Below are 268,377 nucleotides of genomic sequence, written 5' to 3'. Positions count from 1 at the left end.
TCGAAAAACTGCAAAATACACTTTATCAATGTTTTTGAAAAATCTATCGAATGGTTCCAAGCACGACCCCCCACGGAGGTGAGGTGGGGGGTTACTTTAAAATCTTAAATGGTAGACCCCGTTTCTTATTGCAGATTTGGATTGTTTGTATAAAAATAAACAACTTTTATTCGAAAAATTTTTTTGAATTATGGATAGATGGCGCTATAATCGGAAAAAAGATTGTTGAAAATGGAAAATTAAATTAAAAAATGGGAAGTCCCCACTAAAATGGAAAATTTTACTTAACTTTTTTGGTTTTAGGACCTAATAATCACAACCCAATAGGTCCCCAAAGCGCTCGAGTGACTGCACATTTAGCATACTTTGCTCCCCTACCATAATATATCTGCTTGTTCCTACAACCAGAAACAAAATTAGAGAACTATAGGTACTTCCAAGTCATGCGATACCTTTTTCGTTTTCCGGTGACACAATTGTAATGTATCTGCTTGTTTCAACTGCGTAGCTTCACTAGAAACGAAATTAGAGAACTATAGGTTCTTCCAAGCCCTGTGTTAACTTTTTCGCTTTCCGGTGACCCAATTATAATATATCTGCTTGTTCCAACTCAGTTGCTTCACCAGAAGCGAAGTTAGGAAACTATAGGCTCTTCCAAGATGTGCGTTACCTTTTTCGCTTTCCGACGACACAATTATAACATATCTACTTGTTCCAACTCCGTTGCTTCACCAGAAGCGAAGTTAGGAAACTATAGGCTCTTCCAAGTTGTGCGTTACCTTTTTCGTTTTCCGGTGACCCAATTATAATATATATGCTTGTTCCAACTACGTTGCTTCACTAGAAGCGAAGTTAGAAAACTATTGGGTCTTCCAAGTTGTGCGTTACCTTTTTGGCTTTCCGGTGACCCAATTATAATATATCTGCTTGTTCCAACTCCGTTGCTTCACCAGAAGCGAAGTTAGAAAACTATTGGGTCTTCCAAGTTGTGCGTTACCTTTTTGGCTTTCCGGTGACCCAATTATAATATATCTGCTTGTTCCAACTCAGTTGCTTCACCAGAAGCGAAGTTAGGAAACTATTGGGTCTTCCAAGTTGTGCGTTACCTTTTTGGCTTTCCGGTGACCCAATTATAATATATCTACTTGTTCCAACTCCGTTGCTTCACCAGAAGCGAAGTTAGAAAACTACTGGGTCTTCCAAGTTGTGCGTTACCGTTTTGGCTTTCCGGTGACCCAATTATAATATATCTGCTTGTTCCAACTCCGTTGCTTCACCAGAAGCGAAGTTAGAAAACTATTGGGTCTTCCAAGTTGTGCGTTACCTCTTTCGTTTTCCGGTGACCCAATTATAATATATCTGCTTGTTCCAACTCTGTTGCTTCACCAGAAGCGAAGTTAGAAAACTATTGGGTCTTCCAAGTTGTGCGTTACCTTTTTGGCTTTCCGGTGACCCAATTATAATATATCTGCTTGTTCCAACTCTGTTGCTTCACCAGAAGCGAAGTTAGAAAACTATTGGGTCTTCCAAGTTGTGCCTTACCTTTTTCGCTTTCCGGTGACACAATTATAATATATCCGCTTGTTTCAACTGCGTTGCTTCACCAGACACGAAGTTAGAAAACTATAGGCTCTCCAAGTCGTGCGTTACCTATTTCGCTTTCCGGTGACACATAATATATATCTGCTTATGAATGTTTTTTTGATATTGATAACTATTTCCGAAGTGAAAGTCGAAAGGTCAAGTAAACTTGATTTCAAACTCGAATTGTGGCTTATGCCCAAATAAAATAATAAATCTTATTTTTAATACATGTTATTTTTAGTACAACAATGAACTAACATTTTTTAAAAAGGTCCGCATGTACATTTTTTTATTTCAGCTTCTATTTCCGTTCAGATCGGATTTAAGTTGTTTCTTTAAATTAAATGGTTCTTTATTGAGGATCCCACAATAATGATTTTCCACGGTAAACATCAATTTCCTTCCGACAGTTCCGACCATTCCATTACTAACAAATATTCAACTCATGCGCGCCAAAACCAACAAACCACTCGCAAACCCGTCCAAATACGTATTGCGAACCATCAAAGCGTTTGTTGAAAAACCGACAGAATTTAGATCGTGGTGCGCCGTGTGCGTGCCGTTTGTGCGTCACTTGAAAACACGTACTAATCTGACGAATACGCTGCGCGCGAGCGGCTCGCACACCGAGCAGAGCGCATATGTATCTCCGCCTTTATATTTTTGACATACATCGCACTTCTGGGTAATTTCCTTTGCAATGCGGTAATCCTGTCGGCTGATGTAATTTTCCCTAAAAACGAGCCAAACTTTTCTGCTACCGATATGCCCATTGTCCTCATGTAATTTCTTTATTATCTTTTCGGCCAATGTCTGTGTCACTAAATATAGTTCCTTTCCGTCTATTCTCTTAAAATATATGTTATTTTCTACTTCCGCTCTTCTTTTCTCTCTTTCCTCTAGGTCTTCCTGGTTTGTCCTTATCTCATTTAACGAATATATCCCTTCTTCTTGTATTAATCTATTTAGTCCCACCTGTAGAGTAATTGTTTCCTTTTTTCCGGTGTTCTCATCCCGTGTTAAAGCGTCGGCTATTATGTTGTCTTTTCCTTTTATATATCGGAACTCAAAATCATACTCCTGTAATAATAGAATGCCTCTATGTATTCTATTATTTACTAATCTATTCTTCATGATATGTACTAAAGCTGCATGGTCTGTTTCGATTGTGAATTTTGCTCCCAATAAGTAAAACCTCAATTTGTTTACGCAATATAGTACACTGGCAAACTCCAATTCTGTAACACTATATTTTCTCTCATGTGTTTTAGTCACTCGAGATATAAAACATATCGGCACTTCTTGGTCGTTTTGTATTTGAGACAGAACTCCTGCAAATTTTTGTATGGACGCATCAGTTCGGAGTATAAAAGGTAAATTGTAAATAGGGTGGTATATTTTCGTTCCTTTTGCGAATTCTCGTTTTAATGTTTCGAAAGCTTCCTCCTGTTCTTCTTTCCAATTCCATTTTATTCCTTTTTTAAGCAATTTTATCAGAGGAATTTCCTTTTGGCTCAAATCGGGAATCAGCTTTTTAAAATAATTAATCGTGCCAAGAAAACCTCTCAATGTTTTCAAATTCGTTGGTCTTGGGTATTCATCTATGAGCTTGACTCTGTCTTCGGCTAATCTTACTGTTTTGGTGTCCAATTGAAAACCCAAATAAATGACTTCTTTTTGAAAAAATTGACATTTTTCAATGTTCCATTTTCCGCTGTGTCCAATTCTTCCAGAATTATTTCTATGTGTTCCAGATGACTCTGAGTATCTTGTGAAAAAATTAATAAATCATCGATATAATGAACTATGAAATCTTCATGGCGATTCAAAATGGTATGTAGAGCTCGGACGAGTGCAGCACAAGCACTCTGCAATCCAAATGGCACTACCTTAAACCGGTAGACAATACCATCAATAGAAAAAGCGGTGTAGTTTCTACACTTTTCAGCTAACGGTATCAACCAAAAACTGTGTTTTAAGTCAATTTTCGAAAATATGTGTGACCCGGTGATTCTTCCAAAAATGGCCTCGATGTTTAGAGGTGATTCATATTGTGATACAGTGTGCTGGTTGATATTCCTGGCATCTAAACATAATCTCAATTCTCCATTGCTTTTCTTTACTATCACAATCGGGTTAACATACGGTGAATCACATCTTTCGATGATTTGATCTTCCAACATTTTATTTATTTCTTCTTTCACCTCTTGTCGATACTTGTATGGAATCGGGTAAGTCTTTGATCGAAAATTTCCCAAGTTTTTTACCTCAAATGAATGTTCGTACTTTTTAGCCACTCTGTTTTCCTCATTGATCAAATTTTCGTAGTTTCTTAACATCAACCGCAATTCTTTTTCTTTCCCTTCTCCACATATCAATTTTCTGTCTTTTTTCTCAGATTCTTCACACATGTTTACCGTGCATTCTGCATCCTCGTTTGCATATACCTCCTCTTCAAATACCACTGTTTCAATCATATTCTTTTCACTTTCATTTTTTTGCTTTATTTCTTCTTCTCCTGAGCTCGTCTCTTCTTTTGAGGAATCCCAGGTTTCCTTTGTTTCTGATACTCTCAAATTTTCTTCTTCTGGGCTCAACTCTTCTTTTGAGGAGCCACAGGTTTCATTTTCTTTTATCTTTTTCTGACCTTTTCTCCTTTTTTTTCTTTGTCCTTGCTTCGCTGCCAAATTCATTTCCACTGTTTGTTCTTTACCTGATTCGTCCGTATTTTGTTTCTCATGTTCCTTGTCCTGTTCTTTTTCTTTTTCTTCTGTTAGTTTCATCGTATTATTTTTAAAATCTATCACTACATGTTTTTCTGCCAATTCGTCAACTCCTACTATCATGTCATGTGACATGTTTGGCATTATTACACATTGTAGTGCATACATATTCTTACCCAGTCGTACCATTACTCGTATGCCTTCATTTATAGTTGCCAATGTCCGGTTGTTTGCGCCCACTAAATTTACCCTAGGTATTTTGTAAATTAAATTTGTTAAGTTAACTTCTTCTATTAGTTTTCTGTTGACCAATGTTATTTCAGATCCAGTGTCTATCATAATTTTAATTGGTTTCTCGTTGATAAATCCATCCACAAATTTTAAATTAACTCCATTTTTCTTTTCGTTGTTTCCTGCCAATTTAATAAACTCCTTGGGGTGACAAAAGATTCCTGTTTGATTTTTGGTTTTTAGTGAGCGCCGTCGTGAAAAGACGCCGGTTGCTCATCGTTGTTTATATTTTCGTCATAATGTCTCTCTCCGTCATATTCATCTGTCTGGGTATTATTTACTTCTCTTCTATTTTCTCTTGGTCTGTCGGATCTGTTTCGGTTTTCTCGATATCCCTGTTCATTTTGTCTACCATTATTTCTGTTTTCTTGATTTGAGCGTGTGGTGTTTCTATTCTGGTATTCTCGATTTCTATCCTCATTCCATTGCCTATTTCTTTGTTCATAATTTCCTCTTCCGTTGTCTCTATTTTCGTTTTCCCTTCTGGGATTAAAATCTCGTCTTGTATAGTCCCTCCTATTTTGATTTCCATCTCTGTAATCTTGTGTTTCTCGGGGCCTGTAATCTTCTCGCGACCTTCTTGATTTTCTTTCTCTTAGACGTGATTCTCTTATTTGTAGGAATTGGCATAAACTATCTATGTCTTTGTAATTTTGCAATGTGATATGGTCTTCCAGCGTTTCCTCGAAATGTCTTGCAATCAGTTCGACTAATTGTTCCGATGAGTAATTATATTGTAAATGCTTCGCATTATTGTAAATTTGTAAAGCATATGTCCTTTCTGATACCCCCATCCTATCATTGTATTTCCCATTTTGCAATTCCTTGTTAATTTCCAATTGTTGGACTTTTCCCCAGAAATAATTCAAAAATTTTTGTTCAAATTGTTGCCAATTGCCGAATTCTTCTTCTTTACTATCGAACCATAGGCTTGCTTCATATTTGAGATGGTTTCTGATAGTTTCTTTTGCCGTTTCGAAATTTCCGATGTGTTGTATTTTCTTTTTCAGGCTATTTATTAACGGCACTGGGTGTAATCTTCTTACGTCCCCGCCAAACCTTATCTTCACGTCATCTGTGCCATTTCTCTTCTTTCTCCGACATTTTGTTGAGTATTGATTTCCGCAATCTTTCTTTCCACTTCTTCTATGTCTGCTTGAATAGCGTTTTGCAACTTGTTTTCCAAACTTTCCATTTCTTTTTTCTGGCAATTCGTTATCTCCTTTATTTTATTTTGAATTTTCATTTCTTGTTCTTTCATCTCGTTTTTCATTGTTGTCAAACATCCTTTTACTTCCTTTTCATACTTTCCTATGCGTTCCTCCATTTTCTTGTTGTTCTCTTCTATTGCTTGTTTCATTTTTTGTTGTGTTTCATCCATTTTTTGATCCAATTTTTGTTGTGTTTCATCCATTTTTTGTTGTGTTTCATCCATTTTTTGCTCCACTTTATCCATTTTCTTTGATGTTTCTTCCATGGCTTGTTTCGTTTCACGTTGATTTACATCCATTTTTTGTTGTGTTTCTCTTTGATTGTCATCCAGTTTTTGTGACTGGAGTTGCATCAGTTGTAATAGTTTATCTATTCCTGATAATTCTTGCTGTTCTGATGCCATGATTGTCGTGTCTAAAATATCTTCTTGGTCTGAATTATTCTCTTGATTTGAATGTTCTTTTTGTTTTTTGTTGTCTTTGCTTTGGCTTCTTGTCACAGACATTTGTTTTCAAGAAGTACTGTCCCCGCCAAATATGAAATTTTACTAGTATGTTACCAAGACGACTTTTTCTCACCCAAATATTATAAATTGTCAATAAATATATCAAATGTAAATATCGTAAAAATAAAATATTAAATCAGTTATGTAAAATTTGTACCTAAAGAGATCTAAAGTATCTCACTTTTTACCACAGGCATGTAAATTTTCAAATACCGGCTTTACTCTTTCTATCCTTCAAATTTGCCACTAGAAATACTTTTCAATGCCCCACGTTGGGCGCCAGTTGATGTAATCTTGATTATTGATATGAGATAATATTCTTATATGTCATTTAATTTAATCAATGCATTAATAATAATCTAATTAATTTACCAGATCACATATCAATATGTTTTCAATCTCAGGGCGAATTATAAAATTAATTACTTACTTACGTGGCTTCTCAGTATTTCTCAATGGTTCCTAATCGGGATAGGAAAGAAAAGAGTAAAATAATACACACATATGGGTTACAATTATAATCAAAATATTGTTTATTTTATTTAAATGGCAATCACTGCTTAATATGTGCTAGATCTTATTATTCTTAAACATAACATTTACAAATGGGAATCTTATTTCCTTTTGGTTTCCAATTGAAAGTTTTTATTAACATTTAACTATTAGGATTTATTAGCAACAATTCTATTTAAGTTTGATGAAGCTTTTCTGATATTATTGATTATGTTCTTCAATTTATAATGTGGTATTTAATACGAAAAACCCATACATTCATGTCCAAACAAATGAGACTGACCTTTTTCTGGTGAACTGAGAATTTCTTCACACAAGACCCGTTTCCTGCTATTCTTGGCTGCGATCAAAACCTCGTCCTGGCTTTCAGTAATGTTCTCCTTTGAAGATTAGCTCGTATAGCTCTCGTTCCTGCTTCTGTCGTGATGCTGTGTTCTACCTTTTTCGAAACTGCAATCAGCTACCGGGACACTCTTTGCTCAAGGAGGTTCTTTACTCTCAACCTGGCCTACCTCTCGTTCCACGATAGATCTCCACACTCACGGAACTACACCGACTTTCTCACTCTCCGTACACTACCGTCTCCTACTGGACTTCACTTCTCGACAGCTCAAAACATTCTGATCTATATTTGTCATTCATTCCCCTACTTTCTAAATATCCCTTCCAGATTCACAAATCAACCTTCCACCACCAACTCTCATTCGCAGTCTTCCTCAAAACCAATTTTTAATCTTTCTAAATATGCTTAATGGATTTCAAAAAAGAAATAGTTAATTCCCATTCTAAAATTACTTTCTACTATTTACAAATTTTAATGACCTATTCTCTATTTCAACTGAGTCTTATTTAGCATAGGCTAATGATCGAACCTTCCGCGAACAACGATAATGACCTATTATCTTTTTCAACTGAGTCTTATGTAGCATAGGCTAATGATCGAACCTTCCGCGAACAACGATAATGGTACGCGCCATTCACTTTGTTTATTCTAAGCGCATTGTCCCGAGTTTCGTAAGCTTCGTCTAATCACTTCTTAAAATTAAACATAACAATTTGTTGTATACAGGTTGTTCTAAATTTATATGCCCGTGGTTGAGAAAATTGAAAATATTTTATATTAAATTGAATTCTGCTTATAATTATCAAAATTTAATTTTCATATCAAATAGAAATATAACAATACATATTTTTATGATCTGCTTTCTATTACTTTGATATTAATTATAATTTATTTGATTAATTATTTAATTGTCGCAAATCATACAAAAAAAATTAAGAAAAAATCTCAGGGTGCCTTTTTATAATATAAAAAAAATTTCCAAATTATCTTATGTTATACTTATCTTCTCTCGTGGTTTCAGTATCTCTTAGTTGATCCTTATCGGGATAAAAATAGGAAAAGGAAATAAATAGAAAAATCATAAATAAACACATACAAATACGAAGGACGAAGTAGAATAAAAATGGTATTTTATATTACATACAAATACCTTTATTATCAAAAGCAATGCTCTATAAATTTATCAATTAAATCCTGTGGGCATAACTGTCCAAAAGAAACTTTTACCATATAAATTAATCTAATTCAAACAAATATTTATCGCTTTGTTCTTGATACCCTTAATAAAAAACAAGAAACAAACAAATTTGGTATTCGCAAATTACTTATACTTCCTATTAAATTTTTGAAATGTTGGAATCTTAAATGCATATGCTTTTACGTAAAAAAATTTAACTTCTGATTATAAAGAAAATCTATCACATAGGTTATTGACTGACCTTTTTGATTCACACTCAATGATGTCTCCTCTTGACCCAAACAGCTCCTCCTTGTTGATTATGTTAGGCTACCAATCAAAGCCCTCTCTGTTCTCAGCAAACAATCCAGCAGGATACCAGCAACTATTTCTCCAAAACACAAGCCAGGCCTCTTTTTGCCAGTACTCGTTCAATAAACTCCAAAACTCTCTCCTCTCTTTCTCTCAACAATAATCTCCTGAGACCCAAGTATCTTTTTTACTTGGTGTCACAAATAATTTTAATAACGATAATTCTTGTAACTTACTCTCTTGGACTTTACAGAATCAAAGAGGTATTTCTTCTCGATTTTATTTGTCTCTCGTTCCACTTTTCAGCTACTCTCACTATCAAAACAACCACTAGTACTTGCTTCTGAACTACTCACGAAAACTTTTGACTGCTCTTCTCGAATGCCGGTAACACAATAATCCCTCTTTCCAAAACTATCTGAAAATTCAACCTTCCCTCCTTCCCATTCCAACTTGCCAAACCAATCAGAGACATTTATTCTTCCCCATTCTTTTTTTCATTCGAAACACCCACTCATACTTTCAAAAATATTCCTACCATCATAATAATTACTTTCGGGAAATTCTACAAACTTTATCGGGGTTAAACAAAAAGAGATTAAAATTCCAAACTTTCTTTACCTTAATTTTCTAAGAACTAATTACCTATGGCTTCTACCTTTCCCGTAATAAACAATCGGTTTAAAATAATAATCCTAAATAACTTTCACTTCACTTTTATTTACAAATGTTTTTAATATTCTTCATGGAAAAATTCATTATGGAGAAACCACCTTGCGTGAAAGCTAACTTTTAATAACTATTTACAAATCAATATACAGGGTGTATCAAATTTATGTGCCCGCGTTATATTAAAAAAAATAAAATTTTTATTCTATCTTTGATTGATAAATTGAAACACAATAATAAATATATATATATATATATATATATATATATATATATATATATATAAAAGTACTGAGATAACAGCTGGGAAAACCCTGGTACTGAGGAAGCAATGAAAGACTGGTGCTTCAAAGTGAGTGCCTTTTATTTTGGTCAAGCTTTCGCCTATTGTTTTTAGGCTTCTTCAGGACTTGCTACAAAGAAGAACATTCTTTATAAATATGCTTAAAGATAGAACAAGCAATTCTTACCGAAATAGGTGCACTAGTGCTCAGTGAAAATAAGGATACATCTTTTACCTTGCCTTTTTTGTGTATACATAAGTAATACAGATATTTTTGTTGTTATTACTTAGCTAATAAAACCAGATATCGAAACTGAGTCAGATCCTCCCTATTCAACCTAATCCATTGTAAGAAAATTTGGAAAAGTGTCGTTAGAAGTTGATTTTTTTATTTACAAAATGATACCTATCGATCCATCGATTGTCAACGTCGTCTTCCGTTTTTTTACGTCTGACTGACACATAGAAGATTTGTTTATTTTTTTTTTTTTTGATTTTAAGACACAAATTTTCTTACAATGGATTAGGTTGAATAGGGAGGATCTGACTCAGTTTCGATATCTGGTTTTATTAGCTAAGTAATAACAACAAAAATATCTGTATTACTTATGTATACACAAAAAAGGCAAGGTAAAAGATGTATCCTTATTTTCACTGAGCACTAGTGCACCTATTTCGGTAAGAATTGCTTGTTCTATCTTTAAGCATATTTATAAAGAATGTTCTTCTTTGTAGCAAGTCCTGAAGAAGCCTAAAAACAATAGGCGAAAGCTTGACCAAAATAAAAGGCACTCACTTTGAAGCACCAGTCTTTCATTGCTTCCTCAGTACCAGGGTTTTCCCAGCTGTTATCTCAGTACTTTTTTATTTACTAGTAACCCAATTACTCCTTGGACGTTTTATATATATATATATATATATATATATATATATATATATATATATATATATATATATATATCAAATGAAATAGAGAATGTGGAGAAATCCCCTTACGAATAATTCACACATCCACCATTTTGGGTTGGGAAAATTTTTTGAATAGAATTAAAAATCCAAACACTAGTTCTTAGAAATGTGTTTCGCCCTCTTCAACCTCTCTGGGCTCATCGGTAAGGATGAGAGGTTGAATATCCTTAGACACATTCCACTCAAAAACATATATATATATATATATATATATATAGCTCTAATTTTACAATTCATGGCACATTCTTCTGTTACAATTTCTCTTGCGCTCTACTTACCACTCCTCTCCTTTCTTTTCTGTCTAATACCTTGTTTCTCCAGTTATCTATTTTTAATTCTCGTAAATCTGCTTTGACGCTGTCAAACCATCTTTTACGGGGTCTTCCTTTCCTTTTTTTCCCTACTGGTTTCCTGTTCAATATCATCCTGGTCATTCTATGGTTTTCCAATCTTTGCACATGTCCCAGCCGTCTTATTCTATGCGCCTTTATTATTGCGGTGATTTTTGGTTCTGTTTACAGCTCTTCCAACTCTTTATTTGTCCTTCTTCTCCATCCCATTTGAGTATTTATGCCGCAGTAAATTGATCGGAGAATTTTCCTCTCCCATCTTTCTAATCTTTCTTCATCTGCCTTTCTTAAAACCCATAATTCAGCTCCATATACAACCGTAGCTCTAATCACTGTCTTGTAAATTCTTTCTTTTGTTTTTCTTGAAACAGTCTTCGACTTCATTAAGGATCTCAGCATTCCGTATTTCTGGTTGCCTTTTGTAATTCTGGATTCTATTTCTTTATCTTCATGTCCATTTTCCTTTACTTTCACACCAAGGTATGTAAACGCTTCCACTCTGTCAAAACTGTATATGTAATCTTTCTCCCCTTGTATTTTTATAAACTCTTTATTGTCTTGCTGTGTATAACCCATTATCATGTATTTAGTTTTCTTTTCATTTATCTTTAGACCAAACCTATTTGCTTCTTTTACTATCTTTTTCACAATTCTTTTCAATTCTTTCTTTGATTTTGCTAATATTGGTAGATCATCTGCAAAAGCAAAACATTGATGTTCGTTTTTAAATATGGTTTCTTCCATTTTTATGCTACAATTCCTCATTATTACTTCAAGAACAAGATTGAACAACGTGGTTGACATCGGGTCACCGTGGCTGAGTCCTTGTTTGATTTCGAAGTCCTCTGAGATGTATTTCCACACTACTTCGGTTTTTGGTTTTGCTTTTTCGTAGAGGGTCACTACAAGAAGAAATAATTCGTAGATATGATCTAGCAAAAATCGCCGTAGGAAAAATGGCCAACATTTGTAAGGATTCTCACATTTAAACAATATATTTATACATACAAACAATATACTTATTTTATGCTATTCAATTTTGTCTTCACTACAATCTTTCTTAAATGATTCGTCATCTGCATTGCTTAATCGTAGTTCTTGTCTCTACTATGTTTGAATGAATTTTTGAGTGAAATTTATAATTTTCACATTCTGTCTCTCTTATCTCTTATCCTTTCCTAATAATATGGGCATTCTTCTTCTTCATGAAGCCTGGACATTCTTCATCAACTAATTGCTTCATCCTGATTTTTCCAATGTTCTTCCATTTCTCTCTATCTTCTGCCATTCTAGCACATTCTGACAATGGAGCGCCAATAATAGCAAAAATATGGTCCGTTTATCCTAAAATATGTGGAATATATATGTCCGTTTTAAAAAATAAACTTTTAAAATAAATCCGGAAGTGGATAAACTGATTAATTCGAAGCAACTTTTGTTCTATACAGCTTTTTTCACTAAGTCAATACTGTTAGAGTTATGTGCCAGTGAATATGTTCAATTTTCAATAAAAAACCCCACATTTTTAGACGGTTTTTCGCAAATAACTCAAAAAGTAAGTATATTTTCAAAAAAAATTTCATAGCAAAAATATGGACTATAAAAAAGTGAAAAAAATGGTGTATATGTGAGGTCCGTAGACCCAGCAGAAGCGGAGTTGTAGCTAATGAACAACAGGTTCATATTCGTCAAATTCCAAATCGAATATTTCAACAGTAAATAACCAAAAAATGAAGCACTTTTTGAGGAAAACTCATTACAACTCTTTTAAATCTTTTAAAAAAACTTTATTATTGTTTTTTTTTGCAAAAGTATCTAGTATCAAAAATAAGCAAGTTACGGTCAAAATGAAGTTGGTCCCTTTTTTGGCAAAAAAAAACGGGAAAATCACCCCCCTAATTAGCATCTCAAATGAAATTAATCGTTACCGCTTTACACGTTGCTTTACTTATGTTGTATTTATATGACCTGTAAGTTTCATCCGTTCGAAAGTGCTTATAAAACTACCAAAAACGTGGTTTTTTTTGTTCAAAAATGAACATATTCACTCGCAAATAACTCGAAAAGTATTGACTTAGTGAAAATACTGTAAAGAACAAAAGTTGCTTAGAATTAATCAGTTTATCCACTTCCGGCCTTATTTTAAAGGTTTCTTTTTTCACCTCCGAAAAGGGGTGAAAATCACCCCCAGGGTAAAAGCACACATCGGCACAATATCACTTGTTTTGTTTGACATGTTAGCTAAGTGTAGGCCAAATTTCATGTCAATACAAGTGGTTTTTTTTAAATTTAGAGAAATAACCGTGAGTAAACATACTATAAACCGTTATTTTTGCAATAGTTTATTAATAACAAAGTTGGAACGTGGTTTAAGCTATCACGACTAGTGGTAATCGATTTGGCGTATAAAAATACTAGTAAAAAGACTACAAACTTGCTGTAAAAAGCGCATTATTTCGAGCTTTTCGGCGAATAAACAATTATTTTGTTATTAACAAAATAAAAATAAGAATATATTTTGAGTAATTGCGACTGGTCGCATTCGATTCAGCGACCAAAAATACACCAGAGAAGACCTTAACACTATCAATTTCTTTAGAGGGCTTCTAATAATACCTGAAAAATACCTAATTTTACCATAATTTGTTAATAACAATTAAACGCACCACATTTTTACTTCCAGACCACTTCCATTGGATTCAGCGACCCAAAAACCTATAATACCATCATCAAATCACGGTGAGCTAGAATTTCCCACGGGACCCCCTATGTTGCGACTAGACTATTTTAGGAAAATCCTTTTAAAAGGATATTTTGCAGTAGACAACTAATTAATAAATGACACACTCTGTACTACGGTACGTTTCCAAAGTACCGTGATTCAGTTTGGTTTCTCAGATTTGTTTATTTGCAAAAACAATTAGAATAGTTATAAGCTGAGGACCGTTTGGTTTTCGTCGTATTTCGATACGAATAAAAACATTTACAGTAGGTGAGAAAATTTAAGTCAACAAAGGAATAACTTGTTTTGCATCACTTAGAGGGTTTTTTTATAGACCATAAAATGCTTTAGTACTATTGAATGACATAGCTATAACTATAAATACTTTATCTGCGTTTTTCACCAGTAAAATGTGATGTGTTACGTTCAAGACAAAGGCAGATCAAAAAGCAATATTGCAATATATTTAATAAGTTCATTTATTATTAATTCTGTTATTTGTCACTCTACACATTCACTCTATTTTCGGAATATGGATATTTTGTGAACTAAAAATTTTCCATTATTTTTTATAGGCCGGGTCAGTGCTTCTTCTTTGTTACTAGTTCCTTCCATTCTCTCCTATTTCTTGTCCTATTTTTGACTTCGCTACATCTTAATCTCCCTCCCCCAGTTTGGTAGTCTTGTGCTTGTCTCGCTATGCTGCCTTGATCTTTCCTCAAAGCAAAGTATGGCCAATCCATTTCCACGTTTTTCCTTAATTGTAGTAGATATAGTACTTCCACTTGTAACATTTTCCATGCGTCACGATTCAATTTCAAACAAATTAAGTCAAAACATAAAGTGAAACGAACGTCGATGTGTATATACATTTTGTATACTATATACTATTTACATCGGCGTAAGTTTCACTTTATGTTTTGATTTAATCAAAGATAAAATGGAACAACTATACAGGGTGTCCCGAAAAGATTGGTCATAAATTATACCACAGATTCTGGGGTCAAAATAGGTTGATTGAACCTCACTTACCTATATACAATAGTGCACACAAAAAAAGTTACAGCCCCTTTAAAGTTACAAAATGAAAATCGATTTTTTTTCATATATCGAAAACTCTTAGAGATTTTTTATTAAAAATGGACATGTGGTATTTTTATGGCAGCAACATCTTTAAAAAAAATTAAAGTGAAATTTGTGCACCCCATAAAAATTTTATGGGGGTTTTTCCCCTTAAACCCCCCCAAACTTTAGTGAAACACAATGTTTTTAAAACTTTTTTGCCTCCTAGTACTTCTTCGATAAGCCACTGTTTATCGAGATATTTTGAATATTTGTCGAATCCACCACATATTTGCATATGGCTAAGTACGATTATAGAGACCTGTTAATAATCTGAAAATTTATTTATAATTTACATTTTTAGGTATATTTTGAAAAAGAAGCCACATCTCGATAAAAGGTAACTTATCAAAAAAAGACTAAGAGGCAAAAAAGTTTTAAAAATACTGTGTTTAACTAGTGGTACCACAATAATAGTTTAATTGGAACATACACAGACATTTGGGGGGTTTAAAGGAACAAAACCCCCATAAAATGTTTATGTAAATATATTCAAAAATAAGCCGCATCTCGATAAAAAGTGGCTTATCGAAAAAATACTAAGAGGCCAAAAAGTTTTAAAAACGTTGTAATTAACTAACGGTATCACAACAATGAATTGATTGGAACGTACACAAAAGTTTGGGGGGATTTAAGGGAATAAAACCCCCATAAAATTGTTATGGGTTGGACAAATTTCGCTATAATTTTGTTTTAAGATGTTCCTGCGATAAGAATGATACATGTCCATTTTCAATAAAAATCTCTAATAGTTTTCGATATATTGAAAAAAATCGATTTTCATTTTGTAATTTCAAAGGGCTGTAACTTTTTTTATGAGCACATTTGTACTAAGGTAAGTTAGGTTCAATCGAACTATTTTTGTCCCCAGAATGTGTGGTATAATTTATGACCAATCTTTTCGGGACACCCTGTACATTAGTTTGCTTTTGTCCGTTCCTATAAGTTTGTATTAGATATTCTTGTGGAGTTTTTAGTTTCATCCTGTTTCCATATTTCTGCTCCGTAAAGTATAGGCAGAAGTAATATACACGGATAGAATAAAAAATGATGAGGTACTTCGGAGGGTGAACAAAGAGAGAGGTATTGAAAAAATTAACAGAAGAAAACTTCAGTATTAGAGACATATGATAAGTATACTCACTGCTGAGAAAGATTCCTCCTCCTCCTCTAAGTGCCTTCTCTAAAATGGCATAACCAGGGGGTTTGGGGGTTGTAACCCCCCATTGGGATGTACTTTGAGCTCTATACGCTTAACACCACTACTATTCCATACCCCCTAGAGACCCTCCAGTACTTGTAATCCCCCCATAGAATCATCCTGGTTACACCGTTGCTTCTCTATTGAGGTTGGTGATCAATATGGCAAAATTTCTCTCTGTTCTGGGCTTGATGAATTAAGTCATTTTCTATTTGTGGGTCCAATCTGTTGGATTTTTTTAAGTATCTATAAGTATGGGAACAATCTCTTGGATTGATTCCATAGCCAAGATTTTATTTTTCTTCCCATACCCTTTACTTTCGATCTTGCCTTCTAATATTACCTAGAGCTGCTCAAATTCCATATGGCGCATTATGTGTTTTAGATATGATGTCTTTCTAATTTTGATTGAATTGACCAGATGAGGACCTGTGTTCATTCTTTTCAGTACTTCGTCATTCGTAGTTTTGCTGGTACAGCTTATTCTTAACATTCGGCAGTACATCAACATTTCGACTGTTTTCAATTTGTTGACGTCATACTGTTTTAATGTCCAGGTCACACAGCCATATAATAGTAGATAGCAAACATAACACTTAAGTGTTCTCAATCTTATTGTGCCTGATAGCTTTACAGGTTAGATGGGGTTACAGAGCATTTTACGCATGTTCATGAAACCAGACCTTACTATTCCAATGCGTCTTCTAATTTCTTTTTGAGTAGTCTAGTTGACTATTTAGCTCTCTGCCCAGGTAGGTATATGAAGCTTTGGAAACTCTGAAGGGTGATGCCATTTATTTGTATATTGGGTGTGATTTGTTCATGGGGGTTTTTGTGGAATACCATAATTTTGGTTTCATGGTTTCGGAAAAGTTAATGTCCAAGCCCAGCCTGTGACTTTCTTCTGATAATATGTTCATCAATATTTAGTTGGTCTTCTGTTTCCGCTAATACTACGGTGTATCGGTATATTTTACATTGTTAATGATGATTCCATTGACTCTGACACCTTCAGGACAATCTTCAAGAAAAGCTCTGATTGTATGTTCGGCATATACAATATACATACATTTAATAATAGGGGGGGGTCAAAATGCACCCTTGACGCATTTAAGAAGTATTATGCAATACAAACTAAAGAGAAAAAAAAGTGTATGTGATTTGTTCATGGGGGTTTTTGGGACAAAATAAAATATCTTGGCTGAGGAATTTGCGTGAATAGTGTAACTAGCGCTTAAGTGTAGGTACTTATGAAAAATTGTTATTAAAGTTAAACTAGTCATGATGATATCCAATCTCCGATAAGAATGGCACTACAAGAAGAAGACATTTTTATCAAAAATCGATACATTCTTAATTTCAGAAAAAATAAACTGAGTGTACATTTGGAAGAATAGTGCTAGTTTCTCTAATCTTGATGTGAACTAAACTTTTTTATTTAAATAAAAGTTCAAAAACAACACACACCAAAATCCGGAATACTATTGACTAAATCTGACTCTAGTGGTAGGAGTATTATAACTCCAAAAGTAGTTAAAAAACATAATATTAAAATAGTTCGTTATAATGAACTGTCATGAACAGCTCCATAATCTATGTCTACTAACAGTGCCGGAGTAAGAATCTTGAGGCCCCTAGGCAACCAAAGCTATGAGGCCCCTTAAGAAAAAGTTACTTTTTTATGGTTTGGGATTTTTGGTATCTCTAATAATTTTTAAGTTATTTTGAAAAAAAGCAATTTTTTAAAGTTATTTTGAAAAAGATCAAGGATTTTAAATTTTGTGAAAAAAAATACATGTTTTAAATCGGTTTTAAAGTTATTATTACCAAAATTGAAGCTAATAAAAAAATACAATATAAATTCATTAATTAAAAACCTTTTAATAATAATATTAATTCAAAGTAAGTTATAGTTAATTGAAAGTCTATTTTTTTCTTGCAAGTACTTAAATCTATTGTCCGTAAATAGGTACAAATGACCTGCGTCGTAAAAACTGTACAATCAATAATTTCCAAACGGATTATATGTAAGTAGGTACATATTCAAGCTTAAATATCGGGAACACGATGTATTTTATAAAAAAATATATACTTATTAAACACTTCTTAAAGTAATCAGGTATACCTATAAAATGAATGAGTTAATAGATTTAATAATAACATCAAAATTAAGCAAGTTATGGTGAAAATAAGAGGACACTTTCAAATTTTTTAGAAAAAAGTGAAAAATAAAACATTGTTATTTCCACAAAAATTAAAATTTATAGTAATTCCTATAAGACTTTTTTTACTTTAGCATTAGTAAGAACCTCAAATATTTTGACGGGTTTAGAATGAATATTTTTGAAAAAAAAATATGCTTTTTTCGTTTGGACGTTGGAAGAAACGGCCTTTTTTTAAATCAATAGAAAATATGATTTTGCTAGTATAAACATCTTCGAGAGCATAGAAAAAGCTTTAAAATTGCGTATTACAAAGTTTGATATGCTCATTTATTGTTAATAAATTAATTTTTATAATATTATAATAAAATATAAAAATAAGCCACAATTATTTTTTCAATTTAATTGTGGCTTATTTCCCATCTAAATAGTTAATTATTGTTAATATAATTGCGAAAAAAGTCGAAATTGCAAAAAAATTGATTTTACAATAACTATTATAAAATTAATGTACAGCTTTAAAATGTTTGTCAAATGAGGGTTCTTTGGTGCTTAATAGGTGATAAAAATTTTACAGGTGTCAAATGAAAGAGCATGAGCTAGACTTTCAAATTGGTTTAAAAACAGTGAATAAAAAATACATTTATTAGTAATAAATAATTATACAAAACTATCTTCAATTTTTCCTATTATAAACTTTTTGAAAAACTTTTTAAAAAAATATATTTTTCTACTCTGTTTTAGATGCACAACTAATAAGTAATATTATTTATATATAATTGATAAAAAATTGTAATAAATATAGATAATTTATTCTATAAAAAAATAAAGTTTATAAGGAAAGATTGATGATACTTTTGCATAATTATTTATTACTAATAAATGCATTTTTTATTTATTTTTTTAAACCAAGTTGAAAATATAGCTCATGCTCTTTCATTGTGGATTGGTTCTAACATCATTTCTTTTCTGACATGTTATTGCAAAAAAATGCTCTCTGGGATAAACAATTTGAATAAAATTTAAACAATTGAATGAATCGCTTTGAAATTTTTGTCACATATTAAGCACCAAAGAACCCTCATTTGGCAATAATTTCAAAGTTGTACATTCATTTTTATAATAGTTATGCGAAATTAATTTTTTTGCAATTTTGACCTTTTTCGCAATTATATTAACCTTTGTAATAATCCATTAGTATATCAAACTTTGAGTATCAAGTGAGTGTATCAAACTTTGTAATATGTAATTCATTTTAAAGCTTTTTCCATACTCTCGAAGATGTTTGTACTAAAAACTCATAAGTTTCACTGTTTTCAATTGATTAAAAAAAAAAGGAAAAATGCCGTTTTTTTGACACTTTAATTGACACTAAATTGTTTATAAATAAAAATGGCCGCCAGATCCTACGCAGGAAATAAATAGTTACAATTTGCTCTTATAGGCATTACTTGTCGAAAAAACGCTTCAGTGTCCTTGCTCTTGAAGTGTCATGGAAAAAAACCTTAGGTATTACTCTGTGAAAATAACTTACCTGGTTTAAATATTGTAAAGATCAAAACAAATGTTTAAATTCCAATATTATACCAAGCACAACAGATAAATACACTAAGTCAAAAATTAAGGTGTCTGGCAATCACTTTAAGGTGCCCTGGCTCTGCTTTAAAATGAAGAATTATTAGAATAAAATATTAATCAATCTGATGTGCAAATTTATAAAATCAACTATTGCACCTAACTACACCATAACAATTATTCTCTTCCAAAGAACAAAACCAAACTAAGAAAAGATGACTTTGATATAAATATTAGATTGAAAGAACCATCGATGTTTAAATAAAATCATCCAACGCCAATAATATTAAGTTTTAATAGTATATACAATAGAATTAAAAAAATTCATAGAATGTACGTGACAAATGTCCAAATTCAAATAAATTTATTATGGTTGATATAACCTTACCCCATTGTAGGTACTTGTAATCTTTTTCGACAGTTTAGGTATAAAAATATCTTAGTAGGTAGGTATTACTCAAAACAGATACAACTCGTAGAAACATATTGTTTAGATTATATTGTCAGTTGGGTAAAGGCAAAAATTTGGCAAATTTTTATATTTTAACAATTTTATAGTTTTCGTTTTGGGCCCTGTGAGGGCTGCGAGGCCCCCTTTGGGGTCGAGGCCCCTAGGCAACTGCCTACTTTGCCTAATGGTTAATCCGGCACTGTCTACTAATATACAATTCAATTGAATAATTCAACAACCCCAAAGAGCTTATTGATACTCCCCACGTTGTCAGTTAATATATTTCATGAATGGTTATATAGTTTTCTAATTTATTGCATGGGCAACTTCGATTACGATGATAAGCAACTCTATACTAACATCACTGAATATAATTTGTTTAAGGGGTAGGCACAAAATTTCGACTCTAATGATTTTTAAATGCATTCATTGTTTTCGAATCCTGAGAAAACTAATAAGTATTTTTGAAAAATTTAAACGCACAAGATTACGTTATTACCGAGGGCCTAAAGTCCCTGAAAGCTTCTATTTTGTTTATTTTAATAAGTTAAAGGGGTGAAAAAAAGGGAGAAAATGTAGTGTGATTTTTAATTTCAAATATCTCATTCAAAAGAAACTTTTTGCTTATTCTAAGCGACTTTCGGCCTCAGTAATAATGTAATCGTTCATTCTCTAAATTTTCAAAAATATTTATTAGTTTTCTCAGGATTCGGAACAAATTAATGCATTTAAAAAGCATTGGAGCCGAAATTTTGCGCCTACGGCTTTAAGTTAAAAATGTGGTTACATATAAATATGAAATAAACAAGAGTTGTTGTCCATTCGCAGAGTCGAAAGCTTGATGGAAGTCTATAAATAGTAGGTGTAGATTTGTTATCTTCGTAGCACTTTCGATCAGTTGTGTTAAAAAGTAAATGGCATCTATAGTCGATTTTTTCGTCTTCTGAAGTCTTGTTGGTATTGTATCCAGTGTATTTTTGATGTATTTATCTATTTTTCTCAATATATTTTTCTCAAGATATGTTTCTGTCAATATTTTGTATGTGGTGTTCAGTAGCATAATTACTCTATAGTTATTATAAATATGACCCTTCCTCCACTCCAGAAAATATGGCAAATTTTTTTAGTTTCCTGTCCTGCTACTTTTTCTTATTTCAACATTTTCACCGTGTCAATAATTTCCTTCCCTCTTCGTGTCTTTCAGCCCTTATCTCTACTTCCTCAATATTTCCTGCATTGTTTGTACAAGTTAGAGAAATGCTTTCCTTAATTTTCTTTACGAATTCTAGCTCTTATTGTTGTTTTATTGTTGTTAAGTGGTTTTTTAAACATATTCGTACTGTATTTTGTTGTTTTTGTTACTTGGTTCTATTGCTTCTATTTGCTCTGATTCTATTTTTTTTCTGATTTTTTGTTTTTATATAGTTTTGTCGCTTCCCGTTTTTTTTTATCAAACCACTCTTTTGATTCACTCTTTTGCACTTATTCTATTGTTTCCTCTGCTGCCTCTATTATGCGTGTTTAAATGTTGTTCCAGGCAGTATCTATATCTTCAGTTTTGACTGTTTGTAGTTTCTTTGCCCTCTTCCGCGCATTTATTGTTTAATTCTTCTGTTTTTAACTTGTCGATATTCCAGATTTTTTTTCATATTTCGTTGAGCTTCATCATCATCAGTAGCTCGACAACCCTTTTTGGGTCCTGGCTTGTTCTAGGATTTTCCGCCATTCTGTTCTGTTCAATCTGTTCCTTGCTTTGTTCTTCCAGTGGGTAATCTCAAGTGTTTTCAGATCTTGTTCCACTTGTTCCATGTATCTAAGTTTGGGTCTTCCCTTTGACCTTCTCCCTACTGGTGTTTGCTTCATTATATGTTTTGGTGTTTCGGTCTCCAACATTCGTTCAACATGGCCCATCCAGCGCAGACGTCCGATCTTTATGGATGTTATGACGTCGGGTTCGTTGTATGCTGCGTATAGTTCAAAATTATATCTTCTGCGCCTAAGGCTTTTTTTTCACCCCCTTATATATGTGTCTAAGGATTTTTCGTTCAAACGTACCTAATAAGTTCTCATCGCTTTTCGACAATGTCCATGTCTCTGATCTATATATAAGGATAGGTTTTATCAGGGTTTTCTATATTTTGCATTTGTTTTTTCTCGTTATGTTGTTATTTAGATGTTTAATAAGTCATTATATTTTATGTTTTATTAGCAATATTTTTCGTTGAGCTTACGTACCTACTTATTATTTTCATTTTTATTTCTGCTATTACTATATGGTCTGCATCAGCGTTTTCTTCTCTGCATGATCTGGTATCTTGTGTTAGTATTATCCATTTTTTTGAAATAAGTGCACGATCCATCTAGTTACCTTCCCTTTCGGCCTGGAAACAGCCATGTTATTTTATGATGTTTTTTATGTCGGAATTTTGTACAGAAATATAATAAAAATATAATGGGTGGCAAGTCAACCATCATAGATGAAATTCAATGGACACAACTGATCTGGTACGGTCATGTAGAAAGAATGGACGACGACAGACTGCCGAAACAAATTCTAAAATGGACGCCAATGCCAAAGGAAAGAAGGAAGAGAGGAAGGCCGAAACAATCCTGGCTAGGCGGCATTCAGAAGGCAATGTCGGAAAGGAATATTCACCCTGGCGAATTGAACGACCGACGAACCTGGAAACTGGGAACCGGAAGGCGAAGAACGTTATAAATAACCGGGATAATAATAAAAATGTTGTACTGGCAATATGAGTGATTGTGGCTGAAGCTAAGTTGCATAGTCTTATTCTATTATCATTCGTTTCTTCTTTCTTCTTCTTCCTCTTTATAAGCAATTGTGCTTGTTCATTAGCGGATTGATAGCTCTATGGAAGATTGACACTCCATCTTTTGCGCGGTCTGCCGACACTTCTTCTACCGATTGGTGATTTATCTCTTGCTATTTTGATCACACGGGTCTCCCCCATTCTGTTTATGTGGTATTCCAGTCTATTTAGTGTCCATTCGTTTATACATTGTACGTTACGTTTTCTTCTAATTTTTTCCCTCACTTTCGATTTCTCAGCGTTTTTCCTGTAATTCTCCTCAGTACTCTCATGTCTGCCAATTTCAGTAGGGGAGACCGGGTTTGGTTGTCATAGATTCGCCTTTTACATTTTTTTTAAGATTACTATTACTTGTTTTGAAAAGTGCGCAATACCGTAAGATAAAGTGAACATTACTTCAATACTACCTTTTTTTCTAGATCTCTAGATGTATTCCAACATACTCAAATAAAATAATAAGAGTAGCTCTACAACCTATGTCAATTTACCCCGTGATTGGGGAAAATTGTCATAGCCCTTGGGGTAGGTTGGCATATAGGTATAAAACATAACTAGCTACACGTGAAAAAGATGCAAAGGAACAGCAATCAATAATAAGTAGGTATATAAAATAATAGAAGCCGAAAAAGTATAGGTAAATGTATTTAATAAGAAGGTATGAATTTAAACAACTTTAATTTTCTTTAATTAATAAAATAATTAGAAATCTGTATTTAGAAATACTGTTAGTATTCATCACAATCGCAGTTTTGAAATCTATATGGCACAATATTGCCATCAGTGCATTTAAAGTGTGCTGAAAAGTTGCATTCAATGCATTCGATCCACTGTTCTCCAGGGCGACTATTGGAATGTGGCTCCATGCAAACTAGACAGAAAGCATTATCCTGGTCTGAGTCTTCATCTGAAGATACTGTTAATGGACGCTTCTTCTTTAGTTTTCTCATGAATAAATCTTTTTTGGCATTATCAACCGTCGCGTCGTTTTGGTTGAAGTCTCAGCAGAGTTTCTTGCGATTCTTTTCTCTTTTCTAGCAGTAATTGCTGCCTTCTTCTGCTGTGCTGAATTTTTTCCTCTTCTAAAGCTTTTTTGATTGTTGTGTCTGTGAGAATTGCAGTGGAACGTCTTTTTCTTCCTCCTTTGGTATTTGTTTTTCTGTCGCCAGCTTTAAGAAATGGTCTTAAGTTTATTAGTAAATAATTGTTGCTGGAAATATGAGCACGTACAGCTCATTCCATAACGTCAGCAGATGTTTTTCCTCGCTCTGTTTTTCTTTTTTAGGTTCGCATGATTACATCTGCAAATAATTAGATAATATAATTATATAATACTTTTGTTAAAATCAATCGATTTCCTAGTGATATACGGCACAGGTTGGCACAACGTGACAACCTGCCCCATTCATAAACTGCCAACCAACCCCGATGACGGTTTTTCAACTAAAATGGCTAACACGTGTTTACGAATTCATAAACTATAAATTTGTTTCAGATTAAAGAGCTATCAATATACTTTCACACCATCATCACAGAAAATAACTTAAATGTTTCTACTACAATACAGATTATATTAAAAAAAGTGTACGACAACGAAAAATTACTCACCAAATGTAAAATCACAAATCAGCACTATATTCACTGGATAACGTTACAACTTTGACTGAAAGTATGGTAACACAAGCGCCAACGGTTTGTGCATGCACAGGCCGACGCTCTATGTTTTCCTGTGAACGGCGCCTAATTTAAATGCACAATGTCAACGTACCCCATATGACAACCAACTCCGGTCTCCCCTACTCTTTGTGTTCTGGCTGTGTCGAGTCTTGTTTCTGATGCATATGTCATTATTAGTGTTTGGTCTTATACCGACCTTACAATTTCTTGGCTTCATCTTAGAGTTAATATGTCGGTGTGTCACTATATAGTGTAATTAAGGCCAGTCTATTTGTTTTTTGTACGTGATTTCTCACTTCACTTCTTTATCCAGGTCTCCGTAGCCGGCCAGTGTAATTCCAAGGTATTTTATTTCTTCTTCTTTAATGTTTCTTCTTCACGTGCCATCTCCGCGACGGAGGTTGTCAATCATCATGGCTATTCTAACCTTAGATGGTGCTGCTCAGAATAGTTCAGTTGATGTGCATCCGTACCATTCCCTCAAGCTACGCAACCATGAGATTCTTCTCCTTCCTACACTTCTCTTGCCCTGGATTTTCCCCTGTATAATCAATTGAAGTATGTTGTATCTCTCATTACGCATAACATGCCCCAGGTATTGCAGCTTTCGTGTCTTGATGGTTTCCAATAGTTCCAGTCTTTTGTTGACTCTTCTCATGACTTCGTTGTTTGTTATATGCTCGGTCCATGATATCTTCAGGATTCTTGTTTAATGCTGATGCCATCAATTTATATTTTACCCCTGATTGGTTCTTTACTAATTGCTATTGTTTTAGTTTTCTAAGATGAAATTGTCATATTGAATTCTTTTGCTCTTATGTTAAATCTGTGGGCTAAACTTTGTAGACTATCTTCATCTTGGGTTATCAATATTGCGTTGTCTGCGTAACAGTATTTTTACTTTTTTGTTTCTCATTCTGTATCCTCTTCCTTTGATGACGCTTTTGATGATTTCATCCATGGTTAAATTCAAGAGCGAAGGGCTCAATGAGTCCCCTATCTTATTCCGATCCCTATGACTATAGGTTGTGTAAGTGTCCCATCTATTATAACTTCCATTTTGTTATTTTGGTAGATGTTTTCAATAGTTTTTATTATATCTAGGGGAATTTCTCTATTACACAGAAGATGGATTACATCTTTGAGTCTTAGGGACCGTTCAAGTATTACATAACGCAGGTGGGGGGGTTTAACCCCTATTCAGCGGTCCCCATAAGCGCGGTCCCCGATTGAGCGGTCTCAATACAGCGGTCCCCGTTTCAGCGGTACCCCGATTTAGCGGTGCCCAATTCAGCGGTCCCCATAAACGCGGTCCCCAATAGAGCGGTCTCAATAAGAAAATAATATGACAATGATAAGTAATTAGTTTTATTGTAGGATATTATTTGAACTAATTCTTGTTTGAAAATATACAGGTAATATCTAAGTATCTGGTATATACCCCAGTTAATAGGGAAAAAAATCATCGATTTCACGTAAAGATGTTCTACAGGGTTTTCAAAGTTTTAAACGGTAGATGAGGGATAACTGATGATAATTCCGTGAAGACGTACAGCTGATTTTGCTTTTTTTTTAACAATTGTAAAGAATGAAGAAAGCAGTTTTTGACTATAAAACGTTTCTTGTACGTTTTATAGAAAAATGTTTCAAATAAATGTAGATCTTAAAAAGTTCTTTAATTTGGTGGTAAGCATATTGTAATATATAAACAATTGACCGAGATAATTGCAAAAAACCCTCATTTTTGCAGTAAGTTATAAATATTAATAACTTTATTTTTTTGCAGAATGACGTAAAATTTAATGACTTTAAATTATGTCAATTAATGAGTTATTTAAGTGTGCTAAATTTCAACCAGATCAACCAAATAGTTTATAAGTTATTCAATTTGTTTATCCCAGAGAGCAATTGTTTATACAACTGTTATTGCCCTACAGTGACTCTGTGAGATATTTAGCAGATCGCAGTCGATTATTTGAGACTTTAATTTTAAGACGTATTAAAAAAATTTTAACATTTTATTGAAATTGTTATTAAAAAAACTGTTGAAAAAGACCTGACATTTTAGCTTATAAACAATTAGAATAACTTAGATATTTTTTATGTTCCGTGCTTGCATGTAGGCTCAATGAAAAGCTGATGTGTGTGTGTGTGTGTGTGTGTTTGAAGAGTTGGCTTGGAAGCTAGTCCTTTAGCCACAGAATGGTAGTAAAGGTTATTGGTTTTTAAATAATATATCCAACTTTAAAAAGAAAGTTACATATTAGCTCAAATATTTCTCTACTGTCTAAAGAAAGTAAATGGGTGATGTTTATGGGAGTCTGAATTTTAAGATCTGTTAATTTTAAATAGAGCTGATCTGTTTCAGACTTATGTTTACCGCACTTGAAAAGAATATGGTTGATGTCACATTGTGATATATTATCACATAAGCATAACCCAGAAGGGATAATATTTAACTTACTAAGTGAGCTGGGAATGCGCCGTGATTGGTTTTCAGACGAGTTATTGTCGCTGTAGTCTTCTTCGACATTGCGTATTTAAATTTAAAAATATAGGAAATATCTTGTGGTAAGGTTGGGTGGATAGTATAATACTGATTATTTGAGTTCGCTGCTATTTTTTTCCATTTTTCTTTCCATTTTATTAAAGTTGTGTTATTATAATGTAGCTGTAAGTCATCCAGTGTGAATATAGGTAAATATAATCCAGCATGGGTAGCATCCTTAGCAAGCTGGTCAACCATTACATTTCCCTTGATGCCGGTATGACTTTTAACCCAAATAACTGTAATATCTTTATTATATATTTTATTTTTGATGGCACACAGAATACTATTTCTTTTATGTTGTGTGAAAAGCTGATGAAAAAATTCATATAAAAAAAGAAAAAATAATTTTATGTGACAAACAGAAATCAAGTTAGCATTTATTTTTTAATAAATCATATTTCCGTTGTTCATACAAACTAAGAGCTGAAAATTGAACAGATTGTATATGAGAATCTACATTTTATGATTCAGTTTATGAACTGCCTATGCAGTGAAATAATAAAAAGTTGTGACCCTTTAAAATGATGGAAAATCCCTGAAAAGTAAATTGATTACATTTATTATAAAAGTTATTGAATTTTACAATTATTATTATTTTGTAAGGATTCTGTAAATTTTATTAAATAAAGTATATTAGTTAGATAAATTCTATAATAATTATAAATTAATGCAATACATAATTTTTTTTTAATTTGATACTGCCTTAATAAAGTAATTTTTGTTTAATTATAATTTTATTCGATGAATCTATTAATATTTGTCTAGGTAAGCATCTAATAAGTATAAATTATATTTTTGCATTATTTAATGATGTATGTGTAAGTTCAATAATTAGAATTAAATTTCTGTATTCGTTTTAATAGTAATTTATTTGAATGAATTTATATAATTATGTACAAAAATTAAAAATAAAAGAATGTTCATGAATTTTAATTTGATTATTCTAGTCAACGTCTACAACTTACAAATTGCTTCTTTGCAAGTTATAGTTCATCTTCTACAAATTGTATTTATTTCTTTAAATAAACCATCTAACTCAACTTCGTCAAGAATGACTGCAGCGCGATTGAAACATTTTTTTCTCTTCTTCTTCCAGGCTTGTCGGATTTGTCGTACTGGCATCATAAATGACCATAATTAAAAATGCTCGTTGCATAATGTAGTATTATTTTGAAAATACGTAAATAAAACATCAAGTTTATTGCAAATTATTTACCATATTACCCTACTTTTTATGCAATTGCAAAGCTATAATATATAGGGTGATTTTGGGACAATTTATTGTTTATTTTATAAAATTCATTTTTTATTGTTAAAACTAATGTCCCCAAGAGGGTCCTGTTTTTACTCATTTTCCTTAACGATGCCTCTCAAATGGCATGCTGCAGAACCAAACGCCGCTGAAACGGGTCGGTGGAATCGAGAACCGCCGAAACAGGGACTGCTGAAATGGGTACCGCTGAACCGGGGACTGCTGAAAAGGGTCGGTGGAATCGAGAACCGCTGAAACGGGGACTGTTGAAATGGGGTCTTACCGTTGGGGGGGTGGGTCAAAAATCTTCAAAAATTGCGTTACGCAATAGTTAAACGCCCATTAGAGTGCGTTACGTAGGGGGGAGGGGGGGTCAAAAATCGCGTTACATAATACTTGAACGCTCCCTTACTCTGTCAAATGATTTCTTCACGTCAATTAAACAATGTAGAAATCCTGGTCTATTATACTCCAGTGATTTTTCAATAATTTGCTTTCAGTTCGCTCGTTCTTCATGGTTTCGTTATTTAATTGTGTTTTATAATTTTGTTAATTAATGTTGTTAAATTGATCTGTCATTGTTGCTCCACTCCACAATATTTCAATAATTCGTCTGATATTCCATCCTTACCTGCAGTTTTTCTGTTCGTCAGCTTTTCAAGAATATATCTGTATATTTCAAGCACATGTATATAAGACAATATTAAACATATAGACCAGGGTGGATCTGTTTTGAGGTGGATGTGAGAGATGGCATTCGGATTTTTGCAGATAAAGTTAGGTGACAACTTCAGTAATTATAATTGACTTATGCTTCTTCTCAAATATGCCCGGAACATTAATAAAAAAATTAAATTATTTAAAAATTTCGAAAAACATCGAATTTTTTCTACTTTCTTTGCTAATAACTTTAAAACGATTCATATTGGAACAAAGTCGTATCGAAATAAAATAAAGATAATTAAATTTTGTATGACATACGACTGGATAAACATGTCTTAAATTATTACCCTTAATAAATACAAAATAAGGGGGCCAAATAGGCCTGATTTTGTTCAACGTTTTTTAACCACTTTGGTTGCACTTAGAACCTTCGTAATTCGCTAAAAAAATACTTATAGCATACTTAAACAGTCCACCAAATTTCATTAAAATCGACCTAATAGATTTTGCATAATAATTTTGCAATCTAAACTTTTTTAAAAAATCAAAAATGAATAACCATTTTCAATTTCGTTGCAAAACGAAAACACAGCCGAACCATATTCTAGTCCAATCAGAGAGTGCTGCAAGCACCCCTACCGGTTTCGAAACCTATTAGTCTCTTATCAGGAAGCACATATGCTGCTCTCCCTGATCCAACCAAAACAAACCCCAGCGTGCAGTCCCGGATTGCAACGAACGAAATGGCATAGATGCCCTAGCGGCAACTGTTAGCAAAAAGACTAAGTTTTCATTCTAATGGCATATAAAACAACATAATGCTATTCTACACCTCACCAGAATGAAAACAACGGGAACCTTCTCTGGTTACACCTCCGAGGCATCTACAATTTGCAAGCCATACAGATGCTGAGACTAAGGAAGATGAGGGAATTCTACAATTTACAATTCACGTCCCATCTGCTCAGCGCGGTAAAGTTCCAACGAGAATGGTTCACTTCAAACTCCACACAGAGTAAATGTAAATCAAAAATGAATAACCATTTTCAATTTCGTTGCAAAACGAAACCGGTAGGGGTGCTTGCAGCACTCTCTGATTGGACTAGAATATGGTTCGGCTGTGTTTTCGTTTTGCAACGAAATTGAAAATGGTTATTCATTTTTGATTTACATTTACTCTGTGTGGAGTTTGAAGGAAACCATTCTCATTGGAACTTTACCGCGCTGAGCAGATGGGACGTGAATTGTAAATTGTAGAATTCCCTCATCTTCCTTAGTCTCAGCATCCGTATGGCTTGCAAATTGTAGAAGCCTCGAAGGTGTAACCAGAGAAGGTTCCCATTGTTTTCATTCTGGTGCGGTGTAGAATAGCATTATGTTGTTTTATATGCCATTAGAATGAAAACTTAGTCTTTTTGCTAACAGTTGCCGCTAGGGCATCTATGCCATTTCGTTCGTTGCAATCCGGGACTGCACGCTGGGGTTTGTTTTGGTTGGATCAGGGAGAGCAGCATATGTGCCTCCTGATGAGAGACTAATAAGTTTCGAAACCGGTAGGGGTGCTTGCAGCACTCTCTGATTGGACTAGAATATGGTTCGGCTGTGTTTTCGTTTTGCAACGAAATTGAAAATGGTTATTCATTTTTGATTTACATTTACTCTGTGTGGAGTTTGAAGGGAACCATTCTCGTTGGAACCGCGCTGAGCAGATGGGACGTGAATTGTAAATTGTAGAATTCCCTCATCTTCCTTAGTCTCAGCATCCGTATGGCTTGCAAATTGTAGAAGCCTCGGAGGTGTAACCAGAGAAGGTTCCCATTGTTTTCATTCTGGTGGGGTGTAGAATAGCATTATGTTGTTTTATATGCCATTAGAATGAAAACTTAGTCTTTTTGCTAACAGTTGCCGCTAGGGCATCTATGCCATTTCGTTCGTTGCAATCCAGGACTGCACGCTGGGGTTTGTTTTGGTTGGATCAGGGAGAGCAGCATATGTGCCTCCTGATGAGAGACTAATAAGTTTCGAAACCGGTAGGGGTGCTTGCAGCACTCTCTGATTGGACTAGAATATGGTTCGGCTGTGTTTTCGTTTTGCAACGAAACTGAAAATGGTTATTCATTTTTGATTTACATTTACTCTGTGTGGAGTTTGAAGGGAACCATTCTCGTTGGAACTTTACCGCGCTGAGCGGATGGGACGTGAATTGTAAATTGTAGAATTCCCTCATCTTCCTTAGTCTCAGCATCCGTATGGCTTGCAAATTGTAGAAGCCTCGGAGGTGTAACCAGAGAAGGTTCCCATTGTTTTCATTCTGGTGGGGTGTAGAATAGCATTATGTTGTTTTATATGCCATTAGAATGAAAACTTAGTCTTTTTTTAAAAAAGTTCAAATTTTTTAAAAACTTTCTGAACAAAAAGTAGACCATTTAGAAGTTTGCTCATTTTTTTACATAATATAAATAAGCGCTTTACCTATCTAATACACCTTACATAATTAAAATCGGATTATTTAAGCAGCCTCAGCAATGTTTTAAAGCTATAAACAATTTTTTGGCTTATAAACAAATTAGGACTGTCGCCAGAGAGGGGGAACAACGGCCACGTTTATTTAGGTGGTCTTATCCAAGTTTTTATATGTATTTTGACCGGTAGAACACAAATTTTTTGGGCAACAGTTGATCCGGATGTCGATAAGATTGTTATAAACAAAGAATTTGAGGAATTACATAACAGCAATTTTTTGCAAAATAAAACATTTTTTGTATTTCCTGGGTAATTCTAAGCAAAAAATGTTTTTACAAGTTTTTTTCGAAGGATGCATAGTTTTCGAGATAAACGCGGTTGAACTTTCAAAAAATCAAAAAATTGCAATTTTTGACCCTAGTCCTGTCGCCAGGGGGGGTACAACGGCCTCGTTAATTCAGATGGACTTACTCAAGTTTTTTTTATGTATTTTGACCCGTAGAACACGAATTTTTTGGGTAACAGTTGATCCGAATGTCGATAAGATTGTTATAGACCAAGAACTTGAGGAATCAAATAACAGCGATTTTTGGCAAAACAAAACAATATTTTGTATTTTTTGGGCCATTTTAAGTAAAAAATATTTCTACAAGTTTTTTCGTAGGATGCACAGTTTTCGAGATAAACGCGGTTGAACTTTAAAAAAATCGAAAAATTGCAATTTTTGAACCCGAATAACTTTTGATTAAAAAATAAAATAGCAAGTCTGCTTACCGCATTTGAAAGTTTAAGTCAAATTATATCGGTTTTGATTATTTGCATTGGTAAAAATTTATTTTTTTATTGTTTAACAAAGCTATAAACACGTAGGGTTTCCCGTGCTTTTACATGCGTTTTAACGCATGTAACGTAGAAATAGTCTTGATTGCACTAGTACCTATTCTACCTACTCGTTCGATTTTAAATGAGAAATCATAGAAACATCACTCACGCACTAGTTGTTTGTAGCTTTGTTTAACAATAACACAATAAATTTTTAGCAATGCAAATAATCAAAACCGACATAATTTGACTTGAACTTTCAAAGGCGCTAAGCAGAATTGCTATTTTATTTTTTAATCAAAAGTTATTCGGTTTTAAAAATTGCAGTTTTTCGATTTTTTCAAAGTTCAACCGCGTTTATCTCGAAAACTGTGCATCCTACTAAAAAACTTGTAGAAATATTTTTTGCTTAAAATGACCCAAAAAATACAAAATATTGTTTTGTTTTGCCAAAAATCGCTGTTATTTGATTCCTCAAGTTCTTGGTCTATAACAATCTTATCGACATCCGGATCAACTGTTACCCAAAAAATTCGTGTTCTACGGGTCAAAATACATAAAAAAAACTTGGGTAAGTCCATCTGAATTAACGAGGCCGTTGTACCCCCCCTGGCGACAGGACTACCCCGAATAACTTTTGATTAAAAAATAAAATAGCAATTCTGCTTACAGCATTTTAAAGCTTAAGTTTAATTATACCGGTTTTAATTTATTTGCATTGCTAAAAATTAATTTTTTTTATTGTTAAATAAAGTTATTTGTTTATAAGCCAAAAAATTGTTTATAATTTTAAAACATTGCTGAGGCCGCTTAAATAAGACGAAATTAATTCTGTAAAGTGTATTAGATAGGTAGAGCGCCACTTTATATGTAAAAAATTAGCCAACTTCTAAATGGTCTATTTTTGTTCAGAAAGTTTTTAAAAAATTTGAACTTTTAGATTGCAAATTTATTATGCAAAATCTATTAGGTCGATTTTAATGAAATTTGGTAGACGGTTTAAGTATGCTATAAGAATTTTCTAAGCTAATTACTAAGTTTCTAAGTGCCACCAAAGTGATTAAAAAACATTGAAAAACAACAGGCTTATTTTGCCCCCTTATTTTGTATTTATTGCTATTTTGCAGAAAGGGTAATACTTTAGCACATAGGACATTTTTAATCAGTCGTATATCATACAAAATTCAGTTATTTTTATTTTATTTTTTATGACTTTGTTCCAAAACGAATCGTTTTTAAGTTATAAGCAAAGAAAATAGAAAAAAAAATCGATGTTTTTCGAAATTTTTAAATATTTTAATTTTTTTATTAATGTTCCGGGCATATTTAAGAAGGAGCATAAGTCAATTATGATTATTGAAGTTGTCACCTAACATTATCTGCAAAAATCCGAATGCCACCTCTCACATCCAAAAATAGACGTTTTTTCACATATCAGCCCTGGTCTAATATAAATTTCCACCGTATTCTAAAATATATGTAGTTACAGGGAGGTCTGCCATATCAATATCAAATTAACCTTCGTTTATTATTATGATCATCCTATAAAAAACCGACCTATGAGATCAAGATAAAATCTCATAGGGTGCCCTACAAAACCAAATTACCCATACAACCTCGCTACCATGTTTCGGTTTGTAAAAGACACCAAAGGGCGTTTCTGAATGGCAAACAAACAGGCCACTACATTTTCCGCCTAATTGCTCAAAAAGATGAAGATCTACAGGATTAGTTACAGTTTAATACATAGTCGGAGCACAAGGAAGCAATAAGGGTAAGAAATAATAAGGAAAATGGTTTTAAAGCACTATCAGAACATTGCTTCCTTATTGATTTTTTTCATTTACAATACAAATTCACGTGTTCTTGAACATATTTTTTCTGGTAATAATTTGATGTACAAGGTAAGAGTTATTAGTAGGCTATTGTATAATTTTACATTTGATTTTAACTTAATTCGTTTACGTTTAATGTTTAACTTAAATAACGAAAAAAACATAGTTTATTAAAAAATATTTTTAAAAAGAGTACCTAATCGAAAAGATACGAAATAAAAACTACCAAATAAAACTACCAACAAGAAAACCAACTTTAATATTTATTTACACAATCCATAACCGAGTATTAATGCAGGACAGTATTGGTAGCAGATCCAGTACTTTGCAGGTATTCTGTTATGCAAGTTTTTTTGCATTTTTCGAAGTACATATTCTTGGTATAGTCGATTCGCTAATATGAGACACAACTGTCTACACTACAATCACAATAACAATGCTCTATATAAAAATAAACAAACCAAGACACGTTGGATGTTCGAGGAGCACTCCCAAATAATGATTTGAATCCTCGTGCTTGTTTATTTCTAGTGCATCTTTATTGTGATTGTAATGTAGACAGTTGTGTCTCAGATTAGCGAATGGACTATACTTCTAACTTTATTGTCTACAGAAGGCTAAATTTACCAGCTTAAACAAGCTAAAAGAACGCGATAACACACTTCACTATGAAATCGCCAAAAAGGTAGGAGCTTAAATTAAACTAGTCACTCCAAAAGAAATGGCCAATGAAATTAAACAAAAGATGTATTAATTACCGGGGAAATCTTAGAGCCACTCCCTAGAAAACAGAAAATCCTTAGTATCGCTGGCATATCTTATCAACGTCTCGTATAGTGCTCATTAGTCCCTTTTAGGGTTTAGGGATGTGGTGACAACATAACCTTTTTATAAATTTTTTACAACTTCCTTCCATCCTTCTTTATCCTGGGCTAGTTGTTCGGCTTCGTGTAACCCTCGGTTAATGCGTATTTTTATTTGGTACAACCAATGTCTTGGAGAACTTGTCCTAGATATTTCCCTTCATCATTCAATCTTCGCTTTTTCACTGCTGGACATAGATCTCCCTCATAATTTTCCATCTGTTTCGATCTTGTGCCTCATGCATCAAAATCATATGACAACGTTTTAGACCATCAGTCCAACGTGTTGGTGGACGACATCTGCTTCGATAGGCATCATCTCTTGGTCTCCATTCCAGTATCCGCTTTGCCCATCTATTATCTGTCATTCGAGCCATATGACCTGCCCAGTTCCATTTCAGTGTTGATATTCTGCTATTCTTTCCCTTCAACTCTGCCCTAAATTATCAGTTTTTGCATCGTACGTGTTCTTCTATTAATGTGTCAGAAATACTTCAAATATCTCTGTTGTATTTGTTTAAGCAATCTATCTTTACATTGAGTTGTTCTAGTATTGATACAATTGTTCCATGATCGACCCAACATTGCCGGTTTAACCTAACTTCGGGCCCTGGGCGCTGAAAATTTAGGGGCCCCATTAATTGCTATTCGTTTTCAGTTTTTTTTAACAAGAAAACACATGTATCTATTGTAAAATCCATACAAAAAAAAGAAACCAAACAAGAAGAATAGCAAAAGTAAAATATATTCCAAAAAATTAATTTAAAAATATATAAAAAAAACAGAAAGTTACACAAAACAACACATGACAAACAAAAAAATATATTCTAACAAATACATGACAAAAATTAGATTACTTTTTTTCTTGACTAGGCATTGGCAATCTGCAAAGCCTATTTTACTTCAAATCAGACCGGATGCACTACACAATTTTCGGGCCCCTAAATATATGATTTAATAATAATAACTTTTTTTAATTAATTAATTATTTAATAGAAATATAGTTGCACCAAAAATTGAAATTTTTATTAACAATAAATAAAATTTATATTTAAATAATTAAACATCGTTTAAATACAGTATGTCGCATTTAAGATGGAAAAGGTTATTTAGAAGAAAAGGAACATTGGAGAAACGTTCTTCAACGAATAATGGCAACCATTAAAATTGTTGTCGGGTATAAAGAATGATCTATCCTTTTATGGTTCAACAACCAAATTATCTACAAAAAGAAATGACATAATACAGTGTGTCGGTGTCGCATTTAAGATTAAGACAGCTATATATTTTGGCTATCAAAATAAATACAGATTTGAAGTTTTGCAGTCATACTGGTTGAAGGTTCACACTTTTAAGATACTCAACTGAAATTTAAATTTTAATCGCGGTCTACTGCAAATCCACAAACGGTAAATTTTCTATATTTTGCTTCGCGTTAGAGATATCGGAAAAATTTGTTCCAAATATTATTCTAACCCCACATACCAAATTACATGACAAAATTCGCCCTTTTAGTTTTTTCAGTATTTGTAATCAGGACCCTAAAACCCATCTCAGCTGTCCTGAGATGCATCTCGGGGCAGTTTTAAGTTTAGAGCCCTGACTAAAAATAATGAAAAAATTTAAAAGTCCGAATTTTGTCATGAAATTTGGAATGTGGGGTTAGAATAATATTTGGACAACTTTTTCCGATATCTCTAACGCGAAGCAAAATATCGAAAATTTACCCTGTTTGTGGAGTCCCAGTAGGCTGCGTTTAAAATTTAAATTTCAGCTGAGTATCTTAAAAATGTGAACCTTCAACCAGTATGACTGCAAAACTTCAAATCTGTATTTATTTTGATGGCCAAAATAAAGGACTATCTTAATCTTAAATGCGACACACTGTATTATGTCATTTCCTTTTGTAAATAATTTGGTTGTTGAACCATAAAAGGATAGACCGTTCTTTATACCCGACAAAAATTTAATGGTTGCTATTATTCGTTGAAGAACGTTTCTCCAATGTTCCTTATCTTCTAAATAACTTTTTTCCATTAGTGGTACAATTTGTCTTGCTGTACTACTTCTCTTGACTAATAACGTACTAATTGATGAAATATGTTCAGGAGATTGCTCATGTTGAATAACTGTCCTATTGATATCCTTCCAGTCATTATACCCATCGAAAGTTAGAAGAACAATAATTTTCGTGAAAATCAGTTTAGAAACGTAACAATAAACACGGCTACATTTAGGACTGTACACTAACCACCATATTAACTAACTTTATCAATATATTGATTCGGTCGATTATACATATATAAAATATTGTTGAAATTCCAGATTTAAATGTTTTGGAAAATCCCATATATCGTTAGGAAAGTTATTGACACTGTCGTTTTCAAGAGGAAATGACGGAGATGTAAACTTGTGACAGGTGAAGTCGCTTGAAAATCAACAGTGGAGTCATCATTTATCATTTCCTGTTCGTAAAATAAAAGAATTTTGAAAATTTATTTTGTTATTGAATTAAAAAATTTTTGTGGTGATCTTTCCGGGCCCTATTAAAATGCGGGCCCGAGGCAGGTGCCTCACGGGCCTAGTGGTAAAATAGGCCCTGGCAATCTGTCATATAATACTATCACAATTCAGTTGCTCCAGGTCTTCATTTTCTATAATACAATAGTGATATGCGTCTAGATTTTCTTGACCCAAATTTGACGTTAAATATACTTTTATTATTTTTAAAGCCGAATAATCGTAAAATAAACTTGCAGTAAATGTAAAATATTGGGAAATGTTGCCTTTGCAATCTTTACATCCTGGATGACATCAAATTTTATAAATGTTTATTCTACTTTTGGCATAATGTTATAGAATGCGTAATTTCATTATGCAAGTTCTCTTTTGTTTCATCAACATCTTTTTTATATTTCACATATAAAGTATTAATTGACGTCTTGACTGCTTCTTTATCTAGCGTAGAAAAACATCTAACAGCTGATGTAACATCTTTGCAGCATTTAATTCTCCTTAAAAGATCTTGAGTAATATTGTGGCATACCATACGTTTAGTTTTTAGATTAGAGATAGGCGACTGAAGGAAGCTCCAAAAACGGCAACATTGCTTATGAGAATCGGTTGCATTGCCGCTGTAATCATTGGCGATTAAAAAAAAGCTAAGTAGACATTAGTGATTAAAGTTCACTAACAGATGGGCATGGATAATCCTATACTGTGTTTCAAACATTAGAATCAGTATGGCTGTTTCAAGCGGGTTTGCCATATTTCGCTCATTCTGTGAATTTATCATAAATAAATCCTCCTTTTGTATTCCACAGCAGTTAACAGCGATAATCCTCTACCTACAAGTACCTGCGTAATACTACATTTCGCGGCCACTGCCGTGAAGAGTGGCAACGTTGTCAAGAAAATTCTCATTTAGTTTCTATGGCCCTATCCTTTATATACTGCATCGCATGTCTTAAATACGCTGTAGAATGAATACCAAGGAGGACGACAAGAAGCATTGGAAGACCTCAAAAGAGATGGTTAGATGACACAAAAGCAGTAACAGACAAAGAGTGGATTAGATTGACGCAAGATAGAGAAATCTGGAAGCAAAATTGGGGGATTTAGGGATTAGGGTCCTAACCTACATTCAGGAGTGGATAGAAAATGGTTGACGAAGAAGAGAGAAGAATAAGTAATTTAAGTTGAATTCAAATTTCTTCTTGTTAAAATAAGAACAGATTCTAATTCCAACAAACACTGTGTATAATATACATATATTATGCCTATTGTAAAAATTATTGTTTCGCGTCCTCAAAAGAAGAAAATATTTGAAACTCTAAACTCGCCCTTTTAAAAGTAAACACAGCTACGTCCTTGCTGTAGAGAGTGGGGTAGTACCCTCATATATAATACCGGGGTTGAATGTTTTGACACAGTATATTTTTTGAAAATAGCTAAGTGATGATTTTCACAATGGAAGATAAGGGGGCAGTTACGAAGAGTCACAGTGATTTTAGTATTAACCATATTTTAAACAAAGCTGGGGTTAACTTAGAGCATAATACGTCGCCGAATAGGGATGGGGTAAATGATTTAAATACGTATTCCTGGTTACAGTGTACGAGGTTTTGTCCTCCTAAGGTACCAAGTAAGTTATGTTTAATAATATTTTTTGGATTTGTTATTAAACAAACATATTATCTTTTATTTAAGTATATATTTATTATGTTTATTTGGGATTGAGCCCCAATTATTGGTGTAATGAAAATTACATTTCAATTAACTAATGTTTGACGTTTCGATTTTGACTCCGGAGATCATTTTCAAAAAAAAAGAAAATCTCCATCTTTTATAAAATCTTCCCAGGATTTTTTAGAATAATTTCTTTTTTGAAAACGATTTCCAGATTGGAAATCGAAACGTCAAACATTAGTGAATTAATATGTAATTTTCATTACAACAATAATTGTGATTTAAATATAAATATTGCTATTAATTTATATCTTCACAAAAATTATTTCTATTTTTTTATTCTTCGCAATAATTTTTTTAAAGTTGTTTTTTAAGTAGGTATATATTGATTAAAAGTAACTAATTTAATTATTTTTATTGATTATTATAGCGGATTATTAAATTTTGTGAACAAAAATCGCGTCACAAAATTTGTTATATTTTTTCAGCGTTTTTATTCTATGATTGAGCACACCATTGCTACATTAGGGAACATTTTTTTTTGTTTCTCAAAACAGCGCTCACAAAAATATCCTTCGATAATTAATTTGTTTTTCATCTATTAAGCTAATCATCTGATTTATTAGTTATATTAGACATCTAATTAATTTTCGGGCATACAGCATATTAATAGAAGCATATTCTAACAATGTAGCACAGAACGTCATAAAATTTAAGTCACTGCTGCAAACAAAATTTTTCGATTGTATAATCTGATATCTTTTGGTTTCTTTGCTTTTTTCTTGACTTAACAATATTGGGGAATGTTGTTCTGAAGCTATTTTCTTGTGGCATTTTTACAATTTTAACTATTTAGAATGGGAAATAAACCACAATATTATTAAAAAATGATTTTTTATTAACGTTTCGACGCCCAAATCGGGTGCCGTTGTCAAAATACAAAATACTATTAATATAAACAAAAATGTTGTTGCTTAGTAAAAAAATTCTTCTAATAATTTATTTAATTTGACTCATTTATATCGGCAATTCAGATACATATGATACATTTTAAAGTAGAAGACTTTAAAATGATATTGCCAATATTTATGAGTTGCGTTCCTGGGACGACTTTACTGAAAGATAGTTCATTCGATTACATGAAATCAACCCCAACTCAAGAATATCCGTCACAAAAAAAAAATCATAGCATGTGATCTGTCTTTAAAAAGACAACCACATGCAACGGTGACATTAAAATTCTCGCGTTAGAGATCTCATAGTAAATCACGAGGGAAAACCAGGAAAAACCTCGTGATACTATCCCGACATCGTAAGTATTTGGTCTTACATTTAATTTACTCTCAAAATTAATACCAAATTCTGACTTTATTATAATTTTGTTTAAATTATAAATAATATCAATAATACATGGGTATATAAGTAATACTAAAATATAAAATATGTACTAACTCGACTATTGACTTACTAATTGTGGTATTTTCCTTCTATTGACTTCCTCTTTCAGTATGGGTATCCACATCCTACTGCATTCCACCGAGGAATTTGCGACACAATTGGTTTCGTTTAGCATAATTAGAGCCGCTTCTTTGATTTTTCTCTTTTTACTATCTGTTTCTTTCAGGACTATACTTGAATCTCTCCACTGAACTCTATGTTCATTATCCCATGCGTGTTGACATTTTTGAGATCTATCAAATTCTCTATTTTTAATATAAGATTGATGTTCACTTATTCTAACGTTTAATGGTCTTGATGTTTCACCTATATAAAACTGTTCGCATTCACAAGGTATTTTATAAATACAATTCTTTGTCCTTTCTTGTTCATTGTTAGGTTTAGTTTTAGATAGAATAGATCTCAATGTGTTGGTTGTTTTGAATGTTGTTGAAATGTTGAATTTATTTCCTATTGTTTTAAGTTTCTCGGATAGTCCTTTTATGTATGGTATTGATATTTTCCTCGTATTATTTCTTGTGAATGTTGTAGGATCCCGTTCTATGTTGTTCTGTTCCATTCGATCCAATTGTCAAGATTTTTGAAGCAACAACATTTTTGTTTATATTAATAGTATTTTGTATTTTGACAACGGCACCCGATTTGGGCGTCGAAACGTTAATAAAAATCATTTTTTAATAATATTGTGGCTTATTTCCCATTCTAAATAGTTAAAATATTGGGGAAATCTAATATCATTATTCCTTGTCCTTGACAATCGTTTTATTTTTTGTACAGTTAAAGTGTTTATTGGTTGTTTAGATACTCTAGTCTCTAATAGATGCTTTGTGTAAAATTGTCAATAGTTTTTAAACCATTTCACAAATATTTTCATATGTATATCGTCTTACTAATTGGTCTATTTCACTCCTTACTCAATATAACATGTGTCTTTCCTGAACTATCGGCGTATTTTATGAGTTTTATACACTTACTGTTCCGGCAAAGATTACTCAGATGAAGTAGAAATGAATACACGCGACTGTTGGCGGTAAAGGAACATTAATTTTAACATTGTCTGATAGATAGCAGCAGACAGTTAGAAGAATTAAGAGATACCCGGTTTTATCAACCTACCCGGTTTTTCCAAGTCTCCCCTACTTCTTATGTTGCATAGAGAAACATTGGCTATCGAAGTTATAGATATGTATTTATAAATACAAAACAGTTGATAATTGATGGAATAGGCTATTTGTTAATTTACGCTCTTTAGTTCAATTCTGTTCAAAGAAAACTATTCAATAGTTTGCATCAAATCTTTAGACGTTAATTTGACTGACTTTTCTTCAATGCAAATGAATGAAAATTTGCAGACATATACATTCGCGGGAACAATACACGAATAGTCAATAAAAAATTTTTTATGTTTATTAATTGTTTAAATAAAAAAACGATTTTAATGGAAAATGCTTAAATTCTCTTGTTTTTTACAATGTAGAAACTTGAAACTTTTACGGATTGTAGCTAATGATATGAACTATACATAATTTCACTTTTTACGTTAATTGTTTACGTTATGCTTCATAAATAAACAATAAAGTTTCAAATTTTGAACGCTCATATATTTGTTTATAAATAAATCGGCGTTTTTTCGTGTAAAAATTCCATAACGATACGAAACAAAACTTCAACCAAAACTCGAATTCAAAAAAATCGTGTTTTTATCGTAGTCTTAGAAAAACCACCGGTAGAGACAGAGACGTTTTGTGCTACAATTAACATTAGAATTCGTTTTGTCGTATTAATTAATTAAACGCTTTTCTTTAGTTCAATCGTTTGGGTCAAATCTTTGGAGGTTAATGTGACTGCCTTTTCTTCAATGCAAATGACTAAAAATTTGCAGGCATATGCATTCGCGGGAACAATACACGAATAGTCAATAAAACATTTTTTTGTTTATTAATTGTTTCAATAAAAAAAAACGATTTTAACGGAAAAAGCTTAAATTCTCTGGTTTTTTACAATGAATAAACTTGAAACTTTTACAGATTGTAGCTAATTATGTGAACTATACATATTTTACTTTTTACTTTAATTGTTTACGTTATGCTTCATAAATAAACAATAAAGTTTCAAATTTTTTGCCGATTCTGACTACTTTTCATGTTTGTACATCATATGTTTTATACATATTTTAATAAACATGACGATAGATTTTAATGTTTGAAAAGTGAAAGACTAAAAAGTAAAAAATAAAAAAATATGAAAAAAATATTTTTAAGAAACGCTTTTCTTTAGTTACGAGTGACTAAAACTAAACATATTATAAAAAAATTAACTAAAAAGCAAAAATAAAAAAAAAATTGAAAAAATCTATTCGTTAAAGAAATGCGTGGTGCGAAATCCGTTTATTCGATGAAGACTCGCCACGCTTTTCTTTGACGAATGTGTTAGATTTTTTCAATTTTTTTTATTTTTGCGTTTTAGTTATTTTTTTTATAATATGTTTAATTTTAGTCACTCGTAACTAAAGAAAAGCGTTTCTTAAAAATATTTTTTTCATATTTTTTTTTAAACCTAACCTAGCTCTAACTACTCGGTTAAATTGATTTAGTGAATGATTACTATGTTTTTGATAGGTATGATTATTATTATACTTTTTTCAGTGTATATTATAATTAGGTATTAAAGTAGACCTTGTAAAATTAAGATGACGATTAACAATAAGCAAAAAAATCCATAGTGTATTCATAAATAACCTGATAATTAGTGCATTAATTAGAAACTATTAAAGTTTTGATATTTTTGGTATTTTATTTGATTTCGTATTTAAATCCTATTTAAAATTGTGTATTTTATTTGTTTGTAATAAAGCTCAAACTGAGCTCGAAATAGCAGTTTTTATTGTTATATGGGGTTTACTTTCAGTTTCCAATATGTATTCTTTTCTTCTCGGTATGTTGTTCTTTGCGAAACCAATTAGCCAGATTTTTTCATTAAACCGAGTAATTTTAATATCATTTGCAAATGCACAGAACAAACGGAAAAAAGATTTTCAGAAGGACAGAAAAAGATAATATAAATCAGGGTTTAATAATTTGGTTTTTTTGTGTATCTTTCGTCTGCTTGTGCATTCTTTTCTTTTCTCCGTCTTTTTTTCCTTTAATGTGCGCTCTTTTCAACTTTCGTTGCTGCGTTCGCCATTTTTGTGTATTAGTATAGATAACATTCTTGTTGATTGCTATTTCTATTTCATTTTTTCACTTCACAATATATTCCCCTTTATTTTAACGTTATTTTCCTTACCGTGTTTGCGGTATCTGGTATCTTGCTATCTGTCTTATTTTTCACTGCATATGTAAAAATTACCCTTTTTCTGAATCATGTATAAAAGTTCTTTTATATGTTTCAGTTTATTTTTATTCTGAATAACTGTTTCTTTATTGCGGTTATTCAGTTTAACCAAGCATATTTAGCTTCGTAGCTTTATTACTAGGTATCTCTAGCTTTACATCTATGTACATTTATTATTTTTTTATGAAATTTTATGTTTTTTTTTTTAATAATTATATTGTCAGAATAATATGTGTACTCAAAGTTCACTCATCATCTATATACGAGTACCTATATCATTCATCAGCTATCCCAACATCATTCATCATCATTCTCTTTGCCTTATCCCTATGCGGGGTCGGCTTCCCTAATTGCATTTCTCCACACAAATCTTGGGTCATATCAATGTTAATCCCCTTTACCAACATGTCCTGCCTTATCGTCTCCCCCCAGGTCTTCTTTGGTCTTCCTCTCCTACTCCTTCCAGAAATCTGCACTTCAGCTATTCTTCGTATTGGGTGATTAACGTCTCGACGTTGAACATGACCAAACCATCTTAACCTATGCTCTCTCATTTTGGCATCAATTGGTGCCACACCTAGACTTCCCCTAATATAATCATTTCTAATTTTATCCTTCTTTGTCACTCCACTCATCCATCTAAGCATTCTCATTTCCGCCACATACATTCGTTGTTCCTCTTTATTTTTCACTGCCCAACATTCAGTTCCGTACATCATAGCCGGTCTTATGGCTGTTTTATAGAATTTTTCCTTCAGCTTCATTGGAATTTTTCTGTCACACAACACACCACTCGCTTCGCTCCACTTCATCCATCCAGCCCTAATTCTACTGCATGCATCGCCATCTATTTCTCCATTACTCTGTAATACCGATCCTAGGTACTTAAAACTATTGCTTTTCATAATCATTTCACCATCCAAAGATACCATTTTATTTGTAGTAGCTCCATCTTTAAATGAACATTCCAAATACTCTGTTTTTGTCCTACTAAGTTTTAAACCTTTTTCCTCCAGAGCTTGTGTCCACTGTTCCAGTTTTTGTTCTAAGTCTCTTTCACTATTTCCTACTAACACGACATCATCAGCATACATTAAGCACCATGGAATGTTACCCTGTAGTTTCGCTGTTATCTGGTCCAAAACTAATGAGAATAAATACGAACTAAGCACAGAGCCTTGGTGCAATCCTACTTTCACATGAAATTTATCAGTCTCTCCCACACCTGTCCTAACACTAGTCGTTACTCCCTCATACATATCCCTCACAATCTTTACGTATTCACCAGGGACTCCTTTCTTATTGAGTGCCCACCACAGAATCTCTCGAGGAACTCTATCATATGCTTTCTCAAGATCAATGAATACCATATGAGCGTTTGTTTCTTTGCTCCTGTATTTTTCCATCAACTGCCTTATAATGAAAATTGCATCTGTTGTTGATCTACCCTGCATAAAGCTTAATTGATTCTTTAATATTTCAGTCTCTTCACGTATCCGTCTATCAATTACTCTTTACCATATTTTCATGGTGTGGCTAAGCAGTTTCATAGCCCTGTAGTTTGTACATTGTTGTATATCTCCCTTGTTTTTTTAAACAGGTACCAGTATACTGTTTCTCCATTCGTCTGGCATTTGTCCGACTTCCATAATTCTATTAAATAGACCTGCTAGCCACCTTGTTCCTGTCTCTCTCAATGCTCTCCATACTTCCCCAGAAATATCATCTGGTCCTACCGCTTTTCCTTTCTTTATTTTTTGAAGCGCTTGAGCCACTTCCTCGTTGGTTATTTTGGTGACCATTGCTGCTATCCCAACATCATTATCATCAGCTATTCCATCTGTCATCGGATATAAGCCTCCTTTAGATGTGTCCATTTATTACTGTTCGTTATGTTTTGCATCCATTCGTGAATAGCCACTCGCTTGATATCATTAGTGCAACCGGTTTGAGATCTGCATCTACTTCTCTTATTTGCTCTTATAGTGCGGTTACTGAAGGTGGATATGAGCTATTACCTCCGATTTCGTTGAACCTCCATCGATTTGCATGAAAATTGGTAAGTCGTTAGAGAATATCTCAAGGAATAAAGGTGATATGGTGCCAACTTGCGCTTTTACCCTGGGGGTGGATGCCACCCCTTCTCGCGGGTGAAAATTATTTTATTAAGAATAACCCCATAATTCGATAGAGGGACAAATTCTAAGCAAAATTTGTTTTATAAAGTTATTAAAATAAATCAAGACTTTTTGAGTTATTCACGATCAAAGATTTTAATTTTTCGTGAAAAAAATGCATGCTTTTAACCGATTTTTCACAATTAACTCGAAAACTATAAGTTTTTACACAAAAATTTATAAGTACAAAAATTGAATCTAATAAAAAACTAAATAAACTCCTTACTAGAAAAACCTTTTAATGTTAACTAAAAGTGAGTTATAGGTAATTGGATGTATGTATATTCTTTTCGGCGAGTACCCAAATCTAAGTATTCAAGCTTAAATAACGGGGAAATGGTGTATTTTATAACATGAACATATAAAACAGTTGTCAAAGTACTTAAAATTATCTATCGAATGAGCTCCCAAACGAGTGGATGGCATTAAAATTTACGCTCCAAAAATTTTTTCAAAATTTATCTTTTAAAATTTTTTTCAAAAATGTTATTGTTTTTTTTTAATAACGCCATTAATTTAAACAGTTTGAAAGCTAATTCCAAGGGATATTAAACCACGTTGAAATTAATGTTTTAAGCCCCTTACATTTTTAAAAATAAAAGGTTAAATGGCCCCGGTTACATGGTACTCGCAGCAAAATTTAAGCTTTAAACGTTTATATCTCGGTTATCTTTTACCCTACAGAAATAGTAAGAAAGGTAAATATTTCGCACAAATAAAACTAAAATTTGGTTATATATAATTTTTTACGTATATTGAGTATTTTTGGAGTTTATTAAAATGAAAATTACGATATATTTAAAAATTCTGATTTTTTTAAATTATACCTTTTTCTAAACATATGCATTCTAAACCGGTCAAAATCGTTGAAATAATTACTTCTGCTAATATAAAGAAATTCTTATAACGATTACTATAAATTTTAATTTTTGTGGATATGGCATATGTTTTATTTTTCACTTTTTCCTAAAAAAATTCAAAAGGGTTCTTTTATTTCGATCATAACTTGATTAATTTTGATACTATTAACTTCTTCTGGAGCTCATTTGATAGGTATTCCGAAGTACTTTGACAAGTGTTTAGCAGGAATATTTTATGAAATGCATTACCCACAACTTACTTTGAATTAAACGCCGTTTAGATCATTAAGTAAGGAGTGTATTCAATCTTTTATTATCTTCAATTTTGGCAATACATAATAACTTTTTTGTAAAAGCTTATAGTTTTTGAGTTATACTTGAAAAACAGCTTTAAAACACGCAATTTTTTACGAAAAATTAAAATTTTTGATCGTGAATAACTCAAAGAGTTTTGATTTATTTTAATAACTTTAAATAACAAAGTTTGCTTAAAATTTGTCCCTCTATCGAATTATGGGGTTATTCTTAATAAAATAATTTTCACCCCCGAGAAAGGGTGGCATCCACCCCCAGGGTAAAAGCGCAAGTTGGCATCATATCACCTTTGTTCCTTGAAGTATTCTCTAACTACTCACAAATTTTCATAAAAATCTATGAAGGTTCAACGAAATCGGAGGTGAAAACCTTCAGTGACTGCACTATTAGTCGCCATTCAACAATTCACTTCGTCCAACGGTTGTTGTCCTGTCCATTCTTCATATTATCCCGGTTTGGATCACATAATATGTTACTTTTGATCGTCTTCTCATCTCTTCATTGGATTTGCGGTCTCTGAGTTTAATGTTGAGCATTCTCCGTTCCATAGATTCACTTGAACTTTGTGGACTATGTTGTTGTTAAAAGGCCATGTTTTAGTTCCATATGTCAGAATCGGCAATACACACTGATCGAAAGTTTTTGCCTTTAAAATATTTGAAATGAATGTCGACTCGATTCAAGTTCTCTGTTTAACCCAGATACGACAATATCAAAAGGCACCGCTAGGAAAATATTCCAATATGCGGTTCAGAGAACCTGTATGAAACGAGTCTTTGTACTCTAATAGAGAGTATGTCATTAGTAAAATTAGAAAATCTACGGTTTCGTTTTGATTTAAATCTGTCTCCTGTCATCCCCCTGGAAGGATGCAGGATGCAGGGGGATGGCAGAAGACAGATTTAAATCAAAGCGAAACCGTAGATTTTCTAAATTTAAAATATTTGGTTTTGATTTAAATACTGCTTGTAATAGGATATAGATGCTAAGGATCATCTATTTATGTCGGCCTTTAGGTTACGCTTTCATCATCATCCAGCCTCAAAAGTCCACTGCTGAACATAGGCCTCCTCCCCTCGTTTCCAACCCCATCTATCCTGCGCCGCTCTCATCCAGTTTTTATTTAGCTTTCTTAAGCATTCAGTCCATCTTGTAGGCTGTCGACCGACGCTTCTCTTGTCTTCTCTTGGCCTCCATTCTAAGCTTTGATTGTGCGATTTTTTAAGATGCAGGAATTAAAAACTTTTGTTTTTAGATTTATCTTCTTCTTTTTTTGTAGACATGACTCTGTCTGTTTTTAATGTGCCTCCAGTAAGTTGGTATTCCATCGTTTTCCTACTGATCGTCTTCCTATTAGGGAAATGTCTCTCGCCGTCCTTATCAGGGCCGGCGATAACGAGCCTGCAAGGGATGCACCGCAGGCGGGCGCTCCTGTTTAGAGGGGCCAAAATGAGATTTTTCTGATGGTATTATACAAAATACTAATTTAAAACAACCAAAGGGCGCCTATGTTAGTTTTGCAGGCGGGCACCTTATACCCTAGCACCGGGACTGGTTCTTATTACTCTATTTGTTGTTATTCGGCTTATGTGGTCGTTCTATAATCCGGCCAACTTAGACACCAAATGCTTGGCAAATAACAAAAATTGCCGGAGAGCCAAATTTTGGTGGAGAGCTAGAGTATACCATAACAAATAAAGTTTAAAAAGTCCCCATCGATCCCATGTGTGCGTCAAAAGTTATTCGGGATCAAAGGTCAAAGTTTGAGATTTTTTGGATTTTTTTCGAAAACGGTAAGTTTTATCAAAAAAAAAACCTCAAACCAAAGTTGTAGATCTTAACATTCTCTACAAAAATTGTCCTTACAATTTTTTTCCTAAGAGTTACCATTCCTGAGATATCGCGATTTTAAAAGTTACTTTATACATTATATGCACATAAGCCACGTATATACATATGTGGCCCTTAAGACAAGTATAAATGCCTATTTGTGTCTCTTTTATATAGTATATTATACTATTCTGAAAATATTTCTTCAAAAGGTAATCAGTCCCAAACTGAATTTCCTCTATCCACGTGGCCTTGAAAAACATTTGGCTATACCATTGTTTAAAAATAACAGATTGTCTATTATAGGCAATGGCTACAGTATTGTCCGTAGGTCTAGTTCATAATATTATCTGTTTCTTTTAGTGCTAAAGGTTCAGTTCAAGTAAATATAAGTACAGTGGAACCCCGTTAACTCGGATTAATCGGGACCGCGGCCGATCCGGGTTATCGAAAATTCGGGTTAGCCGGAGAAAATGGTAAAAATTATTAAAATATGGTATGCTTACAGATAAACTCCGTTATAATTGGCACACAGACACTTGTAAACCACGTTCGCGTTCCACACATACAAAGCGTCGTCGAGAGTCTCATTTTTAGCTTTCTTATCTTTGCACCGATTGTCCAAACTGTCTTTTGTTATCATTTTGAAACAAAAACAACATTTTAAGTTTTATTGCCATTACGTAGACAAAAAATCACGCAAACACAAAATCTGAATATATTTACGAACGATTACAAAACGGAACGAACAATGCGACTTTACTACACACAATACCGTCTCGCAACGAGAACGAACTTATGTTATTTAATAAGAGTGAAGACTAAGACCATTGTTTGAAAAATAATTTAATGGTTTTTTCTAAACAATGCTAAGACAGTTTCAAGTAAATAAAGGATACTACAGATGCCTGTTGGTTTCGATAACACATTTTTACTAAGGTATATTATGTATCAAATTACACAAATACGCATTATCTCTCATTGTATAATGTGTTTGACATTGAAAATTGAAACGAATGAAATACATAGGAATTCGCTAAAGCGACAAATTTTTACGAAGAAAGTTTATTATGATAAATAAAATGAGCCTGAAAAATATAAAATATTATAGTATTCGAACAATATGTTTATAAGGAAAGATAAAAGAAAATATTTTAAGATGTTGAAAAGAAATTGGAAAATCCAGCATAAAGGACATACATTTTTATTGTTGTAATGTTTGTCTGATAAAAATCGGTCCGGGTTAGCCGGACTTCCGGGTTATCGGGGGCCGACTTATCGGGGTTCCACTGTACTTATTACAAGCGTCTACCATTTAGTACCGTTACCGTTATTTGTACAATTTTATAGTTTTACAAATGTCTCAGTTTTGCTTTATTTGCAATAAACTTTTAAGTGAAAATAAAACAGTTGCGGTTGATCGTGGAATGCCAAATTTAATCGAGGCTAGTGTCGAGAGAGGTGATGAGTTTATTGAGTATTTAAGAACTCAAAAATCCGTTACAATACACGTGAATTGCAGAAAATCATACATTCGGAAAACTTCAATCGCTGCAGTGAAAAGACAACGTGAGGAGGAACAGGCTAGTACTTCAAAAGTAAGTCCACCTCATACTAGAACGCGAGTAAGTAAATCACATTTTTGTTTTAAAAAATACTGTTTATTTTGTGGCGATGAAGCCAATGAAGAATCTGAGATAAAGAAAGCACAGCATCTTCTAAAAATAATTCGTAACGTTACTACACTAAAATTCAAAGAATCCCTGTTGAAATTAGCTAAAGATCGTTCTCATGATGTTTCGAAGGCTGTTCTTGAACATATTAATTTTGAGTATGATTTAGTCGCTGCTGATGCAAAATACCATGACAGTTGTTACAAATCTTTCTTAAAACCTAATACTGGTCGTAAAATTGGCCGTCCACAGGATGAAACTGTAAACTCTGCGATGGAGAAAATGTTTCAATTCATAGAAACGAGTGATGATTGCCAGTTTTCGTTGGATGAATTAAGGAATATTTGTCAAGATGTAGTTTTAGATGACAGAACTATAAAAATACGATTGAAATTGAAGTAAGGTAGTAGAATAATTATTACAGAAAAACCTGGAAAATTAACATTTACTTGTTTTATTGACAATTACCAAGATCAAGGTCAAGTCTGGTCTGATAAAAAAGACTTGGATGAAAAAGACAAGCGGTTAAAAACTTTAAAAGCCGCAGCAGCAATTGTTCGTGAAGATATTCAATCTTGTGTTTTCGATAATACTACTTATGTACCCCCCACCAGGTAGAATGTTCGAGGAAATAAATAACGATATTCCCGAATCATTGTCATATTTTTTGGAACAAGTCATTTTAAAAAACAAGCGTCATAATTTAGATCATCTAAAATTAGTTTGTACGAATATTAGCCACGGCATCATGACAGCTGTTCGGCCTAGAACCTTTAAATCTAAACTACAGCTGGGTCTTTCAGTTTTTTTTTTCATCGGCGAGACCAATGACTCAGTCACATTTGAACAATTTTTGAACATCCAGCAAGAGGAAGAGGAAGAAGATGAAATCGAAGAAGACTTGACTGTTGAAGTAGACTTTCAAGAATATGAATCTGATTAAAATATCTAAAGAAATCAAAACAATAGTTAACCTAATAATCAATAGCAATATCAATAATCAATATCAATAATAAGGTAATATCTAGAACTTGACCGGTATTGTTTCCTTAAATTATCCTAAAATTGTCAAAACAGTTAGTGGAGTAGGCCTACAGGGGAAACCATGGTAAAAAAAACGCGCCGAGTACACTACCTCACAGGTGATGTGGAAACGTGTGCATATCATGTATAATGTGACTCTTTGAATCGCGATATCTCAGGAATGGCAACTCTTAGGAAAAAAACAGTAAGGATCATTTTTGTAGAGAATTTTAAGATCTACAACTTTGGTTAAAGGTTTTTTTTTTTGATAAAACTTACCGTTTTCGGAAAAAATCCAAAAAATCTCAAATTTTGACATTTGACCCCGAATAACTTTTGACGCACACATGGGATCGATGGGGACTTTTTAAACTTTATTTGTTATGGTATACCCTAGCTCTCCACCAAAATTTGGCTCTCCGGCAATTTTTGTTATTTGAAATGTCTATATAGACCGGGTTACTATTCTACTCTCATGCTTGTTATCCAGTTCTTAATGTTGTTCACCTTGCATCTCCGTCGTATATCTGCACTTCTAGCTCTATCTCATAGTGTCTTACCTTCGATTTTTTGAAGGGTTTTCATCTCTGCTGTTTCTAGCATTATTTTTGTCCTTTCTGTATCAGGTCGTGTTTCTGCCGCGTATGTCATTATTGATCTAGTGACTGTTGTGTAAATTATGCCTTTCCCTTCTTTTCCGATATTTTTATTGCTCCATATTGTTTCATTCGGGCAACCTGCGGCTCTGTTTGCTCTATTCACTTGATCTTCCACTTCTGTTTCGAGCCTTCCGTAGCTAGATAGTGTGATGCCTAGATATTTAAACTCCATGACTTGTTCTATTATCTGACCCTCCAGCTCTAATTTACATCTTATTAGATTTGCTGTTATAACCATACATTTGGTCTTTTGGGAAAATTAACGTGTTAAATTTTCTAGCGGTTATATTAAATTGGTGCAGCATATATTGTAAATCATCTTCACTTTGAGAGATTAGTATTGCGTAGTCTGCATAGTAGATTATTTTAAGTTGTTTTTCTCCCATTTGGTATCCTTTTTTAGTTTTTACTTTTTTTATTATTTCATCCATGATCAGGTTGAAAAATAGAGGACCCAGGGAGTGACTCCCTGTCTTATCCCATTGCCAGCTTCAATTGAGTCAGTTAGTTCTTCTTCTTCTTTTACTTTTATTGTGTTGTTCTGGTAGATATTTTCGAATGTTTTAATTATTCCTAGCCAATGGGACCACTCGACAGAAATTAAACAGCGAATAATAAAAGCGAAAGCAGCATACGTTAGAATGAGACCCATTTTCAACACTCGAGACATATCATTAAAAACAAAATACCGTCTGTTGAAAAGCTACATATTCACAGTTCTGCTCTACGGAATGGAAGCGTGGACACTAACTGTTGCATCTATGAATCGGCTCGAAGCTTTCGAAATGCGGTGTTATAGGCGCATCTTACCTATATCCTGGGTTGAACGAATTACTAATGTGGAAGTCCTGCGTAGAATGGGGAAAGAGTGTGAAATTCTCATAACCATCAAAACAAAAAAATTAGAATATCTAGGACATGTAATGAGAAATCAAGAACGTTACGGCCTTCTCCAACTGATTCTCCAAGGGAAGGTAAATGGTAAAAGAGGACCGGGAAGAAGACGCATTTCCTGGCTTCAAAATTTACGAAAGTGGTATAACACCACTACAACTGAACTGTTTCGCGCTGCGGTAAACAAAGTCAAGATAGCCATGATGATCGCCACATCCGGAACGGATAAGCACTTTAAGAAGAAGAAGAAGAGGTACGTTTCTGACGTACAATAAATAAATACCTAAATTCCTTTAATTTGACCCTGTCAGATGTCTTCTTAAGGTCCACGAAACATAAATATGCTGGTGCACGAAACATAAATATTTATATAATATTAATGTTCTTGGATGCAATTTTAAGTTTGCCAATGATTACTACATCATGCGGACTCTTCGGTCTACTTCCGCGTGTTGGTTTTCTCTACTCAATTTTATTAAATGACCTAAGTAAATATATTCTCCCACATCACTTCCTCCCCCACAGTAACTGAAATTTCCTCTAAAGAAATAATCTTGGCCTTTGTTAGATTAATTTTCAAGCGTAATCTTTCTGAAACATTTTTTAATATTTAAAGCATTTCTTGAAACTGGTTGAATTTGAATTCACTACTAATTTATGATAATCTCGTCCACAAATCAAAGATGACCTTGAGTCAATATTTATAACTTTTTGCTCCCATTTTTAGTTTTAAATTATTAATTATTACCTATCGTTATTTATATACTTTAACAATAACCTTTTTAATTACAGGAATTCAGAAAAAAGATCCGCCCCAAAAGCGACAACTAGGACGATATCCGAGGATTCCCTTTACCAATGAACAGATCGCCACCCTCGAAGAAAAATTTCAAGAAAGTCCATATTTAAGCAGCGAAGAAGCCTCAAACCTATCGAGAAGGCTCCAACTAGCAGATATAAAAGTTAAAATTTGGTTTCAAAACCGAAGAGCTCGAAAGCGAAGAGAAGAAATGAACAAGAATTTTAAAGAAAAAATACCAAAGACTGAACATATGGAAGCAGTTTTGCAGCCTTCTACAAGCAGTAGATCTTCACAGATTAGTACAGACACAAATAGTTTATTACAAAGTACCATCCCGCAAAGCAGCACAGCTTTCGTTCCTTTTATGTATATTAGTCCCCAAAATATTTTAGAGTTTAAACCTCGGTGATATATATATATTTTTATTATCTTGCTCATTATGAAATAAGTTTGATGTATATTTATTTGTATATAAAATAAAATTATTTATAGAAAATTGTCACATTATTTTTTTATTTGTTTACTCTTTTGTCTTAACAAGATGTTAAAAATATTAATCCACAAGGAAAAAAATCCTATCGCTGGTTGTATACCATTAAACACAAAAAATTACTAAAATCCTTTATAAAAGGCATATTTTATTTAAAATTCCAAAAGGCTACATCACAGAATGTATTCGAACTAAAAAGTTCATCATCAGTGCTTTTTTTCGACAAAAAGTTTTTGACATGCTTGAGCCACCAAAATATGTGGCTGAAAACTCTTTAAATGATATAAAATTATAAAATATTTACATTATTACGAATTGAAAGTGTTGTTTAAAATATTCCTGGAAATAACATCAGGCAACGCCAATTTGCTTTGTCAGGACGTTGGCAGGGCCCCCGCAAGGCTGATTGGCGCCCGCGTGCGGGACATATTTTAGCGCCCTTTAAATCTACTATACAGGGTGAGTGGGGAGGAACGCACCAAACTTTAAACTGTATAATATACGTAAAAATAATCAAAAATAATTCATATGTTGTTATTTGATTTTCATTTGTTTCCGAGATACGGGGTGTTATAGTTTTCTTACAAACTGACGATTTATTTATTGCTCTAAAACCGGTTGAGGTGTGCAATAAGACATAGTTGGTGCACATGTTTTGACACACAATTAAGAATTTCATATTCACCATTGGCGCGCGTACGGGTAATAGTCTAAAATTTTTGAAACAAAAAAAAATAGTACGCCACTGAGATATTTCAAATTAAAAATTATTTTTGAATTCCCTGTTCAATTTGTGACAAACAATCTATCTTCATGTTTGTTCATACGATGCTTCGATTTCATGCAAAATTGCTACCATTAATTACAAGTGCGACGTTTTAAACTTCAAACTGATAGTACGAAGTAAAATCTACTCTTAGTAAAAATTAACATTTTTAGCTCAAAAAGTATTATTTAAACTTTCATACGAGTTGAAAAAGTAACAGTTTTTGTCAGTGAATAAAATTGTATACCTATTTATATAGGTAAACTTTAAAATTTTAGTGAAAAGTCAATTAAGAAGACAAGTGTATTCTGACAACTAATAAATATCGGTCCCCGATGGGGGACAAAACTACACAACCGACGTCTTTTGTGACGACAGATGCTGATATGGATAACAGTATTTTAATTTCAAGTGTTACTAGTAATAATCCAAGTGATAGTAACCTCCAGAAAACAAAGCAGTTGGAACCGAAAACTTTCAATATTCTTTCAGATAAGTACAATGTACAAAATATTTGGGTATACATAGAAAGCACTGAAAATAATGTAGGAAAATTGCATGAAATGACAGTTGCCCATATCCTTTTTAAAAAATTTAAACTTAATAACATTTTGGAAATTAAGAGTATAGGCCGAAACCGGATTAAGGTTTTATTAAAATCATTATTAGAAGCAAATAATTTAGTTAAACATCCCCTCCTAAAGTCAGTAAATTTAAAAGCATTTATTCCAAATCACTTACTTGAAATTAAAGGGTTAGTAAGAGATGTTGATACTCGTTACGATATCAACTATCTTATGGAAAATATAGAATCACACTCACGCGTCACTAATATCTACAGATTAAATAGAAAAGTCCAAAAAGAAGACAGAACAGTTGAATTTGTACCAAAAAAAACTATTGTTGTTACTTTTGAGGGGAATATTTTACCTGATCGAGTAGCTTTTAATAGAGTATTTTTTCCTGTCGAACAATTTGTAGGAAGAGTGACCCAATGCTTCAAATGTTTTAAATTTGGGCATGTATCTAAGCAGTGTAACAGTACTGAAGAAAAGTGTATCAATTGTGGAGAAATTAAAGACGATAAACATAATTGTGATAAAAATTTAACTTTTTGTATACACTGTAAAAGCAAAGATCATGTTTCTATCTCAAAAAAGTGTCCCTCTTACGATAATCAAAAAAAAATTAAAAATATAATGATACAGCAAAAAACCTCCTTTAAAGAAGCTAAAGAAATTTCTGAAAACTCCTTATCCAGTCTAGTAAGTCACAACTCTTTTTCACCGCTAACAAATTATGACCAAAATTTTCCAGTTCTTCCTAACAACCATCGTATGTCATTATCACAACCTAATCAAATTCCTAAAAATACCAATTGCAATCAAAATAATTTCCTTTCCCAACCCAATCCTGTAAGCTTTAGTCCTCCAATGAAAAAGAAGAGAAAATCAAACTCTCCCACTATCCAGTCACCTATCCATGAACCATTATTTCCATTCTCCTTTGGACCTTCACAACCTTTGCCGATAAATTCAAATAAACCAAACTACGCTTGTTTGGAAACCAAGAAGAGTAGTATAGCTAGCAACCTATCCATTTTTATCGTGGACTTTTTAAATAAAATTCTTTCAAGTAACAATAGACAACCTATTGATATTAAATTAATTACAAGTAGCATAGAACAGGTATTGGAGGATACTTTAAAAAACCAATAAAATGCCCAAAACACGCAATTTAAATATAATGCAATGGAATGCACGTTCTGCTATAGCTAACAAAAATAGTCTGGTACAATTTCTTTATGATAAAAATATTGACATTGCTATTATAAGTGAAACTTGGTTCAAAAGAAATCAAAAATATAGTTTTAGTGGTTACAATATAGTCCGCAATGACAGAAACGATGGCTACGCTGGTGTGGCAATTTTGGTACACAAATCTCTTCGTTTTGTTGAACATAAAATCAATATAAATTACAATGAAAATATTTTAGTGTGTGCTATCCAAGTTAAATATGGAACTTTATTGTTAAATTTTTTATCTATTTATAAACCTCCAAAAATACAAACAAAATATGACGATTTGACTAAAATTTTTGAACAATTTGAGGGTCCTTTAATTATAAGTGGTGACTTTAATGCACACCACTCTATATGGGGTTGTCGTAATAATGATACCATAGGGTCACAACTTATAAATGTCGCAGATGATTTAAATTTAACAGTTTTAAATAATGGCGAACCTACAATTTTGAGACGTCCTGATCAACAAGATTCGGCTGTCGATGTAACTTTTTGTTCACCTGAATTGGTTAACAAGACATCTTGGAATGTCATTCCTGACACTCTAGGATCAAATCACTATGTCATATCTATAGAACTTCTTTTTGCAATTAATGAAAATGAAATATCTCCTAAAAATAAATGGAATATTAAAAAAGCCAATTGGGCGTTATATACCTCTACTATTCAAAATTTACACGATACAAACAATTTTCACTGGGATAATCTAATTGATAAGTACTCCTTCTTCATAAATAATATAAATACGGCTGCGGGAGCAGCTATACCCCAATATAAACCTTATAAATGTAAAAGGCACCCACCTCCTTGGTGGAATATTGATTGTGACAATATTATCAAACAACGAAAATTGGCTCTAATAAATTACAAGAAAAAAAGTAATTTTGAAAATTATGTTCAATATCAGGAGATTGCAGCTAGAACCAAAAAAACATTAAAAAGTATAGCCAAAAAGCATTGGATTGAATGGGTCTCTTCGCTCAATAAAAATACATCCGCTACAACTCTTTGGAATCAAGCTAAAAAACTTTACAGAAAACCGCTATCAAACATAAAATCTTTAGATCAGAAATGGATGGATGGCTTTCTTATTAAAGTTGCACCCCCAACTGCGAACCCTCAAATAATTCCCAGCTCCATAGCATCAACCCCAGCTGATAAAAATCATTTTCTCTTAAAACTTTTTACTTACAATGAACTAATTTTCGCTATAAATAATCGTAAAGATAATAGTCCAGGATACGATCATATCAAATACTCCATGCTTTTAAACCTTCCAGAAGTAGCAAAACATTTTCTATTGGACCTTTTTAATCGTATAGTTCAAGACAATTCTGACGTAAATATTTTTAAAGACATAATTGTTATTCCGATTCTAAAGCCTACAAAAGACCCAAATTCAGCCGAATCTTATCGACCCATTTCTCTTTTTTCGTGTGTATTTAAAACTTTGGAACGTATGTTAAAAAACAGACTAGAATGGTGGGTCCATACTAAAAAGTTACTACCAAACAATCAATTTGGATACAGACGAGGATGTGGAGCTTTAGATGCTTTAGCTACACTTGTAGCGGACATACAGGGTAATTTTTCTAGAAATAATTATTTGCCTACTTTATCACTAGATATAGAAGGCGCTTATGACAGTGTGTGTTTACCTCGATTAAAAGACAAAATGATCAATCAGTTTCAAATACCCATAAAACTAGCACAAACTATTCTTAATTTCTACACTGATAGACGCCTATACGTTAGAAACCATAAAAATTAACTTCTTGGACCACGTTATAATAGTTGGGGATTACCTCAGGGATCAGTCTTAAGCCCTTTTCTTTTTAATCTGTATACGGCTGATTTTCATAGCCTTAATGCATTAAGTATTACTTACAAAACAATCCAATATGCGGATGACTTCCTCATATATACAGAAAGGACAAAATCAGTGGCGTAGCTAGCCCCACAGGGGCCCCATATCAAGGTTCGTTGCGGGGCCCTTTTCGACGACTGATGTGGGATAGTGCTAAAAAAATGTTAAACAAAAGAAGCAAAAACGTTTGTATAGAATAGAATAGAAATATACTTTTTATTGTCACTGAAAATTTTACAATTTTATGGACAAAGAAAGCTTACAAAGAGTCGAAAAAAAATAACAAATACAGTTTACTAAAATTACATAAATCGTCAATATTATTACAAAATATAATATAATGAAATAAAACAAAACAATACAGGGTGTTTCATTAATAAATGGAAATCTTTGAACTGTATATTCTTCGGCTCAAAATATTAAGGTATAACCCAAATCACCTACTCCGAAAATACTTCCTAAGGGAGCTTGAGTTCTTTGAAGATGCTCTTTTTTAATTAATTTCTTTTTAAATACCTCTAGAACGCTTCTATTTAGAAAAACTAAAACTGGTATGCCTATTTATCTTCCAGAGATAAATCGATTTCATAAATTGCGAATTTCTAGTACGGGTCATATGTGTCCTTTTTGGGTAGGGCAGCGGTTATTTTATCGCATAACTTTTTTGTATTTAACTTTTATTTTTGAAACTGGATTATTAAATTGTGAGGTATTCTAGTACTAAAAGTTACTCTTGCTTTAAGTAGGTGGGATACACTGTTTTCTAGAAAAATCGATTTGAAAAAATTTATCGTCTTTTGAATGTGAACAAAATTTGAAAAAAAAAATTAAAAAAAACGGTGTATTTTACCGACTTAAAGCAAGAGTAACTTTAAGTATCAGAATACCTTATAATTGAATAATCTAGTGTCAAAAATGCTTAAAAATTAAAGACACAAAAAATAATGCGATAAAATAACCGTGGACCTACCCAAAACGGACGCATATGACCGTTACTAGAAATTCGCAATTGATGAAATCGATTCATCTCTGGAATAAACGTACCAGTTTCCTTTTTTTTTCATAGCTTTTTTCAAATTAAAAAACGCAAAATTTTCAAATCGACGGTTCTAGAAAACGATGTATACTACAGACGCAAGAGTACTATTGTACTATTCGTTACTAAAATGCCTCACAATTTAATAATCCAGTGTCAAAAAGGCTTCAAGGTTAAAGACAAAAAAGGAATGCGATAAAAAAATAATCATTGCCCTACCCAAAACGGATGCCCATGACCCGTACTAAAAATTCTAAATTTATGGAATCGATTTATATCTGGAAGATAAATTGGCGTACCAGTTTCCGTTTCTCTAAATTGAAGCGTTCTGGAGGTATTTAAAAGAACTAATTACAAGGCGCCTTCTTCAAAGCGCTCTATCTCCCCTAGGATGCATATTCGGACTAGGTGATTTGGGTTCAATTTTAATATTTTTAGCCCAGGAATCTACAGTTAAAATAATTACAATTATTAATGAAACACATTGTATATTGCAAAATTTAAATAAATTGCATAATACATACAACCTTAGGAACTAATAAGTTCTGCGTATAACACCCAAATATAGATATCTAAGAAACTCAATATACAAAAGTCGAAAAATAGATTTGAATTGTAGAGATCCATTGTTTGAAAATAGATTCAGTTTTTTCAAGCCAAGAGTTATTGGACATTGGAAATAAGCGTAACAAAGAAGCTCTGTTCTTACGATGCGAGCGGCCGGTAAATAGATATAGCTAAATACAATTTATAGATAAAGAACCGATTACACAAAAATATACGCAAACAATACACAAGGTTTCATGTATTCAAACATAACGCGATTACAAAAATTGCAATTTGGCATTATACTTTATATAATGTCTCTCACGCAGGCAAAGGTGAAGAGACAATAAACAGTAGCTTGAAAACAAAAAAGCTCTGTTGTTATGGAATAAAGGCAAAGGGCAAAAAATAGATGGGTACCTGTACATAAATATAGTTTTATATAGATAAAGAATCCATTACACAAAAATGTCGATATCCAAACAATATACACTGTTTCAAAGCGTTTTAATAGTGAAATAATTGTAGAATATTTTGTGCAATTTTTTTAAATGGAATTTTGTTTCGACATGTCGCGCTAGGGCCCCTGAATGTCGGGGCCCCGTATAATTGATACGGCTGATACGGCGGTAGCTACGCCTCTGGACAAAATATGAACCCTCCCTTACAATCTTAAGAAAATTGCATGAATATTTCTCAAAATGGTTTTGTGAAAATGGTTTTAATTTATCCACTAGTAAATCTAATGTGTGTATTTTTTCACAACATAATATTCCTAACACAAATACTATTTTATTAAATGGCCAAACTTTAAATTTCTGCAAGTCAATAAAGTATCTAGGCATGTTTCTAGATCAAAAGCTAACTTGGAAATTACACATCGAGTATATGCTTGACAAAAGCAATAAAGGTCTAAACTTTTTAAAATCCATTTCTAAAACTTGGTGGGGAGCTGATGTAGAAACAGCTTTACTATTTTACAAATCTTACATCAGATCTATTCTGGACTATGGATGTATACTTTATGGATCAGCAAGTAAACAAATTTTAAATAAAATTGATGTATTTCAACGTACTGTTCTACGTATCTGTATGGGAGCAATGAAGTCTACTCCAATAGCACCATTGCATGTTGAAGCTTTAGAACCTCCCTTGAATTTTAGAAGAGATTATCTGAGTGAAAAATTTGTTGTGAAAATTGCATGTATCAATAATTCATTATATTCTAGCATAAGCTCACTAAACACAGATGATCTAACAAACAGTTACTGGACTCATAAAAATACACCAACCCTGTGTACAGCCTTTAGAACCATATGCAACAATAAGTATATCAACAATATCAACAACCTTGATACTAACGACTATTTCGCATTTTTTTATGAACCTGATATACATATACCTACATATTATAATAGTTCATTATTAGATTTATGCATCTTGAATTCCTGTATAGACAAATGGCCCAAAGCAACTGTAATCTATACAGATGCATCCAAAACATCGGAAGGGACCGGATGTGCTTTCTACATTCCATCTAAGTCAACAGACAAAATGTTCAAATTACCTTCTAATTGCTCAATTTTTAGTGCAGAAGCAATTGCAATTCTTGAATCCTTGATATATTTCGATAGTTTAAACAATAATTCAGTGTTAATAATATCCGATTCATTGTCAGTTTTATTATCTCTCAAAAATTCAAAATTACCCAATTATAATTCTAATCCTTTCATTTACCAAATTAAGAACATGCTTGTCAAGCTTAAAAATAAAAATAAAACTACTAATTTTATTTGGGTAAAAGCTCATGTTGGTACAAAATATAATGAGCATGTTGATTCTTTAGCTAAAGCTGCAATAGCCTCTTCAGCTGAAATTGTACCAGAGGAGAGAATTTGTATTCCTGACACTTTTTGTATCTCTAAAACAAATCAAATAGATCGTTGGAAAACTTATTGGCAAACTTTTTGTAACCACTCAACAACACAATATATTTATATACAACCACAAATTCCAAATTCGAGATGGTTTAAGAAATTTATTAACATCCGTAAATATATAACAACCTTAATAAGATTGAGATTTGGTCATGCTTGTTATCCTACTCATCTTGCTAAAATCAAAATTTACAATTCAGACTTATGTGAAACATGTCAAGAACAAGGAGATCTTAATCATATCTTTTTTAACTGTTCCAAATATATTCAGCATATAGGAACTCTTTTAAGCAGCTTGCAAACGCTGCAAATATTTCCTCCGTACCAAATAAATAACCTATTGGCTACTAATGACAAAAGAGTATATGATTGTCTAATCAAATTTATACATAGTACAAATGTATGTCTGTAATAAATTTAATCTCGTTAACCTTTTTTTTTACCCAATTGTTTATATTCCCTCCTTTTCCCTATTTATAGTAATGTCTTTTAGTAATTTTTAAGAGGTTTTTTTTTTCTTTTGACTATTTTGATCTGTTTGCAATAGTAGATATAGATAGACACTTTTTTATTTAGTATTAAGTAAATTAGAATAATATGTTTTTCTTTTTAATAATTTGTATTAGGTTTAATAGTTTTTTTTGTATTAGTATTAATTATAATCAAGTTGCATCTGGCTAAATAGCTAAGTGCTAAAGTCACAAATAAAAAAAAAAAAATTACAAGTGAAATTTAATAAAAAATTTTCTTCTTGGTAAAAGGTATATTATTTGATACTAATATACATTTATACAATGACAATGTAGGTAATAACTATTAACACCAATATAAAATAAAATTTTATACCTTTCACTGCAGGAAACCACCCCTTCAGTAACAGTAAATAATGTTTGTGCCTAATAAACGCATAGATGAGAAGGAAAAAATACTCAAGTCAAATACATAATCATAATTCATAGATTATTGGTTTCATTAAGGGTAATTATCATAAATTCGAGTAAAAGATTCACTTTAAACGGGCTCCACACTCGTGGCGAAGTTACTTCGCCAAAGTTGACCGAAGTCCGAAGTACCTCTCTACACACCCGTTCTACTTCGCGAGGAACGCTTCGCGAAGATCCCTTTGACTCGGACGCGCCAGACCGACAGAGAATGGAAGTAGAACGAAGTGAGGTAAAGTTGCACAAGGTGGCCGTCTACACTCCCGTACTTGTTGAACCTCGATCGACTTCTGCGCGAGTGTGGAGCTCAAATTATACGAGTAAAACTGCTTGATCCAGCAAGTTGTGTATCATCATGGGTGAGGGATGGGCCGCGAATATGAAAAACATCATAAAGTGGGTCGCCAGACATATAAGGTTGGGAACCACTGGTTTACAACATAAAATCGATTGGATAGTATGCCAAGCGTAATTCAATCTACTTCAAAGAAAAAAATTAGGAAGGAACAACAAAATGTAATATATTTTTGATGGAGTAAGTTCAACATTTCAGGACAGGAATAATTATTTTTTCAGTAATAACACAATATTTGATTTTTGAGATTTCTCTAGCTGTTCATGAAATAATTAAAATTGTATTTAAAAAATGATTATCTCATTTAAAATAAATATTTCTTATTTACCAAACCTTCGGTTTGGCGCCCCTTTGGGGTTACGCCCGCGTGCGCCGCACGCTAGCAGATTGCTAGCGGATTCAACGTCCAGTGTTCTTCAAATTCTGAACTCCCTATTTCGATTTTTTCTTTTATTGGTTTTTTTCATAATAATTATAATATTTATGTTTTCCTTTTCTCGATTTAATGCGAGTCCCATTGCCTTCTCTTGCTCTTTTATTCCTTCTAGCATTTCTTTGACTACATTTCTGTTATTTGCAATAATTACGTCGTCTGCATATAGGTGATTATTTGCTCGCCTCTTGTTCTCAAGTTCCCTTTATAGACCAGAGCGGATTTGTTTTGAGGTGGATGTGAGAGGTGGCATTCGGATTTTTGCAGATAAAGTTAGGTGACAACTTCATTAATTATAATTGACTTCTCAAATATGTCCGGAACATTAATAAAAAAATTAAAATATTTAAAAATTTCGATAAACATCGAATTTCTTCTACTTTCTTTGCTTTTAACTTTAAAACGATTCATTTTGGAACAAAGTCGTACAGAAATAAAATAAAAATAATTAAATTTTGTATTATATACGACTGGTTAAAAATGTCTTAAATTATTACCCTTCCTGCAAAATAGCCATAAATACAAAATGAGGGGGCAAAATAAGCCTGTTTTGTTCAATGTTTTTCAACCACTTTGGTTGCACTTAGAACCTGCGTAATTCGCTTAAAAAATTCTTATAACATACTTAAACCGTCCACCAAATTTCATTAAAATCGACCCAATAGATTTTGCATAATAATTTTGCAATCTAAATCTTTTAAAAAAGTTCAAATTTTTTAAAAACTTTTTGAACAAAAAGTAGACCATTTAAAAGTTTGCTATTTTTTTACATATAAAGAGGCGCTTTACCTATCTAATACACCTTACAGAATTAAAATCGGATTATTTAAGCAGCCTCAGCAATGTTTTAAAGTTATAAACAATTTTTTGACTTTGACTTTTTGACTGATTAGTTGATTAGTGCTGTCGCCAGGAGGGGGTGCAACGACTTGATTTATTTAGATGGACTTACCCAAGTTTTTTTATGTATTTTGACCCGTGAACACGAATTTTTTGGGTAACAGTTGATCCGGATATCGATAAGATTGTTAAAGAACTTGAGGAATTGCATAACATCGATTTTTCACAAAATAATACATTTTTTTGTATTTCTTGGGTAATTCTAAGCAAAAAATGTTCATACAAGTTTTTTCGTAGGATGCATAGTTTTCGAGATAAACGCGGTTGAACTTGAAAAAATCGAAAAACTGCAATTTTTGAACCCGAATAATAGTCCAGAAAGCCACTGCGCATCCGCTAGAAAAAATATTCTAATTCGGATTTTTTGCACAATCTTACTTAAAATGGACCCCTTTTAACAAATTTGCATGTTGCCAGGACCAAAAGTTGGTCAAAAATTTTTTAAACGTTTTTTTTTTGTTTTTTCCCTAAAATTATTTTTTTGCATGGAACAAATTTTTTTTAGGTTTTTTGGATCATTCCAAACAGAAAAGGTCTTTAGTGACTTTTCTCTAAAGTTGATAGTTTTTGACATATAAGCGATTAAACATTGAAAAATTGCGAAATCGACCATTTTTAACCCTCAAAAACTATGTGAAAAACTAAAAATTTGAATGTTGTCAAGGTAGGTAGATATTCTGTAAACATCGATTGATGAAATCCCGAAGAGTTTTTTTGCAATACAATATCAAAAACCCCTTTGTTTTTTAATTGACAATCAAGCGTGCGCGACACTATTTTCCATCGTTGTATGTGTATACAGTATGGTGCAAATGAAAGGAATAAATTCGTTATTTCGTAAACCGGTGACTTTAAGGAAAAATCCCAAAACAGATCGGTTTTTATTTTTAAGTTATGATATTGTGGCATATATAGTACACTAGTGACGTCATCCACCTGGGCGTGATGACGTAATCGATGATTTTTATAAATGAGAATACGGGTCGTGTGCTGGCTCATTTGAAAGGTTCTTCAATTATCTATTCAGTAATATAAACATGTACATAATTATACACGGTGTCCAAAAAAATTTTATTAAATTAAATCATTTGGCAAATTGACAAAAAAATTAAATTATTGGACACCCTGTATAAATAATTATGTAAATGTTTATACTACTGAATAGAGAATTGAAGAACCTTTCAAATGAGCTAGCACACGACCCCTAGTTTGTTAAAAGTAACAAAGTTTGTTAAAAGGGGAATTAGAATATTTTTCCTAGCGGATGCGCAGTGGCTTTCTGGACTATAACTTTTGATTAAAAAATAAAATAGCAATTCTGCTGACAGCATTTGAAAGTTTAATTCAAATTATACTCGTTTTAATTATTTGCATTGCTAAAAATTAATTTTTTTATTGTTAAACAAAGCTATTTGTTTATAAGCCAAAAAATTGTTTATAATTTTGAAACATTGCTGAAGCCCCTTAAATAAACCGATTTTAATTCCGTAAAGTGTATTAGATAGGTAGAGCGCCTCTTTATATGTAAAAAAATTAGCCAACTTCTAAATGGTCTACTTTTTGTTCAGAAAGATTTTTAAAAATTTGAACTTTTTTAAAAACATTTAGATTGCAAATGTATTATGCAAAATCTATTAGGTTGATTTTAATGAAATTTGGTAGACGGTTAAGGGCCGGTTGTTCGAACGCTAATCAACAATGATCACCATCAAATATTTAATTACTGTCACAACTGTCAATGTCAACTTTGGTTGGGTTACTGAAAACGTAATTGATTATAATTATGAGATTAGTTAATCAATTAACATAACAATTATTAACATAATTGATTAACTAATTTCATAATTGAAATCAATAATTATGTTTTCAGCAACCCAACCAAAGTTGACATTGACATTTGTGACAGTAATTAAATATTTGATAGTGATCATTGTTGATTAGCGTTCGAACAACCGGCCCTAAGTATGTTATAAGAATTTTGTAAGCGAATTACTAAGGTTCTAAGTGCAACCAAAGTGGTTAAAAAACATTGAATTACAACAGGCGTATTTTGCCCCCTTATTTTGTATATATTGCTATATTGCAGAAAGGGTAATACTTTAAAACATTTTTAACCAGTTGTATATCATACAAAATTCAATTGTCTTTATGTTATTTCTGTACGACTTTGTTCGGAAACGAATCGTTTTAAAGTTATAGGCAAAGAAAGTAGAAAAAAATCGATGTTTTTCGAATTTTTTAATTATTTTAATTTTTTTTATTAATGTTCCGGGCATATTTGAGAAGGAGCCTAAGTCAATTATTATTACTGAAGGTGTTACCTAACTTTATCTGCAAAAATCCAAATGCCACCTCTCACATCCAAAAATAGACGTTTTTTCACAGATTAGCCCTGGTCTATTATTTATATTTCTGGGACATATTTTTAAGCTAGATTCAACGGTGTGGTGGATTAGGCATATAATTGTTTACCCCTTTATTTACAATGAGCGCCTCTCTCCCCTCTTTGAGTCTTTATGCTAATTTTGGTAGTTCTTATTGTCATATTTCTTGATTTTCTTGAATTTATGTGAGATTTTAGTAAGAAAATAGTTTCAGGACAATACTAATATTAAGAATGTTTCTAATCATAGGATTAGAAGCAAATTAACAATAGAAAAAGAAAATATTAGAGCAAGAAGACATTAATATTATTTCGGAGTAAAAGCATCTGGTGGAGGAATAAGTTTCAACTGCGCAATTCAGATCAGTTCTTAAATTTTTTGAAAAGCTTATTAGGATCTAACTTATTGACAATAGAAAACCGAAATAATAAGCCTCGTTGGTTAAGGGGACAGGTTTCTTCCGTGCTGCACCTGCAGGTGGAGATTCTGGTTCAAATCCCATCGGGGAGAAAACTTGTTTCCGTGCAAAAAAGGAAAATCAGGAGAAATTGTAGACTAAACTCAACACCGAGTATCAAATAACCAAATAAATTGTAACAGGATAAATAATTGGCAAAAGAAAAGCTAGATATGCGAATTAACTGAAAAACAATAGTAGAAAAAATATGGGAAGGAAATTACCACGATTATTTCATTCATAGGAGATTCTGACCAATAGAAAGATACAGAAATCTAAATTAAGCTGATTATTTCATTCATAGGAGATTCTGACCAATAGAAAGCTACAGAAATCTAAATTAAATCGATAATTTTTGATAATTTCCCGTCGTCAAGTATATTACGTCAGATGCCCTTCGTTGCTACGAAAAAATACATTCAGTGACATTAATGACAATTAATGTTTTAAAAATGATAAAAGTGCTGACTTTCAACCGGCAAATTAATATTTATAACAACTGTTTGTTTAATTGTACTAATTTGTACTTACATAAATAAATTACAATAAAATTTTGGTTTTGAACAGTTTTATTCATGAAATAATCGCAACAAATTGGACTCGATCTCTAAAATTAATATAGAATTTTAGAGCTCTTGTGCAGTTACTACTGATTATTTTTTGATGATTTTAACTTCCAATCGTATAGTAAGATATTTGATCACGTGTTTAATTCTGTCCAATCGGATTAAAATTATACTGAGAATTATCTACTGTAGAAATTTACCGATAGAATTTTTTTAAGTAGATTGTTTCTGTTTAATGGCAACCAGTTTCCTAGTTTTGACAACTGTCACATTTAAGAAAATATCAATAATATACGTATTAAAAAATAATCTTACGAATATCACACGACAGTAAGAATAAATAAGAAAATAATGCTTCATTTTTACTCAAATTTGTTGTCATTGGGCAATACCCACTAGAGCCCTGCGGGCTCTCGTGTCTATTGCCAGACAACAAATTTTCGAAAAACTGTCGCATTATTTTCAGTTTATTCTCACTCTCTTGTGATATTATACCCGATTATTTTTTAATGATTTTAACTTCCAATCGTATAGTAAGATATTTGATCACGTGTTTAATTCTGTCCAATCAGATTAAAATTATACTGAGAATTATCTACTGTAGAAAATTACCGACAGATTTTTTTAAGCGGATTGTTTTTGTTTAATGGCAACCAATTTTTTAGCTTTGCCAACTGTCACATTTAAGAAAATATCCATAATATACGTATTAAAAAATAATCTTACGAATATCACACGACAGTAAGAATAAATAAGAAAATAATGCTTCATTTTTACTCAAATTTGTTGTCATTGGGCAATAGCCACTCGAGCCCTGCAGGCTCTCGTGTCTATTGCCAGACAACAAATTTTCGAAAAGCTGTCGCATTATTTTCAATTTATTCTCACTCTCTTGTGATATTATACCCGAAAATTACACCAAAGTTTAAATAATGGTCTCAATATTTCCACGCCACTGAATTTTATGTGTTTAAATAACATTTAAATAAAGTTGCTAAATATCTCTAACGGCACACGTACAGTTAGACAAAAAATAAATTAACCCAACATTTATAGGTCTTGTTTCTTAAGACGTGTATTTCACCATGGTAAGTAGCATTTATTGCAGAAATATTCATACAAATGCAAATTTTATACAAATTAGAAATAGCTTACGAAAAACAAGATAATTTCCTAATTACTTTTTACTTTTTTGAATATTAGGTACTTTTAATAAACCAATTTTCATCATTAGGTACTTCGTTCCCAATTTTCTATATGATGGCATTTATTTTTTCCTCTATAAGTTTTTGGGCTTTAAAAACAAGCAACAGTCTGCCTTCTGCCTTCTCTCCTATTACCAACTGCAGGAAATTATAATATCTATCTATCAACTATTTAGTAATTATTAACTACATATTTAGTAATTATTTTTTTTTGCCAATTTTACGAAATTTGCAAAATTACTTACTAAAAGCACTAGCCAGTTGTTCTGAGTTTAGCGAACCAACTATATTTCTGTTTTCTAACAGCAGTAGAAGATAACTGTATAGCAGATAAGACACCCTGTATAAATAATTATCTTAATCAAAAATGAATAGCCATATTCAATTTCGTTGCAACACGAAAAAACAGCCGCATTATATTCTAGTTCAATTAGAGAGTGCAGCAAGGACCTATACAGGTTTTGAAACTTATTAGTCTCTCATCAGGAGGCACATACACTGCTCTCTCTGACCCATCCAGGACAAACCCCGACGTGCAGTCACGGATTGCAACGAACGAAATGGAAGGGATGCCCTAGCGTCAACTGCTAGTAAACGACTAAGTTTTCAATCTAATAGCACATAAAACAATATTAAAATATTACTCTACATCCCATCAGACTGAAAACAATGGAAACCTTCTCTGGTTACACCTCCGAGGCTTCTAAAATTTGCAAGCCATAACGCCATCCCTGCCATTTCGTTCGTTGCAATCCGTGACTGCACGCCGGGGTTTGTCCTGGTTGGGTCAGAGAGAGCAGCATATGTGCCTCCTGATGAGAGACTAATAAGTTTCGAAACCGGTAGAGGTGCTTGCTGCACTCTCTGATTGACCTAGAATATAATGCGGCTGTAGTTTCGTGTTGCAACGAAATTGAAAATGGTTATTCATTTTTGATTTACATGTTTATATGGAGTATGAAGGGAACCATTCTCGTTAGATCTTTACCGCGCTGAGCAGATGGGACGTGAATTATAAATTGTAAAATTCCCTCATCTTCTTTAGTCTCAGCATCCGTTATGGCTTGCAAATTTTAGAAGCTTCGGAGGTGTAACTAGAGAAGGTTTCCATTGTTTTCAGTCTGGTGGGATGTAGAGTAATATTTTAATATTGTTTTATGTGCTATTAGATTGAACACTTAGACGTTAATTATCTTAATGTTTATATTACTGAATAGAGAATTGAATAAGCTTTCAAATGAGCTAGCACACGACCCCTATTCTCATTTAAAAGATAGTCGATTCCGTCGTCACGCCCAGATGGATGACGTCACTAGTATGATATATATGTCAAAAAATAATAAGTTATAAATCGAATAACTTTTGTATTTTACATTTTTTCTAATTCTGTAAATAAAGCAGTTTACAGGGGTGTCAAAATATAGTGAATAACCCTGTACAACAAATACATACTGGATAAAAAAAAACATATGAACATCAAAAATTTTTAATTTAAAGTTGTTTCAATTATTTAAAAAACCTATTTCTTCACAAAAATGGTTGTATCAAAATATGATTTAAATAACCAAATTTTTTTCTGCAGCCGTCCCGAAAATAAAACTTTCGGTATTATTTACTAAATCGGAAGTACCATTTTACACAACTCATACCGAAAGTAGCTACTTTTGGGACTAATTTTTTCACTTTCGGAACGCTTTTTTTACTTTCGGGACGATTTTGGGTAGCTAGGTAACGGCTTTGACAATAACATCAACTTTGTATTTTTCGTACTTCCGGGCCTAAAGTGACAACTTCACTCCCTTGTGACAGGTACTAAAGTGTCACATTTAATCCCTCCGGGATTAAATATTGACGAAACTCCCGGAACGATTAAATCACAAACAAACGAATTTAAGGGATATTTTATTGAAAAATATAATTAATTAGAATGGTAATTAACGTTAATATTCAAATTAATATTGTGACAGTTCGTCATATTGACCAGTCTTTCCTGGGTTAATGCAGCAGGTAACTGACGAGTAACAGATAGGTCCTTTTCATATTGAACTGGTGTTTGTTTCGAAGATCCTGCGGAAACAGGAAGCGAGAATGAGGACTGTGGCATAACTATAGTGGACGAATCGGCGACTTGACCAAATATTTTATCTGAAATTTTTTGTTTATTTTTAATAGACGATTCAATATATCCCTCGGCCACGTTGGAGGATTTCCATCCTCCATGTCTCTTCAGCACGTCTATTGTTGCTCCCGAATCAGCTAACAAAGACGCAGATGTGCGTCTAAAACAATGTCCCGTATAAGACGTCGCATTTTCTAATTTCAAGAAAGCTGCTATTTGCCGTGGAATTGTACCAAACATGTTTTTTCCTACTACTCGCGTAGTACATTCTTTGTTGATGTATTGAACAAAAAATTTTGAATGAGTTGTCCCTGTCTTTCGCAATGCCACATATTTCCGAAATATCGCCACAAAACTGATGGCACTGTTTTCTGAATTTTTGATCACAAAATTTCGGTCAATTTTATTTTTGGTGTTTCTAATCGCAATTAGGAAGGAATCGCCCAAATCTCTCACATCGTCGATTTCTAAATCAACCAACTCTTTTCCACGACAAGCTCCCGCAACGCCCAAAATAAGTGCAACCTACAAAAAAATTGATTTCTTAAAATTTCTGAATATAAACAAATTTCCAAATTTACCTTAAGCATTAAATATTTATCATCCGGAGCCTCCCGTAAGAACTGATCTACCTGCTCAGACGTGAGAATTCTTGACTTCTTTGGCTTAAATCCCTCATTTCTTCTCTTCAAAAAAGCTAATAATTTTGGAAATTTACTTATATCAATATCTTCTCTAATGTTAATAACCGATTTCAGCATTGAGTAATGTGCCCAGAGAGTTGAGGCACAAACCGCTTTTGATTTATCATCGAAGTAGACTAACAGCGCATTTTCAGTAGGTTGTCTCACATTTTTTAAGCGGCACCACTTTTTAAAAGCATCGTACTGCTGCTCGTATAGTTTTCTAGATTTCGGTGGTAACAATTCTTCACCTACTTCGGCTGCTCTTTTATCAATATCAGATACACCTTCTTCACTCATGATACCAATAATTATCAATAACAATGTTTCTTTACAATGACACTAGTAATGACAATGTTTCTAAATTATAACTGTCACAACGCAATGTTACTATGGTAACTTATTTTAAAGACAGTTTATTAAATGAGTTGAAGAGAGAAAAAACTGATTGAAATTATTGAAATAATTAATAAAATCATACCGGAAGTACGAAAAGTATCGTATATACCTTGCGACTGAAGTACATTTAATCCTTCAGGTAAATTATGGCCCTCCCTGCGGTCGGGCCATAAACTTTACCTTCAGGATTAAATGTACTACTTCAGTCCCGCGGTATATAATGTACTATTATTATAACAACGCTTGTCATTTAAGATTACCAAATAGTAATAATAGGTGACCAAATTAATATCTCAAAAAATAGTAAAAGTACTGACACGTCTAACACTAATTTCAATACTGCCACTTTTGTTAATATTCCTAACAATATCAATGTAAATATTTGTTATAATTTATAATTATTGTGTTATTAATATTCATAAGTAGATTTTTCTAATGTTGAATTCACGAGAGTAACTTTAAAGTGTTTAATAAAAGTTCATAAGTAAACTTTATCCATATATTCTTTTTAGCATACAAAACGGCTGCAGAAAAAACATTGTACTTAACACGATCCAAAGTGATTTTACGAGACTCGCAGGATTCCTCGCTGGAAACTTCCTACTCATCTCGTAAAATATCACTTTCGGAACTTGTTACGTAAATTACTATTTTTTTAATTTTAGGTTTTCCGTCTTTTTTTACTTTGTATACCAGTTGCTAGTGTACTCTGTGGCAAAATTGGTGAAAAAGAAGAAAGTATTAAAGACGCAAGTAAACGGGAAGGCGACTACATAACGAATGCCACATTAAGCAAAAGTAATCAACACAGACAACCAAAACAAGTGAACTATTACACTATTCCGAATACAGCGAACATGCGAAGAATCAATAATATGAACCTTAACAACAATTATTATTACGATAACAGGTAAAGTTACTATTTCCTTTCTTATGTCTCTTTATCTCGACCTATCTATGTAACTAACTATAAATATCCTTTTTGTATTGTTTAAGTAGTACCAGCTGTCTAAGAGACTCATTAATATTCAGCTCAGCGGGGTGTTATTGTTGGAGGTGTGGAATTTTATAAACAAGGGATCTACCCGTTTTATGAAATGATCCATTTATGTAATTTCACACCTCCAACAATAGCACCCCGCTGAGCTGAATATTAATGAGTCTCCTAGATACATACCTGGTAAGGGTACCTATCGTCGTCGTCACGGCAAAACTCACTAAGTCCACTTTTTTTAAAATTGAGTTAAGTGTTCTGATCGATTCACAATATCAAGTTTCATAATCTGGCAAAAATAACGAAGTCCTAGAAAGTACCTAGAGATGGTTGCCTAAGTTACTGAATATGCATAAGTCCAAAATTACCATTGTGTTGTCAGGCAGAAGTCACTAAATGTTCGTTTTCTCAGTTTTGTTATTTTGGACTTAGTGACTTTTGCGGTGACGACAACGCTATACTCTCGGAGTAACGCAGTTCACGTGTCTCTTTTTTTATTGTAAATAATTGTAGATTTCTAAACGGTCGTTTAGCTTTGTAAACCTTACCACACTGCGAACTGATACATCTTTTTTATATACCATATATCTATATTGGTAGCTTTCAGATAGGTTTTAGCCTCTACTCTCGAGCCTATTTTGGATTGAGACCCTGCTTAACAGGTGCTCAAACCTTGTCCTAATCGCGTTGTTCATGCTCGATTTTTTTAAGAATCTCGCTGAACTTTATCGCCGATTGTTATCTACATTTCACTACTTTTTTCATCTTTGCAAGCATGGTCTCTAACTGGATCCAGTTCCAAAGTTTCCGGATGACTAGAGCTGAGTTGTTCCTCTTCCTTCTTTGCTTTGTTTATTTATTCGTGGTCAATTCTTGTCCCACGAGAAGCTAATGTGTGGATATTCAACCTCTGCAGATATGGGCAATTCCCCCATATGCCAGGGGAAGGAAATGAAATTCGGGTGTCGCCTGATGTCAGAAGTCCGCATAGTACTTAGGTCAACTCATTTAATTTAGTAGCTGTTCCATCGCTGGTTTGAGGGGAATTTTGTTATGATTTTCATCTTTTTGACCAGGCAATTAACGCAAGCCCACTCATCAGTAAGTACTTCCTGATCAACCACCGACATCCATTGCTTTGTTGATCCTTGCAGCAATTCCAATGAGATCCTCCCCCAAAACTTTTTATTAAAGAGTGTAGATTTTCACAGCCGGTGTTAGTGAAGATAAAATATTATTAGAGTTTATAGACTGTTGTCTGGAATTATTTATTCCTGGTGACATTTCGTCTGTGACTGCGGCAAAAAAATATTAAAAGCGGATCGAGAGAGTGCGTAGGTCTCACATATTTTCATTCGCGTCATTCAATGATGAATGATAAACAGAAAACTCCACACCAAGGCCTATAAATACCGTTTGTGTAGCTTATGTCACTTACTTGCTGGACTTTTCTAATCTTCTTCTTCTTGATGTGCCTATCCGTGACGAATGTTGGCGATCATCATGGCAATCTTCACCTTATCTGCAGCAACGCGGAAAAGCTGCACAAATGTTGTGTTCAACCAGGTTCTGAGGTTTTTTAACCAGGATGTTCTTCTTCTTCCTGGACCTCGCTTTCCAAATATTTTTCCTTGCAGGATGGCTTGTAGGAGGGCATATCTGGATTCATTTCTCATAATGTGTCCAAAGTATTCCAACTTTCGAGATTTGATGATGGTCAGGCCCCACGTTGGGCGCCATTGAAACGAAATAGGCGATGGACTACCCCAGCTAATTGAAATAATATTCGAAAATATTACCTCAATCATCCAAGATAGCCATAGCTACACCGTTCGTCTTGTCCTAATCTTAGATATGAACTATGAAAATTCAGAATGGAAGCAAACAAAACAGTATTTTTAACTAATTGAAGAGTACAGGGGAAAAACAAGGAATATGTCACATTTTATACATATTGAGATAAACACCAATAAAGGTTTAATTCTTATAATATCTAAAAACTACTTAGGAGATTCTTATCAGAATTCTAGCAAGTATTGGTCTATACTCTTAATATAATATGAATGTATATTAAGTTATTAATTTAATAATGCACCAAAAAACTGCTAACATTCCTTATTTTTTTCCAGTGGCCTGCGGACAATCCAGGTCCTCGCCTGGATACAAATTCTTAAAAAAATTATGTAGACTGATCTTTCTGGTTATTGTTCTGAATCGATAGTATAGTCGATAGTACTCAGTTTTTGCTACCACATGGCGGGAAAAGCCAAAATTCATGAAAAAGTGACATTCCTTGTTTTCCCCTGTACTCTTCAATTGTGTTTATTGTTCATAAAATATAATAAAAATATGACTTATGTGCATTAACAAATATATTCAAATTCTTGCCAAAAACTAACAATTTGTAGATTACACTAATGGCTTTGGTATCTGGTTCGATGGTAATTTCTTGATGTCGAATGGTACTGCTGTTCACTTCTTGTAGACTTGGGCAGATGTTCGGCCCTAGGCCCCTGCAGCTAGAGATGGTGCTCGTTGCAGTCTGGATGTCATCTTGTTGTCTTCGCCTTATGTTCCATCACCGGTGTGGATGACTTGAAGCTCCCGAAGGGAGAAAAGTGATTTTTATTCCCAAAAACTAGAAGAGTAAAGCACATATCAATCATCAAGGAGATAAACCAAAAACGAGCCTTTGCCAAATAATCGTAAAACGTAGTAATTGACAAAGGAATAAAATAAGATTAATAGTGACGGAATAGTTAAATAATTTGTTTACTAAAAGCATATCAATAGATGAAATGAAATACAGAAATCAAACCAAAATCAAACACATGGTTGAACATTTGAAGGTTAGGTATAAAAAATATTAGAAAGACTGTTATAAGAAACTAGTTATGCATGGAATATAATGAGGAATATAATTATAATTCTTAGTATTCTTACCCCAAGAGAAAGATCGTCTAGAAATAAAATGTTTTAATTTTGAAGCTTCTTTGCCTTTTATGACATTACCACCACTATTTTGAGAATTGAAATGACAGCTTGAACTGTAGGAAGTTAGGCATGTTCCGTATTAAAACAGATGATCACAGAGTAAGAATATACGGGGTAGGTTCAGTATGATGATTTAGATTTTAGATGAAAAGAGATATATTAAATAGAAAATAATAAAAATAAAAGAGGATAATAAAAGAGGGCGCCAACGAGTTTTTAATGAAGAAAACTGGTAAAACAAATAGAAGATAATTAATAATGAAATATTAAAGAAAATCGAATAAAATAATTATTTAAAAATAAAATATCAAAGATGTGACGTTTGTAACGTTACACACTCCTCTCACCCATCAGAAAAATTTTGAACACAAGTGAGAATTTATTCTCAAAGAAAACAGGAACGTTACAGCTAATATCTCTCTTCTATGGCACTACAGTTCAAGTCGGACCCTGGCCTCCCCTAGCATTCGCCTCGAAGTATCTCTGAGCCTGTCTGCTTTCCTCCAGCTATCCACCCTCAATATCTCTTTAGCATCGGGTCTCACTTCGTCTATCCACCTCTTCTTTGGTCTTCCTACTGGTCGACGTCCCACTATAGTTCCGCTAAGCGTTGTACTAGGTGATTTGTCATTATTCATTCTTATAAGGTAACCTGTCCAGCGCAATCGTTGTATTTTTGCATAATTTGCAATTGAGGGTTCTTTGCAATATTGGTATAACTCGTAGTTGAACCTTATTCTACATATGCCATTATATCCTCCTCGATATCTTTCTTTTGAAAGTAGTAATAAAGTTTATTGTATTTCCTGTCATGATAGTCCATTCATTAACGGTAAAATATTGCAAAACCTTTAAATTTTAAAGAACCGCTTGGATTGACATGAAATTTGGCATACACACAGCTAACAAGTCAAAGAAAAAAAGTGATATTGTGCCGATATGTGCTTTTGCCCTGGGGGTGCTTTTCACCCCCTCTTGGGGGTTAAAAAATATTCGTCCAAACAAAGTCAGGAAATGGGTAAACTGGCTAATTTAAAGTAACTTTTGTTCTATAGAGTTTTTTCACTAAGTCAATACTTTTCGAGTTATTTGGCAGTGAATATGTTCATTTTTTCAACAAAATAACCACGCTTTTAGACGGTTTTTCGCAAATAACTCAAATTGTAAGTGTTTTGTCGATAAAGCATTCTTAGCAAAAATATAGCCTATAAATTTTTTTAAAAAATAGTGAATATATCACGTTTTTTTATTTAGTAGAAGCAGAGTTATAGCTAATGAAATATAGGTTCATATTCGTCAAATTCCAAGTGGAATACTTTAACGTGAAATATCCAAAAATGAAGCACATTTCGGGGAAAACTCATTTAAACTTATTTAAAGTGTTTAAAAAAAGCTTCATTTTTGTTTTATAAAAAAAATTTGTAGCATCAAAATTAAACAAGTTACGCTCAAAATAAAGTTAGTCCCTTTTGGTTTTGGTAAAAAAATTGAGAAAATCACCCCCCAATTAGTATCTTAAATGAACTTAATCGTAACAACTTCACAAGTTTCTTGACTCGTGTATATATTGTTTATATGATCTGTAAGTTTCATCGGTTCAAAGTCCTTATTATTGAAACGGCTGTAGTTAAAAGGGGTTGAACGAGTCACTGATCACGAATGTATGCAAATTTAGAAACACCAAACCTTGATCAATTTTTGTCAACAGAAAAACAAAAAAATACATGATATTCAGAAAAGTAAATCTGACTTTTTTTGTATTTCGGGACTTTTGGTATCTCTAACAATTTTTAAGTTATTTTGAAAAAAAGCATATTTTTCAAAATTTAAATTTTTAAAAATTTTACTTTGAAACCAAATTTTTTCAAAAATAAACACTTTGAATCGATGAAACTTACAGATCATATAAACACAATATAAGTAAAATAATTTATGGAGCGGCAACGATTAATTTCATTTAAGTTGCTAATTAGGGGGTGGCCTTCCCGATTTTTTTTTTGCAAAAACAAAAGGGACCAACATTATTTTGAGCGTAACTTGCTTAAATTTAATGCTAGAAACTTTTCGTAAAAACAGAAATAAAGCTTTTTTTAAACACTTTAAAAAAGTTAAAATGGGTTTTCCCCAAAAAGTGCTTAATTTTTTGGATATTTCACGTCGAAATATTCTATTTGAAATTTGGTGAATATGAATCTATATTTCATTGGCTATAACTCTGGTTCTACGAGATCCAGAGACCTAACGCGTACACCATTTTTTTTACTTTTTTATAGGCTATATTTTTGCTAAGAACGATTTTTTCGACAAAATACTTACTTTTTGAGTTATTTGCGAAAAACCGTCTAAAAATGTGGTTATTTTGTTGAAAAATGAACATATTCACTCGCAAATAACTCGAAAAGTGTTGACTTGGCGAAAAAGCTCTATAGAACAAAAATTACTTAAAATTAGTCAGTTTACCCATTTCCGGAGTTGTTTTGGACATATATTTTTTCACCCCCAAGAGGGGGTGAAAGTCACCCCCAGGGCAAAAGCACACGTCGGCACAATATCACTTTTTTTCTTTGACATGTAAGCTATGCGTATGCCAAATTTCATGTCAATCCAAGCGGTTCTTTAAAATTTAGAGCAAAAACCGTGAAAGAATGGACTCTGATCCATATTTTTACGCCATATGTTGCTATTGGTCGTATGATGGTCTTATAATTTAGACTTTACTTGCCTATGGATGTCTTTAGATTCAAACATCTGCGACAGAGAGAAGTATGCTTTGTGTGCAAGCATTATTCTTTTCCGTATTTTCTCCTCTTTGCTGCCAACCTCAGTTATCTGTAGGTACAACCAGGTATGTACCTAATAAGCTGTTTTACTACTTCAATGTTAGCGTCGTCTATTGTCAAATTTTGCAATTTTCGTTGTTTCCTTGATTGTATTAGGGCTTTAGTTTTATCTATGTTGACGGCTAACCCTAATTCTTTCCCATTTTCTTCAAGCTCCACATAAAGTTCAGTGATGTCTCTTGCGGTTCTTCCCTTCAAGTTTACATCATCTGCGTACATTACAATTTGTTTTGACTTATTAAACAATACATTTTTTGGGTTTACGAAAAATTTTCAAATAATAATCAATAAAAAATATATTTTTTTATTAAACAGAGTCGGTGCCAGCCCATCTCCCTGTTTTAGCCCTTTAGTTATTTGGAAAGAATCTGTCAACTGATTTTGAACTCGTACTTGCGCTTCTGTGTGAGTGATGGTGGCTTGAACAATGCTAATATGCTAATCTATTTGTACAATATTTTCAGACCAAAACCAATGTATCAATGGAACTACCCACCACGAACCTACCCAGCTAATGGATTCAGAAGGCAAGCCTTGTTTCCGGTCAGAAATGCCAACAATTTTGTTAGAAGACCAATTCGCACTAATAACAATGCAAACCGTCTAAATTTTAACCAAATATCTGCTAATGCACCACAGCGGCCATTTAGAAGATCAACTACAACTTCAACCTCTAAACCGACTACGAAAAAAAAGTTTAGGCCGTCGTTTATTATGGTATAATAATAATAATACATATTACTTATATGACAGGATGATTTTGTTTATATTAGGACTAAAATATTTTCGTCTACAAAATAAAGTAAATCATTTATTTATTTATTTATTTATTTTGATTAATTTGTTATACATTTTTTGATAAGCTGATGATTAATAAAATAAAGTTTGTACTTATTTATAGACTAATTCTTATCTAATATTTTGATAGGTCTTGCAAATCTATAAGCTTTTCTTTCCATCAAGTAAATACTGTTGGGGTGTGTATTGTCTCATATTGTTTAATGAATATAGTGAAGCCATTTTCCAGAAAGCTATAACAGTTGAGGGAACATAGTTCTTAATAATAAATGAAGAAATTTATTATGGGATAAATAATAAATCCAGGAAGCTATAATAGTTGAGGGAACAGAGTTCTTAATAATAAATGGAGAAATTATCAATAACTTGCTCTACACTGATACCAGCTGATACTGTGCTTATAATTTACAGAATATGAAAGAACCTCCAAATGACACATGCAATATCTATGGAATAAAGTTGAATGATAAGTCGTAACCATTTTTAATATAGTAATAAAAAAAGTAGGAAAATATAAGAATATTTGGACATGATTAACGAAAGAATAATGACAGCAAATACGTGGACGACACGTTGGTATTTGCTGACAGTTATGAAATTCTCCAGAAGTTAATGGGTCTATTGAATAAAAAGAAGTATTTGCTTTTACTTACAAATATTTAAGTATTGAGATGGGCAAAAGTTTGGCTGAAAAAATTAGTACTAATCCCCGCCAAGTATATGAAAATACTGTCTTAACAAACTCAATGATTTTATTACCAACAAATACATTTGAAATAGAAACAATAATAAATGAACTAAAGTGTAAAAAGGCAACTGGTATTGACGACATTAATGCAGAATGTTTGAAAACAATTTCATCATACATACTCGAGCCATTGGTTCACATTATCAATATATGTATAGAAAAAGGAATATGGCCTAAAGCCTTCAAAACAACAATAGTCATACCAATATACAAAAATGAAGACAAAACTCTTGCTGCAAACTATCGACCTATATCTCTTATTCCGCATATTTCTAAAATATTTGAATTATTATTGAAAAATAGGCTTACAGCATATATCAAAAAATATAATTTAATTTCCCCTCACCAATTTGGTTTTAAGCAAAATACTTCCACCCAAGATGCCATTTTGAATTTAACATCTAAAGCATATGAAGCACTTAACAAAAATAAAGTTTGCTTATGCGTATTTCTTGATTTGGCCAGAGCTTTTGACACTGTTAGTCACAATAACCTCTTACAAACCTTAGAGAAAATTGGTATAAGAGGCAACTGTTTACAATTATTTAGAAGTTACCTCTCTGAGAGACAACAGGTAGTAAGGGTCTCCGAAGTAATAAGCGGACAAAGAAGTATAACATATGGAGTGCCACAGGGAACAGTATTAGGTCCTGTCCTGTTTAATCTATATATAAATGTATTATTTTCATTACAGAGTACAGGGCACATAATTCGGTTTGCTGATGATACAGCTATTATTTATGATGCTGAGAATTGGTATGAATTAAAAACAAAAGCAGAATGTGATCTACAACTAATAAAAGAATGGTTTGACTACAAAATACTAACAATCAATTTTAAGAAAACTGTTTATCTACCAATATTTAACTCTAACTTGACCACTGATCTTTTCAAACCCCTTCAAATATCACATAATAAACAAAATTTTTATATTAAACCCGTAACAAATGTTAAATATCTAGGAGTTTTTATAGATACACATCTAAAATGGGACTTTCACATTAAATATATCATTAAAAAGCTACAGTTTATCCTGTATAAGTTTAAACATCTTAAAAAACACATACCTAATATATACCTTCGCACACTATATTACGGACTAGTAGAAAGTCATCTCCGTTATGGTATACTGGCTTGGGGAAGCGCCCTAAAAACACACATTCTCCCACTGGAAATCATACAAAGAAGATTTCTAAAAATTAGTATGTCTAAACCATACATCTACTCTACAGATAGATTATATAAGGATAGTAATATATTTGACTTGAAACAGTTATACTTTCTTTGTGTGTCTTTAAAATATCACACCATGAAAACAGACAACAATTTACCATCACATGAGCATGATACAAGAGGCAAACACCTTTATATGATTCCGAAAATGACAAAGTCCTTCTGTCAAAGAAGTTTTCTATTTCTAGCCCCAAAAATATATAATCATATCCCCAGTGATATCAAAAATACTAAGAATGTTCTTCTATTTAAAAAGAAATTAAGATCATTTCTGATGGAACAAACAAGAAATTTTTGTGACATCATTGTAGTAGCTTAAATTTACATACATTAAAAAACAAAAAAAAATAAATGAAATAGTCACTACCAATTTTTATACCTATATTTCAAATTTTATATTGTTTTAAACTGATTTATTTTGCTTATTATTTTTATCATATTTAATAAAACATGCGTATATACACCATTCTTCAAAAATATTACTAACTAATTGAGCCATACATAATTGTTTAAAAAAAAATTAATTATTCGTGCTTTATTGTTAAACTAAGTATTTATTTTATTGTTTTCATTATATTATTTATTCTACGTATCATATTTACTAAAACATAACTGTGTATTTACAATTAAAAAAAAAACGTACCTATCTATTTATTGTATTATATTATATTGTATTATATTGCTATTTATGTTATTTATGTTATTTACGTTAATATGTTATTATTTATTATTTTATATCATATTTACCGAAACAGGTGTATCCACACCTCTCGGAGACCTTCGGGTTAATTTATTCACTTTAGCTGTAAATATCTAAAAAGATTGTACCTATTATTGTTGAATAAATTATTATTATTATTATTTACTTAATAGTAATTGAATAAAGTCATTTCTTTAATGCTTTATTTAATTAATATTAAGTAAATACTTAAATACGAGGAAGCAAATACTTTTTTTATTCAATAGACCCATTGAATAGGATCACATATGTAAGTCAGTGATACGGACTTATACTAAACATTAAGAACACAAAATGTATGATGCTCTCTAAGAAGAAATAGAAATTTGAAGGAATCCCTGTAAATGTTCAACAAATAGGAAAGAGTAAAAACATACACCTACCTTGGTTCGAACGTAAATGAAAATTGGGACCATTCACTATATATGTGTCTCTTGTTTCACTAAATGTCTGGAATAAATTCATTATTTCGGAAGCCACCGACTTTAAGGAAAAATCCTGAAACAGGTCTATTTTTAATTTTAAATTATGACTTTTGACATATATATCACACTAGTGACGTCATCCATCTGGGAGTGATGACGCAATCGATGATTTTTTTAAATGAGAATAGGGGTCGTGTGCTAGCTCATTTGAAAGGTTATTCAATTCTCTATTCAGTAATATAAACATTGACATAATTATTTATTATGTCCTAGAAGAATTATTTTAAATTAAATAAATTTACACAAAAAGAAGAATAATATACTTATATATTTATTTAATTCAAAATACATACATTCTATTGCTGTCAGAAAACAGAAAAAAATGTGAATGTCATAAATAAACATTGCTTTTCGCTTAAATTCAATGTCCAAACTGCCAAGAGACAGATGGGTGGCAGCTTAAACATTAAAATTAAGCGAAAAGCAATGTTTATTTATCAAAAACCGTTTTTTCTGTTTTCTGACAGTAGTAGAGTGAATTTTGAATTAAATAAATTACATACATTCTTCTTTTTGTGTCAATTAATTTAATTCAAAAAAATTGTTCTTGGACACCCTGTATAAATAATTATGTTAATATTTATATTACTGAATAGAGAACTGAATAACCTTTCAAATGGGCTAGCACGCGACCCCTATTCTGATCTAAAAAAAATCATCGATTACGTCATCACTCCCAGATGGATGACGTCACTAGTTTGATATATATGTCAAAAAGTCATAATGTAAAATTAAAAAAAGAACTGTTTCAGGATTTTTCCTTAAAGTAGCTGGCTTATAATAATGCTAACGCCCTAAATAATGAGTTTATTCCAGACATTTGCACCATACTGTATAAAATCAATGCCAATAGCCGTTAGTATCTATGCATGTATAGCCACTAAAAAAGCTAGCTGGTTTCAACACTCTGGTGTCCAAATCTGTTACATAGTATTTGTAAATGTACTGTTTCTCCAAACCCTAACTGATTTCAACACCCTGCTGTCTACACACGCTAGCATCTGTAAATATGCTCCCGGGTCTTATTTTTCCTTCCACTTTCCCTTGTATAGCTAATCGCATCAACTCATATTTTTCATTTCTTAGTATGTGACCAAAGTAGCTCATTTTCTTTTTTTCATAGTGTAACGATAGTGTTGAGTATTTCTTTTTCTTTTTTTATCTTTCTTCAGATTTCCCTGTTTGTTACTTTTTGTGTCCATGATATTTTCCACATTCTTCGATGACACCACATCTCAAAGCTGGCAAGTGTTTTTTCAGTTGCGTCCGTAATTGTCCTGGCTTCAACTTCGTACCAGCTGACTGGCGCTTCAATCACTAAAGAGGAGATATAAAAGGCAATATTATATTCAAAAAACAATAAAGCACCTGGACCAGATGAAATCCCTTCAGAAATACTCAAACTACTGGATGAAAGGGGAATTTCAGCACTACATAAAATATTTAATTTTATTTATGAAACTGGTTGCTATCCTCAACAGTGGTTGCTTTCTACATTTATTTCCCTACCCAAAAAAGTCAATGTAAAAAGATGTGAGGATCACAGACTCATTAGCCTGATGAGTCACATTTTAAAATATTCTTAAAAGTACTACATCAAAGATTATACAAAAAATGTGAATGGGACATCAGTGATTCTCAGTTTGGGTTTAGGCAAGGTTTAGGAACAAGAGAAGCAATAGTAGCAACACAGGTGTTGATCCAAAATTTTTACGATCAGAGGAAGGACGTGTTCCTGTGCTTTTTAGATTACGAGAAAGCGTTTGATCGTGTTCAACATCACAAGTTAATGCAGATCCTCAAGAAGCTTAATATAGACCAAAAAGACATAATATGCATTGAAAACTTGTACTGGTATCAGGCAGCACAATTAAAAATAGACATTTCTATATCCAAACCCATACATATAAGAAGGGGTGTTTGGCAGGGATGTATGCGTTCCCCTCTTTTATTTAACATTTATTCGGAAGCCATATTTCAGGAGTCTTTGGAAGATGCAGAGATGGGAATCAAAGTGAATGGGGTATTGATCAACAACATACGATATGCTGATGATGCTGTCTTAATTTGTGACAACATAGCAGATCTTCAACAACTTGTCACTATAATCGGAGAATACAGTAAGCGAATGGGATTGGAGAATAATACCAAAAAGACCAAATTGATGATCATCTCCAGAAACTTGGATGCATTTGAAAATTCCACCATAACACTGAATACTATGTCAATTGAAATAGTGAACAAATTTAAATACCTGGGAACGTGGCTTTTTGAAGACTGGGCATCGGACAGGGAAGTAAAATGTCGCATTGAGCAAGCTCGACAAGCTTTCGTAAAATTCAGGAAGGTACTGACCTGTTCAAAGTTCGATCTTACACTGAGACTAAGGTTTACTAAATGCTACGTGTGGTCGGTGCTGCTATATGGCATAGAGGGCTGGACACTCAAAACGAGGGATATAAACAGATTAGAAGTCTTCGAAATGTGGCTTTATCGCCGTATCCTAAAGATACCATGGACGGCGAAAGTCACAAATGTAGATGTCCTTAAAAGAATCGATAAAGAACGCCAGCTCTTCGAAAACATCAAGAAAAAAAAACGGCGTATTTGGGTCACATCATGCGAAACGAAAAATACCAGTTCCTTCAACTTATAATCCAGGGTAAAATTGAAGGCCAGAGAGAAACAGGACGCAAGAAAATGTCCTGGCTCCGAAACATAAGGCAATGGACAGGATTAACGACATACAATCTCTGATACACATTGCAAGAAACAGAGAGTTAATGGAAAATGTGATCGTTAACATATTAGTGGATTTGCATCTGAAGAAGCAGAAGAAGAAGAAGAAGAAGAAGTGATACTTTTAACATAAATGTATTATAATCGATTAAATTAATATGGCCTAAAAATATGAGACCTTTCTCATATCTAAGACTCCTTCATTTGTAATATGGTCGACCTATAGAAGTTTAAACAACCTATTAAGATATATGCTATGACTAATAATGGAGGAAAAGATAAAGGACAAGAGTAATATTAGAAGAATAAGTATTTCTTGGTTTCATAATTTAAGGAAGTATTTTAATACGAGTTTTACACAATTACTTAGGATAGCTGTGAATAAAATTAGAATCGCCATAATAATGACTTCCGAAAGTAGAAGGAACTTTCGTTAAAGAAAATATAGTTTACTTACTTACTCCGTGGCGTTACAACCCATCATGAGTTTTAGCCGACTAGACAACACGCCTCCACTCTTCTCTCTCTTGAGCAATTTCCATCCAGTTCTCCACCCCATAGCTTTTAGGCTTTCTCCTGCTATATTATCTCGCCACCGGAGTGGAGGGCATCCACGTGGTCTTCTTCCAGTTGGGACTTCTTCGCATACCAGCTTTACTGTTCTTTCGACAGGAAAAAAGAAGGAAGAGAGGCAGAGCCCGAAGATCTTTAAGAGATGAAGTGGACGAAGCAATGGAAAAAAGAAATCTGCAGGAAGGGTACTGGCAAAACAGAAAGAACGGTTGAGGAGAAATACAGTGAAAACTGTGGAAATCCTTAGTATATCTATACAGTGAGCACGTAAAGGTTGGAATAAATTCATTTTCTCGAGAATGGACAATTTTGGAAAAAAATCCCAAAACAGGTCAATTTTTATTTTTAAATTGCGACTTTTTGGCATATGTATCATACTAGTGACGTCACCCATCTGGGTGTGATGACGTCATCTTAAAAATTTGTAAATGAGAATAGGGGTCGTGTGATAGCTCATTTGAAAGGTAATTTAATTCTCTATTCAGTAATATAAACATTAACATATTTATTTATACAGAGTGTCCAAAAAAAATTTTTTTGAATTAAATTTATTGACATGAAAAGAAGAATGTGTGTAATTTATTTAACTCAATACATTTTACTGCTATCAAAAAACAGGAAATAATGTTTATTTGACAAATAAATATTGTTTTTTGCTTAAATTCAATATCAAGGCCACCACCCACCTTTCTCTGGACAGTTTGAACATTTAGTTTAAGCGAAAAGCAATGAATATTTTTCAAATAAACATTTTTTTCTGTTTTCTGAGAGCAGTAAAATGTATTTTGGATTAAATAAATTACATGCATTCTTCTTTTTATGTCAATAAATTAAATTAAAAAAATGTTTTCTTGGACACCCTGTACAAATAATTATGTAACTGTTTATATTACTGAATAGAGAATTAAATTACCTTTCAAATAAGCTACCACACGACCCCTATTCCCATTTAAAAAAATCATCGATGACGTCATCACGCCCAGATGGATGACGTCAGTAGTATGATATATATGCCAAAAAGTCGTAATTTAAAAATATAAATTGACCTGTTTCGGGATTTTTTCCAAAATTGTCCATTCTCAAGAAAATGAATTTATTCCAACCTTTACGTGCTCACTGTATACAGTGAGTTTATAAAAATAAGGTTTATGTAGATTGCTCGGTAGTTTCGTATTTGATTTCTTCTTAGTTGTTTTAGAGCATCCTACTTTTATATCACTCTGTATTTATTTCGAAAACAATCGTATACTCTCAATGTGGAAATACCTTATTCGCTATTAAAACAACTTTAAAATATTTGAACAATATTGATCAAAATACTCTTTGTTTGATCGTAAGGAATGAACGTTTTGTAGTAATTTATAATTAGTGGAGATGTATCAATAAAACTATTGACAATCCCTCCAGAATGAAGTCGTTATACAATGATTTCTTAATGCTAATAACTTCAGCATACATCAAAAGTATATAAGATTAAAGAAAGCTTATGGTTACCAAAGAGTTCATAATTGCATCTTTGAATTATTGTTCGAATATTTCATAGCAGATAACCAAGATGGGAGTAGTTCAAGTAGTAAGTACCTATCACTTATTTTTTCTCTCCAAGATAATCCTACTCTTCTAAATATATAATTATCAAATATAGCCCAATAAATGACCGTTTTTGAATGTAATTTAAAGGGGCAACTTCGAATTGCATGAAAATTTGTATTTAGGTTCTACTTACCCTCCACTTCAAAGTTGAATTTGTGCCGTTGGTTGCTTTTACTTGGGGGGTGACATTTACCCCTTCTAGGGGGTGAAAAACGCGTGTTTAAAATAAGGCCGGAAATGGATAAATTGACTTATTTTAAGCACCTTTTGTTCTATAAAGTTTTTTACGTAAGTCAATACTTTTCGAGTTATTCGCGATTTAAAATGTTGATTTTTCGACAAAAAAACTACGTTTTTAGACAGTTTTCCCAAATAACTCAAAAAGTAAATATTTTATCGAAAAAAATATTTTTAGCAAAAGTGTAGCCTATAAAAAAACGAAAAAATGGTGTACCAGTAAAGTCTACAAATTGAGTAGAAGCAAAGTTGTAGCTCATGAAAAATACGTTCTTATTCTTCTAATTCCAAATCGAATAATTCAACGCGAAATCACCGAAGAAAGAAGCGTTTTTCGGGAAAACCCTATTAACATTTTTAAAGTATCGAAAAAAAGCTTATTATTTGTTTTTTACAAAAGTTTACAGCGTCAAAAATAAACGAGTTACACTGAAAAAAAAACAGTTGGCCCCTTTTTTTTGGTAAAAAAAATCGTGAAAACCTCCCTCTATTTAGCACCCTAAATAAAATTAATCGTTTGGGTTTACCATCTATTTTAACTATATGTGTATTGTTTATATGATCTGTAAGTTTGATTGGTTTGAAGTGCTTATTTTTGAAAACACTTGGTTTTATAGTAAAAAAAAATTTCTAAAAAATTTTTGAAAAATTTCATTTTTTCAAAATAACTTACAAAGTATTAGTGATAAGAAAAATCTTAAACAGTAAAAAATGTAGGTTTTGCTATTATAAATATGCTAGTTTTATTTTGTTTCTTCGTAAGACAAAAATTGGTTAAGATACGGCTGTTCAAAATTTGCATACACTCGTGATTAGTGACCCATTCAAGCTTTCTCAATTATAACCCTTTCAAAAATAAACACTTTAAACCGGTGAGACTGACAGATCATATAAAAAATAGATAGGTAAGTAAATTGTTTGTAAAGCGGTAGCGATTAATTTCATTTGGGGAGCTAAACACGGCGAGATTTTCATGATTTTTTTAACAAGAAAAAAAGAGGGCCAACTTTATTTTGAGCATAACTCGCTTATTTTTAATGCTAGAGACTTTCATAAACAATTAAAATAAAGATTTTTACAAACACTTTAAAAAAGTTTAAATGGGTTTTTCCCGAAAAGTGCTAAATTTTTCGGTGATTTCACCTTGAAATATTCGAATTGGAATTAGACGAATAAGAACGTATTTTTCATGAGCTACAACTTTGTTTTTATTTGATTGATAGACTTTACTGATACACCATTTTTTTGGGTTTTTTATAAGCTACACTTTTGTCAAGAATATTTTTTTGATAAAATATTTACTTTTTAAGTTATTTGCGAAAAACCGCCTGAAAACGTAGTTTTTTTGTCGAAAAATCAACATTTTCAATGCCAAATAACTGGAAAAGTATTGACTTAAGTAAAAAACTCTATAGAACAAAAGTTGCTTAAAATCAGTCAATTTATCAATTTCTGGTCTTATCTTGAACGTATGTTTTTCACCCCCGAGAAGGGGTGACTGTCACCTCCCAAGTAAAAGCAACCAACGGCACAATTTCAACTTTGAAGTAGAGGGTAAGTAGAACCTAAATCCAAATTTTCATGCAATTCGGAATTGCCCCTGAAAATTACACGGTATCGCCGAATTTCCCGTTCATTTACTGGGCTAATAACAATTTGTTAAACTATTACATTTTCTATTGCAAATCCTTTATAAACAGTTGATAAATGATTGTCCTACATTAGCGCGGAAAACTGTAATTATTTGAAACTAAGTTCCTTATTTATTTTTTAAATCTTCTGACAGGTATTCTTCTGTGAACAATTAGTCTCTTCTTCTTCATGTGCCTCACCCTTTAAGGACATTGGCGATCATCATGGGCCATTTTGCTTTGTCTGCAGCTGAAGAGTTCTATTGTTGTTTTTCCACTCCATTGCACTCCATCCACTTTCAGTGACTGCACTATATTTGATATTGCATGATAAGTTGAGTAAAACAGTCCATACAATGCACAAAAATCTTTTAAAATGAGTCGTCCATTATTTTAACTATTATTCAATTTGTTTATCCCAGAGAGCGTTTTTTTAATGTGATTGCTCAGAAAATAATAATGATATAGGTATTTTGCGGACACCACATGAAAGAAGAAGTCCTATACTTTTAACATATTTAGTAAAAAATAAACAAAGGTCAATTTTTCCATTACAAAAATATTTTACAAAAGTAGAATCATTTTTGGCTTATAAATAATTTGAATAACTTTGTTAATATTGACTGTAGACGAAATCTACTTTGGTATCCAAAAAGCTGGTATTTTAAAACGAATTTTCAAAAAAAAATCACCTAGGTTAATTACGGTCAGTTAGCCACTTTTTTAAATTATTTCACAGCTACTTCTATAATATACAAAATTCTCCTGTCACAGTGTTAGATACCATACTCATCCGAAACGACTTGATCGATTTTTATGAAATTTTACACGTATATTCTGTAGGACTGAGAATAGGTTGTACTATATTTTTCATACCCATAAGTGATAAGGGGGTTGCCCCCTGACATTTTTTGGACAAAATTGTCTACCTTAATTTTATATGATGTAGCATTAAAAAATACATACAACCCTTAATTTTCACCCTTTTATTACCAATCCCTATTTTTTATAGCCATCTATATATTTACATCTATAAAATTCTCCTGTCACATTGTTAGTTGCCATACTCGTCCGAAGCGGTTTGACCGATTTTTATGAAATTATATATGTATATTCGGTAGGTCTAAGAATCGGTCGTAATCTATTTTTCATATCTCTGAGTGATAAGGGGGGTTGTCCCTAACATTTTGTAATGTTAGGTGGGGATATATGCACATAATGTACTCTACAGGACTTCGAGTACATACGAATTTAAAAAATAATGATCAAAATCCATCAACAAACTCCGGAGATATTAATCGCAGCATATGTTTGAAGAATCAATTTCATTTTTTGAGTGCACGGATTTTAATAATTCCCCTCCACCGACCCCGAGCTGATTTTATAATGACTTCATTTTTAAAGCTTTATTAACCGCTCTGTTGAAATTCAAAGTTTACTCAAACTTTTAAACATAAACTTAAACTTCAAAATGGTGCTAGTTAGGTTGCTTAATTATTATAAACAAAGTAGCTGTGAATTAAATAAAAAAGTGGCTAATTTTGATCTTAATTGATGTAGGCGAAATTTTCTTTGTGATAATTTGTGTAAAAATATCAGCTTTATAAATAACGAAGTGAATATAGTCCACAGTTAATATTAACATTGTTATTCAAATTATTTACAAGCCAAAAATGACTCTACTTTTGTAAAATATTTTTGTGATGATAAAAATGACCTTTGTTTATTTTTTATTAAATCTGTTGAAAATATAGGACTTCTTCTTTCATGTGGTGCCTACAAAATCGCTATACTATTATCATTTTCTGAGCAATAACATTGCAAAAAAACGCTCTGTGGGATAAACAAATTGAATAAGATTTAAACTAATGGTCTAATCATCTTAAAAAATTTTGTGCATTGTATGGACTATTTGACTCAACTATCATGCAATATCAAAGCTTTATGTTCATTTTTGCAAAAGTAATAGCGAATTTTTGATTTTCGAAATTTTAGTCTAATTTTGCAATTTCTGAAGCAACAAATGATCGGACCAAAGTTCAAAAACTGTCGTTTTAAACCTATGCTCATCTATTAAAAGATAAATAATCTAAGTAAGATATTGAATTACCCTATTTTTAACTGTAGCGATTTAAACGAAAAAATTGCCATTTTTGACCCTTATTTGTTAATAACTAAAATTCTCGTCCGAACTGTGACGGGCATTTTTGTATTTATAATGTATTAGGTATAAATATAGTACCCAAAAACCCATTTGCAACCTGGCTGCTCAAGTGTCCAGAACATGGTATATTCTTACCTTATTTCCCTGGCGTAATATTTCCACAATTAATTTGGTTTCTCATCTTTACGAGTAGGTACCTGCAGTTGTTCTTTAGATTTTCAAGAATTTTTCAAGCTTTTGTTTTTCACTTTATCGTACTACATACGTAGTATGAGTATAATAGATAAAGTTATAGGATCGTGCAAAAAATTTTTTTCAGATTTCACTTTTTTTCGACGTTTTGAGTCCCCCTGAGTCTAAAAAGCAAATAAAAAAAAACATGTCGGAAGTATGTACGTACGTATGTACGTACGTACGTACGTATGTCGCCACCGCCCAGCAAAAACTACTGGACTGATTTCGATGAAATTCGGTATGAGTAAGTTTAAGAGAATTTTGTCGAGAAACTAAGCTTTTGAAAAAAACCTCTCAAAGGGGGGCCGAAATAGGGGGTTATTTGGGGCCCATTTTTGCAAATTTTGACCGAAATGAATGAAATTTAACTTAAAGTTAGCTTGTCGATAGGTGAATAGAAATACGGAATTTGACATTTCCAAATCCAAAATGGCGGCCAGCATGGCCGACCGCCCACCCTATACATTTCCCTACCAATCTAAAAACTTGTTTAGGATCAATTTAATTTGAAAAAACATTTATATAGCCTAAAGATGGGGCTATAACAAGAATATTATCGTTTTTCAGAAAAAGTTATGGGTTGCCTATATTTAAGGGGTCAAAATTTAACATAACTTTGAACTAGATTTTCTCAAAGATGGCTTCAAGGAATTTGTTTATTTTTTGACATATTTTTGATATCCTGTCGGTAAATTGAATAACATTAGTCAGATTTCTTAACTCCTCATTTGAGGGGAGTTATGAATTTTTAATACAAAAATATTCGAGTACCCGTAACTTCCTCTGTAATAGAAACTAAAATTTGAAATTTGGCAGACATATAGAGTACTTTATTATCTATTAGAGCAATAAATTTTACCCACAATATGTCTTCCGGTTGAACCGGAAATGAAAAAAAAATCTTAATTTTTTAGATATACCCTGTATATTTTTACATATTTTGAAAGAATGTAAAATTACCTTTCCAATGACATAAAACTCGTTGCTATAGCTCAAAAACTCGAAAATTTACAGAAAATAGAAATTTTGCTAGAATCTTGTGTGTGTCCCCTCTCACGCGATCATAGCCGAGCATTATTATAGGGCAGTCAATGAGGGTATTTGGCTCCGAATTCCATCCTACTACATCGATGTACTTGATATTTTCACAATAAGTAGGGAATAGCTCAAGAAACAAAATCTGCCCTATATAATATGGCGCATTTATCTTGGGGCAATTCCCACCCCTTCAAGGGGGTGGAAAATTTGTTGGTCAAAATAAGCATGGAAGTGGCTAGAGAACCTATTTTTAAGCAAAAACTGATCTATATTTTTTTTTGAGAACTCAATACATTTTGAGATATGCGTAGTTGAAAATTGGCCATTTTCATTTAAAAATGACACGTTTTCGGACGGTTTTTTGTGAATACCTTAAAAACTATGCATCAAACTAAAAACACTATATAAAATTTTTTTAGATTATAAATAACAAAGAGATTCGTTCCTTCGTAAATTTTCTATTTATAATACAAAAAGAGATATGGTAGGTAAAAAAAGTTTGTTTTTTGGTGCATGCTCAAAGTACTCATGCTTTTATAGTGTTTGAAAAGGCATTTAAAACGAGCACCGTTAAAATGTCGGTTACATTCAAACTAAGCGAGACATGGTGCAAAAGAATATATGACTAATGTACTTTAAGGAAAAATGAGGAATTAATGATGCGTAGAACCATAAAATATTTTCAAGTATACAAGGTGTTTCTAAAATATCAAAATAACGAGTAACTTTGTTATTTTTATAGAATGCCAGTATCTAGTACGATAACGATAATAGATCGGTACGATAAAGTTCTCGGGCGGCCCTTCCGTCCAGCGTTTTGTACTTCATGCTTGCTTATGTGAACTTCTTTGTTTATGTTAATTTCTGGTGTTTGTGATTACAACGTCCTGTGTTGTTGATGCATCGTTTTCGATCTGTTTCGAGTTTATTACTACAAATACTATTGCTTTCACTAAAATAATTATCCGATGACCTTAACTGCACTATACTTTATAATGTTATATTTTTAGGCTTTACTTGTATTGCTGGCGCTCGTAATAGTACAAGCTTTACCGAATCCAAAATCGGTAGAAGAGATCGAAAAACCCGCCACCATTATTAAACCACAAGCAGACCAACCCGACAGTACAAGCAGTACCGACGAAAATGTTAAAGTTGAAAATGTACCACGCAGAGTTGCTAGAGAGGCAAATCCACAAAATGGCCATTTCGTTAATTATATTAGAGCAGATGACAGATTCCCAACACTTGCTTAGATAAAATATTTACCTCTAATTTCACATTGCTTGCATTTATTTCTAATAATGTGATAATATAATAATATATAATATAAGATGTATGACCAAAAATTAAGTTTATAAGAAGTATATTTTAGTTTTAGAGAAGTCATTTTGTACAGTATGTACGTAGTTGTTAAATTGTTAAATAAATGTATATATCTCTGCTTAGGCTTAATTTTTAATTCTTAGGTATTGACATGATGAACATTGACATCATATACCAGAAAACAAAAACATGATGAACAAAAAAGAAAATATTAAAAAACGAAAATAAGCACAGTAAATAAAAATAAGAAAAATATGACTTAGATAAATTAAGAGGACATAAAAGTACGAGAGAACTCTAACTAAAAATTAACAGAAATTAAAAACACAGAAGAAATATGAAAATATATAAAGAAATCAGTTCAAAAACTGGCGAAGAAGTTTTAGGACAGAACGAAATAAAAAGAATAAAAGAATATTGCGACACATGAGAATTCAAAATCAAAAAGGAAAACAACAAATCTCCAACAACAAACAGATCAATAACCAAGAAAATGAACAAACTGTAACAGCATTACTGAATGACTTACAATGACATTACTGAAAATTTGAGTTATCAGAACAGAGAAGAAAAACACCACAAAACACAATTAAGCTGGAAGCGCAGATAATGTGACGTTCTGTCAACCATCACTCTCTCGAAAAGTATATAGCCCAATCTTTAAAGCTAGCATGGGTAGACTAGAGAAAGCCTTAATAGAACTTGCAACCGAAGCGAAGAAGAGAGGACTAGAAATTGGCCAAACAAGAAATTGGCCAGGGAAGAACAATGTAAACAATGTTTAGCTGAAAATCTTCCATAAAAATATCTGCTAAAATGGAGATAAGTAATGTTGTCTAGTTTAAAAAAGATTTTAGATTAGCCATGAGTTCATGAAATATTATGGGAACTATGGGAATAATAGAAAACTTACCTATATTATTAAATGACAAAACAAAATACATATTAAGTTCAGTATAAGTGGATGGAGAAATGTAGGTAAAGATCAAATAAGGGGGCATTCAAGTATTAGATAACGCGATTTTTGAAGATTTTTGACCCCACCCCTCCCCCTACGTAACGCACTGTAATGGAGAATGTTACTATTAGGGGAGAGTTGGACAAAACGGGATACCATTCTTGTTTACTTTTATTATGGAAAAAATGTTAAAGAAATTATCATATTATTATTTTTTATAGGTATAACATTTATTGAAGCACACAACAAACATATTTTTAGCTATTTTTAATGACTGGAAAATAGTAAAAAAAATTATTAAAGTCCTGCACATCCCGTTTTAGCATACCACGGTTGGATAAAACGGGATAGGTTCACAATATTTAATTTTTTGCATAAAATTATCTAAAATGTACATTTAAGTAGATACAAGACTGCAAAGCAAAATTTACCTTTGAAAAAATATTATCTTCAGTAGTCAGAAATTAAAAAATAGGCCTTTTTTATGTTTTACTGCAAATGGGAAATAAGACCTTTTATTTAGGACTAGGTACATATCATCATCAGCAACCCGTACGCGTCCACTGCTGGACATAGGTCTCCCTCAGCTCTTTCCATCTTTCTCTGTTTTGTGCGGCTTGCATCCAGTTGCCGACAATACGTTTCAGATCGTCAGCCCATCTGGTTGGTGGTCGTCCTCTGCTCCGTAGTGCTTCTTCTCGTGGCCTCCACTCAACAATACGTTTTGTCCATCGGTTGTCTGACAATCTGGCGACGTGTCCTGCCCAATTCCACTTGAGCGACGCGATTCTTTCGACGGCGTCCGCTGTTTTTGTTCTACGACGTATTTCTTCGTTTGGGATTCGGTCCCTCAGGGAGACACCCAACATCTGGCGCTCCATAGCCCTTTGAGTTATGCGAATCTTGTTCACTACCTTTTTTGTGAGTGTTAATGTTTCCGCTCCATAAGTGAGTACAGGCAATACACACTGGTCAAAGATTCTCCTTTTCAGGCATGTGGGTAAGTCCGATTTAAATACATAGCTCAGTTTACCAAACGCTGCCCAGGCTAATCCTATGCGACGTGGGAGCTCGCACGTCTGGTTATCTCTTCCCAATCGAATTTCATGTCCCAAGTACTTATAAGATGCAGTCTGCTCAATATTCATTCCATCAAGAACAATATAGGTACGTATATCAGAACAAAAGTCACATAAAAATATGTTGTTGTTTTCTGCAGTATGAGAACACGCTTTATCGCTATTTAAAAAATTAATAGGCCAACAAATAAATAGGTGGATAAAACGGGACATAAAAAACTGTATCCCATTTTATCCAACTTATAACTGTCCCGTTTTGTCCAACTCAAACATTTTTCAAAACAAAAATGGCCCCTGCCTAAACGTGAAAGTACACCGAGAGAAAAAAATTCTTGACATAAAGAAACTTTATTAATATTTAAGAAAGATCGACTTGGCATATTGCCTAAGAAATATATCTTTGTATGTAAGATATAATTTTCTAAAATATTTCAAATAAATTCTACTAAAGCCAAAGAAATATATCTTAAACATGATTGAACTATCACTTTCTGGCAAACTTCAAACCCATTTATCAGAAAGAAATTACACTTGATGTTAATTAATTTTATTAGTCATAAAAATATATTTTCTACACAATAGAAAACTATTCTTTCTGAGCAATAATATTTCTTAGTAAGGAATATTATTATTTTACTATTAATAATTAATTTATTTAATGTTAAGAAATATATTTCGTAGAGATAAACGTATATTTAGAGTTAAGTTAATATTTCTTGAAAATAAAGTGATATTACATACGGCGAAATAAATCATTGTGTTAAGGTAAAATCATTATTTATTAATAAAACAAGATATAAAACATTATTATTACATACAAATATTTTCTCCACTCTTAAACCACTGGCTTCTACACAACAATAAAAGGATGGAGAGGCAAATCCAACTTCCTCAAATTTTCCTTCTTTTGTTAATAGCACTTTGTATATCAGCAATTCCCTAAAACAAAATCGTTATGTAGAAAGAGTAAACTTACTTTAATAAATTTTTTTATAAAGATATAGATATTTATTTTGACAAATTTAGGAAATACAAAAAAAAAACAAATACACGGCCCCACATAAGAACTATTAATACTAATAATAATCAATCATATTTAGTTTAAACATGGCATTATTTAACCTACACATCTTTGTTTATTTTTTTCTTTTTGTTAATGAAATATTAATTATTTATCTGTATAATATTAAGTCACACAATAAACATTGTTTAGCTAAAACAAGAGGGAAAATACAACTAATGTAAAACATTGAATCAGACATAATAATATGTAATTTTCTTAATTTTTATAATCTAAAAGAGAAGCATACGTAATCATTAAGAAATTTTATTACGGGAAAGTATTATTAGTTTACATCTAAGTCATTTAATACATATTAACTAATTCACGGTTTTCGGCAATAACATTTCTTAACCATAAACATATATTTCTTTTAGACTAACTGATTTCTTTATCTCAAATAAATTAACAGAAAAATCCTCAGCGTTGCACCCGCCATGTTTGATATAGCGTTATATTGTATATTTTTTATAGAAGACGATACATTCAAGAAACCTATTATAGTTGATACATAAGTATACACATTTTTAAAAAGGTACTTACATGTATGAAGTTCTACCATTTCTGGAAGGCCACGCAGATGGTTAATAACTCCTTTCTTAATATTGTTCTGAAGCTATATATTATATCATTCTGTCCCAGCTTTAAATTGTGGCATATTTCCCAGTTAGAATAATAAGCTCCTTTATTTCAGAGTCGTCCATCATTAAACCTAAAAAGCATATAAAGATACTATTATGTTTCTTTTTTAACCATTCGGATACGCAACAATATTATTATTACATCTTAAATTACTCAATTTACTTTTATTTAATACCTATATATGTACGTATCTTCAAAATATCCGTTAATTTTTAAAGTACACCAATAAATCCAACATCCATCTATATGAACATGAACATATCACGCCATCTTGACAAACACTGACGACTAAATCATAAATAGTTAATCTGCGCAATTCTTTTGTGGAAGAAAATCTCTTTGCAGGTAACATTTCGGCATTAATGACAAAGTTTTTATTTTGTAACCACAGTTACTACAGAGGGTATTTCTGAAGAATTATTTCTTGTGGTTTAAAATATTTATTTGATTGCAAGAAAATTTCTTGTTCACAAATATAAATATGGATTAACTTAACATTATATTTCTTATACTGCAAAATATTTGTAGTTTTCAATTTAAGAAATAAAAACTTTAGGATAAGAAAATTAAATGTAACCATTAATGCATTTCTTAGTATTGAAGAAATTATCTGTAAGAAATTATTGAGTTGTGTTTAAAAAACTTGTTTCTTTATATGTGAACCGGTATGTTTAAGTTAATAGGATATGTTAACTTTTAAGAAATATTGCTCAAAGAAATCGGTGTTTTAGGAGAAAAGAAATTGTTCTCTCGGTGTAAAATTAGATAGACTACACATCAGAATATTCGTTAATGAGTGCTTAATTAAATGTAATAGTCACCGGAATTATATGTTTAGATATGTAGGCAATATAATGTAGAAAACAACGCACTTAAAAGTACAAAGTACCAAAAAATAGAGTCAAACAATTCTAAACACAACAACTTTTCATCAAATAATGGCATCGAGGTAAAACGAACTGAGAATGTTAAAATGACGGCTGAGAACAAGTTTTCGTCGTTGTCCAATTGATAGCACCACTAGTTGGGTCTCTAAGCTAGGTATCCCGTTTTATCCGACTATCCCGTTTTATCCAACTCTCCCCTACGTAACGCAATTTTTGAAGATTTTTGACCCCCCCCCCAACCGTTACGTAATACTTGAACGGTCCCTACCTAAAGGAGATGAAAATAAAAGGAAAACTGTAATATATAACAAAAATTTTGAAAAACCCCTAGAAAAGACTGAAGGATTGAATACAATTTCACTTACGCCTACCATTATAGAAGTAAGTGACAACAAAAAGTAAAGATTATGTAGGTACATGTTTAAATAAGTATTTTGGATGGATATTGTAGCATAGTTAGTAGTAGTAGTTCTAAATTTTGTTCCTTATTATGTTAAGTATATAATACACAGGCACGAGTCCAAAGCTCTTATATCCGTTAAACCCCATTTATCCCATGATTACTTTAACAAAAGTACCGTCGGTCCCCTTTGTAACGTACACCCTGTGGTGTCAAATTACACAACTATTCAAAACAGCTTTGAATAAAGAATAGCCATGATTTTTCGCAAGACTGATCACAACAATTTACTAGGTAAATAATACATTAATTTTAAATAAGAGTAATTGATAGCCTTTTAGCTGCCGACCATAGACGTACTTAATTGTGGTCAAAGTATTTTGACTCCCTTATATTCTCACATTTGATGTCCTTGTTGGATCTGTGTCTCCAAAAGTAGAGCTATTAATACATTTCTGGGGAGATAATTATTATACACAGATACAACACAATCAGATGCAGAGTCGAGTTGTCATATCCATAGGAATTTGAATATAGTGGAAAAAAAGTAAAAATGTAGGAATACTTTGGCAAGAAGAAACAGGGCAAATGTAGAAACAGATAGATAAACCCAAAATACAATTGAAAACTATGTGGCTAGAAGTAGAGAAGTTAAAAGAATTTGCAAAAAAAAGAAAAGGAAACAGCTAGAAAAGCAATAACTGAAAACATAGAAGAAACCTACATAAACAAAAGGTAAATGAGTTCTACCAAGGAATTAAGAAATCCAGATAAACTAACAGGAATAATACAAAGTACTGCAGAGACAAAGAAGGTTTACTTCTAGGGGAAACTACATAAAAATTAAACCGATGGGCGAAATACTTCGAAGATCTCTTAAATACGGACCAACAAGAGGGACTAGAAGGAAATGAGAATTTTCCCCTAGTCCTCTAGAAAAGAGAAGACATTCCCAAACAATCGCACGGAGCCTACATAACATCGCTATATAAAAAAGGAAATAGAAAAGAATGCGAAAACTTTATGGCAGAATCCTCCGGAACAAAATAGAGGAAAGTATAGAAGGTAAAATCGGTGAAGAGCAAGCAGGATTCACAGCAGGGAAACCATGCGTCAATCATATCTATACCTACTATAGGTACAATAGACAATAGAGAAGAAAAGAACTAATAACAGAGATGTAAACATTAGTTTTGTAGACCTTACATATACAGGGGACTATTTCACTTATCTTAAAATTTTCACATAATCTGACCAATCACAAACCAAAGACAGCTTGTGTTATCGCGAAAATTCCACACCTGTAATTTTGAACCAATCAAAATACGTTATTTTGACAGATCACCATGGCAACGGAGGTATTTTATCGGAAATTTTTTGCTCGTGGGGTACCCAACAGCGAATTATAGTGGAAATTTTTTGACGTTTACAATAACAGAACATTTTTGACAGACTGGTTTTTATTTGTTTACATAATTTAGTTTTGATTCATTTTCTATCACTTGTAGTTACTCAAAACTTATGTAAAATTGAAGAATATACTATTTTCTATCTTGAAATGGTATTCCCATGCAACTACAATGAGTAGAAATTACGAATTTGAAAGCCTAAATAATTGCTGACAAAGCTATGGCGCGCTATTAATCTGTTCATGCAGCTTTGGATTTTCAAATGCAAATTTGGTGTGGAATTGTCTTACCGAATACCACGCGAAGTCAAATTAATATCCGGAAATTTTTTTTTGATCATGAATATTTTTAGAAAATTTCCCTCGTCTGCGACTCGGGAAATTTTCAAAATATTCATGATCTCAAAAAAATTTCCGGAAATAATTTGACCTCTAGTGGTATTACTAGTGAAAACACCAACTGTCTTTCAATTCTGATTGGTCTATCAGCTTCGTGTTTTCAACGACGTAACCATGGATACCGATCGCAAAGCAAAGTTTGACGTTTGCCAAAAAAATTATTGTAGCTGTATACGTCAAAATGAGTCGTTTCGGTGGTACTTCAAACGAAGTTATAAACCAAAACATTGAAGAAAATATGAGAACCTGAAACTGGAACAGGAGACAATTACAAGCTGCAATGAATACATATTATATCTGGGAATAAAACTAACTAGTACAGGACGAAACGAAGAAAATATTAAGGAAAGGATAGTAAAGGGAAAACAGGTGATAGGAGCCCTGAATTCGGTACTGTGGCAAAAAAATATAAGAACAGAAAATAAAAAATGAATTTACACAATATTAAAACCAGTGTTAACCTATGGAGCTGAAGTCCGGCAATTAACCAACAAGTACACAGATAAATTACTAGCCACTGAGATGGATTTTTGGAGAAGGTCAGCAAGAAGATCTAGACTCGAACACATAAAAAACGACGTCATTAGACAACAAATGGAAATAGAAAGAACAATCATAGATGACATCGAAAAACAACAGCTAGTTTGGTACGGACATGTAAGACGAATGGACGAAAGGAGAATACCCAAAAAAGTGTTAGAATTGACCCCCACAGAAAAACGAAAACGAGGAAGACCAGCAACTACATGGATAAAGGGTATCTCCAAGGCGATGTCTGAAAGAAATCTAAGAGAGGAAGACTGCCACAATAGAAAGGGGTGGCGATTAGGAACGGAAAGGCTTAGAACACTATAAAACCGATATAATATATGTAAGTTAAAGGAGCATTCTAGCGACCGAAATGGAATACTGGAGAAGATGCTGCGTGGTCTAACCAGAAGAGACAGAATGATACGGCAACGTGCTCAGAGCAGAAAATACATGTATAAACAAGGTTGCAGATTGGAGCCAAAAGGATAGGACAACCCAGTATATCATGGAAGAATTAAGTCGACGAAACCATGTCAAAAAAAGGATTGAAAGACGGAGACTGGAAAGACCGTAAAAATAGAAGTCCTGGCTGACACATGACGGAAGGGAAACGGCAGTAGCTGTAGAACTCAGAAATAGTGCGAAAACTATAGGTGGAGATAGCACGATTAGAAGTGATCTATAGAATACGTACAAAACTTATTAGGAAAAGATTAATGAAATATGATTAATTTGGATACTGATTAAATAAGTATGTCAAAATTAATTAAAAATAAAATTTTGGGCTGTAAATGTTATTTATCAATGTTAAACAGGCCTAGATGTACCTATTTAAAAAAACTTAGTAGGTACATAAAATTAAATTTTTTTATTGAATCCTTTAAAAAAGCGACAGCCAACCGCCACTGGTTATCCGCAGGATATTAGAGCACAGGATAATGAGAAAAGTATAAGATGTAAAGATGTAGACAGCTTAATAAAAGCAGTCATTTATTTCTGTTACCGCGGCTTAACAGTTTGTTGTGGAAACAAATCTTACCTTTTCGCATCTGCCTACTGCAGCATGCTTAATTCCTTTCATCTCTTCCTCTTCGGTCTAAGAAGATTAGGTCGGTGGTACTAAATTTCACTCTTTTCACCAAAACTCTACAATGACTTATATTGAGTGGATTTACACAAAATGTAAAATTTAATCAATCTGATATTTTTATTCGATATCTACATTAAACATAAAGAAATCTATTGTATACAGGGTGGAAAATTTAAATATAAAGTCGTGCCTTGATACCACATCCTTCATTTCGTCACACCTTTTTCTCATCCATTTTTTTTGGCTAATTTGATTTCACTTTTAATTCTTCTCTGTAGGGGTCTATATTCTATTTCATTAGATTTTATAATGGTAGGGTAGCAAAGTATGCTAAATTTGCAGTCACTCGAGCGTTATGGGGACCTATTGGGTTGTGATGAGTAGGTCCTAAAACCTAAAAAACTTAAGTAAAATTTTCCATTTTAGTGGGGACTTTCCATTTTTTAATTTAATTTTCCGTTTCCAACAATCGCTTTTTCAGATTATAGCGCCATCTATCCATAATTCGAAAAAATGTCTCGAATAAAAGTTGCTTATTTTTACGTAAAGAATCCAAATCTGCAATAAAAATTTGGGGATCCCATTTGAGATTTTAAAGTAACTCCCCACCCCACCTCCGTGGGTGGTCGTGTTTGGTACCATTCGATAGATTTTTCAAAAACATTTTGAAAGTGTATTTTGCAGTTTTTCGATCTGATGTTCATTTTGCGAAATATCGCGGGGTTTGTATTTAAAATTTAAATTTACCCCAACCCTCTCCGTGGAGGGTCATGTTTAGTACCATTCGATAGATTTTTGAAAAATATTGACGACGTATTTTTTAGTTTTTCGATCTGACGTTCATTTCGCGAAATATTCGCTTTTTTGAAGTTATACTTCTTTACGATCGAAGGTGAAATTTTATAATTCCCTGGCGCATGCGCAGACAGACAGTATGTAGTTCGTTGCTAATCTTTCAAATTATGTATTTATCAGCGCAAATAAGTCATTAAAAGAATATATTAGTGTTCTTAGTAAATGTATTATTTATTATAATTTTTGTGTCTTTGGATTTGACTTCCTCGGGCGTAAGATAATAAAATATCTATTTTTATACTTCACTTTGATCTATTTGTCACCGTGATGTGTAATTATATCCGAAACGTCAATAGCACGAGGCTTGATAGCTCAGTTGGTATAGCATTGGACCAGAGATCGCGGGTTCAAATCTCGGACGATTCATATTCATTTTTTTTTTATTTTTGGTATTGTTAAGTTTTGGTTAATTTTTGGTATTGTAACTGTTAAGTAGGTATATTTATTTCGTTGAAATTATATAATAGAAGTATAACTTCTTACGTGCGTACAAAGTATACACACATTCTTTTTTTTTGTGAAACCTTACCTTATCTTAATCTGACAAATTGGAGCATTTTTAAGAATATATTTTTTTTTTCGGACCCCCCTTAACGATCTTCCCTGTGTTAAGAGCCAATATAATTATGGTAGAGGTACATCTGCAGGGTACCAGGTTTCTCCCCATATGATAATCTGACGCGCTCGAGTAACTGCAAAAATCCTCGCTTGGGCTCCCCTACCATAAGTCAAGTCGACGTTGTTCCATCAATTTCAAGATGTAGTTGTCATCCATTTATTTTTCGATTTAGTTACTTCTACTATAATTGTTTGTGGAGATTTCATTAACTTGGTTTATATAAATTCATTCCATAGTTTCTTTGGATCTTCTAGCTGTTCTTCGATGTTCCTTATTCTTTTGTTAAATTCTTTTTAATGTCATGTTTTATGCTTATATCGTAAAAGTTAAGTATATTGGTTTTTGTAGCTGGATTCGTTTTAACCTAGTTTAATATCTGCTACAAGGGGTTGGTAATCGGATGAAATATCTGCCCCATGTAATGTAGTGACTTTTTTGACTGTATTTCGGCAGCGTATCTAATTTTATATTGTTTTTATCACCAATAATTATTCTTTCCAGGAAATAGTATTGATTTTGCGCTTCTCTTAGGAGCTGTCCATTAATCACGTAAAGCTCGAAAGGGGAAGGAGGTGTATTTAAATAAAAAACCTACAACCTTTCTGTCTACCTCTAAACGTTATTATAGTAGACTTTAATTTTCTATAATAAAATTAGATGATACTTAGGTACAGTTACCTGTATTTTATAAATATTTAAAAAAAAATTGTAGATACTAAAAAAACGTGATATATGGTGGTGGGGGTAGTCGAATCCTCACCTTGTATCACCAAGGGGGAGAGGGGTTAAAAAATGCCAAAAAAAAACATCACGTGATTAATGGACGGAGATTATAGAGTTTGATATCAAACGCATGGTTACTTTAAATATTTATTTTCAATATCAGCAGGTTGTCTCTTTTAACAAAACCTGATTTCAAATTTCCATACAATATAATAATTTTCCTTCAATATATTCATACATTATAAACGAAAATACATACAACATACATAAGCATTAGAAGAAGAGGTTTTTGTCCAAATACTTATTTTTAATAATATTAAAATTCGTTAAAATATATTAGTTCAATAATCAAGGAAATATGTATAGATGTTTGAATTGCACGATTCCACAACAAAGATTTTTGAAAATGAAAGTGATTGGAGAATATTACAAAAGTTAGAAAAACCGTATAAAGGGTGAGGCAGATAAATGGCCTATTAGAAATATCTCGAGAACTAAAAGCAACAGAATCATGAAAATTGGAATGAAGGGGTTTTGAAGAGTAATCTCTTTAATGAAAATATGTTTGTCTATTTGCTACTTCCGGTTATACCGAAAGTTGCTTATAACTTCGTTTTTTTTAATGGGACACCCTGTATATTTTTACATTTTTTTATTCTCTCGATGTTTCTTTCTTAAAATATGAGGTTTTGTAATGTTATATACAGTATAGGGTAGTTTAAAAGATAATTACGTTTTTTCATTAATTTTGTAGCTTTCACACCCTGTAGAATTGTAGTAGTTTGACATCAAAAACTCTGTTTATGTTCAAATGATTTTTAATACAGTCTATTATTGTTAAAAATTATTAGTATAGCTAAATTTTTAATTTTATTATACAGGGTTGGTCTAAGTTCGGAATGAGTATTTTCTGAGTTTTCTTAAATGGAACACCATGTATTTTAGTATTGTAATGAAATGATATTTTATCGTCATTTTTTATTACTTAAGCATTCTCTATACCTAACTACTTTAATTTGTGATTTATTGGTGATTCAAGCCAAACATTAAATGCAACAAAAAATACGTGAGATTTTATTAGGTTGGCCGTGAAAATATTCAATCACAAAAAATATTTTTTCAGAAATAAATACATAATAATCTAGACTGATCCTTAAAATGACCAATAATGGTTGAGTTTTCAGAATACCTACGTAGTTAAGATCGTTGGTGCGATTAACAAATAAGCACAAATTGAAGCAGTTAGGTATAGGGAATGCTTAAGAAATAAATTTGTACTATAAAATATCATTTCATTATAAAACTAAAATACAGGGTGTTCCATTTAAGAAAACTCAGAAAATATTCCGAGTTTCGACCAACCCTGTATACTAAAATTCAACATTTAGCTATACTAATAATTTTTAACAATAGTACACTGTATTAAAAATCATTTGAACATAAATTGATATTTTGATGCCAAACTACTACAATTTTACAGGGTGTGAAACTTGTTACGAAATTAAAGAAAAAACGTAATTATCTTTTAAACTACCCTATACTGTATAACATTACAAAACCTCATATTTTAAGAAAGAAGACATCGAGAGAATAAAAAAATGTAAAAATATACAGGGTGTAAAAATATACAGGGTGTCCCATTAAAAAACGAAGTTATAAGCAACTTCTGGTATAACCGGAAGTAGCAAATAGACGAAAATATTTTCATTAAAGAGATTACTTTTCGAAAGCCCTTCATTTCAATTTTCATGATTCGGTTGCCTTTAGTTCTCGAGATATATCTAATAGGCCCTTTATCTGCCTCACACTATATATTGTTCTAAATTGTGTACGCAATTCTATTGTACAGTATAATGCAAAAGTATGGAATAAATTCATTATATCAGAAATAGACGTCTTTTAAAAATAATTTTAAAACACGTGATTTTAATTTTTAAATGGCTATAATGCCATCAATTGCTATGTGTTGGACATGACGTCATCAGTGTTTACGTAATGACGTAATCGACGATTTTTTTAAATACAAACCGAGTTCACGGGACACTTCATTTGAAAGGTCTTCTAATCACTTTGCAACGATATATTACTGGAATATTTATTTCTATGGGGTTGACATCAGCGCCAAATCTATTTTGTACTTGTGTAGTTAACATAGTTTTTTTAATTTATTTATTGTATTCATATGTTTAGTAAAAATAAAAACAAAATTGGACGCTCATAATATAACTCCTGGTTCTATACAGATATAAATCATTTCAAATTTAAAAACCTTTAAAAAGACTAAGTTTTCACTCTAATGGCATATAAAATACATATGGCATACTCCTACATCCCACCAGAATGAAAACAATGGGAACCTTCTCCTTAAAAACCTTTGTTGTGTGAATTATTTGAACAAATTATTTCATGATTATTGCACTATTTAATAAACCATTTCTACTACCGATTTATCTAGGTATGCCAATAAATTTCATACTACGAATTGTCCCTTTCTTTATTTGCATATTTGAATCAGTTGACGAAGGAAATAAAAAAACTTGGCTTCACTAAATATGTTCTAGATTCTAGATCGTTATGATTTTGAGTTTGATTAGCGAAATTTTTATTGTGATCTAGCGCGTTAAGCAAACTTAGGGAATAAGTTAAAATTATGTGGCAGATGATTAAAATTATTAAAATTAAATAATGGATATTGTTCTGAAAGGGCTTCCTTATGGAAGTTCAGCGTTTATCAAATATTCGCTGTATATCACTTCTTCTAATAGCGTCAAATCTTGGTTAACTAATATTCAGTCTTTTGAACCTTGAATAGCCTCAAACTCTCTTACCATCTTTTTGCTGTATCTGCTGTTCTCTATGTGTTCAGTTCCTAAATCTTAGCCCTTATTATCCATGGTCCTTATGGCATCATATAAACTTAATCTCTACAATATGGCTTGCGGCTTTAACCAACCTCACCGTATTTCGTATTTTTCTTGTTGTTAAGGTTTATGTTTCTTGCCGTTGTTAATTGTTCGGCTCTGGATTCTGACATATGTGAATAGAAGTATTCGTCAAACATCATCATTAATTAGCTCTGACTCGTCCATTATTGAACATAGGCCTCCTTTAGATATATCCATCTATTTCTATTCTAAGGCTCTAGTATCCAATTGGTCACAATTCTTTTGAGATCGTGTGTCCATCGTGTTGGGGGCTTCCCCGGCTTCTCTTGTCTATTCTTGATCTCTACTCACGTAAGTATTTGTTCACCTGTCGTCCTTCATTCTTGCATGTCTTACGTGAATTCGTAACTATGAATATAGGTCTTAGGTTTTATAAATTATAATCTTGCTCTTTGCATTCATCGTTGTGTTTTTCCATGCAATGTCCCTCAGGTGACTAGATAATTTTATCGCTTTTGTGCGTGATACTTTTCAATCGGACTTCTTAGAAGTGATACTGTCAGCCTGAAATTATTAAATTTTTAGCTCTACTTATTATGCATACTTACTGTATTATGTTGTCCATTGCCAAGTTTGCTTGATGTGACTATTTTAGAGATGATATCGTTTTCTACTATGCCGATGGCATCATCTGTGTTGCAAACAGTTTGTTCTATTACTCATAATGAAACATTATAAATAATGAAACAATAAAAATAAAATCACCAAAAACATAATGCAACGAATGATTAGAAAAAGAGAATTTGACCTTAGAAAAATGTGAAATTTGAAAGCCTTTTAGTTGCACCATTGGAGTTATACAGGGTGTTCATTAATAATTGTCCATATAGTAACTGGAGAAACCTTAGCACAAATTACGAAGATTTAACCTAAAACACTTAAATAAAGTGTGGTCCCTTACTGATTTACAGGGTGTTTTATCTAAAAATTTAAAAACTATTTTTGCTCAGCATTTTAAAACTATTCGACGTATCCTTTTCATACTTGATAGAACGTACGACTACTATACACCCTAATAAATTATGATAAACAAACGTTTCTAGCTACTACCAGAGGCGTACGACAGGGGATAGTGAATGGTTGACCCTTCTCAAATTCTACGCCACTGGAGGAATTACTATTTTAGTGCCGTTTTTAGATTCTCCGATACTTTCTACGTAAATAATATACTCTTCATTGGTAACGATAAAGTCATTAGTTTTCGAGATATTTGAAGTTAAATATGAAACGGCACAGTTATTTTGATTAATTTATGATAAATATGATTCATATGATTAAAATTTAAAAATTATTTGTACCCAGTACTTTAAAACTATTAGGCGTACCTATGCTTATCATACTTGGCAGAAAGTGTAGGTACTATACACCCTACTAAATTAAGATAAATAAACATTTCTAGCTACTACCAGAGGCGTACGACAGGGGATAGTGGCTGGTTGACCCTTCCCAAATTCTACGTCACTGACGAAATTTCTGTTTTAGTGTAATTTTTTGATTTTCCAGTACTTTTTATGTAATAAAGTCTTCATTCAGAACGATAAAATGATTAGTTTTCGAGATATTTGAAATTAAAAATGAAGCAACACAATACATTAATCAAAATAACTGTGTCGTTTCATCTTTAACTTCCAAGATCTCGAAAACTAATGACTTTATCGTTACGAATGAAGAGTATATTATTTTCATAGAAAGTATTGGAGAATCCAATAATTGAACTAAAATATCAATTACGCCAGTGGCGTAGAATTTGAAAAGGGTCAACCATTCACTTTCCCCCGTCCTACGCATTTGGTAATAGCCAGAAACGTTTGTTTAACATAATTTAGTAGTTTGTACAGTACTTATACTTCCTGCTAAGTATGAAAAGGATACGTCGAATAGTTATAAAATGCTGAGCAAAAATAGTTTTTAAATTTTTATGTAAAACACCCTGTAACTCAGTAAGGAACCACATTTTATTTAATAGTTTTAGGATTACTTTTTCGTATTTTGTGTTAAGGTTTCTCCAGTGACTATATGGACAATTATTAATGAAACAGCCTGTATAGGCTGAGCTGAAAAGAAGATTAAAGTAGACTAGACTTGATAATACACAGTTTTATATACCATAAGTATCTACAGAAAAAACCGCGAACTCGGTTAGAAGCATGCAAATTCACTTTACTCACATTTAATAGAAAGATCAAGAAGAACTAGGCCTATTAAAAAATAATAAATTACATTACATTACACTGTAGTACAGTGGACTAGTGAAACAGACCATTTAAAAAAACAACTTGTTGGAAAAAAATAGTTAACCAGGATTCTCGCGATAATACAGCAATGTGGGGTAAAATTTGGAAGATGTTTCCTGATACAACGGTATTGCTAATTGCAATTGACCATCCATTGGCCAATCCATTGACATCAGGTATTTCCCACCAAAAACTACCTAAAATAAATATACCCTACAAGATCCTCAAGCGCAAAATAAGGACTGCCAATATACATTCCAAATCAAAGAACATATTTTACATTTTGCCGCTGGATGTCAAGTATTTGTCGTAGCTAAATATAAGGAACAGCATAATCCAGTAGAAAAGCTACACAATTTAAAGCTAACCAACAAGCTCATATATCTCCAAACTGATTCTCTCCGAATATGTAACTATGTCTGATAAACTAAGCTTGAAAATAACAATTTCAAGGTATATTGGAAACATATCGTCGTCGTCACGGCAAAACTCACTAAGTCCACTTTTGTTAAAGTTGAGTTAAGTGTCCTGATCGATTCACAACATCAAGTTTCATAGTGTGGCAGAAATAACGAAGTACTAGAAAGTACGTAGAGATGGTTCCCTAAGCCACTGAATATGCATAAGTCCAAAATTACCATTTTGTTGTCAGGTAGAAGTCACTAAATGTTCGTTTTCTCAGATTTGTTATTTTGAACTTAGTGACTTTTGCGTGACGACGACGATATTATGTTTATACGTTACCCAGTGGCACATAACAGATCAGATCTCATATTGGTGAACGAATAATGCTTATTGATGTGACGAGACCTAACAAGAATATAGATTTTAGATATAATGGGAAAATCATCAAATATAGTGATGTTAAAACTGATTATAGTATATTTCGGTTTCTTCACGTATCCGTCTATCAATTACTCTCTCCCACATTTTTATACTGCGACTTAAGTAGCTTGATGGTCCTATAGTTTGCACATTGTTGTATATTTCGCTAGTTTTTATAAACAGGTACTAGTATACTGCTTCTCCATTCGTCTGGCATTTGTCTCACTTCCATAATTCTATTAAACACACCACTTAGACAACTCGTTCCTGTCTCTCTTAGTGCTGCCTAAACTTTCCCCGGAATATCATCTGGTTTAACTGTTTTGCCTTTGCTTATTTTTTGAATAGCTTGAACCACTTCCTCCTTTGTTATTTTAGGGACCATTCTGTTATTGTATCTGTTAATTCAACTGGCTTTCTGTAAAATTATTTCGGATACATCTAATATGATTAAAATATTTTGCTTTCTTTGTCCTACGCTTGACTATTTTACATATCTTTGTTTCTCCTTCCCTGGTATCAAGTTGATCATATATATTTATGTTTTGTATATAGATTGATATTTTCAAAACTTTCATAGAAAGTAAATATGGAACTAAATAAAGAAATAGCAGTACAGTTAGCAAGTGTGAAAGAACAATCGTTTTTCAATTGTCATTTTATTGGCACATAAAGCAGTAAGTAGAAACCATGTCAAATTTGAAAAAAATGCAACAATTTGTTATTATTAAACCCTAACATTAAAAATTCGTTTAAATGATACATTTGCACCATCTCAGATGTGTTTCTCATATTGCAACAATTCCCAAAAATCATAACCCACCAACCCAGTTTTATCGTTAATGAAAAAAAAAACGAATTTTGTCTGTGTCTTGGGAAAAACATAGAAATAGTTAATGCTAATTTAGTGAGATCCAAAAATAAAAATACGAAAATAACAAGAAATTATTTTAAAATCTCAGTGTAGTTGACTAACATACAAAAAATTAAGAATTTTCATGAATAAACATATTTTCCGTATTGTAAATTGCAATTATTATCATATAGGTACTATTAAAAATTGTAAAAATGTAAATATAATATTTAAGTAACCATAAAAAAGCTATCACTCCTTTGGTATCATTTGTAAACTTCACAATTTAAAGTTGTCACGGTAATGCAGCTTTGCTAAGTTATCTGATTAGTAGAGTTTATTTATACTATAGAAATAGTAAAAATAATGTATTAATAATAAAATAAAAAAAGTATTTCAAAGTTTAGATACTTAGTACTTTTTGGGTACATTCTGAAATAAGAAATTTCTGACAATGAATCTGCGATCAATCAAAAACAAGTCTGGCTAATCTGCTCTGTCCATGGCATCCATTTTAGCTTTTCCTCTCCTCTGTTTATGGTCAGTTCGTTGTTAATTTCATCTGGTCCAGCATACATTGTAAATCATCTTCAATTTGAGAGATTAGTATTAGTTTACAATAGTTGTTTTTCTCCCATTTGGTATCCTTGTTTAGTTCTTACTTTTTTTATTATTGCATCCATGATATGTAGAACAATAGAGGATTCAGGAAAGCCTCTTGTCTTACTCCGTTGCCAGCTTCAATTGGGTTGGTTAGTTCTTCTACGTTTACTTTGTTGTTCTGGTAGATATTTTCGATCGTTTTTATAATTCATCGATGTATCCCTCTTGCGTACAATAAGCGGATAATGTCCTTTAATCTGACCCTGTCAAATGCCTTCTTAAGATCCACGAAACATAAATATGCTGTTTTTTTTTGTATTCTAATGATTTCTCTTGCACTTATCTCATTATAAATTTAGCGTCGGTGGATGATCTTCCCGACCTAAAATTTTGTTGTTTTTCTGCTCTTCTTATAATTTCATTCAATTTATGTGTTATCATTTTAGTTGTTAATTATAGTGTTGTGTTTAATAAATTAATTCATCTGTATTTCTCCGGGTCCGCCGTCTCCCTTTTTATGGAGGAATATTAGCAAACTTTTTCTCCATTATTCTTTCTGTTTTGTTCTAATTTGTTTTTATTTTATTGTTTTTATTAGTTTTAATAGTTGTTTGGTCAGTTCTGATCCTCCGTACTTTGACTTCATTCGGCATTCGGTCATCTCCTGGTGATTTTCTATTTTTCAATTTCCTTAATGCTACATTTACCTCTCTCTGCACAATGTTTGTTTCTTAGTTTGTCCTCACTTCTGGTGTTGGTGATTCATTATCGTCATTTTTAGCAATTAGGGATCAAAAGTAGTCTGCCCTTATCTCCATCCGAATGTGTTTCGTTTTGATTAGCTCGTTCATTTTTTGTTTGTCCTCTGCCAGTATTCCCTCTATTTATCTAACTAAACTATTAGTTTCATTTGATTCGTTTATAGTGGTTGTAGGCCTGTTGTGTTGTGTATTTAAATCTTTAGATATTAAATTTCATCAAAAGAAAATTTAAAGTGGCGGACATATTTGTATATCCGAGACAGAAATTAAGAAATTGGATAGAGAATCAAGAAATCGATAATAAACACTATTAGGGAGTAAAGTTGGTACAATCATGAAGTCCGAATAGGGCTTTTCATTCACAGTCATTTGTTTCGAGCTTCTGTCATATGTCGTATAATCCGTGTATATTATTATTATTCGCGGTGTGCAAGTACTTGGAAGGGATACGTGAAACGACGAATAGCGGAGAAATATTGCAACTTTCTTAAATAATTCATATTGTCAATTGAAATTGTCAAATTGACGTGTACATTTCATATCTACTGTCATTGAAGGAGAAAAATTATATGTTGCTCCACAATATTGATATGATATGCAATTATTATATAAAGGTAAATTTAATTAATTGTATTTTGCTTGCAGTACTGCATTTTAATAACTAATTTTATTTACTACATACAATTGTTTACGTTTTCATCACATAACCTGAATCTTATTTTTTCTTCTTATTATTTTTTTAGGCTATGGCCTTGACAATTATCTAGCAACCAGGACTAACGTAATTGGTCAATACAATTAAAAGTGCGAATAAAAGTGCAGAGCGTAGAAATAGGTGTCGCTTTGCTCAACTTGCACGGTCCCAATACACAGATTATACAACATATGACAGAAGCTCAAAACAAATGACAATCGATGAAAAGCCCTATGGAGCAAGACAAAGTATAAAGAGTATCAAGACTCATGGAAAAATCAATGGTCAAACCTCAAATATATATCTAGCTATGTCGCCGTATGGGTATTATACAATTCTAATTCTAGATTTAGCTCTTTCATTTTATTGTCTGAAATTGTTTTGGTGGACATTTTAGTTTACATTTTATTAACACTATATTGTTTAATTTTATGACTTCAATAATAAAAAATATATAGTTATATTATTATAAGAATATCTCTAGCAATTTGTACTCATCGATTACAATACGGAACATATTTCTTGGTTCTAACCAACAAATAATAATCAAAGGCAAAAGATACGCCACGAGCTTACAAATAAAAAGTATAAGTCGTCAAGACCAGGAATGACTTTCGAAATTTTGACCGTCGACCCAGGGGGCACATAGAGAAAGTATTCCGACAGGAAGAGTTGGAACACGCCGGGACTCTGCTACGTGATTTTGTTAAGTAGTTTACTTCTTATTTCATTAGTCTTTCCCCGTTAGATTCAATTATGCCGGAAAATATACATTTTCTAGTTTCGCGATGGACAAGAATTATCCAGTAAACAAGGCAGTCTTCATTCAAACCTTCGATGTTATATCTTTCCTATATTGTTGTACGGAGTTGAAACGTGGACTCTCACAGGCGCCACCTGCAAGAAAATTGAGGCTTTCGAAATGTGGCTTTGACGGTATATCGCCTTAAACCGACCACGTTACTAATCCGGATGTTTTGTTGAGAATGCAAAAAAGAAAAAGAGCTGTCCACAATAAAAACAGCCAAAATCGAATACCTCGGACACATCATGTGGAAGAGCGAGAGATATGGACTGCTGCAACTAATCTTGCAGGGAGAAGTAGAAGGAAAACGAGGACCAGGAGTGTGAAGGATTTCTACGACCTGAAGGAGTGTGAACATCTACGTACGTGGTTCAATACAACCACACATCTTTTCCAGATTGTCATTATGGTCGCCAACACCCGAAACGGATAGTTACTACAAGAAGAAGAAGCCTTCAATCAGCCACAATGCACGGAGATGAAGGATTCATATATGTACAGAACGTTTTGATTAAAGGATGAAGTAGCAAAATCGTTTTCTACTTTACTTTCGTGACCGATAAAAGAGTCCAAAAAGGTGTCTTAAAGAGGTGATCCATCATTGTTGATCTATTTCTTCTTCTTCCTCAGCTTTTCTCATTTTATGAGTGCTGTTCCTTATTCTTCTTTGCCACTCACACACTTCGAGAGAGAAACACTAGTGTTTCTCTCTCAAGTCCTCTGCCACACAGGTCTTCCATCTTCTCTTCAGTTTTAGCAATAAAAATTGCGAAAAAAATAGTATATGGAGACTAGGAGTTAACTATCCGGCCGGGATCAATATATGAACGTTCTCCTAGCCGTAGGGATTTATCTTAACGATATTGTTATTCATCGGCCAACTCAATTTCACTAGTGTCCTTCAATTTGCGAATCTCGAAGCCGCAGATCATTTGTAATATGTTAACAACCTACTAATGTAGACACTTCAAAGCCTGCTCGCCAACAAATCATCTTCTTCATGTGCCTTGTCCATTCCGAACGTTGGCAATTAACATGGCTATTCTAACTTTGTGTATGGCAGATCTGAATAGTTCGGCAGATGACAATCCGAACCATTGCTGCAAGTTTTGGAGCCACGAGTATTTCCTCCTCCCTGGACCCCTTCTGATGTCTATTTTCCCTTGGATAATTAAGTTTTCTATATTTACTGTGCTTCATAACGTGACCCAAGTATTCCAACTTTATTTTCTACTCCTACGTCTCACCTTACCTATCCGGCGTAGTAGTCCTCGGTCAGGATATACGTAATATACGTCGGTATATACGTAATATACGTCGGTAAGCCCGCATTTCGAAGACCTCTACTTTTTTCATTAATGTCATTGTCCACACCTTCATTCCATATAGACAAGGCGAAAACGGCGGGTTCGAAGGGAAAAATATTCCCATGAAATTTTTTTGCATTATCACATTCGTGAGACATCCCAGAATAAGGTTCAAGAAGTCGCCCACGTGAAAAGTGGGCCAATTTTTTTTCAACAATTTTTTTTTAATCAAATTGCAAGAATCAATATTTTTGGCCCGAACAATTTTTTCTTTAATTTTTTGGACCATTCTGGACAAAAAAGGTCTCTTATAATTTTTCTCTTATAAGTTGATCGTTTTCGACTTATAAGCAATTTAAAATTGAAAAAAACGAAAAATGGCGATTTTCAAGGCTTAATAACACGGTTAAAAGCTATTATTATGACAGTCAATATATGACTAAATTAAAGTTTAAGGCCCCCCCCTACAAGATCCCGAAGAAATTTTTGTCATTATTTTATTACTAAGCTGTTATTTTGAAGTAATAATAATACGCGCCATGCACGTGTTTGGCGGCCGTAAATGCTGAGTGCGAGAGAGATGCCATTCCGGCAGTCCAATTGTGCATCTTACTCGCACTCACATTTACAGCAGCGTCAATACGATCTAACCACTCATTGTTATTAATTAAAAATAACAGCTTAGTAGTAAATTAATGACACAGACTTCTTCAGGATCATGTAACGGCGACTTTAAACTTTGATTTAGCCACTTTCTGACTTTCAAAATAATAATTTTTGACCGAGTTATTAAGTCTTAAAAATGGCCATTTTCGCGTTTTCAAATTTTAACTTGCTTATAACTCGAAAAAGGTCAACTTTAGAGAAAAATTATAAGAGACCTTTTTTGTCCAGAATTGTCCAAAAAACCTAAAAAAAAATTAGTGCTGGCCAAAAATATTGATTTTTGCAATTTGATTAAAAAAAATTGTTAAAAAAAAATTGGCCCACTTTTCTCGTGGGCGACTTCCTGAACCTCATTCTGGGATGTCTCACGAATGTGATTATGCAAAAATATCTCATGGGAATATTTTTCCCAACGAACCCGCCGTTTCCGCCTTGTCTAATATAACAAAACCGGAAATACATATTTTAAGAAGTCGGATTTTGAGAGGTAGGGTTACGAAGTGAAAATTTGCTTCATATTAGTGAAAGACACTATTGCTTTTTCTATTCTTATAAATATTTGCTTCGCTTGTTCCCAGCTTGAATTAACTGTTGTTCCTAAGTACTTAAGTGTACAAATCCACCTGTTCAATTCTTTGATCATATCGGTTGTCTTGCTCGTTGTTGAGTTTTGCTTACTAGCATCCATTTAGTTTTTGTGATGTTCAGCCTTTGTTCTTTGTATTTTACTCATCAGGCAACTCAGCTCCTCCATACTACTTGCGAGAATCACAGTGTCATCAGCATACCTTATGGTATTATTAATTATTTCTCCATTTATCTTTATGCCCTCTTAGCCCGATCAATGAACACAAAATTTTTCGAAAACCTCCAAAAAAATAAAGAAAGGATGAAAATTTGGGAATAGGTAGTTGAAATTGTCTATTATTATACAGAGAGAGTCTGTAATTTGGAATAAATTCAATATCTCAAATCCTAATTGTTTTTTTGAAAAATGCTCAGACCCGTCGATTAGTATTTCAAATTGTCCTTTTTGACATACAATAATAATGTATACAGGGTGTCCCAATTTAGAGATATGACGTCATCGTTGATTTTCTTAAATGGCAACACTGTCATTTTGATAGCTATTTTGATAGGGTGTGTAAAGTTATACACAACTGCAAAATATCAAATTTTTATTCTCTACCATTTACAAGATAATAGAAAATAACAAAGTTATGTCTGTAATTTGAAATAAATTCAATAATTGAAATACTAATTGTTTTTTTGAAAAATGCTCAGACCCGTCGATTAGTATTTCAAATTGTCATTTTTGGCATTCAATAATAATGTACACAGGATGTCCCAATTTAGAGATATGACGTCATCGTTGAGTTTCTTAAATGACAACACGTCATTTTGATAGTTATTTTGATAGGGTGTGTAAAGTTATACACAACTGCAAAATTTCAAATTTTTGTTTCCTATCATTTACAATATAATAAAAAATAACAAAGTTATGAAAAACAAGTAATCAAATAATAATTGAATTTAATTATTTCAAATAAGCAAATGCTCATAACGTTGCCCATTGACAATTTGACAATAATTGAGGGCCAACATTATGAGTATTTGCTTAATTGGAATAATTAAATTCAATTATTATTTGATTACTTGTTTTTCATCTTTGTTATTTTTTATTTTCTTGTAAATGATAGGGAACAAAATTTGAAATTTTGCAGTTGTGTATAACTTTACACACCATATCAAAATAACTATCAAAATGACAGTATTGCCATTTAAGAAAATCAACGATGACGTCATATCTCTAAATTGGGACACCCTGTATACATAATTATTGTATGTCAAAAATGACAGTTTAAAATACTAATCGACGGGTCTGAGCATTTTTCAAAAAAACAATTATTATTTTATTATTTAATTTATTCCAAATTACAGATATAACTTTGTTATTTTCTATTATCTTGTAAATGGTAGAGAATAAAAATTTGATATTTTGCAGTTGTGTATAACTTTACACGCCCTATCAAAATGACAGTGTTGCCATTTAAGAAAATCAACGATGACGTCATATCTCTAAATTGGGATCACAGTATACATTATAATTGCATGTCAAAAAGGACAATTTGAAATACTAATCGACGGGTCTGAGCATTTTTCAAAAAAAACAATTAGTATTTGAGATATTGAATTTATTCCAAATTACAGACTCTCTCTGTATAAGAAAAAGTTTATAATTCTTCATCCCCTCCATTTTACAAAAATTGGGAAATACAGGGTGAAAAATATTTTCTTGGGTGTGAAAAAACATATGTTCAAAATAAGTCCGGAATTGGATAAAATGACTAATTCTAAGCATTTTTTGTTCTAAAGAGTTTTTTCACTAAGTCAATACTTTTTGAGTTATTTGCGAGTGAATAAATATGTTCATTTTTAATAAAAATAAAACATGTTTTTGGGCGGTTTTTCACAGATAACTCAAAAAGTAAGTATTTTAGCGAAAAAAATATTCTTAGCATACATATAGCTAATAAAAACATGAAAAAAAAAAAGGTGTATGGATGAAGACTCTATACTCAGTAGAAGCAGAGTTGTAGCTAATGAAAAGGAGGTTCTTCTTCGTCAAATTCCTAATCGAATATTTCAACGTGAAATAACCAAAAAACGGAGCACTTTTCGGGGAAAATTCATTAAAACTTTTTTAAAGTGTTTAAAAAAAGGTTTATTTTTGTTTTTCAAAAGAGGTCTAACATTAAAAGTAAGTTAATTACGCTCAAAATATTGTTGGTACCTCTCATTTTTTGGTAAAAAGAATCACGAAAATCACCCCCCAACTAGCACCCTAAATAAATTTAATCATTATCGCTTCACAAGTTACTTTGATTATGTATTCTTTATATGATCTGTAAGTTTCATCAGTTTAAAGTGCTTATTTTTGAAAAGGATTTAGTTAAATTGGCTTGAACGGCTTTTTATAAGCTATATTTTTGCTAAGAATATTTTTTTCGATAAAATACTGACTTTTTGAGGTATTTGCGAAAAACCGTCCAAGAACATGTTTTTTCTTGTTAAAAATGAACATATTCACTCGCAAATAACTCGAAAAGTATTGACTTAGTGAAAAAATTTTATAGAACAAAAGTTGTTTAGAATTAGTAATTTTATCCAATTCCGGACTTATTTTGAATGTATATTTTTCACCCCAGTAGAAGGGGGATGTAAAATTGTAAACTTTTTCTTACATAATAATAGACAATTTCAACTACTTATTTCCAAATTTTCATCCTTCATTTATTTTTTTTGGGTCAGATTGTTCTTTGATCGGGCTATCTGTGCTTTCCTAATAATAAATCATGGTCTCCCAGAAACTAATACATTCAAATTTGTAAAAATTATATCTCTTTATTGAATATGCAGGTGAAATACATTAGAGGGTTGCATTTCCTGAAAAATTAAGTTCCGTATGTGGAGTATCCTTTGTCAAAACCAATAAATAACTAACAATAAATAATTTACTACACATGTTTAATATCAGTAAAAACTGTCATCATGCTTCGTTTCTGAACTTACATATTAAAAGACAAACAATTAAAATCGCAATTTTATTAAATTTACAATCATCGGACGAATCCCAGAGGGTGTTTAAAAATAGATATAGAATCTCTACCCTGAAAAAAAGGGATGTTAACGATAGTAGACTTCCTTCTTTTACAACGGAAACGGCGTACCACAACCAAAAACCCCAATGAAAAATTACGTTCTCTAACTACAGAGTGAACCAAAAGAAAATTAAAAATGCATTTATTTTTGTGTGCTGTAAAAACTGGTTCTTATGATGATTCTTTTATAGACAACCTTTACGGATCTTACTACATTGACTATGAGTGAAAGTAAGAACTATACTCCTATAGTACTTAAAATACAATTTTCATAAAGCTTACAATAGCCACTGTAAGCTTACAAAGCTTTTCATAAAGCCATACAATTGGCATGAGTTTTAATTTTTAATTTCTCTGATATAATCCCATTACATGGTTATAAATACAGTGATGAGTGCGCTAATAACCGGCAAAATAACATAAAACATAATATGGTGTGGAATAAAAAGAGACGAAACTAGTAGAGGTGGTAAATGTACATTATATTGATAGTTTCCCACCTTTCGACGTAGGTATCGAACGAGTTTGGCAACTACCACTGTGACAGTGACAGTTTTAGTTGACATAATCCTTCGATATGTCTAAAGGTGGGAATCTATCAATATAATGTAAATTTTTATAGGTTTCTATTGATAATTTTTCACTTCTACTATACTCCGTCCCACCTTGACTTTATAGTATAAGGAACATAGACAATGCAGTCCTTGTGAGAGTTGTTAGCCCGGTCATGCCAATTTTATCAAAAAGAATTTGTAATCGAACAGTAGAGATTAAATTAAAACTGATTTAGAAAGGCAATCTACAATTTTAGGATTCATATGCGTTTAAGTTTATTTGATATACTATAGTTATTAAGTATATGAATCCTAAAATTGTAGATTGCCTTTCTAAAACAGTTTTAATTTAATCTCTCTAATGTTCGATTACAAATTCTTTTTGATAAAATCGGCATCACCGCGCTAAAAACTCTCATAAGGACTGCTTTGCCTATGTTCCTGATACTGTAAGGTCAAGGTGAGACGGACTGTAGTTTAATCTCTTTTTATTTTTTAACGTATTATTTTTGCGTCTTTTTGTCGGTTCTTAGTGAACTCATCACTGATTTAGCTTTACGAATAGCTACTCAAGACCAAAATGGCGGCCCTTAAGTAAACTGTCAAAAGAAGTCAAAAACGCGGAAAAGGTAAGATCAATAAAAATGTAACAAAACGACGTGAAATTATTTTCAAAGAAATTACATATTTTGTCTATATATCACAATGTATAATTTTCATAAAGCTAGTAACCAAATAAGTTAAATTTGCATAAGTTGGCATGAGTTTTAATTGTTAATGTCACTGACATAATTCAATTACATGGTTATTAAATATACTTTACGGCTTTACGGATAGCTACTTAAGACCAAAATGGTGGCTCTTATGTCAACTGTCAAAAGATATGAAGACCACAGGGAAAGTACTTGATAAGTCCAATTTTTGACATTTGTCGTTTTTAATACCAATTTGTAGCTTTAATTACATAGTTTCCAAGAGTAACACAAAACAGAGTAATAACTTGTCAAAAGATATGTGTTTAAAAAAACCCTGTACAGGAAAAGAACTTGACATGTCCATTCCAAACAGGGGAAAAAGTCCATGTAATTAATATGCAATATATATTTAAAAAAACTAAAATGTAAACCAACCAGCAATATATCATTTTTTTTTTCTTTTTATTAGTAATTAATAATTGTAAGATGTATTTTAATGTTTTAAAATCATATTCACATTTTTAGTGTTTGTAACTTCCATTATTAAAGAGTATGGTACTCTGAACCTTTTGACTTCCATCCACAATATGTTAATCTTCATATGCCAGCGGAATATTAGACACATAAATGAATCAAATGAACTACTCGGCAGCCGCGTTGCTGGTACCTAAACAAAGTTTGTCAAAACGCGGGAGACGCGTTGCTAGCACTCAATAGATTAATTAGTATTGGAGCCGGTACCTATTAATAAACTTTATCGACAAAATTAAGGTAAATGTAAATCATTTTTGGACGCTAGTAGGTGGATCCATTGCTCTCTAAATCAATCGTATTTTTGTTTATTTGACATATTAATATTTCGACAGAAGAAATCAGAGGCGTCACTTTTGATCACAACAACATATGTAACGCAGCTACCGTAAAGCCTACTTGAACGTGAAAAATCTTGAAAAATTAGTTCAACATGATACAAAATTCTCTATTCGATTTCAAACCTATTTGTAGTATACTTGTAGATATTTTATTTACATGACTCATAAATACACAAACAAATTAACTATACAACTATCTACCAATATATTCTAATAGGTTAAGAGGAAACAGTAGCGATCAACAGGTAGCGAAAACGCGTTCCAAGATTTCGGCTGCAATATTTTTTCGAGATTTTTGGCACACTTATTCGTAATATAATAAAGAATGGCGGTACAGAACCCAATTTGAAAAATATAATAATATGTGGAAATTACTCTGTAATTAAATACAATATTAAAAAAACGAGCCTGTACCGCCATTAAGAAGAACAAAAAAATACACTTTCTTCAAATAAATTTTTTTATCCGATGCCTAGATTTTGTGTCATTTTGGAACTACTAAAAATTTTTATTTCATTAGTAGTTCCAAAATCTAGTCATCGGATAAAAAAGTTTATTTGAAGAAAGTGTATTTTTTTGTTTTTCTTAATGGCGGTAGAGGCTCGTTTTTTAATATTGTATTTAATTACAGAGTAATTTCCACATATTAATATATTTTTCAAATTGGGCTCTGTAATTCTTTATTATATTACGAATACGTGTGCCAAATATCTCGAAAAAATATTCAAAATTACAGCCGCAATCTTGGAACGCCTTTTGGCTACCTGTTGATCGCTACTGCATCACCTTAAAACTTGTGTCGATAGAAAAAAAAGTCGCGTACTAAATTGACTTAACATTAAGTTAAAGTAACTAAAAAAAAATGAAAAATAAGTTGGGTCTAAAAAAGAGTTGTATTAGTGGTATTAGGTTGTAAAAAGCTTAAAACAACAAAATTACGACTATATTGCTTAAAACCGGACAAATTCTATCAAAATTTATGTACTTAACCTTACTTCAACATAACATTCACAAAAAGTTTTGAAAAAATTGCCAAAAAAAGGAGTAAGTTTAAGTAAAAATAATTAAAGCCTAGATATAATCAATTTTAGGTTTGTTCTTAAAAGAAACGAACATACTGCATTAAAATAAATAAAAATTATTACATTAGTACAATTTTTACTTGAAATACGGTTTGGTTGTTATAAATAAAATAAATATATACTTAAATAAATTCATGTTAAAACATTCAGTAGTTTTAGATGCCCGTAATAACTACGAAAAACTAAAATTCATAAACCAAAACAATCAAACAGAAAATCAGTGTAATTAAGTCTAAATAGAACACAATTGATTCTTTTTAAAGATTTTTGTATTTGCTGTAATCATGGTTTTGCTATTTTTAATAGTTTTTGGCCTAAGAACCTAAATTTATTTTTTTTGGATATTAAGGTAGAAGGTAAATTTTAAAAATTAATGTTAAACAAAATATATTTTAATGTTTAGTAAATATTAGATTTCCATTAAACTACCTCAATTGTGCCAATCTTGATTATGGCTCAGAGGTTGTTTTATAAGATTAAATGGACTCTCTGGTGTCAATCTGATACTAATTCATGATTTTTACTCATGAAGACATTATCACAAATTAAAATACAAAACATATAAGACTAGAAATCATGCCAATTAGCTAATACATCCATTGTTGAAACCAAAAGATGAAAAAACTTAATTAGTCAGTGGACCTACTGAGTAATTAATTAGAACTACTGACCACAGAAAAGTTATGCAAACATGGGAACATGCTCTTTCGCCAAAAAATTGACTTACTCAACATTTTTTTGAGTATTAGAAGATTAAAAGGTGTGCCAATCATTTACACCCACTCCTGAAATAAAAAAAACTTGAAATGTAGGCCAAAAGATCTACTGAATCATTCATCAGAACTACTCACTGCAGACAAGGTTATGCAAATATGAACACACGTGCTTTGTAGGCAAAAAAATTGTACACAATCTTGTTTTGATTTTGATTGCTGGTCTTATAGAGGACTAAAAAACATTCCAATCAACTATTACACGTTCTGCAGACAACTTCTTTTACGTACCAAATTGTCTTACTTAATTGTCTTGTTGTCATTATTAGAACATCGTAGATTACATGAAACCATGGAAATCAACGATTGCGTAATATACTCGAAGATTATACTACTGAATGATTAATTAGAAACGTTATGGAAGTGGGAACACATGCGATTTTTACGCAACAAATTGTCTTACTCAATATTGTTTTCAGTATTAGAAGATCGTAGAAGATTAAAAAGTATACCATTCATCTACATCCATTACTGAACTTAAAAAATGAAAAACTCGAAATGTAGGCCAAAACATCTACTGAATCGTTCATTAAAACTACTCACTGCAGATAAGGTCATGCAAATAGGAGCACGCATGCATTTTCAACAAATTGACCTACACAATCTTGTTTTGATTTTGATTTCTGGTCTTGTAGAAGACTAAAAAATCTTTTTCGCTCATCTGTCTCCAAATTTGGGTTCCTCTTCTCACTAATTCAGTTACTGTTAAATTTTGTTTATCGGACCTACGAAAATCTATCATAACATTCAAGAAAGGATTGCGAAAAATATCCGATGGGACTCTTCTGGCGGGACTTCGTTTTATATTAGAATTATCATGACTTTTGAATGTTTTATCCATTTTTACAAAATTGTCACAATTTAAACACTTATAAGTGACACTTTAGAAGATCGTAGACGAATAAAAGTATGCCGATCACCTACACCTACTCCTGAACTCGAAAAATAAAAAACTGGAAATATAGGCCAAAATATCTATTGAATTATTCATTAGAACTACTCACTGCAGTTAAGGTCATGTAAATATCAGCATATATGCTTCGTAGGCAACAAATTGACCTAACAAATATTGTTTTGATTTTATTTTCTCATCTCATAGAAGACTAAAAAACTCCAATAAACTAGTACATCAACTTATAAACTAAAAAGGAAAAATTCAAGAGTTGGTTAAGAAGACATGCTGAATGATTCATTAGAACTATTCACTGCATACTACGTTATGCAAGTAAGAGAACATGCGGTCTTTAGGCAAAAAATTATCTTACACAACCTTGTTTCCGTATTAGAAGATCGTAGGTTAGAAGCCACGCAAATCAAGAACTGCATCCACTTGTAAAAGATAAAAAAAAATCAAGAGTTGGCGAACATCTATTGAATGATTAATTCGAACTACTCACCGCAGAAAATGTTATGCAAGTACGAGCACAGGCATTCCTTGCGCAACAAACTTGACTTACTCAACCTTGTTTTGAGTACTACAAGATCGTAGACTAATTTAGAAGTGTACCAATCACCTACACCCACTCAGAAAGTCAAGAAATAAATAACTCGAAATGTAGGCCAAAAGATCTACTGAATCATTCATTAAAACTACTCACTGCAGATAAGGTTATACAAATATCAGCATATATGCGTCGTAGGCAACAAATTGATCTAAAAAATATTGTTTTGATTTTGATTTCTCGTCTCATAGAAGACTAAAAACTCCCAATCAACTACTACATCAACTTATAAACTAAAGAGGAAAAATTCAAGAGTTGGTTGAGAAGATATGCTGAATGATTTATTAGAACTACTCACTGCAGAAAACTGTATGCAAGTAGAAGCACATGCTGTCTTTACGCAACAAATTGATTTATTCAACCTAGTTTTAAGTATTAGTAGATCGTGGACGATTAGAAAGTGTGCCAATCACCTACAGCCACTCTGAACCCAACAAAATTAAAAACTCGAAATATGGGCCAAAGACCTATTGAAATGAGCACTCATGCTTTGTAGGCAATAAATTGACCAAGACTAACTCAAGAGTTGGTTGAGAATACGTGCTGAATGATTCATTAGAACTACTCACTGCAGAAAACGGTATGCAAGTAGGAGCACATGCTGTATTTACGCAACAAATTGATTTATTCAACCTAGTTTTAAGTATTAGTAGATCGTGGACGATTATAAAGTGTGCCAATCACCTACAGCCACTCTGAACCCAACAAAATTAAAAACTCGAAATGTGGGCTAAAGACCTATTGAATTGAGCACTCATGCTTTGTAGGCAATAAATTGACCAAGACTAACTCAAGAGTTAATTGAGAATACCTGCTGAATGATTCATTAGAACTACTCACTGCAGAAAACGGTATTCAAGTAGGAGCACATGCTGTATTTACGCAACAAATTGATTTATTCAACCTAGTTTTAAGTATTAGTAGATCGTGGACGGTTATAGTGTGCCAATCATCTACAGCCACTCTGAACCCAACAAAATTAAAAACTCGAAATGTGGGCCAAAGACCTATTGAAATGAGCACTCATGCTTTGTAGGCAATAAATTGACCAAGACTAACTCAAGAGTTGGTTGAGAATACGTGCTGAATGATTCATTAGAACTACTCACTGCAGAAAACGGTATGCAAGTAGGAGCACATGCTGTATTTACGCAACAAATTGATTTATTCAACCTAGTTTTAAGTATTAGTAGATCGTGGACGGTTATAGTGTGCCAATCATCTACAGCCACTCTGAACCCAACAAAATTAAAAACTCGAAATATGGGCCAAAGACCTATTGAAATGAGCACTCATGCTTTGTAGGCAATAAATTGACCAAGACTAACTCAAGAGTTGGTTGAGAATACGTGCTGAATGATTCATTAGAACTACTCACTGCAGAAAACGGTATGCAAGTAGGAGCACATGCTGTATTTACGCAACAAATTGATTTATTCAACCTAGTTTTAAGTATTAGTAGATCGTGGACGATTATAAAGTGTGCCAATCACCTACAGCCACTCTGAACCCAACAAAATTAAAAACTCGAAATGTGGGCTAAAGACCTATTGAATTGAGCACTCATGCTTTGTAGGCAATAAATTGACCAAGACTAACTCAAGAGTTGGTTGAGAATACGTGCTGAATGATTCATTAGAACTACTCACTGCAGAAAACGGTATGCAAGTAGGAGCACATGCTGTATTTACGCAACAAAGTGATTTATTCAACCTAGTTTTAAGTATTAGTAGATCGTGGACGATTATAAAGTGTGCCAATCACCTACAGCCACTCTGAACCCAACAAAATTAAAAACTCGAAATGTGGGCTAAAGACCTATTGAATTGAGCACTCATGCTTTGTAGGCAATAAATTGACCAAGACTAACTCAAGAGTTAATTGAGAATACCTGCTGAATGATTCATTAGAACTACTCACTGCAGAAAACGGTATTCAAGTAGGAGCACATGCTGTATTTACGCAACAAATTGATTTATTCAACCTAGTTTTAAGTATTAGTAGATCGTGGACGGTTATAGTGTGCCAATCATCTACAGCCACTCTGAACCCAACAAAATTAAAAACTCGAAATGTGGGCTAAAGACCTATTGAATTGAGCACTCATGCTTTGTAGGCAATAAATTGACCAAGACTAACTCAAGAGTTAATTGAGAATACCTGCTGAATGATTCATTAGAACTACTCACTGCAGAAAATGTTATGCAAGTAAGAGCACATGCTTTCTTTAAGAAATAACTTGAATTACTCAACCTTGTTTTGAGTATTAAAGATCATAAGTTACAAACCATTTAAATCAACGACTACATCTACTACTGAGCCTAAAAAACAAGAAACTCGAGAGTTGGCGAACAGATCTACCGAATGGTTTAAAAGAACCAGTCATTCCAGAAATAGTTATACAAATAATAGTACCTTCAAGTTACAAGCAATAAATTGGTTTACACAATCTTGCCTAAGTACTACAGGGTGTCCCCGAAAATAGTGTGTTCCTTAAAGGTATAGGTAGAAGGCACCATATAAAGCAAAAAAAAAACATTTTTTCTAAATGCAACCGTTTTGCTAAAAAACCAAAATACATTTTGGTATGCAAATTGAAATCTGACAACTATGTATACAAAAATCTAAACATAGACAATCACAATTCAAAAATATTTGCAGCATTTTAGCCATAAGTATTTACATTAAACCCTGTCTTCATCCTAAACAAACAAACAAATTCTTGTTTTGTTGGATTTTCAAGCATGGGGTGGTACAATTATTTTGCAGGTGCACCTGTCTGACCTACATTTGTGGTGTCAATAAACTAAATCATAAACAGTTCTTGTACAGTGATGCCAAATTAGTTAATTTTATGAAAATAAAAGTTTGCTTATTATGGCGAACAATGTAATTTTTTTTTTTGGAAACGGTTAACTTTAGAAAAAAATGTTATAGGACTTTTTGTTCTACATTGTGTATTATATCCATACCTTAAAGGAACGCACTATTTTCGGGGACACCCTGTATATAAAAATGTATGGTTTTTAAGTTGCATAAATACTTAAAACAAGACAATGCCTTCGCATAATTTTTTAAGTTTTCTGTGGTTGCAATAGTTCACGACGGAATTAAATGTCAATCATTTGTACTACATATCAGTTTCAAAATAATCTATGATTTGGGCTTGTGAAGCATAGCTAGTAACAAAAACAATCGATGACGTAGTATTTTCTATAATACTACTAACCTTGGAGAATAATGAACATAATTCCAAATGGAAGTGGTTCTAGTTTTGATATTCATAAATATTTCTAATTTCCCTGTATCATTTTAATGACATTCATAAAAAACAGTATTTACAACATTTGTACTAGGAAGGGGAATGGATAGCATCAGTCAAAGCTAAATTTTTGAGCTTACATTCAGGGTTTAAAATCAAAACTACAATTTTTTCATCGGTATTTCTTCCTTTTTGACTAATTTTAGCACCCTGTAGCCCGAAAACTAGCCACCCCAGCCATACATAAGCGCCAGCTCCTTGTCTTGGTATCATCTTACTGGACGCTTATAAGAATATTTTTTTGCTAAATTTAGAGTTGGGTACTTATTCCGTCTAAGCCTACCGTTAACATCACCATACTTTAAATGATTTATTCACCCCACGCAACCGGTAATAAATATGATTTAACCTAGAGATTACTATAAAAAGAAATAATCATATAAAAAACATATAACAGGTGAATATTACTTCTACTTGAAATACGGTATCTAAATCGGTAATTATTAATACGTTTTTAACAAATGGAAAGATTGTAAAATTTAGTATTCAGTTTTTATTGGTCATTCACAAACTCGATGTAAGCTTCTCAAATTAACTAAATAAAATATAATATAATAAAAAATAAAAAAAATGGTTCTCAAACCATGCCAATCTTTTTTGTTTCAAATGGAAGCTTTCCTAATTAATTCGTTGAAGTAGTGAAGTTTACAAACGGCCCATAGAAACAATGAATACCCATACATGTTTCTCAATGATTTGGACTTTTTTGGAAAAAACATGTATCCAAACAGTTCCACTTTGAAAAAAGTAAATAGTAATATTCACCAAACATTGTCTGAAATATGTCTGTCTGGCATACATTAAATAATTTTTAAAATAGATACTTTCATAAAGTCTTTTGATGTATGTTACACGATCTTTAAATACTTTACTAGAACATGAAAATAGAATTATTACGAAAACCTAACGAATCCTTTTATATAAGGAATAGTTATAGCAAACATCAAACCTGGTGAACACACCCGCGACACCAATAGGCTTGATATACTTCTTAAATGCGTGTTTCTGATCAACCAGGTTTAATATTGCTAATGATCAGAATGAAAAACTATTTAAAAGTATCATTTAACGTTTTTCAACAACTGAAAAATGTTAAGTGATACTATCAAATTCAAATTTAATATATACCACTCTCTATTTAAAATATATTTTAGTGACTGAGCAGTCTGAGTTGGGGTCATATCCCTTTATAGCTAACTCCAGGTTAAATTTTTATTTACTACACCTAGACACTTTTGGTTGCTTCCTCAGTTAGTCCATAAGTTTCCCATTGGCGCTTGCGAGTGTGGAGATGACCTCACATTCAAATTGCTGAACTGTTGAGGTAAGTTTTGATTATTAAAAAATGGATTTGGGGTATTTTGTTGGCCCATCGGGTTGGACGTTTGGAACTGTTGTGAAGGGTTGAATGAAGGCGAGAAGTTCTGTTGTGGGAATCCTCCAAATGAGTTGTTTAAGAATTGGCTTCCTTGAGGTTGGTTTGAATTGGGAGTAAAATGCTGCAACAAAGAGTTAAGTTAATTTATTGTATTTATAAAATTATATTTTCAAAATTTATTGTATCTTTGGTATTGAAATGTTATTCATATTACGAAATCATTTAAATTGTTGGGTGAGTTATGTTATTCTAGAAAAAACTTAAAATTTCATTATTAAATAGATTGGCAAAGTTGGTAAATAGGCTATTGATTATGTTCAAAATAAGAGAGCTAAAAGGAACTACAACGTTAACGGGATTTTATTGTCTCATATGGTTAATGGACCTCTAAATTTGAAAAAACCGCGGAGTGCTACCATTTAAATGTATGCGTTTTTGAGAAAGGGGTGAATTAGTCCCTAGGCACAAGGTGAATTAGGGTGAGTTCTATGCACTTTTGGTACAAACACGTCTACATGAAAATTATTCCAGGTTAAATTTCCTATAGGAATATCACATTTTAAAGTCAAAAATATTTTTTTACAAAACATATTCAAAAGAAAGGCAAGAAAAAAACGCGAGAGAAAGCAATTTTGTTTTTGGTCCCATAACTTTTTTCCACAGGGATATAGGTAATAACGTCCATCCTTCCTTTTTTAAAATGAAGTTTGGTAAAAGTTTCTAGCATTTATAGTTTCCGAAATAGGATTTTTCAAAGTTCGCCGCTCGCAGCATTTTTGGGCCATTTTTCTCATTATTTCGCATATCTTGTTCTGTAACTTTTTTCTACGCATTTCTAGGTAGATGGTATATGTAATGGTACATTTATTAGAAAGAGAAATAAATTACGTTTAAAAGGGTCTATTGTGTAAGGTTATACGGTTCTTTTTAAGGCCGGCCGTTGTATGAAAGAGAGGTCCCCAAGTCGCAGTGCAACAGAGAGAAAAGATTCTTTCCCGAGAGATGCTGCCTCTATAGGAGAAATAACGCAATAGATATCTAAGCGAAGCGCGGACTCCAGACTTTATAGTCAGCTGATAGTTTAGTTTCAGTACAGAGAGGTATGCAGGTGCGGTCTCGCTAAGATGACTCGAAATCGTTTTATATATGAGGTGCGAACTTTTCATTTTCTAGGAGGTTTAAGGACGGGTTCTCGCTGAAAATTTTACTCGGATAAATACTGTGCTCGTATCTCGTGGTAAAATCTAAACCAAAAGTATTGGAAAAATCTATTTCGCATATTGGTTCATCATAGTTTGTTACCTACTTCTCATGTCCCAATATTATAAAATTATACCAGGGAAGAACAATTATATCACTCAAATTTGTCTAATTGTCTAATTTAGAATGAAAATGTAATTAATGTTTAGAACATTTAATGAAAGCTTATAACCAAGGATGGTACTAAAGATGAGCAATTTGGTCCGTCGGTCTGCCTGACCGCGAATATAACTCCTCCGTCACTGTACTAGGTAGAATAGCGAATGAGGTGTCGAATGAAAGCCTATAATCCAAGGATGGTACTAAAGCTGATAAATTTGACCAAGGCTGTCTGTCCATCTGTCCGTCCGACCGCGAATGTAACTACTCCTTCATTATGCCAGGTAGAATGACAAATGAGGTGTCGAATGAATGGTTATAATCCAACGATGGTACTAAAGATAAGCAATTTGGTCCGTCGGTCTGCCTGACCGCGAATATAACTCCTCCGTCACTGTACCAGGTAGAATGACAAATAAGGTTTCGAATGAAAGCTTATAACCGAGGATGGTACTAAAGATGAAAAATTTGACCAAGGCTGTCGGTCCATTTGTCCGTCCGACCGCGAATGTAACTTCTCCGTCATTATGCCAGGGAAAATGACAAATGAGGTTTCAAATGAACGATTATAATCCAACGATGGTACTAAAGTTGAGCAATTTGGTCCGTCGGTCTGCCTGACCGCGAATATAACTCCTCCGTCACTGTACCAGGTAGAATGACCAATAAGGTGTCGAATGAAAGCTTATAATCCAAGGATGGTACTAAAGATGAGCAATTTGACCAAGGCTGTCTGTCCGTCGGTCCGTCCGACCGCGAATATAACTCTTCCGTCACTATACCAGGTTGAATGACAAATGAGGTGTCGAATGAAAGCTTATAATCCAAGGATGGTACTAAAGGTGAGAAATTTGACCAAGGACTTCCGGTTTTACAAATGGGACCGGAAATACTGTTTTAAAGTCACCGGAATAGTAAAAGTGATATATTATTCGACGAGCCTTCGCAAGGCGAGAACAAATATATACTTCCGGTTTCATGAGTGTCTTTCCGTCTGTCCTCCTACATACAACTCCTCCGTATTAATACAGATATAATGACAAATAATGAGGTTTCGAATAAAAGATTATAACACAAGGATGGTATTAAAGATGAGTAATTTAACATCGGACTTCAGTTTTAGAGTTGCAACCGCAAGTATCTGTTTTAAAGTGACTCAAAGTATGGTATGAATGTAAATGAATATGATCCAAAATTAGTAAAATCGTATATGAATCGACGCAAAGTTACACGAAGAGTTAAAATATCGACTTCCAGTTCTACTTTCGATTACTTTGGATGAAAACCTAGGACTTACGAAGTCCAATTACTGGTTAACACATGCTCTTGTGAACATGAACGGAAAGAAATAACACGAGTAGCGTTCATCAGCAAATCATCAACGGCTGATAGCAAAACTCTACGAAACTATATATACGTTATAGTCTAAGATCCGAATATAGGTCGACCTGCACCCATCTGCTTTCCGGATGAGACATTTTTTTATTAAATTTCATACATAGACAAAAACGACTTGCATGGCTTGCCTATCAAATTCGTGTCATAGCTATCCTTAAGGTGGGGTGAGCTTAGAGTTTGAAATAAATATTTCAAGCATATTTTTTTGAATTTTTTTGAACTTATAATAGAATTCTTAAAATCCCATTGACTGATCGGGTCACAAATGAGGAGGTCCTTACAGAAGAATGGGGAAAAACCGAGACCATCAAATCTCAAAAGTTATACTTTGGGCACATTATGCGAAATGAATCCAGATATGCCCTCCTACAAGCCATTCTGCAAGGAAAAATATTTGGAAAGCGAGGTCCAGGAAGAAGAAGAACATCCTGGTTAAAGAACCTCAGAACCTGGTTCAACTCAACATATGTGAAGCTTTCCTGCATTGCTGCAGATAAAATAAAGATTGCCATGCCATGGAGATCGCCAACATTCGTCACGGACAGGCACAGCAAGAAGAAGAGGATAGAATTATTTTATTTTTAAATTAAATAAGCATATTCACTATAATCGTTGATTGATATATTGGACGGCCTCTAATATCTCAATCAACGCTATAATTCAATGAATTAAAAAAAAATAAGGAAAAATATTAAAAAATAAGCCAACGCTCAGTGAATCATGTGAAACGAAAAGATCAAAAATATTTTATTAGCTTTATGAGTATTATGAGTTTATCGAGCATAAATCTGTCGAGTTTTTTCAGTTATAACGATTTTTGACTTTTTGGTATTACTCAGAAGTCAAAACAACCAAATTTTTGCTCACGAATGGGTGAAAATCAACATATTTATTATAATAAAAAATAAGCATAAACAACAAAAATTGTATGTGCAATTTGTATGCACGTTAAAAATTCGGTTAAAATTCACATTCTTATTCCAGTCAAAACACAATAATTAACAAGTCGCTGATGTGGCATTTCGATCATCGACCGAGAAACACATTAAATTTTTATTACTGGTGTTGATAACGTGAACGGTATCAAATATCACATCGTGGGCAGCTGTATTGATTTTAAATAATAAAAAATGTGGCAGAGTCTCGAAGAGTTATAACGCCATTGATGATGATGATGACCAAATACTTTTGAAATTACAAAAATGAATAGGTTTTTTTGTATTACAATCAAGATTATCGTTTTCAGGACAAGCAATTATCATCACAAATAGGATGTTTTGAACAGGGTTATTCAAAACAGAGTGCTGCATGCACGATTTTTGAAAGAACTCACAATTGGAATTCGATATTTGGTAATCGAAATTACAATTCATGTTTAAATTTAATTGCTAATCACTATTTTCGTACCAAAAACCGGTTTAATGGCGATTGCTATAATAGCCCTATCTATACCTATAACCCATCTGCACCATGGACGCTTTATTTATACGTCCATGATCTGCACACTAATGGAACGCAGATTCAGATAGAGCGCGTTAAACAGTCTTGCTACCTGGGAACTATTATAAATAATGAGCAGTAGAGCAAAAAAGTTGAAAATGGTGGAGGTATTTAGCATCAACGGTTCTCCTTTAAAATCAATATGACGGCTAACCCTTCAGCGGAATTCAGTCGCAATTTTAAATTTACACCACTATTGACCTCCCCTAAAGGTTAGAATTATAAAATTTGGGGCAGCTCGGAAACAAGATTCAATTCAATAATTATGCTCCCCCACCCCTTTTTAATATATTCCCGCTAACTCGGAAAATATCAACCGCACGAAAAAAATTGTCAAAAAGAAATAATTGTAGGAAATCATATTTGAAACAATTTTAAATATTCGTAAAAAAATGAAAGAGATCAAAATTCAAAATTATGTAAAAGTTAATTCTATCTACTAAGTTCTATTTTTGTATTATAGGTACCTACATTTTTGTCGTAAAAGTCATAATTAACGAGACAATTCAATAGTTATGCTCTAACTCTAACCTCCAACTGTCACTATTTCCCCCCATAACTTGGAAAATATCGACATCATAAAATAGTTATTTTCCTAACTAGTGCGGAAAGTGATAATTTCACGCACGAGACTGCCGTTGACCCGAACGACGCGATAGCGGAGTTCGGGCAGGCATTCGAGTGCGAGGAACACACTTTCCGCACGAGTTAGGAATAATAGGTTTGTTCGTAGTACGATCCAATCGATCAGCAACCGTTGCCAACCATCAGACGCATGCGCAGTTAACAGTTAGCGCTGCGCAGTTAACAGTTCGAGTTCGTAGACTACGAACGCGCTTGCGTCTGACGGTTGGCAACGGTTGCTGATCGTTCTACGAACAAACCTAATATATATTCTAGGGCCGTACGTTTGGAAAAAGCCACAAAAAATAGAGTTATATCAATTTTTATTTAGAAGTGAAAATACACAAATCAATTATTTGACAAGGTTGTCAAAAACAAACTTTCAATATTAGTTTATTGCAAGTATTATAATATATTATAATGCAATATTACAAGGTATTTTACTTTCCCGCACGTCGTGCGTGAAAGTGCAACTTTCGGAAACGAAATGCGTGCGTGAATCTTTAGTACCATGGTTGGATTATAACCGTTCACTGTACACTCGTCACCTCATCTGTCATTCTGCCTGGCATAATGACGGAGTAGTTACATTCGCGGTCGGACGGACCGATGGACAGACAGCCTTGGTCTAATTTCTCATCTTTAGTACCATCCTTGGATTATAAGCTTTCATTTGACACCTCATTTGTCATTCTACCTGGTACAGTGACGGAGGAGTTATATTCGCGGTCAGGCACACCGACGGATCAAATTTCTCATCTTTAGTACCATCGTTGGATTATAACCATTCATTCGACACCTCATTTGTCATTCTACCTGGCATATTGACGGAGTAGTTACATTCGCGGTCGGACGGACCGATGGACAGACAGCCTTGGTCAAATTTCTCAACCTTAGTACCATCCTTGGTTATAAGCTTTCATTCGACACCTTATTTGTCATTCTACCTGGTACAGTGACGGAAGACTTATATTCGCGGTCAGGCAGACCGACGGACCAAATTGCTCATCTTTAGTACCATCGTTGGAATATAACCGTTCATTCGACACCCCATTTGTCAATCTACCTGGCATAATGACGGAGTAGTTACATTCGCGGTCGGACGGACCGATGGACAGACAGCCTTGGTCTAATTTCTCATCTTTAGTACCATCTTTGGATTATAAGCTTGCATTCGACACCTCATTTGTCATTCTACCTGGTACAGTGACGGGGGAGTTATATTCGCGGTCAAGCAGACAGACGGACCAAATTGCTCATCTTTAGTACCATCGTTGGGTTATAACCGTTCATTCGACACCCCATTTGTCAATCTACCTGGCATATTGACGGAGTAGTTACATTCGCGGTCGGACGGACCGACGGACAGACAGCCTTGGTCAAATGTCTCAACCTTAGTACCATCCTTGGTTATAAGCTTTCATTCGACACCTTATTTGTCATTCTACCTGGTACAGTGACGGAAGACTTATATTCGCGGTCAGGCAGACCGACGGACCAAATTGCTCATCTTTAGTACCATCGTTGGGTTATAACCGTTCATTCGACACCCCATTTGTCAATCTACCTGGCATATTGACGGAGTAGTTACATTCGCGGTCGGACGTACCGACGGACAGACAGTCTAAATTTCTCATCTTTAGTACCATCCTTGGATTATAAGCATTCATTTGACAACTTTATTCGGCAAAAATATTTCTTGGGGATTTTTTGTCCGGGATTTTTTGCGGGGATATTTTGTCAAAAAAAAATTGTGGGGATTATCTGTCCGGGATTTTTTGTGGGGATTATTTGTGGGGATTATTTGTGAGGATTATTTGTGGGGATTTTTTGTCCGGGGATAATTTGTGGGGATTTTTTGTCCGGGGATTATTTGTCCGAACCCCTAATAAACTCATATTTGTCAAGTACCGAAATTTCCTAAGGAAAGTTTCAAACGGGCCATTACGCTCCTGAATTTTTGACGTTTATTTAATTTTTTTCGTAGCGCCATCTTATACATAATCGCTACATTAACAGAGCTTAGATTCTTACAGATTCCTATACTTTTTGTGTATTATATGTACAAGATTTACGTTTCACATGCCAATTTCTATTAATTCCAGAAATTTATTTTAAAAGTACACCACGCAAAAAGTACTTTATTAATTCACATTTTTTTAACGTTACATCCTTCCGTTACATATAGGCTAGTGCTAAACGGACTTTTATCATGAAATTCATTTAAATACTTGAGTAATTTAGATATAAACGCTCTTATATTTATTGAAAAAAAAGCAAAACTTTCACATTTTTTTATAAACAATACACAACAGGTAGGGCAGCAAAAATATGGCTGTAATTAGCGAGATATATTGTTAGTAGGTTAAGCATTTTTCGGTATACATATATGCTCTAGATTATGAGTGGTGTACTTTATAAAGGTGATGGGATCGCCTATACTTGTAACATTACCAATGGCCGGCCTTAAGCAAGATATGCTTTTTCAAGATTTTATACTTTTAATAATTTTTGATATTTTTAATGATTATTTTTTAAATTTCTCATTATGACTTTTTTCTTGACATTTAGGTATATACATTCTGGAATAAAAAAAGCTTATTTTCTTTACTTTAAAATGGTGTATTGCGATAAATTCTAGGACTATTTTTAAACAAGATATCCATAGGATATCCAAGGGTATCCGTAATTTGAGAAAAATTTTAAATTTTTTTTATTTTTTTTTATTAGAAGAATATAATTGTAGAAGAATATAAAGTGGATGATAATTATGAATCATGCAATATTTGTAAGATAAAGCTCTTATAAAACTTGGAGAACGTAGAAAACAAAATTTTAATACATTATTGCTTCCTATAATGCACAAAATGTTAAAGGTGGTATACAAAATGATATGAAAATGAAACATTTTGGATGCTTTGCACGCACAATAAATAAACTTAATTGTGAACGATCGCTTAAAGGATGAGGAAATCAGCCACAATTTAACTTGAAAAATGATTTTATTCACGTTTCGACTTCCACCTCGGATGTCGTTATCAAAAATGATATGAGAAAATCATTAAAAATTTAACCAAAATAAAAAATACCGTAAGCCACTTTAAAAAGAGTTCTACAAGCAACTGCTAAACTTTTAGATTTTCAAAAAATCCAGGAAATGGGAATCCTCTCAAATTACTGCAAGATGTTTCCACACGTTGTAATTTGACATTTTATATGTTGGAAAGATTTATTCAGCTAGAAGAAATTATTAACGTTATTATAAGCATAACAAATATGTACATAAACAATCGTTCAACAATGTATTAGTGGAATTTTATTAAACAGATATCCCAAATAGTAAGATCCTGTCGATTTCAACTTTTCTTGGCACAATAAGGTTTCGACTAATTCCTTTTAAGGGTCCAACAAATGCGGAAAAAGCACAGAAAATAGAATCGCTCTTATTGCAGAAAAACTTGGAATGGAACAAAAAGATATAGTCCATTGAAATGTTACATTTAGTGTGCATTTTTTAGAGGAGTCAATTTTATTTTTTTAATGTGTAGGGGGGTTCAGTAGAAGCTCAAGTTCAAGTTTTTGGGGTTGAGGCCCTTGTCCCCCGGCCGCCATCTTGGAAAAAGAGGTGCAAAGGGCTTTCGCGCTGTATCTCGTAAACTAGCTACCCTACAGAAAATTTAATTTCACATAAAATGAAGCAAATTAAATTTTCTACAATTTTATATCTATTACTTTTTATCGTAAAGTGACCAACAAAAAAGTTATAAACAAAAATAAGAGAAAATTTTGTAAGAAATTTCCTTTTGGAGGTTATAACTTTTTTTACGTTCATTTCATAATAAAATATCATCGTAGCGATTTTGTAGAGAATTTTTCAATAAACAATTTTCACTATAGAGTTGTTTAATTTTATTTATTATCTAGGTTTTACAGCGCTCCAAACTTGACCAGTTTCTCGAATTCTCGTAGAAAAATAATGCTTTTCTATCTATATATTAGACGAGCGGCATTAACCGTTATGCCAACCACGAAAATCAAAGGACATCGCACACATCTTATGGAAAATATAATGTCACTCAAATTCAATAAAATTTATACGAATAGATTCGTTTTAAATTAACGGTCAAATCTTATCATTGCGCCAACTCCATATTTTCAATAATAAGAGCAGAAATTGATATAAATAAATCTGAAATCAAATGGATACGTACATAAGTTAGAGAGAGAAAAAATATTTTATAATACCCAAATTGTCGGTACTCCATAAATCAGCGGATTAGTTGCACTAATCCGCTTAGGCCCAGCGGGGTTTAAGCTCTTTTGAATAGCACCCAGAGCAATAGTGATTGTAACTGACACTTTTACTGACTAAAAAATTTGATTTCGATAAACTTTAATTGCAATTTGCGCCGTAATTAATCATAATTAAGAGTTGGTGCAATGATAAGATTTGACCGTTAATTTAAAACGAATCTATTCGTATAAATTTTATTGAATTTGAGTGACATTATATTTTCCATAAGATGTGTGCGATGTCCTTTAAGGTGAATGATCAATTTTGGTCTATTTTTATGTTGTAGAGGTCGCTGAATCCGAATATGAAGTTTATTTTTATCTAGAGTTGGTGGAACATGTTAAAAAAATAAATTTTATACAAAAATGCCAAAAATCAATTTTGATGATTTTTCAAATTTACCTCGCTGTATCTTTGGTCGCTGTAAATATTTCTTTTTAAAAATTTTACTGTGTCATCTTTGAAGTACGTAGATAACAATGAAATTTGTCCAAAATGTTTGAACACATTAAAAAAGGAGTTGTTAATTTATTAACATTTTGTCATCATATTTCGTTAGTTTCATGTTTACTTAAAAAAGTTGAGTGACAAACTTTTTAGTTTATAATTTTAACCAACACAACAATAAAATATAGTTCATGAAAAAGTTTTTTGGAAAATTTTAAGTCAAAATATATAATAGGAAAAAAGTTATGTTACTTCATATACAAGCGGCACACCCCAAAAAACGCTTATATCTCGAGATCCTGACCACGGTGTGATGAATGGCTAATTTTTATCATACTTTATGATTTTGATATCAAAAATCGTTCTTTGCTCTGCTTAAGAATTTTGCATTTTGCGGTTGCGTCATTCTTCTTCTGAAGCGGCGAATTTGTCTCAAACAACTTCTTGGGCCTTTTCTATATATATGCTTAGAGTTATAAGTTTTATAGTGGGAAGAAAGGTCAAAAACAGATTAATAATAGCATAGAAATGTTAAAATCATAATAAATTGTATGAATAAAAAATATATATAGATAGAAAAGTAAGCCTAACTTTTGTTTTTATTGTATCCCTATGAGCATTCGAGAATCTGGTCAAGTTTAGAGCGCTGTAAAACCTATATAAATAAATAGAATTAAACAACTTTATAGTGGAAATTGTTCGCTGAAAAACCCTCTACAAAATTGCTGTAATGTTATTTTATTTTAAAATTAACTGAAAAAAAGTTACATCCAAAAGGAAACTTGTTAAAAAAAATTTACATATTTTTGGTTATATCTTTTTTGTTGGTCACTTGACGATAAAAAGTAATAGAAACAAAATTGTGGAAAATTTAATTTGCTACATTTTATGTTTAATTAGATTTTCCGTAGGGTTGATAGTTTACGAGATATAGCGCGAAACCCCTTTGCACCCCATTTCCAAGATGGCGACCGGGGGACAAGGATGGCGACCCCAAAAACTTGAACTTAAGCTTCTACTGATCCCCCCTACACATTAAAGAAATAAAATTGACTCCTCTAAGAAATGCAAGGTACGGCCTAAAAAATGTAACATTTTAATGGACTAATAAAGGATTTACGACTCAAATTTTATTAGAACATGAGAAAAAATTTGCAGATCCGGATGATATTATGGGATCGCAGGATCAACCACGAGGCACTACGACAATAATAGAAATGCAAAGATTTAGGGAATGTGATCGGTTGCCGCGAAATGAAGATTCGTTAAAATGGTGGAGAGAAAATAAATATATTTTTCCTTCTCATGCACAAGTAGCTCGAGAACGCCCTAGTGTCATTGGTAGGCTAGCGGCAGGCATCCCCAAAATGACCAGGTACTGACCACGGAGAGGTGAATGGCCAATTTTAAACATACTGTATGTTTTTGACGGTGCTGAAAACGAAATTAGATTTATTTTGAATTTCATGTGGAGGAACATTGTCAAAATCGCAATTTTACCCTAAAAATAAAAAAAAATAAAATTACGGTTTTTTGCGTTTACCTCGCTGCCACTCTGTTCCATTTTAATATTTTTTTTTCTGAAATTTTTACAGTATATAGCTCTAACATTTCTGAAGACAACGGTACCTGTTTCAAGCTTTAATTCTTATTCTGATAAAGGTTATGAATTTTTCAAAGGAAAAGGTGCGCATTTGTGCAATGCAAAGTTTAATCCCAAAAGTTGAGTGACGAAATTTAAAATTTAGCCTTTTAATCACGTTTATGTTACAATAGAGAGTGCAAAGAAGTTTTCTGGAAAATTTTAGATCAAAATGTTGGACAAGATGGACGATGGACAAATGAATCATGGAATGGAGGCCCAAAAACTATAAAAGAAACCGAGGACGATCACCAACTAGATGAACCGAAGAGCCGACGTGAAAAGAGTAGCGGGAGACTGCCTACCTACAAGCGGCCTAGTGTAGAGAACATTGGAAAAACACGCATGACTATGTCCAGCAGTGGATGCAATTGGCTGAATAATGATGACAGTGTTTATAAAATGTATCAGTTTGTTTTTTAAATAAACGCATTTGAGTTTAGTATACATGGTCTGTGGTAAATTATAGTAAAGAATGATAAAGATCTGTTAAATGAGATGAATCTTCCAATAACCATATTTAAAATAAATACCTGAACTTGATTTGGGGGTGGACCTTGTGGATACTGCTGTTGTTTAAACCAATTCTGTTGCTGTTGTGGTTGTTGGGCCTGTTGGGGCCATTGACCATGCGCCGATGCTTGATTCATACTTCCATTTTGCATAGGAAAGCCGGAAGTTGGAAAATTTGATGAGGTTCCGAATCCTTGGAATGCAGCTTGTTGTCCTCCAGTCTAAATAAAAATACAAAAAAATATACGTCGACGTACTTAAATAAATAAACGTTCTTAAATAAATGTAGTTATAAAAGAAATTAAACGTATAACACATACTCTCTCCTTTCTTTCTCTCTCTCTCTCTCTCTCTCTCTCTCTTTCTTTCTTTCTTTCTCTCTCTCTTTCTTTCTCTCTATCTATCTCTTTCTCTCTCCCTCTCTTTATCTCTCCCTCTCTTTCACTCTCCCTCTCTTTCTCTCTCTTTCTCTTTTTCTCTCTATGTCTCTCTCTTCGAGAGTATCATATACATTTATTTATAAGTACAAATCGATACACCAGTTCCAAAGAGTAAGTCATAATTTTAGTGATTTAGAGTTAAGCATTGTAAAGTGCTTCAATAACCAATATTGTACGAGTTCCAAAGGGTACCAACTCTAGAATAACGTATGTGAAGATGTCATATGTATATTTTGCAATAAAACGGTAATTATTTTGGTTCCAAAGTGTAACAATTCGAGGTGTTACCCAGTTTTCTTGTGATTTTTGACTTGTTACACTTTGGAACTGGTATATCGAAATGTACATCATATTTTCGAAAAGTTTTTATATGGTAATATTCGTTTTCCATTGCTTTTATTTGAGTTCGTAATACGTTGAGTACCACCATACATATGATCAGTTCACATAGTAGTATGATAGAATTGATTCAAAAAATGACATAACCCAGACATCCAAAGTGAAAGTTATCCTCCAACACCAAATTGTTCTATATGGTCCACATAATGTTCAGAAAAAAGTCACACCTTTTTGAGCGTCGGGTTTGGGGGGAGAGGAGGGAGAAGTCGGTAAATTCGTAGTTTTTTACGTTTTTCGTCAATATTTCTAAAACTATGAGGTTTAGCATGAACAACCTTCTATACAAAAATGTTCTACATTAAATTTTAAATAAAAAGACCCTATACATAATCCTTCTAAAATGAACGTTCCAAAATTACGGAGGTAGTATTGTATAATTGGTCCAAAAAAGGCCTAACCCAGACATCCAAAGTAAAAGTTTTCCTCCAACACCAAATTGTTCTATATGGTCCACATATTGTTCAGTAAAAAGTTACACCATTTTGAGCGTCCGGTTTGGGGGGAGATGGGGGAGAAGTCGGTAAATTAGTAGTTTCTTTACGTTTTTCGTCAATATTTGTAAAACTATATTTAAGCGTAAACAATGTTCTAGACGAAAACGTTCTACATAAAATTTAAAACAAAAATGGCTCTATCCATAATTGTTATAAAATCAACGGTACCAGAGTTACGGAGGGTGAAATGTGGAGATTTTCGATACTTTTTATATTTTTTGGGCAATTGATGATGATTTTGGGTGGTGAGGTTGACGTTTCTTCAAGGGCTTATCACTAACATACCATCGGCCACTGAAATAGCAAATCGTGTTAAAGAAAATTTCTTTCAATCAGTAAAAATATTATAAATTGCTCAAGGAATATAAAAAGTATCGAAAACTTCCACTTTTCACCCTCCGTAACTATGGAATCGTTGATTTTATAACAATTATGTCTCTCTCTTCAATCCTGACCCCCCGGAGGGAGTGTAGTGGTCGACGTGATGTCGTGTATTGTCCGTCTCCAAAGATCTCTGTCTCTGGTCATTTCTTTTAATTCATGCATAGGTCTTTTGCATATTCCTGTAATCTGATCGATCCATATTGTTGGGGATCTTCCTCGTGATCTTCGGCCTTCCACCTTTCCTTGTATAATGAGTCTTTCCATGTTTCTGTGTTGGCTCTCATAACAATTATGTATAGGACCTTTTTTGTTTTAAATTTGATGTAGAACATTTTTGTATAGAACATTGTTTACTCTAAAGCATATTTTTAGAAATATTGACGAAAAACATAAAAAACTACTAATTTACCGATTTTCCCCCATCTCCCCCCCCCCCCAAACCGGACGCCTCAAAATGGTGTAACTTTTTACTGAACAATATCTGGACCATATAGAACAATTTAGTGTTAGAGCAAAACTTTTACTTTTAATGTCTGTGTTAGGCCTTTTTTGGACCAATTATACTATACTACCTCCGTAACTTTGGAACCGTTCATTTTAGAAGGATTATGCATAGGGCCTTTTTTGTTTCAAATTTAATGTAGAACATTTTTGTATAGAAGGTTGTTCATGCTAAACCGCATAGTTTTAGAAATATTGACGAAAAACTTTAAAAAACTACGAATTTACCGATTTCTTCCCCCTCTCCCCCCCAAACCCGACGCTCAAAATGGTGTGACTTTTTTCTGAACATTATGTGGACCATATAGAACAATTTGGTGTTGGAGGATAACTTTCACTTTGGATGTCTGGGTTTGGATCTAGTTATACCATACTAATAGGTCGTTATACTTTTTTGTCATAAGCGGTGGCATAAAGTGCGATACCATTTTAGTCTCATATATGGCACTCAACGTGTTAATAGTAAATATTTCATATCCTAATAAATAATTCATATACATAAAAAAATATAGGTATATTAAATAATTACCTGTGGAAATTGGCTAAAATTATTGGCGCTTGGTCCATTGCCGTACAATGCCATAATACTATCCTTGTCTAATTTTACTTTTTCTTTTTCGGTTGGTAATACTTGATTGAAGAAGCTCTCTTCTTCTGTTTTAACTGGATCGAGAGCTTCTTGTGTTTCCGGCTTTACCGCTGATGTAGGGGCGGAAACGAAACTACTGAAATTATCTTCGGGGTTTTGTAAACCTAAACAGAAATTAGTTTTATAGAATATATATATTTATACATTCTCAATAATTTTAAATGTATGAGTATCCTTTATTAGGACTTAGAAAGGGTAGATCTTTGGAAAAAAGGATTACTTCAAAATATGATTAGTAGTTATTATGCAGTAAACATGAACACGCCATCCTGCAAGGAAAAATATTTGGAAAGCGAGGTCCAGGAAGAAGAACATCCTGGTTAAAGAACCTCGGAACCTGGACCTTGATCTTTGACCTTTCGCTTCGTTATCGAACGTATTCGCTTCGTATCTGTTTAGCATACGTAGCGAATACGTTCGATAACGAAGCAAAGGGTCAAAAATCGAGGCCCTGGCACAATACAACCTATGTGCAGCTTTTTCGCGCTACGGAAGATAAGATAAAGATTGCCATGATGATCGCCAACATTCGTCACGGATAGGTACATCAAGAAGAAGCAAAAGAAGTGTTCACCAACAGTAACATTGTAACACATGAGAGAAAAATTGGATGCACACAGCAATAGTGAAAACGATTTTCATTTACTGGATAGAAAAATAGAACCAGTGTAAGTAACACGAATGTTCTTACACAAAGATGCCTAGACGTTAATCAAGAAGTACATGCATGTTTTATCGATTTTGAAAAAGCGTTTGACAGAGTACGCCCCGATAGGCTAAGAGACATTCTTGAAAGAAAAGACATAGATAATAAAGATCTGCGAATAATTCTCAACTTATATTGGAATCAGAAAGCTAACATCAAAATAGAAAATGAGATATCAAAAGCAATAGAAATACGTAGAGGAGTACGACAGGGATGCATTTTGTCACCACTGCTATTTAATGTATATAGTGAAAGCATCTTGTCAGGAAGCCCTTTTGCAAGCAAATGAAGGAATCGTAATCAATGGAGAGGTTGTAAATAATATTCTATACGCGGACGACACTGTACTAGTTGCAAGAACAGTAGAAGAATTACAACGATTACTTACAAACATAAATATTTCTTGCAACAATTATGGCATAAACATTAATATCAAAAAAACCAAGTATATGGTCTTCAGTAAAATCATGACACAACCAGCACATATTAGTATAAACAGTATTCAAATTGAAAAAGTATCAAGTTACAAATACTTGGGAACTTTAATAAACGAAACTGGAGACCAAAACAATGAAAGAAAAAGACGTATCGAAATTGCCAGGGCTACCTTCATAAAGATGAGAAAACTCTTCTGCAACAGAGATATAAGCATCCCTCTACGATTAAGAATGCTAAGAGGCTACGTATTGAACACGCTATTATACGGTGTAGAGGCCTGGACTCTTAAACAGAACAACATAAAAAATATTGAAAGTTTCGAGATGTGGTGCTACCGTCGAATGCTGAAGATAAGCTGGGTTGAAAGAATCACAAACCTTGAAGTAATACGAAGGATAGGAAGAGACCCAGAAATTTTGTTAACTATAAAACGAAGAAAACTCGAGTATTTGGGTCACCTGATGAGAGGTCATAAATACGCATTGCTTCAAAATATAATGCAAGGAAAAATAGAAGGAAAACGGAATCCAGGCCGTATAACAATGTCATGGTTGCGGAATTTGAGAGAGTGCTTGATGATTTCCAATCTCCGATAGGAGTGACACAAGAAGAAGAAGTAACAGGAGGAACAATCCCGTTCAGTCGGGTTAGACGAAAACAACAGGCTTAACTTTGCATGGCAAACTTCCCCAAGTTTTATTATTCTAACCTTTGGGCGGGGAGGGTCAAAAATCGCCACTGAATGCTCATATTGCTGTACCCTAAAGAACTCAAAAGCACGTTATCTGGGAGCCCACGAGATACAAGAGTTTATTTACCAACATAAAGCCTCTATATATACGAAAATTCCTGGGAAAAATTGAATTATCTAAGCTGATCCAATAACTTAGAAATCATCATTAAAGGTAAGAAAATGGAGACACAATGGATTTTATAGGTCGCAGTATGATTTCTCCAATAAAAAATAATAAAGTAATAAAAGTATAGGAGAAAAAGGAAACAATAAGAGAAACATCAAACTATAGCACAGCAAAACTCCTAACCATGTCAGGAGTGTACCTGTATTTCCGGTAAAATATTTGTCAGTTGATTCAAAGTAAATGAGACACAACTAAATAGATAATATAATATGTAACTTAAAAATCTCGAGAAATTATTATTGTCTTAGCATTCGCTAAAAAACAACAGATAATCCAAAGGAGCAACTCTATCACTGGCTATCCCAAGCAGCATGATAAAGGAGAAGGATGAATGGCAGGGCCGTAACTACCATTGGGGCAACAGGGGCAGTGCCAAGAGGACCCCGCAGGGGCCCTCGTTTGGTTGGCCGTGCATAGATTGTAACGAGATCAAATAAACTTTTTAAAGTACTTTCAGTCAAGTTCTACTTTGAGTTATCCGATTGTAATAAGTACACTACATATTAATTCTAACAACTTCAATGATCGATTTAAACCTGTTTCACCTGCACCATTATAAAAAAATTTGTCTCAAAATCTCTCCACGAAGTCACTTCATTTTCTTTGCTTTTAAACCACCAAGCAGCTCCGTTTTTAGATGGCTTGTTATAATTTCTTTGAAGCCTTCTCAGTTCTGTATATTATGTTTGAATTTGTTTTTTAAGATTTTAATGAAAGGTACCGGATGTCGTTTTCTAATATCTCCGCCAAATTGGATTCTGCTCTCATTAGAGCTGTACAATTACTTCCCTCAATTCCTACAATATCCTTCAATTTTTCTTCCACTTTTTCCATATCGAATTTTAACGCATTCTCGAATTTTTCTTCCACCTTTTCAATTTGCTGTATCTTCTCAGTAATCTGGTTTACCTCTTCCTGCATTTTTTCTAAATAAACCTTCATATCTTCAAATTTTTCCAACTCCCAACTGTTTTTCCCAACCCAAGTCCTCATACCAATCTGAAAGATTGGTATGAAACAAAAAAGAGTATCTGACAGAGCAAAGAGATCTGAAAGATTTCCTCGAAAGTAAAAAACCTGTCAATCCAACATGCTGGGCTGGAAGATTTGATGCAGTTAATACATTGAAACACAGATTTTGCGATGTTTTGAAGTGCCTTTAAGTCTAGTTCTGACAAGATCAAAAGAAATGAAAGAGACGAAGCAACACAACTGAAAAAAAGATAGAATCATTCAAATTTGTTTTGTTACCAATTGTGCAAAATAAAATCCTTGAAATCCTCAACAGTCTCGTAAACACTGGAATCAAAATCTTTGGACCTTTTAACAGCTTACAGTTTACTTGAAGAGAGCCTCTTAAAACTAAAGGAAATGAGAGGACAATTTGAAACTTTCTTTGAAGAGGCTTCAAATATGTGTCAACGTTGAGAAATACCAGTAGGGTTCGCTCCAAAAATAATGTAGAACACGAAAAAACTGTGAGAAGATCAAAGACTTCAATATCCCAAGTTATGCTTTAGAGTAACCGTGTTTTACTCAATGATCGACACATTATGCCATCAGCTAGAAAGTCTCTATCAAGAAATGAAAGCAGTGTTAGATACGTACCGAATTGTTCAAACTGATTTTATTTTGAATGCAAACGAATAAAACCTTCAAAACGAAGCAATCAACTTCGTAAAACGTTTTCCAGATGATTCCAGATGAGATATGGGGGGTTTACCCCCCTTCCGCTGGGACCTCCCGGTAGGGGGGCCCCAGATCACGTTTGGCCCGGGGTCTGCAACATTGTACTTACGGCCCTGATGAATGGTTAAAGGAAGGGTCTTAATTTCAGAAGACCTGCTATTTGGATGATACAGTCAAGTAACAGTTTTACGATGAAATTAGAAGCTGCATACCGTACATAGCCAAATGTCATCAAAATAATCTACGATGACCTCAACGAAAAAATAGGAAAATATGTACAGTCATTGTAAGTACATCTTTCCCGCGCAAGAGCATTCGAAAGGGAACATGGAGGTATCCGGATGGAACCACAGTGAACAATGCCAATCATGTTATTGACTCCAGACATCAATTAGATGTTAGAAATGTGCGTAGCAGACTAAGGCCAAATACAGACTCGGACCAGTACCTGGTAGAAAGTAAAATAATAATTAAAATATCAAACAACAAAAAAGAAAATGGATCCAAGAGTAAAAAATATGATATAAAAAACTTGGAATATAAAAAGAACAAAGAAGAACGAGGACTAGAAAACCGACAAAAAACAAAGAATCGGAAATATGAAAAAAATTAGGAAACTACAAAAGTAATCATGCACATATAGAAAAAGGTAAAAAGAACTAAAGAATAATAATGTGATAAAGAATGTCACATACCGACGACTATAACTAACAGAGAAGTCGACAAGAATATACGCTGGTGAGGGATGAAGAGAACACATCGAAGAAGGGATGGAAACAATATAGAAAAGAACTCAAATAGACAGGAGAATTAAATACACTCACAGAACTTAGAAAAACATTTAAATGAAATGCCGTGGCAGATAAAGACAAAGAATTATTGAAAGAAAAGTTTGAAGAAAGACGATTGGGATGTAAAAGGTGACAAAGGGAAGACCTAAACTCAGATAAAAGGAACAAGTGGAACAATATCTGAAAACTTTAAAAATTAGCAACAGAAAAACAAAGCACATAACAGATCAGATAAAAATCTTGGAATCAGACCAAGACCCACAAAGGTTGTCCTTTCAATGTCCTCAATTCAAAGATATGTCTTCAGGATATATTCTTAACCTTCAAAGATCCCAAATTGCATAACGACAGATTTCAAATGCTACACCATTTATTGAAAAATTCAAATTTTCATAATTTAATAAGCTTTAAAAGTGGCCGAAAAAATTAACTTTCGAAGAACAGTTTGATAAATTCTGATAATTAAAACCATATCTAATTATATAAAGTTACTTTTGTTTTTAAAACAATGGGTACAGGAATTCAATAATATTTTATCACGAAATAATATAAAAACTTGATAAGAACTAAATATGATAAATTAAAAAAAAACGGAAATGGTAAAATGTATTTGACATAATTTTTAAAATTATATGTAACTCCTTTTCAAAGAACTCACTATTCAAGCCAAATATTATCAAAATCGTATATTTACGGTCTAAAAAAATAAATTTTTTAAAAAGTCTTACCAAAAATTTACATCTTCGGAAACAGATACACAAAAATTTTTGATGACAAACGATTAAACCGCGAAATCAACAACGATGTTGATTTTTCTCTACCTTACTTGATTTCTTATTAAAAATGAGCAACCAATAGCGCGACAGGAAAAATACCGATAAAGGGGTATACAAATGACAAATTAATAAAAAATCGTAACCAATAGAAAATACAATGTCGTCGCGTTCTTCTTTTTTTATACAAAACTTGTACAGAAAATTGTTTTTAATTTGCAGATTTTTCTTCCGTGCGTTTCTAATGTTGTCCGCTATTTTTTAATTATCTTTAATCCGTAGTTACTTCTTCTTCTTCTTCATGTGCCTTGTCCGTTGCGGACGTTGACTATCATCATAACAATTTTAATTTTAAAAGATGAAGTTTTCGATCATTTTTAATAATATTTTTAATAATATTTTAGAGCATTTTTAATAATATTTAGAAAATATTAAAATATTACTAAAAGATTTTTAAATCGAAAACTTATTGGTCCATTTCCTTGGTAACACCTCCAAGGCTTCTAAAATTTGCAAGCCAAATGGATGCTGAAGCGAAGAAGACAAGAGGGAATTCAAAAAACTTACAATTCACGACCCCGTCTGTTCAGCTGGTAAATTCCAACAGAATATTTTAATATTTTAATATTTTCTAAATATTATTAATAATGCTATTAGGATCGAAAACTTCATCTTTTAATTGCCAGATGACGCTAGTCACCTAATATTTTCACTTCAGTTGCAATGGGTGGGAAAACCTCTCAGTACGGATCAATTGGGATATGGAGAACAAGCCTACGTGCCTTCCGATGAAGGCTCCAATAAGAGCCGAAAATCGCGATTCAAGGGACTGGACTGCGCTCCGTATTCTAATTGAAAAGTAAGATTGTTTTGCCTTCGCATTGCAACTGAATTAAAAATAAAATTTTTATTTTATTTTTAATTTTAATTTTGTTTGCGGCGTTTTTGAATAACTCGATGTTGATTTTTCTCTACCTTACTTGATGCCTTATTAAAAATGAGCAACCAATAGCGCGACAAGAAAAATACCGATAAAGGGGTATACAAATGACAAATTAATAAAAAATCGTAACCAATACCAAATACAATGTCGTCGTGTTCTTCTTTTTTTATACAAAACTTGTGCAGAAAATTGTTTTTAATTTGCAGATTTTTCTTCCGTGCGATTCTACTGTTGTCCGCTATTTTTTAATTATCTTTAATCCGTAGTTACTTCTTCTTCTTCTTCTTCATGTGCCTTGTCCGTTGCGGACGTTGACTATCATCATACCAATTTTAATTTTGTTTGCGGCGTTTTTGAATAACTCGATCGATGTTAGTTTAAACCATTGGCGTAAGTTTTGAAGCCATGAGTGTCTTCTTCTTCAAGGTCCGCGTTTGGCCTCTATTTTACCCTGTATTATCAGTTGCAGTATACGGTTACGGGTACACCCACATTTCGAATGGCTCTAGCTTTTTCATTAGTGTTTCCTTTATTGTCCAGGCCTCTGCGCCATACAACAAGACTGAAAATATATAGCATTTTAGCAGCCGTATTTTTAGAGGGAGAGATATGTCGCAATGGGTGAATACAGTGATGAGCGCGCTAATAACCGGCAAAATAGCGCAAAAGATGGAAAACATAATACATTGCGAAAACAAAAAGAGAAACTAGTGGAGGTGGAAATGATCGTTATAAACGTATAAATTAACATTACATTACATAGTTTCCCACCTTTAGAAGTCTGTGACAGGAGTATTTTATAAAATTCTACTGTCACAGTGACAGTTGTCATACTCCTCTGATACGTGTAAAGGTGGGAAACTATGTAATGTAATGTTAATTTACACGTTTATAACGATCATTTCCATCTCCACTAGTTTCACCTCTTTTTGTTTCGCAATGTATTATGTTTTCCATCTTTTGTGCTACTCGTATTTTGCCGGATATTAGCGCGCTCATCACTGTATATTTTTCATGTGGGAGAGAAAGTGTTAGGAAAAACATCTGGTGACAGATCTCTTACTTGGTGGTAGAACGATGAAGTGCAACAGAAGGTTAGGGAGAAGAAAGAGGCCAGAAAGAGCTATTGAGAGAATCATTGTAGATGTAAGCTTAAGAGATCATGCGCCAAACTAAGATATGAGAAAAAAACCCATGCCGTTATCGAAGCTATCGCAAAATCTCTAAGTGGAAATGAGCAGTGGAAATGGCAAGAGCGAGTGAAGAGAAGTGGACAAAGGGACTAATACAACAGAAACCAAGAGCACAAAACAAGTCATGAAAAGACCACAAGACAGATGCTTCGACGACATTAATGAGAAGGCAGTGAGAAACTGACAGCAGATATCTCAAGACCAGCAAACATTGAAAACATATGGAGAGGTATATGTCAACGAGTAAACCAGAAGGAGCTGATAATGAAGATGAACAAAAAAAAATCAGAAAATACAGATTAGTAATACATATTGGTGGAGTACCGGAAAAGTTAATGAGCTGTAAACACGTAGTGTCTCGGCTCTTGATATTTTGTCTATTACCAGTGAAACTACCAGTTTTTAATTATAGTTAAAGTGATCAAACTAACTTTAAACTGTAAGTTTTATACTACATACATTATTTAATCGTATATTTGCGTATTTAAACCAGTTTTGTTAGTTTATATTCCTGTCTACTACAGCAGTTATTGTAAATAGACACAGGTTTATGGATTATAAACAATTTACCAGTTTTGTTTTTTGCGGGAAACGAAAGTAATTAGTTTCGGTAGTACCGTAAATAAATTATCAATATGTCATCAGATGTTACTATACAGAATGTCCCAGCGAATAAATCTTATTCTACCGCAGCTTCACAGCAAAATTTCTTCCCAGGAAAAGAAAACGCAATACTTTTTAGCGCTATTAATAATACACCACTGCAAGATTACCTTATTTCTTTAGGTAATTTAATAAATCCCAAAAATATCTTATTCTCGTCTCGCCTATCTAATAATCGAATATGCATGTATGTATTTAAGTAGCAAGCAAGCTGTTGAGGATTTTATGACAAACTATGGTTCTATACAGGTAAATGGAGAAACAGTCAGGGCCAGAAGGCTCATAACGCCTGCAGAAAGAATAGTGCTATCAAATGTTTGTCCAAGTATCCCACACGAAGTAATCATCCAAGAATTAAAACATCTCGGCCTAAACTTAGTTTCTCCAATCACTTTCCTAAAGATCAGTGCCTCTCTTCCAGAATATAGCCATATAAAAAGTTTTAGAAGGCAAGTGTTTATTAGTCCGCATAATACGACGATCCCAGATTCAATTCTTCTAAATTATGATAATACTAATAATAGAATATTTATTTCGCAGGATAGTATGACATGCTATATCTGTAAACAAATAAATCACATTGCTAGTAACTGTCCAAGCAATAAAAATTCTTCTTCTCAGCCTTCAGGACCCTTAACCCCCCCTACTGTTCAATCTTCTGACTCTCCTACCAATGCTGGTAATCAAGTAGACCAAACTCCTAATAATGATCAAAATAAAAATACCGAAATATTTCCACAAGTATCCATACCAAACACCTCTAACTCTACATCAGTGGAAATTATACAGCCCGTTTCTGAAGCAACCCAAGATTTAAAAACTAACGAAAATACTCCACTGGAATCTTCTGCTACAGCCGAAAATATAGAGATAATTTCACAGACTTCACTAGCGATCACGAAAGAATCGCCCTGTCCCTCCACCAAACGAACCATATAGGTCTGGATCCCGCGTATGAAAAAAAAGTTGATTAATAGCAAGCTGAAAATTTGTTAATAGCTTAAGGGTGTCTAGTCGGATAAACTTTGATATATGGGAACACTGTAACAGGGGAAGTTTTAATTGTGGAACAGGTTAAAAATTTGGAACGGTCAGAACACGAAAATGGCACATTTATTTTGTCCGACAGAACAGACATAAACTCTCCGAACAGAGATTAAACTCTCATGCAAAAATCAGACTGCTATTTATCACCTGCCATAATTCCTGTCATTTGACATATTCTACATGTTCCACTCATTAAAACGCCAATTTGGTGATAAATAGCAGTCTGATTTTTGCATGAGAGTTTAATCTCTGTTCGGAGAGTTTAAGTCTGTTCTGTCGGACAAAATACATGTGCCGTTTTCGTGGTCTGACCGTTCCAAATTTTTAACCTGTTCCACAGTTAAAACTTCCCCTGTTCCAGTGTTCCCATATATCAATGTTTGTCCGACTAGACACCCTTAAGCTAATAACAAATTTTCAGCTTGCTATTAATCAACTTTTTTTTTCATACGCGGGATCCAGACCTAATAGAGGAAACATTATCTCCACCTGTTGAAAATATCGTTGATAATCAAACATTTCTTCTTCCTGCTCAGCCTCATAAAACAAAAACTCAAAAGAATAAAAAACCTAAACGCTCATTACCTATCCCCGAATCGCTTGAATCATATCTAAATAAACAATCAACACCGTCCATTTTAAGCTATGACCAATTAATGATGCTTATTGAAAATATTCAAGGCAGCCAATCTCCTATCGAAATTGTTAAAGAATTCACATCTGATTTCCTTGGTCTCAAAAATTTGCTTACCGTCTCTTATCAATATATTCCAGACAGAGCCACAAAATATCGTTTTACAAGGCTAAAAACCCTACTGCTGCGTTTTCTCGGTGAAGAAGCTACTACTGAGAGTGAACTCTCTTCAACTGAAACATAACATTCAACTCAATTTTACAGTGGAATATTGATGTACTTTTCCATCGCTTACCAATGCTCAATATCATTCAATCAGAACACTGTCCCAAAATTATATGTCCACAGGAAACTAATCCTGTATCTTCTAACCCATATTCGCCAATACATTTTACATGCTTTCGTAAAGACCGAACTAACACAGCTCGCGCAAGTGGGGGAGTTGCAATTTTAGTACCACTTATTTCGACTTTCCCGCATTGCAGTATATACACAGCCGAATTATTCGCTCTCTACAGAGCACTTAAGTTTTCTAACGACAATAACATAACTGAGTAGTGATTCTTTCTGATTCGCTTAGTGCGATAACATCGGTACAAAGATATATTTCTTGATTTGAGCGTGTGGTGTTTCTATTCTGGTATTCTCGATTTCTGTCCTCATTCCATTGCCTATTTCTTTGTTCATAATTTCCTCTTCCGTTGTCTCTATTTTCGTTTTCCCTTCTGGGATTAAAATCTCGTCTTGTATAGTCCCTCCTATTTTGATTTCAATCTCTGTAATCCTGTGTTTCTCGGGGCCTGTAATCTTCTCGCGACCTTCTTGATTTTCTTTCTCTTAGACGTGATTCTCTTATTTGTAGGAATTGGCATTTTGCATCCAAATCACCCAATTGAAAAAATTATCAAGTTGGAGCTTCACTTATCTCAACAAAATGGTAGAATAGTCAACTTCATTTGATTCCTTGGAAATGAAGATGCAGACTCAAGTGCGCGTAGTGCAGTGACTGGTGCGGATTCAGAAACGGTATTACAATGTGCCCCTAATGACTTGAAAGTGTTGTTAAAACAATATGTGTTAAATGACTGGCTCGATGAATGGCAAAATTCAAATTCAAAACTCAGACAAATTAAAGACACAGTAAAAAAAGTCAAAACAGCTTAAAAAAGTTGTTATGAGCAAGCAGTTTTCAACCGCCTACGATTAGGCCATACCAGGCTTACTTACTCATATTTGTTCTCAAGATCTGAACCACCTATTTGTGAATCGTGTAACACACACGTAACTGTCAAACATTGAATGCCAAAAATATACACAAGAACGTATTGATTTTAATATCGTATCAAATATGTCAGTTCTGGGTGCCAATAATAAAGAACCAAAAGTTTAATTGACTTTTTAAAAACAGTTGGTGTATTCAATAAAATCTAACAAGTTTTTGTAGATAATGCATGTAACCTTACCATTGTACTATACTTATATTGTACCACATTTTTGTTTAACCTATGTATTGTTCCGTCGCTAATAACCATTAGGTGGATGCGACTTTTTCTTAATAAAAAAAATACATATTGGTTGCATTCAAACAATAAAGTAAAGTATTCTTGTCTATTTGTAGCATATCTACTATAAATTAAAATAAATAAAATATATACTTTACCTAATAGATCACTATCTTTTTTCTCCTGTTTGTTAGTAGTCTCTACACTATTCACAGCTCTGGCTGGTTTAGGGCTAGGATTAGTAGGTTTAGGCAATTGGGGCACTTCTACGGCCCCTAACGATTTCTTTTCAACTATGGTTTTCTTTTTACGCCTGTTCCTCTCAATTTCCTCTTCTATTTCTTTCTCCCAATTAACTTTAGGTAATGGAGGAGCTACCCATTCGCGCGCAATGTACTTTTTATGTTCATATTTTGCTCTTATAAAAGATTCTAAACTCGAATCATTTTGGGGACGCCTGAAGTTGTCTGGGAGATTGGCTTCATATACTGCTCTGGCCCTTTAAAAAATATACATTTATGTTATTTCATAAAATCATAGTGATATTATGAATTATGACACTCTGTATAATTAATATACAATATGTTCTACGCCTAATTTTGAATAACCTTATTATTGCTTTAACTCGTATTAACCTTACCAAGTAAGGTAAAGGTAAGGTAAAACAATAAGTAAACACGACATTGAACCATATGTGCTGTTGTTATAGTTTGATGGGTATAAATACAGAATAGGTGCAAATACATGAATGATTCGTATTTTGTTATTAGACTCGAGTATGGCGTAATTTCATTGGTATAGGTTTTAGATATTATTGTAAACAAGTTGTTATGGTTTAGTCACCGATTGTAAACTGTAAATATGTTATCTGAACCGAAATACAGTTTTATTTAAATAAGGACTAAAAAGCAGTTTAATTACCTACCCTGCTGCTTCATAAATACAAAATTAACAGTGTTTGAAGGCTGGAAAAGGGTCTTGGAAGTAAGAGAGACTTGCAATATCTCCACTGTAACAAAACTCTGAGGAATTCTCATTGTGGTTTTGGGAAGGCAAAAAAACCCTAACAAAATTCTGGTTCTCTAGGTTAGGGATTGCAACGATGGCTAAAAAACTCGTCATTTACAAAATTTAATGTTCGTTTAAGAATCCAGAGTCAGGTCTCGAGAATTAGATGGGAATAGACGCAGACGACTTTTGGGAAGTCCCAGAAAATTATGGTCATACAATACATGAAATCGAGGAATAAACTGAATAATAAATAGGGAATTATGACTATAAAAAGTAAACAGGCGAAGACTAAATCTGTGTGACTGATTGGTTGGAATATCTGCCAAAATCGAGGGGTTGGTCATTTAAGTTTAATATTTAGTTCGCACTGGCGGAACACTTTGAAATTAAGCAGACAGAAGTACGCAGTGATTTCCAGACGATCCATTGTCCAGTTTATTTATTATAACAACTATTTGAATCTTAGATATATGTAGCTGCACAGAGTAGTTAATTAGCTTTGCGACTAATCTACTGTATTAATGGATTCGGCCGTTATTTCATGGAAATTCATTCTATCTAACAATAAAACACTAAAAAACTTGAATGGCTATGTAAATTGGACATTAATATTTAGATATATTCATTATATTTTAGTGTTTGAATAATATATATTATATTTGTGTATTTATCGTACTGTGAAAGTCCATACGCTAAATAAATAAATAAACTAAAAAACTTTTATTTCCAAAACTTTCACAAAATTTATTATAAGGCTACGGCTCCACGGGCGAGAAATTGACGCTAGCAGTAGCAGTAAAATGAACTTAAGGTTCCGCGGAACGGAATAGGAATAGCCGAACTGTACCGACTACAGGACTTGTGCGTAGTCGGTTCAGTTCGGCTATTCCCATTCCGTTCCGCGGAACCTTAAGTTAATTTTACTGCTGCTGCTAGCGTCAATTTCTCGCCCGTGGAGCCGTAGCCTTAGTCATAAGTCATGTTATAATCACTACAGCTGTTTAGCCAGACTGCCTTTCTCAAGTGATGTATTTTACTATATGTCTGGACTTTTTTTTTTTTTTTTATTAATGGCTTTGACAGAGCCAATTAGCCAGACTATTTGTGTTTTTTTGTATGTTATTACAATAACAATTTTAAGTTAATATCTAAGCCTACTTCTTATCTAAATTTACAGAGTGTTATACTATCTTAATGGATACATTTTTCAATTTTGTGTGATATTTTTACAATTTTATAATTTTATTATCTAAGCCTATTTAAAATTTAAATTTACAGGACGTTACATATTCGTAAAGACATTGTAACGTCTGCTTATTTTTTGGAAAAAGAATTTCGTTTAAATTGACAGGTAAAGGACAATTTAGATCAATTAACTTTTCATACATTACTTTAATATTTTGTCTGTACAGTCCACACTCCAATATGAGGTGCTGTAGATCTCCCATTCCACCACAGGCGCAATATGGGTTATCACTGATACCTATGCTGTGTTTGTATGCTGGGGTTAGTGCGTGATTTGACCTCATTCTGTTTATTGTTTTTATAAATAGCCTATTTGATTCTTGTTTAAACCATCTCTCATTGGGAATTAGTGGCTGGCAATTTCTAAAATTTATTCCCGTTGTACTTTGGTTATATACACGTTGCCAATTTTGTTTGCAATGGTTTTTACTGATATTATCTATATCGGTTACTGGTAGAAGTATGTTGCTTATGTTTTGTTTGGTTAAAGCTGCAGATTTAGCTAATTTGTCGACTTCTTCATTTCCTAATATTCCAGAATGTCCTTTCACCCAACAAATAATAATTGAACTGCCCGAGGAAGTAAAATCATAATATAGACTCTTAATTTCTATCTCAATGTGGATTAGATCTTTTGTCGATTGGATAGAAGTGAGTTTGTCCACAATACTTCTACAATCGGTGAAAATGATATAATTGTCCATACCAACAGAGGCTATATATTTTAACGCAAGTAATAAAGCTGATAATTCGGCAGTATATATTGAAGCTTCATTAGGCAATCGGCATGATTCTTTGTATTCAGAATTCCAGTGATATATTAAAAATATATATATATATATATATATATATATATATATATATATATATATATGTATATATATATATATATATATATATATATATAATATATATATTAAAAACATCCGGTTTTATTTTGAATTTTGGAGCCGTCAGTAAAAATATATTGAAACATAGGCCACCTGTCTTTAATTATTTTGTTGATAATATTGCCTGGAAGGTTTGAATCCATGTAGTTTGTTTGTATTACCTTGGAAAAGAGAGTTTCAGGAGGTTTAGTGTAAATTAAAGGTATTTTATTTTTGTACATTTGGTTTTCATTCATTGTCAACTTCCTGTAGCTTTCAACGTATATGGGGTTTTTTTTAGTACACCAATATTTATGGCTTAAATCTAATATATTCAAGTTACGAATAGTCCTTAAGTAGCTGACGTTTTTTGAGATAGCTCTAGCTACAAACTTATCTGTACAAAACTGTCTACGTAGAGTAAGTGGTGGTTCCTTAGCTTCAATCTCAATAATAGTAATAGGAGTAGATTTTAAGTAACCGAGACAGAGTCTCAAACATTTATTCCTTTGTCTATGTCTGGACTTTAAAGTCTCTAATTAACTGCGTAGGTTGAGAAGTGGGGAGCTGTTTGTCTCAAGTTGGTAATTCCGAATTATACACATACAGTGAGCACGTAAAGGTCTAGACAGTCCAGTTGGCAGAGGCGCAGTCGATCGACAAGTTTAGTGGATTTGCGATCGACGGTTCGAGCCTCAGCCAGGTCATGAAATTAATGAAAGGCCAACGCCGTAGTATAAAATTCGATAAAATCTACTGCTTGGTCTGGAATAAACTGGTGTCTGATCGGCCTATGGAGGAGCGGTACGGCAAGGGATAAGATTGCGGCTTGGTGATACTCCTCCATAGATCCCTACCGAAGGGCGTTGACGCCTAAGAACGGTATATATATTAATAATATTACATAATATAAAATACTGTATATTTACCTTGAATTACCCATCTGCTGTAATGACACTACCTGCTCGGGAGTCCATGAGTCTAAATTAACTGATTTTACTTTCGAAATGTGTACTCCTAAGTTTCTGTGAATACCAGCACATCGTATGCATAAAAATACACCTATATTCCACGACGCCCATCTTGGTCCTTAGAAAAGAAAAATAGAAAAATTACCATTGCCTTTGTGTCTGAAATATGCCAACTACAGTGGAACTTGGTTATAGCGTCATTGAAGGGTCCAGTAAAAAAATTACGCGATATCAGAGTGACGTTATAAAAGAGGTAGAAAAAAATGAAATTTTAACCAGGCAAAATTTTATTACAGCATTATTTGCACTATTTTATTACAGCAGAAAATTTGACTCCTTATCATGGCACTGACAAATAATAAGAAATCATAAACTGCCAAGCTCACATAACTGTACATAAAGGGATAGTGGGCCTTTCTCAGATTCTTGGAAGGAGCAATGTCGCAAAGCTGGAAACGCATTGCACTTTATTCTTCATAAAATGAAAAAATAACAACCTACTGTAAAATTTTATGACGCTATAGACGAGGGTTACTTTATTTTTACCGGTAAAACCGGGTTTTTAATAATGTTATCGAATAGTTTTTGGCCGGACCTTGATTGACGTTAAATTGACGTTACAACCGAGGTGACGTAACTACCGAGGCCGTAATATCCAAGTTCCACTGTATATGTATAATTTTATTATAGAATGTGTCAATTTGAAAAGGAACCGCCATAATTTGGTCCCTATAGAAAATCTACAAATATGCAAAAACTGTAAGGGGGACATTTTGTAGACCAGTGTTCAATTTTCACATGCCAAAATATTCTTATATTTTTTACTGCATTAAATCTCTTATTACAACCCTGAATTTAAATAAATCTCTAGCCAGCCCTGTTCAATAGTATCATTTCATCCCCTCCTAATTTTACCCTTACCCCTACAGACAGACAATTTTGGATTCGGCACCGGCACAGAAGAAATTTCGCTCTCTTCTCCTACGCCGGTAAAACGGTCAACAAGTACCACTCGCATCGAGGGTGCAATCTCTCTTCACCTACACCCGTCAAAGGGTGAGCCCCTCTCTCTCAACAGCCGTTCCACGAAAAAGTCGGTACCGCTCATCTCTTCACTCTGGACGGTCCAGCCTTCCTTTTGGGCTGAAACGAAATAGCAATACGTGTTACGTTACGTGACGAACAGTAATTCGGGAGTGACGCCGTACCTGATTTCGCAAATCGTGGTACGAGAACAATCAATTCGTGTGTGACCACGGCTCTAATGATCTACAACGTTCACAGTTTGGTAAGACTTTATATACATATTATTATTGTCTGTATAAAACCTTATACTTTATACTCCCACGTGAACCTGAACCTAACAATCCTACACTAATTACAGTCCACAATCAAAACTAGAGATTCTATTTTACAATCTCACATATATGTACTGTCACAATCACTGAATAGTTTACACCCTTTAATATCCAGTGGCCAATTTTTTGAATTTTTACCTCGTTTAAACGCACCTTTTACGTCAAAGTGACGTTACCAGTGGCGAGCCCAGAATAGGTTGATTAAAATTAAAAAATCAAAATAAAATAAATTTATTTTACAAAATTTAACAAAACGGAAAGTATAGAAAGGCATTTTTTTAAATAAAATTGAGTTAAAATTATTGAGTTTGGCAATTACTTTTGGTTCTGCGCGTGATATAAACGGCATTTTGGACGCTTTTAATAACTTCTTATTTTATTTTTCAATACGCACTAAACCTTTTGACAAGCAATTTGACATTTAGTAAATCCGTACGACACTGGGATTTTACAGTATTACAATATAAAAATAAAGGTGTAAACTATTCAGTGATTGTGACTGTACAAGCGTTATCGTACAACCAGTTTTCAACTAAATTACATCAACCCTCTAGCGGGGGCGGACACAACCCCCAAAATCTTTAATGGAAAGGGGGGTTGAGTAATACCTCACTTGAAAGGTCATTCAACTACCTTTTCAGAAATACCACATACATTACATTTCTTTTCAGTACTTTTGGAAAAAATCTTGTGACTGAATACAAAAATCTTTTGGAGCTCTAAACTCGATACTTAATATCTATACGGTTTCACTTGATTTTTCGAAAAGTACTAAACAAAAATATAATGTATGTGGTATTTTTGAAAAGGTAGTTGAACAACCTTTAAAATGAGATACCTATCAGTATCACTCAACCCCCTTTCCATTAAATATTTTGTGGGATGTGTTCGCCCCCGCTAGAAGGTCGATGTAATTTAGTTGAAAATTGGTCTACAAAATGTCCCCCTCACAAATAAATTTGAAGTATTTTTGCATATTTTTAGATTTTCTACACGGAATAAATTATAGACAGTGGTATACTCTCTACTTCCAAAAATTAACAAAATCAACTAAATGTTAGTTGCAGAAAACACAAAGATCCCTCCGAACAGTGATAAGATCTTGGTAGCACAAATTGATGGATCTTGTGGCTTAGTAGCCATATTATTAGAACCAGAAGAGAGCTGTCATAAGGGGGTTATTGTGGCTAGATGTTTGGTAGTTGGGGAGAAGACTGTTTCAGTAAGAGGAGCCAACCCAAATGAAAACAATGTAACAAGATCACATTCAAAAGGGGCCAGGAACACCTAAAAAATGTATTTAAACCATTTCCTTCCGAGGTATCCACCGCAGAAAAAAAAATAAATAATGGACTACCTAGATGCCCCATTTCAAATGGACTTGCCTCTACATAAATTTACTGTAAAAGAAGTCAAACACATTGTAAAGCATGAAATCAACATAAAAAAGGTACCTGGATTCGATCTAATTTCTGGAAAAATCCTACAAGAGTTACCTGAAAAATGTTACAAACTTATAACCTTCATATTCAACGCAATGCTACGGACGAGTTACTTCCCCTGCACCTGGAAGGTTGCACAAATCATCATGATCCCTAAGCCCGGAAAAAAACAGAAGTCGTCTCCTCATATAGGCCAATAAGCCTGCTCCCAATGTTATCCAAAGTTTTCGAAAAGCTCTACGCCAGTAGGCTCGAAATAATAATAAATTTAAAAAAATTTATTCCAGATCATCAGTTTGAATTTCGAAAAAAGCACGGAACAATTGAGCAGGTGCACAGATTAGCTAACCAAATCTACAGGGATCTGAACGGTAAAAGATATTGCTCAGCAGCCTTCTTGGATATATCACAGGCATTTGACAAAGTGTGGCATAGCGGCTTACAATTTAAATTGAAAGAACTCTTACCCTATCCCCACTATCAACTACTAAAATCCTACCTTTCAGACAGACATTTCTTCGTGAAACAAGAGAGTGAACTTACTGCATTACATCCAATATATTCTGGCTTTCCTCAAGGCAGCGTCTTGGGACCTATATTGTTTCTCCTTTATACAGCTGATCTGCCAAGAACAAGAACCACCACTGTAGCAACATTCGCTGATGACACAGCGGTCTTGGCATCCCACACCAATCCGGCCTCAGCCTCAAAGAACCTTCAGACAAACCTTGATAAAATCCAAAAGTGGCTAAAAAGATGGCGTATCAGAGGTAATGAAACGAAATCTACACAAGTGACATTCACTTTACGCAGAGAAACATGTCCACCAGTAAAAATCAACGACTGCTACCTCCCACAAGCTGACGATGCTAAATATCTTGGCATGCATTTGGACCGACGGATGACTTGGAAGAAATATATATTCACCAAAAGAAAACAGCTAGGCCTTAAATTTAGCAAAATGTATTGGCTGATTGGACACAAATCTAAATTATCATTGGACAACAAAATACTGTTGTATAAGGCCATTCTCAATCCTGTGTGGACATATGGTATACAACTTTGGGGAACCGCCAGTAATTCCAACATTGACATCCTTCAAAGATTCCAAAACAAAGTGTTGCGAACCATCGTCGATGCACCTTTCTACATCCCCAACAGGGTCATTCTACACGACGTCAAGTTGGAATCCATCAAGGAATTGATCTACCAGTTCAGTGTTCGTTACAGTGAAAGAGTGTCAGTGCATCCTAACGTGTTGGCCAACCGCCTAAACGTGCCCGATGTCAACGAAGTGCGTAGACTTGGACGCCTGCTGCCTGCCGACCTGTCTACAGGACTCAGATTAGTTTTAGCTTTTAAGGACATATAGACACCAATAAGTACTCTCATTGTCAAAAAAACACTAAATTTAAATTTAGCTAGTTCTTTAAAGGAGATCACTCACTGGAGTGATACTCTACATGTCAATCTCACATTTGCCAAAGCAAACGTTTATTGCCCTTCCGGCAGATTGCAGAATCCATTAGGGGTTATATAAAAAAAGGGGCTAAATACTTGGAATATGCATGCCAATTTTAAGAGTGGCCAGAATGGACTGAAATGTATCAACAAACCAATTCATAAAAAAATGAAAATGACATCTTTTTCAGAGGAAAAATGCTGCACTGGCAGCTGAACTGGCTGCACATACAGTTTAACATCAAATAAACACTGACAACTACAACCCCAATAAGGTATGCACCAAGATGTCTCCCATTAGCAAAATACAAAGAAGCTTTTACCAGTATTGAAAATATGTTGAAAGGGAATGTTATTGAATAGTTGAGTAGCACTGATCTACTCCAGTGATATTGGTAACCTACAAAGATAGCTCCACAAGGTTCTGTGTCGACTACAGAAGATTGAATAGAGTCAAGACCCTTCATTTACCACAAAACTGATTAGGTGCATGTGCATATTATAGATTTGTTCGTAGTACGATCCAATCGATCAGCAACCGTTGCCAACCATCAGACGCATGCGCAGTTAACAGTTAGCGCTGCGCAGTTAACAGTTCGAGTTCGTAGACTACGAACGCGCTTGCGTCTGACGGTTGGCAACGGTTGCTGATCGTTCTACGAACAAACCTTATATAGACGGTTAAATACCGAAACCTCATAAGTCAAAACTTTTCAGGAGAGCAAAAATTCCATATACCATAAAAAAGTCCATATATAATTGCCTACTGCTTTAAGTGAGAACATTGTAGTTAAAAATGCCAACTAGGTAAACCAAAACACACGACTATAGCTTTAAAAAATAAAATGGACATTTTAAAGAAGTTAGATGGTGGAGAAAACAAGTGCAAATTGGCAAAAGAGTATGGTGTTGGGTATACAATATCTCAAAAAAGAAGATAGTGAACCACATGAAGACGATGGAATATAGGACAGAATAGAACTGAAGAGTTTAACACATTCACACACACGCTTCAGATATAACCACGTCTTCTTATGGAGTATGTGACTTCATATGCAGTTGTGTCCGTGAAAGTGTTAAACTGAAATTTTGGTCAATTCATTCCGATTACAGATAGCAAATAACAGTAAATTTGATCAATTGTTTCCAGAGATAAAAATATCCAAACATCTATTATTTCTACAAATCCAGAAGGGATTATTTTTTTTTATTTATTTATTTACGGGCAAGCCCAACAGTGTCAACACAAAGAACAAATATTACAATATCTATTGGATAACAAAGCTAATAAGTTAAAGGAAAAAAAGAATGTAGTGATGAAACAAAGACTTACTCACAATCATTTAATTATACTTTGACGACCGGTTTCGATCTCTACATTATTCAGATCATCTTCAGGTCGGCGTTACAAGTAGTTAAATGCTACAATTAAAGAAAACCAGAGTTAGAACATTGTCTGGTTGCACAAATGTTAATAGAATTTCTATTAACATTTGTGCAACCAGACAATGTTCTAACTCTGGTTTTCTTTAATTGTAGCATTGAACTACTTGTAACGCCGACCTGAAGATGATCTGAATAATGTAGAGATCGAAACCGGTCGTCAAAGTATAATTAAATGATTGTGAGTAAGTCTTTGTTTCATTACTACATTTAATATGGACTCACATATGCAACCATTCAATATTTGAAAAAAAAAGAACATTACGATATAAAAAACAAACAAAGTTTAAGCTTAAAAATTGTTGGTAGAAATTATATCATTAACATTGTATGTTCAACAAATGGTTTTAAATCTATCCAAGGAATTGCAGAAAATATTATTTAAGTCATTTAGAGAAATGTCATTATAATGAAATGTTGAAGGTTTAGAATAAAGTTAAAAATAGTTATATTTAAAACATGTTGCGACTGATAAAATCTGTGAATAATAACTAAATGAGATATTCTATTTTAATCACTTATTTGTAAATACTTATAAATTTACAGCAGTGCTTAACTATAATGAGGGCTATTAGGCAGGCCGCACATCAAAGAAACATGAAACGTAAATTACGTTTCATGGAAATAAACCACTGCTAAACAAATATACGTCCGGCCATTTATGAAACTCTCCGAAAATAAAAATGTGTCATGAGCATGAATCACACTCGTTTCATTGGTAGGCGGACTTTGAGATTTGTTTAGTAGTGTTTTCTTTTCATGAAACATGTTTTTCGTTTCATGCTTCATGTTTTTTGTTTCATGTTTCTTTGGTGTGCGGCTTGCCTTAGGTATATATTGTATGACTAATTCATTCATTTTATGATAAAATATATAATTTCATTCATGATCTGCATTCAGTTTCTCTTTTGAAGAAAGCTGTTACAGTTACACCAAATGGTAGTTTTTCTTTTAAGGCATTGATTTTAATTTTTCATGTAGTATTTTGTTGCTCATATTCATTGTTAAAAGTATTTTGTTATAAAAAGAAGTTCTTCTTCTTCGCCTTTTATAAGCAATTCTGCTGGTTCACTGGCGGACTGATACCTATATGGAAGGTTATCACTCCATCTTGTGCTATTGTGACCAGAGCTGGGCAATAACCAGGTACAAGTACCCGAATTTTGTACTCTAAGTACATTTTGGGTACTCAGTACAAAGTACACGAGTACATTTTCAATAAAGTACTCGGTACTCGTACCCGTAGCATAAAGGCTAAAATACCCGGTACCCGCGTTTATTATACGAGTATATTTTCCAAGTACATTTTGCAAGTCTAAACTTGTCGCTGCAGAGAGCAAATTAATAGCAACAGCAACACGAAAAAACACCGTTTTCAGTATAAATCCATTTGACAAAAGCTATCCAGCTGTACAGCAAACGCCAGGTAACTCGGCGACAGAATACCCACAACGTCACAGAGAAATAAATTATGTTTACGCCCTATGATTCTTCTATTAGGCATTCTGCACAAGAATCGTATCGTCATAGACGCGTGTAAGTTTCGTCATGCAGCGACGATTCCTTTACGCCTTAAAATCCGCAAACGATTCGGATTTGCAAGCGGCATGTGATCGTCTTGTTTTAAGGTTTTCCATGCTGTTACAGTAGTTGCAAAGATGTTAAGTGACGAAGAGGACTTACATTTGTTAAATTATCTTCGCCACCGCAAAAAAAGAAACAGAGGAAATTTTGGGTGCATTCTTATATCTACAAAAACTACAACAGAAGGTTATTTATTGCCTCCAAAGAGTTGTCGGAAGATGACTCTAAATTCCACACATTTTTCTGGAGTACTCTTGTTTGGGTATTATTATATAAACACTGATAATTTTCAATCAGTTGGACCAATTTTAATATTTGATCCGCCATTCTCATAAAATTCCGTCAAAAAAGGTGTTCTAACACTCAAGCGTACTACAAGCGACTGACATCGTTGTACGCCTGGCGGCTTGAAGCTTGTCTGCATTGACGATTCCGCGCCGCTTACGCTTCGTGTACAGTATTCCATAAAGACACAAGTGAGCAGCACGAAAGCGTATGCTTTTCGAACGTCGCATCTAATACGCGTCTATGACGATACGCTTCGTGTGCATTATGCCTTAGTCCAAGTAATGAAGCTTAAAATAGGACAAAACCTCGCAATTTTTACAGAATGGATTGATTTGCTTGAAAATTTGAGAATAAGTAGTGGATAGTCCAAGGATCAAAATCTATATGATGCCGAAAGGCGCTTTTACCATGGGGGTGGTTGCCACCCCATCTCGGGGGTGGAAATTTTTTATTATATTTTGACCACAAAAGTTAGTAAAAACGTTCATTCTAAGCAAAAAACGCTCTATACATTTTTTTGATAAAATTAATAGTTTTCGATTTATTCGCTATCGAAAGTGTTAGTTTTATATCGAAAAAATCAATGTTGTTAATTAGTTTTAGGCTAATAACTCCAAAAGTTTTCTTTTTATCAAAACAACTTTACTTAACAAAATGTACCTTTTGAAAAAATAAACAAAACCATTTCTTTTAATTTTTATTAAGACCAATAGTAATTGAGCTATACACTACTAAATGATAGCTCTTATTCGTCAAATGCTAAATACTGTAGTTTCAAAGTCAAAAGACGGGAAAACTATGCATTTTTCGAGGATAACTTATTCAAACTAATTTAAAGCATTTTAAAATACCTATCTCCAGATATAAAAACAAAGTCTCTAGCTCAAAAATTAAGTGACGTACATTGAAAATAATAGTCCCTACTTTTTTCAGCGAAAAAGTGATCCGAAGCAACCTCCTAATCACCACCGTAATTAGAATTAGTCATTAACCTTATTTGGTCTTCTTTATTTGTATAGTATTAATAGGTTTTAGAAGTTTGACCGGCTTACAGTGAGTAGTTTAAAAAAAATGGAGTTCTAAGCGAATAACGAATTTTTGCAGTTTGAAAAAAATGGCTTTTCCTCCAGAATAGAAAGATTAGCATCAGAGATACGAAAAAATGTTTAAATATGAAATTTTAGCTTATTTAATTACTAAGAAACTGGTTTGAAAAAAATTTTGCTACGGCAAAAAATGAGTGAGCTATTGATAATTAAAACTTGTAATAAGATGCAAAAACCACCTTTACCAACCCTTTAAAAGTCACCTCTTTTTGCGACTGAGGATTTTAAAAAGATTTAATATTAATAGGCTTATAGACCTTATAAAAACCTACAAAATTATTTTTCTACGAGCGTGCAAAAATGTCTACTTTCGCGCACGCATTTTAGTTTAGAAAGTTTCACTTTTCCGCACGCGTGTTACTTTTCCCAATGCGGTTTTTACTTTTCCGCACGCGTGTTAATTTAGATATGTTAATATGGCCCTAAAGTAATTATAATACATGCAATAAACTAATATTTAGATATTATTTACTAATTTATTTCAAATATATCTTATTGTGTTCCTGTTTTAATGAAATTAACGCGACAATTCGATGAAATAAAATTATTTTGACATAATATTCGAAAGCCAAATCGGTAGAAAATAACAGTCGTTTTGAATCATCGTCATGGAAACCAAGATCGTCGTCATGCTAACTAATTATATTGAAAGTTTGGTTTTGACAACCATGTCAAAGAATTAATTTGTGTATGTATTTTCATATTAATTAAATTAATTGATTAAGATTTGGTAATTTTTTAAAGACTCTTAGAAAAAATATTGTTCCTAACTCTTGCAGAAAGTCTCTTTTCCGCACTCGACTGCTTGCCGAACTCCCGCTTCGCGTTACCGTTTGGTAAAAATAACTATTTTTACCAAACTTTCTAAGATAAAAAATAGAAAAGTTACGGCTAAAAAATCAATATATTTAAAAAAAAAGAGGAGAAATCCAATTGGAAGTATAATAATGTCAGTTAGCGGTGTTTTTAGTCATTGGCCTCATTCATTCTTCTTTAATTATGTATTATTAATAGATTCTAGAAATTGACTGGCTTAGAAAGATTAGTTTTTAAAAAACTGGAGTTAAAAGGCAATAACGAATTGTTGTAGTTTGGTTAAAACGTCGATTTTTTCAGAATAGAAAGATTAGCATCAGAGATACGAAAAAATGTTTAAATATGAAATTGTAGGTTATTTAATTCCCAAGAAATTTAATGATTTCAACTACTTTTCAACGCCATCGTTTAAAGAAATTGTCACAAACACACTTAACTATCCAAAATAATAAGAAGTCTGAAAAATAACAGCCGCAAATCACTTAAATGTTACGCACCTGATAACTGGGAGGAGACTAAAGACCACCACCTAAGCCACTAAGAACTCTTATTATGAATCGGTTTCGCAAATTTTAAGTGAAAAAGAAAAGTTACCTTCTCTTTTTCAAAGGATTGATATAAAAAAAAGAGACTTTAAAGAAACCAAGTTGCTGTACTTAGAGGTACTGTATGGTCTTCCTCTCGCTACAACCCTCAATGTTCGGCAAGGAGAAGAATGTGTCTATTAGGGGTACTTACTTCCAAGTCTGCTACCTTTGAGGAATAAATGGGAGAAGTTAAAGCTTCAAACATCGAGTTATGACGGCGAATTTTTTCTAAAACTATGTATGCAGAGCTTAAAGAAAAGATTCTCTGAAATACTTAATTTGTTATCGGAAGAGGCCATTATAATATCCGCAATTGTCCATCCTAAGTTTAAATTGCGTTGGTATAATGTCTTAAAAAATGCAGAATTTTCTATGGACACTTTGAAAAAGATAGTGATTAATGCTGCTAAAAATCTAGCTTATTTTGATTATTGCGAAGAACTAGATACTATATTCCTATTCAAAAATGTCCCCTTCAAACAAATCTTAAGGGTGCCGGGCGGAATTTTTGGGCAGAAATTGTTTAAACAAATACAAAAGATCACGTTTTTTGCTCTGCAACATATATTTTTAGGTTTTCTGGGCCATTCTAAACAGGAAAGGTATCTTGTAGTTTTTCTTAAAAATTGATAGTTTTCGAGTTATAGGCGATTTAAAATCTGAAAAATGCGAAAATACGCATTTTCGAGGCTTAAAAACTCATATTTAAATTAGTATTTTTGAGGTTGCCAGATACTTGAATTGAAGATTAAATTAATATTCGTCTTCAAGATTCTGAAGAGTGATTGCGTCTAGCCTTAATTTAAACCGTCGTTTTTTAATTGTTAAATATGCGTGTTTATCCGACTGTTTTGCCGGTGCGGCGCACTCTATTTCAAAAATCTCCTAGTTTCCTCCGAAAAATATTTTTTCTAGAATCTTTGGGATATTCTAAATAAAATAAGTTTCTTGGCATTTTTCTCAAAAGTTAATAGTTTTAAATCGCTTATAACTTTAAAACTGTTAACTTTTGAGAAAAATGTCAAGAAACTTATTTAATTTAGAATATCCCAAAGCATCTAGAAAAATTATTTTTCGGAGGAAAATAGGAGATTTTTGAAATAGAGCGCGCCGCACCGGCAAAAAATCGGATGGACATGCATATTTAACAATTAAAAAACAACGGTTTAAATTAAGGCTAGACGCAATCACTCTTCTGTAGTAGTATCTGGCAACCTCAAAAATACTAATTTAAATATGAGTTTTTAGGCCTCGAAAATGCGTATTTTCGCATTTTTCAGATTTTAAATCGCCTATAACTCGAAAACTATCAATTTTTGGGAAAATTTACAAGATACCTTTCTTGTTTATAATGACCTACAAAACTTAAAAATGTATGTTCCATAGAAAAAAAAACGTGATTTTTTGTATTTGTTTAAAAAAATTGTTTAAACAATTTCTGTCCAAAAATTTCGCTCGGCACCCTTCAGATTTGTTTAAAGGGGACATTTTTGAATAGGAATCCACAAAGAAACCGAATCAGAAATTTTTCCAGGCGAGAGCGGTCTCACCACATGGACTAGAAAGCCAATAAAATTAATCAGTGGGCGTGAGTGGTGTTATACTGATTATTAATCGATGAATAATTTTTAAAATTCTTATTTTTTTATTTAGAGATGCATAGATTATTATTACTTTCTTACCTTTTTTCGGGTTCTATATTCGAATATACTCAAAATAAGTACCCAAGAACAAGAAATTCGGGTAATTCTGAGTACTTTTCTGCAGGGTTGGCATAGAATTTCCCCATCTTATAAAACCCAGTGGGTTTTTTTGGGTTTTTTCAATTATAAAACCCACTATTATTGGGTTTTTTGGGGTTTTTTCAAAAATAGCAAATTTTCAGTTGAATGAACATCATATACATATATTTATTTCTGAATAAAAACTAGCATAAATACCATAAAGTAAGTAGTAGGAGAATACAAAACGAGAGAAACTGAAACTAAACTAATAACACTTATTTTAAACATGATATATAGACAAATAAAAAAATAAACAAGTTTCTTGTTAAACAAAGCATCAGCAAAGCATATTAGTTATCAGGAAAATCAGAATCTGTATTTTTGTCACATTCCGTTTCAATTTTGTTAACGTCTGCCCAACTGAAATCTAATTTTCTTCCACATCTACTGTTATTTGCCATAATTTCAGAATGATGTAATTTCACAGCTCCAGAACGCCACGGCAAAACGCACTCATCAATGCATCAAACGAACAGTTAAAATTGACAAAATTAAGAGGTTTGTGCTCTAAATAAATCCCCGAAGAAATATCGGTGATTCCCCATTATCCGGCTGTTGGCGTGGAGGCAAATGACGTAGTGCAGGTGCTGATGCACTGATGGCCAGTGATGCCAAATGTATTTATTTATGTCAAGTTGCTTTATTTTGTATAAAATAAAATTCATAATTTTTGTAAAATTTTTGATAGAGCAGAAACTATATATCTAATCTAAATAAAAAACTGAAAATCCCCAAAAAAACCCGAAAAAAACCCAAAAAAACCCGTCGGGTTGGGCTTTTAAAAAAAACCCGGGTTTTTTCCAACCCTGCTTTTCTGGAGCAATGTACTCGGTACTCTGTACTCATTTCTCAAATATGAAAAGTACCTGGTACTCTGTACACGAGTACAATTTATCAGTACCTGGCCCAGCTCTGATTATGATCACATGTGTCTCCCCAATTCTACTTATGTGGTTATTCCATTTTTTTTTCTATTTAACATTTCTATTTTATGTCCATATGTTTATAAGTTATGTATTCTGTATGTTACACTTTCTTCTAATGTCTTCACTCCTCTTTCAAACTCAGTGTATTTCCGATAAATCTCAGTACTCTCATTTCTACCAATTCTAGTAGTCTTTGTGTTGTGGCTGTATCGGGTCTAGTTTCTGATGCCATTATTGGTCTTACACTGGCTTTATAAATTCTTGTCTTCATCTCAATATTAATATGTCGGTTTTACCATAATATAGTGTTATTAAGGCATCCTGACAGTCTATTTGCTTTTTGTACTCACTTCTTTGTCCAGGCCTCCGTAGCTGGACAGTGTAATTCCAAGGTATTTTATTTCCATTACTTGTTCAATACTGATGCCATCAATTTCTATTTTACATCTGATTGATTCTTTACTGATTACTATTGTTTTAGTTTTTTGAGATGAAATTGTCATATTGAATTATGTTGCTCTTATGTTAAAACTGTGAACTAATCTTTGCAGACTACCTTCATCTTGGCTATCAGTATTGTGTCATCTGCCTAACAGAGTATTTTTACTTCTTTGTTTCCCATTCTGTATCCTCTTCCTTTGTTGACGCTTTTGATGATTTCATCTATGATTAACTTGAAGAGCATAGGGCTCAATGAGCTCTCCTGTCTTATTCCGCTGCCTATGTCTATAGACTCTGTAAGTTGCCCATCTACTCTGACTTCCATTTTGTTGTTTTGGTAGATGGTTTCAATAGTTTTAATGAAATCTAGGGGAACTTCTCTATTATTCAGAAGATGTATTACATCTTTGAGTCTTACTCTGTCAAATGCTTTCTTCAAGTCTATTGTCAACAGTCTATTGTTCAAGTCAACAATGTAGAAATCCTGGTCTATTATACTCCAGTGATTTGTCAGTAATTTGCTTTATGACGAATATTGCATCTATAAAAATGATCTTTCAGTACAAAAACCCTGCTAAACTTATCCTCTGATTCATTAGGGTCCGGTTTCACCAACAACAAATAAATCAATGAATATATTCGTCTATTAAAATTTAATAGACGTTTATATTTATATTTTGTTTCAAAATAATTTTGATAATTTAAAGTTGAACTGGCGAATTTACTTTCTTCTTAATATTTACAGCAAGATTAACTTACCAATTTATTCGAAGAGTAAGTATTTATTTGATAAATATATAAAATAAGTCTCATTTGATGTTAGTAAAATTTAGAAATGTCAGTTTATTGGTCGAATAACTTTATTCATAGAATACACTACTATTTGTTGTTGGTGAAACCGGCCATAGTTCTTGTAGAATTTTAGTCGTAAGTTTTAGGGTAGTATTTAACAAATTGATACCTCTGTAGTTTTCAGGCTGTTTTTATCTCTTTTTTTGAATAGTAGAATTAGTTCATTCTCCATTCTTCCAGTATTTTAAAATTTTGTTAATTAATGTATTAATGTTGTTAATTGCTGCCATTGCTGCTCTATAATACTTCAGTAATTCATTTGGTATTCCGTCTTTAATTGCAGCTTTTCTGTATTTTTTGAAATTCTTGTGTGCTTCTTTAGGGTAGTATTTAACAAGTTGATACCTCTGTAGTTTTCAGGCTGTTTTTTATCTCTTTTTTTTTTGAATAGTAGAATTAGTTCATTCTCCATTCTTCCAGTATTTTACTGTTTTATAATTTTGTTAATTAATGTATTAATGTTGTTAATTGCTCTGTCATTACTGCTCCATAATACTTCAGTCAGACCAGTACTAACATATGTGGATGCGAAACATGGACCATGACCAAATCAAACGAAGAAAAGCCAAGACGCTTTGAATGAAAAATACTTAGAAAAATTTTCGCACCTCACCACGACATTAACACAAACCAGTATAGGATCAGAACCAACATCGAATTAAAAGCACTTTACAATGACACTGATATTGTCCAAAATTAAATCACAGCAACTAAGAGGGGCAGGCCACATGCACAGACTTCATAACGAAAGACTTGTAAAACTGGTATGTGAGGAGATTCCTACAGGCAAAAGACCACTTGGACGTCCCAGAATGCGATGAAGAAATAACATCCAAGCAGATCTCTGGAAAATGAACATTCCATTTGACCCTAGGTTGATGGAAGACTGAAGAAATTGGAAGAAAGTTGTACAGTCAGCCAGGACCCACCCAGGGTTGTAGCGCTACATCAGGGGCGGTTTCTCCATTGGTCATTTGTGCAGTGAACACCCAATCAAATTTCATTAAAATACATATTTTTAAAAATCTCATAAATATCATTAAAATATTTTTTCTTAAATCTCATAAATATCATAGTATCATTAAAATATAACTGTATTTATTAATCACATAATTTGTTCGCACAACACTGCTACGCTAGAACGTGGTAAGTGCAGAATTCAAATTGAACCCAGCCACTATACAGTAACCCTATAGAAGAACGAGAGCTCTTAAAAATACGTGAACCAGGGATTCTCCTATCTTAAAACATTGACCATTTGTGCACTGCACACAGAGACCGGGGCGAAGCGTTTCGATTCACAGTTTGGCATTTTCTGTTGTGGGATTTTATTAAATACAATTTTGGTAGGTAGTTTTTTTAGGATGGTGGAGCCTTATTCAGTAAAGTTTATAAAAGAAAATGCAAATAGTTTCGAAAATCGACTTCTTATAAAAAGAATGGACTAACTTGGCCGGAGATAAACTTGGTACAAGAATTTGCAATAAGAAACAAAAAGTTTAAACATTGTTTTAAAGTTGAACAATATAGAAAAATTTAGTGATTATGTGGGTGTGATAAACTACATTCTTTATTATGTTCTCCATGTTTAGTATTTTCAAAGAATAAAACTATAATTTCAATCTCTGTCTTTGGATGCCGTTAATATAAACGGATTTTTAAACAGTTTTGACAAAGCCATTTCATTATTCGTAACTTCTGCCTCCACCTTCACCATTGAAGAAGCGCCATCATTCAGTAGGTATCATATTCTGCACAAAACAAAAAAAGTGTGTGACATCCTGACTAATCGGGTCAAAGATAGGTTTCATTTTACAGAACATCTTTTGGCGAGGCCCCAAAAATTTTTCGCCTGCGGCGCATATTCACCGTTTGTATAATTACATTCTTTAATTGAACACCCTCCTTAAATTACCACGAGCCGCCACTGCGCTACATGATGATGAATACTTCAGTAATTCATTTGGTATTCTGTTTTTAACTGCAGCTTTTCTGTTCTTCAGTTTTTCAAGTAAGTAGGTATTTTTTTAACTTCTTGTGTATTTATATTAAATTCTTCATTTGTGGTAATTTCTGATATTTCTGATTCTAGCATCATTTTTGTTCTTCCTCTGCATAGAGCTTTTTTAGATAGTTGGTACATGTATCCTTTTCTAAATGTTTTGGTTCTATTAGTTCCTGTACATTCGTTCTTTGACCTCTTATAAACTGCCATATTTTCATTTGCAGACCATAAAAATCATGTTCCACAGAATCAGAAGTTGTTCTGCTATTTAATTAATACATGGTATAGCGTTTAACCTCTTTAGGACGGGTGAGCAATATATCTGACGGAAGAAAAATTGCTACACGGACTACAGACAGATATATATCTGCCACTATGTTTACCAGTCTCCACAGTGTATGAGTAATCAGCCAAAGTTTATAAAATGAAACTGGCAGGTAGACGACTGGCAGTTATATCACGACTTGCTAATCTGCCAGACAGATCACAGACCTAAACAAGTCCATAATTTTTTTATTCTAACCCATATGTTCCGTCGTTCCACAAAGCAGGCTAAAAACTGCTGTCTGTGTGACACTGTGAGGTAAAATAGGTACAGTCCTGAAAGGGTTAACTGTTCACATAGCTTGATGTTTCAGTGTTATTTATTAAATGATGAAAATTGTAAAAAGCTATTGATTGGTTCACTGGTTAGCTCCAGTTCTGCCGTGCTAAGCCCAAAGGCGGTAACTGATTTTTTATCGAACATGAGATTGTTGTATTTCTACGTAGATTATAGGTATTTATAATATTTTTACCAAGTCCTTGGAGTTGTAGAACTATTATAATGGGTATCTAGAATATATTTACAAAGTCTTTGGAGTTGTAGAAGCATTATAATATAATGAAACCTACCTAGAAATACAAAAATGTCATTTTCGATAAAAAATCAGTTACCGCCTTTGGGCTTAGCACGGCAGAGTTGGCAATCCATTATTTAAATTACAGTCGTTAATATTTATAAAAATGTATTATAACATCATAATTATGAAAAAGTATTATGAAGCTAAAACACTTGATATGTAAGTTTATTAGATACTTATCTTGGAAACATAAAAAAGTTAAATAATCTACATGAATGACAAATAGGATTTTCCCAGTAAATCTATAAACTTGTAATAACAGAAACCTTAGTAAATTCTGTTCTCATACACCTTTTTAGAGTAGTAACATGTTAAAAAACATAAATTTCATACAAACTAGCATTATTAGGGACTGCTATCTTCAGTTAAATTACAAGGAGTAAATAAATAATTTTAAATTGAAACTATATTTTAGATTTATACATATTTCAAAGTATATCACAATTATGTATGGATGAGTTTCAAATATATAGGAAAATAAGTTTAGTAACAAAAATTTAAAATTAAAAAAAAATTAGGCCCCCAGGCAGGTGGCATATTATGTTCTCTGATTATATGCAATACTAATACTAACGCCTCTTTTTGCAATGAACAGTCTACTACTCACAATCATTAGCGATAACATATTGTTATTTGATATCGACTGTAATATGCAAAGATAAAAAATATTAAAAATACATACATACCTTTAGAGTCGCAATCTACACAATATTTATTATCTTCATCCCTTAACAGAGAGTTGAGAACTGATTGGCATTTATCTTGTAATTGCTTGACTTTATCTTTTTCTGGTTTGAGACTCATTTTTCCTTTTTAATTGTTTATAAACACATAAAAAAGTTCATAAATGACAACTCAGGGGTGGTTGCCATTCACAAAACGTCACTGTCTGATATACGCATGCGTTGTCAATTCGATTTGATTACCGGCTGGTGGGGATATTTGTAAATGTCAAATAGTAGATCTTCAAAAAAAATTCTTTTACCTAAGTAGATAAAGGCCATCCGAAATTGAAAGACGATGAGCTAAATTGTCAGTTTGACCATAGCCACCTTTACTTAACAAGCCATGAAGAGAAAAAGGCAACATCGCAATTGATGACGTGCGTAGTCCGACTTTCGGACTACCGCTTTTGAAAACACAATTTTAAAGTAGAAATTCTGGTAAAATTTATAGTATTTTTTGAGTCGAACAAGAAAATATTATTAATTAGAAGTTTGTACAATATAAAATTAAAAGTACTTCCTTGTAAGTAACGTTTATTATACAAAAAAAAACCAATAACAAGAATATACATGGGATTATTTTTTTTCGAATCCTAAGAAAACTAATGAGTATTTTTCAAAAATTTAAACGCAGAATGAAAGATTACGTTAGGACCGAGGGCCGAAAATCCCTGAAAACTTCTATGTTTATTTTAATAAGTTACGGGGGCGAAAAATTAAGAAAATTTAGTGTGATTTTTAGTTTCAAATATGTCATTCAAAAACAACTTTTCATTCATTCTAAGGGACTTTCGGCCCTCGGTAATAAAGTAATCTTTCATTCAGCGTTTAAATTTTTCAAAAATACTTATTAGTTTTCTCAGGATTCGAAAAAAATGATTGCATTTAAAATACACTGAAAATTTTGACAGGCGTCAAAATTTTGCATTTTGTTCCTTTCCCTTTAAAGTTTTTCGCACTTATTTAGAAACACCCTGAATTGATAAAGAACAAAAATCTAGTTGTTAAAGTAACTTTTTTTATTATCCAAAAGCGAAATAATAAAAAAACCAGAATGTTATTAAGAAAACCAGAGTCTATAGTTAGGTTATTAAGTGAAATACGTATAAATATAACAAAACTAATAAATTGAGGTAAAAATAAAATAAAAATCTGTGGCTAACGGACTCGCATTCAAGCCATTTTTTCTCACACACACACACACACACACAGAGTCTATAGTTGGGTTTTAATATATTATTATTATTATACAAAAAAAAAACAATAACAAGAATATGTGTAAAATACTTTATTTTAAATAAATAATATCTTTATTAGTGAAGTGTTGGGGTTTAGAGTCGATAACTTTCTTTTTTTGTTATTCCTCTTAGCATTACTTTTCTTTTTATACTTTTTTGAAAATTCATCACTTTGATGGCTGCTATTTTTGTTTTTTGTATAATTATTTAAAACAATATTACACATAATTTTTATAATAGCAGAATCAACTTTGAAGGCATTTCCCCACATTCACACTCAAATTCAAAATTTAAATGAAAGCCTTCATGTTGTAAACTTTTCATTACCAAACATAATAACAGCTTCAGGTGACAATTGTGCTGCAAAAATAATTTTTCAAGATTGGGACTATTTATAATAAATTCGAATGTTGAACAAAGATGATAATAAATAAATTTTACTGAGTCTGTTGCTAAGCACAAACCATCTCTCTGCAAATAATCGTAGTAATCTGCTCCAGTTGTCTCTCCTTTATTGCAGAAAACAAGCTGTTTGAAATGTTCACAATATGTTATAGCCTGATTCTTTAACAATACCCCTGTAATAATATTGTTGCTAAATAAGTAAATTTTCATTGTATATATACCGGGTGTACGAATTAAACTGTCTTTTTTTTCTCAAAGTTCGCATCACCCTGTGGAATATTCATTCTAAGGGACTTTCGGCCCTCGGTGATAAAGTAATCTTTCATTCTGCGTTTAAATTTTTCAAAAATACTTATTAGATTTTTCAAGATTCGAAAAAAATGATTACATTGTTACTTTCCCTTTAAAGTTTGTCGCACTTATTTAGAAACACCCTGTATTGATAAAAGATATATTATCTAGTTGTTAAAGTAGCTAACTTTTTTTTATTATCCAACATAAGCGAATGAATAAAAAACAGAATGTTAAGAAAACCTGATCGAGGCTATAGTTGGGTTTTAATTTCACTATTTTATAAATGCCCGTTATACAATAAAAAATTAACTGCTTAGCAACAATATTATTACAGCAGTATTGTTAAAGAATCAGGCTATAACATATTAAAAAAATCACTTGAATCGGCCAACAGGTTTAGTAAATATAAGACATCAAAAATGACAAAAATTTTAAGTGGACGCATTTCTATATGCACGTAAGTTTATATAAAAATATATTATACTATAAAATATATTATATAAAAATATATTATATTGAACTAAAATCATCTTAATACATACCTTTTAATACTCTTTATAATTTGGAGCACGAAATATTGTAAAATGTTTGAGTTTTTCTGTAAATACAGTGAATATTATTTAAAAACATTTAAAAATAAATGAGAACTGTCAGAATTAACCGGTCTACGCTTAGATGTTGCCAAGTTTCAACTTCATGGCTTGTAAAGTAAAGGTGGCTATGGTTTGACACAACTGAACTGTCAAAGTGTCAAAAAACGTTTTGGGAATGTTTACAAAATTTAAACTAACCTGAAAAAAAGCTAAACAATAATTTCAAAAATCATTCCAAAATGAATCCTTTAACGTAAGTCAGTTATCAATTATTATTTATTAGATTTAGTAATACATATTATTGTTGTAGGAATATGAAAAATGTTTTAAAACTAAGCGAGAATGAATTGGGAACGAAAAATAAGACTTCTTGGCATGATCAGTACAGGGACAGTGCCTGGATATTTGTTGGGGGCCTACCATATGATTTGACGGAAGGAGATATTATTTGCATATTCTCACAGTAAGTTAATGACATCCTGATGTATCAGAAAATTCATGATAGATACTCAAAATTAACAGATTATTACTCTTCTATGCCACTCATTTCTGTCTATGGTGCCTTCTTCACCTAAACTTTTCTCTCCCAAGTCCTCAGTCAAACAGTCCTTGATTTGTGGGTTACAACCTTTTACCTTTCAACCATTAACAATAACAAACAATTTTAGCAATTCTTATTCAAATGGTAAACTATCAAAGTATTCTCACTTTCAAGCATAAACACCTTTACTACTTAAAAAAATAATCGCAGCATTACCAGGAGCTACACGTGGGATACTGCTGACATTCCTTGTTTTTGTTCTGTAGCACATGGACAGTTCTCGTTCTTTGTCTGTGAAATAATTAAGTAAAACCTGTGATGTAAGGTTTTAATCAACATAAAATTAAACAATATTAACAAGAGAATAAACTTGGCAGTGACACTGACTAATGTCAAACACTGACAGAATAAAGTAGTCTTTATACTATTACAAATATTTAAAGTGCAGCCAATGCAATACCAAGGTGGTTGGGAGGAGAATATCACATCATTCTCCCACACTATAGTCTTTCAAATACCGTGGTGAATGACGACCTCTTTCAGATCTTCTAGGCGCTTCTGAAGGAGGTAATGAGCTTCGCTGAGAGCACATTGGTTGTACTTTAAGAGGTAATAAGTTCGGAGGAGAGGGAGATATAGTCATATCTGCCTGGGGCGGTATGTTTTGTGTAGTTGTATCATTGGATGAGGAATCATTGAGACTTAAATGTGATTCAAGTGGGCCCTCTACTAATACTGATTCTTGACCTGGTATATCTAGTGTTTCTCCTTTACCTTGTCCAATTGGATGATGATTAGACACAGTGGTCTCCCGTCCATCTTTCAGTTTAACAAAGGAGTAATCAGGATTTGCCTCTATAACCTCTACTTCTTCTACGATAGGTTGGTACTTGTTTTTCCGATCGAACCTTTTCATCAAGACAAGTCTTGATTCTGTTAGGCATGACGGTACTGTATTCCCATTTGGAGATCTACGTGTGTGCACGAACATTCTTTTGTGTGGAGTACAGTTAGTTGCGGTACATAACAATGAACAAATGGAATGCAGCACATTTGGTAGATATTGTTCCCAAGTCTCAATGGGTGCTTCATGAGATTAGTTATAGTCATATGTGTGTGTGTGAGAGAAAAAATGGCTTGGATGCGGGTCCGTTAGCCACAGATTTTTATTTTATTTTTACCTCAATTTATTAGTTTTGTTATATTTATACCTATTTCACTTAAATGACTATATTTGTTTCTCTCAAGTAGTTAATGAGTAATTTAAATATTTCCATTTTATGACAACTTATTAGATATTCTATACTAATTGGAAAATGAACTTGTGTTTGTCGTAAATTGTAATATAATTGATTTATATATCTCTCGTTAATTTTGCATTCAAAGAAAATATGGTTCAATCTCTAATCGAAACATTATCACAAAAACAGACTGATGAATTAACTATTCCTAATTTGTGCAGATGTGCCTCATATTTTCCGTGTCGAGTTTTTAATCTGACGATAGTAGAAATATCTTGCTTTGGCAGGTTATACTTAAATATGTATTCAGGTGGAGGAGGAAGTTCTTGATGTAAAGAAAAATATAAATTTTTTGATATGCTTGAAATATTTTTCCATATTTTATTTATTCTAGCTTTGACGTCATTTATTGCATCTGTCGATAAGATCTGAGTTAGAATCTCACCATTTTTTACTGCTTCTTTGGCCAACTCATCCACTTTCTCATTACCCAGTATACCGGCATGCCCTTTTGCCCATATAAATACTACTTCCACTTTAGACAAATTATTTTTTATATTACATAAAATTTGTGATTTGTATGAACTAAAATCAGTGTTTTTAATTACATATATTGCAGATCTGGAGTCTGTTACTATCACAGCTTTTTCAATATTATTCTCTTTGATCCATTCTAGAGCTTTTTCGATGGCTATAATCTCAGCTGTAAAAATACTACTAATACTAGATAATTTGTAATTATTATGTTGATGGGTATTTTGCACATTCATAGCACATCCTACTCCTGTTTGATTTTTAGAACCGTCTGTGTAAATTACTGTGTAATCCACAAAGTCGCTCAGTATAGATTTTACTAAAATATTATTTAAATGATTTGATTCTGTATATTTAGGAATTATGATTCTTGGTTTTTTAATCAAAGTTTTATACGGAAATTTATAAATTGGTAATAATTTACTGTTGTGTAAAGTCATAGTCATAGTCATACTTTATTGATCCTTTAAGACATTCAAAATAAATGTCTAGGATACGTCACTACAGAATTCAGTATAAAAAAAGCATTAATGTGTATTCGCGGTGTGCAAGTACTTGGAAAGGGAAACGAGGAACGACCCTGTGCGAGTCACGGAGAAATATTGCAACTATCTTAAATAATTCATATTGTCAATTGAAATTGTCAAATTGAGGTATATTTCATACCTTCTGTCAATGAAGCAGAAAAATTATATATTGCTCCACAATATTGATATGATACGGAATTATTATATAAAGGTAAATTTAATTAATTGTATTTTGCTTGCAGTACTGCATTTTAATAACTAATTTTATTTACTACATACAATTGTTGATGTTTTCATAACATAACCTGAATCTTATTTTTTCTTCTTATTATTTTTTTTGGACTATGGCCTTGACAATTATCCAGTAACCAGGACTAATATAATTGGCCAATATAATTAAAAGTGCGAATAATAGTACAGAGCGTAGAAATAGGGGTCGCTTTGCCGAACTTGCACGGTCCCAATAATACAATATTCACAGTGTAACAAAATTGACAAAACATAAAATATATAAAATAACATTTTTACAAGTAAAATATGAAGCTACTGCAGTTTGTCCTCCAGATATTCATTTATAGAATAATATGCTTTTCTTAAGAGTAAATCTTTAACATTTTTTTTAAATCTAGTGGAAAGTGGTATTTCTTTCACAGTTTTTGACAAATGGTTGTATAAGGTCAGTCCCATATATCTGAAGCTATTTTGAAATTTGGATGTTCTGTGTTTAGGAACTCGTAAAGATTCAGCACTTCTTGTATTGTAATAGTGATTGTCTGCATTTACTGGAAATGTATTTATTTCCTCTTTTACATAAAGTAAACATTTATAGATATATAGGCAGTAGAAAGTTAAAATTTGATGTTTAATAAAAATTGGTTTACAAGATTGTTGATAATCCAAATTAAAATTTTTAAGGATTTTTTTTTGGGTAATGAACACTTTGGTACTATCTACCGAGTTCCTCCATAAAATTACATTATAGCACATGTGGCTGTAAGCAAGGCTATAATAAACGTTTATTAATGCCGATATGGGTAGTGTGTTTTTAATTCTAGATATAGAATTCTAGAAAATATTAAAAGCTTTATTCAATTTCATGTTCACTGAATTCACTTGCTCTGACCATTTCAGATTACAATCAATGAACACACCCAAAAACTTTGTAGAGTGAGTGGAAGATAACATATTGTTTCTATCATGGATGGTTAAGATATAGTCATTGGTAGATGAGTTGTATGAATGAAAATAAATAATTTCTGTCTTGTCAGTGTTTAATATTAGTCTGTTGGTATTACACCAGCATATAAAGCAGTCAACAACAGTCTTCATTATCATTTTTAATTCCTCGAGTGTACGTGCAGAGACTATTAACGAGGTATTGTCAGCAAACATTGATATTATAAGTGCCCTTATGTGATTTGGTAGATTGTTAATACAAATTAGGAATAATAATGGTCCCAGCACGGATCCCTGTGGTACTCCTTTATTTGTCGTGTATGGTTCTGAGCTTGATTCTTTAATTTTAACAACACTCTTCCTGTCACTTAAGAAATTTATTACCCATTCTAGAAATATCCCTCTAAAACCAACGTTATAAAATTTATTGCGAGTAAATGTTATGTCGAAGCAGTCAAAAGCTCGTGATAGATCAAAAAATAGTCCTGCTACGTGGTTTCCACTATCTAATTCATCATAAATACGCTCAAACAAGCTGCATGCAGCCGTGAGTGTAGACTTTTTTGGTCTAAATCCGTGTTGGTTTGGAGTTAATAAATTGTATTCTTCTATAAAATTAACATTCTGTTGTATATAACCTTCTCTATTACTTTGGAAATTATGCTAAGGACAGATACTGGTCTATAATTTGAAATATCATGAGGGTCATTCTTTTTGAAGATTGGAATAACTTTTGCCATTTTAAATATGGATGGAAATTGGCTGGTTGTTAAAGGATTCGATAAAATGGGTTAAAGGATTCGATATATGATCACTAATCAGTTTTATTATTTTTACAGATATGTTATCAATACCAGTACTAGGCTTATTTTTTAATTGATCGATTGTATTTTTTATTTCAATTGGAGTTACGGGTAAAAAGAAAAATGTTTGGTTACACATTTTTGAGGTAGTACAAGAAGAAGGCAACGATGTGCCAAAATGAGTTTGAAGATTGTATTCTGTAATTGTAGCAAAATATGAGGCAAACGAATTAGCAATATCACAAGACTTGGTAATAATTTTATTATCATAATGTAGAATAATATCAGACCTGTTCTTTTGCCTACCAGTTTCCCTGTTTACTAAATTCCAAATTGTTTTTGGTATATTGTAAGATTGATTAATTAAGTCACTATGAAAGTTTTTTTTAGTATTTATTAATAGAGAATTATATTCTTTTTTGTCTGTTTATAGGTATCTTGAGACTCGAGACTCCCTATATTTTTTGCTATCCAGTGTAGATTTTTTAGTTTTTTACTAGCGTGTCTTACCTCATTTGTTACCCATGTAGCCTTATTTGTTTTGTGTGCTTTATACCGTGTTTTTATTGGACAATATAAATTTAGATTGTAATCTAAAATGCTAACAAATGAATTTGTGGCATATTCAGCATTCAATTGGGAATAAACTTCATCAAAAACTGTAGAAGAAATCCCTGCTTTAAACATCATCATATTTTCATCTGACATATCCCTGTAACTGATGGGTTTTTCATCTTTTTTCGATACTTTATTGGCTTGCAAATTTACACTAAGTGAAAATGCTTTATGGTCACTGAAGTGCCCCTCGAAAACATTTGACTTATAAAGATGTGGTTCGATATTTGTCAATATGTAGTCCAATTTCGTAGATGATGTTTTACCCACTTTATCTAAGAAAACTCTTGTAGGAACCTCAGGCGTGACTCTCAGATTATAACTTACTAAAAACTCGTTAAAATATTGTTTATTATTAGACATGACAAGATAATCAATGTTTAGATCCCCACAAATATAAATATCATGATGTGACTTACTGCATAGCTCCAATATATTATGTAATTTATACAGAAAACTCTGAACTTCTCCTGATGGCGAACGATAAACACTAATAACACAAATTTTCCTATTGGCTATAAACAGAGAAATCGCACAGCACTCACACACCATTTCTTCACTAAAGTTGGAGACATCTACTGTTTTGAATTTAATAATATCAGCTTTGATGTAGATGGAACATTCGACAAAAATAAGAGGCGATGTTGTATCCATTCAGGGTCATAAATTGGATGTTTTCTTCAGTGCACCAATGTTCTGATAGACAAATTATATCAGGTGTTTCTTGCAATGTTAAGACTTCAAGTTTGAGTAACTTATTTGTCAAAGATTGAGCATTTAGTTGCAATATTTTTAAACAACTGTCTGGTGATGATAAAAGTAACGTTTCTCTTGGATTCACAGGCCAGTTGAATAGCTTTCCATACAGTAGAATTCAACTTTTCCACTTGACCATTTCCTTGAGGATTATAAGCAGTAGTTATATTGTTGCAATTCCTCTGGAGTTGAGAAACTCTTTGACTTCAGCTGATAGAAATTGAGTCCCTCTATCGGAATGGATGTATGCAGACATTCCAAACATCATGAAAAGTTATTTAAATTCTTGATTACAGTTTTGGCACCAATGTTGCTACATGGAAAAGCAAATGGGAATCTGGAATACTCATCTATTACCGTAAGAATATAATGATTATTGGTATTCGAAGGCAATGGTCCTTTAAAGTCGATACTAAGGTGTTCGAAGGGAAATGTGGCTTTTATAAGCTTCGGAAAAAGCCCTTCATTCTTAAAATACCTGGGTTTGATTTTAGCACATACTTGACAGTCACGAGCCATAGTCTTGACTTCATCGAGAGAGAAAGGTAAATATTGTAGTCTGCTACCATCTGGCTTTATATGGTTTGGGCCTATATTATAACCGAGTAAGTTTATTACTGTTTGATTAAATTTGCTCTTCGTTTTGTTTGGAGTCAAGCCGTATTTGTCTGTGGGTTTCAGAAAGTTCTCAAGATTTTTGTCATGTTCTACTTTCGTCTTTCCACAAACAGTTATGTCATCAATGTAGGCATATGTCCCTTCAAGATTTTCTGTGCGTATGAGCCAGTCGATTGTTCTTTGAAAACTGGCTACACCATTGGTAACACCAAACGGAATATGTCGAAATTGGTAGTTTACCAGCGGCTTCAAAAGCTGTGTACAGCTTTTCATGTGGAAGGATTGGGACCTGATGGTATGCACTTTGAAAATCTAGTGCACTAAAGACAGTGAATTGACCCAATTGAGTTCCAAAGACACTTTGGAAACCATTTCCTCGATATTTGGTAGTGGATAGGCATCAAGTTGTGTGAATCGATTAACTGTCTGAGAATAATCAATGACAAGGCGCTTCTTGTGAGTTTCAATTTTGGTGACAAGGACTTGCGCTCTCCAAGGAGATTGACTTTCTTCAATAATGCCATCGTTTAAAAGCTTCACCTCATTTTTAATAAAAATCTGATCTTCAGCACTGTACCTGCGTGATTTTACTGCGATTGGTTTACAATTTGAAGTCAGGTTACAAAATAAAGGAACTGCAGGAACTGAGGCTTCAACGACACTACACACTTTGAATACTTCTTTAGGTCCTCCAAATTCAAACTCTAGACTCGAGTGGTTAGATAGAACATCATCATGACCAATTATTATATCAACACAGAGATTTTTAACTATAAGTAAGTTAATGTTGTCATAGGAGTGGTCACCAATTTGAATATTTTGACAAGTTACACCTGTAACTTGAGAGGAATGCGATAATGAGGCCATAGAAACAGTTTGCGTACATGGCTTCCTAGGGAGTTTGCATAAATATGTTAGCGAAGTCTTCATTAACAAAACTGACAGAGATACCCGTATCTATAAGGGCATCAGCACGAAGACCTTTTATAAAAGCAGGCACGATAGCTTTCTTCAATGAAGCAGGAGTAGCAGCAGGAATGCAGGCTGTACAGTTATCGTAGCCCTCAGATACATTGGTAGATGCACTAGTGCTCTTGTAGCGGCAAACCTTTGCAAAGTGCCCCTTTTTATTACAGGATTTACAGATGGATTCCCAAGCAGGACAGTTCTTCCTTGGATGTATTGGCCCACCGCAGAAAAAACATTTGTGTCCTGACCTAGAAAAGTTAGCAGTAGAGTTGGTAGCAGCTGTCACAGTGACATGTTCAGAATTCGTTGGAGACCTCTGTGACTCATTTTTTAGAAATATTTTTAAATTCTATTTAGATTGAAATAAAATAAAATAATAATTTAGACTCATAAATTTTTAGAAAATTTATATAGACTGACCTTCCTGGCTATTGTCCTAAATCAATAAGCCAGGTTTTGCTACCACATGGTGAGAAAAGCCAAAATTCATCAAGTGACATTCCTTGTTTTTCCCCTGTACTCTTCAAATGTATGTAGAAATATTAAGTGAAAGAGTTGTAAACACTCTGCAGTTCTATACACAATAGCAATATTGCCTTATGCATTTATAGATTTTTCACATTTTTTGCTTATTTTATCTGTAGATATATTTAATTAAATCTTAAATCTCTGTTCTTTTCTTTCAGATATGGGGAGATTGTAAATATTAATTTAGTGCGAGATAAGGATACAGGAAAATCAAAAGGATTTTGTTTTTTGTGTTTTGAAGATCAAAGATCAACTGTGTTATCAGTTGATAATTTCAATGGTATAAAAATTTTGGGAAGAATCATAAGGGTAGATCATGTTTCTGACTACAAAGTTCCAAAAGATGGTAAAAAAACTGATGAAGAAACGAAACAATTATATCAGGAGGGATGTGCTCCTAAAAGTGTAGTTCCTAGTATTAACAAAAGCCCACCAAGAAATTTGAGAGAGACGTTAGCTGACCAAATTGAGGCTGATATCAAGTTACCTCCACGTTTACCAATATATCCAATTAAAAAAGAAGATGACGATTTGCCAAAAATTAAAAAGGAAAAAAATAACGAAGTACCAGAAAAAAAGAAACATAAATCGAAGAAGAAGAGTAAAAATAGTAGTTCTGATGAAGAGGAAATATCGAGAAAACATAAACATAAAAGAAAAAAGGAAGATAAACATGATTTAAGTGGTAAACATAAAAAACATAAGCATAATAGTGATTCTAAACATAAGAGGTGAAAATAAAACAATGTATCAAGTAGCTATTTTATTTCTTTCAACATCCAGATTTCTTCCTTCATATTTATCCAAGTTATAATTATAAGAAAAACTAGTAATGGGTGTGGTTATTATTTTAGCACTACCTAAACATTCCCCATCTTTGGAAAAAACTGCATACTGTCCGTTTGTTAGTGCTCTTTTTTCCTCATATAATTTTACAGTTAATCCATGTGTGGTTTTACAAACTTCACATGGCTTCCAATGTTGTGTATGTTGAAATTTAAAATTACATTCTAAAATGTTGCTTGATTGAAGTTCAGGTGGCTCTGAATGAATCCAGTGAGGTACACCAGTGAAAAATAAATCACTGAGAAGGATGGGATGGTCAGTACCTGAAGCCTAGAAAAATTAAATTTTATTTTTTAAATGTCTTCGGCCCGGCGCAAATTGAACCTAAGCCAGACACAACCTGCGCCGGCGAACTGCGTAGACAGTTCTGCGCATCCTACTATCAGTTCATTCGTTCGCAGGTCAAGCTTGGGAACGTTTGTCATCGGCGTACAGTTTTCTTGGGCCGTGGTACGCGTGACTCACCTCCAGATGTTTATTTTTACTTGTTTTTGTTTGCGAGGTGGACGTATCTGAAATGAATACGGATGGTACCTAAGTACAATTTATTATGATAAATAAAAATATTAGCATAGTCAACATCCCGAGTGAAAACTGCGTTGTCTTTGTCATTAAATTCTGATAACTTTTGGTAGACTAAATAAGCGGCTATACGAAATTAATAATCAAAGTTATGCCTTTACAAAAACACATTATTAGAAAATATTCATGTTACTTAAAACCGTGATCGATAAAAATATCGTATTACCCTCAAATTCAACTTGTCGGCATATTACATTTTTGTTTATTACAAATAGTGTTATTTTTTATGACCGATCAGTAGCGGAAGGGTTATGAATTATGACCTGCAGTAATTGTAAATGATTGTTATTCGAGCACTAAATTGAGGAATATGAGTTATGACCGAGCAGTAGGGGAGAGATTATTTTAAATATGTAGGTATTATGTGCAGAAATAAAATACTCAGTGTAAGATATCGTTTTATGCACCCGCTTATTCAAATTCGATGTTTTCGAAAGTCATACCGCTATGACTACTAGGGACTTGTAAGATATTTTTAAAACGTTACTAGTTACAAGTACGGAAATACCGATTTTAAGTTGCCTACTCAATTCAGTACAAGAATCAGATACATCAGAATTTTGTAATCAGTACCACTGAGAATCGGTATCAAAAGTAACCGTTACATTTTTCGCACTGATTTTGCCCATCTCTATTCGCCACGTCGATAGCCAACCGTTGGGTTGGCTTGTGTTCAATACGCGGCACGCTAGAAAAACAAATGCACGGGTCACCCGTCCCACCGGCGCAGGTTGTGTCTGGCTTAGGTTCAATTTGCGCCGGGCCTTACACTACTCCAATAAATTAACGCACCATCTCAAAATTGGAACAGTTTTGATGTGTCGAATTTCCTAAACATGTTGTTCGATTTGAGTGATTTTTTAATGTTATAGCGTTATTCTTTAAGAATATTGCTGTAATAATCTTGTTGCTAGACAGGTAAACGTCATTGTATACCGGATGTAACATCATACTGTGTTTTTTCTTAAAGTTCGGAACACCCTGTGGAATATTCTACCATTTATAAAAATGTTGGAAATTAAAACTCAATTGTAGCCTTAAGCTTTCTTAACATTTTGTTTTTTGACTCATTCGCTTATGTTCGATAATAAAAGAGATACCTATGTACTTTTATATTACAAATGAGATTTGCTATTTGGTCTTGATCAATATCATTCCAAACCTCGAGAGCTACTGTTTCTATCCCTTGTAAGGGTCTAGGAGGTGGCAAATGCTGTCATAGTCTTCTGCGAGTTATGTCCCACAGATGTTCGTGCAACGTGAGGTCTTGCATTATCGTGCATTAGCAAAAAATGGTAACCAATATAAGAAGCCCATAGCATGGTACATCCAAAAACAGCTTTAAGGCTGTTCTATTGCATAACGCCAACAAATTCCCTTCACTCGCTTTGGCTCATACTGTAAGTAAATGAGAGATATGGTAGTATGAAACAAATTTTAGACATTATTCAATATGATAGATACGGATGGACAGTGGCGGCTTGTCCTATGAGGCAGGTGAGGCAGTGCCTCACCAGTATATCAATCGACTATTTACGTTATTTCGTTGTTTTATAATCAATTTTTTAAATATAATTTAGCTTTTTGAAATTTCCTAAATACCTTTATTTTTATGAAAAAAAATTAAAATCCGTTCGGTTCTGACTCTTTATCTTCTTATATAGCCGTCTTCCACGTGCCATTCCAACTTTCTCAAATAATTACAGTTGAAGCAAGCCTCACACCATCTGCAACAGTATGGGACAACGCCAACAGTAAAACCAGACAAAGACCACAAACCGGCAAAATTTGAAAAATGTGCCACCAATTCTAGGAACAAAATGCAACATCATAGAGGCCAGCCTCACGCTCCGCGGAACGGAATAAAAATAGCCGAATGGCCTCAGATTCCGCGAAACGGGATGAGAATAACCGAACTGAACCGACTACAAGCACCAGTCGATTGCAGATCATAGCTTTCTATGTACACGCGGTATATACGACTGGATTAGTTCCACCTAATATATTGTTCTGAAGCTATTTCTTTGTGGCATTTATGTAATTTATTATTCTAAATGAGAAATAAGATTATATAATTTAACTTAAAAAATGATTTTATTACGACGTTTACATTACGACGATGATTTTATTACGACGTTTATTACGGACGTTTACATATAAAAGTAGTTTTTAAGTGTTTCAAAAATGTTGTATTTTGTGTTTAGCCTTAGCTCATTCCCCATATCTTCCACGATTTTTGAAAAAACGCACACTCTTTTGTTATGTAAAATTTGAAGTTTTCAACATGGAATTGGAATTCAAAATAACTCTATGCACTGAGGCTGAAAGCAATTGAGTCGATCGCATTCACTGGAAAAGTTTTAGAGAACTAATCGACAGCAAATAGGATTTTTTGTCCGGAATTCTTTGTGGGGATATTTTGAATAGAAAATTTTTGTAGATTATTTGTCCGGGATTTTTTGTGGGGTCTTTTTGTCCGGAGATTATTTGTCCGGGGATTTTTTGTTCAGGGATTATTTGTCTGGGAATTTCTTGTCCAGGGATAATTTGTGAGGGTTTTTTTGTCCGGGATTATTGGTCCTAGATTCGTCCTAGCGTTATGACGTCACAAAATCCACCTTCTGGCCATTAAAGGGAAGCTAACCATAATAATAAAATTCCTCAGGTGTAGTGTGCCTCACCACCTTATACTATCACGAGCCGCCCCTGCAGATGGAACTTATGTATAGATCTCAACGTAATAGTTATCTTGTCTGGCTTGCAGGCTGGATATACAACGTTTTGCTGCTTTTTGTGTGAATGGGATAGCCGAGATCGCAAAAACCATTATAAAAAACATGGCCTGAGTGAAAATGCCTCGAACCTGGAAAGAAAAATGTTCAAAGCACATCTTTGGATGATTCTAAAGAAATGTACCTGCTACCACTTCATATTAAGTTACGCATGATGAAAAACTTTGTCAAAGCTATGGACAATAATGAACAACTATACCGGGTGTACCAATCAAACTGTGTTTTTTTTTCTAGAAGTTCAGAACACCCTGTGGAATATTCTAGCATTGATAAAATACTGAAATTAAAACCTAACTATAGCCTCAGGTTTTCTTAACATTCTGTTTTTTGATTCATTCGCTTATATTGGATAATAAAAAAGTTATGGTACATACTTTAACAATAGCCAAGTTCTTCATCAATACAGGGTGTTTCTAAATAAGTGTAACAAACTTTAAGTGCTAATTCTGCATGAAAAAATAATGACTGTTTATGCTTTATAAACATAAATAAGCAAATGCCTCGTTTCCGAGATAAGGGATGTTGAATTTTTACTTACAAACTGATAATTTATTTATTGCTCTAAACCCGGTTGAGATATGCAAATGAAATTTGGTAGGTTTTAATAGGTAGTTATTATTTTGTGACGTACAATTAAAAGTTTTATATTCACCATTGGCATGCATACGGGTCATATTACCCGTATACACGCCAATGGTGAATATAAAATTCTTAATTTCATGTCAAAAAATGCGTAATAACTACCTCTTAAAACCTACCAAATTTCATTTGCATATCTCAACCGGTTTTAGAGCAATAAATAAATCATAAGTTTGTAAAAAAAAATTCAACATCCCGTATCTTGGAAAAGAGGCATTTGCTTACATATGTTTATAAAGCAGAAACGGTCATTATTTTTTCATGCAGAATTAGCACTTAAAGTTTATCACACTTTTTAGAAACACACTGTACTGATGAAGAACATGGATAGTTGTTAAAGTACCTAACTATTTAATTATCCAACATAAGCGAATGAATAAAAAAAGAATGTGTGTGTACTTTGTACGCACGTAAGAAGTTATACTTCTATTATATGATTATATGATTACAAACGAAATTAATATACTTTTTATTTATATTTTATTTAAATATTAAATTAATTTATACTTAATACTTCTCAAACATTTTTATTAAAACAGTGCCAAAAATTAAAATAATAAAAAAATAAAACACACACAAACACATTAAAAATGCCACAAATGATTTCTGAACATTAATTGTCGGAAAAATTTTTAACTAAATACGTATTTTCTGAAAATAAAATTATATAATAAATATACTTACAATCATAAAATGTATAAAAAAATAAAAAAATAAAAGTTTCTATTGGGATTCGAACCAACTTACCACGCGGCTGGTATTTGCGTTGTATTGGGATTCACCCGCATTAAAACTGCACCACAGAGGCAGCTTGTCATTATGTGCGAAGATCGTCTAACTAAACAGATTAACCTTTTGACATTTTTAACTTATGTAAATCAAATTATTTTGATTTTGAATTGAAATGATTTAGAATTGAAAAAATACAACAAAACATAGGGTAAGAAGACAATATATTAGGTGAATATTGATAGAAATTTTGATGGTAATCAAATTATGTAAAAAAAAGTATTACATACTACTTATGTATTTTGGTAGGTTCAAGGTAGGTATCGGAGCCCGTATAACGACTAATAAATTTCGCAATCACTTGCGTCGTGCAAAGTGGCTATGTTCAAATATCATAACAAAATTTGATCAACTATTTATAAAACACTTACCAGTGAAAGATTCTTTAGCTTTGAATAAGCGAGATCTGCGGCACTCATACTAGGCACAGTTTGATGAGCTTTCACATTGGCATGCAACAATCATCTCTTCTATGTAAATAGGTCCAAAAATATAATATGAAAACTATTTAAAAAGGCAGTATAACCATTAACTAACTTTTTGTTTGTTGTTTCTCTTCCTACAAATTTTAAAACGCAACAAGCATACATTATAATCAAACACAGTCCCACAGCTGTGCCACAGCTGCCATATTGGATAATTTTTGTCATGTCATTTGAACATCCAATCAGAACAAAGTTATAATGCGCATGCGCCCGGTCGCTAGGTTTTCCCATATAAAATTTCACCGTCATTACGCCCGTAAAGAAGTATAACTTCAAAAACAGAATGTCAAGAAAACCTGAGGTTAAAGTTGGGTTTTAATTTCAGTATTTTATAAATGTTAGAATAACCCACAGGGTGTTGCGAACTTTGAGAAAAAACACAGTTTGATTGGTACACCCGGTATACAATGACAATTTACCTGTTGAGCAACAATATTATTACAGCGATATTGTTAGAGAATAAGGCTATAACATATTAAAAAAAATCACTTAAATCGGACAACAGGTTTAGGAAATTCGAGACATCAAAAATTACCCATTTTGTGGGGTGGCCGTTTTCTCTGACGCGCAGTGTAATTACAGTATTAAAAAAATTACCACATAAATAATATTCCTCTCAACATCCTTCCTAGCTATAAAATAAGCCTCAGGTACACCTGAAATTCTTGATCTTTGACCCAAAGTCCATTGGTGAATGCCATTGTGGTGTCCAACTATTTGGCCTGTATCTATGTCTACAAAATTTCCTGGTTTATCTGAAATATACTACAAATTATAAAATACAATGTATATTTATACAAATTAATTTATTACATGTTTTTAAATCCGTTTATCTATTTCTTAATTTCAAAATGAGAATTACCAGTAAGAGAATAGAAGATCTCATTATGTTTTATAAAAATTACTCCTCATTCTTTTTGTTAAAACAAGATACAAAAAAGTGTGATTATTCTGGAATTAATAAATAAAACTATTGCATATAATCTAGTCAAAAAGTTATAAGTACTTACTTCTCTAATAAAATCTTGAAAGTTTCTAGACCCTATAAAACATATACCCATACTCTCTGGTTTTAAAGCTATCCTTTCCAAATTATTTTCTGCTGCCATGTGCTTTACTTCAAATTTAGAAAAATTCCCCAACGGAAACATCGTTTTTCTTAATGTATCTTGTCTTATTTGGCAGAGAAAAAAAGTTTGGTCCTTTCTAACATCTTTAGCCAACAACAGCTTTATGGCTAAAATAACGTTGAAAATAATATAGTCCAGAGAATAAACCCTTAAACTTTACTAATTAGTTTAACAATTTGATTATTACAAAATGCAGCTAGTTTAAACCATATTCTATCAGCTGCCGATTAGAATTTTAAGCTTTTTTCATTGTTAATCGATCGAGCATCCTCTAATAAGCGCTTCATTAACAATTAAAAAAACAATATTTTAGAATAAAACATGCTAAAAATTAAAAAGGGGGTAGTTCCCTGGATTGGCTGTATACCTTATAGTTAAACAAACTGGAACATGAAGTAAAAACCACTTCTATGTAAAAGGTATATTTACTAAAAATTTTTAGAATCCCAATGGATTCAATAAAATGAGTTCATCAGAACGTTTTCAAACCTATCGGTCCATCATCAGTGATCTAAAATCAAATAAGTAATCCCACTATTAAAATTAAAAAGATGGTTGAAATTGTGAAAGTTAAAAAATGTGGTTATGATTACTTACTTGAATACTTGCAAAATAGCCCCAGAACCAAACAATGGTTGTGATTATAAATAAATCTACATTATGTTGAAATAAATTTAAAATGGCTAAACGCCGATGTTAAAGGATTAAACCTCTGGGAACATGGTGAAATATTTGATACAGTCAATTTGTAGTTACCTACAGTTAAAATAATTTTATTTTGTAAAACACATTATCTTTTAATTTTAAACAACAATAGATTTAATTAACATACAATTTCAGATATTAAAAGCTTTAACATATCTTCTTCTGGATCATGACTTTGTTTTTTAAAATTCCTAGAAAATCGACTACCTTCTTCCTTAACTGTCAATGTCACATCAAGCATTTCCTTACATAGCTTTGACACTTAGTAGTCATCGTTGACCGAAGATGGTTGATTGGGTCCTCGGGTAGAGTTTCACCATGTTCCCAGAGGTTTAATCCTTTAACATCGGCGTTTAGCCATTTTAAATTTATTTCAACATAATGTAGATTTATTTATAATCACAACCATTGTTTGGTTCTGGGGCTATTTTGCAAGTATTCAAGTAAGTAATCATAACCACATTTTTTAACTTTCACAATTTCAACCATCTTTTTAATTTTAATAGTGGGATTACTTATTTGATTTTAGATCACTGATGATGGACCGATAGGTTTGAAAACGTTCTGATGAACTCATTTTATTGAATCCATTGGGATTCTAAAAATTTTTAGTAAATATACCTTTTACATAGAAGTGGTTTTTACTTCATGTTCCAGTATGCTAAAAATTCTTATCGGAAGCGGGAAGATGATAGAAGAAAATTTGAGCTTGACTTTGTAATTTCAAGAATACTACGATGTAAAATCGAAATTGATGGGAAAATAATAAAGCAGGAAGCAAGGTTTAGATATCTGGGAATAGATATAACCAGTTACGGAGATGTTGAAGAGGAAGTACAACAAAGCTTAAAAGCAAGTAAAGCGGCGGGATCTCTTAATGACACAATCTGGAAGAACAAACAACTAAGACAAGACACAAAAGCAACAATCTATAAAGCAGCAATTAGACCTATATTGACATACACGGAGGAGACAAGACCTGATACATCTAAAACGAGACGACTACTAGAAACAACAGAGATGAAAATACTGAAGAATATCAGGAAAAAGTCTGTTGAATAGGGAGAGAAGCGAAAACATAAGATCATACAATGTAGAAGACATAAATGGATGGGTGACAAAACGGAAACAGGAGTGGAGCGAACACATTAGTAGAATGGCAGATGATAGAATAGTACGAATAGCACGAGATAAGTCATCAATTGACGAAGAAGTATTGGCAGACCAAGAATAAGATGGTGCGATAACTTAAACAATTTAGGAGGCTAATATTGAAGAAGAAACAGGCTTTGAAGCCTACATACAAGAAGGAAGAAGAAGTAATTTCATGAATAATTTTTTTTACTTGTGTTTTTTAGCCTTAGAAAATCATTTATTTTCCGTTTCTTTTCCAGTATTAATTTGTTTATAACTCGATAAGGATCCACTTTAGAAAAAAATTACTGAGACCTTTTTTTGTTCAGAATGATCCAAAAAACCTAAAATAAGTAATATCTGCCCAGACCGAAAAAATTAATTTTTATAATTTGTTTGAAAAAATTATGTTTTTATAATTTGTTTAAAAAAATTGTTTAAATAAATGTATCAATAACTCAGAAATTATAGCATTTAGGTATAGATATCATCATCATTCATCCCGGATCTATCCACTGCTGGATATAGGTCTCCCTCAGTATTTTCCATTTATTTCTGTTTTGTGTCATCAGACCATCTTGTTGGCAGACGACCTCTACTTAGATATGCTTCTTGTCTTGGTCTCCAGTGTATTATTCGCTGTGTCCATCTGTTATCCGACATTCTAGCTATGTGCTCTGCTCAGTTCCACTTTAGGGTCATAATTATTCTTTCTATCGTATCTGTCACTCCTGTTCCCTGATTTATTTCGTTGTTTATAATTCGATCTCTATGAGAAATACATAACATCAAGCGTTCCATGGCTCTTTGGGCAACACAAATTTTATTTCTTACTTTCTTGGTTATTGTTAAAGTTTCTGCACCATATGTAAGTTATAAGTTAAAGAGAGCTCAGCTTGCCGAATGCCATCCAAGTGGGTCCACGTTTGATTATCTCTTCCTATGCGTATCTCATGCCCTAAGTACTTATAAGAGATGGTTTCTTCAATATGCATGCCATTTACTGAAATCTTTTCGCTTAACACAAGATTTGTCATGATTTGTGTTTTGTATGGTTGATTTTTAATCCAACTTGTAGGGAGCTAGGTATAGTTTCTCCAGTTGCGATACTGCATCATCGATGCTGTCAGCAAAATGAACAATATCGTCAGCGTACCTAAAATGACTGTAAAATGAAGTATTTGTCTGTTGACATTAATTCTATTTTCACTCAAATTTGCGTTCTTTAACATATTCTCCAATAATGTTTGAAATTGTGTCTCCCTGTTGTGTTTTATTTTAAATGCCATTTTTTTAAATACCATTATTTTAAATTTGTCTTTTTATCTGCCAGTAGAACTGCCAGGGAAAATAATGAAAACTACATGAAAAATAATGAGTATTTCTTAAGGACTTCAAAATGCAAAAAGATACAGAATATTCTATTTGAAATAGGAAAGTTAATTAGATTTTCAGAAAAAGGGAAGATCTGACAACAATGTAAATACCATTACTCACTAAAACCTATAACAATCGTACAAGCTGTTTACAAGATAATTGAGGCGTTCCGTACATAAAACTTATTCTGTAAGTATAGTATATACATCTGTATGCCGAAGATAAAGGGCACTATGCCCATTTTTGTCAATATTGGGATTATACTGCGGTTATAATGAGCTTTTAATTCTCCACACAGAGGTATAGAGCACTGTGTCCTACTTTATAAAATAACAAAGATAAGCACTTTATAAAAAGTGCATTGTCACATTTTGTTTAGAGGCACAGGGCACCATGTGGACATGAAACCCTATACCTCTGTGTACATTGCTTTATAAATCCAGTATTAAACAAGCAGGGTGAAGTATTACACTTTACCCTGTAATGTTTGTCATGAAGGAGAAACAAATTAAAGTTTAACATTGTATAATGCATTTTTAGTAAACATCTAGTACAATGGCCCAAAAGATCTTGAAGAGGTAAACAGCACTATGTCCACTACATTGTGTTTTAATTTTTTGAAGTTATACTTCTTTACGCGCGATATGAGGGTGAATTTTAATAGGATTAAAACCTTTGATCCCGGCGCAGTCGCATTACAACTTTGTTCTGATTGGATGTTCAAATGACATGACAAAAATTATCCAATATGACAAAACAAAAAAGTTTATAATTGTAGTGATTTTTAAATAGTTTTTAAAGCAAGAGGTAGTAATAATTGTAAATGTATCATAGGTACCTACCAAAATATATAGTATGTAATATCATTTGAACTATCATTTGAACCTACCAAAATACATAGTATGTAATACTTTTATTTACATAATTTATTTATTTATTTACGGGCAAGCCCTATTCAGATATAAATGTTACAGTGTTCTAAATTATATAACATAATTATACAATTATATAACATTAATGTTGACCAATTATATAACATAAATTATCATAATATAACATAAAGTGGTTTGAGAAAAAATAATTCTATAAAAAAAAGAATAAGATAACATTAGGTCAGTACAATTACAAACAAAAGATATCACCTAAATCAATTCAGAAATGTTCCAAGGTATAACGGTTTTGAGTTATCTAATACATACAGGTCATGTAACACTAATCACAATACAAAAGCTCTGGCCGAAAATATTAAAAAGTTAGGGAAGAAATATGGTTTTTAAAGCGGGAAACTGATACATTAAAAATTTCGAGGTTATTTAATGAATTAGCTAATCGAAGAGTTCTAGGAATAAATGTGTTGTAACAATAATTGAATCTATGAAAAGAGACATAAAAGGTTTGCACCTGCCTAGTCGAACGACTGGGGACAAATAGAGATATTTTGGAGAGAAGCTCAGGGCAGTTACACAGCCCGTTGATAATTTTAAATAACATTATTAAGTCTCTTTGTTTTCTGCGTACTTCAAGAGGAGGTAAGTTCAGTATGCGCTCTAATACAGAATAGTCGTAGTATACATGCATCTTAGTGGCAGTATATCTCAGAAAGTTGTGTTGGACAGCCTCAAGTTTCAGTTTATGAGTAAAGTAATAGGGGACCAAATTGTGGAACAGTAATCGAAATGAGATCTAACCAGGGAGAAATAAAGGGATTTAATAGCTGAGATGTTTGTAAAGTCTCTGGTGGACTGGTTCTTTTTATAAAGCCAAGCATCTTCATAGACTTCTGTATTGTACTGGAAATGTGTGATTTATAGCTAAGGGCGGAGTCAAGGATCACACCTAGATCCCTAGTTTCAGAGGCAGAATGTAAGGTCAGATTATTTATACTATATTCAAAGATGATTGGATGATGAGTTCGGTGGAAACGAAGAATATGGCATTTGGATGCATTCAAACACATACCATTTTGCATACACCAGTTAGATAGGCGATCAATATCACCTTGTAGACTAAGTGAATCAGCCTCACATGTGATTATTTTAAAACATTTTAAATCATCAGCGAATAACAAAGTTTCACTTACTTGGAAACAGGGTATTAGATCATTGATAAATATATTAAACAACAGAGGTCCCAAGTGTGATCCTTGTGGTACACCTGAGGTAACAGAGATGGTATGAGAATAGTGATGATTAACCCTGACAATTTGCGATCTTTGCGTAAGATAGCTCTCGATCCACTTCAATATAAGGCCATCGACTCCGTATAAATAAAGTTTATGAATCAACAGCTCATGATTAACTTTATCGAAAGCTTTGGAAAAGTCAGTATACACAGAGTCAACTTGTAAACCCCTCTCAAGAGCATCTGTCAAAAAATTAACATATGTTATGAGACCCAATTCTGCTGATTTTTTGGATGTAAATCCAAATTGCTTGGCCCCTATAATTGGCGAGAAGTCATAACTTAAATAATCGGAAATAATGCTCTCAAAAACTTTAGGAATAGCACTAAGAATACAAATGGGACGATAGTTACCTATATCCGATTTTCGACCTGATTTATATATTGGAGTGACATAAGAGTTTTTCCAGTAATCTGGAAATTCCCCTGTTAATAAAGACTTATTAAATATATAAAAAAGTGGGCGCGATAGAATGAAGCTGAATGTTTTAAGGAAAGTGGGGGGAATTCCATCAGGACCAGGACCTTTGTTGGTATTGAGTTCAGACAGTTTTTCATAGATTTTTGAAATTTCAATGTGATAATTAGACACATTAACCAAAGGTGAAATCTGGGTTACATGCGGATGTAAGGATTGGTTAGTATAGACGGAAGAGAATTGGTTAGCAAAAAGATTAGCAATATCAGTTCCATTGAAGGCAGTACGATCTCCAAGAGTCATTGTATTAGGTATCGCGTTATTTTCCCTTTTACTACATACAAATTTCCAAAAGGATTTAACGTTATTAACAATAGAATGTTCGGTATTTTGAATGTAATCAGCATAACACTGTCTTGATAAAAATTTACATCTAGTTCTCAAATTACTAAATGCTGCATAACTTTCTGGACACCTTGTGCTCTTATATATCTTGTGCGCTGATTTCTTCTCGAGAAGCAACGTCTTCATTTGATTCAATGATTCAATTTGTTTACCATCAAAATTTCTATCAATATTCACCTAATATATTGTTTTCTTACTCTATGTTTTGTTGTATTTTTTCAATTCTAAATCATTTCAATTCAAAATCAAAATAATTTGATTTACATAATGCAAAAATGTCAAAAGTTTAATCCGTTTAGTTAGTCGATCTTCACACATAATGACACACTGTCTCCGTGGCGAAGCGTTTAATGCGAGTGAATCCCAATACAACGCCAATACCAGCCGCGCTGGTAAGTTGGTTCAAATCCCAATAGAAACTTTTATTTATTTATTTTTTTTATACATTTTATGATTGTATATGATGAGTATATTTATTATATAATTTTATTTTAAGAAAATACGTATTTAGTTAAAACATTTTCCGACAATTAATGTTCAGAAATCATTTGTGGCATTTTTAATGTGTTTGTGTGTGTTTTATTCTTTTATTATTTTAATTTTTGGCACTGTTTTAATAAAAATGTTTGAGAAGTAGTAAGTATAAATTAGTTTTATATTTAAATAAAATATAAATAAAAAGTATATTAATTTCGTTTATAATCATATAATAGAAGTATAACTTCTTACGTGCGTACAAAGTACACACACATTCTTTTTTTTTATTAAAAATAAATCAAGTTTATTATCACAATATGTGTTTTAGATAATACAATTTTGAAAGTTAATAATCTGAAGAATAAATTAGACAAGGGATTGTGACATAATGTGTATTAACATACATCCTATGAATAAAGAAACACAAAAATAACCTTAAAACGCTTCTTTACCTCTGGCATACAGACATATACAATGTAAAGAACTTTATTTCAAATGATTTTATTTGATAATTTACCTTTATCTGGTTCATATTTTTCAAGGTAAGGTCCAAAACTAGTGTTTGCATAATGACCAGTTGCTATGGCATCAGAACCTAAATTTTCCATTGCATACTTATAAAAGTAATTGAATTTTACATTTCTGTTACACAAAACATCAGGGTTTGGAGTAGCCCCCATTTCATACTCTTTCACCAACTGGCTAAAAATATAGAGTTGTTTCAAAATAAAGTGATGTGATGTTTCAAAATAAAGTGATGAAGGATACTAAATAATAATGTGACCTACATTCGACTATCAGGATATTGTGAAAATATAATAGGCAAATACCAGTGTGGGTTTCACAAAGAAAAGTCAACTACCAATCAAATATTCCTTCTAAGACAAGTGTTGGAAAAAACATATGAGTATAGACAGTGTAGACAGAAATGCACTATGCAAAATCATAATAGAATTCAATATCCCAATAGACTTGGTGAAATTGCACCAGAAATTGGCAAAACGGAGTAAGAGTAGGAACTTTCTAGACACAAATAGGACTTTGACAGGCAGATATTCATTGCATCCATGCCTTCTATTCAACATTGCCCTAGAGAAAGATATTAGAGAATGTTTAATAACAAGAGGAACCATTATTCATAGTACAGTTGTCCCTTGATACAGGGGCGGCCCGTCGGGGTAGGCAAGGTAGGCACCGCCTACCCTCTTCAAATGTAGTACAATAATATAAATTATTAATATAAATTACTTATTTCAAAATTGTAATTTATAAATTTTGACACAATACCTACAATAAAATAGCAAAAACTATCCAAATTATTTGTAAAAATATCCAAAAAATTTTCTCCGTAGTTATAATTATTGTACGCTCCTTGTAGTATCAGTAGTACTGTATAAGATTCTATATTCTTCCTGGGTCAGGCACTTGAAAACGTAGCCTGAAATAGAACGACGCCAACACCGAATTGACATGCGATCTCTCTCTGTTTACGTGAGCAGGCCTGCTGCAGGTCTCGCGTATTCTACGATTTTGAAAGGGCGCATAGGCACAGTCTTATAGCCGGACCTCCAAAATTTTATCAGTTGCTTCTCTTGTGTCTTGTGAAACTGTTTTAAATAATTTTGTTTTTTGATTTTGGCTGTTATTAGTAGGTTAAGTACTGAATAAAACTAGGTAGGACAAATTAAATTTGTTTATGAAAACTGAATAATAATCAGGTAAATTTGAGATCGGTCTATTGAAGGGCATTTTAATTTTATATTAATTTAGTAATAATTCACTAACGACAAATAAATCTCTGAATAGTTATTTGTCAGTCGTCCATTATATTTTATAGATATAGATAGAAGTGTTATTAGAATTTATAAATAATTAAAAATTTAAAGCGAGGTTAATTGTTAACTTATCAATTTATTCGAAGAGTAAATTATTATTTGATACAAAAATAAAATAAGTAATATTTGACGTTGTTGAAACGTAGGTGTGTTAGTTCTATTGGTGGAAAAACTTTAGTCATCAAATATGAATATTTTAAACGATGTAATATGCAGTTTGATCGAGACGCCTTATTCAAGGCGCCAAAATCAAGAAAGGTCAGAAATTATTTCAATGGGCCGGCCTTTACCAAATTTAACAATTTTATCCACAGATAAGACAAAAGACAATCGACCATTTTCGAGATCGTTTAAAACAATATGGTATGAAAATCATAAATGGCTAAGCGGAAGTTATTTTAAAAATTCACTTTTCTGTTGGCCTTGTCTGTTGCTCTCAAATTTGAAGCAAAATGTTTGGGTGAGTCAGGGATATTCAGATTTGAAAAATTTATCAGCTAGTGTTAAAAAACATGAATCTTTGAAAGAACATTCAAACAATTGCTTCGGTTTAAAACGGTTAGAAAAAAATAAACAAACTATTGACAGTGCTTTAGCTGGACAAATTTCTCTATCTAATAAGATATATAATGAAGAAGTTGAAAAAGATTGAAGAAGTTGAAGAAATTGATGTTACAATTCTGTTAGTAAAACAAGAACCTGCATTTCGCGGTCGTGATGAGAGCCATAAGTCTTCAAACATGGGTAATTTTAAAGAAATTTTTAATTTAGTAGTTAAACGCGATCAGGAAATCCAGGATCATGTTAAAAAATACGGGGATCATGTTACATAGGTAAAAATTCACGGGTTTGTCAAAAACAATACAAAATGATTTAATAGATTGCCTTGCCGATTACGTAAAAAATGAAATTTCAACAGAAATTAATGAAAGTCAATTTTTTTCTATACTAGCGGACGATACTACTGATATAACCGAAAAATCACAGTGTACTTTAATAATCCGTTTTGTTAAAAAAGTTGGTCAGGTAACAGAAAGATTTTTAGGGTTTTTTGATGTTAGCGAGAATAGATCTGCAGACGCTCTATATAGTTTAATTTCAAACGTGCTTGAGCCATATGATTACAAAAATAAATAAATTGCTCAATTTTACGATGGTGCAAGTGTAATGGCTGGCTCTTTAAACAGATTACAATCAAAAATTAAAGTAGATGCTCCAAAAGCAATTTTTACACATTGTTGCGCTCATAGATTACATTTAGTATTGCAAGACGGCTCAAAATGTATTACAAATTGTAGGAAATTTTTTGTCGCCTACCTGAAGTATATGTGTAGCCTACCCGCATACTGAGGTCGCGAGCTGCCACTGCCTTGATAATCCTACAGGTATGGGACCAAAGGGGTATAGGATTACCAAAAGTAACCAGATTACCGAAAGTTTTATATATTTGGCATTGTTTTGCTAGCAGTAGCCAACAATATTCTTAAATTTTATGAGTAAAATGCTACCCAGATTAATATGCAAGTGAAAAATCCATTTCGGCTAACAAAAACATGTTTATTAAAAGAAATATGGAAGCTAATACATTTAATTCATATCACAACACGTTTCAGTACAAGCAGACATGGCGGCAACTTTGGCGGGAGGTGTGTCAGACTACCGAGCGTGTCAGAGTATCAAGTGTGTACTCTGTAGTGTACAAATACTAGCATATGTAGATGGCATAAATATCATAGCCCATCGTTCAGGTCATTAGAAATTAGAAACAGCAGCAAAAAGAGTGGGACTACATGTTAATATAAGTAAAACAAAGTATATGAAGGTGACAATAATACGCAACAATATGCAAGGAGCAAAACTCAAAGATCTAACAGTTGGAAGATATACTTTCGAAGGAGTAACAGAGTTCATATATCTAGGCGCACAAATAAACCAAAGTAACATAATCACTGCAGAAATCAACAGATGTATATATCTAGTAAATAGATTAAACTATGGATTAAAGAAACTTTTAACATCAAATATAATCACAAAAAGAACAAAAATATTGATAGACAGAACTCTTATCAAGTCCGTCTTAACTAAGCTCACTTTACATGTAAGAAACATGGAAAATAACAAAAAGCGATAGAGAGAATGAACGAGATGGAGCCGCCAAAACACCTTTAAAACCAAAGGCCAGATGGAGTGAGAAAAAGAGGCATGGTCAGAGCACGATTAAGGACCAGGTGGACGAGAACTTACAAGTGATAAATACGAAATTGAAAAACCAAGGCGAAGAATAGGAAGCAAATGAAGCCGATTCTAGAATAGGCCAAGACCCACCAGGGGTTGTAGAGCCAATGATGATGATGAAGAATGGTTATTTTATAAAAAGATTTACCAATTTGACTTACCAAAACACTTCATTCCAATATTGCTTAACAAAATTAACATGATGTAACTTAATTCCTAATTTATCACATACATATTGAGCGTCTTTAAAATCTTCTTCGCTACTGCAAATTCCTTTTTCATCTCGTATATCCCAATTTTGCATAAAAACACCAGAAACATTAAACCCTAAAAATACTTTAACTTTTATAAACCTTTTTTTTTACATATTTAATTTATATTTTACCTCGTCTCTTTAATAGTAAGGCAGCCACTGCGCTATCTACACCTCCTGATATTCCAATTGCAACTTTTTTGAACATTTTTGATTATATGATTTAAAAACCCCTATTAGATTAAAAATTAAAATATTTAAATATTAGGTTACATAAATTCATAAATATTATGACAATTATGATGACAAATGACAGTTGACAAGGACATTTTTGGTTTTGTTCTTCTTTTTCGAGGAGTTTCACGATTCATGATGCATTTTTTTCCAATAAGAAAATTGAATATAACATTTTGCATTAGAAAAGAAGAAGAAATTGACATATTGTAAGTGGTGGAGGTGGAGTGTGTTACATTTAGCGCGCTTATTTTTATGTTTGTAAACTCGTCCTTAAATTATAGAAATTTAGATTATAATGGGGGTATGTACCTATTTTTGTTTATTATAGTTTTTCTAAATAAAAACAATTTGTTTCATCTAATCCTTTTACAGAGAAAAACAGCAGCAAGCAGTGCAAAGAGTAAAGAAAAACGTTTGCAAAGGAAAGAAGAACAAAGCAGGATAAGTCAAGCTATGACTATTGTTGCAAATGCTAATAAGTTGGAGGATCCTTTAGAACCCTTTCCGGTCTTCCGGAAATTCAATAAAAATGGTTTAGAAGCAGAACTTTTCGTAAAAAAGGCGGTTGACTTGGATCAAAATGTTAAAGACTGGGCTTTTAACTTAACTAAAAAGAACATGCAGCTGAAGTAAGTTTTGGGTGGCTTTGGAACTCATGACTAGTGATGACATTAACTTTCAAATATACAGAGTGTTTCATTAATAATTGGAAATATTTTAAGTGTAGGTTGCTGGACTCAAAATATTAAGATTGAACCCAAATTGCCTAAGGGGGTCGTCTAGTGTGAAGCCAGTTTTTAGTGCTTTTTTCGAAAATTCAATTTTTTACACTTTTTGGGGTCTATATAGCTGATAAAAATGTTTTTTTATATTTTTTGTATGTAGTATGTAATGTTTAATCCTTGTTAGATTTATAACAAATTCGAACTGTTTATCATTTTTTTTCTTTCCGAAAAATCACATTCATTACTTTGCTTTTTGTACTAATCAAAGATTTGTTATGGTACGATGTTTCAAAGTAGTGAATGTATAATAGCGAATAACTGTATAATCAAATAATCAAAATCCGTTAAAATGAAATCATAAATTGCCTCACAAGAATTTCTTGGAAGCGATACTGAAACAAAATTCGCATAAATTGTAAACACATGCATTTTGTTCTTCTCAGCAGTTTACAGATTATAATTGAATAACTGTTGAATAAATTACAAAACAAAGTAACGAATGTGATACATTCGACATTTAGCGTTGTACAAATATACCTTTAGTTATATTTATACAAAACAAAAGTATGGAATATACCATTTTCATCAGTTTGCAGTCAACCAAATGGAAAAATGTTCATATTCGATAGTTTAAACAGCACATTTCCTGTTCTCCTAATCAAGCTACAGTAACGAGAATTTATTTATTTATTAACGGGATACACCCAATACATACAAAATACGTCATAATAATGAAAATATAAAATTGAGATGCACGTAAAATAACAATTAAGTATATAACACAAACATAAAAAATAAAAATAATATAAAATATTTTTAAATGATGAAAAAAACTGAATTAATTATAACAGTTAAATCTATTTAATTTTTTAAATTCAAAATTCAAGACGCCCGTGTTCTTGTTTAATAGAGTAAACTGAAGAACCAAACAGATCTATTAGATAACTAAACTTGTTTCCATACAGGGTCAATCTACTAATTGGTGCATATTGACCATAATTTGTAGCATGCCGTTGTTCCTTGAATATTTATGGATTGCGTGTCAATCTAGCAGGTATATTAAAGTATACAAGACTTAACAATTCTTCAGAGTTAATAACACCAGAGATAATTTTGCAAAGATAACAAATATCCAACATGACTCTTCTGTGTTCAAGAGTTTGTAAATTTAATCTCATTAATATATTGTCATAAAGTCATAAGTATAATTTCCAACTGTTAAACCCATCTTAAAAGCTGCAAAACATAAAAATTTGTTTTGAACCTTTTCAATATTTAGGATTTGATATGAATAACTAGGTGACCAGATAATAGAACCATATTCAATAATTGATCTCACGATACTGCAATATAAGATTTTTATTGTGTGAATTGACAAATCTTTTGATGAACGTAATACAAAACCCAACATCTTAAATGCCTTTGAAACAGTATGGTCAATGTGAGAGTAAAATGTTAATTTACAATCAAATATTATACCTAAATCCTGAATTTCGTTCACACGTGTGACAGGAGTATTATTAATAAAATATTGATGGTGAATAGGTGAATGGGATCTAGCAAAAGTTATTAAAAAGCATTTATTAATATTAAGTTCCATATCATTTCTACCACACCACTCATAAAAATCATTTACTTGTAAACATTGCTCCAAAAAAGTTAAAAGTAAAGTGATGTGCATAAAGTGCAGTGAAATATTCCACCCAGCATGTTTAAAACAAGCTAGTGAACTAAAAAAACAGACTGTAAACATGAACCATCTCAACAAGTTGCTGAGATTGACATAAATGAAGACTCCTACCTTAGAGAAGAAATCAAACTCTTGAAACAAATAATAACAGGCAAAGACACTATAATATCCGATAAATGCCAGGTAATCCTTTTGCTCAACGAGAAAATAGCGTCATTAGAAAATGAAATTTCATCATTTAATAAAAATCTACCAACACCATATCAAAATAGCAACCAACCAAAAAACTTGCTTCCAATAGATAAGGTAAGTGATACAAAAACCTTATCTGTAACAAAAAACCAAATCAACAAAAATAAACATCGAGGCAATTTGTCATCACCAACACATATGGGAACTCCTAATTTACAGGGTGATCCAATAATAAAGGTTAACCAGGTAGCAGCTGAAATCATGAAAGTACAAAGTGAACAAAAATTAAATGAAGTAATCAACTTAACCAATGACAATCTGGCAGGAATGAAATCTTCAACATCAAAAATAAATGAAGCTAATCATCACCTGTCGGAAGCAGAAGGTTTTACCTCAGTAAAAAGGAAAACTAGGAAAACCCGTAACCATAATATAGGCAGTGGAGATGGGGATGAAAATTTCCCGGGTATAGGTAAAACTGAGAAGAAAATCTGGCTTTTCTTGTCATGAGTCCCTGATACTGTAACAGAAGACAATATAAAGGCCTATATTACGAAACAATCAGGCGAACAAAATACTTATGTAAAGAAACTTCTAACATACTTTGTCCGACCCAATAACCAAGCCTTTATGATAGGAGTCGATCCCTCTCTACAAGAAAAAGTTTACGAAAAAAATTTCTGGCCGAAAAACGTATATTTTAGTCGATTCAACTTCAGGCAAGGTCAACGGTTCCTGGAACATCCTCAACCTCAACCAAGGGGAAACTTTTCAGATCAGTTGAATGGAAATTTTAATAGATAGCAACTGATTCCGATATTTTTATACTTTTAACAATATTTTATCAGTCTCGTAATCTTGTTCTCTACTAAATGTTGTTACCATTAATGTTTTTAATAAGATAACTTTAGTTTACTTTAGTGTAGTATTTTTTAATAACCTACTTATTGTACTATAAAAATAATTTATCTATCTACTATAAGTATACCATGTTTGTGACTTGTCTTATGTCATGTAAATGATACAAAAAGATCAATAAATTTATCTATCTATCTAAGATATTATTATTTACCTTATCGAATGCTTTAGAAAAGTCAGTATAGATGGAATCTACTTGTAACTTGTTTTCCAAAGCAATAACAATGTCATTATGATAAAGAAGTAAATTAGTTACTGTAAATTTACCCTGTACAAAACCGTGTTGTTCATTCACCAGAATACTACCGAATTCACAAGATGTATCACATAATAATGCGAGGACAAGGTATCAAATCTGAAAAACCCTATTTTTCACATTTGATAGTTGGAAATGGTAGGGGCGATATATTGTCATTAAAATATGGTCTTTCAAACAATTGGGATGTACCATATTTTTATAACATTCGAAGCGCTTTAAACTTTGTTGCAAACACACGATAAACACAGTTGCTCAAAATTATATAGTATAGTTTACCTCCGAGGTTCAGATATGTACTAAAGATATTGTGTGAATTTGAGTAGAATCAATCAAGTAGTCTTTGAGATATCATATCTGCAGGTTGAAAATATTGTGGTTTGAGAAAAAGTGATATACTAAAACAGATACAGTAGAGCGTCGATAATCCGAACTAATTGGTACAGGGGTAGTTCGGATTATTGAACATATGTTCAAAATACATACAAAGCTCATAAACATAGTACATATTATTATGTACATACGTTTTAGTTATAGTATTTTTACTACAAAAACGTTATTACGTAGGTCAAAATTTTTGACGTAAGAGAACTGTCAAAACATTAGAATGTGACTTTTCATTATTGCTATGTTTATTATATAAATACGGCAATAATGAAAAGTCACATTCTAATGTTTTGACAGTTCTCTTACGTCAAAAATTTTGACCTACGTAATAACGTTTTTGTAGTAAAAATACTATACAAGGAATAAAACACCTGCATAATAAACAAATACTTATATTGTATGTATTTCTGCATAAACAAAACAAAAATCCGCGGTCATATTTTTGCCCATATTATCATATATTAAATCCAAAAATTCGGTCCGTGATCATATTTTTTAATTTTACAATTTTTTTGCGTTTGGATTACCAGGGTTCTGATTATCGACGCTCTACTGTAATGAAATAATAAACAGGATGTCGGAACGGGTTTGTTGAGTCTAGTACACAAAAGAGATAAGCAGTTGGGCTTGAGAATATTCGATGTGACAGCCATCACTGTGCCACCCTGATGAGTGGGCCGAGCACACTCTATATACATGCTCAGGTTTATGGCTCTAACTTTTCAATGGCTTAAAATTTCGAAAAATTCTTTTACCAACGTCTTCTATACATGAATCAGTCATTTTAAAAACAACATAGTATATCCACTAAAGTACTTTTGAGAGAAACCATTTTAAATGTAATATTTATATTGTTTGAGGGGGCAATTATTGTGGCTTGGTACTTACTTAATAATATATACAACACCTTCGGGGGTAGGATTAGTGTGATTTTTTTCACAAAATAGTAGAGGCTGGTACCAACTCCACGAAAATGTTATAAGTTTTTGACAAAATGTGGATATATACCATTTTTAAGATGACTGATTCTCATGTTTTAGATGTGATATATGAAAATAAAATCGATTTTTTTGACCTGACACACTAGATGACCCCCTTAAATAAAATGTGGCTCCTTCCTGAGTTGCAGGTTGTTTTATTTGAATATAGTAATATATCCTTTATCCTTGTCAAACTTAACAATACAATAACAAAGATGTAGGTATTGTACACCCTATTAAATTATATTAAATAAAAGCTTCTGGATACTACCAGAGGCATACGATAGGAGAAAGTGAATGGTTGACCCTTCCAAAATTCTACCCCACTAGCGAAATTGCTATTTTATCACAATTAGTGATATTAGAAGAGAATATTCTCGTTCATTCTCGGCCAGAAAATTCTCTCGAGAATATTCTCGGCAAAAATTTTCTATATTTTCAAAAACCGAAACAAAAATAAAAACTAGATACCTACGGGTCAAATTACTATAATTTAAAAAATATGTAGGTATATTGTTTTTTCCAATCCCATGAACCACTAGCAAGGGTGTTGACAGTGTCAATATTTATTGTTTTGGTGCAATATTAACGTGCAAATATTTAGAATGGTGTTCATTTAAGCAGAGAAGAACAAGTTGAGGAAACTGAGGTTGTAGATAATTTAGCAACTTTAAAATATGGTGATTAGTCGGTTGAAATAATGGCAGATTTGGTACTTTATCGGTCAAAAGAGGGATTTTTTGGAAAACCATATGTTGTAAAATCAATTGAAAAACTAGACTTAATCATATGGTGAAGAGGTACATGTTTCAGAACAAAATTAACTAAAATAGTAATTGATTAACAGTGCAGCGACTGAAAGAAGTTTCAGTACTTATGGTTTTTTTATCCACTCCTCTAAAAGAAACCGGCTCACTGCTGAACGGGCTCGTAAGGTAACTTTTATTGCTCACAATTTAAAATTGTTAGACGTAGACCAAACCATGACTGAGCTGGCCACTCGTGAAAAACAAAATCCCACAACTCATCAGTACATTGAAATGCAGATTGTAGATGACTAGACTAGGATGAGCTAATGATAGAAATAGATTCTGAATCTGAGGTCTCATCTTTTATCATACCACATCGATTATTTGCTGTTAAGAAGAAAATTTCATTTTTTTATCAAAGAAATTTTGTGTTTTCTGTTGTTTTTATATTTTTTATATACAAAGAACACTGTTGTTTCGTCTCATAATTTTGTATATAAGATCATTATTTTTAAACCCTATTTTTAATCTTCAACGATATTCTCAGTGCATATCCTCAAGTGCGTCATGGGGTTCATTCTCAGAAAATTCTCCATATCGAGAATATTCTCCGATTTTTCATTCTTGAGAATTTTCCAACACTAATCACAATTTTTAGATTCTCCAATACTCTGTATGTAAATAATATACTCTTCATTCGTAACGATAAGATCATTATTTTTTGAGATATTTGAAGTTAAAAATGAAGCGACACAGTTATTTTGACTAATCTAGGTGTTAATAATTATGTCAGTGCTTTTAGGTCATAAGATTGCATTTATTATGCAAATGAATTTTTAATCCCAATTAATTAAAAACATAATGATATTTATTAAAATTTCTTGAAACAAATAGATTCATTCAATATTTAAAAACAAATTGAGGTTCTATAAAGAACCGTTTTGTTATACATAATCTAAATAAAAGAACAATTTTAATAACACGAAAATATCAAAAAACACATTTTAAATAAATCTTTTATAACAAATTCAATGTGATGCCCACTTACCTCAATAAAGCTTATCAATTCGTTCGTTAAGTGATCATTTATTTTTGTTTGTGAAATTTCATAAACAAGGGATCTACCTGTTTTATGAAATAATGTATGTGAAAGTACAAATTTCGAACGATGTCCCCCTGGGCTGAATATTAATGAGTTAGATAGATTATAGGACTATAATTTTTATTATTTTCTGGTATGAACAAGTGCATGGGATGAGAGGTAAAAAATATTATTTTATATGCTTTAATTTTTTCAGATATGAACAATGTACATGGGGATGGAGTGATAGTAAGAAAGTTGAAGAACTAACAGATGAAGCAGCATGGTACCTTGTAGCTAAATCTTCAGATGGTACTTTGCTTGGATTTTCCCATTTTAGATTTGACATGGATGAAGGAATAGAAGTACTCTATTGGTAGGAACAAATGTTATGAATATTAGTTATAATCATTAACACCTTTGCTGCGTTACAAGGCAAATACACCTCTTATTACACTAAGGTTAGCTGCATCGACTGCGTCGTAATGCACTGTGGCAAAGGTTCATCCATCCATCCAATGGTACTACAGCCCAAATCGAGCCTTGGCCTCCTTCAACAAGCTTCTCCAATCATTTCGATTTACCGCTGTTCTTTTCCATGAACGCGTTCCCAGGAAGTTCCTGGCATCCTCATCGACTTCGTCTTCCCATCTCTTTTTAGGTCTTCCAACAGGTCTTCTTCCCTGCATTCTTGCATTCAGCAATTTTCTGGGGATTCTATTCTCATGCATGCGGACCACGTGCCCTGCCCACCGTAATCTCTGCAGTTTAGGTGTATTGTGCTAGAGTTGGTTCGCTATATTGCTCGTATATTTCTCTATTATACCTAATTCGCCAGTTGTTATTTTCACTTATTGGGCCCAGTATCCTACGTAATACTTTTCTTTCAAACACATCTAATGCATTGGCAGATTTCTGTGTTACCACCCGTGGTTCGCAGCCATAACTTACTATGGGCCTGATTATTGTTTTATATACCCGGAGTTTTGTTTTCCGGTGTACGTCTCGCGATTTGAATATGTGGCCCATCGCGAAATAGGCTTTATTTGCCAGCACAAGCCTCCTATTTATTTCCGGTTCTTCTTCATTGCTTGCAACCAGATCCATTCCTAGGTAGGTGAATCTATTCACATGTTCTATATCGTCAATAAAATGTTGTTGCGCCGGTCTATTTGATCTGGTTTGTATGAGTAGTTTTGTTTTATTTGTACATATTTATTGCTAGCCCTACTGCTTCTGCACTGTTTCAACTCAACGTAGGTTTCTTCCGCTGCATTCATTGTTCTGCTCATTATGTTTATACCATCTGCGTATGCTGCTAATTGGGTAGATTTGTTTGTAAGTATGTTATTTCCGCTCACCGTCAACCGTCTAATTACATATTCAAGAACAAGATTAAAAAGCGTTGGAGCCAGTCCGTCGCCTTGTTTCAGTCCTTGCGTTATCATAAACGCATCAGTGATCTCTGTCCTTGAATACATACCTGTGCTTCTGTTTCTGTCATTGTCATTTGCAATAGTCATATTAATTTTGATGGTATGCCAAATTCTTCCAATATATTAGGTAGAATTGTTCTATCTATTGAATCATAGGCTTGTTTAAAATCTACAAAGAGATTGTAAACGTCCATGTCATATTCCCATGCTTTGGCTAGTATTTGTTTAACTGTAAATAGTTAGTCAATGGTAGATCTATTTTGCCTAAACCCTGCTTGATATTCCCCGATGATTTTTTCCGTGAGAGGTTGAAGTCTTCGATTAAGGATGTGTGTGAATATTTTGTATCCCGAACAAAGTAAAGAGATGCCTCTATAATTCTGACACAACAGTTTGTCTCCTTTTTTATGAATAGGGCAGATTATACTTTTCTTCCATTGTTGGGGGATTTCTTCTTCTATCCATATCTCTCGTATTAGCTGGTACATCTGTTGTGTCAAATTCCTTCCTCCTTGCTTGAGTAGTTCTGCCGGTATTTTATCTATTCCCGGTGATTTATGGCTTTTTTGTATGTGGATTGCCGTTTGGACCTCCTCTAGCGTTGGGGGTCTAGTTAATTCATTTTCTTCTCCATCTTCCCCGTGGCAAAGGTTCACTATGGGACATATATGCCTTGTAACGCACTCAACATAAGTTTATAAATATTTCTAAACACAGCCAAGGTGTTAAGCAATTTTGTAACCAAACTTATTAGGAATTACGACTGATGGATACAGGATTTGAAGTCATTATTGTATATTTTATATGAAAAATACATTTTTATTTATAAAAGCATCATATTTACTATATTTAATGAGAATAAACCACAATTTTGAAAATATGTTTAATTTTTACATGGTGTATCGTGTACACTAGGGTGGGCCGAAAAAGGCAAGAACATTTTTTTTTTTCGGAATAAGAGGTTGGTATATTAAAACCAAATCGGCAAAATGGGCAGACAATCAAACAGTTTTTTTTATTTTAATTTAAAAAAATAGCCCCGCCCCAAGGGGGTAGAAAAAAAATGTTTCTGATATTTTTTTTTGATTTGGTATAGCATAAAAATATATTATCCCATTTATGATGAGAAAAAAATTTGGTCAAATTCTTTTAATATTTAAAAATGGCGTTTTGAAAAAATGATGACTTATTCAAATTTTGCAATAACATTGTATTTTTATCATTATTTTTCAACCCACAACTTACCACGGGGAGGTGGCTGCATGCTCCCTTCCTTAAATGATATGTAGTAAAAAATTTAAATTTAATAATAGTAAAGTAAAAGTCAATTATTATTTGATGTTTTTACCTTTTTAGCTGTACAATAGCTTTATTGTGACTTATTTTCGAACGTAGGTAAATTCTGTCTTGCCTCTAGTCTAACTCTTATAAAACTGTCCCTAGCCGAGTGACCACAAACTTGCCTCTGTTACAATCTTTATTTTTTTATTTATTTATTTCAACGGTAGAACCATTTACAAACGAGTACAAAAAAAATAGTAAAAGTAAAATTCATGTACAAAAAACATCAAAAATCAACGAATAAAAGACAATTAAACAACAAAATTTGTAAAATAAGACAGTAAATTCATTCACAGAAGATGAAAAATATCACATATTTAAATCAATAAACTCTGAAGCTGCCTTTTGAAGACATTAATGCTTGGACAAAAAAATCTTTATACATCGCTCAACGGCTTGAGTGTGACTTGGTAATTTGCTTATAATTAAAAACGATCTATTTTTAATAGCTGCTAGCAGTTCTTTATTTTTAAGATTAATTGTTAGCGGGGGCTCTGTTAAATAGCATTCATTCCAATTAATTAACTCAGTATAATTCTCGGCATTCCAATTTATGGCAGGGATTAAAAAAAACGAACTTTTTCTGGTTGATCTCTAGTTCTAGCCTCTAATATGTGTCGAAAACCAAGTTCTCTAATATGATTTCTTTCGTCAGCAATCGTAGCTATCAATATTTTCATCCTGATGGGCAAAATAAGCTTTAGTTTGAATCACTTTATCTATAATTATTTTCACTTCTTCAGGAAGGGGTCTTGATTTATTTATGGTTTCCCATAAATGTATGGAGCCATATTCAATTGAAGGACGCGATTTTATGTTAAGCCACATAGGTGCGTAGGTACACTTTTGTAATAAACTGAACTAAAAGAAGAAAATTCTGAGGATTAGTTGTGACTACATACAAGCGCAGTAGTTGGTTGGCTGTGGTTAACCATCGCGCATGATTAATTTTTCGAGGATACCTTCTAGATAAAGATTCAAAACAAAAACCATTTTTAATAGCACAACAGATCTGATGTAGATAATATCTCTGATCTGTGCTTAAACTATTTTTGTCAACTTCAGGTTGATGGGTTTGGTTTCACATGATGCCAGCAATAAACCAATTGGTCCCGAAAACGAGTTTGGTCCTTTCGTTTGTCCATCAAACTGTTGGAGCAAGTGATGTAGGGGTAACTCATTTGCATGTAGCAAACGAACAACCCATTGAACTGGCTTTCCAATTTGAACTTCAATTGTTCTAATTACACCGCCCTTCCAGCCAGTGTTGACGTTCGTGCCATCACAGCCTATTGCTTTGAGGTTTTTAGGTTAACGAAATTTTCCTTCATATAAGATAAAATATTTTTCGCTATGTTGGCAGCATTTACTGGTGGATTTATTGATAGGTGACCAAAATGTTATCTTCCCGGCTCCTCTAATAAGGCTACATGTTCAACTAGCTTCATTGTTTGATCTTTTCTACCATCAAAGTAAATAGCTTCAATGTCTTTTCTTTCCTTGTCAGCATTTTCTTGTGTTTTCCAAAATCTTCCAGTGTAGCTGTTGCAATTTTGGCTATTGTTAGATTTGTTGCACCAGTCATATCAGCAATCTGAGCAACATTTGGTAATGCAACTCGTGAGTTGGTTGGATGTTTTTGTTAATGAATTTTTCTCCTGTGGCTCTTCTAGAGAATATGACCACTTAAAGTCTTCATCTTTGGGTCTTATTCGCTGGATGAAATGTCACTTTCGAGTTCACCTCTACATGAGCTGGGTTCTCATCAAACTCCTGACTACTTGTCGAAGGCATTGAAAGTTTCTTTATTCCCTTTTTTTGTTTTTTTCAGTGTTTACCTTATCTACCCCAGCAATTCGCATTTTTCTATCATTCCTCTGATCCTTTAAAAATGCTTATTAAACAAAGGCACTTTATAGAGTTTTTCACATTTACAAGATTTAAAATTACTGCATTTACACGAAGAAATGTCAAATAACAGGTTTACAAAAAAAAATATTTTTTAAAATTGTTTGGAATTTGATAACTGATTTTTATGTATTTTTCAGCGCTGATTGCAAAAATGCAATCCATTTTTTTCTATCACGTAAGGTTTTCTCACAAAAAAGGAATTACTTTTTGGTATAATAACAAAATTTTAGCAATTTTTCAAATTTTTCTTAAGTTAAAGGATTTTATTTCATGTATAATACATGTTATAAACTACATATCTAATACACTTACATTTCTCTTTAAGCTCATAAGTCCTTATAGTAACGCTTTTGCTTTCCGCCGAAGCTTCTTTTATTGCTTTTCCGGCTGTGTACTCGTTGAGGGTCATCTCGTTTTAGCATCCAGCAGTAGTCCGCTATCATGTTGACGTTCCATCTTCCTTGATACCTTCTTTCCATTTCCTTGATATCTTGGTGGAATCTTTCACCCTGCTCTTCACTTACATCACCAAGGTTTGCAGGGAAGTAGTCTAGATGTGAATGGAGGAAATGAACTTTAATGCTCATGTTACATCCCAGCTTCTTAAAGTTGTCGAGCATGTTTGCGACGATTGTCTTGTAGTTAGGATCTTTTTTGTTTCCTAGGAAACCGGTAACAACTAGTTTAAAAGATGTCCATGCTGCTTTTTCGTTTGTTTCCATTTTGTCCATAAAATTGGGATCTCTCATCAGTTTTCTAATGTCTGGTCCGACAAAGACTCCTTCCTTTAGTTTTGCCTCGGATAAACCAGGAAACTGTCCACAAAGATACTTGAAACAGTCCCCTTCTTTTGGCAACACCTTTACAAATTGTTTCATTAACCCCAACTTAATGTGGAGTGGTGGTAGTAATACCTTTTTGGGATCCACAAGGCTTTTCCTCTCAACATTTTTAACCCCCACCTGTAAGGTTTTTCTCAAGGGCCAAACTTTTTTAATGTAGTGTTGCTTTCTGTCTCTACTGTCCCATTCACAGAGAAAGCAAGGGAACTTTGTATAACCACTTTGTTGACCAAGCAGCATTGAGATCACTTTCAAATCACCACATAGTGTCCATTTATGGCCTGAATAGCAGAGTTTGTTTAAAACCAGTTCGAGGTTTTCATAACATTCTTTCAAGTGAACAGAATGTCCAACTGGCATAGAAGCATACTTATTGCCATTGTGTAGAAGCACTGCTTTAAGGCTTCTTTTTGAAGAATCTATAAAAAGTCTCCACTCATCAGGAGCATATTCTATTTTGAAACGTGCCATAAGTCCAGGAACATCACTGCAAAACACCAAGTCACCTTCTTGAGAGAAAAAAGATACAAACTCCTTTTCCCTGGAACGATACCAAGAAAAGGACGTACCCGGAGCCAACACATTTTTATCTTTTAATCTAGACCCTAAAAGTTCTGCCGAGTCTTTAGGAAGACCTAGGTCTCTAACTAAATCATTCAGTTCAGATTGTGAGAATGGAACGGGATCGGTTGTGCCAGGATCGTAGCCATCACTGTCTTCTTCACTTTCACCTAGCTGAGCCAATGGCTCGTGGTCATCTAAAATACCATCCAAAGAAACTGGAGGAGAGGGTATTGGTACTTCACGTCCATGAGGAAGAGGGCGAATGGCTGATTTGATGTTAGGGTAAGAAATATCCTTTTTGTTTTTCAAATTGAAACCTTGAACATTGCAAGAACAAAAATAGCAGTCATCACTATGGTTTTTGGGCTCCCTCCAAACCATTGGTATTCCAAAACGAAATGACTGCTTTTTACCTTGAAACCATTGTCTCAGTTCTTCAACACACACTGAACAAACTTTGTGTGGGGCCCAAGACTTGTCTTGATCACCCAACTTTATACCAAAATAGGCAAAATATACCTTTTCAACAAAATCGGAAATGTTTCTTTGTTGCTTTTTAACTGTATAGTTACCACAAATGTAGCAGAAGCAATCTGGTGAGTTGATACATCCTCTGGTAGCCATTTTTCATAAAACAACTTCACACCACAAGAAAACAATCTGTTTAGGCTGATGCCTTGAATTATGTTCTTTGTAGTTCGATAAAAAATCACTGAAAGTTATTTGATTCACACTTTATTGCCAACTATCCGTGTGTCACGAGATATCATTTAATACTACTCTCACAATCACTACTTCAAATCACTAGTAACCACAGCACGTGAACAGCACAGAGTGAAGAGATACTGTGAACTGAAGAACAGGTAGCAGAAGCTCACTGCTTGGTGATGGGGATGGGGATGGGCACTGTGGCAGACAGGCACTGACATGAAAGATGCTCAGTGAGTCAGTAAGTGGATGGCGAGGGAGGGGAGGCAATGGACAAGTACCGACATGAAAATAATGCTGGTTTCTCCTAATCAACTCTTTATTTTACATACAACTTGTATAGTAAAAAAACAGCTAAGTAACTGAAAATACCTTAAAGTATTTTTTTTTATATTTATTAAAAGTACTATGGGCTTAATAAACAGTTCATAAAGATCCAAAAAACAAAAATTCAAACTCACTAGAGTACGGAACTATGTATAAAAATATCGAAAAAAAGCTAAAAATAGACAAGCAGTTTGTGGAATAACTGTACGTGATGGAACTTTTTCACTATTTTTCCCGAAATTAGCGTTGAAAATACTATAAAAATCACTTATTCAATTTTAAACAATTTTTATGTCGCAGACCTGTGTAATTTTTTAGAGGCCATTTTGAAATTTTGCACTTTTTGTAAAAAAAATGGAGATTTTCGTGTTTTTAGGGGCTTTCTTAAATTGCGATATTTCTTATGATATGCTATTATCATTGCTATGACGCGTTTGGAACCAACTGTTGGAAGTGAAGCAAGTTTCCATGTAGCTTTTTTTATGGCCTTTGGGAACTGCGCCCATTTTGTCAGCAACACTTCTTGAAATCGACGCCTCACCATACACCAAGACCATTACGAATTTATCTCCGAATCCATTACAAAAACAATCCAGGGTAGTTCAGGGAAAAAAACTTTTCGCACCCACATCGTTCAGGGTGACTGCACATACTAAGTAGGGACACGGGGTATTATTAATTTACACGACTAATTTTATAATCTAAAGTTTCAATTTACACGACTTAACATAATTTAGAAGAATCCTAAAGATTGACGGTTTGTTCAAAGCTAGTAAGTTCATCAGATTACATGGGGGATAAACGTTTCTTGCAATAGCTGCATATTCAACAAATTTCTTTTTGTCACATGCAGAAAATATATGATCCAAGTCACTTATTGTATTGCAATTTTCGCACAAATCCGACTGTATTATATAGATGTGCGGGATAACAGGCATGGCCAAATTTTAGTCGAGAGATAGTAACAATATCGTGTCTTGAAAAATCTAAATTTTTATGCCAATAATCTGTCGGGATTTTCGGATGTAAAAGAGTATACCTTGTCGGACAATTGTTACAGTATTGATGCCATTGAAGTTTCCAGTTATCATGTAATCTGGTTTTACTTACGGTTATACATTCTTGAAGTCCAATATCATTAAATGTTTCCTCGCCACTGAAAATGCTGTCTTTTGCCAACTGATCTACTTTTTCATTATTTTCGAGTCCAATATTAGCTTTAATGCACGAGAATACTATATTACACTGCCTAGTTGTTAGATTAGATATCTTTAATTCTTTGATTATTAGATATTAGACTATTAGATATATTTAATTCTTTGATGTAGGGATTTACGTTAACAGAATTTTCGTCTAGTTGACTAGAGAAACTTTTTAAAACTGATAATGAGTCGGATAATATGTTTATTTGTTTTAGATTTTTATTTTCGGCGTATTGGCATGCTTTTATGATAGCTATGGTTTCTTCTGAAAATATTGATGTATTGGAATTCAGTGTAAATTTTTCTTTGACATCTAGTGATGGTATATAAAAAGCACACACCATCACTTTGTTTTGAAGCATCCATGTAGCTTCTATTTTATTTAGCAACCAGTTAGGCTGGGGCCACAGTATCGTCTAATGCCGTTAATTAACGGCAGACGTTACTGTGGCCCCAGCATTTCGCAACTTCCCACTCAGGCGGCTGCTTGCTCGAATTTCCCTTGATCTGTTGTCTGGTAAATAAATAACATCGAAACACATCTTTGGTCGCCAAACAATTTTTAGATTCCAAGTCGGAAGAAAAGCCAAATATTGGGCAAATGTCTGTTTTCTTAGCTTTAACTTTATCCATGTTTATGTTGTGTCGTGTCCAAATTGCACTTATAACACGACCAATGTTTTTTGCACGGATATGTTATGTAATTTATCACTAACTGATTGAATAAACAAAGGCAGTCCTGAATACGATGACACGATACGGCGTAACGTTCTCAGTTATCGCGGTAAATTGCCTTTAATGAAAAATACCTTGTTCTTCTTCTTCTTTTTGTATGGACATGACTCTGTCTGTTTTTTCAATGTGCCTCTAGTAAGTTGTCGTTCCATCGTTTTCGTGGTCTTCCCACTGATCGTCTTCCTATTGGGGAACCGTCTCTCGCTGTCCTGACTACCCTATTTGTTGTCATTCGGCTTATGTGGTCATTCCATTCTATTCTTCTGTTTCTTACCCAGTTATTAATGTTATCCACCTTGCATCTCCGTCATATATCTGTACTTCTAGCTCTGTCCCATAGAGTCTTACCATCGATTTTTCGAAGGGTTTTCATATCCGCTGTTTCGAGCAATCTTTTTGTCCTCTCTGTGTCGGGTCGTGTTTCTGCCGCGTAAGTCATTATTGGTCTGATGACTGTTTTGTAAATTCTGCCTTTCATTTCTTTTCCGATATTTTTATTTCTCCATATTGTGTCATTCAGGCAACCTACGGCTCTGTTTGCTCTATTCACTTGATCTTCCACTTCTGTTTCGAGCCTTCCGTGGCTAGATAGTGTGATGCCTAGGTATTTAAACTCCATCACTTGTTCTATTATCTGACCTTCCAGCTCCAATTTACATCTTATTGGATCTGCTGTTATAACCATGCACTTTGTCTTTTTTGAGGAAATCAACATGTTAAATTTTCTGGCGATTATTGTGTTGAATTGGTGCAGCATACGTTGTAAATCATCTTCACTTTGAGTGATTAGTATTGCATCGTCCGAATAGCAGATTATTTTAAGTTGTTTTTCTCCCATTTGATATCCTTTTTTAGTTTTTTAGTTCTTACTTTTTTTATTATTTCGTCCATGATCAGGTTGAACAATAAAGGACTAAAGGAATCCCCCTGTCTTATCCCATTGCCGACCTCAAATGGGGTCAGTTAGTTCATCTTCCACTTTTACTTTTATTGTGTTGTTCTGGTAGATGTTTTCGATCGTTTTAATTATTCCTAGAGGTACCTCTCTCGAGTATAACAAATGGATAACGTCCTTTAATGTGACCCTGTCAAATGCTTTCTTAAGGTCCACGAAACATAAATATGCCGGCTTGTTGTATTCCAACGATTTCTCGTGAACTTGCCTCATTATAAATATAGCGTCAGTGCATGACCTTCCCGACCTTAAACCTTGTTGTTCTTCTGCTTATGTTATAATTTCATTCAATTTGTTTGTTATCACTTTTGTTGTTAATTTTAATGTTGTGTTTAATAAGTTAATCCCTCTGTAATTCTCCGGGTCTGATTTGTCTCCTTTTTTGAAGAGAGGTATTAGCCGACAAGCCAGTGCTGGCGCGTGACCTTGAGCGAAAATACACAGCGACAAATGCAGAATACGAGAAGGTCAGCCGCCACCACTCATGCTTGATCTCCATTCTTGTGGTATTGTTTTGTTCTATTATTTTTTGTATTAGTTTTAATAGTTGTTTAGTTAGATCTTGTCCTCCGTATTTTAGGAGTTCATTCGATATTCTGTCCTCTCCTGGAGATTTTCTATTTTTTAATTTTCTTATTACTTCCTTTACCTCTCCCTCCTCGATGTTTATTTTTTCGTTTGTCGTAACTTCAGGTGTTGGTGGTTCATTATCGTCGCCTTTAGCAAATAGAGATTGTTCTAACAACGATTTAAGACAAACACCTGGTCCTGGTGTCTGTCGTGTCATATTCGTATTGCCGGTCGCCAACGCAGGCGAATTACTCAGGGGCGGTGCAGCTAAATATTCAAAAGTAGTAATCAAATTTTTCAAAGCTCCAGGAGCGCGGCTAAATATTAAAATAATTTAACTAAATTTTTTCCACATTATAAGTGAATTAATATCTTCTAGTTTTTTGTTATACCAAATTAAAAAAAAATTCAACCCCCTGGGGTGCGGCTCTTTTTTAAAAGAATTTTTTTTTTAAATAGGGTTAATTGTCTACCCATTTTGCAACTTTTTTTTATTATGCTAACTAAAATTTCCAAAGAAAAATTTCGGCCCATCCTAGTGTACACAATACATTCAACTGTTGTTAAAATTAAACAGTGATTACTATTTTTAGTTAAAGGGGATGTAATATAACTATAGAGAATCATGTTCAATTTTTACATTACTTTTGTAACAAATAATACAAATATTGTTTCTTAACAAAGTAAATTAATTATATATTTTAATTTTAGTTATGAACTGCAGCTTGATTCATCTTTTCAAAGAAAAGGTCTAGGAAAGTTTATGATGCAAGTACTGGAATTAATAGCATTTAAGAACACTATGAAAAAGGTTGTGCTTACGGTTTTGAAGAATAATCAATATTCAAAGTTCTTTAAAGCACTAAATTATGAATTAGACGAATCATCTCCATTAGATGATGAAGAAGATTCTTATCCATATGAAATTTTGAGCAAAGTAAATAAACGACTAGCTCCTCACATGTCTCCAATGAAGATGAACTCGAATCACTGTTGCTCAGGCCATGACCATCATCACTGAACTTAAAAAATCTCAACTTCCAATTTTTGTACATTTTAAATTAATTTTTTTAGTATTGACTCATTTTAAAAAATAAATAGGCTTTTAAATTAGACAATATTTTATTTGTATGAGTTTTTTTTTGCTAGATAAGGTTTTTTTAATTTTAATGTTAAAATTAAATGTTAGTAGACACAAAATCTTGGTCCAATGCTGTTTAAATGTTAAGGTAATGTAGTAAGTAAATTAAACTTATTGTAATGTGAAGTTATAATTATCAACTCTGAGTCAGTTATGAATGATTTTAAATTTTGACTAATTTTTGACAATTTTAATATTTTTTAAATGAAAAAGTTTTAACAAGTTACTATTGCTCAATTTCATCTTCAATTACAATTTTAAACGTAGCAAATAAATATTCACAAACAGATCACATCTATTACATAAACGACCAATCTTTTCTTAAAGTCGCACACCCAACACAACATCTAACTATTATATATAAATAAAAGCTACATTAATAATTAAAATAACATCACCATATATATAATTAAAATAACATTACTATATATAACTAACAAATTAGATTATCGGTTTAATGTCGTATTTTCCTACTAAACCATTCAAGACCCTATCGATGTTTATAGTTAATATATTACATTGAAATCTTTCCCTTCACCAACCATTCCTCTAGCAAAGTGCATTAAAAGTATGATATTGAATACTACTACATTTTTCCCTTATACCGGAAAGTAAGTATATATCTTATACTTGACATACTTTTGTTTGCCACTGCACATGAATGCATGCATGTTTGTGAGTATGAGGATTGTAAACCATGCGCACGTACATGTGATGGGTATTCATGTGCATGCTTTAACAGATGTACTTTGATATTGGCTGTATCATTAAATTTTACTCAAACCAGACTAACTAACTCTGGTTTTTTGTGTTTTGTAGCATTTGATTTTACCTTAACCGGACCTGATGATGCTGTACAAATTGTAAACAGCGAAACCGGTCGTCAGTGGTAAAATAAATTGTTTGTGAGAACGTCTCTCTTTTCTTTACTACACTTTTTCATTTTTCTTTCTAGAAGTTTCACCTATCTTTTGAGAAACACTTTCGAATTTCGATAAGATTGCTTGTTCTGCTGAGTGGAAGTGGAACGTCTTTGGGTCATCTCCATTCTTCTTGAGGACCTCCTCGAGTCGTGCTTTCAGGACTTTCTTGGACCCACTGGCGTCTAACTCGTACTCTTCTAATTGTTCACGGAGCTGTTTTACGGAGTTCTTCTAGCAACATCTTTGGTCGGCACGCACGTACTTTTCAAAATGTGTTTTAAGTCTTTCCGAATACCGAACAATTAACGCACTCCGATTATTCACGACGAATAAAGTTCAAAAGTCTTTTTAAATTCACTTTTAATTTATTTACACTCCACACCGAACACCACTGTAATAAAACGAGCGATTCGTATTTACATACGACTTTATTAATTATTTATTTATACAAGTTTTCTTTTACAAACTCTAGCTAAAACTAAACTTATTTACAAAATCCATTCCTATTTATAGCCCAGCCGTTATTCTGGACCAATCCACGCTCATCTCTAGCTATCAGCTCGCCACGCCTACTTGAGGTAGAGTCATTTTTACACGTCTCGAGTTGTGTACCGTTATACGGGGGTCGGTCAAGAGTTCTCTTTCGTTACAATATCTTTCACAATCAATATTTTTGTGAAGTTGGCAGCTGTTACCATGCACCAACATTCAGCAGTGGATAGATCAAATAATAATAATAATAATATTTAACATCTATCCACTGCTGAATATAGGTCTCTCTCAGTATTTTCCATTTATTTCTTGTAGTATCTCTAATATAAAATAGGGTGCAAGAGATTCAATGAACCCATGGGCTAATAAACAATGGTTAAGAGCGTAGGAGCAAAATTTCGAGCCAATGCTTTTTAAATACATTCATTTTTTCAAATCATGAAAAAACTAATAAATATTTTTGAAAAATTTAAAGGCATAATTATTGTTGAGGGCTTCAAAACTTCTATGTTTATTTTAATAAGTTACAGGGGTGAAAAAAAGAGAAAATTGAGTGTTGAATTGCAAATATCTCATTCAAAAGAAACTTTTTGTTTATTCTAAGGGACTTTTGGCCTCGGTAATAGTAATCTTTCATTCTGCATTTAAATTTTTCAAAAATATTTAGTAGTTTTTTCAGGATTCGAAAAAAATTAATGCATTTAAAAAGCACCGACCTGAAATTATGCGCTTACGCTCTTACTACTAGACACATACTGAGTGCAAAATACTAAGGAAGATATGTAGACCAACACATTGCAGCGATGGTTCGTGGAGAATTAAAATGAACCACAAGCTGGATGAACTAATGCAGAGCGCTGATATTGTTATATTTGTAAAGTCACAAAGACCAAACTGGCTTGATCACTTAGATAGAAAGAATGCCAGATAATCAAGCTGTGAAAGTAATCCAGAAATGAAAGCCCCAAGGAAATAGAACAAGAAGAAGGCCCCGTAAAAGATGGATAGGCGACGTAGAGGGGGATCTTAAAACCGTGAACATCAGGCAGTGGCAAAAGGAAAGTATCTGACAGGGGAGAATGGAAGAACATTGTTAAGCAGGCCAATACTCACGACATATTTATTCCATTGTTACTCCTATAAAATTTTAAGTTGTGACAGGAGCATCGAAACCGTTCAAACAGATGTATGTATGTAGAATTCGAATTTGACCTAATATAGACTTTTCATGTTGTGCGATATTCAATATTTTGTCCTGAATCTTTTAGTTCTATGGTTCTATATTGAAAATAACTATTAAAATTTAAACATATTTGATGTGTGTATTATGGATTAAAACAGCGTTTCTCAACGTTTTACCATTTGCGCCCCAATTTTCCATAATTATTTTTACCGCGCCCCCCCCCCCCCCTCGTTCAATAACAATATATCTACAGTCGGAAAAATGAAAGAATACCCATGAACGAACATATAAAACACGCTGTATTTTCCTATCACCGTGTCACAAAGAAAATTGCCCAGCGCAAGTACATGTAATAATAGTTATTATATGTACTTGCGCTGGCCAATTTTTTGTGTGACACAGTGACAGGAAAATACAGCGTGTTTTATATGTTCGTTCATGGGTATTCTTTCATTGTTCCTACTGTATCTATACAATAATAATATTCCTTGAGCAGCATGAAACCTAATAAACTAAAAAGACATTGGGAAACGCTTCATAGTGAGTACATTAGCAAACCCCAAGAATTCTTCGAGTTAAAATTAAAATGGCGTGAAAAGCAAAAATTAGTTTTAATAAAAACTTTGACTGTGAATGAAATAGCTTTGCTTGCCTCTTATAAAGTCTGATATTAAATAGCCAGATCCAAAAAGCCTAACACTATTGGTGAAGATCTTATATTACCAACTGCAATCAAAATTGTAGAAAGTTATTGGAGATTAGAAGAAGTTGGAGATAATTTTGCTAAAAAATTGGAGTTTATACCTCTATCAAATGATACTGTTGCCCGCAGAATTGGTGATATAGCTGAATATGTACAGGATCAGCTAATCAGGAAGTTGCGTGAAAAGCTGAGTTCGATTCAGCTTGATGAGGCAACAGTAGCAATAAATATGCTCATTTTATTGCCTACGTTCGATTTTGTGATGGCAGATCAGTAGTAGAACTACTTTTCTGCAAACCAGTAGAATTTATAGCAAAGTCGCTTGCAATATTTGCTATGTTAAATGTTTATATAAATGAAGCAAAAATATAGTGGAAGAATTGCGTTGGAATATGGTGCTCATACTATGTCCGGTAAGTCTACACCCGCTTGTGAAACAAAAGTCTCCAATGTGTATATGGACGCACTGTATGAACAACAGAGAAGCTCTGGCTTGAATATTGTGCTAACTACGGTTGTAACAATAGTTAATTATCTACATAAAAATGAGACCTTTGAAAACTAGAATCTTTTCTGTACTTTGCAAAGACATGGATGCGGTACATTCAGCATTATTATTTTATTGTGAGGCAAGATGGTTATTACGTGGGAAATTTTTACAACGTGTTTTGAATTAAGACAAGAAATCGCCATTTTTCTAGAAGAAGAAAAGAGGCCGCAAGTCAAGATGTTTCATGATGGTTTATTTTTGATGAAATTGAGCTACTTCGTTGATATATTCGAGAAACTAAGTATTTTAAACTTACAACTTCAAGGGGCCAATACATATACATTTGATACGAATGATACAGTTAACGCTTTCTGTAGAAAATTGAAATTGTGGAGCAGAAATTTAAAGCAAAAAACCTAGAAATATTTGAAAATGAGGATGAATGTTTTAAAACTTACCAGGTTGAAGAACAACACGTGAAAGTTGTTTTTGTAACCATTGAAAATCATTTAGCAATGCTGACAAAAAATTTTAAAAGATACTTTTTAGCCGACGACCAATTAATACGTACCTAATAGTTATGAGTGGGTCGGGAATCCGTTTCAAATTACACCCGAAGAGCTCTCTACTGCAGAAGAAGAAACCTTCATAGACTTCACAGCAAATGCCGAAATCAATAAACAGTTTAATATTAGATCCCTCTTTGAATTTTGGGCAGGGGTAAATGATGAGTTTTCTGCATTGAAAACCAGAGCGTTCCGTATACTATTACCGTTTTCACCATCCTACCTTTGCGAAACAGGATTTTCCGCGATGGCTGCTTTAAAGGCCAATTATAGATCGCGCAGCTAAATATAGAGAAAGAACTGAGAGCGTCTATTTCTAATATTACACCCTGTTTCGATAAGCTTTGCTCTGCAAGACAGGCCCAAGGAAGTCACTAATTTACATTAAACTTGTTGATTTAGTATTCAGTGCTCATAACTATGTATAGCTCCTTGTTCATGGGTATTTTATTTTTTTGCTTGTCAGAATTTTGTTTTGCTTTGATTTTAGTAAATTAGTCAATGTTTTAGGTTTTTTTTTTGATATTTTCACGCCACCCCCATTGCTAAAAGCGCGCCCCACAGGTTGAGAATCACTGGATTAAAAGTAATGTCAAAGGATGGTAAAATAATCAAGAAACTTCTTAAATATTTATTTATATCTTTAATAAAAAGTAATACTATTTATAAATATATCCTAAAAAATTACAAAGGCCCACCATTGTTAATAACGGCTATTTCGTTATCATCGATGGCTCTCCTTCTAAATCGAGGGGGTAATTCGAAGTCCCAAAGTGTTGCTCCCTGTCCTTGTGCTTGATGACCCCCTTGGATTCCACTTTTGGAGGCTGTGGCCGGTTGGGCCTGCTGGGTTTTGGCAAACCCATATCGAAATTTGATCAATCGATGAGACATTTGCGGAGAAAATGATACAGACCGTGTTGCTATATAATTAAGCATGGTTTTTGATATTCACGTTTGCCTGAAATTTTATAAAAATATTAAATTTTTTATATTGTTTTTATTATGTCATACCTACCCTACCAACCACCTTTAATTACTGTCACTGTCAATAAATTTTTCTTCTTTTTTAATCAAGTCTTTGTATCTACCTAGCTAATAAACTAACTTGTCAAGGCCTTAGATGAGTTCTTAACTTTGTTAACCTATAAACATAAACATCAAAATAATATATTTTAAACTTAATTTTAAAAATGGAATCTGAAGAACATACAATGGCATTAAAAGGTATAACGTAGTTTTATTTTGTAACTGTTATCAATTTATTTGCATTTTAGTGATGAGGCTGACTAGGCCTACCTTAGCAAGTCCCCTACCCATTACTTGTGATAGTAAAGATTTGCCAGGTAATTTACTGAACAATGCCTTGCAGCAAGATCCTACTTCTGTAGAAGGCACTGAAACCTTATCTGTAGGACAATTTTTGCTTTTACCACAGACTCCAGTTAATATATATTTAGGAGAAACTTTCTCCAGTTATATCTGTGTTTATAGTGAAGCTAAAGAAACTGTTAAAAATGTTAATGTCAAAGTGAGTATACCTACATCAGGTAAAAATTATTGACAATATTAAGGGCCCCATTCATGTTGAGATCGGTATCGATACATGTTGCAAGTATCAGTACCTCGATACAAATATCATAGTGTATTTGGCTGTCTCGGTATCAGAAGGTATCGCCGTTTGTATCACTGTCGTGAAACCTCGATACCGCAAGTATCCTAAGTGATCGCAATTTTGTCAATGAATAATATATACCTACACAATTATTAAATAATATATCATTCATTCGTAAATAATTTTTACAATCATTTGGATCATGCACTTTTCTTCTTGCAGAAAATTTGGCACTGTATATTTGTTTTTGTGATGTAACCATTGCTTTATACAGGGTGTTTCAAAAAGGTATGTCATAAATTAAATCACGCATTCCAGGGACAAAAATAAATTGATTGAATCCAACTTACCTTAGTACAAAAGTGTATACAAAAAAAGTAACAGCCCTTTGAAGTTACAAAATGAAAATCGATTTTTTTTTCATACATCGAAATCTCTTAGAGATTTTTCATTGAAAACGGACATGTGACATTCTTATGGCACCAACATCTTAAAAAAAAATTAAAGTGAAATTTGTGCAGCCCATAAAAATTTTATGGGGGTTTTGCTCCCTGAAACCCCCCCAAATGTTTGTGTATGCTCCAATTAAATTATTATTGTGGCACCATTAGTTAAACACAATGTTTTTAAAACTTTTTTGCCTCTTAGTACTTTTTCGATAAGCCAGTGTTTATCGAGATATTTTGAATATTTGTTGAATGCACCACATATTTTTATATGGTTAAGAACCTATGATATACCTGTTAATAATCTGAAAATTTATTTATAATTTACATTTTTAGGTATATTTTGAAGAAGAAGCCACATCTCGATAAAAGGTGACATCAAAAAAAGACTAAGAGGAAAAAAGTTTTAAAAACACTGTGTTTACCTAACGGTACCACAATAATAGTTTAATTGGAACATACACAAACATTTGGGGGGTTTAAAGGAACAAAACCCCCATAGAATTTTTATGGAAACATATTAAAAAAGAAGCCGCATCAGGATAAAAATTGGCTTTTTGAAAAATACTAAGACTCAAAAAAGTTTTAAAAACCTTGTGTTTAACTAATGGTACCACAATAATGAATTAATTGGAACGTACACAAAAGTTTGGGGGGGTTTGAGGGAACAAAACCCCCATAAATTTTTTATGGGGTGGACAAATTTCACTATAATTTTGTTTTAAGATGTTCCTGCTATAAGAATCATACATGTCCATTTTCAATAAAAAATTTCCAATAGTTTTCGATATATTGAAAAAAATCGATTTTCATTTTGTAACTTAAAAGGGCTGTAACTTTTTTTGTGTACACTTTTGTACTAAGGTAAGTTGGATTCAATCAATTTATTTTTGTCCCTGGAATGCGTGATTTAATTTATGACATACCTTTTTGAAACACCCTGTATATTATATTCTTTTTAGTTATCTTTTCCTTTTTGAAATATGTGACAATGTACCTGCTACTACAATAAGCACGGGTATGGGCAGTAACATGATTTCTAAGTACACACGAAATAAAGAAAATTTTATTCAACTGATATTTCATGAGAAACGTGTAGGTACAGTACAGATACGGATACAAATCTCAAGATATATGTATTGCAATTTGTCGTGATACATATGTATTGTTACCGATCTCAACGTGAATGGGCCCCTTTAGCATGATCTTTTTATTGCATTTGTAAAAGATTGTCTTGTAGGTTGATTTGCAAACTAGTGCTCAAAGATTATCATTGTCTTCAAATCCAACTACAGATCAACTTCCCCCTGATAAGACAATTGATATTGTTATACATCATGAAGTAAAAGAAATAGGAACACATATGTAAGTAACTTTTATCAGTAAATAAAAAGGCAAAAAATAGAATAAAACAATTATAATTTCATTATCTTAAAGTAAAATGTAAGTATATTATAAACTTACGTGCATAGAAATCGGCCCACTGAAAAATTTGGGTCATTTTTGATGTCTCGTATTTCCTAAACCTGTTTGACGATTTAAGTGATTGTTTTAATATGTTATAGCCTGATTCTTTAGCAATATCGCTGTAGTAACATTGTTGTTTAAAAGGTAAATTTTTATTGTATACCAGGTGTACAAATCAAACTGTGTTTTTTCTCAAAGTTCGCATCACCCTGTGGAATATTCTAGCACTTATAAAATACTGAAATTAAAACCCAACTACAGGTTCAGATTTTCTTAATATTCTGTTTTTTGATTCATTCGTTTATGTTGGATAATAAAAAAGTTAGGTACTTTAACAACTAGACATGTTCTTCATCAATACACAGTGTTTCTAAATAAGTGCAACAAAGTTTAAGGGGTAATTCTGCATGAAAAAATAATGACAGCTTGCTTTAACTACGTATGTTTGCAAATGTTTCGTTTCCGAGATACGGGATGTTGAATTTTGTCTTACAAACTGACGATTTATTTACTGCTCTAAAACCAGTTGAGATATGCAAATGAAATTTGGTAGGTTTTCAGAGATAGTTATTGCCGATTTTTTGAAATAAAATTGAGAATTTTATATTTAGCATTAGCGTGCATACGGGTAATATGATCGGTGATATTAGCCATATGTGCGGTAATGGTGAATATTAAATTCTTAATTGTATTTTCGAAAAATGGTCGAAAAATGTGCAATAACTACGTCTTAAAACCCACCAAATTTCATTTGCATATCTCAACCGGTTTTAAAACAATAAATAAATCATCAGTTTGTAAGAAAAAATTCAACATTCCGTATCTTGGAAACGAAACATTTGCAAACATACGTTTATAAAGCAAACTGTCATTATTTTTTCATGTAGAATTACCCCTTAAAGTTTGTCGCACTTATTTAGAAACACAGTGTATTAATGAAGAACATGTCTAGTTGTTAAAGTACCTTAACTTTTTTATTATCCAACATAAAGAAATGAATCAAAAAACAGAAGATTAAGAAAACCTAAAGCTGTAGTTGGGTTTTAATTTCAGTATTTTATAAATGCTAGAATATTCCACAGGGTGATGCGAACTTTGAGAAAAAAACACAGTTTGATTCGTACACCCGGTATACAATAAAAATGAACCTGTTTAGCAACAATATTATTACAGCGATATTGTTAAAGAATCAGGCTATAACATATTAAAAAAATAACTTAAATCGGCCAACAGGTTTAGGAAATACGAGACATCAAAAATGACCAAATTTTTAAGTGGGCCGATTTCTATGCACATAAGTTTATAATCTGCTCTATACAATTTCATATATTTTTTACACAGCAGTATAAATAAAGGACAGTGTTTGCTTATTATGTGTATATAATTGTAAAATATGCATTAATATTTATTTATTTTCTCGTTTATGAATACCAAATTAAAATATTTTTGGAGAAATTTTCCAATGTTTAAAAAAATGTTTGGCGAGTGTTAATAAAGCTCCACTATCTACCACAAATGTTTTACATAACATTGTTTACCGCTTTGCAAGATATATCTGTTCTTTGTTAATTTCTTGAGGTTTTGGTGGATTACTCCTCTATGTCATTTATAGCTTGCTGTGTGTCTTTGCCGCTATCGTGACTCCTTTCCATTTCTTCGTGTCCTCGTACTGAACTTTCCAGTCTTTAACATTCATTGCTCTTATGTCTTCTTCTTCTAGGTCTTATTCATCTAAACATATCTGAGTGTGGGCCTCGGTATAGGTCGTATTTATTCCAAACAAAAAGATTTTATGTATCTGACTATATTTTCTCCCTTTAATTCTTTTTCAATTTAAGCATTTGTTTTCATTCTTATATCTCCCTCCCTTGTTAGATTGCTGCTCAGTATTGTTCCCAATTTCAGAAGGCTATCTTTCTCTTGTTAATCGTCGTTGTCTCCATCCACATGTAACAGGTCTTATATAGGTTCATCCTTGTTCTCTTACTTAGACTCTTGCTTCTTAGCAGATTTCTTTTCATTCCCATATGTTTTTTTGCCTTTCAGAATTCTTTCCTCTGTTCTTTATTTTCTGTTTTCCCTATTGTTACTCCCAAGTAGCTAAAGGTGGATACCGTTTCAAATCTATCTTTATGTATTTTGTTTTGTGCTGGTTTACCTCTAGTCCTATTCTTTGCGCTTCCTTATCTAATTTCTCAACTGCTTTTATATTTACTACTTGAAGTTAATCTGTAATAATGTTTTTGTTTGCAAAGTTTGTCCTCCTTATTATTACTTCCAATATCAGGTTAAACAGTGTTGGGGAGATAGAGTCACCTTGTTCCATGCCTTTGTTTAATTTGATCTCCTTAGAAGTTGGGGTTAAACAGTGTTGGGAGATAGAGTCACCTTGTTCCATGCCTTTGTTTAATTTGATCTCCTTAGAAGTTGTTCCGTTGAAACTGATCTTTGCTGTAGTGTTCTTTAGGCTCACTATTAGCATATGTTTTAAATTTTCTGGGATTCCAAGATTTTCTAGCTCTCCCATCATTTTCATCTGATTAATTGTATCAAACACGCTTTTGAAATCTATGAATATTAGGTGCATTTCTCTGTTGTATTCTCTTGATTTTTGAATTATTGGTTGCACTGTATGTTTGGAATTAATTGGCGATCTCCCCGGTCTGAACCCGTTCTGGTATTCCCCTAATATTTGTTAAGTGCATGATTTAAGTCTCATGTTTAGTATGTTTGCTAGAATTTTATATGTGGTGTTTGTTTAATAAGGTTATTTGGTTATTGCTTTGTAATTTTCGCACTCTTCCTGATCCCTAATACTGAGTTATTTACCTATATTTTTCAAGAATTCTGTAATATATTTCTGTTTAGATTAATATGTGAAGTTACATATCAACCATCGGATGGCGCTCCCATGTCATTTAGGAAATTTTTTAAGATTATGGTTTTAAAGCCATTAGATGTTAAGACAAAATTCTATAATGCTGAAAATGACGATGTATATTTAGAAGCACAAGTACAAAACATAACAGCTGGTCCTATATGTTTAGAAAAAGTGGCTCTAGATGCTTCACATTTATTTAATGGTAAGTTTTCATACTGTAGGATTTAGTGATGTTTGCTTTTTTGATAGGTAGGTACTATCTTAGCAGTGCAGATCTATCATATCTTTTAGAAATCATATTATTAAATTGGAGTGCATAAAAAATGGCATTACATATTAAACATTTTAATTGAATGTTTTGAATATTGTGTGTTTTAATAGTGATATTTGATATTTTTTGTCTATATTAAACAAATCATAGTTGTGGAAATCAAATTCTTTAGAATTCACTGTTTTCTGTGACTATGCCAAAGCTTTTGATTGTGTAAATCACGACATTTTGATTAAAAAACTAAATTTCTATGGACTTCGAGGTATTTCTTTGAATTGGTTCCAATCTTACTTGAATAATAGGAAACAACTAGTTAGAGCAAATGATACTGACTCTAGTCTCAAAAACATTGTATGTGGAGTACCACAAGGTTCAGTATTGGGTCCGCTACTGTTCCTTATCTTTATAAATGACATCACTAATCTAAAAATAGATGGGAAATTTTTTTCTTTTTGCTGATGATACCAGTATCATTTGGAGCAACTCAACTAATGCATCTCTTCATGCAACTATAACTTCTGATTTGCTTACGATAAAAACCTGTTCTGACTCTAATTTACTTTCTTTTAACGTGGATAAGACAGTAGCATTATCCTATAAAAGTGCTCTTCAACCCCTGCTTGTTAAAAACAGCCAGATCTCTACCGTTGATTCTATCAAATTTCTTGGTATTTTTTTAGACAGCAACCTCAAATGGTCCCTTCATATCGATTTGTTAAGTAAGCAACTCGCCTCACCCTGCTATGCTATAAGATCTGTTTCGAAAGAACTCAACTTAGCATCTTCTAAACTAACATATTTTTCCTTTGTTGAATGGGTTTTCCTTGTTCGAGTCTCATCTTCGATATGGTCTTCCTTTTTGGGGTTCTAATACAGCTGCCCAATTAGATGTTATTTTTAAATTACAAAAAAGAGCAATAAGGTATCTGTTTGGCCTCAGAAGAACAACACATTGCAGAAGTTACTTCAAAGATCACGGAATTTTAACCCTTCCATCTTTATATATTTTAGAAACTGTTTGCTTAATTCGTAAACACATGCATGTCTTTCCAGCAAGGCCTCATCATGACTACTCCACCAGAAATTCAACTTTTGATGTCTATTTACCGATCCCGTCCTCTGAGTTAGTAAAGAAATCTATATTATATTCTCATTTTTCTCAAAAGTGATTTACTCTAACCATTTGAGTTCTGTTTTTTAAATAACTACATAACCACCTAAATACCAGACCATCAATACCATAAGAACGTAATTTATGTAATAGAAGGTCATGGTTTATCTTATCAAAGGCTTTGGAGAAGTCAGTGTACACTGAATAAACCTGCAAACCCTCCTCCAGGGCTTCAGATAGGTAGTCAATATAATTTTCAGTACTATAATACAGTGTCACCAATTCAGCATTACAGCGCCTTCTCCACTATCCTGTCAATTTATCTCTTTGAATCTTATATTTATAACATAGTATTAGTCCAATGATGATTTTATAGATTTTCGATCTTCGATTTTCAATGAACATTTTATAATATGATAGGTATGTGTGAAATATGTGAGTAAGCGAAAAAAGATTTGGTTACCCTATTATTCTTTTTTGAATGTCTGCTTCTTGTTCCATCTGTATTTAATTCGACTATTAAACACATTAATGTTGTTCTGAAGCTATTTCCTTGTGGCATTTTTATAATTAAGTATTTTCTATGGGAAAAAAGCCACAATTTTACTAAAAAATGAATTTATTAACGTTTCGAAGCCCAAATCGGGTTTCGTTGTCAAAATACAAAATACTATTAAGATAAACAAAAATGTTTTTGCTAAGTAAAAAAAAATTCTTCTAATAATTTATTTAATCTGACTCATTTATATTGGCAATTCAGACGTATATTATACATTTTAAAATAGAAGACTTTAAAATGATATCGCCAATATTTATGAGTTGCGTTCCTGGGACGACTTTACTAAAAGATAGTTCATTCGATTACATGAAATCAGTCCCAACTCAAGAATATCCGTCGCAAAAAAAATCATAACATGTGATCTGTCTTTAAAAAGACAACCAATTGCAACGATGACAGTAAAATTCTCGCGTTAGAGATTCCATAGTAAATCTCGAGGGAAAACCAGGAAAAAACCTCGTGATACTATCCCGACATCGTAAGTATTTGGTCTTACATTTAATTTACCTTCAAAAAACTAATACCAAATTCTGACTTTAATATGTTTAAATTATAAATAATATTAATAAAATCATTTTTTAGTAAAATTGTGGCTTATTTCCCATAGAAAATACTTAAAACACATTAATGTTTTTAGCACTTTAACATCTTCCTCTAATTTAGATTGAGTAATGTAGGGCTATCCAATCTTCTTGTTTTAGACAAGTGTTTGAGTTTTTGAAATTTATTTAACTTCATTTTACTGGCCAGATATATTTAGAGAGGATGTTGTGTAACAAAAATGAGAAAACTTCTGTTGGAGTGAAAGTAAAAAGAAAGATATACTCCAACAGAAGTAAGGAAAAAAAAGATTGACTACTTATCACTCAATAGTTGTGTCTATATTGAAAATAGAAATGAAGGGGCTTCAGCAGTAGCAGTGAAGCCGAAGTCGGAAAAAAAATACTACTAAAGTGCAGTAGTACTGAAGAAAGGGGAATTAGAAGGGATAGAAGTAGAAGTGGGAAGAGACAGAGGCAAACTGAATAGAGTTGGCTAGCAAGAGATGCAAGAAAACCACTTGACACTCAAGGATGGATACGGCTCGTTTGCATGCCTGTCGAAGAACAGTAGCTCTATATAGATAGTAATGATGACTAAAAGATGAAATAATAAAATAAGAATAATGTACTGAAACTGAATGAAGATGGATAATTGCTAAAGACGAACAAGATAAATAAATCTAACAAATCATGGGCGCCATGAAAATGATCTTCGATCATTCTCCCAGGTATCTTACACTGCTGTCAAATATTAAATATATTAAACCTGTAATAATGAACATAAAGGAATAATAAAATAATTGATATACAAAATAAATACATATTTATTAAAAGAGTCGACCACAAACCTCCGAGTAAGGCGGTCGCATTCAGTCCAGAATATTTTAAAACATTTTATATTGTAAACGTTAATTTCGATTTGTGTACAAAATGTGATTATTTAAATGTGATTTTAATTACCTACATGTTTTAATATCAGTAATTTGAACGTCTCCGTAAACTTGTTCTAATAAATAAATTCAGTTTTTATTTTTAATTACATTTTTACATTTTAAAAGTAAATAAGTGTTTTGGAATCGAGCTATTTATCATAAGGCAATTAGTGATAATAACTGAAGAAAATATCCAACAATTTCATACCAGTGGAGTGGAGTTAAAAAGGGATATCAAATGAAATGGTGTGCCAACTCATCAATCCGGATATCAGGTGAATAACAATAATATGTCTTATCAACAATATTTTTTTCCTACGTCAATGTCACAGCCCCAAACGGGTTACCATGATCAAAATCAACAGGCCATATATCAGCAAATTCCAGGCTCATCTACTCAAATGCAACCAATTTTCCCACAATATCTTTCACAACCAAATCCTTTACCTCTCCCCCAACACTTAGTATATCAAAATCCACAAAATCCACAGGTAGTCCAACACATGAATGAACAAGCAGCTCCTAACTCTGAATCTGAAGATAAATGGGAGAAAGTAACAAATAAAAAAAGAATAAGAAGTCCCGAAGTGGAAATATCCAGGAAACAAACAAAATTAAGTGATTATTGGCTGCAAAAGCCACTAGAAACAAAAAACTCGTATAGTATGCTTACAGAAGAAAACGAAGAAAGCCAAGACGAAGCAAAAGATCAAGAAAACAATACAAAACATGTACCCAAGCCCCCACCGATAACCATATATAATGTAGGTGTTGTCCAACACATTCATGATCTACTGAAACAAACCACAGGAGATAAATACACTATTAAAACCATTAGTTATGAAACAGTAAAAGTTCAAGTCGTTGAGGCCGAACATTTTAAAAAATTGATCACTGAACTTGATAAAAGGAATACTCAATACCATACTTTTAGGCCAAAAAGCGAGAAAACATTCAGGTTTGTCATAAAAGGACTGCATCATGGTACAGATACTGATGACATAAAGGCAAATCTAGCAGCACAAGGCCACGAAGCAGTGAACATTCACAATATAAAACATTATGTATCAAAAACCCCCTTGCCAATGTTTTTCATTGATATCGTATCGAAGGAAAACAACAAAGAGGTTTATAAAATAGAAAAATTAGGAAACAATATCATCAAATGCGAACCTCCTCGTACGAAAAGAACAATCCCCCAGTGTACAAGATGCCAAGACTACGGACACACCAAAACATACTGCCGCAAAGTACACAGATGCGTAAAATGTACAGGCAATCACGAAACAAAAGATTGTCCTCGGAAATCACGTGATGACAAAGTAAAATGTGTCAATTGTAACGGTGACCACCCGGCTAACTATAGAGGATGCCAAGTTCACATTCAACTACAGCAGAAGCTATATCCTACACTAAGAGAGAAAAGAATCATGCAACCGCATATCCAAACAAATAATACTCTACAAATACAACCTGATTTAACCTATGCTCAAATAGTCAACAAAAATCAACCACAGTGTAGCTATAACAACCAAACAATACCAGGACCTAACCAACCTAATAACAACTTAGCCAAGCTGGAAGAAATGATGCAAAAACTCATGGAGCAAATGGGTACAATGCTCAATTTGCTTACTACTGTCATCAATAAGATTGCTTAATGGCTTCACAACTTAAATATAAAATAGTAGTCTGGAACGCAAATGGCCTTTATCAACGGGTTAAAGAACTCAAAACATTCATACTTAATCAAAATATTGATATATTATTAATTTCTGAGACACACTTTACAGAAAAACACCACATGCGGATTCCCAACTACAAGTTGTATTATACAAATCACCCAGACGGTAGAGCTCACGGTGGAAGCGCCATGATTATACGTGATTCTATTAAACACTCCGAAATGGAAAAATATAACAAAGACTACCTGCAAGCAACCAGCTTAACAATTGAGGAAGCACACGGCCCAATAACAATATCTGCCTTATACTGCCCACCTAAACATGTCGTTAAAAAAGAACATTTCCTAAAATATTTTAACACTCTAGGGAACAAATTCATTGCAGGTGGAGATTATAATTCAAAACATCCGATGTGGGGTTCTAGACTAACAACTCCAAGAGGCAGAGAATTAGCTAAAGCAATGGTAGAAAATAACCTGCAACAAATTTCTACTGGCGAACCAACTTATTGGCCGTCTGATTTAAACAAAATACCTGATGTCGTTGACTTCTGCATCACAAAAGGCATCGATACCAAAAAATGTAAAGCTGAATCATGCTTTGATTTATCATCAGACCACTCACCCTTTATAATAACAATCTCCGAAAAAATCTTAAACAAAGAACATCAACCAACTTTGCATAACACCAAGACTAACTGGTCCCAATTTAGAGAAAAACTAGACAGCCTGATCTCACTAAATCTGTCCTTGAAAAATGAACTCGAACTTGAATCAGCTGTAGATAAACTAACAGAAAGCATACAAATTGCTGCATGGTACGCGACTCCCAGCTACGAACCATCTCAAAACAGAAATAATGTGTCTCCCACAATTAAACAAAAAATTTTAGAAAAACGACAATTACGTAAAAATTGGCAACAGTCAAGAACGGCAGAAAATAAGAAAAAACTTAACAAAGCAACAAAGGAATTAAAGGAATTAATCCATGAAGAAGAAAACCATGGAATACAAGAATATTTAGAAAATTTAACACCAACTGAAGCTACAGATTATTCACTCTGGAAAGCCACGAAAAAGCTCAAACGGCCCCAACAGCATAACCCACCAATCAAAGATGAGGCAAACACCTGGGCTAGAAACGACAAAGAAAAAGCTGATCTTTTTGGCAAGCACCTTCAAAAAGTATTTACGCCATACCCTTCTACAGTATCTACAGAGGAAGAAACAGAACTAACCAGATTCCTAACAGCACCGTTTCAAATGGATCTGCCCCACACGAAATTTACAGTCAACCAAGTAAAACAAACAATAATAGATGAAATCAACATCAAAAAAGCCCCTGGATTTGACCTAATCTCTGGCAAGATTCTAAAAGAAGTCTCGGATAAGTGCATAAAACTAATCACCTTTATATTTAATGCAATTCTGCGTCTAAAGTACTTCCCTAGTTCATGGAAAGTGGCACAAATCCTAATGATCCTTAAACCAGGAAAAAGACCGGAAAATGCATCTTCATACCGGCCTATAAGCCTTTTGCCTATGATTAGCAAAGTCTTTGAAAAAATGTACGTAAAAAGGTTGAAAACGATAATAGACGAAAATAAAATAATTCCAGAACACCAATTCGGTTTCCGAGACAAACACGGAACCATAGAACAAGTGCATAGGCTAGTCAACCAAATAAACAAGGATTTTAACTCCAAAAGATACTGTTCTGCTGCTTTCCTTGACATATCTCAGGCTTTTGACAAGGTATGGCACATAGGGCTACAAATAAAATTAAAGAAGCTCCTACCCTATCCTCACTTCCAGCTCTTAAAATCCTACATAGAAAATAGACACTTCCTTGTGAAGCACGGTACCGAGCACACCAAGATATATCCCATTCACTCAGGCATCCCACAAGGCAGCGTTCTCGGCCCAATTCTGTATCTTTTATACACAGCGGACATTCCAACATCTAGTACAACTACAGTTGCAACGTATGCAGACGACACTGCTATCCTGGCATCCCACACAGATCCAACAACAGCATCAAGGAATCTTCAATCAAACCTAAATAGAATTCAGCAATGGATGAAAGTATGGCGCATCAAATCTAATGGAACTAAATCATTACATGTAACATTCACGCTACGCAGAGAAACATGCCCCCCTGTATATATTGATAATTGTCTAATTCCTCAATCCGAGGACGCCAAATATCTTGGCATGCACTTGGACCGCCGCCTTACTTGGAAAAAACATATTTTTACAAAACGAAAACAGCTTGGACTTAAATTGAGAAATATGTATTGGCTCATTGGACGCAATTCCAAACTATCTCTGGATAACAAAATTTTACTCTACAAGTCCATCCTCAAGCCCATATGGACTTATGGGATACAGCTATGGGGCACTGCTAGCGTCTCCAATACAAACATCTTACAGAGATTTCAAAACAAGGTGCTGCGTTCCATAGTCAATGCGCCATACTATGTATCCAACGAGGTGATTCAACACGACATCCCCCTAGAATCCGTGAAAGAAGCCATACAACGTTTTAGTGTTAAATACTTTGAACGAGTGTTAGTGCATCCTAATGCGTTTGCCAGACAATTAAATGTGCGGGACGTCTTTGAAGTGCGTAGACTAAAACGGCAACTGCCGTCCGACTTAACCAACTGAACGTAATCAAAAGTGTATTCAGACTGATAAAATTTTAGTTTTAGAATTGTAAAGAGGTTACTCACTGGAGTAACTCTCTACATGTCTATATTTTTTACCATAACAAATGCTTAATGCCCAATGGGCAGATTGTTGTACTCAATGGAGTTAATAAAAAAAAAAAAAAAATATTTATTAAAAATAACTACTAGATTTTTGACAATCTCTGAGTTACACAAAGTGTATATCATGTGACTCTAAAATGACGTAAGTTATACAAAAAGTTATATTTGAGATAATAATAATGTTACCTGTTACAAAACTTAAAGGTATAAGTACCTCTTACTAACATATAGGGTACAACTCACATGAGTCTTCTACCAAATGGTTATAGTACGCCTGCTACGTACAACTAAAGGAAACAGACAAAGATGAAAATACTACAAATAAATAGGCCCAAGCCTCACTAAGGGAAAATACAATAATGAAGTACGCAAGTTAAATATACAAGGAATGAAATAGAAATGAAGTTGAGATAAATACCGACGATGACATAAATTAACCGAACAAATGGAATAAAGCAAATAACAATAAAATATTTGGGAAACAAGCAAGTAATATTACAAAATAAATTTACCCGAATTACATAAACCAATATCAAAGCAATAATAAAGTATTAAAAACCTAATTTTCTAGGCTTATTAACTTGTGCACAAGTAACTTACCATAGATCGTAAATAGGTTTGGGAACCTAATACACTAATATTGAAATATGTTATAATAAAAACCAAAGTTAAGCTAAATTGAAAAGAAATATTACATTAACCAAATGTCTGAAATATAAACACTATAGTTACTCAAATCCACACAAACTTAAATGTTCCCAAACAAATCCAAATGACTCCTGAAAGTCCGCTACTGCATCCCAAAATGAGCACCTGGACGGTACGAAATGGTACCTCCTGTAGGTCCAGGTGTAGAATGAAAAGGAGCCGGAATGCCCCCAAATAGCTTGTTCCCAAAATTACTACCCATGATGACTTGTGGTTGGAAATTGTCCTACCTCTCCGATGGTACTGGGAGGTCTAAGTTTTCAAGGGAGTGGCTAAAAAGACAAAATTTCCGTTTACTTCAGTTGCTTAGTGTGTGAAAAAAAAGGATCCAAGGAAAGATAGAAGAAAAACCAAGAAAGTGTTTTTTTGTATAGATAGTAATAAAAAACTCATTAGTGTTAGGCACAAGAAATTACTGAATACTTAACCTTGACAAACTTTATGTGAGAATTTCTAATTACAGCCACGTGGATTTGGAATTTAAATACAGAATAAATATGATTTCTTTAACTTAATTAGAGGATATTGCTTAATAATGGAATAATTCAAAGCTAAAAGATACAGATACATAGCTAAAAATTAGGGTTAGGATTTTCTCTGAAAGATTTTGGAATAATTAAAGATAACTACTAATTTTAGTGAATAAATTTACACATAAGATTTAATCGGAAAAAGTATATATTTCACCATGAAAGGGTGACAACAGATTGTTATAAAAAATTTAATATGAAAATTGTAGTTACCATGAGACTCGATGGTGTTGTATAGAAAACCCCATTGGAAGAATAATTATTTCTCCCAAATAATCCTCAATGGGTTGGAATGGAATTCACATTTTTTCTTTTTTTAAACTAGATATTAACCGGTACTTGATCTAAATTTAGTCCCATGCCACTCTGAACAATTCCCAACTAAAAGTGAAAGCTCAGCTGAGTTTCTTTCCGACTGTCACAAGGACGGCCTCAGAACACGAAATACTATTGCTCGATAGGTGGCGTACATAGTACGTTCCATCACCGAAGTGTGACGTCACATCAGAAGTCCTTTACGAGAAATTAGAGAATTTAAATGAGAGACCGAGGGAAAATAATTATAATAATAATTAAAGAGCTAATTTCGTAACGTGACCGTTACAGTTGAAGCTGTGCTATTTAACTGAATTATGTTACTAGAGTCATAGAACTATTTAAAATCAATAAAGATAATATGAATGTAGTGCTCCAAGATTTATTTAGAAATTGTTTGTATGTTCATTAATCTAATTGTTTATCCTGATGTTTGCGCTGTTAGTTTTACTAAATTTATCAGATACTATTACATAGTATCTTAGCTCTTGTTACACTAAGATTTCCATTGCCTAGACTTCCTTATGCAGTGGTCTTAAAAACGCGCTAAAATCGGCAACATTGCTCTATTGCTGTATATTATAGTTGTATTTTAATTTGTAAAAGATATTCAAAATTTATCTACTTGTTCCGATAGTAACAGTATGTTATTAAAAAGCTTATCAATTTTTCTCTTTTGTCGATTATTTGTTTTTATAGCATAGTATATATATAAATTATTGTAATCACTGAATACATAGTGAAAAAATAATCCTATTAATTATTAAATGAATGAACAATTTAATCGATTATGCAACTAGCGATTATCCAAGAATATTCAAAAACTAAACGAAATAGCCATCTCTATTTTGCTGGTGAAATTAATATTCCACCGTCTGCAACTCATACAACTATAATACACTTACTAATGTTTACGTCTAGCCATGATCGTCTAGCGTGCAGTGTTGCCATTTAAAGGGTGTATATCTAATGTAAATCTCAACAATCTGTATTAATAAACATTTATTTAACTTATCACTTATATTATTAAATAATAAAAACCCAACTCAAAATTTATTATAAATATTTATTTAAAACTTCCATGTTTTTAGTGGTTTCACTAAATTCAAATACAAAAGGTGACAGTATATTTGGCAAAATGACCATTCTTCAACCTCAAGCTATCTGCCAATTCCTGTATTGCCTAGTGCCTAATGAAAAATTATCGTCAGATTTAAAATCATTAAGTGGAGCAACAAATATTGGTAAATTGGATATTGTCTGGAGATCCAATTTGGGTGAGAGAGGAAGACTGCAAACTAGTCAACTTCAAAGGATGGTAAGTGGTTTATATACAAATCATTTAGCTCCATAGTGGAGCAAAGAGCACATCAGTGTTTCAGTAGCAAAAGTAAAAGAATTGATTGTAAGGTTGCTAGCCTCATGCACCATTGCTTGAGTCTCGTCCAATTTTATTGATTAATTTTCTCCACTCTCTTCTGTTCCTTGCAATATTTTTTGCTTCGTTTCATGTTAAATTAACGTGTCTAAGTTCTTTTTCTATCATTCTCTTCCATGTGGCTAGTGGTCTTCCTTGGTTTTCCCTTAACTGGTAGACTGTAGTGCAAAGCTTGTCTCGCTATATTTGATCGGGGTTCCCGTAACATGTGACCTATCCACCTCCATTTCCGCTTTTTATTGTAATTTCTATTTTTCCCCGTCCGTTATTCGCCACAGTTTCTCGATAATATTTGGCCAAAATACTTACTCAATATTATTTGTAGACATCTATTTACAAAGGATGGCTTTTTAGAAAAAAAAAATTGTTATATCCACATTTTGGCTCTTTATACATACTAAGACTGATTTCACATTTATCTGAAAAAGTCGCTGCTTGGTTCTTTACTAACACTTGTTGAGGCCCATACCTTGCGTAATGTGTTGAAGACGCTTTGTGCTAAGCCTATTCTCCTTGGAATGTCTTTTTCCGCGCCACCTGTTGCATTTACTAGACTACCTAGATAATTCTACTTCACCCGTCATTGGTTTTTTGCTTGATATTATTTTCGTTTTCTTAGCGTTGATTTTTATTCCAACAGTTTTTGCTATGTCTTTTAATCTGGTCGTTTTATCTTGCCTATTTTGCTTATTTGATGTTATGAGGCATATGTCATCTGCAAATTCTAGGTCCTCTATTTTGTTAAATAATCCCCATTGTAGTCCTGTTCTTTTATTTTCGGTTTGCTTCATTATCCAATCTAGTATTACTATGAACAGCGTATGTGACAGAACACGTCCCTGTCTAACTCCTTTTTTAATATTTATTTGTTCGGACAGTTCACCTTCGTGCTCAACTCTTGCAGTGTATTTGTCTGATATCCGCAGTGTTTCAGTATATTCCACATTATGTTGAGTTTAATTGAACCAAAGGCTTTTTCAAAGTATAAAATTAATAAAAATTTCTCCATTTTTTCCGTTACTTCTTCCAAAATTATTCTTAAAGTGTTTCCGTGATCTATACAAGAGTTTTTGGGCAGAAATCCTGCTTGGTTTATTCTAAATTTTTCATTTATGGGGTATTTTATTCATTCCAGGATGATCCTCGCAATTATTTTACTAGCAACATTTAATAGGTCTGCAATTTTCACATAAAGTAAGGTTTCCTTTCTTTGGTAATTTTATTATCATTCCTTCGTTGCATTCCATAGGTATATTTTCATACATCCATATTTTTTCAGTAATAAGTAAAATGTATCCACTGACAGGGTTAAGTGCGCCTTCATTATTTATGCTGGTATTCCATCTACTACAGATGCTTTGTCGTTTTTCAATAGTTTAGTGTATGTCGTCGGCCTAATCCGTAAACTGCGTAACTCCATTTATCAAAATTTTTTGTGATACACATATCACTAACATTTTTATATTATTTAATAAGTATCTAATATTAAAAAGATAAAGGCAGTTTTTGTTTATATTCGATTCAGAGTTAAACCACCATCTCCATATAGCTATTTCAGCATCCTCAGTGAAGCTATGCAGTCACAACTCTGAAAGGAATATAAACAATCTGCCTATTTAAGGGAAACCATCGCGATACAATGATTCCACCTTTTGAGACGCAATCTAGCGACATCTCTCGTATTACGAATAAAACAACGAAAAGCCCTAGATACAAAGTTTATTACTTTTTAAACAATTAGAATAATTGAAATAAAAATATAATAAACAATATTTTAAATCTAAGACTTTTCGTTAATAAACTGCTTTCTGGCTGCATCCCGTATCTCCGGATTTTACAATATATAATCACAGAGACGACGAAAATAGGAGAAAGCAAATAGAGGACACTTAGGCCACGCATTTACCTTCTCTTCTTCTAGGAAAAGGACCGAAAGACAGTTTCTAAATACTCAAAACTGAGTAAAAATGGAAAAGATAGAGGCAGTTTTTGTTTATATTCGATTCAGAGTTGGACCACCATCTCCATATAGCTATTTCAGCATCCTCATGCCTCCTCAGTGAAGCTATGCAGTCACAGCTCTGAAAGGAATATAAACAATCTTCCTATTTAAGGGAAACCATCGTGATACAATGATTCCACCTTTTGAGACGCAATCTAGCGACATCTCTCGTATTACGAGCAAAACAACGAAAAGCCCTAGATACAAAGTTTACTACTTTTTAAACAATTAGATCTAATATTACTTACTACCAACTTTTTCTTGAAAATATTTCAAATTAACGGTAAATAACGACAGTGATAGATCAGTCGTGCGGTATGACAAACTAGGGAGTTACGTATTTTGTCAAATTAGGGAGATACGCTGTATACGAAGAGGTCGCTATTTACTTATCTGGTAAAAATATGCACGTGCGCCTTTTTTTAAACGATAAGTAGGGACTTTTTGAAACAGATGGCAATAATAACTCATTTTCAGAGAATTATGGAGTTACGCAGTTTAAAGATTAGGACGACGATGTCTTATTTCGTCTTTCGTAAATTCCTGTTCATTTATGTTCAACACTTCATTTCTTTCTGTTTCTTCTACAAATATACTCAGTTCAATGTCCTCATCATACAAAATTCTGCAAAATATTGAATCCATTTTTCTGCTACTTCTTTTTATCTTGTATGTATATCTCCTTCTTTTCATTTTATATCTGTTTTTTATTTGTTTGTACCTCCTTTCAGTCTTCTTGTTATTGCTTGTAGCGTCTTTGTGTCATGCAGTTGGGCTGCGGCTTCTGCATCTATTGCAATTTGTTTTTGCAATATTCTTGTTGCCAAATTGTGTTGACAAAATAAAATCCAGTGGTAGAGCATTGCTGATAGGTAAATGAAAGATAACATACTGTATGCCTGTACCGCCAACTTCGAATAATGTAGCAGCATTTAAATTTTAATATGTTTGTTCTTTGTCCAGTGTGTGTTATTTGTTAGTCTTATTGTTAATTTTAAACAATTGTCTACGATATTCCGGGATATCTTCCTTTCTGACGAAATGCCCCTGATGATGCTCTCAGAGTGAAAGTATACTTGGGTAAGATTTAATAAATTACAGTGCTCGATATCTGCCTTTTATTTTCTAAAATTCTTTTTCTTTTACCTATTGAAAATGGACTTTTGAAAACAATTCATCACTGATATTACTTTTATAGAGTCCTGAATATGGAGATATAAGAATGACAATAGTAGAACTGCCAAATTTCGTTACTTTGGAGGAACTTTTTACTTTCAAATGCAAACTTATTAACAATTGGTAAGTACGGCGAATATATTTTTTTAATGTTTTATTCATGTATATATTTTTTAGTGAGCGGACAGTTGAGCTTATTATTTATTTAGAAAACGTAGAAGGTATTGGGTGGTGTGATATTTCTGGAAGACAACTAGAACCCCTGCTTCCCCATTCCCATACCGTTTTAGAATTCAGATGCATTCCATTGCTCCCAGGACTGAGAACACTTTCGGGAATAAAATTACTGGACACGTTCCTAAAACGTACATATACCTATGACGAATTAGGTCAGATTTTCGTTGTTGCCGATCATAATACACAAGAGACATCCGATAATAATACAAAAGAGACATCCGATCATAATACAAAAGAGACATCCGATAATAATACAAAAGAGACATCCGATCATAATACAAAAGAGACATCCGATCATAATACAAAAGATACATCCGATCATAATACAAAAGAGACATAATAAAGTGATTAAACTATGTATATATCGATATTATAATTATTTTGTTGAGTTATCAGTTTAAAATATTTAAAGTTTGTGAGATTTGAACAGTTATACAACTTGTTTGAAACTTTAACATCATTTGTAATTAGAAATACACTTGAAATTTTTACAACAAAATTACCTGTTGGATATTCAGCACCATCTTTAGAGCTACGCATTAAGGCATTAATTATTGCGTACTATCACGTCATCAGATAAGAAAAGCATTGTATCATCATCGTCCAAGGACAAATAGAGGGACGAAAGAAGAAATCTTGGCTGAGAAATATCAGATATTGGACTAACCGGTGTTGAACAAATATTTTATGTTGCAAAAGATAGGGAAGTGTTTAAAGAAGTGATCGTAAACCTTCGTTAGAAGATCGTACAATAAGAAAAAGATGACATTATCAAATCAAGAACAGTAAATGAATAGTACCTACGAGTGAAAGTAAGCTCAAATGTATGACCCTTTATTCTTTATGCCAAAATTAAATATATAACACTAAATATTTTAAACATCATAATTAGTCCTAATGTTCAGTTTAATATTTATTTTTAACTTTAAACTATGACCTTATAATTATTGTAATAAATATAATTTTTATATGTTCTTTTAATATGTATATAAATGTAATAAAAAACGTATTTATCAAAGTATATTTATTGTAATATTGAATGGGTTGCATATGTGAGTCCATATTAAATGTAGTAATGAAACACAGACTTACTCACAATCATTTAATTATACTTTGACGACCGGTTTCGATCTCTACATTATACAGATCATCTTCAGGTCGGCGTTACAAGTAGTTAAATGCTACAATAAAGAAAACCAGAGTTAGAACATTATCTGGTTGCACAAGTGTTAACAGAAAGCCAAATTTGAAAAAATTTTTTTGCAATAAAGGTTTTCAACTGTTGACATTTCAGAATATTGATACCTACAAATGCACACCTATGAGTTCAAATGCTCATAAGCATATATGAGCAAATGGGTGCATGTAGTTTGTGAGTATGTGTTGAAATTTAAATTATTAACAATTAAAAACAAATTAAACCATTAAGCAAGCTTAAATATGCATCCAAACTCAAAATAGTAATAACAAATAGATAGTAATATTGTTCAAACCTACTTACATGCCGTTACAAGGGGTGCGTTGCCACTTAGTTGTTATCATATTAATTCGTCCAACTTATGCTGATTGGTTTGCTGGTAGGGTTATACGGCAAACAGACATGTTATGCAGGTCAAAACAAAGTAAATTTTTGAATTTGGAAAGGATCCTGAAGGAAGATGCGTGCTGTGAAACTGGTGATGTCTTGTTAGAATGGAGAAAGACAATGCTCAAGTGGTTGTGTATTGAATGTAGCCAGGTATGAAAATCTTATTGTAGACACTAAACAGTGTAGACAGTGTCTACAATAAGATTTTCATACCTGGCTACATTCAATACACAATAGGGTGGTCCAAAAAACTCAAGTTTTTCTTAGGGACCTAGGGACCCTCCCATTTTGTTATATCTAATAAAAGAATAATCTATGCCAAATCTTAACACTCTAGAACATATGGAAGGCAGTGCTCAACAACATTTAGTTTTCGTAAATTTTCGTAAAACAGTTCAAGTTTAGAAAATGTTTGTTTGTTTGTCAGGATTCAAAAGTTAACAAAGCTGTTGATCTCTTTATTACAGTTGATATTAAACATTTTCAGCAGTTTCAACGTGAGGGTACCGGAGTGGAAAGGAGTTATAAAACATCAAATATTTGTTACTTTCGGGTATTTGACATGAATAATATTTGGACATGATACTGCGGAATTACCGCTTTCAAGAAGTTCTGTAGAAAGGAAACGAGAAGCAGCAAAACAGAATTTTTCAACAGAGATTAAATCAAACTTAGACATCAAAGAACCCATTGTTGTTCATTTTGACAGCAAAATCCTGCCCGATAATTTAGGTTCACATAAGGTAGATAGACTGCCAGTGCTAGTTTCCTATGCTAGTGGAAATGATAAACTTTTGGTGGTGCCAAAACTGGCTAGTGGAACAGGTTTGAACACTGGAGATGCAGTACATAAAACTCTTAAAACATGGGATCTCGATGATAAAGTCATTGGTATGGGCTTTGACACAACAGCCGTCAATACTGGTCTTAAGAGTGGTGCATGCACTTTCCTTGAAAATAAGCTGAATAAAGAACTTCTATAGTTGCCGTGTCGCCATCACATAATGGAAATCATTTTGAGCAAAGTATTTGCATTGTGTTTGGAACCTTCAAGCTCTCCTGAAATTCCCATATTTAAAAGGCTGAAGTAATCATGGAATGCAGTTGATCGATCCGATTACACACCATTAATTTTTCCCCCTGGACAAGCTGAGTTAAAAAACAGTGCCATCGAGTCCTTGCTACATCATCTTATTAAGAAAGACCAGCCTCGAGATGACTACCTAGAACTTATTGAACTGACGCTGTTGGTATTGGGACAACCAATAGAAAAAATTCACTGGAGAGCACCTGGGCCTATACACCACGCTCGGTGGATGGCTAAGCTTATTTATGTATATAAGTTGTACCTTTTCCTATGTGAAGGAGTTTACCATCTCACAAACAAGGAGAAAGAAAACTTGGACAGATTTATCCGTTTCGGTGCACTTTTGTATGTGAAAAACTGGGTTGAGGCTCCAATTAGCGCCAATGCAGCTTCCAACGACCTAACTTTTTGGAAATAGGCTGGGAAATACAGCGTCATTGATGAAGATATAGCTAAAACTATCAAAAAAGCCTTGCAGCCACATTTGTGGTACCTATCTGACGAAATGATCGGGTTATCACTTTTTTCCAATAAAGTGAGCCTTGAAAACAAAGTGAGCATAATGAATAAGATGTCTGTCCCGGCACCGCCAAGGATGATTAGAGGAAATGCTGATTTCCTAAGTGATAAATGTGAATTGGCAGATTTTGGTAATAGTAGAACAATGTTGTTGTTTACCAAGCTAAACATTATGCAAAGCTTTTTAAACAAGCACCCAAGTGAATGGGAACAGGACCCACAGTTTAAAGAGGAAAAAATACAGTAAATAAAATCAAAGTGGTCAAGGACATTGCAGAACGAGGTGTAAAAGTATTTCAAGATTTTAACAAACTCATAACAAATGATGAGGATGAAAAACAGCTGTTACTGCAGATTGTAGAGGCTAATCGAAAACAAGTCCCGACTGAGCCAACGAAGAAGGCTGTTCTAGAAAGCCTACAGAAACCATCCATTTCCAAAGACAAAATTTAAAGAGTTCATTTTTATTATGGTCTTGACTATAAAATGTACTTATTTTAAAGATGGGTTCCAATGTAAAATAAACAAATAAATTAAGTTTTTGTATCCTATCATGTGTTGTAATTTTTTCAAAAATCGATAAAAATATTCCCGTTTTCATTATTTAAACAGTATTGAGCACTGCCTTCCAAGTGACTTACGGCTTTCATATTTTGGCTCCTTACTTCTTTTATCAATTAGAAAAGAATTGGGGGGTCCCTTGGCTTTTACATTCAACTTGAGTTTTTCACATAAGATCTTGAACCACCCTAATACACAACCACTTGAGCATTGTCTTTCTCCATTCTAACAAGACATCACCAGTTTCACAGCACGCATCTTCCTTCAGGATCCTTTCCAAATTCAAAAATATACTTTGTTTTGACCTGCGTAACATGTCTGTTTGCCGTATAACCCTACCAGCAAACGAATCAGCGTAAGTTGGACGAATTAATATGATAACAACTAAGTGGCAACGCACCCCTTGTAACGGCATGTAAGTAGGTTTGAATAATATTACTATCTATTTGTTATTACTATTTTGAGTTTGGATGCGTATTTAAGTTTGCTTAATGGTTTAATTTGTTTTTAATTGTTAATAATTTAAATTTCAACACATACTCACAAACTACATGCACCCATTTGCTCATATATACTTATGAGCATTTGAACTCATAGGTGTGCATTTGTAGGTATCAATATTCTGAAATGTCAACAGTTGAAAACCTTTATTGCAAAAAAATTTTTTCAAATTTGGCTTTCTGTTAACACTTGTGCAACCAGATAATGTTCTAACTCTGGTTTTCTTTATTGTAGCATTTAACTACTTGTAACGCCGACCTGAAGATGATCTGTATAATGTAGAGATCGAAACCGGTCGTCAAAGTATAATTAAATGATTGTGAGTAAGTCTGTGTTTCATTACTACATTTATATTTATTGTGTATAAAAATAAAGTTTATAACTGTACAATTGTGTCTTTACTTTCATTGAGGAACAATACACTAAAAATATAATTGTAAAAATCTGGATAATAATCACAAGCTCGTTTACAATCAGGAGTAAAATTTATTTCTAAAAGTTTGGGCTAATATTCAAGCATAATATCAGCAGCATCTGTATCTGTAGAGTAGGGAGTGTGAGTCAAGTCCCACAGCACTTAGGCCACAATTGACCCACTGTACATCCTCCCAGGGGGTTGTCGTCCTTAGTTCATTATCCATCCTGCCATTTGCAGGAAGGTGGACAAATCACCTGGTGACATCTCCCCTATATCGGCAGGTGTAGGCCAAGGCTCGCCGAACGCATACTCTCGTATTGACGATAACTCCGGACATTCACATAGGACATGCTCGACAGTTACGTCATCTCGTTCACACCTCCTGCATAGAGATGTGTCTACTAGCCCCAGTGTGTAGAGGTGTTTTCTTAGTTGACAATGGCCAGTTAAAAAACCAACGGTCAAGCGTAGGTTTTTCCTGGTCATTCTCAAGTACTTTTCTGATGCTGACTTCCCAAGGTTCCTTAGTGTTACCTTGGCAAGTCTACATCCTGGCCCTTCTTCCCATCTTCTTACGGTTTGCGTGTGGGAGTGACATTTGACAGTTTCCGCGATTGTTGTAGTCGACAAGCCAAAAAGATCACAAGGTCCTAAGAGTCTTAGGCCTGCTGCCCTTCTAGCTAGCTGGTCAGCAATGCGGTTGCCTTTATTTCTGTTGTGTCCTTTAACCCACCTCAGGATGATGTTGTTACCATCCGAAGCTTGGGCTAGTGATTCATGACACTCCATTACTAGCCCTGATATGACGCGTGGTTTGTTCAGGGTTAGTAGCGCTTGTCTGCTGTCTGTGCAGATTATTACAGTTTTGCCGGCTATACCTTTCCCGATTATCTCTTTTGCGGCTATGGAGATACCAGCCAGTTCAGTCTGAACTACGCTGGCATTTTTGCCCATGCCCCATTTTATACTAAGGTTCAATGATCTGGAGTATATTCCACATCCTGAGCCTTCTTTCGTTTTGGAGCCATCGGTGTAGATGCAATATGCATTTGCCACGTTTGACTCCCTATGTTGTCTTGTTTCGATTTTGTAGGGTTTGTCGAAGACAAACGTAGGTTTAATTGAGTCATCGCATCCATGGCGCGCATGCAGCTGGGGCAGTGCCTCCAGCTCACCCCGCCAGAAACGACATCTCAATTGTCCCATTCCTACATCAAGGTTTGCACCCGCTGAGCGTAACCTCATCATCGTCATCAGCGCCACCTCTCTGACATATATGTCTAAAGGGGTAATGCCAATGAGCAACTCCATTGCAGCAGTTGGTGTTGTTTTCATGGCACCTGTTATATTTAAGCAAGCCATCCGTTGAATATGGTTTAGTTTGTTGATCGCTGTTGCCTGTAGCACTTTTGGTACCCAAGCAATGGCTCCGTAAGTTAGCATTGGCCTAATGACAGTAGTGTAGATCCAGGCGACCACCCTGGGCGAATGGCCGTAAGTGCGTCCGACCGTTCGTCGACACTGTTCATAGGCAATATATGCTCTTTTAGCTCTACTATCTAAGTGAGAGTTCCATGTTAACTTCCTGTCAAGGGTAATACCAGGGTATTTCACCTCTTCAGAGAAATTCAGACTGCAGTTTAGAATCCTAGGGGGTATTAAGCCCGTGATCCTTCTTTTTCTGGTGAAGAGGACCATCTCTGTCTTTTTTGGATTTATAGACAGTGAGTGTTCCTTACACCATGTTTCTATTAGTCTGAGAGCAACTTGTAATCTCTCGCATAGTGTGTTCTCAAACTTACCGCTTTGCAAGACGGTTATATCGTCTGCATAGGCTATTGTGTAGAAACCGTTCTTGCTGAGTTGGTAAACCAGGGTATCCAACACTATGTTCCAGAGGAGTGGTGATAGCACCCCCCCTTGTGGACATCTCCTCGTAACCATCCCTCTAACCAAAACGTCTTCTACATTTATGCTTATTGCTCTATTTGACAGCATACTGAATATCCATTCGCTCACGGCTAGGGGGACATTCCTGACATTGAGCTGTTGGGTGATGGTTGGGAAAGTTGTTTTATCAAACGCTCCCTCAATGTCTATGAATATACCTAGGGTGGATTCTTTATTATCCAGCGATCTTTCAATTCTTCCCACTACTTGATGAAGTGCAGAATCGGTAGATCTTCCCGAAGTATATGCATGTTGATTTGGGTGAAGTGGATTATGAACCAGAACTTCATCTCTTATGTACCTCTCGCATAGCCTTTCCATCGTTTTCAAGAGAAAAGATGTCAGGCTAATTGGTCGGAAAGCCTTCAGTAGGGTGTAATCCATCCTACATGGTTTTGGTATGAAGACCACACGTACCTCTCTCCACTCTCTAGGAATATATCTCAGAGCCAAGGAGGCTCTGAACATTCCCACAAGGTGCGGCAAAAGAATATCCAGTCCCCACCGTAGTAGGGCTGGATATATGCCGTCAGGCCGTGGTGACTTAAAAGGGGCGAAGCACGATATGGTCCATCTTATCTTTTCCTCACTAATTAATGTTCTGGCAAGATGCCAGTCATTTGGTGTGGGTATGATTATTTCTTCCGTCCAGTTTGGTGCTTTTGAAATGCTAAAACCGGGGAAGTGTGTTTTCATCAGGACCTCAGCACTTTTGCAAAGGTTGGAAGTTTTGCTTCCATCTTCCTTTGTTAGTATGCTGATATGCCGATGTGGATCTTTTGAGAGCGCTTTTTGTAGCCTGGAAGCTTGCGGAAAATCTTCGATTTCCTCACAGTAGGCTCTCCAAGCAGCTCTTTGTTTTTGTCTACAGACTTTCTTAAACTCTCTGAGGTTTGATTGATAAATATCCCAATCCTCTTTGAGTTTGGTGCGTTTTGCTTTATTAAAAGAAGTTCTTGCTGTCTTCCTAAGGTGTTCCAGTTCAGTGCACCACCAAGAGTTGGTTTTGCGACTTTCCTGGACCATCCTTATCGGACAGGATTTTTTATAAGCGTAGCTTATTTTACTTTGGATAGATACCGTGTACCTTTCCAATTCTGTATTAGTTCCTGGAGTTAAAGCCTTTTCATTCCGCAGAGCATCTTCTAAGAGGCGGTTGTAGAGTTCTACATCCGTCCTCCTAGGGTCGCGAGATTTGATAAGGCTTTTTTCCAGACTAATAATATAGGTCAACCAGCGGTGATCAGACATAGAGATGTCCTCCGAGACCTGCCAGTTCTGAATTTTATTAGATATTTCTGCTGTTGCTAGCGTGATATCTATAACAGTTTGGCTACGAACATTAATAAATGTAGGTTCCGTGCCTCTATTTAAGATATACAAATCTTCACTAATAATATAGTCATAAAGAGACTTACCTCGAGAGTTGTTATCTTTGCTGCCCCAGCCTAGATGGTGAGAATTCGAATCGCAGCCGATAATAAGTTCTACCTTCTGGCTGAGACAATGGTCTACCAGATCTTCCATCTCCTTTGTTGGTGGTAGGGGCTGCATCTGAGGGTAGGTAGACCGATGCTAGTATCAACTCTCTGCTTTTGCCTTTTCCCCATGGGCATTTTACTTTAACAGCAGTTACGTCTGAAGTACAAAACTGCACCAGGGGGGAGGCTTTAATTTTCCTGGGAACATATATTGCTGTTCTCGGTTGTTGGTTGCTTGGTAAGCTGAAGATTTGACCATTTAGACTGCCAAAACCAGTTATTTTAGTCTTAATTATCCAAGGTTCTTGGATAATATCAGCAGCATATAAAGCTCTGGATTGTGGACTATGGGCTAGACCACATGGAGGATCTACCGTTGTGGCACACTCCAACAACTCCTTTAACATTTTGAAGATGGAGTTTTCTACCTTTTCCCAGTCATAATCTGGATATTGATGGTTTATTATAAAATCTATGCATTTCATATGCTTTAGATTTGCGTTTTCTGTATAGTTCATAACAGTGAAGTGTTTTTCATAATCTTCAAAGCTATTCAGTTCAAACGTTTTATTAGCAAATCCCAAGAAAAAGTTTTTATATAGGTACATGAGCTTTAGCGGCTTAGCACTTTCTAATAAAGAGACATATCTAATGTCAAATTTAACCTTCCCATTGCAATCGGGTCTGTAAAATAATACTGGGTTGGTTATATACTTTTAAGCAATTTTAGTTCCTGTATGGGACACTTAAATTATAGTGTTAATTATTCGTTATATGCATATCTAATTCTCCAGCCAAATTGAAAAGTTTAACGATCCAGTAGTTATCCTTACCATCTTGTCTTTTCTGAAAGATACTAACAAAATTTGGAAGTTTTGTCAGTAGGTTATGAGGTAGGAACCCAGTTCAGACCAGTTTTTCTTCTGCAAATAATACATAATAGACTGTCAAAACATACTCAAATGGAAATTGGTTCACAAATTTTTCTGGAGTTTCACTTTCCAAACACCTTGCCCTAAAGAATGAGTTATTACAACAAGCCATATAATCTCTGTTCATTCCTTAACATGGCCAAGATATTCTAATTTGCGCTCTTTGGTGTAGGACTTCAACATTAGTCACATGATCCACCTATGAAACTCTTAAAAATTCTGTAACAGCATATCTCAAATGCCTTGAGTTTTCTTAAATAAATACGTTTGGTTAATATTTCACACTTAATGATTACGACGTATTTTTTTGTATTGAGATTAAGTCCTTATTCTGTACTTATATCCAATAGAGCAGCTTGTTTAATAGTACATAATATTACTAATAGTAAAAAATCAATGAGTAACAAGTTCATTTACTTCTTGACATCCAAACACATGATATGAAATAATCTGCATTTTGTTTGAGTCTATAAAATAACAGTTCTATAATATACTCCAGGCTGTGGGTGAAAAAATGTGATATAATTCAGGAATTTTTGAAACCTACCAGGTGTTGTCAAGGACGATGGCAGAAATAACTTCGACTAAAATGTAACCAAAAATTTTTGTGCGGTTTTTGATTTATGACGTTTTTCATTTGTTAAATTTGCAATTTTTAATTTTGCCCATTAGGATATTCATTTTAGAGGAAAACTTTTAAATAGAAAATTGTAGTAAATTAAAAAACCTACAATTTGAGCTATGTCAAGTTTAATTTCGTTAATACATTATTGCAAAACAGCCTGCGAAAGGTATAAAATAACCGTTTTTTGCAATTCCATTATTTATTGTAAAAATAACTTTTATGTATTTTTTAAGGCTTTAAAATAAGGATCTTTCAAAACCAAACGAAAAAAAATTGTATGGCTCGATTGGTGAACTTGTTGCTTAGATATTATAATTTGTTTATCCAAAGGAGTCAAATGTCGAAGGCTATAACTTAAAAAAAATCGTAGAGAGTTAATCCACGATCCACTCTCCTTCTAAAGACTTCTACGACCAACTGAAGCCGAGATAATTGTTTTAGACAATAATAGAATAAGAAATTATTTCACAGTCATTGACTAAAAATAGACTTATATTATCTTAAAATAAAAATTATTTTAACCGAAAATTACATTTAATTATTAAAAATGATTTTTAAAGTGTAGTGGAGATTTATTTTTGTGATTTATTGTGTCGATTGCCCTTAGCAACGGTTAGCAACTTATAATACATTTGAATCACGGTTTTTGCTTTAAATTTTACAGCACCGCTTGGATTGACATGAAGTTGGGCAAACACATAGATAACATGTCAAAGACTAGAAGTGATATTGGGCCTCTGTGTGCTTTTTCCCTGGGGGTAAGTTTCACCCCTTATACGGGGTGAAAAAATATATGTTCAAGATAAGTTCGGAAATGGATAAAACGACTTATTCTAAGTACCTTTTGTTATATACCATTTTTTCACCAAGTTAATACTTTTCGAGTTATTTTCGAGTAAATACCTTCATTTTTCAACAAAAAAAAACACGTTTTTAGGCGGGCTTTGACAAATAACTCAAAAAGTATTTTATTGAAAAAAACAGTTTTATCAAAAATAAAGCAAATTAAAAATTGAAAAAAAATATGTATCTGTGCATGAACTCTCTAGACCCAGTAAAACAAAGTTGTAGCTAATGAAAAATAGGTTCATATCCGTCAAATTTCAAAGTGAATTATTTCAACTTAAAATAACCAAAAAATCATGCACTTTGTGGAGAAAAATCATTACAACTTTTTTAAAATGTTTAAAAAAATATGTATGTATATCTGTTTTTTAAAAATGTTTATAGCATCAAAAGTAAGCAAGTTACTCTGAAAATAAAGTTGATCTCTTTTTTTTTTGGTAAAAAAAACTCGGGAAAGTCATCCTCTAATTACCATCTTAAATCAAATTAATCACCGCTTCACAAGTTACTGTGCTCATGTATTATTTATATGATCTGTAAGCATCATCGGTTCAAAGGGCTTATTTAAAAAAAATTGGTTTTAAAGTAAATCTGTTTTAATTTTTAATTTAAAAAAAATCTTTTTTTTTTCAAACCAAAAATTTCTTAGTGTGACCTTTAATTTCTTAGTGTGAATTTTTAATTTAAAAAAAATCTTTTTTTTTTCAAACTAAAAATTTCTTAGTGTGACCAAAAATCACAAAGAGTAAAAAAATGTAGTTTTTGGTTTTCTGAATATTTTGGATTTTTTTTTAAGGTAAAAGTTGGTTAAGACATGGCTGTTCTAAATTTGCATACACTCGTGATTATTGACTAGTTTAAGTCCTTTTAACTACAGCCCCTTCAAAAATATAAGCACTTTGAACCGATGAAACTTACAGACATAAACGACACATACACGGGTAAAAACAACATTGAAGTAAAATGGATTAATTTCATTTTTGATGCTAATTAGGGAGAGACTTTCCCGAGTTTTTCTGAGAAAAAAAAGAGACTAACTTTATTTTCCGCGTAACTTGCTTACTTTTGATGCTATAAACTTTTTTAAAAAACAGATATACATATTTTTTTAAACAATATAAAAAAGTTGTAATGATTTTTCTCCAAAAAGTGCATGGTTTTTTGGTTATTTCACGTTGAAATAATTCACTTTGAAATTTGACGGATATGAACATATTTTTTATTAGCTAGAGCTTTGTTTCTACTGGGTCTAGAGAGTTCATGCATACATCATTTTTTTCAATTTTTAATTTGCTAAATTTTTGATAAAAATGTTTTTTCGATAAAATACTTACTTTTTGAGTTATTTGTCAAAAACCGCCTAAAAACGTGTTTTTTTTTTGTTGAAAAATGTCTATTTACTCGAAAAGTATTAACTTGGTGAAAAATTATATAGAACAAAAGGTGCTTAGAATTAGACGTTTTATCCATTTCCCAACTTATTTTGAACATATATTTTTTCACCCCTTATAAGGGGTGAAACTCACTCCCGGGACAAAAGCACAAAGAGGCCCAATATCATTTTTATTCTTTGACATGTTATCTATGTTTGCCAAATTTCATATCAATCCAAGCGGTGCTTTAAAATTTAAAGCAAAAACCGTGATTCAATGTGTATTATAAGTTGCTAACCGTTGCTAAGGGCAACCCACACAATAAATCACATTCGTAACGAAAAACAAATCTCCACTACACTTTAAAAATCATTTTTAATAATTAAATGTAATTTTCGATTAAAATAATTTTTATTTTAAGATGACTGTGAAATAATTTCTTAATTTTTATAAATAAAATCACTACGATTTAAGAAAACAAAAACAATTATCTCGGCTTTAGTTGGTCGTAGAAAATTTTTATTTTGTTTTGAATCTTTACTTTGTCTTCAGCAATATAACCTGCAAGTTAGAAACTCAGGATGTACAGGGGCGGCTTCAGTTCTAAATGTTTATAACGAAATTTGCCCCCTTATTTTCAAACCCGAAATAAGAGGTTGAAAAATCTTATACGCATTTATTTACATCAGAATATGAAAATATAAGTCTTTAGAAGGAGAGTGGATCGTGGATTAACTTTCTACGATTTTTTTTTTAAGTTATAGCCTTCGACATTTCAGGTCTTGGGATAAACAAATTATAATATCTAAGCAACAAGTTCTCCAATCGGGCCCTACATTTTTTTAGGTTTGGTTTTGAAAGATCTTCATTTTAAAGCCTTAAAAAAATACATAAAAGTTATTTTTACAATAAATAATGCAATTGCAAAAACGGCCATTTTATACCTTTCGCAGGCTGTTTTGCAATAATGTATTAACGAAATTAAACTTGACATAGCTCAAATTGTAGGTTTTTTAATTTACTACAATTTTCTATTTAAAAGTTTTTCTCTAAAATGAATATTCTAAAATTAAAAATCTTCAAAAATTGTAAATTTAACAAATGAAAAACGTCATAAATAAAAAACCCCACAAAATTTTTGGTTATATTTTAGTTGAAGTTATTCCTACCATCATCCTTTACAACACCTGGTAGGTTTCAAAAATTCCTGAATTATATCCTGAAATTGACCTATTTTTCACTCACACTTGGACTAATATATATTTGATGTAACCTTATAATTATTATTATATAATTTTTTATATTTCCTTTTAATATGTATATATGTCATAAAAAAGCCTATTTATCAAATTATATTTATTGTGTATAAAAATAAAACTTATAATTGTACAATTGTGTCTTTACTTTCATTAAGGAACAATACACTAAAAATGTCATTGTAAAAATCTGGATAATAATCACAAGCTCGTTTACAATCAGGAGTAAAATTTATTTCTAAAAGTTTAGGCTGAATTTCTTTATCTTCAGTCCATTCAAGCATAATATCAGCAGCATATAAAGCTCTGGATTGTGGACTATGGGCTAGACCACATGGAGGATCTACCATTGTGGCACACTCCAACAACTCCTTTAACATTTTGAAGATGGAGTTTTCTACCTTTTCCCAGTTATAATCTGGATATTGATGCATCCAGTTTATTATAAAATCTATGCATTTCATATGCTTTAGATTTGCGTTTTCTGTGTAGTTCATAACAGTGAAGTGTTTTTCATAATCTTCAAAGTTATTCAGTTCAAACGTTTTATTAGCAAATCTCAAGAAAAAGTTTTTATATACATGAGCTTTAAGCGGCTTAACACTTTCTAATAAAAAGACATATCTAATGTCAAATTTAACCTTCCCATTGCAATCAGGTCTGTAAAATAATACTGGGTTAGTTATATACTTTTGAGCAATTTTAGGACCTGTATGGGAAACTTTTAAAATATATTCTAGATTATCCGTTATATGCATGTCTAATCCTCTAGCTAAATTGAATGGTTTAACTATCCAGTAATTATCTTTACCATCTTGTTGTCTTTTTTGAAAGTAACTAACAAAATTTGGAAGTTCAGTCATTAGGTTATATGAGGTAGGAACCCAGTTTAGACCAGTTTTTCTTCTGCAAATAATACACAAAAGATCCTTTACTGTCAAAACATACTCAAATGGAAATTGGTTTACAAACTTTCCTGGAGTTTCACTAAGCGTTTGAAAATCTTTGAAATGCTGAGTATACCACAAAATATCTGCTTCCTCTTCATTCTCAGCTATACTGAATTTTGGATCAGTTACATACATGTTGACTAAGCTATACTGAGAAAATACTTTCAATACATTTCCGTGCTGAGTATTATTCTCCAATTTCGACAAATCTGGTAAACTTTCCTTTATATGACCACTAAGAAAATATTCCTCAGATGGGGTGATTGGGTTTACATCATCGTCAAATAATTTTGGAACCCAAGGTACTAAGAAGGCGTCTCTTCTCCCTTTATCTGTAATTCCTTCTCCGAAGTCTCTGCAAATTATATCTTCCTTCTGTATATCTTTAATTGGAAATAGAATTGAGTAAGTAATTTGATCATTTACATACACAAAAGGTACTATCCTGCAGTTGGGGTCATCACTATGTATTACAGCAATACCTACTTCATCCATTATGTACCAGATTGGCAACCGATCTTCCACATTTTCATTATTGCTTATACAATAGTAATTATTAATTTTCCACATATGTTCAAACAATGAATCGGCTATTTCATATTTATCTTGAGTTATGTCTATGTCGAAAACGTTGCATAGTCTTTCTCGAAGGGCATCATGAGCCACAAGCTGCTTTTTCGCATCTTGAACTTTGTAAGTCCAGGCATGGTCTATAAGGTAGATATGATCAGGATCTGATAGTTTTATATCTTTAGAAGCTTGAAGAAGTAATCTTGATCGTATCACATCATCTTCGTCATCGTCTCGTTCAATTTTTAGTAAATCAAAGGTACTGGAAGCATCAAATGTCTGTTTTACCAACTTTTTATATAAGCTTTTCCACAAATGTTCCGGCACGCCTGATCTCATTAATTGGTCTTTATGGAAATTAAGAAAAGCCGTGATCTCAGAATCATGGCCCATGTTGAACAATTACTATATATTTAAATAATTATTTATATTTTAATGATGAACTGAAAAAGTAGGGTTATAAAGAGTTTTTCTTCTTCTCTTCATTTGAATGGCCTTAGCTGCCGAAAACATGTGTGTGTCAGGTCGTGTTAGTGTCAGTTTTCTTCTGTTTTTGAAGAAATATGTGATGGGATGGCCCGAATTGTGATTGTGGATAGTTAAAATCAAGTTTTTTAGTCGATAGAGAAATAATTTTTGTGATCCATTCTTCAGGAGGAAACTACAAAAGGACAAATTAATGTGAAAAGGTTAATATTGGTGAGTGTGAATTTGAAAAGGTAGAGTAGAACACTTTAAATATCATGGTTTCTCAGTTGTTAATGGAATTAATGAAGAAGCATAGTGTGGTATTAGGTCTGTTCGTACAGGAATCAGGGGGTGCATTCAGCAGACACAATCGCTAACTAATCGATTAGTGATTTTCTGCTGAATGCCACATAAATTATGACATTTAGCATGTAAATCACAAATCGATTACTAATCGATTAGTTAGCGATTGCGTCTGCTGAATGCACCCACTGACTATCAGCAACTGCACGACGCATGCGTGTTTCAATTGTGCGAACGCTAATATTGAAACACGCATGCGTCGTGCAGTTGTTGATAGTCAGTGATAGTTTCTGATTCCTGTACGA

At 33.0% G+C, this 268,377-nt stretch overlaps 8 protein-coding genes and 1 long non-coding RNA gene across 28 annotated transcripts; 5 read left to right on the top strand and 4 right to left on the bottom strand.

Moving 5' to 3' along the window:
- Nucleotides 1–39,090: 39,090 nt before the first annotated feature.
- LOC126886280 (homeobox protein ceh-1-like) lies at nucleotides 39,091–54,742 on the top strand. Its single transcript, XM_050653151.1, has 2 exons — nucleotides 39,091–39,265; nucleotides 54,324–54,742. Exons 1-2 carry the CDS (start codon nucleotides 39,091–39,093, stop codon nucleotides 54,740–54,742), a joined length of 594 nt encoding a protein of 197 aa, XP_050509108.1.
- A 15,095-nt stretch (nucleotides 54,743–69,837) lies between these two features.
- Nucleotides 69,838–80,872, top strand: LOC126887170 (uncharacterized). The gene is made up of 3 exons (XM_050654554.1): nucleotides 69,838–69,904; nucleotides 73,888–74,132; nucleotides 80,515–80,872. The coding sequence occupies exons 1-3, from the start codon at nucleotides 69,902–69,904 to the stop codon at nucleotides 80,771–80,773; spliced, it is 507 nt and encodes a 168-aa protein (XP_050510511.1). The 5' UTR covers nucleotides 69,838–69,901; the 3' UTR covers nucleotides 80,774–80,872.
- Nucleotides 80,873–121,443: 40,571 nt separating this feature from the next.
- LOC126887162 (stromal membrane-associated protein 1-like) lies at nucleotides 121,444–179,702 on the bottom strand. Of its 18 annotated transcripts, XM_050654540.1 has the most exons (9): nucleotides 179,493–179,702; nucleotides 161,770–161,929; nucleotides 157,874–158,214; nucleotides 146,297–146,520; nucleotides 143,570–143,770; nucleotides 128,786–131,893; nucleotides 128,080–128,245; nucleotides 127,757–127,810; nucleotides 121,444–127,485 (listed from the first exon to the last, which is right to left on the bottom strand). In XM_050654540.1, the coding sequence occupies exons 1-6, from the start codon at nucleotides 179,608–179,610 to the stop codon at nucleotides 131,642–131,644; spliced, it is 1,296 nt and encodes a 431-aa protein (XP_050510497.1). In that variant the 5' UTR covers nucleotides 179,611–179,702; the 3' UTR covers nucleotides 121,444–127,485; nucleotides 127,757–127,810; nucleotides 128,080–128,245; nucleotides 128,786–131,641. The 18 variants fall into 18 exon arrangements, with proteins under 18 accessions (XP_050510497.1, XP_050510489.1, XP_050510493.1 ...); XM_050654532.1 differs by having other exon boundaries at nucleotides 127,757–128,245; XM_050654536.1 differs by lacking the exon at nucleotides 127,757–127,810 and having other exon boundaries at nucleotides 121,444–127,705; nucleotides 127,977–128,245.
- Nucleotides 179,703–179,742: 40 nt separating this feature from the next.
- On the top strand, nucleotides 179,743–191,126 carry LOC126887167 (RNA-binding motif protein, X-linked 2). 2 transcript variants are annotated; one of them, XM_050654552.1, is made up of 4 exons: nucleotides 179,743–179,849; nucleotides 182,199–182,314; nucleotides 182,372–182,524; nucleotides 190,528–191,126. In XM_050654552.1, the coding sequence occupies exons 2-4, from the start codon at nucleotides 182,301–182,303 to the stop codon at nucleotides 191,102–191,104; spliced, it is 744 nt and encodes a 247-aa protein (XP_050510509.1). In that variant the 5' UTR covers nucleotides 179,743–179,849; nucleotides 182,199–182,300; the 3' UTR covers nucleotides 191,105–191,126. The 2 variants fall into 2 exon arrangements, with proteins under 2 accessions (XP_050510509.1, XP_050510508.1); XM_050654551.1 differs by lacking the exon at nucleotides 179,743–179,849 and having other exon boundaries at nucleotides 182,192–182,314.
- On the bottom strand, nucleotides 191,118–208,951 carry LOC126887163 (mitochondrial tRNA-specific 2-thiouridylase 1). 2 transcript variants are annotated; one of them, XM_050654547.1, is made up of 6 exons: nucleotides 208,785–208,951; nucleotides 208,561–208,726; nucleotides 204,847–205,031; nucleotides 197,513–197,739; nucleotides 197,100–197,267; nucleotides 191,118–191,485 (listed from the first exon to the last, which is right to left on the bottom strand). In XM_050654547.1, exons 1-6 carry the CDS (start codon nucleotides 208,858–208,860, stop codon nucleotides 191,120–191,122), a joined length of 1,188 nt encoding a protein of 395 aa, XP_050510504.1. In that variant the 5' UTR covers nucleotides 208,861–208,951; the 3' UTR covers nucleotides 191,118–191,119. The 2 variants fall into 2 exon arrangements, with proteins under 2 accessions (XP_050510504.1, XP_050510503.1); XM_050654546.1 differs by having other exon boundaries at nucleotides 208,561–208,735; nucleotides 208,785–208,934.
- Nucleotides 208,952–209,062: 111 nt separating this feature from the next.
- LOC126887169 (N-alpha-acetyltransferase 40) lies at nucleotides 209,063–227,576 on the top strand. Its single transcript, XM_050654553.1, has 4 exons — nucleotides 209,063–209,190; nucleotides 209,262–209,518; nucleotides 216,085–216,243; nucleotides 227,170–227,576. Exons 1-4 carry the CDS (start codon nucleotides 209,185–209,187, stop codon nucleotides 227,477–227,479), a joined length of 732 nt encoding a protein of 243 aa, XP_050510510.1. The 5' UTR covers nucleotides 209,063–209,184; the 3' UTR covers nucleotides 227,480–227,576.
- A 4,996-nt stretch (nucleotides 227,577–232,572) lies between these two features.
- LOC126887172 (uncharacterized) lies at nucleotides 232,573–233,073 on the bottom strand. Its single transcript, XR_007698974.1, has 2 exons — nucleotides 232,975–233,073; nucleotides 232,573–232,917 (listed from the first exon to the last, which is right to left on the bottom strand). It is a non-coding gene; the product is annotated as an uncharacterized LOC126887172 (long non-coding RNA).
- Nucleotide 233,074: 1 nt separating this feature from the next.
- On the top strand, nucleotides 233,075–253,662 carry LOC126887161 (trafficking protein particle complex subunit 13). The gene is made up of 7 exons (XM_050654526.1): nucleotides 233,075–233,183; nucleotides 233,234–233,487; nucleotides 235,258–235,382; nucleotides 238,353–238,567; nucleotides 248,883–249,109; nucleotides 252,430–252,530; nucleotides 252,585–253,662. Exons 1-7 carry the CDS (start codon nucleotides 233,150–233,152, stop codon nucleotides 252,982–252,984), a joined length of 1,356 nt encoding a protein of 451 aa, XP_050510483.1. The 5' UTR covers nucleotides 233,075–233,149; the 3' UTR covers nucleotides 252,985–253,662.
- Nucleotides 253,663–265,866: 12,204 nt separating this feature from the next.
- LOC126887158 (tubulin--tyrosine ligase-like protein 12) lies at nucleotides 265,867–267,798 on the bottom strand. The gene has a single exon (XM_050654521.1). It carries the CDS (start codon nucleotides 267,692–267,694, stop codon nucleotides 265,904–265,906), a length of 1,791 nt encoding a protein of 596 aa, XP_050510478.1. The 5' UTR covers nucleotides 267,695–267,798; the 3' UTR covers nucleotides 265,867–265,903.
- Nucleotides 267,799–268,377: the final 579 nt, after the last annotated feature.

This window comes from Diabrotica virgifera, chromosome 6, assembly GCF_917563875.1.
Source record: "Diabrotica virgifera virgifera chromosome 6, PGI_DIABVI_V3a".
Lineage (NCBI taxonomy): Eukaryota > Metazoa > Arthropoda > Insecta > Coleoptera > Chrysomelidae > Diabrotica > Diabrotica virgifera.
Note: the sequence above shows the minus strand (reverse complement) of the source record. Positions and strands in the feature narration are given on the sequence as shown.

Excerpts from the sequence above, each read along its gene's own strand:
- LOC126887162 (XM_050654527.1), bottom strand. The coding sequence starts at position 179,610 with ATGAGTCTCAAACCAGAAAAAGATAAAGTCAAGCAATTACAAGATAAA. Across the intron at positions 143,771-146,296 it reads ATTTTAGCCAATTTCCACAG|ACTGGAGGACAACAAGCTGC; the intron begins GTAATTATTTAA and ends ATTTTTATTTAG. Across the intron at positions 131,894-143,569 it reads CACCCCCAAATCAAGTTCAG|CATTTTACTCCCAATTCAAA; the intron begins GTATTTATTTTA and ends TCTTTGTTGCAG.
- LOC126887163 (XM_050654546.1), bottom strand. The coding sequence starts at position 208,860 with ATGTTCAAAAAAGTTGCAATTGGAATATCAGGAGGTGTAGATAGCGCA. Across the intron at positions 208,736-208,784 it reads CTTACTATTAAAGAGACGAG|TATTTTTAGGGTTTAATGTT; the intron begins GTAAAATATAAA and ends TAAAAGTTAAAG. Across the intron at positions 205,032-208,560 it reads TATTGGAATGAAGTGTTTTG|CCAGTTGGTGAAAGAGTATG; the intron begins GTAAGTCAAATT and ends CTATATTTTTAG.
- LOC126886280 (XM_050653151.1), top strand. The coding sequence starts at position 39,091 with ATGGAAGATAAGGGGGCAGTTACGAAGAGTCACAGTGATTTTAGTATT. Across the intron at positions 39,266-54,323 it reads TTGTCCTCCTAAGGTACCAA|GAATTCAGAAAAAAGATCCG; the intron begins GTAAGTTATGTT and ends TTTTAATTACAG.
- LOC126887158 (XM_050654521.1), bottom strand. The coding sequence starts at position 267,694 with ATGGGCCATGATTCTGAGATCACGGCTTTTCTTAATTTCCATAAAGAC.
- LOC126887167 (XM_050654552.1), top strand. Across the intron at positions 182,525-190,527 it reads ATTATTTGCATATTCTCACA|ATATGGGGAGATTGTAAATA; the intron begins GTAAGTTAATGA and ends CTTTTCTTTCAG.
- LOC126887161 (XM_050654526.1), top strand. The coding sequence starts at position 233,150 with ATGGAATCTGAAGAACATACAATGGCATTAAAAG. Across the intron at positions 233,184-233,233 it reads ACATACAATGGCATTAAAAG|TGATGAGGCTGACTAGGCCT; the intron begins GTATAACGTAGT and ends TTTGCATTTTAG. Across the intron at positions 233,488-235,257 it reads TTAAAAATGTTAATGTCAAA|GTTGATTTGCAAACTAGTGC; the intron begins GTGAGTATACCT and ends ATTGTCTTGTAG.
- LOC126887170 (XM_050654554.1), top strand. Across the intron at positions 74,133-80,514 it reads AATTATTATTACGATAACAG|ACCAAAACCAATGTATCAAT; the intron begins GTAAAGTTACTA and ends CAATATTTTCAG.
- LOC126887169 (XM_050654553.1), top strand. Across the intron at positions 209,519-216,084 it reads AAAAAGAACATGCAGCTGAA|ATATGAACAATGTACATGGG; the intron begins GTAAGTTTTGGG and ends TAATTTTTTCAG. Across the intron at positions 216,244-227,169 it reads GGAATAGAAGTACTCTATTG|TTATGAACTGCAGCTTGATT; the intron begins GTAGGAACAAAT and ends TTTTAATTTTAG.